Below are 288,358 nucleotides of genomic sequence, written 5' to 3'. Positions count from 1 at the left end.
GAATAACATACACACTCAACTGGGTATAGAAATCTATCTATAGTAATAAAGACAGCAGTATAGTATAAAAATATGAGGGGAAGGGGATAAAGAGAAGGAGTGATAAAAGGAGGGAAGATTAGGCAGGAGTAGTCAGAAGGAAAACACTTTTGAGGAGGGACAGGGTGAAAGGGAAGAGAATAGAATAATTGGGGGGATAGAATGGAGGGAAATACACATAGCAATAATAATTGTGAAAAAAATGAAGCAAGTTTCTTTGATAAAGGCTTTATTTCTCGAACATATAGAGAACTGATTCAAATTTATAAAAATCAGAACCATTCTCCAATTGCTAAATGATCAATAGATATGATGAATTTTCAGATGAAGTAATCAAAATTATCTACAGCCATATGAAAAAAATGCTCTCACTATTGATTGGAGAAATGCAAATTAAAACAATTCGAATAATACCTATTAGATTGGCTAATAGGACAGAAAAGATAAATGGCAATGTTGGAGGGGATGTGTGAAAAAATAAGATTTTAATGCACTGTTAATGGAGTGGTGAACTGATGCAGCCATTCTGTAATTTGGAACTATGCCCAAAGGACGACAAAATCATGCATACATACTCTTTAACCAACAGTACCACTACTAAGTCTGTATACCAAAAGAGATAACAGAAAAGAAACAAAAAGCAAAAGGACCTATACATATAGAAATATTTATAGCAGCTCATGTCTGGGAGCAAGAAATTAGAAATCGAGGGAAATATTGTTATCAATTGGGGAATGACTGAGCAAATTGTGGTATGTAATTGTGATGGAATATTATTGTACTCTAAGAAATGATGAGCAGGATGTTATAAGAATAACCTGGAAAGACTTGCATGGACTGATGCAAAGTGAAATGTACAGTACACAAAATGATAGCAATATTGTAAGATGATCAGCTGTGAATGACTTAGCTATTCTCAGCAATATAATGTTCCAAGACATTTCTGAAGGACTTATGATAAAAAATACTATCTATATCCACAGAAAGAACTGATGATGTCTGAATACAGATTGAAACATACTTTTTTAAACTTTTTTCTTGAGGTTTTCTTGTCTATGTTTAACAATGATTATTATGCATGTTTACATGATGACATATGTATAACTTATATTGAACTGCTTTCTGTCTCGTTGGGGAGGGGAGAAAGAGAGAGAATTTGGAAGTCAAAGTTTTAAAAACAAAAGTTAAAAGTTGTTTCTACATGTAATTGCGGAAAAATAAAATACTATAAAATAAAGCCTTGCTTCTCTTTGTGATTACTGTTTTAAAAAGAAAGGATAGAGAGACAAATACAAAAGAAAAGTAGAGGGGAAAAAGGAAAGAAATGGAGGAAGGGACAGAAGAAAAGGAGTGAGGAATACAATGAAATTAAGGTTCAAAAGGAAGTTTAGGAAAGAAAGAGAATAAGAGATATGTAGAATGAGAACCATTTCATTAACAATAATACCATCATTACTAAGAATCAGCATTTTCCTACTAAATAATTTCTTTTTTCTGGTCTAAAGTAAGTCCTAACATGATGTTTCACCTTCTAGTACTTCTGTAATAAGTATTTATTCTTAAATATAATGCTGCTCACCTGATTTATTGCTCTCCTTTTTTCTAACCCGGTTATTAAATAATGAGTCAGAAAATGATATCCCACAAAAAAGTTTAGCATTTTAAACTTAAATATGTTTTTTTTTTTCATTTTAAAACAATAGGCTGCCTCAAGCCCAGGAGGTGTGGAGCACATGCAGTACAGCCCAGGAAGCATGGAGCACACACAGTCCAGCCTGATGTGGCAGGAACAGAACCCTGAACACACTTCAGGGAGCCACCTGAAGCACCAGTTCCCAGATTGCTCAAACCACAAATAGCTTCAAAGGTCAGTGGGAGTGTCCCTTCACCCAGGAGAGGGGGACTCGGTCTGGACCCCTAGCTGCAGCAACTTCCATTTTTGGAACCCTCCACCAAGAACCCCTGGGGGAATTGAACAGCTGAACTGAATCTGAGACCTGAGCTCAGCCCTGACAAAGAACTCAAAAGTCAAGTGACTGACTGAGAAAATGGCCAAAAAATGGAAAAAGAGCAATACAATAGAAGGTTACTTTCTTGGTGAGCAGGTATTTTCTTCCATCCTTTCAGATGAGGAGGAACAATTTAGGTAGTCAGAGGAAGACTTAAAAGACAAGACTTCTGCAGGCAAAACCTCCAAAATAAATATGCAATGGTCTCAGTCCATGGAAGAATTCAAAAAGGATTTTGAAAATCAAGTAAGAGAGATGGAGGAAAAATTGGGAAGAGAAATGAGAGTGATGCAGGAAAACCATGAAAGGCAAGTCAACAACTTGCTAAAAGATATTCAAAAACATACTGAAGAAATTAACACCTTAAAAATTATACTAATTCAAATGGCAAAAGAGACCCAAAAAGCCAGTGAGGAGAAGAATGCTTTGAAGGGCAGAATTAGCCAAATGGAAAAGGAGGTTCAAAAGCTCACTGAAGAAAATAGTTCTTTAAAAATTAGAATGGAACAGATGTAAGCTAATGACTTTATGAGAAAATAAGAATTTACAAAACAAAACCAAAAGAGTGAAAAAATAGAAGATAATGTGAAATACCTCATTGGAAAAACAACTGACCTGGACATTAGATTCAGGAGAGACTATTTCAAAATTATGGGACTACCTGAAAGCCATGATCAACAAAAAGAGCCTAGACATCATCTTTCATGAAATTATCAAGGAAAACTAGCCTGATATTCTACAACCATAGGGTAAAATAAATATTGAAAGAATCCACTAATCACCTCCTGAAAGAGTTCCAAAATGAGAAACTCCTAGGAATATTTTAGCCAAATTCCAGTCTTCTCAGGTCAAGAAAAAAAATATTGTAAGCAGCTAGAAAGAAAAAATTCTAGTATTGTGGAAATAAAGTCAGGATACCACGGGATCTGGCAGCTTCTACATTAAGAGATTGAAGGGCTTGGAATATGATATTCCAGAAGTCAAAGGAACTGGGATGAAAACCAAGAATCAACTACCCAGCAAAACTGAGTATAGTATAGTGTAGTACTTCAGGGGAAAAAAATGGTCATTCAATGATATATATCAAGCATTCTGGATGAAAAGACCAGACCTGAAAAGAAAATTTGGCATTCAAACACAAGAATCAAGAAAATCATGAAAAGGTAAACAGGAAAGAGAAATCATAAATGACTTTCTAAAGTTGAACTGTTTACATTCCTACATGGAAAGATAATATTTGTAACTCTTGACACTTTTCTTAGTATTTGGGTAGTTGGAGGGATTACACACACATACACACACACACACAAACACACACACACACACATATATATATATACATATATATATACAGAGAGCACAAGGATGATATCTAAAAAATTAAAATTAAGTGGTGAGACAACAATTTATTGGGAGGAGAAAGGGAGAAATGGAATGGGGCAAATTATATCTCTCATAAAAGAGGCAAGAATAAGCTTATTCAATGGAGGAGAAGAGGGAGGAGGTGAAAGGGGAAAAGTGAAGTTTACTCTCTTCAAATCTGGCTTAAAGAGGAATTAATATGTTCACTCAATTTGGTATGAAAATCTATATTATACTACAGGAAAGTAGAGGAGAAAAGGAGAAATGGAGTGAGGGGGATGATAGAAGGGAGAGCAAATGGGAGAAGGAAGTAATTAGAAGTAAACACTAATAGAGAGGGACAAGGTCAAAAGAGAGAATAGAATAAATGGGGGCAGAATAGGATGGAGGGAAATATAGTTAGTCTTACACAATATGGCTATTATGGAAGTCTTTTGCAAAACTGCACATGTATAGCCTGCACTGAATTTCTTGTCTTCTCAGTGGAGATGAGTGGGGAGGGAGGAAGGGAGAGAAGTTGGAGTTCAAAGTATTAGGAATGTTGAGAAATGTTTTTGCATACAACTGGAAAACATGAAATACAGATAATGGAGTATAGAAATTTATGTTGCCCTACAAGAAAAGAGAGAAGATGGGGATAAGGGAAGGGAGAAGTGTGATAGAAGGGAGGGCATGTTGAGGGAAGGAGTAATCAGAATGTAAGACATTAAGGGGTGAGGGAGAAGAGAGATGGGGAAACAAATTTGGAACTTAAAATTTTGTGGAAATGAATGTTGAAAACTAAAAATTAATAAATAAACATTTAAAATAAATAAAATAATAGGCTGCCTTTTAAATAAAATCCTTGAGCTGACAGGTGTTATATAAGCCATCTAGCTCATGATCTTTTTATTAGGCAGAATTTATATCAAGAATCCATGGTGTATACACTTGGTTTAAAATGTTATTAAACAGTTCCTTGGTAATCTACCCTTTCTTTCTTTTCTGTAGCCTTAACCACCATCTGATCAAAAACTCCCAGCAACTGCACATTTTGCTAAATAGCATACTTTTCAAAGTTTCCATGTATCTCATACCTGCTACTCATTGTACTGAAGGTAGCCTTTTTTATAACAGACTACTTCCATGAAATTCTAATGAGTTCTGATGGTCAAGGCAAAACCCAGGTGATTAATCAATTGACAAGATTAAAGGTGAACAGACCAGTGGCTCCATGCCCTTGGGTATTCTTGTACAAACAGAAAAAGACATTTTGAGAAATCAAGTAATCTTATACTATTTAAAAATATTAGGGGTTTAATCTATTTGGGGTATCCCTGAATCTAGGTAGATAGCAATAGCTCCTTTATTAAGGCACCACTGTAAATGTTGGCTATCATAACTCCTCTTTTCTATATTTTGTCATGAATCATTCTGAGTACCCATGATTCTGAAGGCTTTTTTGTAGTTCTTTTTGGATCTCAGGGATAGCATTGTATTAAAAACTGTGATTAGCCATTTTAGGGCCCACGAATGTCTAAAAAGCATTAGACATGTTTAGGCAATCAGCATAAAATACAACAAACACTAGTTCACCCTTTTAAGTCAACTATATAATTCATGAAATAGAAATAGCACAAGAAAAAATAAAGATAAATGAAATTGAATGTGTGGGGAAACTTTTAATTAATCTATTGCCTTCTATTGCCATTGGTGTGTCTGTTAAAGTTTTGCTTGCTCTACATTTTAATGCCTTGAGAATAAAGGTCCTGTTTCACCTCCATAATTGTGAATATGATTTTATCACTCAGGATGCAGAACAATTCTTTCTTTCCCTCTCTCTCTCTCTCTCTCTCTCTCTCTCTCTCTCTCTCTCTCTCTCTCTCTCTCTTCCCCCTTTCAATGAATTTGCTCTCATTCTGATGAGCTGATGGTGTTTTATGATTTAATAGCATATAGAATCACTTGGAGAAATATTAGTATACAAGTATTTTGCAGTTAAAAGCAATTTGGGATGATTTGGAACTTTTCCCATTCTCCAAATAGTAATCCAACACTATCTCCTTTCCTACCCAATGATGGTTTAAACTGCTTCCATCCACTTCATTTATGCAATGAAAACCAAATTTTTAAAAGGTACAGAGACCACATCATATAGACTTCATTTGAAGGAACTACTATTTATATTAACATCAGGAGAACAGATGTGAATGGGGGATATAATTGTGTCAACTTGGAAAAGTTACTTATAACCTCTTTAGGCCTTACTTTCTTCATGTATAAAATGAGGAGTTTTGACCCCTCTGGTGCCTTAGATTTTAAATCTATTAGGATATTCTGTGATATAAACAAAACCTTCCTAGGAATTAGAATTATCCCAAAGTGGAATGTATTATTTTGATGGGATATTGGATTCCCACTCATTTTATAACTTCCACAAAGTTTCTAAATGACAACTTGTTCATTGTATTAAAATGGGCATTCTTTTTCAGATTTGGGTTAGATTAAAATATGGTCACTGAGAAACATTCTAACTCTAAAATCTAAGATTACAAAATATGCCTATCTATGTACTAGACAGACTATCTATAAAACAATATGTCATGAACTGGGTAATGTGTTTTTTATTATATTTTGCATTTACATTGAGGTCATATTATCCTGTTTGTTTTGAATTTCTGTGGCAACTAGTTTGTGTGATGAATAGAGTGATGGAATTTGAGTCAGAAAAATATGAGTACAAATTCTACCTCAGACACTTATTATATTTGAGACCATAGACAAATCACTTAACCTCTCCAAATCTCAGTTAATTCATCTGTAAAATGAGGTTAATAATAGAATGTATCTCATAAAAACATTTTCATGTTCAAATCAGATAGCACATGAAAAGTGTTTTGAAAAATATGAGGAACATTATAAATGCCAAATACCATCATCATCATCATCATCATCATCATCATCATCATCATCATCATCATCATCATCTTCATCATCATCACTGTATGTGTTCACTGAGGGGGCTTTCCAGCATTTCATACTTTGTTGCAATCAGTGTGATATCTCAAAAAAATTCAATTCAGTAAACATTTACTAAGCATCTACTATATGCTAGGAAGTGCTGAAGATACAAATGAGAAAAATAAATTGTAGCAATTGAGAAGTGAAAATGATAGGGATTGAGACACAAAGTTCTGAGCATCATCAATTTATTAAGAATGGCTAACAGTTTGCTAAGAGAGGTCAAGACCAAAAGTTGTTTTTTTTAATAGAAAGGGAAAGTTAGCTTGACAGCTAAACTCTGCAAGAGCTCAGTTTTGCAGAAAAGAGAAATTGGTTAAATAGGAGGTTGAAGCCAACCTTCTGTTAGCCTGATAGAGATCTGCGTATGTTTCTCTGAATTTCTCTGCCTCTCTCTGTTTGTCTCTTTCTCTGTCTGTCTTTCTCCCTCTCATATGCACGCATGCACACACACACACGCACACACACATACATACACACATCACACACACACACACGCACACACATCACACACACATGCATGCACACACATACGCACACACTTCTTAGTCTACTATCATTTGTAGGATCAAGATTGTATACTTGAATAAATGTAGTTATCAACACTTAATTGATTAATAATTACTTTATGTTTCATAAAAGACAGTTCTTGCCTTTTAAGTAGCTTACAAATCTTTGTTTTGTGTGTCTAGTGTGTAATTCCATTCATTCATTCATACATTCATTCATTCATTTGTTTATTTATTTTAAGCATTCATTTATAAAAAGTTGAATTCCAAAGTTGAATTCCATTCATGCTCTTCCCATCCACGGAGAAGACAAGCAATATAATATTAATTTTACACATGAAGTGATGCAAAATATATATACATATTAGCCATGCTGCAAAAATAAAATAAAAGCAAGAAACATAAAGAAAGCAAAACATACACACACACACACACACACACACACACACACACACACACACACACTCCTGTGCTCAGAGTTCATTCTCCTCAAATCTTTTTAAATGATGTCTCAAAAACACAGGTCTGACCATATCACCCTCCCCATTTAATCAACTCCACTGTCTCCCTATCACCTCCAGGAGAAAATATGAAATCCTCTGTTTTGCACTCCAAGCCTTTCCTAACCTACTCCAGTTTCCACACTTCTTAAACTTATACCCATCCCTCCCAGTATTCTAATGACACCGAACTCATTACTGTTCCTTTTACACTACATTCCACCTTCCATCCCTATGCATTTCAATCCTCCATGCCTAGAAGTCTCTCCTTCCTCATCTCTGCCATTTGACTTAGCTGTTTAAGTCTCAGTTAAAATTCCACCATCTATGTGCCAGACTCTTTGCTAAGTGGTGAAAATACAAAGAAATGGGGAACAAAATCCTCTCTGTTTCCCAGTTGCTCACAGTCTGATGGGGAAGACAACTAAATAAAAGTTTATATACAAACATATATAAATATGTGCACATATATAATATATACATGCAAATGTATATGTATGTATGCGTGTATATATACATATATGTATATATACATATATATATATTCTCAGAGGCACAATTTATCCTATGCATATCCTGTTTGCTCAAATTTGTTTGCATATTATTGTTATCCCACCTCCTCCATTCAACTATCAGATACTTGAAGGAGGGATTATTTTTTATTTTTTCCCCATTTCTTTGTATCCATAGCATTTAGCAGAGTACCAGGCTCTTTGAGTCTCTTCAGCTTCTTTAGGCTCTTCAGTCTCTTTGAGCTTCAGATGCTCCTGGTTTCCAACTTTAATAGGGGAGATGTTTGATGACAACTCCTCTTCAGGTTGCTGAAGGGGAAAAAAGATCCTTGGAAGAAGCTGACATGAGAGGAGGTGACTCTCTCCATCATGTCTCTGCCCAGTTTGTTACGCTACAGACATTAAGGAATTTTCTCTTGCATGAGATTTGAAATTCTTACTTCACTCAACCATTTCCTCTCTCCCAAGAGCTCCTCTATTCTATGTTTCCTGGTAAATATACTTCTATGTATATTTTCTCTGATTTTTATTACTGTGGAGCAAGTATTTTGTGGGAAAGGGTCAAGCACTGGCTATAAAGCCTACAACCTCTTTTCCTACAATTATTGAGTGTCAATCAAAAGTTTAGCTTGAAATTGAAAAACATAATCCCAATATTAATAATTATTAAAGGATGAGGTAAATATAATTCTAACCTGGCAATTTCTTTCCATGAAAAGTCCAAGAGATGAAACTTTTGGTCCCAATCTCTTACTTCTCCTCCTGGAAGGAAACAAAGTCTCCTTTGGAGAAGGATAAGAGTAGAAAAGGCTAAAAATATCTATTCTACCTCACTTTTGATAACACAGTGACACCACCGTGTTATAGTTCTTAGAAAAATGTAATAAACACTTAATTAGTGCTTATTTACCAATTGATTCCTCCCAAGGGGGATTGAAAAAAAGAGTGTGTACAGAGGAGCAATGATTAAAGAGGGGCATAATAATAACAGAAGTTTTGATAGAAAACCAAGGAATTAGTGACAATGATAGCCACATTGACAAGAATGGACTCTGTAAGAATCAACAGGCACTAGATTTTCTTCCATCTCTAAAGGAAGTTGAAACCTTTGTTTAGGGCACTATGAAAGAAAAAGGAATTGAGAAAGGGCAACGTGTACCACACAAGAAATTAGGACTTGGAAAAAAATAAAAGGAAGTGTGGAAGATACAAAAGAAGAGAAAAGGAAAAAGAAGAAGAAAGGCATATTTGGAATGTCTGTTTCCCTTACTATAACACACACACGCATGCGTGCACACACGTACACACACACACACACACACACACACACACACACATACACAAGAAAGAAGAGGAGAAGGAAAAGTTGGTCTCTGGAACATCAGTCCTGGAGATAGAACAAGGATATGTAACTTTTATAACAAGTATAATTAATATGTATACAATGCTTTGTAGTTTAACAAACATCAATTTGAACATTATTTCATTTAATTAACATGGGATAAATTGGTGAGGAAATGCAGTCCCCCATTTTATATACTAGGAACCTGAGTCTCAAAAAAGTTTTGCAAAGTCACACAGTTAATATAGTTCTTAAATCAAAATAAAATCAAATTGGTCAACTTCATAAACATATAGGTATAGGCAGATGCAGATAGACATTTATATCTATATATATATAGGTATGTATATATACATATACTATATATACATACATACGCAAATATGTGTATATGTACATAACCAGAGTGTTAATGGGTACTTGGGAAACAAATTTAAAGAGGGCATAATCTAAGGTTATATTAGCTGTTCATTCCTGTCATGTATTAAATACATTAACAAGATGATGCCATATTAGGTTTAGTGATAATCATAGAGTGGTAATAAGCACCATAGATCATAAAATCTACTTCCTTTATAGTATTTCAACTTCCCTGCAATGCCTAGCAAAATAAGGGGTATAAGTGAAAGTGCAACCAACGTTGGAAAGAGCGGAGAAAGAAGCTGTATCAACATGTCTCAGTGAATGCAAGATGAAAAGGACAAAAAAGGAAAAGATTACTCATAGAACAGATATTCAGAGAGCAAAAGTATAAGTGCTTTTCAGCACACAAATACAAAAGTCTATGTGGTAGCCATTTCTATGGTAAGAATTATAGAAGAAAAGGGGGAGGTATTAAGGAATACCCTTAGGAACAGGCATCAAATGGTCAACATGTCAGAAACAACTTGAGAGGACTATTAAAGATGTGAAAAGCAACATAAAAAGCCATGTCAATATCACTTGAAAATCTGAATGCTTCATTATTGAAATAGAAGAAACAACAAATAAATATATGGGAAAGAATTTCAAAAGTAGAAAACAAATTCTGGATTCCTTAAATTAACAACTGAAAATAAAAGTTTAAAAATGTGATAAGTATGAGCATTCAAAGCATTAAAACTAAACAATTTAATATAAAAGACCTTTGATTACCGACAACTAGGAAGTAAGAAAATCCTAGGCAAGAGAGAATACAGCAAAAGGAAGATGTGAAAAATTTTTGATTGCTTGGTAGCCAATTAGGTGGTGAATTGGACAGAGTGCATGGCCTGGAATGAGGGCAACTTATCTTCATTGGGTCTCAGACATTTACTAGCTGTGTGACCCTGGACAGGTTATTTAACCTTAAGTTTTCTCATTTGTAAAGTAAGCTGGAGAAGGAAATAGCAAACCAATCCAGTACCTTTGCCAAGAAAACTCCAAATGGGGTCACAAAGAGTAATACACAACTGAACAAATATCATGGCAACAAAAACAGATGGCTAAAATAAGACCAATATGACAAGAAAATACTGTATCAAACACAAAATAGACAATATGGATACTTGATACAGTTTATGAGAGAATAGTTATGTTAAAGATAGTTACTGATATCACTTCTCTGCAAAACTGGAAATAATTGAGTCCTGATAAAATCCGTAATTATTGACTCTAACATTTCGTAGTAACAAAATGAAATTCAAAAATCTATGAACACTTATAATAAAAATATATTGGTCTAGGAGCAGGAAACATGTGCCCTGATATTTCAGGTACAGAAAGAACAATTCATTATCAATTTGTGGTTTATTCAACATGTCACCTGAAAACCTACTTGCATTATAATACCTTTATTGATTAGGGCAAAGCTTTTCACTCATTTCAATACTTATGACTTTATCATAAGTGAAAAAGAATCTATGAAATATATCCAAACAGTGAAAACACCAGGGGTTTTTATTTTCATATGGAAAAATATTGTCTTTTTTAAATGCACCACTAAAAGTCTTATCTAAAATGATTAGTATAATTAAAATAATATGAAATATAAATAAATATCCTATATTATATAAAAATATATAAAATCATCCTATATTAATCCATTCCTATACTTCTTATTCTTAAATTCATTTATCACCACTCCATAACTGATCTAAGTAGGTCCTTTAAACTAAAGAGGGATTTACACTAAAACAGTTTTAAATCACTTGATGAACTTAGATAACTTTTAATTATAAGGCTCCATTGAAAATCGTATTAGACATCTACTTCATCTGATGAAGCATTATTCCAATGAAATGAAAACATCAGTTGGGAATTCTGAGTTAGGTAAGCAACAGAACATAGACTAAATGTGGATCCCGAGAACTACCCCTTCCTAAAGCACATTTTGCACCAAAGAAAAAGCAACTTCAGGTGGTTACATTGTCTAAGACAGCAAGAAATCAAAATATTACAAAAATGACCCAAACCCAGGAAATGATGCTCATTGATCTTGAGCTGATTTAAATATGCATACAAATTCACACATATATGGTGAAAAATATTCATATTGAAAGCAAGGGGGCTATAATGTAACAGGAATGATAATAAAAAACAAAACAAAAACTGACATTTATAGTGCACTTTAATATCTGTGAAGAGCTTTGCATATGTAATCTAATTCAAGGCCCACAGCAACTTTGTGAGTAGATGCCTTCTTATAAACATTTTATAGAGAAGGCTTTGCAAGTAAGTGACTTGCCCAGGGTCACACAGCTAATTAATATATGATATAAAATTCAAATCTGGGTCTTCCTGCCTCCAAGTCTAACAATCTGTTCACTGTACCTTAAAAAAAGTAATAATGAAATTAAGTGTGGAACCTAATGGCTATTTCAAAATCAATGATGATGGGGATGTTGGCTGTGATGATAACAATAGCTCACATTTAAGTAGCTCAAACAATATTCAGACTATTCATCAATTATACAAGGAGATATTTAGTTATGAGCAAAAACAAATATATAAAATATACATAAAAATAAATATATTGACCCTTCAGATCAATCTTTAGACCTGGAGTATTTTCTCTTACAAATAAATAGTGACAAAACTGCCTTAATGATTTGAACCTCCACAAAAAGTTTATGTAAATATTATTTTGAAAACTTTACTTCTAATGTTCCCAGGGCAGAGGATGAGAAGATGATTTTGCTTCAAAATAATTTATGACTTTCTTCTAGTTACCATATTTTATGTGGAAACATTTGCCTTGCTTCTTGCTTGTGTTCAAATCCATTTTCCAACTTTGATGGATTGTGTTTGAAGTGAATAGTACCTTAAGAAAAATATTTTTTATCTTTTTGCTTCTAGAACTTAAGGATGATTGTTTGTTTTGCATTATCTTTCAGAAACCCTTAAGGCCTTCAAATATATGTTCAGAGAAAAAACTTCAGGTTTGAAAATTGCATTTAGGAGCTCATTAAAATACTTTGCATACTCATCTTTACTGATGAATAATCAAACATGGTTAGGGCAAAATTACATGCAGCAACTATTCCTCACTCTTGTTAGACAAACATTTGCAGCAATTTTTCATCTTGCCATATGGAAAAATAGAAATTTCCTTCTAAGCTGCCTCTATATATTTTATTCTAGTGAGTTATTAAGTTTGATTGTCTGCATTCATCAAATTAAATAATCAGCAGCTTTATTCTTTGTAGAGAGGTATAAGTATTTGCCCAAACAAATGGAAAAAAAATACACCTGACCTTTTGTAAGATACTCTGTACTCAAATATGAATGGTCAATACTTGGGAAAATTCAAAGTAGGAAACCAAACACATGTTCAGATCTTTTCTCATCACTCAATTGATATTGCATAACTAATATTCATCTTAACTTAAGCAAGACAAATGCATATATCTATGAATATGTTTGTGAAAAAATTTGTGCATATACAAATGCCCATTTATGTATGTGTGCAAATACATCTTGATGTGTTTTACATATGTATATGTGGTTATATTCATATGCACACATACATGTATACATTATGCATATGGATGAAATACTGGAGGCCAGTTGAGTAGGTGTTAGCAGCCAGGTAAAGAAGCACATATGTGTGTGTAAGAGGCCTGAATGTATGATCATTGCCCCCTTTAATATAATAACAACAGCAACGGTAGTAGTAGCAGCAGTAGTAGTAGTAGTAATCATAATTAAGATTTGTGTGGTGCTTTCAAGATTTGTGAAGAACTTTACAAATTTTGACTCACTTGATCCTCGTAGTAACCCTGAAAGGTAGGTGCTATTACTATTCCCATTTTACAGATGAGGAAGCTGAAGAGAAAAAACTGACACTCAGGGTCACACAGACACTCTGTAAGGCAGGATTCAAACTCCAAGTCTAATACTCCATCCACTATGCTATCTAACTATTTACATACAAGCATAAATTATATTATTCAAAGTCTTATTTTCGTAGCACATAAACGTCTTGTAGTCGTCTCTAGCTCTGTCAACATGTGTGTATCACATATATTCATATGCATCACTATATTATATGTATATATGTAGCCATCCATAGATGCATATACAGTTAATACATAGGCATGTCTGCATGTATGTGCCTCTGGGTGGCACAATGGATACAGCACTGGGTTTGGGATCAGAAAGACTCATCTTTTGAGTTCAAATCCAGCTTCAGACACTTAATAGCTGTGCAAGTCACTTAACACTTTTTGCCTCAGTTTCTCATCTGTAAAATAAGCTAGAGAAGGAAATGTCAAACCATTCATATCTTTCCACAAAAACCCTAAGTGGGTCGTGAAGAGCTGAACAGGGCTGAAACAAGCGAATAACTGAGACAGCAGTATACATACACATGCATGCATACATATAAATTCACATGTACATAACACCTTCCTATTTATGCATGCACGTGTGAACACAGTAATGCATGCATGTAACACACATATATGTATGCATGTGTGTATACAGGCACATATATTATGTGTATATATGCATCCTGGATGTTTACATCTCTATGAACATCACAAAATATTAATCCTGTACCCTAAACCCAATTTTCCTTCCAATTTCTCTATTTCTGTTGATGACACCCCCATCCTCCTAATCCCTCTAGATCTAAAGCTTTGAGTCGTCTTTCATTTTTCTTTCTCTCACAACAGCCTTTCACCCATCATAGATCTAAGGAGTTGCTTAGATCCATTCATTTACTTCTACTAAATTTATCTACTTCTGCCCACTTGCCTTCACTCAGCACTGCTCGCCAGTTATTCCTCTGATCTATTTAAAGTCTTCTGATATCTCTCTCCAAACTCTTGTCCCTCTAGTCTAAGCATTGCATTTGTATTTAATTGATCCTTTTAATGCACTGCTCTGCTTGTTTTAATTTCTTGCTTCCAAATTCAGAGTAACTTTATTTTTGCCTAGAGAATAAAATGCAAATGTGTTAGTTTGAAATTTAGGAACCCCCCTAATCTGGATCTAATTTACAGTGTTAGCCTTATTTAAATTTACTTGCCTTCACCTATTCTACAGCATTCCAGTAGACACTGATGACTCTGTATTCTCAGCTCATACTGTGTTTTCCTTCCTCGGTACAGGCCAATTCCTGTACATGGAGTAAGCATTCACATCTTTACCATTAAAGTCATTATGAATATCCATCTCAAGTTTCATTTCCTGAATTAATCATCCTGATACCCCCCGAGGAAACTTGACTCTTCTTTCTTTTTAAAAAAATCACAATTCATTGTATTTCTCCCCAAAATTTGATATTGGGCTTTTGGGGATTTTTAACAATATAAAATTTGTTGTCTTAATTTTTTCCCAAAATGTAAAGCAATTTTTACATTCATCTTTTTGTAATAGCAATTTAAATGGAAAGATCTTTCTTTTTCATTAATAGGCCCTTGTGACCTGGTTGAATCACCTGAAGGCCTAAGACACATATGGTGGGAGGAGTTTGCTGAACAGGGGCAACAGAAAGGGTGGAGCAGAACCTGGAGGAAGTGAGTGAGCAGGGTCTGGCCAGAGGAGAGAGGACACAGGCAGGCAGGCCCAGCAAGGCTCAGGTTCGTGAGTGTTTGCTTGTGAGAAGGCCCCAGCAAAGCAGGAGCAGGAGAGGAAGGGAAGGCTTGGGAATGTCTTTGCCCCCTGCGGTGATCATGGTTATTAAGTTCTTGGTCACAATGACAGATTTGACTTTCTGGTGTCTAAATAAATGCTTTTCTTCTGCCTTTTATATGGAGAGTCTTTTATCCTTTGCTATTGAGAAGTATACTGGCATATTCATTGTCACCTCTACTGCTGTTAATATTGTCTTGACCATACACTTTGAAAAAAATTAACTTCTAAATTCTCTTTCCATTCTGCCTCTCCCACACCTACTGATAAGGCAAGAAATTTTAAAAAATGATCATACATATGAAGTTACAAAAATATATATTTTCATATTAAACATGTTGCAAAAGCATCCTGCTTGTCATTTCTTATACCACAAAAGTATTCTATTGAAATCACATACCAAAACTTATTCAGCCACTTCCCAATGGATAGGCATCCCTTCTATTTCCAATTCTTTGTCACCACACACACATACACACAAAGCTACTATAAATATTTTTATACAAATAGCTCCTTTTCCCTTTTCTTTGATGTCTCTGAGTACATAGTAGTGATATTTCTGAATCAGAGGATAGTCACAGTTTCATAGGCCATTGTTGTTGTGTTTGTCCTTTGTTCTTGAAGAGGACCATGACACCAAGACGATGATATGACTTGCAGATGCCTTTGATAAGTGAGGGAGGGCTGTGCAAGGTCACCAGCCTCACATTCTCCTCCTGAGCCATCTGGGTCTAGTGGCCTAATATTCATCAGGACGACTGGAGATGGCCCAGGATGAAATGTGAGACCCTGGTCCTTTCAGGCTAATGTCTTATCACATTGTCACTTTGAGTGAGATGTGTGTGTGTGTGTGTGTGTGTGTGTTCATCCTTTGTTGCCAAAGAAGACCATGCCATCAGAGAAATGATGACATGACTTGCATTTGACTTTGTTTTGAGGGAGGGCTGTGCAGGTCACCAGCCTTACTTCCCCTCTAGAACCTTCTGAAACCAGTGACCAGATAGTCATCAGGATGACAGGAGATGACCCAGGATGAGGTAATTTGGGTTAAGTGACTTGCCCAAGGTCACACAGCTAGTGAGTGTCAAGTGTCTGAGGTGAGATTTGAACTCAGGTCCTTTAGACTCCTGCATTAGCTGCCCTGAGTGAGATACACCTATTCAATGAATAGCCTTCTTTAAGTAGTTATTCAAGTCATGGCCCTTTTAATTAAAAAAAAATCAAACTGAGGGGAAGACCTTCATGGTTTCTGGGTAAAAGAGAAATAATTTCTAAATAAATAAATTGACCATAGAGCGTAGTTGCAAATTCTTCAGAATGGTTGGAGTAGTTCACAACTCCCACAGTATGTTTCATGTCTAGTCAGTTTTCAGTCAAATCTGACTATTTGTGACCTTACTTGGAACTTTCTTGTGACAGATACTGGAGTCATATGACATTTCCTTCTCCAGCACATTTTTAAGATAAGGAAACAGAAAGAAGATGGTGGGTTGACTTGCTCAAATTAATACAGCTAATAAGTGTTTCAGACTGGATTTGAACTCAGAAAGATGAGTCTTCCTAACTCCAGGCCCAGCAATCTATTCGTTGTGCCACTTATCTGTCCAAAAGTGCAATAGTATACCATTTTTCCACACCACCTCCAACATTTATATCCTTTTTCTGCCATGCTAACCAAAATAATAGACTTGAGATGGAACTTCAAAGTTGTTTTAATTTTCATTTCTCTGATCAATAGCAATTTAGATAATTTTTCATGTGACAATTGATAACTTTGATTTCTTCTTCTGAAAACTTCTTGCTTATATCCTTTGAATATTTATGGCTTGCATTCTTATAAATTTGACTCAGCTTTACATATATTTGAGAAGCAAAGCTCTTATCACAAAAATGTGCTGTAAAAATTTTCCCTGGTATTCTATTTTCCTCCAAAATTGAGCAGCATTAGTTTTGTTTGTGAAAAAAAATGTAATTTCTTGTAATCAAAATTATCCATTTTACTTGCACTGATTTTTGTATTTCTCCTTCAGCCATAAACACTTCCCCTTATCAATATATCTAGCAATCAAGCTTTCCCATGTGCCATTAATTTACTTATAATATCAGCTTTTGTGTCTAAATAAACATTTTATCTTGGTATACATGGTGATATGTTGGTCTATACCTAGATTTTTCCAAAATGCTGTGCAGTTTATCCAATAATTTTTGTCAAATGATGATTTCTTACCCCTAAAGACTGAATCATTGTATTTATCAAACATGGATTACTACAGTAATTTACTGTTGTGTACCTCATCTATTCCAATGATCCATTGATGCACACTAATAAATTGTGAAATCTACTAGGCCACCTTCCTTCACATTTTTTCATTGCTTCCCTTGATATTTTTTACCTTTTATTCCTCCAGAAGGATGTCCTAATTATTTTTTCTAGCTTCTTAAAGTGCTCATCATTTCTTATAGCATGATAATATTCCATCACAACCATTTATCACAACTTGTTCAGCAATTCCCTACTTGATGGGCGTGACTTTTCCAATTATTTGTCACCATAAAAAAAGTTGCTACAAATATTTTCTGTATAAATAGGTCTTTTTTGTGCATTTCCCTCCATCCTATTTTCTCCTGTTTAACTTTATCTTTTTTTATCCTGTTCCTCCTCTAAATTATTTTTGCTTCTGACCACTACCTTCTTTATGTTCTGTTTTTTCACACCTCCCCTTTTATCCTCTTCCCCTCCCCTCCTATTTCCTTATTTGGTAAAATAGACTACTATGCCCAACTGACAATATGTGAGTATATGTATGTATATGTATATATGTATGTGTACCTATACATATATATTTCCCTTTTTGAAGCAATGTAGATGAGAGGGAAGTTCAAGCATTGTCCATCCTTCCCACATACTATTTTCCCCTCCACTGTAAAAGATCTTCCTTACATGCCTCTTTTATGTGAGACAGTTTAAACATTTCTTCATCTTACTTTCCTCTGATTCCAGCATGTCTCTCTGTCCTGGCTGTCTTTCTGTTTTGTTTTGTAAATCTTTGCAACATAAGTGATTCACTTACAAGCACTCAGTCTATGTAAAATCCTTATAACTCCCTTAACAAAGATTAGTATGTACATATATATAATATATACATATGTTTATATATAAATACGTATATATATATATGTTGAAGAATAAACAAGTTCTTAGAAGTTACATGAATCATTTCCTCATATAGAGATATAAACAGTATAATTTTATTGAGTCCCCATATGATGTCCTTATATTTACCTGTTATGCTTCTCTTGACTCTTGTATTTGAAGTAAGTCTTCACAAGGTTTTTCATCATTTCTTATCACACTCTAGTATTCCATCATAATAATATACCGCAACTTGTTCAGTCATTCCCCAATCCTGGGCACACTCCCACCCTGGCCCAAATTTCTAATTCTTTGTCACCACAAAAAGAGCTACCATAAACATTTTTGTACATAGAGGTCCATTTTCTAGTTATTTGACCCTTTTGGTAAATAGATCTGATAGTGGCATTGCTAGGTTAAATGATATGTACAGTTTTATAGTCCCTTGCCCCCTATAATGGTTGGATCAGTTCATGCAATTCCACCAATATGGCATGTGTCTTATTTTTTTGTCCACATTCTCTCTAACATCTGTTATTTTTTTCTTCTTTTCTGGTATGTTAACCAATCTTATACATATGACGTGATGCTTCAGAGTTATTTTAATTTGCATTTCTCTAATTAAAAGTGACTTCTAGAGCATTTTTAATGTCATTATAGATAGCTTTGATTTCTTCTGAAATTTTTTCCATTTATCAATTGAGGAATGACTTGTATTTTTACAAATTTGACTCAGTTTCCTATACATGTGAGAAATGAGGCCTTTATCAGAGACACTTGCTTAAAAACTTTCTTTTCAATTTCCTACTTTCCTTATAATATCAGCTGCATTGGTTTTGTTTGCAAAACTTTTTATAATATGATGCATTCAAAATATTCATTTTACATACCATAAGGCTCTATATGTCTTGTTTTACTCACAAAATCCTTCACCACCCATAAACCTGACAGGTAAAATATTCCAAGCTCCCCTAACTTGTTTATATTACCTATTATGTCTAAATTGTATACCTATTTTTACTTTATCTTGATATATAGTGTGAGAAGTTGCTCTATACCAACTTTCTTTAAATTGCATTCCAGTTCTTCCAGCAATTATTTTCAAATACTGATTTCTTGTCCCAAAATGTTGGATCTTTGGTTTTGTCAAACACTAGATTGTTATGGTTATTTACTATAACATATTGTTCCACAAATTCCCCACTCTATTTTTTATAGTATTTTATTTTTTCCAGTTACATGTCAAGAAAATTTTTATCAGTCATTTTTACAAGATTTTTAGTTCCAAATCTTTCTGCCTCCCTCCTTTTCCGACCTTCTTATGAAAATGGTGGGCAATTTGATATAGTTTATAAATGTCTTATCTCATAAAACTATCTCCATATTAGTTACAGTTGTGAAAGAACAAAAAGATAATAAAACCTGAGAAAGAATAAAGTGAGTGGGAAAAAATGCTTCAATCTGCACTTCAGTGCCTGTCAGTTCTTTATTTGTATATGGATAGCATCTTCCTTCATGAGTCTTTTGTACTTGTCTCAGATTATTGTATTGCTGAGGAGAGCTGAGTCATTCATAGTTGATCATCACCCAATGTTGCTGATACTGTGTACAATGTGTTCCTGGTTCTGCTCATTTCACTTTGCATCAGTTCATAGAAGTCTTTTCAAGATTTTCTGAAATATGTCTGTTCATCATTTCTTATTGAATAATAGCATTCCATTACCTTTATATAACACAGATTATTCAGTCATTCCCTAACTGATGGACATTCTTTCAATTCCCAGTTTATTTCTTAGCCATCACTAGATTGTTTTGATGATTACTGCTTTGTAATACAGTTTGAGATCTTGTACTGCTGCACCACCTTCCTTCACACACTTTTTATTGATTCCCTTATTATTGCTAACATTTTATTCTTCCAGATGATTTTGTTATTAGTTTTCCTAGCTCTAATTTAGTTTCCAATTAATTTTTTATCTTTGTTTCCATGGACCTTTACTGAATGTAATTTTGCTGTATGATAGTCTGGAAAGGATGCATTTAATATATTTGCATTTCTGCATTTGATTGCAAGGTCTTAATATAGGCAATTTTTGTGAAGGTGCCATGTATAGCTAAGAAAATAATTTACTCCTTTATATTACTATTCAGTTTTTTCAAGAGGTCTGTCATATATAACTTTTCTAAACTTTTCTTCTTTTCCTTGACTTCTTTCTTGTTTACTTTATGTTAGATTTATCTAGATTATATCTGATCTGAGAGTGGAAAGTTGAAGTCTTTTACTAATATAGTTTACTTTCTATTTCCTCCAGGACCTTATTTAACTTTTCTTTAAGAATTTGAAAGCAATGCCATATTGTGCACATATGTTTAGTATTGATATTACTTCATGGCCTATGATACCTTTTATGAAAATGTAGTTTCTCTGCTTATCTCTTTTAATTGGGTTTATTTTTGTTTTTGCTTTTTCTCATATCATGATTTCTACCTCTGCTTCTTTTTTTTCAACCTCATATACATATAGCATAATAGATTTTGCTCCAGCTCCTTATGTTTACTCCATGTGTATCTTTCTGGTTCAAGTGTGTTTCTTATAAACAATATATTGTTGGATTCTGGTTTTAAATCCATTCTGCTATATGGTTCCATTTTATGGATAAGTCCATCACATTCACATTAACTGTTATGGTTAGTATTTTTGTGTTTCCCTCTATTCTTTCCCCATGTCTCTCTGTGTATCTGTCTGTGTCTCTGCCCCTATCTCTCTCTCTCTCTCTCTCTCTCTCTCTCTCTCTCTCTCTCTCTCTCTCTCTCCTGCACATCCTCAAAAGTCTGTTTTGTTACTGATCACTGCCTCCTTTAATCCACCCTTCTATCAGTCCCTTTCATATGTCTCTTGAGTCTTGTATTTCAAAGACAAATTTTCTATTCAGCTCTTTTCTTTTCCTCAGGAATGGTTGAAAGTCTTGTATTTCATTTCTATATTCATTCTATATCTATTTTTCCCCTCAGGGATTATATTTAATTTTTCAGGGTAGGTTATTCTTGGTTGTAATCCTTACTCCTTTGCCTTCCAGAATATCATCTTCCAAGCCCTCAGTTCCTTTAATATGGAAAATGCTAAATCTTGTGTGGTCTTGACTGTGCTTAATGAAATTTGAATTGTTTCTTTTTGACTGCTAGCAATATTTTCTCCTTGACATAGGAACGCTGGAATTTGTCTCTAATATTCCTGAGAGTTTTTATTTTGAGATATCTTTGAGAAGGTGATCAGTGATTCTTTCATTTTTATTTGCCTCCCGGTTCGAGGATGTCAAGGAAATTTTCCTTTATAATGAAATATGACATTTAAACTCTTTTTTTATCATCTTTCAGATAGTCCAAAAATTCTTATTTTGTCTCTTCTCAATCTATTTCCCATGTCAGTTTTTTTTTCCAATGAGACATTTCACATTTTCTTCTATTTTCCATTTGTCCTGATTTTGTTTGGTTTCTTGGCATCTCATGGAGACATTAGCTTCCATTTGTTGAGTTCTAACTTTCAAAGAATAATTTTTTCAGTGAGTTTTTGTGCTTTTTCCTCATTTGGCCAATTGTACTTCTTAAGGATTTTTTTCTTGTCATTTTTTGTACTTTTTTTTTCTATTTGTCTTTTTATAAGGAGTTCTCTTCAGTGAATTTTTCTGCCTCATTTTACCAACTTGCTGACTTTCTTTTAATAATTTTCTTGCATCACTCATTTCTTTCCCCATTTTTTCCTCTACCTCTCATTTGATTTTTCAAAAAGAAAAATTTGAACTCTTCAGCAATTGTTGTTGTTCTTATATCCAATTTCCTTTTTTTCCCCTTTGGAGTTTTGCAGTAACTGCTTTTACAAAGTGTCTTTTTTCCAGGTTTGTTTCTTGATCTTCCTTGTCACACGGTAACTCATTCCATTTATCCAGCCTTTTCCTTGACCTTTACTTTATTTAAAAGTTGAGCTCTGTTCCTGGAGTGAAGGGGCACTGTCCCAAACTTCAAAACTTCTATGCTTCTATTTTCAGAACTAACTCTGGCAGTTTGTAAGTTTTCAGTGCTTCCATAAAGGTACAAGCTAAGGAAAGGTGTGGTCACTGTTCCCTTGGCCTGTGCTTTGGTTCTTAGCCAGGGTGGGACATTTTTCCTCTGTAACCTTTAGCATTATTAATCCTTCTAGTTTTTGTACTGTGGCCAGGTTCTCTGCTCTCTCTCATAGTCACAATTGCTATTGTCTTGAAATTGAGACCAGGGTCCCTACTTCTCTGAGAGTGAGAAGAAGCTCTCTACCCTGGAACCATAACTACAATCCTTGCTATTCTGTAGATATAATTGGGATCACTCCATTGGGCACTTGAACTGAAACTATAACCATGTATGAAGAATGAAATATGATCCTGAACCCAGAACCAACTAAGAGTCCCCTACAACCTCCTTGTGATCAGTTTTCTGAGCACCTCCCATCTGTAGGCTTAGAGCTCCCAAAGCTGAAGCTGCCACAAAATGCAGCCACCTCCAACTTCTATTCCTGGTAATGCAGTCCAGTCTATACTACTTTGTCTGCTAAAAAGCATGGGAGAAAGCACACAGCCCCGTTTTACTACACTGGTGGCTGGGAAGGCACCAGAGCTTTGTCCATTATCTAGAACCTGGGCAAACATGCCATCATGAAATTGACATACAACATTGATGTTTTCAATCATATTGACAAAAGCTTTCAATGAGGATGAACATGGCATCTAGGTCAACTACAGTACTGATCATAAGTTCTTCAATCTGAAAAGGTTACAAACCAAGACCAAAGTGGAGGGAGTGTTGGTGCATGATTTTCTGTTTGCAGATGATTGTGCACTCAATGCAGACTCTGAAGCTGAGAGGCAACAAAATATGGATCAATTCTCGGCTGCCTATGCTAATTTTGGCCTAAAAATAACACCAAGAAAACACAGGTGCTCCATCAGCCACCACCATACCATCCATATGTGGAACCATTGGTTACAACAAGTGGAGAAGTTTTGAATGCTGCAGATAAGTTCACTTACTTTGGTAGTATACTTTCCAGGAATGTATACATTGACAATGAGATTGATGCACATATTGCCAGAGCTAACTCAGTGTTTGAAAGGCTCCAAAGAAAAGTTTGGGAATGATGAGGTGTTAGATTGATTACCAAATTGAAGGTCTACAGAGCCGTTGTGCTAACCTCATTGTTCTATGATTGTGAAACATGGACAGTCTACCAGCACCATGCCAGGAAACTGAATTGCTTCCATTTAAACTGTCTTAGGAAGATTCTGAGGATCATCTGGCAGGATAAGGTACCAGACACTGAAGTCTTTGCTCGAGATGAAATGCCAAGTATTCAAACTAAGCTTCAGAGAGCGCAACTCCAATGGGCTGGCCACGTTGTTCGAATGCAAAGTGTACGCTTGCCAAAAAAGATTATTTTATGGAGAACTTGCATGGGGCAGACAATCACATGGTGGCCAGAAGACAAGGACACTCTCAAGGTCTCTCTCAAGAACTTTGGATTTGACTGTGCAAAATGTACACTGGCACAGGACTGCTCACAAAGTATGCCCACATAAGAAAAGGTGTTGTGCTCTTTGACCAAAGCAGAATTGAGACAGCACAAAGTAAATGCAGGATGCACATATTTGGAATATCAACCCCAAATATTCTGACAAACTATCTGTGCCCAACCTGTGGTAGAGCATTCTGAGCTCTGATCAGCCACAGTCAGACACACTGAAATTTCACTTTACAATAGTGATATCATTTTGGTCCTCTTCTGAAGGACAACAGCCAACCAACGACCAACTTGGTCTGCTGTGTGCTGCAGGCACAAAAAAACTCTAACCTGCTAAAATTAGACCTGTTTTGCTAATGTCTCAAGTTATCTTGGGTTAGAAAAGCATTTCACCAGACCTGTTGTTCATTTTTCCTCTCAGAATTCAATTTGAGGCTTGCTTTGAGTGGAATTTAGAAGAGATCAGCTGAGTGCTGCTCTACTTTGCCATCTTAGATTCCCTTTCCATCTTTCCTTTGTCCATGTAATTTTTGCCTTCTATTACTTTTATTTCTGTATCTCATGTGATAAAAGCATCATAGGAAGTATCCTCAAAAGTTTTCTAACATATCTGTCTAAGCACACATCATTTACCTTACCCAATACATTTTTCCTGAGGATAATCTGAGAGGTAAAAATAATTTAATCCTAAAGAATCACTTTGTACTTTTAAGTGATGCTAGTCATTATTAAGTTTCTCTTTCCATCAAGCCTAAAATTGCCTCTTTGGACATTTGCCCATTTCTCTTAGTTCTTTCTTAGTTATTTTATTATTTCAATGTATGTTACTTTCCTTGAAATAACTTTTGGGCAAGGTAATATGCCATTAATACTTATATTAAAATATTCTGCAGATAATTGCAGAGGTGCAAAGAATAGCAACTTTTTTTTTGGATAAGTATAGGGAGGTAAGTTTGTCATCTTTGGTATTCTTATAAGCATCCTTAGTAAAACTCTAAAGCTTATGACATTAAGCATTATCCATTTAATCTAGTTTGCACATTAGCTGAATCTTCTTCATTAGGTATTTGTAAGTTGACAATTTTTCATTTCATACACTTTGATGATCATGAGACTTTTATAAGACTACATGCGCATATACATGTGCGTGAGTATGCATGTATATAAAAATATGCTTGTATATATGTATATGTATACATGCGTTTATGCATTTGTGTGTATTTTGTTGTTCAGGTGTGTCTGAATTTTCATGACCCTATTTGGGGTCTTCCTGGAAAAGTCACTGGAGTAGTTTGTCATTACTTCTCCAGCCTATTTTGAAGGTGAGGAAACTGAGATGAATAATGTTAAGTGACTTGCCCATGGTCTCACAGCTAGTAAGTTTCTGAGGCCAGATTTCAACTCAGGAATATGAGTCTTACTGACTCTAGGTTTGGCATTCTAAGCACTGTGCCACCTCTATAGATAGATAGATAGATAGATAGATAGATAGATAGATAGATAGATAGATAGATAGATAGATAGATGATAGATAGATAGATAATAAATGATAGATAAATAGATAGGGAGACAGAGAGATAGATATAACACATATATATGTATGTATGCAAGTGGGCATGTATTTGTGTATGTGTATAAATGTGTGCATATGTATGTACTTATATATACATACACACAAATTGTAAGATTTAATGGGTCAACATTCATGCTAGTGTATTTAGGATAAAGAGTCTATATTGCAACTGCATTCCAGTTTCAGCATTGCTTTTTTTTTTTTGCTAAATTCTCAAGGATATTTTGCTTTTATCAAATGCTAGTACATCAAATTTAGTAACCTATTATGCATAATTCTAGCCCCCAAGTTGTGTTCTGCCAGGTTTTTGAGCATTGCTAAAATTTGAAAGCTGATAGCTACGTGCTAAAGTTTCTACCATTTCCTTCTGTTTTCCACAAAATCCATCCTACTCACAGGTAACATTTTTTATAATTCCTGGTGATAATTATTTGGTCCTAAATTGTCAACATAAGCTCCTACATTTCTACAAACAAATATAAGAGACTTAGCTACCTGCTCTATACTTTTTTTCAATGTATTATTGTCAGAGTTCATGTAGCTATAGTTTGTGGAGTACCTTTTGAAAACGTTTTTGGAAATTAGCTAATCTTCAGGCTTTTTTCAGATCAATCCTCTTTTAGTTAATTCAGGAAAATTCAAACTGGCATGGCTTAGTAAAATGTTCTCTGCTTCTTATAAAGTTATTTCCTAAAGTTTTCACCTCTTCACCATGTTTTTTAAAGAATGCCTATAATAATTTTTGGAAATAAAACAATTAGTTTTTAAAGAAACCTTTTAGTGATTAAATCTATTTTATTCATTTAGCTGAAATTGTCCAAGTTTTATTGAAAATATTTGCCAATTCTGGTATGATGCATTTTGCACTTGCCAAATTTGATTGCATAGTTGTGGTTAGCACTATCTGTGATCTTCTGATGTATGTCTGATTTGAAAATGCCAGCAATTCTTTTAAAATATTTATTCATATTCCTTGTGAATGTTACACTTGATATGTCTTGCTTGGAGGAGGCCAAGATATTTGTAAATAATGTCTTCATCCATTGATTCTATTTGAGCTAAAGATTAAAACTCAAAACTTTTGGTTTGTTAGGAATTAAAATCTTGTTACACACAAATATTCCATTTTTATCTGTTTTGTTTGATATCATGTCTCCCTATCTCTCCTAGGCTATAAGGACAGTGACAGCTCAGGAGTCAAATCTTACTACAGATTGGTACAAGTGAACTGACCTATTCAGTTTCCAGACTGGTTTGCCCTTCTTTAAGCAAATTGATACTGCTCTTTTTTTCCCCTGACTCCTATGAGCTCATGATATTAGTGTTAGGTTTAACAAATGGATTAGCCCACAGCAGCTCAAAACTCCCAGAATTCTAAGCCTCAGCCTACATGGTAGAGAAAATTATAGGTGTGTACTTTCATACTCTGAATATCACACACAGTACAAATAACATTTTGAAATAATTGAGAAAATATTTCATGAGATGATTTAAATTAAATCATGAGATGATTTAAATAAAATTCCATGATTTGTTTTTCACTAGAGATATATGTAGTTTAATGTTATACAAATGATTCATAATGCATTTTATTGATAATACAGTATTATTTTATTATTTATTGCATCTTTATTTTGAAACCCATTTTAGCTTTACTTATGAGAGATGAAAATTGAAGAAGCATAGGAAAAAATCATTTTAGGCCTAAAATTCTTCCTGCAAGTGCCATATTTCAAATCAATTGTTGTTTGAGAGGAAATTGGTGTTTTTATCTTTTGCTAATAAATATGTAATGCTTTCAGTGAAGAAAGGCAGGACCACGCATAATTTGAAAGGAATGTAATAAAGTACTTTCTTAAAACTGTTTGTGCTACTATGAGGCATTTCAGTCAATAATTATGGAATTTATTCAGTCCTATTATCTTTTAATTTAACAGAGAAGGTAGTTTGTAATCTCTCTTGAAGCACTTCTTCTGATACTCATTGTGTTCATCTTTCACAAGTCCTTTGTTTTTAGCTAAATCAACTTTAATTTTTAATTAATTAATCTTCTTTTGGTTATACAGTTGACCACATATTTTCCATATCCACCTTTTGACGCAATAAAAATTAGCATGAGTTTGACATTGTCTTTCAAGGTTCTTTTTCATTTTGTATTTATTATGAGTGGCAGAAAGAGGGTAAAGAGCAGAGAACTCTAGGCCTGGGATCAGGAAGACCTGAGCTTATTCTGGTCTCAGACTCTTGTTAACTCTGTGAATTTCACTTAACCTCTATGTGTCCCAGTTTACTCACCTTTAAAGTGAGGATAATAATAATACCAAACCCCAGGGTTGTTATAATAGTAAAATGATATATTTGTAAAACACTCTGCAAACCTCAAAAGCATTTTACAAATTCTAGTTTGTCATTGATCTTGAATTATTGATATTTTTCTTAGGAATGATTTACCTCCATGCATCACTTTAGATTTTGGAGTGGTTTATTTCAAAGAATGATTACATTGATTATTAGAATTGCTAATATGTAGTTGTTTTACAGATTTCTTTCCACGGTATTTTTTGTTACACTTAAGGGGATACCATTTTGTTCAGGCATTCTCCTACAGGCACCAACTGACTTTTAATTCATTTCCAATGAGCTTTAGTAGCTTCTTTAATTTACTTATACTCTGTGTCAGCAAGGACCCCAACATACACAGGAAGGCCTGCTGTACAGATTCTTAGATCTGTTTTTCTAAAAGGAAAGGCAACTTTTGAGGGGTCAACAATCACTTTAATAAAGCATATATATCAGTCACTTAGTTCAGGGGAAAACGTCAGCACCCTGAACTTCCGAGAATTGAAGGTCAACAGACAGGGCTTCCAACTGTCTGACCATGAGAAATACCTATGTAGCTACCAGAAAGAGAGAAGTACCAAAGTCTGGGTTTTCAAAGCCAGAGTCTCATCTGGCACACAAACCTTCTTCCAAAAACTAAGCCCCAAAGTAAAACCTTACCTCAGATTATTTATACACTTTTCAGAGCTAGAGGGTAGGATGCTCTGACCCAGTGCCTCAATAGAAATTAGCAAAAGGTAATTGAGGCTTATTAACAGGCAGAGAAGATCTAATTCATGTTACATTCTACCCCAAGATTTTTCATGACCATAACATAGGCAACTTATATCAGAACAGGCCTCTAAAATTGGAAAAAGACAAAAGACAATGCTTACCGTCAAGGAGCTTAAAATCTAATGGGGAAGAGAGCAAGCAAAAAAAAATGCAAAGCACACTACATGCAGAATGAACAAGAAATAACAGAGACAAAGCAATACAGTTAGGAGATTTCCTGTGGAAGGTAAGATTTTAGTTGGGAATTTAAAAAAAACAGATATATCAGTAGGTAAATAGATGAACAGAGAACATTCTAGGCAATAAGAGAAAATGTCTGGAGTCAGGAGATAGAGTGTCTCTGGTTCATTGACTAGCCAGGAGGCTAATGGCACTGGGTTAAAGAGCATGTGTAAGGGAGGAATGTGCAGCAAGACTAAAAAGATAGGAAGGGGATAGGTTATTAAGTGTTTTAAACATTAAACAAAGTATTTTGATATAATCCTGGAGGCAATAAAGAATCATTGGAGTTTATTGAACAGTGGAGGAGGAATAACATGAAAAAATTTGCACTTTAGGAAAATCACTTTATTGTCCTAATGAAGTATGAATTGGAGTGGGAAAAGATTTGAGGCAGGTACACCCACTAGGAGGCTATTGAAATAATCCAGGCATGAGGTGATGAGAACCTGTATTAGAATACCAGCAGTGTCAGAGAAGAGATATTGCCAAGTTGAAATCAACAGATCTCGATTACAGATTAGATATAGGGGGTAAGAGATAGAGAGGAGGCAAGGATGACTCCTAGGTTGAGAACCAGAGAGACTGAGAGCGTGGTGTTGCCCCTGTAGTGTTATGAAGTTTAAGAGGTGAGAGGTTTGGGGAGAAAGATAATGAGGTCAGTATTGGAGATATTTAGTTTAAGATGTCTACTGGGCATCCAATTTGAGTTGTCTAAAAGGCAACTGGAGATGTAAGATTGAAAGTCAGTAGAGAGGTTGGGAAAGAAGTTAGACTTGAAAATCATCAGCATAGAGATAGTCATTAAATCTATGGGACTTGATGATGTCACCAAGTGAAGTAGTAAAGAGGGAAAAGACATGAGGGCCCAGGACAGAACTCTGGTAAAAACAATAAACTGCTACAGTAAACCACATTGCCGGGAGACAAAGATAAGGAAGGAGAGGTACTCCGTGTCTGAGGTACCAATAGTAAAAAGACACAGAATCAGAAAGCTTTTGTGTAGAATAAATAGTGAGAAGGCCAGGGTCACTTGACCACAAAGTATATAAAAGGGAGCAATGTATAATGTCAGAAAAGTAGAAAGTGATAAGTTTATGAAAGACTTTGAAAGCCAAACAGGATTTTTTTTGATGCTACAGTTTATAAGACTGCACTGGATTTTACCGAGAATGGGATTAATATAATCAGAACTTTGTTTTAGGAAGACCACAGCAATTAATCAAAAGATCATTGCAATACTCCAGGCATAAGTTGATGAGAGCCTTCATGAGAGTGATGACTATGTGAGCAGAGAGAATGAGACATATAAAGGAGATATTGTGAAATTAGAAACAAAACTTGGCAACAAATTGGATATGTGGATTGTGTGTAAAGAGTCAAGGATGTGAGCTCATTTTTATATGATTTATCTAAGAACTGGCAGTACTTTAATCTAATTCCCCTTCTTCATTCTTCATCATATTTCTCTTCCTTTCCTTATATTTGTATCAAATTTAGAAATTTGTTAAAGGAGAAGAAAACTGGGAACAGTACCAAACAGTTTTAGATTTCTTTTTAAATATCAGTTTCCTACTTTGAATACAAAAGAGACAGATCTTATTGTGGTACATTATAATAGGTTGTTTCTTTTTTGAAGTACCCTTATGTGTAGGCAGACTAGATAACTGTCTACCTGATATGATTATTATATGAGAATCCTAGGAAGATTTGATTTTCCCCACCAAAAACAAGACATATAAAGTTTACTGATGCCTGAAATTCCAGGAAATAAATATTATTCTCAACTTTCAGATAAATCCTTAAGGATTTATAAAAGGGCATTTATCAAGTTTGACAAATTAATATTTCATAAAATTCATGCTAAGGTACAAATGGCCTCATCTTTGACTGAAAGCAGGTTTTAATAAAGCATACGAGGCTTTGAAGATAAGCTGCATGTCACCATTTTGCCATAGGTCAAATTTATTTTTGCTTCAAATTTCAGCTATGCCTAGCAGTAGAAAATAAAGAATAACCGTTGTTTTGACTTAAAAAAATAAGATATACCAACCCCACTTCTCCAGTTTAACTTCCTGAAAATTTTTGTCATTCCAGTGCTCAGCATCAGTTATTTCATCTCCACTAGGGGAGGAAGCAGAACTTTATTCTTAATAAGATAGACAAATTCCATTTATATCTAGACCCAGAATCAACATTGATTCTCTGAATCATAATAAATGAAATTTAATAACTCCAACTCATACACACACACACACACACACACACACACAACACACACACACACAGCAACAAAATACAACAGTAAAGTCCTGCTATTTTTGAAATGGGTCAGGATGAGTGCTATCATATGAAACTAGATTTGGAGGCTGAGGAGGAAAGAAGCTGGCATTTCACTCCATGAGTTGTATACTTCAATGAATCAAAAATCTGTCATTTCATCGGTGCGGCTTTGCTTCACTGACATAGATTGAAACCCTTCTTTGACTTATTAGATGGTTGTTATGAAACTCTGTGGCTGAAAAATTCATGAACTTGGCAGTGATACCGTATGAATTGAACTTGGCTGCCCTGGAAAATGGATCTATAGTTTGACATTCAATCAATCAGAGAACATTTATTAATCACTAAATACATGCCAGGCTTCATTTTAAGAGCTGACGTTTTAAAGAGAAAAATGAAAAAGTTCCTGCCCTCAAGGAGTTCACATTCTAATTGAATTGAAACCTTTCCAGGTTGCCAGGGTTTGGACTTCATAGTTTTAAACTGTTTTGATTATAACATGTGTAATAATGATATCACAATGAAGTAGTGTGCTAGAACTTTAAAGAATGTTTCTAATAACCTTACTGGTATAGTATAGAGATGGTGGGCATCCTATTATATTTGAATAGTGTTGGGAGATAAAATTTGATATATCACTTTTTACTTTTTATATTTTTATATTTATTGAATTAATATATACAAAACAATTTATAAAAAGAATTTTGTCTCAAATATATTATTCAAATCCTTCATTTTATGAATTTGGATTTTCTGTGGAAATAATATTCTAAGAAATCTGTATTTTATTAACCATCACCTCTATAGGAACCCTTCAAGGCCTGGTATTCATTCAAATTCTGTGTACTTAATGCTAGACCTTCCAATTTTTTTTTTTACTTCCCTAGTTAAAAGGGAATGATCACTACAAGGGAATGTATGCTGGATGATTTGAAGAATGACACTTTGAACAAAGTCAGAGGAAGATTTGCCTCATGTCAACAGTCTTAATCTTAATTTAAGGAAGAAGTTTTGTAATTAAAATCTAGAGGCCATTGTTTCAAGTTCTTCTCAAGCAGTCTTCAAGGTCAAAAGAATTTTCAAAATAATATTATGATATTTTAATTTCTTATAACTAAAGGTAGAAAAACCAGTTCATTCTATTTTCATCTGGTAAAAGTCAGATGTTCTGAGTAGGACTAGTTTAAGTAAAACTATCAAACACACGCATGCACACACACACACACACACACACACACAATGTGGTTACAAAATGAAACCATACCAAAATTATTAGCTGTCCCAAATGATTCACAGATGAATGTAACTTATTGAATCATTGTATGGTAAATCTTGTGTAAGCCACAGGTCTTCAGAAAATGGAAGACAGGATATTATAGGGAATCAAAAATTATATAGAAGACATAATACATCTTCAAATATTTAAGGACTATATTGAATAAGAAAATTAGACTCATTCTGCCAGAGAGTAGGACTAGTGGGGAGGAGCTATGGAGAAATAGATTTTATGTTATCATAAAATCATAGAATTAGAGAAGGAACTTTAGAATCTACATTATTAATTTCTCTGATTTTACAGAGGAAGAAAAGGATATCAGTGAAGTTAAGCGATTTGCTTAAGGTCAAAGAGGTAATAAACATCAGAGTCATCATCTGTTGACTCCAAGCCTAATGTTTTCCCCACTTTGATGAGCTTCCTCAAAATATAGGGAATACCTTATACAATAATATCTAAAAATAGTTTAAATTTTCCAAAATGGAATACGCTTCCTTGTGATGGGTTTAGTCTCGAAGAATTTACAGGTTGGATAAATGATTTACATATTCATGAAATTGAACCAAATGACTTCTGAGGTTTGAAAGGATGTCTTTATTCATTCAAGTTATGTATGACATGAAATTGGATGGACAAACTAAGAGAAGTCATGCATTCATATGAATATCTTGGATAGATATGGCAAGTGGACTACAAGATAGACCAGAATCTTGGCTAGATTATAAATATTTTTAGGGTAGGAGTTATGCCATACCATTTTGTCACCTCAGTGCATCTCATAGAATAAATATTCAATATCTCAACAGATTATCTTTTTTCCATGACCTATTCAGGCCCAAGCAATCATCTCTAAGCACTAAACCTGTGAAGTCCACTTTACAAGCAATGTAAACTTATAGAAACAAACAAAAAAGACTGATAATATTTAACTAAGCTCATTTTATTTCTGCCTTGGATTATTTCAATATTTATTATGTTGACAAAACTGATCAGCATATGTAATAAAAAACAATTTCACATACAAAGCCGATTAGATTGATTAGTCATTGACAGTTCCCTAGATATGGTACTTTCCATGTTTCTTTTATTATTATCATTCTTTAAGGCTGCAGTACAAATTAAAGTTAGAGATTCAGCTATAATCTATTTTGTAATGTCTTCTTTGGAATCTACGTCTGCCTCCAGTAAGCACTAATGTGAGTCATGTACTGGAGTATAAACTCAAACATAAACTTGAGTACATGTGCCTCCAAATACCTGAAAGAAAACATTTTCCTCAGAATTTCTTTTTGAAAAAATAAAAACTTGAAAACTTATAGTTGAAAATATGTACTTCCCTGGGGAGTTTATTTTATTTCATTTTTTAATACTTAGGAATGTGCAGAATTTCATGTTTTAAGTATGAGTAATACTACTAGACTCACATATAACCCCCAAGATCAATTTCCACTCAGACTATCAGATCATAGACTGCTTTTGAATTTATTTGGGCATGATATCACACTTACATTTACATATTCAAAATCCTTATTTATTACTAATACTACTAAACAAAAGGTGATATTTTTAAAGTCATTATATAACATATTCCCTTACTATATTTTCCCACTATAAATAATAAGCAGGGAGTCAAGAGAATTATTTTTAGTTTTTATAATAATAACCTGTACTATTTTCATAGTGCCTTTGTCAGAGTAGTGACTCATAGTCAATGGTCACTCAGTTAAATGCTTATTCTTTCTATAGAAAATGAACTGAACTCAATTCTAGTTTAAAACTTTTTTCCATTCTTTAAACTTACTGGTTCTCATTCTTTCAAATTCCTTTTTCAAATGTTATATGTGTTTTAGAAAAGATAAGAGAAGGCCAAAAGGTAGGCTGCAAATATTTTCAAAAATGTAAGGATTGTCATTAGAAAGATGAAACTTTTTTTCTCTGTTCCATAAATAAGACAAAACAAAAAATAAGATTTTCAACCTTAGCACTTCCCAAGCAATTCACCTCTAAGCACTAAACCTGTGAAGACTACTTTACAAGTGATGTAAACTTATAAAAACAAGCAAAATGTCTAACTAAGCTCATCTTATTTCTGCCTTGAATGATTTCAGTATTTGGGGCAGCTAGGTGGTGCAGTGGATAGAGCAACAGTGAAGGAATCAGGAGGACTTGAGTTCAAATGTCACCTCAGACACTTGACACTCACTAGCTGTGTGACCTTGGGCAAGTTACTTAACCCCAATTTCATCATCCTGGGTCATCTCCAGTCATCCTGATCACTGGATTTGGAAGGCTCTGGAGGAGAAGTGAGGCTGGTGACCCACACAGCCCTCCCTCACTCAAAACAAAGTCAAGTGCAAGTTATGTCATTATTTCTCTGATGGCATGATCTTCGGCAACACAGGATGAACACACACACATTTCAGTATTTATTATGTTGACAAAAGTGATCCCCATATGTTACATACATAAATGGGACTTCCCATTTGAAGAAGTATTTCAAGGGAAGTGCCACAAGGGAAAGGTGAAAAGGTAGTCAGTCAACTTAAATTTATTAAACATCTACTGTGTGTCAGGCACTTTGTTAAATACTGTGGATATATATTTTTTTTAAATAGGCAAAAATAGCCCATGGTTATACGGACCAAACAATCTAAAGAAACATAATATATAGAAGTATGTAAAAAAGAAAGGAGAGAAGACATTAGCATTCAGAGTTATTGGGAAGAGCTTCTGGTAGAAGGTAAAATTTTAACTGGAACTTGAAGGAAGAAAAGGAATTCAGAAGTGAGAGATGAGGAGAAAATTCCAGGCATGAGGGATAGCCAGGGATAACACTGAGAGGTGGGAGACAGAGCATCATGTGTAAGAGACAGTAGGAAGGATGATGTTATTGGATCACAGAGAAAATGGTTTGGAAAGGATACACGTTTAAATATGATTGGAAAGATAGGAAGAAACCACATTATAGAAGACTTTATAAGCCAAACGAGATGTTATATTTTATTTCTTAGGTAATATGGTTAAATTATTGGGGTTGTGTATAGGAGGTGATATTGTCAGAATAATACTTTAAGAAGATCAATTTGACATCTAATTGTAGAATATTCTGAAATGGGGAAAGAATTGAGGCAGAGAGAACAACAAGTAAGCTATTACAATGTCTAGGAATGAGTTAATGAGGGCCAATATCAGGATGGAGGCAGTGTCAGAGTAGCCAAGGGGACGTATACGACAGATGTCATGGTAGAAAAAATTACAGGACTTGCTATTTGATTGGATATTGGGAGGGGAGTGAGAAAGAGTAACAAGTCGAGGATGACACATAAATTGTGAGGCTGGGTTATTGAGAGAATGATGGTACCCTAGATAATGAAAAAGAGGTTAGAAAGAGGGCAGGGTTTGAAGGGAAAATATAATGAGTTTGTGTTATTTGGAATGTGGAGGACCTTGAAAGCCAGCTAAAACTGTACTTCGTAGATAACTAGGTGCCATTGAACATTTGTAGGTGATTAAAAAATATAAGGTGAGCTGTTCAATAGTTGGTCATTTTTGGATTGGCATGGAATAGTTTAAGACTAAAGAAATATAGGTGGTTAGAAACTATCTTGGTACCCAGCACTAAAAGAAATTTATAGTATCACTGTCATTGTTCACTCCAAAAATGAAAATCATAATCCACTGCTGCCTGCTCATCCAGTGTTACTCTAATCCACCTCCCCCAACAAGTTTACTGCAGAAGTCCATTCAAGCAAGATACTGGGGATCTTTCCTCACTTTCACTTGCATATAGAAAACAAAGACTGTCTACTTATTATCCTTCTCTCTTTCCACATGGTTTGCCCTTTTTCAGTCACACATTTCTTCAATTACAACATTTACTCAGACTTTTCATTATTATGTTTTGCAATCTATTCATAATCAAGATTTCTACCCCCATTCCTGTTTGAGTAACACAATGTAATTTTTCACACAGTAGTGTACTTTGTTGTAGTCACACAACAATAGTAGAAAATGACAATTCAAAAGAATTCCTACATATTAGGGAGATATTTGGGAACATTAAAGGAATCTAGAAATTATCTATAGGTAATAAAGACTATAGAAGTCACTGAATTTCACAATAAGACTTCAGTGAATTTAACGAAACTTATAAAGTACTATTAAGAAGTATAATTTTATAGCTTTTTATAAGAGTATCAAAACTGCAATTAGTTACATGATGGTCTTTATTGCAAATACTTATGAATACAGAAAGATGATGACCAAATAGTCTAAAGAATAATTTTTCATTGTCTTTGGATACATGATAAAATCAACTCTGGCATATCCTTTATTTGTCTCTTCAAGAAGAATTTATGAATCATTCTTCCATTTAACTACAACATCTTTCTGTTTATGTTAATATAATGCTATTTTTTTATAATTCACTCTCTCCCATAGTATGGCCATGTGTTGATCACTGAAAAAAACTGACCATAGAGAATCCATAGCTAATTTAGCTTACTGATGGCCTTAAAACTACATGGTTGACAATGAGGAAACAAAACTATCACTCCTTGAAAATGATATGGTGATAAACTTACAGAATCCAAAAGAATAAACAAAAAAACTAATTAAAATAATTAACAGCTTTAGCAACATTGCAAGGTATAAAATTAACCTACAAAATTTTGACAATTTCTATATATTACTCAAAAGTTAAGCAAGAAGAGAAAGGAAAATAAATTCCATTTAAAACAACTGCAGACAATATAAAATACTTTGAAGTCTACCTACCATGACAAACTCAGTGAGTTTATGAACCCAACTACAAAGCACTTTTTACACAATAAAAACAAGTATACCTAAACAACTAGAGAAATGTTCATTAATCTTAGGTAGACTGAACCAATAGATTAAATACGAAAATTCTATCTAAGCAGATTTATTCATTCAGTACCATATACATCTAACTTCCAAAGAATTATTTTATGGAACTAGAAAATGTAAAAACACAATTCATCTGAAATAACAAAAGATCAAGAATGTGGAGAGAATCAGTGAGAAATGTAGAGGAAGGCAGTTTATCAATCCATGATTTCAAGCTATATCATAAATAGATAATCATCAAAACAGTCTACTATTGCTAAAAAAAATTTAAGTGGCATATCAGTGGAATTAATTTGGTACATAACACATAGTTCTAAACTAATGTAGTAATCTAGTATTTGATACACACAAATATCTAAGTATTGGGTACATGAACTCACTTCTTGACAAAAATTGCTGGGAAAACTAGAAGGCAGTTTGGCAGAAACTAGGTAGAGATCAACATTTCACAGGGAATATCAAGATAAGTTCAAAATGGTTTAGACGTGAACGGTGATATACTAAACAAATGTAAAATTTTACTTGTCAGATCTATGGATATAGATATTTTATAAAACAAAAGATAGAGTGGATCATAGGAAGTAAAATTCATATTTTATTAGATTATGTTAGAAAGTTTTTGCAGAAACATAATAAAGTCTAGATAAGAAGGAAATCAGGAAATTGAGGAAAATTTATAAGAAACTTGTTTTTGATAAATGTTTCATTCCTCAAATTTGTAGGGAACTAAGTCAAATTTATTTGTAAATTGAGTCATTCCCCAATTCATTAATGGTTAAATCATATAAACAGGAAATTTTCAGAAAACTAAATCAATGCTATCTGCAGTCAAATGAAAAAATGCTCTGAATCACTATATATTAGAGAAATGTAAACTAAATCAAGTCTAAGGTACCACCTCACACATATCAGATTGGCTAACATGGCAGAAAAGAAAAACGACACATGCTGGAGAGGATGTGGAAAAAATAGATACATTAATGTACTGTTGGTGGAGTTGTGAACGGGTACAGCTATTCTGGAGAACAATTCAGATGTATACCCAAATGAATCTGAGTATACCCTTTGGACTATTAACACCACTTTTAGATTTGTATCCCAAACATTTTTTTCTTAAAGGGAAAAAGTTTATGTGTACAAAATTATTTAGAGTCACTCTTTTTGTAGTGGCAAAGAACTTGAAGTTGAAAAACTTGAGGAATGGCTGAACTAGTTGTGGTATATGATTGTGATGAAACATTCAGAAGATGAGCAGAATGCTTTTAGAAAAAAAAATTGGGAAGATTTATATAAACTAATGCAAACTGAATTGAGTAGACCCAAGAGAACATTCTACATTTTCAGAGCAACATTGTAATGAGGATCAATTCTGACTGATTTGGCTACTTTGATTAATGCAATGATCCAAGACAATTTCAAAAGACTTATGATGAAAATGCTATCCATCTTCATAAAAAAGACAACTGGTGAATTTTGAGAGTAGTTTGAAATATGTTCTTTCACTTTATTTGTCTTGCTTTTTTCACAAAATTACAAATATGGAAATGTGTTTTGCATTACTTCACATGTTTAATTGATATATTGTTGTTTGCCTTCTCAAGAGGTCAGGGGAAAGATTGGAGGAATAAAGAAAGCCCAGGACCTAATTCAAAAAAAAGAATGCCAAAATCAATACATAGTAAATTTATTTCAACAAAATTTAAAATGATGTAACTTTTAGTCCTTCCTGTGCCCTTTTTACATTTTTCTGTTATTGTCTCTATACAATTAATAGGCAACAACAAAAGATTAAGGCTATTTGTATATCTCTTTTTTTCATGGTCTACAATAGCCAGAATTTTCAATATTGAATAGCTCTCAGGAAGCAGGTACAATTTGATGCTGGGATTAGACTCCAAGCCTTTGGTTTAACCCACCAGAGCTTGACTTCCACTGGAATAAACAGAGAAAATAAGAATTTTCCATTCTCCAACGAGTAATCAGAGTTAGACTTTGTGGAGGCTCCTCTATTATGTTAACTGAGGTTAAATGAAAATGATGACCTGATCTAAGCTAATTGTAGTGGGACTAATAAGACAGGGTAAATATCAGATATATGATCATCAAAGATGTTATCTATGAGCCATAAGAAATCATTGTTTGTCAGATTAAGGGAGAGATAGGGCTAGGGGTGGTTTTGCAGCTTGGTGAATGAGAGAAGAGCAATATTCATCATAAACTCTAAAAAGAAAAGTGGGTGGTAAGATTGTTCATTTCCATAAAGAATACAGTCACAGTCTTCCTAGAAGAGAATTAAAGCAAGTAGTACTTGAAATATCTATGTGTTTGTAATTCTTTCTTGGAAATACTAAAAATGTCAACTAAAGATGTCTAAGCAAAAATAGATACAAGGTGAAGTGAGGCTGAAAACAAATGTTGAAATGTACAGTATCACTTTTAATGGAATCACCATAAAATCTATTCACTTACTAAGAATGAGCAATTGAGTGATACAAGCCATATGTCTGAAAACATTTTAAAGGCAGCTTTTTTATCATAATTGATGTTGGAGCTTGCAAGTATTTTCTGACTTACTGAGTAAATCTAGATTAAAAAAATAGGGGGCAAATGAAATACTAAGTAACTCCAACAATGATAAATAAGTAACAAATCATCATAGAGTATTCGTGCCACAAATTATATTTGAGATCATCAAGTTTGACACCTCCTTTTTACATGTGGTGACTATAAGTCTGAGAGAATTTAAGTGACTTCCATGGAAAAGAAAATGAATATTATAATATTTACCTCCTGTTTGAAGTTGACTTTTTTCTATTTTATCATAGAATATTTTTATAAAAGTAAATTATTTTTATAATTTACTTATGCAGTATAGTATATAGTACCTTATATGTATATATTAGTGTATTATAATAATATGTTATGTATTATGTAGTACACATATGCAATATAATTATACATATAATTATATGATTATATATATTTATATTATATATGATAATATATTATAATACAATGATAGTATATTTTATATATTTATTATATGTAATATGTAAAATTATCATAGATTATTTTTATAATTTAAAAGTATTTTTATACTTTATAATAAATATACATTAGACCCTTCAATAATCAATTATGCTCTCACTTGTGACACCCAATAAGTTGTACCATGTGCATCAAGTACATTCCAATAAAACCATCTCACCAGATGGGCTAAACCAGGTTGAGGGGTAACCACCAAGTCTCAAGCCCATCAGTGAGACAGGGGGATGCCTACCTCAAGTATGTGATGACTGCTAGAAGAATGGGCATATGAGAACCTTTTGCTCCAATGCAACATTTACATCTTGGCTGACATCAAAGATGTCAAGGTCATCCACTGCATCTTAGGACATCACCAGTCATATTTTCTTTAATTATTTATTTATTTTTAGTTTTCAACATTCATTTCCACAGGAGTTTGACTTACAAATTTTCTCCCCATCTCTTCCCTCTCCCACCCCAAGACACCATGTAATTTGATATAGGCTCTACATTGACAGATAGATAGGTAGATAGACAGATAGACAGACAGATAGACAGATAGATATTGATATTGATATTGAACTTCTTTTCACATTAGTCATGTTCTAAAGAAGAATTAGAACAATTGGGAAAAACCACAAGAAAGAAGAAACAAACAAACAAAAAAATAGGGAGCAATTTATATGTCTCAACCTGCATTCAGACTCCATACTTCTTTTTCTGGCTGTGAACAGCATTTTCCATCATGAGTCCTTTGGAGGTGTGTTGGATCTTTGCATTGCAAGGAAAAGCTAAGTCTATCAAAGTTAGTCATTGCACATTGTGTCTATTTCTGTATACAGTGTTCTCCTGGTTCTGTTTACTTCACTCAGCATCAGTTCATGCTAGTCTTTCCAGTTTTTTTGAAGTCCACTTGTTCATCATTTCTTATAGCACAATAGAATTGCATTACACTTATATACCACAATTTATTCATCATTCCCCAACTGATGGGCATCCTCTCAATTTCCAATTGTTTCTCACCACATAAAAAGCTGCTATAAATATTTTGTACATGTGAATCCTTTTCACATGTACATGATCTCTTTTACCACCAGTCATCTTGACTTTTATCCTGACACTGATTTCAACGACTCTGTAAAAGAGAGTCTGACAACTTTGCCCAACTCTGCTTCACTTAAATCCAAGTCAAACACAAGTCAAGACATCACCCATGAAATCATTAGTCCTTTTTGAAAATGAAGAATAAGCAACAAAAACTAAATCTTCACTAATAGAAATTAAACAAAACTAAACCCACATAGTTGCATACATCCTTTCCAGGAAGAAAAACTGTCTGTTGATTTCGATTTCACTGTATTTTCTCTGAAGTTCAGGGTGCTGACTTTTTCTCCTGAACTAAGTGAGTGATACATGTGCTTGATTAAAATGATTGTTGACCCCCTCAAAAGTTGCTTTTCCTTTTAGTAATGCAGATCTTAGAACCTGTGATAGCAGCCCCCCATGTATGTTGGGGTGTTGCTTTTACAATCCTATATTCAATAAACTCCAGTGTCTCCCTATCGCTGAAATCAAATACAAAATTTTGTGTTTGCCATTTAAAGCACTTTGTAAACTAGCTTCCTTCTAGCAGTACTTTTCACATAATCTTTTATCCAGTGACATTAGCTTCTTAGCTGTTCCACAAACAAGATTTTCTATCTCTTGTCTATAGGCATTTTCTCTGTCGGTCTCTCATGCCTGTAATGCTTTCCCTTCTCTGCTCTATATAACGACCTTTCTTGTTTCCTTTATGTCCCATCTAAAATCCCATCTTCTACTAGAAGTTTTCCTCAGTTCTAGTAGTTTTACTCTATCAATAACTTCCTATAGCTTACTTTACTGTGTGTATACATGTATTCATATGTGTGTATATTTGTCTATTGTCTCCTCCATTAAATCATAAAGATCCTTAATAGCAGAGACAGTCTGTTGCCTCTTTTAAAGCTCTTTGTGTATCTGTAGCATTTAGTATAGCGCCTGGCACATAATAGGTGATTAATAATTATTGATTGATTGAACAGAAATCTTTGCCTCTCCACTACTTAATCTGATGATGACATCTTTCTAATAAGTTGAGAATCATAGTTTGTAGTGGGAAAAGAACTGACTTAGAAGTTAGAAAACTGCATGGAACTGTGCCAAGTCTATCCACTAATAAACAACATGAACTTAAGCAGAATACTTTATCATTCTGGGCTTTAGTTGCTTCAGGTTTTTCATGAAGTCTAATCCAACTACCATGCTGTCAAATCAAGCCTTTATTGACAAAACTTCCCTTAGCCTTTTCTAACTTCTGACTGGAAGGCTGGAGAATGAAGTGCCACACTTCTGCCAATGCCTTTCTTACAGAAGATAGAAGCTATACAGTCAGCTCCTCCACCTTGTATTGAATGCTCTGCTTCATTGCACCTTGACAGAACTAGATGCCCAGGCATTTGCCTGTGTCAGATATCTCCTGGTATTCACCCCACTTTCCTGCCTCATTTTGTGTGTTGTGCCACCCATTAGATTGAAAGATCCTTAAAGGCAGGGGCTAACTTTCTTTTTATTAAATGTATCCTCAGCACTTAAAACAGTGTCTGGCACATAGTAGACTCTTAATAAATGTTTATTTGTTTGTATCATCTGTAAAATGAGGAATTTGGACTAATCTATCTTCAAGGTTCATTTAGATACCATGACTTCAAGAAATAATAAAAGACTGTAAGCAAAGGAGAATTATATGACTTCTACATGCTTTACAACTGTTAGAGTCTTTGATTCTAATTTCATGACAAAGGCTAACATCCATATTAATCTTTCCATTTTGGGATTTTTTGGAAAATGAAAAAAGTAAAGATCTTGGCCTGCTACCTCTTCTTTATGCAATTGACCCTTGTTTTTTTGTTTTTTAATTTAAAACTAATTTCAGCATTGAATATTTCATTCTCATTATTTGCACATAATATAAACTTCAATATAATACAAAACTTTCGTGGAATGCAAAATTCATATTTTACATGATAAAACAGGGAAGAAATAGGTAAGATCAGTTAATTATGCAAAAAAAAGCAAAAATTATAGAAAAAACTAATGCAATTTTAATGGGTCGTTTTTACTTCCCTATGGGAAAAATTGAAATTAAGTATGCATTTAACATATACTCTGTGTAAGACACAGCTAGGAGCAAGAATATATACATATTCATATATACATATATGCATATATACACATATTCAAGTGTGCATAAATACATATATATGTATATACATATATATACATACATATTTATAAGCTGACAGTCCCTGGCCTCAGGAAGGTGACCTTCATCAAGATAATATAACACTCTACAGGAGAAAATATTCTCCCTAACTTGAGAATAATTATTCAAAAGGTTAAAAAAATCCTTGGAAACAACAGCACACTCTTTGGAATATGTTTTGTCAGTTGGAAGGGAGGAAGTTGATTCTTTTATTAATCACTGAGTCTTTTCTTTCCCAAATTTAACTCTTCTAAATTGCCTTAAATTACCAACTAATCAAATTGTTTGTATTGCTACAGAATACAGCCACAACTAGTCATAATTATCCGTTCTCTATTGGCTCTTAATTAGTATCATGTGATGATTTACAAAAAGGAAAAGGAAAAGCTTTAACAATGGGAGCTTTGGTTGTTAGAGCTGAAAGGATAATGTGCAAGCCTAAATCTCTGAATAAAAACTTTCATGATTGGTTGTATATGCTGTGCTTTATTTCCTAATCAATGGATGCAATGTAGAAAACACAAACATGTACCGTTCTCTTGAATCTTATGAGCCTCGACATTTTTTAATATCTCAAGTATATGCCTCAGGGGGAAAAATAAAGGAAATAATATATGGAATTCTTCTGAATCCTTTGATGCATTAATCTATGAAATAACTTTTTCTAGATTTTTATGTGTTTAATGTGTTTTCAATATAAAAGTATACTAGATGCATGACTGTTTTTTAATTGAATCTTTTTTGGTGGGGGCTGGCAGAGAGAATGAAAGTACAGGCCATTAGGCATCTTGGTTGAAGATAAGGCTTTACTTTCTTTTCTTGAAGTTTTCACAGTACATTTCTTATCCTTGAAATTAAAACTCCTCCCTTCCCCTTCTTTTTCCTATTCCTTTTTATCCTCCCCTGTTTGCTTCCCCCTACTCTCTCCAAATGGGCACACAGACACACAGTTTAGTGGTACAGCATTTATACATGGAGACGGGTGGTTATATTGATAGAAATATTCTATAGCTGTCATGAGGCTCCAATAATTAATACATGCAAAACTGAAAACCTTAAGGGTCTATGAACACAATTGTAACTAATTATGGCAAAAACAAAAATATCAGATGACCTCGGCTTAGTGATAAAACATTGAGATCATGGCAGGCCCATTCTGCTCATTCCATTATCCTGATATATTACAAACAGCTAAGGCAATATTTAAAAAAAGATGTACGGGCATTTGAAGGGAAAATGGGCATATTTGGGACAATGGAGGGGAAAGTATGAATGGACTACTGCTGATGTCTGGATAGCCTTTCTTGAAGAAAGAGGAAGATAGATCTATAGTATATGGGATAAACTTGGAGTCCACCCTTTCACTTGACATGAATTCAGAGCAAGTCATAAAAAGTTTTTAAGCCTCCCCAAGCAAGACAAAGTAGGTCTCCTAACATTCCTACCTTTGAGTAAAAATATCCCCTGATGAAAATCCTAATTAGGATGCTAGAGGAGTCTTCAGATGTTGACAGCTTTGTAAGAAAATAATTGAAAAATAAACTGAGTTACAGAAGAGGCAACTGGTACTATCTACTAGATGCTTAAAAAACTTGTAAACTGTACTATGACCTACACTTAGCAAGCATTATTTAGTGGAATTCCAAGTGAGGAAAGACAAAATTCTTAGCAGGAGATATGTACTGAAGAGATATAATAGAGTTATAGTCAAGGGTCAATGCCTCTACATTACATATTTCTAAGTGGCTAAGTTTATGTGAGTCTTTGGGAAAGAGCTGTTTAATGGAAGAGAGTTAATGGGTGTAATATGCATCCTGTTTGCTTCCAATAATGTATAAATAAGCCTGACCACCCATATGTTTTAGCCTGGTAAACCTTGTGCTTCCAAGAGGAGCTATTAATGGCACACACAGTGGTCTTAGATTAAAAATGTCCAGATCATCTTTGGTTATGTCTCCAAATTAATGCTTTTATCTTTGCCCCACCACATGACGTTAGTTCTTTGGGATGCTTATGGATAGATCATTTTTCTGCATAAATGTCACAGAAGTGAGAAATTCCCCCAAAGTTTATCCCATGCTCTTAATGTAATTGAAGAGCTTCTGCTCCAAGGGTTACATTGGTCTTAATGTCCCATTTCAATGCCTCATTGAGTTCTCAAAGGGATGCCAACACAATGTCAAATCCTATCAAGCTAGAAAATCAGACTACTTCCCAAAAACTATGTCTAACTTTCAAAGTCAAGCTAAGCTAATAGAGAATAATCCCATTATTATCACCAAAAGGTAACTAATTTTCATTGTCTCTAACAACTGAAGCATTTGGTCTACTAAAATAAGAGAAACTTGCTTCCTTATTATCAGTAAAGGGGGTATTCACATTGATGAAATAGAAGAATTTTTAAATTCTTAGAACTTATTATTGCTCATATAGGGATGGATCTACTTTTATACCTTTGATCTTATAGAAATAACTGTTCCTTTTAATGTTGTTTTGCATTTGGGAGAGTCAATTTTAAAAGTAAAATGCCCACATATATACATCTTCTAATTTTGTGGATGTCAAAGATAACATGCTTTATTGGAAAGAATACATTAAAGGAAATTTTTAAAGACTTCTCTTTGAGGCATAATTTTGGCTGCCTGTATGACCTTGACCAAATCTCTTAATGTCTCCAGCATTTAATTTCTACATCTCTAAAATGAGAATGAACTAGATGAACTCTAAGATCCTTTCTGTATTTAATATATTAAACTTCTTTGAGTACTTTTAAAATCTGTAAAAAAAATCATGTCTAATAAGTAACAATTTATAAATAACAAAGAAAACAGAAAAATTTGTGGTGGACCTTTGTCCTTGGTCCACTTTTCTACTATTGTTATGTTCTCTTTCTAAGTGAAATATAAAATAATAATTATATAACACATCAAAATTTGATATTATATGTAATATATGATGTATATATGTATATATAATGTGTTGTATCTAATAAATTTTATAACTTATCTACTTTGTATACTTTTAAGAATTTCCTCAATGCAGATGACTTCCTCACCTGTATGACCAAATCTGGCCTGTTTACCAACCTTTATTGCTGCATTTCTAACAATTAGATGAACATTTCTACTTTAAGTCCTGACAGAATCTAAATCCAACACATCTAAAATCAAGGATAATTCCACATACTCACTTCCTTCCTTATGAATCAGCTCCTCCTAATTTCTCTAAGTGTGTTAACAGCACTACAATTTTATTCAATATTTATTACAAATTTATTCAAGAACCGTTTAAGTTCAAAAACTAAGCTATTCTTAACTACTCTTATTCCTTCTTACTCTAATAAGTTAAAACTTCAAATCTAGTTGCTTCTTTCTTCAAAAGTTCTCTCTAATATATTCTTTCTTACCATGCCCAGTATCTCAATCCTAAATCAGCAAACCTGAACTAAAAGTGTATGCAATGGATTCCACAGCTCTAGTCTCTCCCCCTTCAATTTACACCGTATAAAACTTCAAGATAGACCTTCTTAAAAGACAGCTATATTCCTGTCATCTCCTTGATTTAACTTAAAAGAAACTAACAAGAAAATAAAAGTCAATTAATCAATTTCACAGTCCAGACATATTGACCTAACCATCCAAGACTATGATTGAATCTTGCCAACCTTGTCTCAACAATACCCCATATGTAGCTATATTTCCAAAAAAAATATCTGATTGTTTTTATCATTCTCCTCATCTTCACAATAACCATAGAATAATGTTTGTCTTTCTCTCACACTTCTTAACAAATTTGATGGAGGTTTGATCTCATTAAGGTGCAGAATTTTGACTGAGGAAGACTTCATTCCAACACAGACTGACAATTGCTCAGCAACACTTAACCTCAGACATGTATTATGACATTTACTATGTTGATATGATTCTGAATGCATAATCTGGTGTGCCATAGGTGATTTGAGTTTAAGCTTCTTAAGTGTGGGGATTAATGACTTATTGATCAATAAATTGATAAACTTTTGTTAAACACATGCTATGTTTGGGGCACTGTGTTGAGCACTGCAAATATGAAGAAAATAATAGTCCTGAATCTAAATAAATGTTCATTCTATCAGAATAAAAGATTTGTATCTTGTATATGCTTATCTAATCAACAATAGATACAGATACAAGATGTATATGTGTATATTACAGGTATACGAACAAAGGGTATGTATGTGTGTAATTGACATGCACAACATAAATAAAAAACTGCTCTGGGTCATGTGACCAAAAAGATGAAAGGCTAGCCATTTTTTCTGACTTTCCAAACCTTTCAAGAACAGAAATTATGCGTAAAAGATGAGGTCACTTTAGCTGTCTTTGTAGTCTAGAACACTTGGAAAGCAAAAAAGGTTTAAAAAGCAAATAATGACTGCACACCCTACACTCAGCTCCCTCAGCAGCCCTTTCTCCTCTCCCCACTGCTTTATCTGCACCAAGGCTGCACTTGATAGCTCAAGGACTCGATGCATGGCCCTACAACTAAAACCCCAAGAATTCGACAGGCTTGTAGTACAGCTTTACCCCACATCCCATCTCCTCCCTTTTTCTAGTGCTATGCCTGTAGACTGCAGACGTTTTCTCACACCATGATAGGTGGTATAGTGGTATAACACCTTATGCTGTGGAAAGATCTCTGCAAGAGCTTAGGGGAATATAGGGAAAAGACCAGGAAAATGATCTGGGTTTGAAACAGAGGTCAATGCCACATGCAATAGCTCCCTCCTGACAGAAATACATAAATTAACCATATGGCAGCAGGGTAGGAATTCTCTGAACTTCAAGTGCCAGTCCAGAGAATTAAGGAATGGAGGAAATGGAATAAGGTACCAGAATAGCATGACATGTGTAGAGGGATTACATGACACTCCACTATGCCTGAGGAAAAGAGTTCAGCCTTCGGCTGAGAACAGTTCTGCACCTGGGGCTGAGACTTATGTTGATAAACAACGAATTGTTCACTGTGGGAACCATCTGAGATGTTTTGAGTTCTAGACCCAAAGAAAGTACCATTAGAGGGGAGGGAGTCAGAAAGAAAACAACAGGAGAAAATAAGAGAGGGGAAGATTGAAATTATCAATGATGTTAGGAAGAGAAAACTCAAATACTTTGAACATAAGCAGATAAATCAAGAGGGAAAATATTAACAGAAGAAAAAAAATGAATAAAACCTCCAGATCTAGTAAATGACTTCAGATATCTATGAATAAATGAATTTTTTATAAATAAATGCAAATTAAAGGAAAGTGATCCAAGATTTGATGAAGCAGTGGACTCTGTAGAATTTGAGGAGAATATGAAACTACACCAAGCTGTTTGTGAGTAATTCAAAGGGGAAATGGGAATTATAAGGACAAAATTTAGACCTATGCAGCAAAAAAAAAAAATAGAGAATTATAGGAAAACTAAAGTCTCTAATGACAAAACTTAACAAAGAAACAAAAGGGACAACAATAGTTTCAGAATGCCAAAATGCAGAAGTGAAGGACAATATAGAAAAAGAAAAGCAAAAAGCAATAACATTAAAAGAAAATATGCTTACTATTCAAGCAAAACATGCTGATGTTGAAAATAAGACACATAGAGCCAAACTAAGAATCATATATCTCCCAGATCATAGCAAGAAGAAAACCTTAACACCATAATTCAGGAAACAATGCAAGAGAACTGCCCAGAATGTCTGAATGTAGAAAATGAAATACCACTTGAAAGAACTCTTTTCACTTAATTGATCTGAGTTACCTTGCTCCTCATAGAAGAGCTGCTTCACTCTGTATTGTCTGGCATATAATCTTCTGTGCATATTTTGTATAAGTGATATTTTGCTAGCAACTTGGGTGAATATGTTTCTTTGCTACTAGGTGTTTTCATTGTGGAACTGGTATTTGGTGGGAAAGGGGTTAAGCCTTGAATATAGAGCTACAGTCCTCCTTTCCCCATTAAAGAAACAATAGTCAGAAGTCTGACTTTAACCTAAAAGCCATATTCCCTAGATGAATAATATAATTCTAGCCCAGAACCCCCACAACACACACACACACACACACACACACACACACACATCTCTCCAAAGTGAGTAAAGGGGCCCAACTTCTAGCTCCAACTTCCTGCTTTCTCTCCTGGCAGTAAATAATGTGTCCCTTGGAAATGAATTGGAGGAGATGAGGCTAGAGATGTCTATTCTACTTCCCTCCGTTGAATCATAGAAAGACATCTCCATGCTATCTGCAGGGGGACAGTCTAAATAAACTATAGTAATCTAACACATTCATGGAATTGATTGCAACTCCAATTATTAATGTCTTTAAAATTTGGCAAACAGAGTTATCATTTAAAATAGATCCATCCCATCCCTATCTTTCTCCTGAGTTCCAGCCTCACATCTCCAAATATTTGTTGGATATTTTAAACTGAATATCTCATACACATCTCACACTCAAATTATTTGAGGCAGAACTAATATTTTTCCTCAAAACTGTCCCTTCTACCAAATTTCCCTTTTTCTATCCAGGCAGCCACCATGTAAATAGTTTCCCTGATCTATAATGTAAAGATTAGCTTGAATTTCTCACTTTTCATCATCTCTTGTAGCCAATAAGTTGACATATTTTAGTGTTTCTGCCTGCATAGCCTACTGTCTACTTGTTCCCTTTTCTCTTTTCACAAAGTCATCACATTGGTTCAGACCTTTATCACGTCTCACCTGGACTTTTGAAATGATCTGCTAATACTTCTCCTTAATTCAATTCTCTCTTCCCTTCAATATATCTTCCACAAAGCAAGCAAAGTGATTTTTCCTAGTCCAATACACTCATATGAAATATCCTCTGTGTGACAGACCTTGTACTAAAGAATGAGGATATAAAGAAATCAAAAGAGCATCTGCTGTAGAGGAGCTCATAGTCTAATAGTAAAGGTAACATGAAAATACATGAAAATAACTATGTACAAAGTGTTTATAGAGCAAATTGGAAATAATAAACTATAACTAAGGGAATTTGGAAAATCTTCCTCCAGAAAGATAAGATTTTATATGAAACTTGAAAGAAGCCAAGCAAGGAAGGAGGCAGAGATGAGAAAGTAGAAAATTCTAGCTTGGAGAACCACATGGAGTACCTGCAATCTGGAGGAGTGTTTTCCACAAGGAACAGAAAAGAGACTAGTGTCACTTGATAGATAGTAGAGGGCATTGAGGGTGAGGAAGTTGCTGAGGGAAATGCAACATGTAAGAAGACTGGAAAAATCGGGGACTGAGTTTATGAAGATCTTAAAATGCTAAATAGAAGGTTTTGTATTTGATAATTTCAGTGATAGAGAAATTATTTTTAGAGGACGAGGAGGAGTGACAAGATCACATCTTGGCTTCAGTAAGATCATTTTGATAGCTGAGTAGAGGATCAACTTGAGTGTGAAGACACTTGAGGTAAGGAGGGAAACCAATTGGCAAACTATCAAAACAGTCCAGGCATGAAATGATGAGGGTCCACACAATGGGGGCAATGTCAGAACAGAGAATGAGATGTAGTCAAAAGATATTTTGAAGGTAAAAATGGTAGGCCTTGACCAAAAAAATGGAAATGAGGGATGATAATATCACTCCCTTTTTCAATAAACTGATAAGTTCCTATTGCCTCTAGAATAGGTTTTAGAATACTCTGAATTTTTTACTTGAAATTTGTTTAAATTTTCAGCTTCATTATATAGTTTCCCCTTCCTATATTCTACAGTTTACTTAAATGGGCCTTCTATTTCTTCATGATTTATACTTCCTATTTCCCATGCTGGATTTTATTCCATACTTCCCTCTGCTTCACAGAGTTCTTAACTTCCTTCAAGATATAGTTCAAACACCAACTTCTAGCCAAAGCTTTTCCATATTCCAGCAACTTTGTTCATCAATCACCTTGTATTTAGTGATCTTGCATTTATTGTGTAAATATTCTGCCTGTATTTATTCTGTATATATTTACACTGTATAAGGAACATTCTTTCCCCTAGCAAGTTAAGTTTTGAAAGCAGAGATTGTTTCATCTTTCTCTTTGCATCCTCAGTAGCTAGTACAGCGTGTATGAGACTTTTTTTTAAATAAATACTTGATTGATAGTATTCCTCAAGCTTAAGATTTTTGAAGTCCAGTGTTATTTTTCATATATTTTTTCTTAAATGATAAGCCCACTTTTACCTCAGCTTTTCAGGCCAGTTGAGATTTAGCACTGGGACAGAAATAGACATGTTAGTCATAGCTCAATAGGGACCTAACTCCTGAGGGCTCATCCGGAATCTGACCAATATTTGAGGCTTATAGGAAGAATTTAACTAGGTCATCAAAACTCACTGCAAGCTAAAGCATCAGCATTATGACCTAAGGATGGTAAGACAAATGAATTATTTTGGGTTAGATTTTTTAAATGCATTTCTGGAAACAATATTTTAATATTTCATATCTAATAAAATCAGTTAACATAAATGGCAAAATCAGCAAAATAGTAATTTTTCGTTTTGTAAGTGATCAGGATCTCAACATAAAGATTTGTTCATTTTACTTATGGCTAGTGTATTCATTGGTCACTGTTACCATTTGAAAATTGCATGTCGCTTTGTCAAAAACAATTAGTTGTGCAAAAATTTACTTTTTTTTTTTTTGTACTCGGAACTGTTTTAACCATCTCTTTGACATACTCAACTATTTATTTCCCATTCAAAGCATTTTTGCATACTTCCCTTTACACAGAAACTGAATTTTTATCTCAGTATAGTGTTCTTTTGTCCCCGACCCTCTTTCTTGAAATACTGATGTCTTTGTTGTCCATCACAGATATTATTTGGGAGAGGTATTTATTCATATTTATTTTGAAGAATTCTTCTTACTTATATGCCATCCTCTAAAAATGCTATATTTTCTTACATCCCACAAAGAATCATTGGCTTCTTCATATTATCCCATGCCTCCATGACTGCAGCCTCCCAAAGTAGCTGAAATTGAAATTGAATCCTCCCTATTCAAGTGAATATTTGTGACATTCATGTTTACATTATCCATTGTAACCAGAAACAATGGAAAATCTTTTTTAAATGGCGATGCTTCCTATTTTTCAAATTGATACGTCACCATTGGACCTGCAATTTTCAATATCTTTAGTGAATTTGGGAATATCTACTGTTCCAGTGTGGGCATCTATAGTTAATTATTGCTTGTCATTTCACCTGATATATTTTGTGCAAAGATAAAGAATGAAAGGGAGAAAGCGATAGGAAAGTGGATCTAATGTAAGAGGTGATAAATTAATTGAATTTAGTGACCATGTAACTAGAATATGTATGTATGTGCATTTATGTTTATATTCATATGCACACATATGTACCTGCACATTTTGTGCGTACTTACATGTTATATATAATATGTGTGTGAGCTTGGGTATATGTGTGTGTGTGTGTGTGTGTGTGTGTACTTAAGTTATTAAAGCTTGAAATTCCACTAAGACTTTTGAGATACACTGTATGTACAACATTCATTGACATTTTTACTACTCAAAAGTCTTTCCTTAAGCAGAAATACAAATCTGAGTACTTAATTTCTCTATTAATTGTTTCATAGCCTTGCTAGAATTGAGTCTTTGAGATTTATGCTAAATAACATATTCATTTTGTTCAGTCAACATTATGATAAGCCTTGCTAAATGTAGAAAAGGCAATCTTTGGACACTAGTTATATATTTCATTGTCAGATTCATATTTGAAGACTTTCTGGCTTGCTAGGACATGCCAAAGATTATTGTCCACTACTCTAGCCTTCCGTTACCACAGGGTCACCTCTTCACCACAAGGAAGTTCCAATATATCACTTTTATACACGACATAGGATTTAATTTCACTCAAAACTTTCAAATTTTATTTTCATGAATTCAAAGTATCATTATTTCCCTATTAAAAACAGTCTTAGATTTATAGTTGAAGCTTGTGAAATTATGTAACTTAGGATGGCATATAAATATGAGTTACAAAATTTCATGTTCTTGAAATGGAGCTAAAGAATCAGTAACTTGCTTACTCAGGCATGCTGTGTTCTGAGAAACCACATCTTGCTGATTTTCTAATAGAACTATTCCCAGAAAATTCTATTTGAAAAATATATTGTCATTTCCATAGAGCTTAGTTTCCTAATATACTTTATAACTGGAGCCCTTCAATTTGCTTACAATAACTAGCTTTAGTGACACAGTGATCATGATGGTTAAAATTAAATATTTATCCCATATTTGTCTTCTATCATCTGAAGCTACAAGATGGGCAAAGCTATGCTTTAAAGTTGTAAGCTATATTGTGATGGTATATCAGGCAAATGAGTGTTTGATGGGCTGTGTTAATGTGAGCTAAAAATAAAATCCCATCTGTTCACCTTTCAAACTACATCAAGACACTGCATATTGGGTGCAGCATAACTTAATGAAACACAAATGGAAATATGCTCATTTCCATCTTTCTGCAACTATGAAAACAGTCTACTTGTCAATAAAGATGTTTTAACAAGGAATGAATTGTGTGCTTATAAATTATATCCTGAAACAAAAAAAAAAACGTTTTTTAAACAAACAACTGAATATAGAAATTATATCTCCACTTGGCATTTTAAGGCCAAGAATCATGAAATACATTAGAACTTATAACACAAAATTCTGACCGTTGATTCCAAGGACTTGAATAATGGAGTACATTATTGGAGTAATTGGACTGTTATTCCTGCTGGAAACCACTCTATACCACTCACTTTGCATGAGTTGTACCAATTGTACCATCTATTTCTTTTTTTTTTTAATTCTTTTATTCCTTGATTGTTTATTCCATGTCCCTTTATTTACATCTTCTTTAAGCTACAGAATTTTCTATTTATGAAAGTTTTCTATGATTTCTATCTTAATGACATTTTTGTTTATTTTCTTTAACTATGAAATCCTTACTTACCCCTTACTTCCCTTCATGTACTCTTTAATCCAGTAACACTGTCCTCCTGGCTGCTCCTCCAACAGTACGGTAGATCATCTGACTCCAAGTATTCTTATTTGATGTTCCTCATTCCTGGAATGATCTCTCCCCTCATCTCTGCCTCCAAGCTTCCCTGACTTCTATCAAATCTTAAATTCCCACCTTGTGCAAGAAACATTTATTTACCTACTACCTAGAAAATCAGACGACATTCTTTCAAAGCCTTGGGGAGGTAAAAGGAGATTGTTCTATTTGTTTTTAAGTCCTTAAATGTTGAACGTATTTTATATTCTCAAAATCAAGATGTATTTAGCACCTATTATTCTAATGGTACTTCATGGACATCATTTAAACTCAGAAGACATGGATGCTGAAAATTCAATTCATTTGACAAGCATCTGGAGTGTCTATTAGGTACACAGTTTCATACCTGTGGAAAATACAGGAAACACAAAAGAAAAGAAGGATGTGTTTCATTCTATTGAAAAATAAAATACACTCAATGTTGAGAGCCAACAGCCAATCTCAACATAGTCAATCTGTTGAATTCTCTACTTTCCCTGGCAAATGAAGGTTTTCAGAACGCCTAGATAAGGTGTCATCTCTCTCTTATATTTTCTATGCTAACAAACTCTGAGGATAATATTTCGATAACACATTAAAAAGCACATTCTACAATAATCCCATGTTACAGATGAATAAACTGAGGTACAGAGAGTACAAGTACAGATGGTGGATCTAGAGTTGGAAGGAAACTCAGAAGAAATCTCGTGGAATGACTTTTACAGATAAGGAAGATGAAACTCAGAGAGGTTAAGGGATAAGTGTCTCACTTAAGATAACACAGGTTTCTACAAATATGATAGAGGCAGGATTCAAAATCAGGCTCCCTTACTCCAGATATGTGTGTGTGTATGTGTGTGTGTGCATGTGTAAAATTAGCAAAATTAGTAGCTATTCACAAAATATCGTCTTTATTTTGTATAAACTTGAAAGTCTTTCTTAGAGGATTTTAAAGAAACCCAGGCTATAATTCACAAAGCACCAGCATAGTTTCCTTTTCTAATTTTATCAATTAGAAAAAACACAATTAGGTAGGGTGGGATAGTGGATCAAGAGGTGGTCAAACATGTCTTGCCTGTATGAAGTTTGGTAAGTCACTTTAACTTTCAGTGCCCCAGGCACCTCTCTAAGCCTATAAATTGCAACACATTACAGAGACTTCTTATTATGTATGGGATCAAATAAAGAATCTTCTCTTTGATTTCTAAAGCCCTCCATAACCTACCTCTCTTTTATCTGTTTTGTCTTTTTACCCGTCACTCCCCTCCATGTGTTCTTTAATCCAGTTACATTGACCTCCTTGCTGTTCCTCCAACATTACTGTACTTCACCTGACTGCAAGCATTCTCATTTCATGTTCCTCATTCCTGGAATGATCTCTCTCCTCATGTGTGCCTCCAAGTTTTCCCGGTTTCCCTCAAGTCTTAGTTAATTTCCTACTTCGTACAAGAAAAAAATTTATAGTTCTTTTTAATCTTATTACTTTCTCTCTGAGATTATTTCCAATTTAGTGTGTGTGTGTGTGTGTGTGTGTGTGTCCTCGTGTGTGTGTGTAGTACAATGTTATTTCCATATTGGCTCCTCTCCTTAGACCCTGGACTCCTTGAGAATAGGGAATATTTATCGTTTTGCTCTTCTTTGTGCCTCCAATATTTAGCACAGTGTCTGGAACATAGTTGGTAATTAATGAATAATGATTGGCTGACAGTGGTAGTTGTTTTTGCCAAAAATTAAAAAGTCAAACCAAACCAAGACAAAGCAAAACAAAATTCTACATAATGAATAAATCTTGTACATTTTCAGTATTTTTAAATATATTTATTAAGAACTACAGTATAAGAAAAGGACTACCCCTGCCATGGGTAAATAAATAAATAATAAATAAATTTTATATGTATATGTTTTGTGTGTGCATGTGTCATAATAGGTTATTTTCATTCAATTTATTACATATTATAAGGTTATAGAATTGCTTCATGTGACTTTTCACATATGTTGTTGTTCAACCATTTCAGTCATATCCAACTTTTCATGACCCATTTGAGGTTCTCCTGGCAAAAATATGGGAACAATTTGCCATTTCCTTCTCAAGCTCATTTTACAGATGAAGAAATTGAGGCAAACTGGGTTAAATTACTTGCCCAGGTTCACACAGCTAGTAAGTGTCTGAGGCCCGATTTGAACTCAAAAAGATGAATCTTCCTGATTCTAGTCCTGGGACTGTATGCATTTTGCCACCTAGTTACCTGTACATGTATAATCTGTATCAAACTGCTTGCCTTCTCAAGGAAGGGGAGGGAAGGAGGAAAAGAATTTCAAATTCAAAATTTTTTAAAATGTTAAATCTTTTTCTTTACATGAAATTTAGAAAAAAATCAAATGTCATGTATGTGTGTGTACATGCATATATACACACATACATATATACATATGTGTGTATGTTAGGTGCATGCTTGATATTTAGAATTAAAAAAATTATTGCCAAACAACACCAGGTAACAATTTAGCTGAATAAAAAATATTAAGTTTTCCAATGCAATTTTTAGGTGTTGTAGTCATGGGAAAATACTTCCCACCACTATTATATCAGCAGTAGTATTTCTACTGAATGATCTTTTGGATTTTTAGTAGAATGAAAAAATGTTTTTTAAGGAGATAATGTTCAATCAGATGACAAATTATCCAGCTCTCAAAAACAAAATCAGGCTGGAAAATTAAGACAATTGTGGACATCTAAGTGTCCACATACAATATTATTTGTAATACATATAATATGTATTACAATATTATTATTCTGGTTCAACTATATCTTCTTAGGAAAATATAATGTGCATGTGTGCTATAAAAAATATATTATCCAAAAATATTTAAAAATCAAAGGCATCTTCTCCCACTGGAAAATGTGTCAAGCAAATAAATACATGATAATCAAACAGAAGAATATTTGAAACGAATATCTTAGTTTGTGAAGCTGGAGGTAAATTATCTTGACATTCATTAAATAACCTGTATTCTAACAGTTTATACTTATGTATATATTACGTATTTTTATTTCTATTTGGTTCTCCCAGATGAAAGTAATATCACCCCAGAGTCAGAAGGAGTGGGGAAAACTTCAGTTTTGTAGAAAGACAGGAAATTAAGAAAGACTAAAAGACAGAAGAAAATTTTAGTAAATATTCTCCTTCAACAAAGTAGAGGGAGATGAGGGGACCCAAAGTGTAGAGGAAAAAGAGGTACAGGCTTAAAGTGTTATGTAATTTAGTCTATTCTAGTGATGGGAAACCTGCAACCTCAAGACCACATGTGGCCTTCTAGGTCCTCAAGTATGGCCCTTTGACTGAATCCAAGCTTCACAGCACAAATTTCTCTTTTACTGAATCTAAAAGACAACACTTGAGGACATAAAGGGTCACATATGTCCTTGAGGTCACAGGTTCCCCACCCCTGGACTCCATTCATTCTTTCTCTACTTTCTCCCATACAACACTCTAATATACATTGTCCTATCCCATCATCTCATAGAGGCTACCTGTTCTCAGTGATGACAGTCAATGGACTACATTTTAGGGATGCAAAGCAACAATGAAACATTCATTGCCCTAAAAGAGCTTATGTTAAACTGGGGAGAAACCATGTACATACAAAGACACAAACAAAATAAATGCAAAGTCCTGTGGGTGAGGAGGCATGTCCAGCATGGGTTATCAGGGAAGGCTTCATATAAGATATAGTTTTTGAGTTCAGTCTTGAGGAAAATATGCATTTCAAGAGACAGAGGTAAGAAGGATGTGCATTCCACGTTCTGAGGATAAGTAAATGCAAATAGAGGATAAGTAAATGCAAATGAGGATAAGGAAATTGCAAATAGACTGTGGTGTTTGAAGAATTTAAGGAGGGCATTTGTTGGGATATTAGTGTATGTGATATATGTATTACCCTATATGTTAATGTATATATGTTCATCCTTCATTGTTAAAGAAGACCATGCCGTCAGAGAAATGGTGACATGACTTGCACTTGACTTTGTTTTGAGGGAGGGAGGGCTGTGCAGGTCACCAGCCTCACTTCTGCTCCACAGCCATCTGAATCCAGTGACCAGAAATTCATCAGGATTGCTGGAGATGACCCAGGATGAGGCAATTGGGGTTAAGTGACTTCCCCAAGGTCACACAGCTAGTGGGTGTCAAGTGTCTGAGGTGAGATTTGATCTCAGGTCCTCCTGACTCATGCACTGGTGCTCTATCCACTGCACCACCTACTTGCCCAATGTTAACGTATAATAAGGCTAGAAAGGAAGACTGAGGCCATTTTTTGGAAAACATTTATATTTTATTTTTTAAATTACATGTAAAAATGTTTTTATTCTGAATTCCAAATTCTCTCCTTCTTCCTCTCCCTATCCTACTTCTTGGGAAAGAAATCAATTTAATATAGGTTATACCTAGACAGTCATGCAAAACATATTTCCACATTAGCCACATTGCAAAAGAAAACACAGTCAAAAAAAGAGAAAGATTTTTTGAAGTGTGCTTCAATCTACATTCAGACTTCATTGGTTTTTTTCTCTGGAGATGGAAAAAAATTTCATCAAAAATTCTTCAGAATTTCTTAGAGAATTGTTACCATTCACAGCTGATCATCATACAATATTGCTGTTACTACGCACAATGTTCTCATTTGGCTCTTTTCTCTTTGCCTCCTTTCATGTAAATCTTTTCAGGTGTTTCTGAAAACTTTCTGCTCCTCATTTCTTACAACATAATAAGGTTTTATCATAATCATATGCCAGAACTTGTTCAGCTATTCCTCAATTGTCAAGCATCCCTTCAATTTACAATTCATTAATAGCACAAAATGAGCTGCTATAAATAATGTATACATATACGCCCTTTTCCTTTTCCTTTGACTATTCAGAAAGCTTAGAAGAATATGATAAATCATTATGGAAATCAATCTGGAATTATGCAAGTTACCAAACTCTATATTCCCCAACCCAAAGATTTGGCTAGTGGACATATATCTCAAGAAAGTCAATGACAAAAATAAAATTCCCATATATACAACTAGGTAGTAGAGTGGAAATATTGCCAGGCCTCTAATCAGAAAAATCTTAGTTCAAATCCAACTGTACAAACTTAGTATCTGTGTGACCTTGGGAAAGTAACTTAACAACCATTTGTCTCAGTTGTTCATCTGTTAAAAAAAAGAAAACAGGACACAAAAGAAAAGGAAATGCAAACCACTCTGGTATCTCTGTCAATAAAACCTATCAATAGGATGGGTCATATAGAGTCAGACACAAACAAACCACTGAACAATGATACACCTAAATACTTATTGTAGCATTAATTTGGGTGACAAAAACTGGAAACAAAGTACATGCACATCAAACAAGGAACAGCTAATCACATTGCGTTCTATGAATATAAGAGAATATTTCTCTTAAGCATGAAAAATGAATATGAACACAAAAAGGCTTGAAAAGACTTACATGAACTAATTCAGTGCAAAAGAAGATGAACCAGCTAAACAATATGAACAAATACTAAAATATTAATGGGGAAAAATAACAGCAACAACCCAATAATGGAAATGGATTTATTTCAAAATTATAACGACCAAGTTTGTCCATAGAAAAGAGACATAGGAAGGCAATTCTCTTGTTCCTTTGCAAAAATAGAGAACCACGGATGTATTACATATGGATACGCGTATAACATTAAACTTCTTTTTATTTTGGCTAACTTTATAGAACTTTTTTTCATACTATACTATAATGGATGACTTTCAGAGAGGAGATTGGAACAGAAACACCATATATAATATATATATTCTCTCTCTATATATAATATATATATATATACTAAAGATATTGATAAATTTATTTAAAAGGAAGCATGTCAATGAATCAATGAGTTGGAATAGATGACTTTTGAAGTTCTATCTCCAGGATTTTCTAGTCTACAGCATCATATCAAAATGTTCTTCTCATTTAATTGAATATGTCTTATTAAATTCCTGTATTATTTTCAACTTGAGTGATAAAGTGTTTGGATAGCATATTTCCTGACGCTTTATCAGGAAAGAGGTAGCACTGAAGTTGCTAGTTATGTCTCTGTCTTTTCCTTCTTAAATTTCTCACACATTTTTTTTGGGGGGGGGAGGCATATCTTCCTTGTATTTAAGGAAATTTTACCCTGTACAACACATATCTTTGGGAACGTTGTCATCCTACTATTGGATTTTAAGCTCCTTGAGCTCAAAGGTTGTGCCATCTTTGACCTATATATCCTCATATAACAGTAAGGACCTCGACATACACAGGAATGCCTGCTGTACAGGTTCTTAGATCAGCTTTTCTAAAAGGAAAGCAATTTTTGAGGGGTGAACAATCACTTTAATCAAGCACATGTATCATTCACTTATTTCCTAGGAGAAAAGCTAGCACCTTGAACTTCACAGAAAATACAAAGATAATAATCAACAATCAGGCCTTCCAACTGTCTGACCATAAGCAATACATACATCACAGCTGTCCAGAGTCTCATCTGACCAAACAAACACTTACAATGAGTAAGACCCAAAGTAAAACTTCACCTCAGAGTATTTATACACTTTTCAGAGCCAGAGGGCATCACAACCTTTAAGAACCAGTGCATTACAAATTAACAAAAGGTGTGGGATTCCCCAAATCAAGCCTCCCTTAATGGGCAAACCCATCAATGAGTGAGGAAGATCTTTAACTCTCTAATTAACATTACACCCCAGTATGTATAAAAGTTCCTTAGAAATTTTCAGAAGAAGAAATTGCAGCTATCTATAATCATATGGATAAAATGCTCTAAATCACTATTGATTAGAGAGATGCAAATCCAAACAACTCTGAGGTACTATATCACACCTATCAGACTGGCTAATATGACAAAACAGGAAGATGATAAATGTTGAAGAAGCTGTGGGAGAGTTGTGGATGGAGCTGTGAGATGATCGAATCATTCTGGAGAGCAATTTGGAACTATGCTCAAAGGGCTACAAAATGTGCATACCCTTTGACCCAACAGTATCACTTCTGGGACTATCCCAAAGAGATCATAAAAATAGGAAAGGGTCCTACATGTACAAAAATATTTATAGCACCTCTCTTTGTGGTGACCAAAAATTGGAAATCAAGTGGGTGTCCAGCAATTGGGGAATGGCTGAACAAGTTGTGATATATGAATGTAATGGAATATTATTGTTCTATGAGAAACGATGAACAGGAATATTTCAGAGAAGCCTGGAAAGACTTATAAGAATTGATGCTAAGTGAAAGGAGCAGAATCAGGAGAACTTTGTACACAGCAACAACCATAGTGTGTGAGGAATTTTTCTGGTAGACTTAGTACTTCATTGAAATTCATGGACTTAAAAAATTTCCATTAGACTCGAGGCAAAATGCCTTTCACATCCAGAGAAAGATCTATGGAATTGGATTGCAAATAGAAGCAGACCATTTTCTTTTATATTATGTTTTGTTTTGCTTTGTGGTTTCTCCCATTCATTTTAATTCTTCTATGCAACATGCATTTAACAGAAATGTACATGTAGAACCTATATATGATTGTACACTGTGTCAGAAAAGGAGTGAGGAGGGAGGGGATAATAAGGAGGAGGGATTGGAAAAAAATCTAACATATATTGAAGTAATTGTTGAATGCTGAAAACAAATAAAATAATTCAATTGAAAAATAAAAAAATAAAAACTCAGAGACATTAAACACAATATTGTTTGTTGGATTGATTTGAATTAAATATAAACATGCCCATATATATACAATATATGTACGATTTGTATAAGAAATACCAAATCATAAAAGTTATTAAACCAGACATGCTACACACAGGATACTTTTAAAAGGGTTCTTAATTAAAGACTGGTTAGCAAACTTCTAAGTCCTAAAAACCATGATGAAAGAAGGAGTGGAGGAATACTTGAGTTTAGATTTAGGCAAATAAGCCAATTGTCACAAATGTCCTTGTCCTCAGAGGTAGAAACTAATTAAATTTGAGAGTCACAATTTTAAAATACAGAATAATCAGACTGTCAGTTAAAAGTAATCCAACAGTGCAAATCCAACAGTCTACAAGTGAGGAATTTGAAGTCCAAAAATGGGAGTGACTTCTTCAAGGCTACATAAAAAAAAAAAAAATTAGTGACAAAGCTAGACCTAGCTTTAAAATCTTCTAATCCTCATTTCTTAAACCTTTGCTGATTATTTTGATACAACTGCTCTTTTAGATTCTGAATTGAGAAGCCAGATGCAGCCTTTGTCTGGATAAAAGTTCTCTTTCATAATTTTATTGGTTTTTGATATTAATCTCAGTTTACCTTTTTTCCCTAATACTTTTTATTTTGCTTGATTCCGAGTTCCTAAAATTCTCTCTCTCTCTCTCTCTCTCTCTCTCTCTCTCTCTCTCTCTCTCTCTCTCTCTCTTCTCTCTCTCTCTATCTCATTCTCTGAGCAAGGAGAGCCACTATGTTATAATAAAAGCACAGACCTGAAGGGGAAGAACATTAGGACCTTATCTCAAACATACTACAAAGCAGTTTGTGACTTTGGTCATGGCTCTTAGCCTTTCTTTTTCTCAGATTCTTCCTTGGTGAAATGAGAAAGATCCCTTCCATTTCTAATATGTAATTAGTTCATTGTATAGGAACACTGATAATGACATTGTCTTGGCTTATCAAAATGTTTCTTTTCATTGTCATATCTTTTAATGAAACTACACTTTTTTCATCACTAAAGAATGGCTTATTCACTTCCCTTTAGGTAAAAGGGAATAGATTTCTAGACATTACACTGAGGTAGAAATTGATTGAAATGGTTGTCAACAAGAGAAGGCTATTCTATTATTTTATTAGTTAGAAAAAAACATCTGTATGTGTGTGTGTGTATGAGCACACATTTGTATGTATGATACATAAGAAACATGTGTATCTCTATAGTGTATGTGACAAATGTATAAAACATATATAATATTTGAATACACATATTTGTGTGAATGAACACATATAAATGTGTGCATTCATAAAATATACATAAATGTTATTTTATTCCTTGCCAAGGAAAGAATGAAAAAGATCTTTAAAAAATCTTGACATACATTCCAATCAATTTCTACCTTATTAAGATATCTTGAAATGTGTGTGTATGCATCTTTACTATATTTTCCTTTGCTCCAGAGGTAAAAATCCAGAATTCTATTTACCATCCAACATTGGACTAGACTAAACTCATTAGTAAATACACAGGCACTGACAGCAACAATTGTATAATCCATTTTGTAACCTGGGATCTTATTCATTAATGAATATAGTTTGCAGATAAATCTCCTTAGCAATAATTTATATCTCAAAAAATTCTAATTGTAAGCTGCAAGTCAGGAACAATCAGTAGTTTATCCATTCTTGCATTATATTACATATATATAGCTTGAGTTGCATCAACCTCTCCTACTCCACCCCACTCTAAGCTACCATAACCTGACCAAAGCTTTGAAATTAAGTCATCTTTCTACTAACTTCTGGTAAAAAATTTTAGCTCCAAACTTTTTTCCTTCCTCCCCTAATCCCATTCCGCAAGGCAGCAAACAATATGAGGTCAAATGCACACACACACACATACACACACACACACACTCTCATATGTGTATATATACACACATATACATGTACATATATGACGTCAGAGATATATGTGTATGTATGTGCATGTATATATATACATATATGTGTATATGTGTGTGTGTGTGTATATATATATATATATATATATATATATATATAAAATCAGAACAAAAGGGAAAAACCATGAGAAAGAAAAAAACAAAAAAAACTGAGAATTTTCTGCTTTGATCTTTATTCAGACTCCATAGTTCTTTCTCTGGATATGGTTAGCAATTTCCATCACAAGTGTTTTCAAGTGTCTTGGATCGCTGTAATTCTCAGAAAAGCTAAGTTATAGTTAATCATTGTACAATATTGCTGTTAGTGTACATAACGTTTTCCTAGTTTAGCTCATTTCACTCAGCATCAGTTCATTTAAGCCTTTCCAGGTTTGTTTGTTTTTTTTTTTTCTGAAATCTACCTACTCATCGTTTCTTCTAGCACAATAGTATTTCACTACATTCACATGCCACAACCTGTTTAGTTATTACTCAATTGATGGTCATCCCTTCAATTTCCAATTCTTTGTCACCACAAATTGCTGTTATAAATAGTTTTAAACATGTGGGTCCTTTTCCCATTTTTATGATCTCTTTGGGTTACAGATTTAGTTGTGATATTGCTGGATGAAATGGTATATGCAGTTTGGTTACCCTTTGTTCATAATTCAAAATTGTTCTGCAAAATAGTTGGATCAGTTCACAACTCCACCAGCACTATTTTACATTTTAAAATACTATCTATCTCTTGTCTGGTCTTAAATTCTTCTCTTCTCCATGCATCTGACTGGTAAAACATTCTTTTCTCTCCTAATTTGTTTAAGGTATCACCCTTTATGTATAATGATGTGCCCAATTTGACCTTATGTTGATATATAGCATGAGATGTTGGTCTAGGTTTAATTTTTGCCATACTATTTTCTTGCTTTCCCAATTTTTTTGAATAGTGAATTCTTATCCCAGAAGCTGGAGTCCCTTGAGTTTATCAAACAACAGATTACTATGGTCATCATCTACTCTGTCTTATGTATCTAAACTGTTCTACAGATCCACCACTCTATTCCTTAGCCAGTACCAAAATAACTCTTAGTCTGCCTGGTCATTTTTAATATGTTCTTTTTCTGTTTGTTGTTGTTGTATGCCCCAATTCATTGATCTACTGTTTTATTTTTGTATGAATAAGGGGCCAAGGATCAATGGAGTGGGGGAGGGGTGGGTAATATGTTCGAGGTTTCAGGGATTTTGTATCAGATGTTCAGTCCCTCACTGTCTGTGGGTCCAGAGCTCTGGAAAAAGGCTCTGTTGATGCTGCTGCTGATGCCTCCACTAGTTGCCCCTGCCACCACTCCTGCTTCCCAGAGGCTAGGTCTGACCTGACCAGAGAGTTCCTCTTTCACCCAGGTCCCATAGAGTTTTCCCTCTGACCTTTTTGGTGTTTGTGGGTTGAGAAGTTATAAAACTGCCACAGCTGTCAATGATTCAGTCCCCTGAGTCCTGATCCAGTCCATCTGTGCTGGTACCACCCAGTCAGACTGCACTCTGCTCCCTGCCTGGTATGACAGACCCTTTCTACTGACTTTCCAGGTTGTCTTCAACTGGGAATTTGTTTCACTCATTCATTTTGGGGGTTCTGTAGCTCCAGAATTTATTTACAATAACTTTTTACAGGTATTTGGAGGGCTTTGGGGGAGAGCTTAGGGTAGTTGCTGTTTTTACTATACCATCTTGGCTCCACCCCCTCATAATTTCTTCTGGTCATATTTCAAATGCTAATTTTTTTATTTTGCCCGTACCTAATCTTTGCAATTGTAATATTTTCAGAAACATAATATTTATTATTTTAACTTTTTCAATCTGACCCACAATAATTAGTCATACAAATAGTTGGTCTAATTGCATTATGTCCAATGTAATCTCATAATAAAACGCACTGTACTTCCAACAGGTAAGACTGGCTTTCTTCAAAGAAATTACTTTTTCCATGTGTAACAACCAGTTATAAATACAAGCTATATTTCTAAACTGTTCTAACCAATTAAATCTTTCCACTTAGCATTACCAGTTGCCATTAAGAAACTGGGTATCTGCCATTTTTGTCAGTTAAGGAAATTTGTCAGGAGTTGCAAAACTAAAGGGGCAAAAGAGTCACTCTATTAAATCAAATTAGAGTTAATTAAAAGCACATAAAAGTACATTGTTAAGTATATTATGAAACAATTAGCTTAATGAACTCTGTGTCCCATTTGCGCTTAATGTATATTATCTTATTGATTAAGCTAAAATCAGCATCATGCACAAGTTTCTGCATTTCTTTGCCAATTTTCCACCAAATTTATGAGTAGGTAGATACAACTAAAGGAATGAAATCAGTTTGTTGGTGCTTATGGGCATGTGTATGTGTGCATGTGTGTGTGTATGTTTGCTGTTGTTTGTTCTTCATTCTCAAAGAGGGCCATGACATCAGGAAGGTGACACCATGACATGCAAGTGAATTGGATTTAAGTGAGGGAGGGCTGTGCAAAGTCACCAGCCTCACTGTCTCTTATGGAGCCATCTGGGTCCAGTAGCCAGATATTTGTGTTTTAAATATTTAATCAACTCATCTGCCCCATTTACTTTTCAGGCTAGTCTAAACATGACACAAACAATTATTCTGTAGAAAACGTAAATTTTCAAATAATTTTACAAGTACATAATTTACATTATTAAGGTTTTCAAATGTGGATGAAGGGAAAAATTAAAATGGGTGCTCTATGGCCATTTCATTTTAATTCTTTTGAATTATCTAAAGATTATCTTTAAAATTGAAAAATGTGTCACCTTCTGTAACATCATTGTTGTAGTTTTCCTTTCCTATGTATTTTACATATTAGGGAAAGAAATTAAGAATATTATTATCCTATTAGGAATATTATTATACTATTAGGAAAATGTTTATCCTATCACATTTTAGTCCAAGAGATTAAGTATCGATGTCCATATTTGTGTGTATCTGTAACCATTTATTATATTTTCTTCATTGTTTATCAAGATACAATATCAAAAAATGAAGTTTAATTGCTATGGTGGATAGAGAAGAAACAACTATGTTTAACTGTTAGAAATTCTATATAACAACATGTAAATTTATCCAAAACATGCATGAAATAAAAAATAAGTGCATTACTATGAATGGAATGTTCTTGAATATCCCAGAATTCCAGGTTTTTGAAGAAAAAAAAGAAACAAATTGTTCCAAATCTATAGTAATGCAAAAATAAGAAGTGTGGTAAGCACAGTATTGAAAATTTCATAGGATAAAAGAACAAATACATACAACCTCAAAACACGTTAATTTTTTTTAAATCTTAATGTCTGGACTGCATAATTCTCTGAAGCCTACAGACACCCCAAGCTCATCAGATATAGTCAAATCAGACTGGGGCAGTTTCAAATATATTAAATAATTCTCTAACAAGCTGACATAAGCCAAACCATTTCCTTCATCAGAGTGCAATTCTTCTTCTCATAATGCTGGCATGTTAGCTTCCAAGATAAAATTGGCAGGAACCAAATTAAAATAGGGAGAGAGAAAATATTTAAAACACTTAAACACCCTTGGCAGTGGGACTGTGGAATACTATGTTAAGAAATGGATCCACAAAGGACCTCAGAATTGGATCTTGGCCTGGTTTCAAGTGCAGTTATGCTTCCTGTTCAATGGAAAGCTGCCACCTGCCCAATATTGATCTGAGCAGAAGGGAGGCTATTCTGGTGTCTGAAAAGACTTACTTCACATTTCTGTCTATGAAAGTGGCAATGACTTTGACCCCTACTGCCAATATATTGTCTTTGGACCCAGAGGAATGCTGTACTAGGGTGAGTTCAATTGTTCCCATTGCTATATCTTTAGAATTGATCATGGACTCTCTCCTTTACCTTATGATGCTCTTAGTTTGTGAAGATGGCATGTATATTGAGATATACATAATTATATCACAATAATTATATATTATGGAAAGTGAAAGTTTGGAGAGTCTCAGTGACATAGTTTCAGTGCCCTTTCTAATTCTGCTGGGACATGTAAAAAGGGTCAGTCCCAGCATTTTAAGCATCGTATGAAGAGGGGCACAGCTCTGAAGATGGACTGGCTCAAAGGAGTTTCCCTCACATCTAGCACTAGGGTGAGGCTCCTAATGAACCAATATAATTCCGAGTTTCTACATTAATATTTTAATTTGATATGTCTAGTTACCACATTTCCTACCAGCAACTGTGCACTCTGACAGAGCCTGCCTGAACCATATTGCAGGGCAGTTGATTAATCAATCAATAAGTAATTAATGAGTGCTCAGAGGGTGCATGGGCTTTATATTGCTTCTTTTTCCTGGGCCCCAGAATTCCCTCTTACTATTAGTATTGTACTGTCTAACATACATAGTTGTTATTCAGTGATTTTCAAGCTTCTAGTTCCATCCAGTCTAATAGATAATATCTATCCTTTGTGACTTTGCATCTTGTGACATTGGGGAATAAACTGATAACACATATATAATGGAGCTGAAAGCAAAAGTTTGGAGTAATGCTCCATCTATACATCTGTAATCTTGAATTTGCAGCCACAGCTCATGTGAGAACTGACCAGCATCATTTCTCAGCTAATCCCTGCTCCTGAATGACCTGACACTTTACTTATGAATTTACCAAAGACTTGATGATACTTCAAAGTTCTCAAAGCTGAAAGGTAGGACCATGCTTTGCAAATTTGTTTATTTTATTGTTGTTGTAGCTGCTTCCATTTAGGTGAAGACCTGTCTCAGTTTAAGTCCGTGTATGTTCTTGGTTTCTTTGTGGTTGTACCTTCCTGAGACTTTTAGGCTTTTCCATTGTGCTGAAAATTTTCTGGAGGTTCCTGTCCATACTTTATCTTCAAATCCTGAACTAGGTTAGGGATACGCAGACTACATCAAATACATACTTAGCCATAGTGGTATGACTGCTCATGTGGAAATCATATTCTATGATTAGTTCTGCAGAACATATCATGTTTTAATGAAATTACTGATAAGGGGATTGGCTTTTCACAGTACTCTGCATAATGTAGTTTGAGGGCCATTTTTTGCTTCACTGTCATAGTGCCAGAAGTCAGCATGCGAAGCCTAGGTGCTGGGAGTAGACAGTAGCACAGTGAAAGGGTAAAGCAGGAGGCAAAGCAGTCTTGTTTTAGGATTAGATTTGCAGCTGTAAAGGACTTTAGAGATCATCTAGAAAAACCTCTTCCTTTTAAAATTGACTCATTAAAGGTTACATAATTAGTAAGTAGCAGAAGTGAGATCTTAACCTAAGTCCTCTCACTCCCCATCCAATGCTGTATGCCCTAGACTAAGCAATCTCTGTACTTTGTGGTTCTGCCTAGAGACAGCCCCACCTAATTAATGGCACTCCATTTGTATTGGCTAAAAAGTAAAGGGAGACTAATGTCTGGACTATACAAATAATGAATGCTATTTTGCTATAATAACTCAATGGTGAAAATCAGACCATGTTGTTTTTTTTTTTTATTTTGAGCTCCATGTTTTCAGTACACTTATCATCAATATATCAAGGCTCTATGGTTTCATAAGTGAGAGTTCCTCTATAAACAGAGATTAATATCCCTGCATACTTTAGTAAACAGTATATCCTGAGTTTCTATAACCAAAGCATTGTGGTGAGGATGATGATATTTATAATCCATCCCTGAGAGACTGAGCTCATATATGTGAGCTTTTGCTTTGTCTTACCCATAATTAGGCTAAGAATACAGCTTTCTAACCATCTCCACATCATGAATATGCTTCCCCCCTACCTTTGAACTGCTCTTTAATCTCCTCTTCATTACCAGGAAAGATCCTTAAGGAAAAGAAATAGCTTCCTGATTATTCATGTCCCCAGTACCTAACACAGTGCCTAGAACATAGCAAATGTTTAATAAGTATTCTCTCTGTCTGTCTGTCTGTCTCTCTCTCTCTCTCTCTCTCTCTCTCTCTCTCTCTCTCTCTCTCTCTCTCTCTGTCTCTCTGTCTCTCTCTTTCTTTCTGTCTGTATGTCTGTCTCTTTTTCTCTCCCCTCATCATCATTAAGTAGTGACCAGCCTTCCGCTGATGAGTCTCTGACTTTACTAGGCAGTATACACAATATCTTAAATTATGGATTTCCTAATTAGTCTTCTCTATTCTGGGGAGTTAGTACAATTTTCCCAACCTTTATATTTGACCCACATGTATAAAGAACATGAAAGAAAGAGAGGCCCCATGTAGTATCAAATTAGCCTTAATACTGTCCAGGTCTTAAATAACTTTTTGTAATAAACTTTGGTCTCTTAAACTAGATTGCAATTTCAGTTTTTCAAATGGAAGATTTTTTTTCCCCAGTAGCTATGTCACTAACAAGAACATAGTTTTTCCAAAGTTAAACCAAAATACAATTTCTAAGTTCTGTGAAAATAAGACGATTATACTAGAGTACAGTTGATTTACAGTCCCATGACAGACAGACTATAATTCTTTAACAATATATCCTTCCTGACAGAAGACTTCAACTCTTTTAAACAACAAATTGAATAATTGGTTGAAAAATCTTGATTCCCTGCTTTTCAAGAATTTGTTTCAAATGCATTCCTGCCAGAGTGAAATGCAAGAGGAAATTATCACACCATTACTGACAAATTTAAACTTTCCTGATTTATAATTTTCTTACTCAAATGTTTGGCCTTGACTACTGGATGGATCATGGTAAGTTTCAGTATAGGTGATTACTGACTATGATTATCTCTCTTACTAAAGATCTATACCTATTGTGAGAGGCAGTGTAGATTCAGTTCCCATATTGAACACATACTGACTGTGTTATCTTGGGCAAAGCACTTAGCTTATCAATGTTTCACATGGCTTTTTAATACTCTGTTACAGAGAAAGTAATGGCATAGATTGATTGGTGTAAAGAGTTTCCCCACCTTGGACTTCCAAAGCACGGTGTTATCCTTATCCCTGTTGTAAGTAACAAGCTCTATTGCTATCCATTGTATCTGCTTCTAGAGATAGAATAATTCTTTGTTTTTACCTCAAAAGTACAGAAATTTTTAAAAGGTACTTATTACAACATTTTGAAAGGTCATTCTAGACAGCAAGATTTTAAGTTGTAGTTCATGGACTTGTGGATAGATTTCATGGGATCCAATTTTGAAGAGGATATTTTTAATTTGATTTTTTAAAATTTTATTAACTTGTAATTGAAATTTACTATTTCCTTCTATTTTATATTGTAGTATAGTATATTGTGTTATCTTATATTGCATTACATTAAAGTATATTATATCATAACATACACCATATGCCATACTATATGCGATATTACATTGTATTGTGTTATATTATACTATTATGTTATATTATGTAATATCATGTCATTACATTGTATTGCATTATATTACATGATATGTTATTGTATTATACATTATATTACTTGATATGATATGATATGATGTGATATGATATGATATGATATGATATGATATATTCCAAGAAATGATCTATAGCTTTAAAAGAGTGCCAAAGGGTACATGACAAAAAAAAAATTTTAAACTCAAATTCTAGAGATAATGTGGCACAGAGGCTAACATTTTGCCCTTGGTATCAGGACCATCTAGGACTAAATTCTTCATTTGACAATTTTTAACAATGTAACCCTAAGTCAATTGCATGACCTCCATGTGCCTCAGTTAACTCTATCAGTCTTAACATTATAGATTCATAGATTTAGAATAGGAAGGATATTAAAAAGTATTTAATTCTAATCCTAATTTAAATTTGAGGGAACTACAGTTCACACAGAGGATGTAGTTATTCAATAGCTGAGCCAGAGCTTGAACTCAGGTTCTCACTTTCCAAACCTAGGCCACTTTCCAGTGTACTGCACCGATGAAATCATGGAGGAGTAATTGATAATAACAATGAAAAACAATTAAAATTGATTGATTGATACTATCTACTGTGTTCTAGGTACTGTGCTAAGTATTTCACAGATATTATCTCATTTGAGCCTCACAACAACCCTGGGAGGTAGGTGTTACTATTATCCCCATTTTACAATTGGAAAAACTGAGGCAAACAGAGGTTAAGTGACTTACCAATGTCCCAAAACTAGTCAATGTCTGAGATTAAATTTGAATTCAGGACTTCTTGACCCCAGGCCTAATGCCCTATCTACTGCATCACATAGCTGCCTAGGTGAGACAATTAGTGGAGGAAGTTCCTTGTTCATAGATTCTCTTCACCAATAGATTAGTAATTCATTTGTATGTTACAGACGGCTATGAAAATCATTTTTATTTATTTAATATCACGTTTTGTCTAACCATACTAATAAGAAGATAAACCTTTTAGAAATAAATGTTCAGAGAATTGCTAACATATTTTAGACCAGTTCAAATGACTTTTTCCTACTTGGTAGTCATTTTTTATAACGTGAAGATTATCTAGTACTTCTCAAAGACTTCTCACCAGGTAAGAAAAATAAGCCAAGTTCTCAGAAGCCCAGCTCAAAGTCATCTAAAAAGCCATTCTTAAGAGCTTAACAAAGATCTGAGGAGGATTAAAGAAATTTTACTTGACAATTCTACCTCTTTATTCCCTGGAGTGCTTGACGGGCATAATCCAGTTGACTGAATATTATCTCAGGAATATAACAGATATCTCTACTTCCCACCTAAAGTGACATTTCATGGTTTTTGAGAAAAGTCTTCTTTGGAATTTTAGAATTACTCAATGACAGCATAAGGTAAGCTGTTGGAGAAACTATGCATTAATATTGGTGAGGCTTCAAGGAAAGCTAAGTCATTCCTACAGAAGACAAGAATCAGTTAAAACAGGAATTGCAATATTCCTTTTATTTGATCCAGGAATGGAGGTCAAGGATAAAAACAAAACTAACACCTAAATAAAAATATTTTTGATAGCACATTTTTATTGTGGAAAATAATTTTTTTAAAGTAAAGAGGTGCTCATGGACTAAGCAATTGCCAAACAATCCATGACACATGTAATCAGTGGAATATAATTGTGATATAAGAAGTGATGGAGGAGGCAGCACCAAGATGGGAGACTGAGATCACCTATTCACCTAAGCTCTAACACGAACTCCAACAGATACCTCTAAAAAGACAATCTGAACAAATTTTAGAGTGGCAAAATTCACTAGAAGACAGAGTGTGGCAGGTTTCCAGCTCAAAACAGGCTGGAAGGTCGATGGCAAGGATCTGTTGTATGGTGCTGGAGGAGCACAGAGTGCACAGGCTATACCAGTGTGAACCCACTATAGCAAAACCTAGAATGAAGCACCAGGACCTCTGAAGGAGAAGTGGCAGTGGGGAATCTCAAACATATCAGGCCAGAATGGTAGCCCAGTGGAAGTGAGTGAAAGAGAAGAACAGAAGCTCAGGTAATAGCAGCAGCTGCTACTGAGACTATCAGTCCACAGATTAAATGTCTGTAAGTCACCTAGTTGAACTTCTAGGAGAGAAGATGATAGAGTGATCTGTGTTTTCCCCTCCCCTTATTGACAATGAAAATCCCAAAGAATATTTCCCCAGGAAAAATCCTGGAATAGTGAGATCAGTTAATAATTTATTAGCACAAGAAGCCAGGAAAATTGGAAAGGGGAGGGTCACTTTTGCTGTGGCTGAAAGGGATCAGTAAAGAATCAGAACTACCCCAGACAGCCCCACCTCAGTGAACCAGGAGGAGATTTTGACCCAAGGGTGTGGAGTCCATAAGCACAAATACGAGGATCCCAGACATACCTTATCACAGTCAAGGGAATCGGGAAGTCATTAGTGCAGACTGGGCATCACAAAACAATGAGCCTGTCTCTGCTCTAGCTCAGGAGAGGAGAACTCCTGCAGCCAAACCACCCTTCCACCCTCCCCTTCCTGCAGCAAGATCCAGGGTACTCCAGGGAAACTCAGAAAGACTTCACCTAGCCTCTGCTTTGGCACAACAGCCATCTCAGCACCGGGAAAGCTGCAGCATTCTATCTTCTAGCTGAAAGAATCAGAGGCCACAATACACAAAGTCTCAAGTTTGAGCACAAAAACTGTGGGACAGAAGCAGAGATTCATTATAAAAGCCAGTAAAAATAAAATCATCATGAGCAGGAAGGAAACCAGAAAAGAAAATACTATACAATTTTATGGAGACAAGGACCAAAACACGAATACCAAAGAGGTTGGTACTGACATTGTACTACCATCTGAAACCTCTAAAGAAAATATGAACTGACCTCAAGACCAAAGAAGATTCTTGGAAGAGCTAAAGAAAGATTTTAAAACTCAAATTAGAGAGGTAGAAGAGAAACTGAGTAATGATTTTAAAAATATGAAAAAAAAATTCATTAAATAATTTAAAAAGAAAATTGGACAAATGGATAAAGAGATACAAAGCCTAACTGGAAAATTTGGATAAATGGAAAAGGAGATGCAAAACCTAACTGAAGAAAACAATCTATTAAAAACTAGAAGTGGGAAAGTAGAAGCTAATGACTCTATGAGACATCAAGAATCAGTCAAGAAGAATCTAAAGATTTAAAAAAATAGAAGAAAATGCAATATACCTCATTGGAAAAAACAACTGACCTGGAAAATAAATACAAGAGAGAAAATCAAAGAATTATTGGTCTACCAGAAAGCCATGATGAAAAAGGGGCTTGGACAATTTCTCCCAAGAAATTATCAAGGAAAACTGCCCTGAGGTCCTACATCCAGAGGACAAAATAGCCAGTGAAAAAATCTACCAATCATCTCCTGAAAGAGATCCCAAACTAAAAACACCAAGGAACATTGTTGCCAAATTCCAGATCTGTCAAGCGAAGGAGACAATACTGCAAGCAGCCAGAAAGATATAATTCCAATACTGAGGAACTACAGTTAGGATCAGACAGAACCTTGCAACTTCTACATTTAAAGATCAAAGAAATTGGAAAATGATATTATGTAAGGTAAAGGAACTTGGACTACAATCAAAGATCAATTACCCAACAAAACTGAGCATAATTTTTCAGGCAAGGAGGTGGACATTCAGTGAAATAAGGGATTTTATACCCTTCTAATGAAAAGGTCAGAGCTCAATTGGAAATTTGATTTTCAAATACAAGTCTCAAGAGAGGAATAAAAAGGTAAACAGGAGAAAAAAATGAACTTTTTATTCAGTATGGGCAAACTCTTTATATCTCTAGAAAGGAAGAGATACTTGTTAATCTTGAGAATCGCATATTTATTATGATATTAAAAGGGATATATACAGATAGAAGGAGTGGATATAAATTAAATGATGTGATGTTAAAAATGTGATCTAAGGGCGCAAAGGGATTGTAAAGGGAGATGTGAAAAGGAAGAGGGAGAAAAAGTTAAATTACATCACAGGAAGTGGCACAAAAACATATTACAGTAGAGGGAAAGAGTGGAGGGAGATGAGCACTTTTTGAGATTTAATCTCATCTTATTTGGTTCAAGGAGGGAACAGCAAACTTGTTTAAGAATAGAAATCTAACTTGCCCTATAAGCAGTAGGAGGGGAAAGAAAAGGGGCGGGGGCTAAAAGGGAGAGAAGAAATAGTAAGGGAAAAGGGGAAATAAAGGGAAGGATGCTGATAGAAGGAAGGGAAGATTGAGGGAGGCAGGGGTCAAAAATTAAAACTCTATTGTGGAGGGAAAGGTTGAAGGGAGAACTAAAAGCATAAAGAGGAGGAAACAAGGTGGCAGGAAAGACCCAGATAATAATCGTAACTGGAAATGTGACTGGGATGAACTTTCCCATAAAATATTGGTAGACAGCAGAATGGATTAAAAACCACAATCCAACAATATGTTATTGACAAGAAACATATTTGAAGCAGGGGGATACACACAGTGTAAAGGTAAAAGGTTGGAGCAGAATATAGTATGCTTCAGCTGACGTAAAAAAAGCAGAGGTAGCAATGTTAATCTCAGACAAAGCAAAAGCAGAAATAGATATAATAAAAAGAGAAAAGGAAGGAAAACAGATCCTGCAAAAAGGCACAATAGACAATGAAGCAATGTCATTCCAAAACACATAGGCAGCAAATGGGATAGCATCCAAATTATTAGAGGAAAAGTTAAGTGAGTTAAAGGAAGAAATAGAGAGCAAAACTATACTTGCAGAGGACTTCAACTTCCCCCTCTCTGAACTTGGTAAATCTGACCTCACAATCTAGTTCAGAAAAGCAGATATATTCAATAGATATTTTTTAAGATCATGATGCAATAAAAATTATATGTAATTAAGGGTCATGGAAAGATAGACCCAAAATTAATTAGAAAGTAAATAATCTAATCCTAAAGAATGAGTATATTAAACAACAAACCACAGAAACAATTAATAACTTCATTCAAAAGGATGACAATAATGAGACAACCTCCCAAAACTTATGGAATTCTGGAAAAGTAGTTGGTAGGGGCAATTTTATATCACTGAACATCTACATAAATAAAATAGAGAAAGAAGAGATAAATGAATTGGGCATGCACCTGAAAAAGCTAGAAAAAGAACAAATTGAAAATCCCCAAGTAAATACTAAATTAGAAATAATGTAAACCAAAGGAGAGGTTAATAAAATTGAAATGAAGAAAACTATTGGACTAATAAATATAACTAAGAGTTGGTTTGATGAAAAAAAATTAATACACTTTGGTCAATTTCATTAAAAAAAAGAAAAAAGAAAATCAATTTTGAATACCAAAAATGAAAAGGGTGAACTCAACTAAAACAAGGAGGAAATTAAAACAATAATTAGAAACCACTTTCTCTAACTGTATACCCATAAATTTGACAATCTAAGTGAGATGGACGAATATTTTTTTTAATTTAAAAAAAAATTTTATTAAAAATTTTTGCTTGAATAGTTCGAATGATGGTGAACCCACTGGATTCTGTGGCAGACAATTCTACTCTTTAATAGCTTTAATTGTTAGGAAACTTTTCATATAATACCTCAAACCTAAATCTATAACTTTTTGATTTATTGCTTCTCCAGAGCTAAGCAGAATAAGGTTTGTCTGTTCTCCAATAACCATCAGATACTTGTAGGTTATTATTCTGTTTCTTGAAGCCATGCATCTTCTTTTTTTCTGGGTCAAATAGCCCTATTTTCTTTTTTTTTTTTTTTTAATTAATTAATTAATTAATTTAACTTTTAACATTCATTTTCACAGAATTGTGGGTTTCAAATTTTCTCCCCCTTGTCCCCTCCCCCCACCCCAAAACACCGAGCATTCCAATTGCCCCCATCACCAATCTGTTCTCTCCTCTATCATTCCTCTCTTCCCTTGTCTCCACCCTCTCCTCTGTCCTGTAGGGCCAAATAACTTTCTATATCCCTTTACCTGTATTTCTTCTTTCCTAGTGGCAAGAACAGTACTCGACAGTTTTTACTAAAACTTTGAGTTCCAACTTCTTTTCCTCCCTCCCTCCTCACTCCCTCCCTTTGGAAGGCAAGCAATTCAATATAGGCCAAATCTGTGTAGTTTTGCAATGACTTCCATAATAGTCATGTTGTAAAAGACTAACTATATTTCCCTCCATCCTATCTTCCCCCAATTACTTCTATTCTCTCTTTTGATCCCGTCCCTCCCCAAGAGTGTTGACCTCAAATTGCACCCTCCTCCCCATGCCCTCCCTTCCATCGTCCCCCCCACCCTGTTTATCCTCTTATCCCCCACTTTCCTGTATTGTAAGATAGGTTTTCATACCAAAACGAGTGTGCATTTTATTCCTTCCTTTAGTGGAATGTGATGAGAGTAAACTTCATGTTTTTCTCTCACCTCCCCTCTTTTTCCCTAAACTAAAAAAGTCTTTTGCTTGCCTCTTTTATGAGAGATAATTTGCCCCATTCAATTTCTCCCTTTCTCCTCCCATGTATTTCTCTCTCACTGCTTGATTTCTTTTTTTTTAAGATATGATCCCATCCTCTTCAATTCACTCTGTGCACTCTATCTCTACATGTGTGCGTGTGCATGTGTGTGTGTTATCCCACCCAGTACCCAGATACTGAATATTTTCAAGAGTTACAAATATTGTCTTTCCATGTAGGAATGTAAACAGTTCAACTTTTATAAGTCCCTTATGACTTCTCTTTGCTGTTCACCTTTTCATGCTTCTCTTCATTCTTGTGTTTGAAAGTCAAATTTTCTTTTTAGCTCTGGTCTTTTCATCAAGAATGCTTGAAAATCCTCTATTTCATTGAAAGACCAATTTTTCCCCTGAAGTATTATACTCAGTTTTGCTGGGTAGGTGATTCTTGGTTTTAGTCCTAGTTCCTTTGACTTCTGGAATATCCTATTCCACGCCCTTCGATCCCTTAATGTAGAGGCTGCTAGATGTTGTGTTATCCTGATTGTATTTCCACAATACTTGAATTGTTTCTTTCTAGCTGCTTGCAATATTTTCTCCTTGACCTGGGAACTCTGGAATTTGGCCACAATGTTCCTAGGAGTTTCTCTTTTTGTATCTTTTTCAGGTGGTGATCAGTGGATTCCTTGAATATTTATTTTGCCCTCTGGTTCTAGAATCTCAGGGCAGTTTTCCTTGATAATTTCATGAAGGATGATGTCTAGGCTCTTTTTTTGATCATGGCTTTCAGGTAGTCCCATAATTTTTAAATTGTCTCTCCTGGATCTATTTTCCAGGTCAGTGGTTTTTCCAATGAGATATTTCACATTATATTCCATTTTTTCATTCTTTTGGTTTTGTTTTGTGATTTCTTGGTTTCTCATAAAGTCATTAGCCTCCATCTGTTCCATTCTAATTTTGAAAGAAATATTTTCTTCAGTGAGCTTTTGAATCTCCTTTTCCATTTGGCTAATTCTGCTTTTGAAAGCATTCTTCTCCTCATTGGCTTTTTGAACCTCTTTTGCCAATTGAGTTAGCCTATTTTTCAGGGTGTTATTTTCTTCAGCATTTTTGGCGTCTCCTTTAGCAGGGTGCTGACCTGCTGTTCATACTTTGCTTGCAAGTCTTTCATTGCTTTTCCCAGTTTTTCCTCCACCTCTCTAACATGATTTTCAAAATTTTTTGAGCTCTTTTTGAGCTCTTCCGTGGTCTGAGCCCATTGAGTGGGCTGGGATACAGAAGCCTTGACTTTTGAGTCTTTCCCTAATGGTGAGCATTGTTCTTCCTCATCAGAAAGGAAGGGAGGAGAAACCTGTTCCCCAAGAAAGTAACCTTCTATAGTTGGTTTTTTTCCCTTTTCTGGGCATTTTCCCAGCCAGTGACTTGACTTCTGAATATCCTCTTCACACCCACTTGGCCTCCAGATCTGCCCAGCCAGCACTTGGGGTCTGAGATTCAAATGCTGCTCCCCAGCCTCAGGGCTTCCATGGGGGCGGGGCTGCTATTCAGTGTGAGATCAAGTTCAGGTGCTAGGGTTGGGGCAGGGCCACCTCCCGGGCTCAGTTCCCTCAGAGGGTTGATGCAGAAACCTTCAACAATGGATCTGGGCTCCTGCATGCTTGGGGAGCCCTGGTCTGCTCCCACCTCCGTTGCTGCCTCCTGAGGGGGCCTGAGTTATGGGGGCACCCCACTCCCCTCTCGACCTGCCAAAGAGACCGTCTCACCGACCCTTGTCACCTGTGTGTGGAGGGACCCGCATGGCTGCTGAAGATTCTGTCCCAGAAGCCCACTTGGATCTGCTTCCTGCTCGGATCTGTTCCTCTCGGCGTTGGGCGGCCGATGCAGGGCTGGGCTGTGCTCTGTGTCCGCAGTGTGAAGAACTTTTTGCAAGAGGTTTTCAGGCTCTCTGGAACAGAAATCTTGTCTGCTCTGCTGTTCTGTGGCTTCTGCTGCTCTAGAATTTATTGGCAGTTCTTTTTTACAGATATTTTATGGGCTGTGGGTTCAGAGCTAGCGAATTTGTGTGTTTCTACTCCGCCATCTTGGCTCCGCCCCCCCATGAATATTTTTTAAAAATATAAATTGCCCAGGTTAAAAGAAGAGGAAGTTGAATACTTAAATAACCCTATCCCAGAAAAAGAAATTTAACAAGTTATCAGTGAACTACCTAGAAAAAATCTCCAGGGTCAGATGGATTTATCTATGAATTCTATCAAACATTTTTTTAAAAAATTAATTGTAATACTACATAGACTATCTTGGGAAAATGGTGGAGTCCCACCAAAATCTTTTTATGATACAAATATGTTTCTGATACCAAACCCTGGAAGAGCCAAAACAGAGAAAGAAAATTACACCCCAATTTCTCTAATGAATATAGAAGCAAAAAATTCAAATGAGATATTAGAAAAAAGAATATAGCAACTTATCACGAGAATAATACATTATAATCATGTAGTATTTATACCAGGAATGCAGGGCTGGTTCAATCTTGGGGAAACTATCAGCATTATCAATTGTATCAGCAACAAAACGAACATAAAATATATGATTATCTCAATAGATGCAGAAAAACCTTTTGACAAAATATAACACCCATTCCTATTGAAAACACTGGAGAGTATAGGAATAAATGGAGTTTTCCATAAAATAAAAAATAGCATCTACCTAAAACCTTCATCAAGCATTAAATGCAATGGGAATAAGCTAGATGTATTTCCAATAAGATCAGGGGTGAAACAAGAATGTCCATTATCACCACTGTTATTCAATATGTTTCTAGAAATGTTAGCTTTAGCAATAAGAGAAGAAAAAGAAATTGAAGGAATTATAATAGGCAAAGAAGAAACTAAGCTATCATTCTTTGCAGATGATATGATGATATACTTAGTGAATCCTAGGGAATCAAATAAAAAACTACCTGAAACTATAAGCCACTTTGGCTAAGTTGCAAGTTACAAAATAAGCCTATATGAATCATCTTCATTTCTATATATTACTAACAAAGCCCAATGGCAAGAGACAGAAAGAAATCAACATCTGCCAAAACAAACCCAGGGCATACATGAACATAACTACCAAACACTTCTCACACGAATAAAGTCAGATCTAAGAAAGTAGAAAGGCATCAGTTGCTCATGGGTAGGCCAAGCTAATATAGTAAAAATGTCAATTCTGCCTAAATTAATTTACTTATTCAGTACCATACCAATAAATTACCAGATAATTATTTTCTAGAGATAGAAAAAATAATATCAAAATTTGACTGGAAGAACAAAAGATGTACAATATCAAGGGAATTAAGGAAAAGAAATTCTAGGTAAGGTAGTCTACCAGATCTCAGATTGTATTATAAAGCAGCAATCATCAAAACTCGGTACTGGCTAAGAAATAGAAGAGTAGATCAGTGGAATATACTAGGTACTCAAGAAACAGTAGTCAATGAATATAGCAATCTATTGTTTGATAAACCCAAGGACCCCAGTTTCTGGGATAAGAACTCACTGTTTGACAAACCCTGTTGGGAAAACTGTTTAACAGTGGGGCAGAAACTGGGCAATAACCAATGCCTGACTGTACACAAAAATAAAATCCAAATAAATACATGATGTAGATATAAAGACTAATACTATAAACAAATTAGAGGAGCAAGGAATTGAGCACTTGTCAGATTTATGGAGAATGGAGAAATTTATGACTAAACAAGAGGTAGAGAACATTATGAAGTGCGAAATCGATAATTTTGATTACACTAAATTGAAAAGTTTTTGCACAAACAAAACCAATGCAACCAAGATTAGGAGGAAAGCAGAAAAGTGGGAAAGAATTTTTGCCACTAGTTTCAGCAATAAAGACTTCATTTATAAAATATATATAGAATTGAGTCAAATGTAGAAGAATACAAGTCATTCCCCATTTGATAAATGGTCAAAGGATATGAACAGACAGTTTTCAGAGGAAGAAATTAAAGCTTTCTATAGTCATATGGGAAAATGCTGTAAATCACTACTGATTAGAGAGATGCAAATCAAAACAACTCTGAGGTACCCCATCACATCTATCATATTGGCTAACAAGCCAAAACAAGAAGATGATAAGTGTTGGACAAGATGTGGGAGAGTTGGAACACTAATTCACTGTTAGCAGAACTACGAACTGATCCAACCATTCTGAAGAACAATTTGAAACCCAATGGGCTACAAAAATGTGTATACCTTTTGACCCAGCAATATTGCTTCTAGGATTGTATCCCTAAGAAATCATAAAAATAGGAAGGGGCTCACATATACAAAAATATTCATTGCACCTCTCTTTGTGGTGGCCAAGAACTGGAAATCAATGGGGTGTCCATCACTTGGGCAATGGGTAAACAAACTGTGATACATGAATTTAATGGAATACTATTCTATAAGAAATGATGAAGAAGAAAACTTCAGGGAGGCCTGGAAGGACTTATATGAACTGATGCTGAGTAAAAGGAACTAATTAGAACCAGGAGATCATTGTACACAGTAACAACCATAGTGTGTGAGGAATTTTTTCTGGTAGGCTTAGCCTGTTACAGCAAGGCAAGGACCTCAAACATTCCCAAAGGACTCTTGAGGCAAAATGCTATCCACATCCATAGAAAGAACTATGGAATTAGAGTGCAGAATGAAGCAGAATATTTTCTCTTATGTTATTTTATGTTATGTTTTGTTTTGTTTAGGTTTTTTTTATGGTTTCTCCCATGCATTTTAATTCTTCTATGCAAAATGACTAATGTGAAAATGTGCTTAATAAGAATGTATGTGTAGAACCCATATAAGATTACATGCCAGCTCAGAAAGGGAGAGAAGAGGGAAGAGAAGAAAATCTAAGACTTATGGAAATGATTGTAGAAAACTGAAAACCAATAAATTAAAAACAATTAAGAAGAAATAATAAAAAATAAAAATTAAAAGATAAATTAAAAAATAAAGTTGAGGTAAAAGAAAAAAAAGAACTGATGGAGAGCAGAGCCAAGAATGAGTAGAAGTAGAGATCTGCTTGAGCTGTCTCCCTAAACCCCACAAAAACCTGTAAAAAATTACTCTAGAGCAGCAGAAACCACAAAATAACACAGACAGAAGCAAATTTGCAGCTCAAGACAATCTTGAAGTTATACAGGAAGGGTCTCTTGCACCAGGCTCAGAGTGGAGTGCAGTTTAGCAAGGGCTCACCAGCGTGGATAGAGATGGAATAAGTCTTAGGGGACTGAATCATCTGGGAGCTATGGTGGTTTTCAGACTTCTCAACCCACAAAGGTCAAAGGTAGCTTTGAAGGTGGCAAAGGTCTCATCTGATTGAGAGCAGAGCATGGTCAAGCCCAACCCCAGCCCAGTCCCAGCACCAGAGTGGCAGTCATTGTTGAAGCAGCAGGTTCTTCTGGAGCCCTCTACTTAACAAGGAACTCAGAGGTCAAGTAACTAGCTGGGTAGCTGCTTCTGGAGCCCTATACCTAACAAAGGTCTCAAAAATCAAGTGAATGGTTGTGAGGATAAGCAAATTGGGGAGAATAAAACAGACTATATATTCTTACTTTCTCAATGAAAAGATGTCATCTTACATCATTGGTGACGAAAGAAAAGATCAAGGCATGCAACAAGAAGAAGATAACAAAGTCAAGGTTCCTGCATCCAAAGTCTCCAAGAAAAATATGAATTGGTTTCAGGCCATGGAAAAACTCAAAGATTATGAATATCAAGTAAGAGAAGTAAAGGAAAAATTAGGAAGAAAAATGAGAATTATCCAAGAAAATCAGGAAAAATGAGTCAACTGCTTGCTAAAGGAGACCAAAAAAAAAAATTGCTAAAGAAAACAACACCTTAAAATTAGACTAACCCAAATGGAAAAATACATCCAGAAATTCAGTGAGGAGAAGAATGCCTTGAAAAGCAGAATGGGTGAAGTGGAAAAAGAAGTCCAAAAACTCACTGAAGAAAATAGTTTAAAAATTAGAATGGAGCAAATGGAAGCTAATGACTTTATGACAAATCAAGAAATTATAAAACAAAACCCAAAGAATGAAAAAGTAGAAGACAATTTGAAGTTTCTCACTAGGAAAACAACTGACCTAGACAATGGGTTCAGGAGAAATAATTTAAAAATTATTGGACTACCTGAAAGTCATGAGCTGAAAAAGATCCTAGACATCATCTTTAAAGAAATTATCAAGAATTGCCCTGATACTCTAGGGCCATAGGGTAAAACAGAAATGGAAAGAATCCACCAATCACCTCCTGAAAGAGATCCCAAAAGGAAAATTCTTAGGAACATTTTAGTTAAATTTTGGAGTTCCCAGGTCAAGTGAAAAATATTACAGGAAGTCAGAAAGAAACTATTGTGGAAATACAATCAAGATAACACAAGATCTAGCAACCTCTACATTAAGGTATCAAAGGACTTGGAATATGATATTCAAGAGATCAAAGGAGCTGTAATTAAAACTAAGAACCACCTACCAAGCAACACTGAGTATAATACTTCAGCAGGGAGGGAGGAGAAGTGGCATTTCAATGAAATAGAGAACTTCCAAGCATTCAAGTTGAAAAGACCAGAGCAAAATAGAAAATCTGAAGTTCAAATATAAGAATCAAGAGAAGCATGAAAAGGTAAATAGGAAAGAAAAATTATAAAGAACTTATTAAATTTGAACTGTTTACATTCCTACATGGACAAGTGATATTTGTATATCACAAGACCTTTCTCAGTATGAGAGTAGTTGGAGGGAGTGTGTGTGTGTGTGTGTGTGTGTGTGTGTGAACATATATATATATATACATGTGTGTTTGCATGCATATGTATGTATCTATATGCATGTGTGTATACATATATATATATATATGTATATATATATATATATATATATATATATACATATATATATATATATATATATATATGGAGAGAGAGACAGAGAGAGAGAGAATACAGGAAAAGCTGAACATGAAGGAAGAATTCCCTAAAAAAGAAAATTAAATGTTGAGAAGAATGTACTGGGAGAAAGAGAAAGGCAGAGGTAGAATGTAGCAAATCATTTCACATAAAAGAAGCAAAAAAGAACTTTTACAATGGAGAGAAAGAGAGGGGAGGTAAGAGGGAATAAGTGAGCCTTACTTTCAATGGATCTGGCTTCAGGAGGGAATAACATACACATTCAATTGAGTATCAAAGTTTATCTTACCCTACAGGAAATCAGAGGGGATGAGGATAAAAAAGGGAGGATAATAGAAGGGACAGTAGGTTGGAGGAAGAGGTAATTGGAAGCAAGCACTTTTGTAGAGGGACTGATCAAAGGAGAGAATAGAATAAATAGAGGTTGGGACAGAATAGAGGGAAAGATAGTTAGTCTTTCACATGACTGTTATGGAAGTATTTTGTATGACTACACATGTATACCCTATATCAAATTGCTTGACTTCTCAATGAGGGTGGGTGGGAAGGGGTGAAAGGAGAGAATGTATAACTCAGAGCTTTAAAAATGAACGTTAAAACTTGTTTTTACGCACAACTAGGAAATAAGATACATAGGCAATGGGGTATAGAAATCTATCTTGCCATACAGGAAAATAGAAAGAAAGGGGATAAGGGCTTGGGGGTGATAAAAGGGTGGGCAAATTGGATGAAAGGGTAATCAGAATGCTTTCTGTCTTGAGTTGGAGGTAGAGGGGAAATAGGGAGAAAATTTGAAATTCAAAATTTTGTGGAAGTCAATGTTGAAAACTGAAAATAAATAAATTTAAAGAAAAAAAAATCAAGTACTTAGCACAGTGCCTGGGAAAAAGTAATTTAACAAAATAAGTGATGAATATGATAAACAATCTGAAGAAAGGGAAGAAATATACTTTCCTATTTAGTGAAGTTAGCGTAAGCAAAGAAAAAAATTTATAACTGCAATAATGTAAATGGATAGAACAACTGCAAAAGAAACAAAAGTAAAGCAGTGAGATTATAGGGAGCAAACTTGGACCCAAAGAAGACATGTGAGAATGTATCAGTGATACATGGCTAACTGAAGGTCTACAGAGTCGTTGTGTTGTATGCTTGTGAAACATGGACAGTCTACCAGCACCATGACAGGAAACTGAATCGCTTCCATTTGAAGTGTCTTAGAAAAATTCTGAGGATCACTTGGCAGGATAAGGTACCAGACACTGAAGTCCTTGCTCAAGCTGCACTGCCAGGTATTCAAACTATGGTTCAGAGAGCCTAACTCTGATGGACTGGCCACGTTGTTTGAATGCAAAATGTATGCTTGCCAAAAAGACTATTTTATGGAGAACTTGCATGGGGCAGGTGATCACATGGTGGTCAGAAGAAGTGATACAAAGACGCTCTTACGGTCTCTCTCAAGAACTTTGGATTTGACTGTGCAACTTGGGAGACACTGGCACAGGACAGCTCAGCATGGCAGGCTCACATCAGAAAGGGTGCTGTGCTCTTTGAGCAAAACAGAATTGAGATAGCACAAAGTAAACATAAGATGCACAAATTTGGGATACCCACTCCAAATATTCACCTGGGCTATCTGTGCCCAACCTGTGGTAGAGCATTCCAAGCTCATATTGGTCTGATTAGCCACAGTGAGACATCCTGAAAAATCACTTTATCATGGCGATGTCATTTTGTTCTTCTTAGAAGACGAAGGACAACAACCAACCAACCAACCAATCAACATAGGTACTATATGTTACTTTCTTTCATAGGTGTACCTTGCGTTGCTCTTATGAAAAAAAAAAAAGCAAAATCAATATCTTCCTAGTAGGAATGATGTGAAGGTTTCAAAACCCAAGGGATAATTCAAAAGAAAGTTTTGACAGAGTTCAAATGAGTTTTTAGTGGAGGCTGAATTCTATCCTTAACCATAGTTGTGCAAAGGATAAATCATAATGTGGAAAAAATTATACTTTTTTCCAGAGAAAATGCTTCATATTAGAATAGAAATAAAGAACACAATTTTAAATTCATAAAATATTATTTAAGCCGTTTGTGGCAGCATTAAGAATTGTGAAGTAACAAAACTTAATCCAGTTCTCAATTTCTTAAAAATACAAACATCTAAAATATATAAAAGCTGGAGGAATATGTATTAATTGCTTGATTTGCACCTTCTGATTGTATAATATGTAATCTCTTTGAAAGACAGTTATTTCATTTTCTCATTAGTCTGAGTGCCTGATGACATAGCAAGTACTCTTTAAAGGCTTTTTGAGTGAATTAATGAATAGATGTCCTGTAGACAGCTTGGTAAGGTAGGATTTGGGTTCAGGGTAAGAATTAGAGCTGGACCATAGTTTCATAGGATCATAGATTTAAAACTGGAAAGGAACTTTGAGATTCTCTTGTTCAACATCTCATTTCAGATGAGAAAAGTATGTCAAGAGAGGTTAGGATACTTTTTCAAGATAAAAGTAATATGTGTCAATATATGGATATGAAAGATAAGAAGAAAACACTTGGATAATTCCACAAAAAGAGAACCTGTAAAGAGAGAACATGCCTAAAACAGAACATGGGGGGGGGGGGGGATATTCCTATTTAGTAAGAATTGGGTGATGATCCAACAAAGGAGCCTGAAAATAAGCAGTTACACTGGTAAAAGAAGAACAAGGAGAGAAAAATATCATACAGAAAAAGAAAGGGAACAAGCCATTCTAACCCATTGCATTTAATTTCCTCTGGACAACCTTTTATTCACTGTAGCATTTCTTAAACATTAAAGATAACAACATTTTTTTTTGAAAATTAATAGGCCTTCCATTTGTCACTGTTTGACTTTTATTTTACAAAAAGTGTGTTTAACTTTTCGTCCTAGGGCAGAAAATATATAAAGGTATGTGAACTTTAAAATAACCATGCTCTATGCAAGCCCCACATGCCTCTAGGAAAATTCTACAATATCCACTACTTAATGCTTTAAATTTGTTACCTTCTAAAGGTCAGAAATGGGAGAAGAAGAAGAAAAATCCTTCAAGGTAGTAAGTACAGTCACCTCTCTAAAAACAGATCGACAGTCTATGGGTAATAGTGGTTTGGGCATTGTGCCTCACCCCTCCCTCCAAAAACATTTTTTTATAAAGGTATCAGTGGAGGTTCTACCTAGTACTGTTAACATTGTGATGTAGTATTATAATGTTAATTATGTTAATGAGAGTGAAATATCTTCCCCACCCATTAATGGGCCTGCCCATTAAGGAAAGTTTAATTAGGGGAGATTTGATTTTTTAGGAAGGCCCATCCCTTTCGTTAATTTCCAATGAGCCACTGGTTCTCAAGTGTTGTGATGCTCTCTGATTCTGAAAAGTGTATGTATACTCAGAGATGAGGCTGTACTTTGGAGCTTACTCTCTGGAAGTGTTTGTTCTGGTCAGACAAGACTCTGGATAGCCTCTAAGGAGCCCTCCTCCTCCAGCTTTGAAAATTCAGATATTGACACTTCTCTCTCCGGTAACCATGTATGTATGTAATGGTCAGTCAGCTGGATCTGTCTGTTGATCAATGATGTATGTATTGCTTATGGGCAGTTAGGTGGTGCAGTAGATAGAGCACCAGTGCAGGAGTCAGGAGGACCTAAGTTCAAATCTCACCTCAGACATTTGACACTCATTAGCTGTACGACCTTGGGCAAGTCACTTAACCCCAATTGCCTCATCCTGGGTCATCTCCACTCATCCTGATGAATATCTGGTCACTGGATTCAGATGGCTCTGGAGGAGAAGTGAGGCTCGTGACCTGTATACCCCTCTCTCACTCAAAACAAAGTCAAACACAAGTCATGTCATTATTTCTCTGATGGCATGATCTTCTTTGGCAACGAAGAACAAACAAACACATGTATTGCTTATGGTCAGACAGTTGGAAGCCCTATCTGTTGGTCTTTATTTCTATTTGTATTTTCTCTGAAGTTCAGGGTGCTAACTTTTTCTCCTGAACTAAGTGAATGGTGTATGTGCTTAATTAAAATAGATTTTTGACCCTTCAAAAGTTGCTTTCCTTTTAGAAAAGCAGATCTAAGAAATTGTACAGTAAGCTCTCATATATGCCAGGGTCCTTGCTAATAGAAATATAAATTTCTGGAACACAAGACATCTCCTATAAATCTGCCCTTCCAATTCTAAACCTTGGGTGATTATCTTATGTTATGGCACTCGACCATATTTTGATATTTAACTTAATTTTCTCCTATTCATCTCACTGGAGACATTGCCTATCTTTTGTAACATTTTCCAAAATGTTTTCATTTGTCATTGCATTATTTTTTTTAGGTTTTCTACAAACCAGCTAACAAACTAAAAAAAAATATATATATATATATACTGACTTCATTTATAACATACAGTGATAGCAGTAGAGAAAATAAATCGAATAATTGCTCATTTACACTTTTTTGTATTTTTGTTTTAACTTCTAGAACTTTGGATAAACAATGTGACAAAATCTTTTTCTATAAACCTCAAAAATCACAAATATAAAATAATGTGGTAAGAAAGAAATTCATATTCTAATTAAATTGATCCATTAACATGGTCATGCCTGCTGTAACTTCATAGTACTTCTGATTTGAGAAAATTTTTAAAATTCTAACAAGAATTTTTCAGAAATTAATTTCTATATAACACTGTCTGGAAATCTGTCAATTAGGCATTTTAATATGTTGTTGTCTTTATTATACATTATAATAACAACAAATCAATTATTATACATGAGGTATAACAATGTTTCCTGAGATATTATTAAAACAGTAGGAAAAGTGTTAAGTTTGCACTTTGAGGACCTGTGTTCAAATCATGATGCTGTTCCCTTAACTGAAGTCAAATTATATGTCTTTTGGCCTCAGTTTCTTCAAATGTTAAATGGAGTTAGAGTAATTTTTTCTCCTCCTTCTGTTCATCTCTAAGTGTAGGATCCTATGATTTACACAATCTCTATAACTAGCAATTTAAGGTTTCTGATATATATGTGCATATGTTTACACATATATTCACATGTATATGTGTATATGTGTACATATAGATATAGATATAATTCCAATTGAATTCTTAAGTGATAGACACTATTAAATGATAATAAAGAAAAACATTGGTTTATAGATGGTCATATGGTGAAGCCAAAGAAGCAGAAGGGATTTAATACCGACCAACTTACAGTCTCTTACTGCATGAATGATTTAACTCACATGACTTCTATGTCTAGGAGAATGTCTGCACGAATAATACCTAGTCATTTTGCTATGGTCCACTAGGTGTATACCCACAGTTATGAATGCAATGCAACTAAAATGTTCTTGCTAAACATGCCTAAAACTAAACATGTCATCTTTCCTTCAAAAACTACTCCCTCTCAGAATTTCTATATTTCTGTCAATGTCAATTTTCTCTCCTTATCCTTCCAGTCATCAAAGCTCCAGAATTAGTACTTGTCCCTTTCCTGACTCTTCATTCCCCAAACCTAAATACAATCATTGATTAAATTCTTTGGATCTGGTTTTGTAATGCATTTGAAAATGCCCTAAAATTCCAATTCCATGCAACTCTTTGGTTCCTTTTATCTCATAGAGTTTTTGTCTCCCAAGAAAAATTGCAAATATTTGAGTTTGCCCCATTACCAACATTCTAGTGGCAAAATAAATAAATAGATGATAGACAGACAGACAGACAGACAGATAGATAGATAGATAGGTAGGTAGGTAGGTAGGTCGATAGAGGGTAAATTTTGAGAACTGTAAGAGCACTGAATCCAGAATTCAAAGAGTTTGGATTTATAACCTTCTGCCACATCTTCCTAAACTTTCCATGAACTTCTCTAGTATTTATCCCCACTATTGATCATTAGTATCTGCTTATTTTTCTCATACAATTATCTGTATGTGTGCAATAATATATTACATATGAAAATACACATCTGTGAAATATCCATCATAAGTGAAAAAGATATATACTATATGAAAATATATATACCATATAAAATATTATTATATATGAAAGCACAAATATATGTGAAATATGTGTGTGCACATGCGTAATTTTCTCCCATATCTCTAACTTGCTCATAATTGCCTTGTAGCTAGGGATCACATCCCATACCTCTTTTATCACCAACATTTAGTAACTTATCCTGAATGTAGGTGGTCAATGAAAATATAGCGACAATAGTGATGATGATGAAAAAGATATTGGTATTTCTCAATTAATGCAGAAAGTTTGAGCCCATGCATAATGCATAGAACCTTCTAACTCTCACCAGTAAGATTATGTACTCTCTGAGTTACTTTTCTCACTCTAATTTGTTTTTCCACTGGCAGTCTAAATTCTGAGAAAAAGGGCACTGTCATACAGTTATACTTAGATTTTCTTGGGGTTATACAAAGAAGCACTTTCCCTTATTCACTACTCTTACCTTTTAGCCATCATTAATACATTTCTTATCATTCAACCAGTCACTCACAGTAATGTCAGTTTTATGTATTAAATATGACCACTTAACAAAAAGGCAAAAGTAATAATATTAATATTGCAGGTACTCATATAAAAGCAAATTAATTAAAAATTGTATCTTATAATCCATACGTAAATCTGAGTCACACTGTCTTACCAATGTACTCAGCATCTCTAGAACAAAGATAAGTACGCACTTCTGGGAAAACGGAAGGGAAAAACATGAGGGAGGATTATCCACATACTTAACAGAACTGATAACTCATGGACTTAATTTGTGCTTTAAAAGACAATAATTAAACAAATTTCTAATGGGAATTCAACATCTTGTTATGTATCCTTGAAACTGTTTCTTCATAGTACTACTTTTCTGCTTTATAATAAATAAAAAGTTATTTCTCTTAACCTTTAAAAAACACAATGTTCACATAGAAACAGGGCATCAGACTATGCCTTTCTCAAAGTTATTTGGATCTTAATATTTACCACACGGTCCTTTTTTTTCCTGTGAACTGCTCAAAACCAATTTTAAAGTTTGGTTTTAAATAAACATATTTTACCAGGTATTTTTTATATTAAACCAAAGTCCTTTCCTGTTCTTTCAGCTATCAAAATAATTCATTTATAATGACAGGGGTTATCTTAAATTCTTTAACAATTGATTTAACTACTTTCTTTTACATGAAAAGTCTTGCATCTGCCCTTTTCATAACTAAACTACTCTGTATTAAAAGTACCATAAAGAGACTGCCTGCCACATATAAGAGGCCTAATACAAAGACAATGTTTATTGCAATTTTTCTGAGTGTTTTTTGCTTACCAAAGTATAGTGTTAACTCACCACTAAGTTCATATTCTAGGAAATCCTTTAGTTAATAATAACACTGAAAACACTTATGAAAAATATGGAAGAAATAGAAACCTAAAATAGTTTTCTAGTATTTGTTAATAGTGACTGAAATCAATTTAGAAGCCACAAATATTTCAAAGCACTGTTTAAAGTGCAAGACACTTGGGGAAATACAAAGGAAAAGGCAAGGCCCTTGTCTTCATGAAGCTACCAAATGTCTCTCACATCGGTCTCCTCCCTTCCATTTCCTCCTCAACCAGTGTAGTTCTAGCTCTTATTACTTCCCTCCTGATGTCATTCTGCTCCTACCAATCTCCCTACTCACAGTCTCTTGTCACATCAGTATTCCTGTCAGATTAATTTTCCTAAGAAAAATATTGATCATAAAATCCTTGAGTACAAATCTTTAAAAGGCCCTGGTTACTATTTGAATAAAGTGCAAAATCCTTATGTTAGCATTCAGTGCTCTTCAGTGTTGCTACAACTCCTGTTTCCAGCCTTTTTAATGCTGTTCATGTTTCATCACATTTCCCAAGTAAACTCCAGTTTCCTCCCTGCCTTTGTTCTTATTTTTCTAGCTGCCTAGAATATTGTTATATCTATTTTCAGGGTTTTTTTTCCAATTTTACCCATCTTTAATCTAGTTAAGTTTCTGTTATATCTAAGGAAGTCTCTTCTAATAGCTCTAACAAGAAATCAGTAATAATAAACAAACAGTCGGTAAACATGTATTGAGTCCCTACTATGTGCCAGGTACTTTGCTAAGCTATTATAATAAAAAAGGAGTTTACAAAGTAAAAAAAGAGTCCTGTCAGTTACAATCTAATATGGGAAGAGAACCTAATAAAAAAAAAAAGGAAACTAAAAGATAGGGGGGTGAGGTCAATATCAGATATGTGGGTGATGATGGAAAAACCAGAGAAGTTCCAGAGTACAACAACAAGGTGAGAAATGAAAAGATAACTGACTTTATCTCCCTCCTTAACTAGAGATTAATTTCTGGCTCCACCTTCCAGAAGGGCAAAGGATTGTAATAAGATATAGAACTTTGATAGTATCTTGCAGGATGATGAGGTTTTCCCCATAATGAGCTTCCAGAAGTGTGGTTATTGATCAAAAAAAATTTTAAATATCATTTATCCTTTCCAAATGACTTAGCAATTCTGTCATGTATTCAACTAGATGGCAAGCCACTTGAGGGTCTGATGCAGTTTTCCATTGCCATCTACAATTAGTATCATATCTTGTTTATTTTTGGCACTAAATAACCTTAATAAATGAAGTATGTATACTGCTTTTATATCTTAAAGAAGAGGCAATCAAGGCCCAGAGAGGTTAAGCAACATGTACAAAGCAATAGAGAAAGCATGTCCTAGAAATTAGATGTTCCTGAACCATGACTTACATAATTACAAAGTTGAAATGCACCTATTTGATCATCAAGAATTTATGTTGGTATTACTTTTTTTTGTTATATCTGTAATTTCATGGAAGTGCCCTTAGGTTTATGAAGTCTAGTCTAGTGGAGCATAAGCTCTGGAATTATTATGTAAAAAAAATTATTTAAAGTTATTATTTTACTTGAATCTGTGATTTCACCAATAGAGGAAACTTCCATTTGGGAAAAAAATTTATACCAATGAAGATAAATAACTCTTCTCCAAACTCCCTGGAGTACTGAGAGGTAAGTGATTTGCCAACACAGAGACAGTACGTGTCATAAGCAGGGTTAGAATCAATCAATTGATGGATCAATAAAAATGCATTAAGTGCTAGATAAGCAAATAGGAAATGAAGTGCTCAGTGAAAGCAGTAGAGAGATCATTTTGGCTTTGCTGCACAGAAAAGGAATAAATAATAAGTGATGAAGTTGAAAAGATAGGTTGTTGTTAAATTCTTATGAGTTTTAAAAGATAAACACAAGAATTTATGTGTTATCCTAAAGATATCCTGGAGACACAGGAATTTGGTAAGTATGAGTGTGACATGGTCAGATCTTCAATTAAGAAAAATTATTTTGATAGTATGGAGGACATATTGAGTGGAAACAGAATTGATGGAAATAAATCATTTAGGAGGGTACTGCAGTAGTCTACTTGAGAGGAGAGGAGAGACAACTAAATAGTGGCTCTGTAGTTGAAGTAGGAAGCTGAGTTCAGATGTGAGAGATGTAAAAGGTAGATACAACTTTCGGTAAATGATATTCAGAGCAAAGGAAATCGGGGAGCCAAGAATGATACTGAGGTTATAATACTGGGAAACTGGAAGAAAGGAGAAGCCCTACAAAAAAGTTCAGAAAAGGGCAATTTCAGGGGAAGGGGAGGCAGGAAGAAAATGTGTTCTGTTTCTGAAATGTTGAGTTGACCTCTGGCATATCCTTTTTGAAAAACTCAATAAGTAATTGGTAATGTGAGACTGAAGCTAAGAAGACAGACAAGGACGGGTCCTATACATCTGTGAACCCTCTGAAGAAAGGTGATAATTAAACTCATGAGAGCTGATACACTCACAGAAAAATTACACAGTGAAAAGAAAAAAGGACCAAAGATAGAACCTTGGAGTAGACATAAAGTAAGGGTGTGTGATCTGGATAATGAATTGCAAAGAATGCTTAAAGGGAGGAGTCTGAGAGGTAGGAAGAAAACTGAGATAAAATAGTATCATAAAAACCTAGAGGAGAGAGTAGCCAAGAATGGTCAGTAGTGTTAAATGTAGGACATCAATCAAGAAAGAGAGAGCTGAGAAAAGACCTTCTGATTTGGCAGCATGGAGAGCATTAACAAGTTTGGAAGCAGTGTATTCAGTTAAGCGATCACCTAAGAAGCCACATTTAAAAGGGTTTAGAAGTAAGGATCCTTCCAATGATTCCACAAATGAGAGGAAATGGAGAGAGCTGGGGTGAGAAAGTGGAAGAGATGTTAGCTTGAGATGATGAATGCAGACTGAAGCATACGATTTGCTCTCTTTTTGTTATTGTTGTTTTCTTTTGTTTCTTGTTTTCTCGTGGTTCCTCTCAATGGTCCTAATTCTTCTTTACAACATGACTAATGTAAAAATATGTTTAATATGACATAATGTAGAGCCCATATCAGATCATACCATCTTGGGGAGGGGGAGAAAATTTAAAACTCTAAAGCTTATGTAAGCAAATGTGGAAAACTAAAAACAAATAAAGAAATTTTCAAAAATAAAGAAAAAATAGAGGATAATCTCAACGGGTTTTGAGATTAAGAAAACAAAAATAATGTTCATAAGGAATGATCATAATTTATATTTTATTCCGGCATAGTAAGAAATGGCATCCTCACATCAGAATGGGGGGATGATATTGGGAATCATTAGAGAATTAATTGAGGGATTAATTTTTTGCAAGGATGGCTCAGATAAGATTTGTTAAATTAGACCTTTATTATAAGTAGTCAGATCAGATTGTTCTGTTTTCTATACCAGACCTCTCTTCACTAGGCCATCACACAGTCATCTAAATATGTTTGATGCTGAGTACAAGGTTAAATAATTTGCCCCAATCTTCACAATTTTTTAGTAATCAAGTTTAGACCAGAACTCTTGAACCCTAGGCTAGAGGTTTGTTTTGTTTTGTTTTTTTAATGTCACCTATTACCAGAAAAATCCATTTACTATGTTGTTGTTTTTTTTTAAAAAAAATAATGATCAATTATGATCAATATGACTGTGAATTGAGGGGAAATAATGTTCATCAATATCTATTTATCAAGTACTCCCATGAGCCGGGCTCTGTGTTAAGCATGTGGTAGGAAACATACCATTTTCATGTATATTTTGATATGTTAAGAATGTCTGATTTAGGCAGTGTGGGTTTTCTCTTTATGGATGCAAATGTCAGCTCTTCTGTGACTGAGTAGCAGGCTGTCAAGAGTTGATGTGGCCAAAAAATTCAGTATCATGCAACCAACCTAGCAGTAAGCTTCTCCCAACATATCTGGTCCTTGGCAAATAGAAACGTACTCTGTTACCATTTTCAAAGTATGTCCAGCTGAGCAGAAACTGTCACTTGTTGCTCTGTTGGCATACTTTTTGAAAACCCATGGTTAATTCCACACTACAAGAAAGAAGGCATCAGAACAGCACTTTAGTAGTAATGATTATCACTTTTATCACAAGTTCTCCAAACACTTTAGATATGAAATCTTATTTGATCCATAAAACCAAAACAGGCAGGTGCTATTATTATTTGCATTTCACAGAAGAAGCTGAGAAATGTCAAGTGACTTACTTACAGTTTCTCAGCTAGTAAATGTCTTAAATGGAATTCAAACTCAGGTCTTCCTAACCACAACTCCAATGTCTTAAACACTAAGCCCCCCACCTGCCTTGGTGGAGGTACACAAAACAAACATATGAATCTGTTCTAATTTTATTTTCCAGCTCCTTTCTTAGACACAACAATAGGAAAGCAGAATGGTACAGTAGGTAAAACGGAGACCATGGAATCAGTAAGATCTGGGTTTAAATCTTGCCTGTGACATACACTTACTTTGTGATACTAGGTAAGTAATTGAATCTCTCAGGTATATTCCCATTCTTACAACCATTTAAGACTATGAATAACTGACAAATCAATCTATATTTATTGGGTCAGTCTTTCCTCCTGGATTTCACCATGGTGATAGAATCAGAGGTTTTAACAAATAGCACAACATAAAATAAAACAAAACTAAAAGATCAGTACCCATACAAACAATTGCCAAGATATTTAACCAGTTAAGCATTTGTATGTCCCTTGTGGATTTTCTAAAAATTAGTTGTCAAGGTGAACACACAAAAAAATTCGCCTACGATTCCCTGAGTTAATAATTTTTAACACTTCAAGGATTATAATATTGTTAATATAAAAGTCTTGAATCTAACTGTATTTAATGTCTATATCCTTAATAAAATATTTTATTACCAAGATAGAGATCTTTATGTTTCCTCTACTCCTTCCAGAAGATCTCAGAGTAATAGAAATGGGCAGAAATAATTTGGAAAAGTGCTAATTTTTAAAAAGAAATGTGTGGTTTTATTTGTCTCCTTAGTGGATTTGTGAAGGTCAATGTTAGGAGTATTATTCTTGGCAGACAGTATGCTGTCCTTCCAAAGGAGGATGCCTGGCTTTGTCTCCTTTTTACAGAGTTTAAACTCAAGTAGTTTATTTTTCCAATACACGACTGTGTAACTTAGGAATATTGACCTTTAAATGTATAATGGGATATACTCATTCAAATAAAATTTTACATTTCTTTTAAGAGAACCTATCCACAGAAATAGATTGAATACTATGAAATTTACTGTGGCCCATTTCTCATCCACCTCCAACCTATGGTTCACTCTTTTCACTCTGCAATTTATTTCCACCATTAATTTATTTTTATTGATCTATTGTAAATGCTACCATGGCTATTTATTTAGCCTCCAAAGAATGGAGATTTCTCCAAAATAGAAATAAGGACACATAATCACCTTTCTCGCCTTTTTTTTATTACTATGTGTATATCAATGAATTTAATACAGATATCTCTCATTTATTTACATCTCACTCGATAGACCTTGGTGGAATAACATTATGATTTTTTTCAAGGACATTAAGAGCTTCAAAAACTTATCTTTTCATTGAAACTGTAAATAATCTTTTCCTCAAACTTAACAAATTCCAATGCTTGAACATCTTGAGGTCAGCCCAACATTTGAGATTAATTAAATTTAAATAAATGCAAAAGTTGTTTCCCCTTCATACTATGTCCTTAGCACTTAGAGTTTGGTTAGACACCAAAGATGCCAAGATCATCTACTGCATCCTGAGCCATCACCAGCCATTTTGACTCTGTCCTTCTACTGGACTATGATGACTCTGGAGGAGAGAGTGAAGCTGTTGATTTCATGCAACCCTGCCTCACTTAAATCCAATTTATGCACAAATCAAAAGATATAACCCATACCATTTCATTATTATGCCTCAAAGTCCTGTGGCGACAGGCAAGCAATGAATCTTCAGGTGTAGATACACTGGGATCTGTAGTCACAATCCTGCACACAGATGACCCAGACCATAGGGTTGTTTCTCATTGGAAGCAGCAGTGGGACTTGGCAGCACCTGGGTATCTGTGCAGTCTTTTAAGGATAGCACTGCTCACCTCCTGGTGTTAGGAAGGAGGGTTAGAAAAGGTACCCTAAAAATTGCTTGCTCAACCCTGGCCTGATTACCGTGGCAGGTAGGGAATCCCACTCTGTGGTCAAACACACACAAAAAAAATGTACAAAAATATCTGCAAAGATAATTCCACTCACCATTAGCGCATGGAACATGTGCACACTTAAGTGCACACAAAATCCAGTAGGCCTGAAAGACTAACTGCTTTTGCTGCAAGAAAACTCAATAGATATCACATCCAAATAGCAACCCTCAGTGAAACAAGGGTGGCAAATGAAGGCCAGCTTACTGAAGTCAGAGTGGGATACACATTTTTCTGGAGTGGCCATAGTGAAGAGGAGTGCCATGAAACTGGTGTAGGTTTTTTCAAGCAAAACTAATCTAGTCAGCAAGCTGGTATGCTTGCCAAAAGGACTGAATGACAGGCTCATGGCCATGTGATTGCCACTTGCAGGAAAACACCATGCCACCATCATCAGTGCCTGTGCTCCCACCATGACGAATGCTGATGAGGCTGAAGAAAAATTTTGTGAAGATATAGATACCCTTATCAATATGCCAAAAGCAGACAAGCTTATAATTCTGAATGACCTTAATGCTACAATAGACTCATACTACCAGACTTGGCAGGGAGTACTAGGGAGCAATGAAGTTGGAAACAACAACAGCAACGGTCATTTACTGCTGAAGGCTCATGCATCACATAATGTTCTCATGACCAACACTGCCTTCCATTTACCTAAATGCAATACAACTTCATGGATGCACCCTCGCAGCAAACATTGGCATCTAATAGATTATATGATTGTAAGAAGAGACAGACAAGATGTGAGAGTGACAAAGGCACTGTGTGGTTCAGAGCGCCAGACTAATCATAGACTTTTCCTTTTCAAGCTAAATGTTTGCATTCATCAGAAGTGCTGTCTCCAAGGCAAAATGACTGCCAGGAGAATTAATGTCAACAAATTAGAGTTCTTCTCTTCTCTGACATCAGAAAAGGTGCTGTGCTCTATGAGTAAAGCAGAATTGAAACAGCACAAAGCAAATGTAGGATGCACAAATGTGGAGTAACCACCCCAGAGGTTCACACGGATATCTGTGCCCAATCTGTGGTAGAGCATTTGAGCTCACATTGGTCTGATCAGCCACAGTCACACACATGGAAACTTCATTTCATCATGGTCATGTCGTTTGGGTCCCCTTCAAGAACAAAGGATAACAACCAGCCAACATCCTTAACACAGTGGTGTGTGGCTATAAGTCTAACTCATATTATGGAGGTCTTAATTTTTTTCAAGTCTACAGCCAGATACAGGATATACTTAATTAGTACAACTAATGCTTATTAGTTAGTACTAAAAAAGATTTATCCAAAATCTTACTCTGAATAATGGACTATATCTTAATTTTATCTTCATATCTCTAGTAACTAACCTAGTGCCTTTCAGGGTCACTTTGTTTGTTTTGTGTCTTTAGGACTTTTTTGGGGGGGGGGGGGGCGGGGAAGAGCAGACCTCCCAGTGTGAAAAATCTCTTGATCAATACAAATAAACAAGTAATAGACATAGAGGATTTAGGGTCAGGGAACACTAAGAAGTTAAGTGATTTGTCACAAAGCTATTTATATTATCAGAGACAATCTTAAACCCATGCTACTCTAACTCCAAGTCTAACCTTCTGTTTATAGCACTGACCCTTTTTTCCACAAATGGTTTCTTTAATCAATGTGTATTGAAATGAATTGAATCTCTGATGTTGGTAAGAGTATTTAATTGAACAGAAAGACTTTTCGATTATATTTTTATTTATTTTAATTAATTAAATTTATTTATTTTCATTTTTAAACATTCACTTCCACCAAATGTTGAATTTCAAATTTTCTCCCCTTCATCCCCCTACCCCCACCCCAGGACAGTGTGTATTCTGGCTATCCATTCCTCCATTTTACTCTACCTTCTATCAAAACCCCTTCTTATCCCCTTCCCTTCCATTTTCCTGCAGGGCAAGATAGATTTCTATACCCCATTGCCTATATATCTTATTTCCCAGTTGCATGTAAAAATAATTTTTTGACATTGGTTTTTAAAACTTTGAGTTTCACATTCTCTCTCTTCCCCCTTCTCTACTGTCTCTCATTGAAAAGTCAAACAATTAGGTATAAGTTATGTGTATTCATGTGTATTCATGCAAAACACTTCCACAACAGTCATGTTGTGAAAGTTTAACTATATTTTCCTCTACCCTGTGCCACCCTCTATTTATTCTATTTTCTCCTTTGACCTGTCCTTCTACAAAAGTGTTTGCTTACCCTTTCCGAATCTGTAATCCTTTCTATTATTCCCCTTCTCTTATCTCCCTCCCCTCTGCTTTCCTGTAGGGTAAGATAAACTGCCATAGGCAATTGAGTGTGTATGTTATTGCTTCCTGAAACAAGATACATTGAAGTAAGGCTTACTTATTCCCTCTCACCTTCCTCTTTTTCCCCTCCATTGTAAAAGCATTTTCTGTCCTCTTTTATTTTAGATAATTTATTATATTCTACCTCTCCCTTTCTCTTTCCACCAGTACATTTCTGTCACCATTTAATTTTATTTTTTTAGATATCATGCCTTCATCTTCAGCTCACACTGTGACCTCTCTTTGTCTCTGTCTCTAAGGATATATATATATATATATATATATATATATATATATATATATATATATATATATATATATATATATATATATATATATATATATATATATATATATATACACATACACACACACACACATATGTACATACACACATTATATATATATACATACACATACATAGAAAAACATATATATGTGCATGTATATTCCCCCCAACTATCTTAACACTAAGAAAAGTCTCATGAGTTCAAAGTATCTTTCCATGTAGGAATGTAAACAGTTCAACTTTAATAAGTCCCTTATGGTTTCTCTTTCCTGTTTACCTTTTTATGCTTCTCTTGATTATTGTATTTGAAAGTCAAATTTTCTATTCAACTCTGGTCTTTTCAAGAAGAAGGCTTGGAAGTCTTCTATATCATTGAAAGTCCATTTTCCCAAAATATATTGTACTCAGTTTTGGTGGGTAGAGGATTCTTGGTTTTAATTCTAGCTCCTTTGACCTCGGGAATATCAAATCCCAAGCTCTTCCATCCCTTAAAGTAGAAGCTACTAAATCCTGTGTTACATTGATTATGTTTACACAGTACTTCAATTGTTTCTGGTTGATTGCAATATTTCCTCCTTTACCTGGGAACTCTGCAATTTGGCTACAATATTCCTAGGAGTTTTTCTTTTGGAATCTGTTACAGGTGGTGATCAGTGGATTCTTTCCATTTCTATTTTATTCTCTGGTTCTAGAGTATCAGGGCAGCTTTCCCTAATAATTTCTTGAAAATTGACATCTATTGTTGTCATGGCTTTCAGATAGTACAATAATTTTTAAATTATCTCTCTGGGATCCAGTTTTTAGGTCAGTTGTTTTTCCAATGAGATATTTCACATTGTCTTCTACTTTTCATTTTTTGGGCTTCTTTTACAATTTCTTAATTTCTCATAAAGTCATTAGCCTCAATTTTCTACATTCTAATTTTTAAGTAATTATTATCTTCAGTGAGCTTTTGCACTTATTTTTCCATTGGCCCATTCTGCTTTTTAAGGCATTCTTCTCCTCATTGGCTTTTTGGACCTTTTTGCCATTTGGGATAGTCTAATTTTAAAGGTGTTCTTTTCTTCAGCATTTTTTGGATCTTCTTTAGCAAACTGTTGACTCGTTTTTCATGATTTTTTTCATCACTCTCATTTCTCTTCCCATTTTTCCTCTACTTCTCTTATTTGATTTTCAAAATCCTTTTGTAGCTTTTCCACGGCCTGAGACCAACTCATAATTTTCTTGGAGGCTTTGGATGCAGAAGGCTTGATTTTGTTGTCTTCTCTTTGCCTCCCTTGATCTTCCTTATCTCCAGTGGTGTAAGAAAATATCTTTTCATTGGGAATGTAAGAATCTATAATCTGTTTTTTTCTCCCCCTTTGACTCATCTTCCCAGCCAATCACTTGACCTTTGACTTCTTTGTTAATTTGGGCCAGGGCCAGCTGGGGCCACATCATGCCATCTTCTAAGCAAGTTTAGAGACCCATTGCACTGATCTTCTAAGCTGTCTTTGGCCTCTGTGGCTTGAGAAGTCTGGATAGCACCACACCTGTCAGCAATTCAGTCCTCTAAGGCCTGTTTCAGCTCTGTTCGCACAAGCTTGGCCAATGTCAAACAGTGCTCTGCTCCCAACCTGATGTGGCTGACCCTTCTTGTCTATCTACCAGATTGTCTTGGTCTAGAAATTTGCTTTAGTGTGGTATTTTGTGGTTTCTGCTGCTCTAGAATTTTTTAGAGTCATGTTTACAGGTTTTGTAAGAGGTTTGACAGGAGAGCACAAGTGGATTCCTGCTTCTATTCCATCACCCTGGCTCTGCCTCTCACAAACATATTTTAGGGATTCAAAGATTCATGTTTTCATCATTGTGAGTACTTTCCCAGGCAGATTGTAAATGTTTCTGTGTTTTAGTACACAGATATAAAATGACAAGATGTAGTTTTCTATTAAAGTGGTGATTGTCCTACTAAAAAGGGGACATAGGTTAAAATTTGGCTTCCAGCATAATTCTGCTATCAATTGTATGTCCTTCTAGAATGCAAATTTTTATATATGTCAATAAAAGATATGCTTCCTTCCCAGAGGTTTTAGAATTATAGATTTAGAACTAGAAAGGACCTTAAAGTACAGTGAGTTTGAACCCCTTATTTTACAGATTAGGAAATGAGACAATAGAAGTTAATTGATATGACCAAGGTTACATAATAAATGTGCCTGATTGAGTTTCAAGCCTGTCTTCCTGTTTCCCAGTCCAGTGTCCTACCCATCACACTATGCTGACTCTAATAATGCTTAAAGACAATGCAAAAACACAATCTTAACAGAAAAGTAGTGGGGCATCCTTAGATTACTGGGCGTTTACTTTTGTCACAGATTAAAAAAAATTTTGGTACTAAAAGATTCTTCTGGTTAAGTATAATATAGATTACGGTTGAGGAGAGTTTGGAGGCAGGCAAAATGGCTATTAACACAATTCAGTCAGTGACTGTGCAAAACAAAAACAAATAAATGTTTTGGAGGAAAAAATAACATTGTTATGAGAGGATGTAGTGTCTAAAATTACTGTGATGTATCTGAAATTGTTTGCATTTTTGCAAAGTTGCATTTAGGATCGATAATAATTTCTGAAATGCTTGTCCATTTTCACATTGATCGCTACATCCATGTTTATTGCTTGCCCTTTCATTCTGGAGATAATATCTAGGCTAAGAAGAGATAAAACATGGTTACAATATCTGTGCATGATCTTTGTTCTAAAACTGAATCAGTTGCAGTTCAAATATTCTGAGTTTATTGAGCATTGCTAAAATTCCCATCAACTTTATCTGTTGATTTTTAAATTGACTTGAATTATGGCATTTTAAATTACTTGACTTATAAATTCTAGAATTTGCTATATAGTACACATTTTTTACCATCCTCAATCCTACTTGAGAACTAGAGACTATCAATTGGATTTGATGTGAGTATGCACAAGTACAGCTCTAAATCAAATCAGAAAGTTTTAGCAAACATCATGGTGTTCTACAAGCTATGTGTGTGAAGCAGGAGACAAATAAAAAAGGCAAATAGTTCTTACCAGACACCTATCCTGGAGGACTGCTATGGGATTGCCCCCAAGGTAAAAAAAAAATCATTCCTTGGATAGAACCTCTTGATACTCCTTAGCTTCTCTGCCTTGCCTGAATTCAAGTCTGAACTCCAGGTCAAAACTCTAATTTTTCTGGCTTCAACTGAAAACAAAGATCATATTTTTCATAGAGCTCAGGACAGTGTGTGACACATAGTGGACACTTTATAAATACTTATTCCCTATCCTTTCTCTTTCCTTCAACTGTTTCACACATCCACCTGGGAGACAAGACTTACTGCATGACCATTAGGAAGTATATGAGATAAAAAAGAAAAATTGGATCCTGCCTTAGGAGCCCTGGGATCAGGTTTATTTTGCTCTCTGTTTCCTAATAGTGTTCTAAAATTGTTTGACCTCTACCACTCTGGATATTTGCCTGATTTTACCCTTCTAAACTTTTCCATTTATTGATCTTCTGTCTCTGAGACAGTATTATTCTTGACTACAATGCAAACAAGCAAACAATGGAAAAAACCTACTCTATGGCTTCAGTGTTGACTTACTTTTTACATCTTTTCTATACATCTGAACTTCAACTCATTTGAATTAAAGATTCCAACCTACTTACCTTTGCTCTATTATTTAACTCTTTCTTTATTCCAATCCTTAATTAATCCTTTTCCACAATAATCTTTGTTGCAAGGTAATATTCATTTCAAACAAAAATTAAAAAGATATATGGGTCCAAGAGCATTTTCGTTTTCTAAAGAGCACTGATAAAGAGTTATGTTAAAATCTTGGAAATCATGTAAACTCATGCAAAGCACTAGAATAAGAATTTATTGAAGGTTCAGAAAAATGTCATGTAAGTAAGAAAACTGTCTAATGTTTGCCTGAAACTATAATGATAACTGACATTTAGGTAATACTGTAACATTCACATAATTTTTCATAATTTAACCCATAACCTTAAAATAGTCTAATGAAAGTGATGCTTTCTGAGATACTATTCTCATTTTATTTGTAAGAATACCACAAACTGGAGAGGCTAAGTAACTTGCTTAAAGACATATGGTTAGCAAGTATGAGGAGCAAAGTGAAATCCATGAATCCAGTATTGCATTTGATCCACTAACCTCACAACATCTAAAGTACTTATGGCAGTTAACTCAAATCAAACATGTATCCTCAATAATAGTGCCTTATAGTAATTAGAAAGATCATATTCATAAAATTTTATTTCTCTTATGAAATGATTCCCAAATATTTTTATTCTGTGAACTGTTTTTCTCTTTTAAAAAATTAAATTCAACAAGCTTTAGTAAACACCTAATGCAAAAAATACCATATTAGGTATTAGAGATAATAATATGAAAATCCAGCCTCTGTCCTAAAAAAAAATTCTCCTAAGTGGCCACATATTCACAAGAAAATAAACGCCAAGTATATCCAAAGTAATTTCAAGAGTCAAAGAGTGTTAATAAGTAGTTAGATGGCACAGTAGATAGAATGGTGGGCCTGGAGTCAGGAAAACCTAAATTCAAGTCCCATCATATTTAGTACCTATATGACCCTAAGCAAGTCACTTAACCTCTGTCTGGCTCAGTTTCCTCCTCTTTAAAATGGGGGATAATAATTGTGAGGGTAAACTCAGCATTTGTAAAATGCTTTGCAAAACTTAAAGCACCCTATAAATATTAGTTATTTATTAATGTTATCATTATCATCACCACCAGTAGTACTGGTAGTGGTCGTGGTAGTAGGAGGAGGAGGAGGGGGAGTAGAAGTAGTAGTAGTAGTAGTAGTAGTAGTAGTAGTAGTAGTAGTAGTAGTAGTATCTCATTATTCTTACTGGAAGTTAGAGGGATTGGATTAAGAAAAAAACCCTCATGGAAGATACATTTGAACTGTGCTTTGAAGAGAGGTAGTAATTGTTGGAAGTAGAGGTAAGGAAAGGATATACTACATGTATAAAGGACCATTTATGAAAAGGTCTTGAAGTAGGAGATTGAATGTTATATACTAGGGACAGGTTGTCAGGTAGTTTGAAAGGTAGTTTGTCAGGAATACAGGATGCATAAAAGGGGAATAAAAGAAATGAAGGATGAAAAATAAACGGGAACCAGATTGTTAAGTTTCAAGTCTAAAGTTGATATATTTTTTCTTTGAAGTTTATGCTATATGCAATAAGGAATCATTACAGATATTTGCAGTAGTGACGCAGTGTGATACAGTTAGATCTGCATCCTAGAGAATGAAGTTTGGCATGAAGTAGGTATTAGAGAGGGAAGAGGCTTGAGGCAGGGACCCCCTTGGAAAGCTTGCAGTAGTTGAAATGAGAATTGAGAAAGCCTTGATCTAGGGTAGTGGCCATATAAGTGAAGAGGTGATGGATATAAGATATGGAGGTAGGATTGATAATACTTGACAACTGTTCCGATGTTGGTATTGAAAGAAAACAAAGAATCAGGGGTGATTCCAAAGAGGAGAACCAAAAATATCAATAATGATGGATAAGGAAACAATCATAACAAGCAAAAGCATATAAACTTAATTATCAACAACAAACATGCAAAAAAGCAGAATTTTAAAATAGCATAAAGCCTCCATCATTTAATGGGATGGAGCCAAAATTTAACAGGGAAGAAGCATTCGTTAAGCACCTAATATGTGCCAGAAACTCTGCTATCTGTTTTTTGTATATTATCTCATTTGAACTGCATAAGAATCCTTCATGGTACATGTCAATATTATTCCCATTTTAGAGTTGAAGAAATTGATTCAGACAGGCATTAAGTCCCAAGGCCACACAGCTAGAGTATATCTGAGGTCCAATTTGAGCTCAGGTCTTCCTGACTCCAGGGCCAATTTATTGGCTAAATTATTTTGTTTGTTTTGTAACAGAAAATACACAAGCAATATATTTTATCCTTGTCCTTTCCCTCATCAATGGGCTATTCCATTACCTTTGATTTTATTTTTTGCCTTTTTATTCCAAAAAGCAGAATTTAATTACTATTCTGGTTTTGTGAAACTATTTTTTATTTCATATGTGGTCTGATATTTCCTTATGTTATTTTTCTTATTTTTATATCATCTAATCCTATAACATTTATTTCATAATTTATTTAACCTTTCCTAATCAGTTGGAATGTAGATTATTTTAGGTTTTATTTAATAGTATAAATGTGAGCTATAAAATACAAAAAACAAAAAAGAGAGAGAGAGAGAATGCAAGGACTCACCCAGGCTCTCCCAAAACCCTTTCAAAGACTATTAAAAATTACTCAGGGGGTGTGGGGTGGGGGTGGAGCCAAGATGGTGGAGTAGAAGGACACACCTCTAGAAGATCTCTTCCTACAGCCCATAAAATACCTGTAAAAAATTACTCTAAACAAATCCTAGAGCAGCAGAAGCCACAAAACAACAGAATGAAAGAGATTCCCAGCCCAAGACAGCCTGGAAGGCCTACAGGAAAGGCCTATTGCATTGGGCATGGAGCAGAGTACAACCCGGCCTTGGTTGGCCCATGGCAAGGACAGGACTGGAGAGTGCTTCAAGGAGCCATTGGCACCAACTGTGGGTCCCAGATTTGTCAACTCACAGACACCAAACACAGCTTCAAAGGTCAGTGAGAAAACTTCATCTGGGTGAGAAGGGAACACAGTGGTCTAGCCCTAGCCTCAAGTGGCAGCAGCTTACATTGTTGGAACCCTGGCCTAAAGATCCTGGGGGAATTGAGCAGCTAATCTCGATCTCAGCCCTGCATGGCACTGCTGTGGTGAGGAGGAGCACTGGCTGGCATGGTGGAGCTGGTGGAGGCTTTGGAGAGGGAATTCTACTTGCAGAAATGAGTGTTTGTAGTTGCTCCCAGATCAGTGTGCAGGTCAGGAGAGGAGTAACTCCTCTCCCTTGATTGTGCCACCTTTGAGAAACTCAGAACTTAAAAGTTCCCAGAATATACCCTCCTCCTGACAAAGAACTCAAAAGTCAAGTAACTAAGTGGGAAAATGCCCAAAAAAGGGAAAAAGAATAAGACAATAAATGGTTACTTTCTTAGTGAGTAGGTATTTTCATCCATCCTTTCAGATGAGGAAGAACAATGCATACCATGAGAAGAAGAACTAAAAGTCAAGGCTTCTGCACCCAAAACCTCCAAAATATATATGCAATGGTCTAAGGCCATAGAAGAGCTCAAAATGGCTCTTGAAAATCAAGTAAGAGGTGTCGAGGAAAAATTGGGAAGAAAGATGCAAGAAAATCATAAAAAGTGAGTCAATAGCTTGCTAAAGGAGACCCCAAAAAATGCTGAAGAAATTAACACCTTTAAAAATAAACTAACTCAATTGGCAAAAGAGGTCCAAAAAGCCAATGAGGTGAAGAATGCTTTAAAAAGCAAAATTAGCAAAATGGAAAAGGAGATTCAAAAGCTCACTGAAGAAAACTTCTTTAAAAATTAGAATAGAAGAGATGGAAGCTAACAGCTTTATGAGAAACCAAGAAATTACAAAACAAAACCAAAAGAATGAAAAATTTCAAGACAAGGAAATATCTTATTGGAAAAAAAAAACTGACCTGGAAAATAGATCCAGAAGAGACAATTTAAAAATTATAGGAATACCTGAAAGCCATGATGAAAAAAAAAGAGCCTAGACATCATCTTTCATGAAATTATCAAGGAAAGCTGCCCTGATATTCTGGAAGCAGAGGATAAAATAAATATTGAAAGAATTCACCAATCACCTCCTGAAAGAGATCCAAAAAGAAAAACTCCTAGAAATAATGTAGCCAAATTCCAGAGTCCCCAGGTCAAGGAGAAAATATTGCAAGTAGCCAGAAAGACACAATTAAAGTATTGTGGAAATGCAATCAGGTTAACACAGAATCTGGCAGCATCTCCATTAAGGGATTGAATGACTTGGAGTATGATATTCCAGATGTAAAATGAGCTAAGATTAAAACCAAGAATCACCTACTCAGCAAAACTGAGTATAATACTTCAGGGGAAAAAATGGTCATTCAATGAAATAGAGGACTTTCAAGCATTCTTGATGATAAGATCAGAGCTGAATAGAAAATCTGACTTTTAAACATAAGAATCAAGAGAAGCATGAAAAGGTTAACAGGAAAGAGAAATCAAAAGATACTTACTAAAGTTCAACTGTTTACATTCCTACGTGGAAAGATAATATTTGTAACTCTTGAAACTTTTCTCAGTATTTGTGTAGTTGAAGGGATTACACACACACACACACACACACACACACACACACACACACACACACATATTCATATATGTAAATATTTATGCATATATATATAATATAAAAAGCACATAGAAAAGTAGAAAAAAACTTTTCCAATGGAAGGGAAAAGGGGAAGGTGAGAAGGAAAAAGTCCAACTTATGCTCATTATATTTGCCTTAAGGAGGAAATAGCATGCACACTCAATTTGGTATGAAAATCTATCTTACACCACGGAAAAGCAGGGGAGAAGGGGATAAGTAGGATGTGGGGGATGATAGAAGGGAGGGCAAATGAGAGGAGGGGAGTAATTAGAAGTAAACACTTTTGAGGAGGGATAAGGTCAAGAGAGAAAATAAAATAAACGAGTAGGGGGGCAGGATAGGATGGAGGGAAATATAGTTAGTCTTTCACAGCATAACTGTTATGGAAGTCTTTAGTAGAACTTCACATATATAGCCTATATTGAATTGCTTGCCTTCTCAGTGGGGATGAGTGAGGAAGGAAGAAGGGAGAGAAGTTGGAACTCAAAGCTTTAGGAACGAATATTGAGAATTGTTTTTGCATATACCTGGAAAACAAGAAATACAGGCAATGGGATATAGACATCTATCTTGCCCTACAAGAAAAGAGAGAAGATGGGGATAAGGGAAGGGAGGAGTGTGATAGAAAGGAGGGTAGATTTGGGGAATGGATAATCAGAATGCATAGGATTTTTGGGGTGGGGGAGAAGAGAGATGTGGAGCAAATTTGAAACTCAAAATCTTGTGTAAATGAATGCTGAACACTAAAAATAAACAAATAAATTGAAAAAAAAAACTAATCTCAGTAGAATTGAGTGATGGAAAAACTATGTGATGTTCTTTAGAATGTCTTAGCTGATTAGTCCTTACTCACAATTTTTTAATTGTTTTTATTTGTAGCCCTGAGAAACTTGATTCTGAGTGGGACAGTAGCATTCCCCACCAAGAATCAACCAATCAGTCAATGAACATTTATTAAACAAAAAAAGGAAAAGAAAAATGGCTCTGGACAAATTCTTCAGTGGCAGAACCCACAAAAAGACAGAGTGAAAGAAAGTTCTATCCCAACACAATCTGGAATGTCTACAGGAAGTGTTTGCTGCACCAGATTGAGAGAGAAGTGCAGTCCAGCACAGGCCATGCCAACACAGACTCATCCCCAGCCAAGCTGGAGCAGGCCTCCAGGACTGAATCACTGGCAGCAGTGGTAGTTTCCAGCTTCTCGATCCATAGACACCGAAGACAGTTTGGAAGGTCTGCAGGAGGTGTCTGTCAGTCCTAGGTGAGAGAGGGGTGCACTACAATGTAGGCTGCACCATCACAGTCTCAGCCCCATCAAACTAAGATGAGGTCTTATGAGTGACTGAACCAGCAGCTGCAGTGGTTGCTTCTGGAACTCTCAGCCCACAGAGGGAATCTTTGAAAGTCACCTATTTTGACTTCCAGGAGCCAAGATGACAGAGTAAGCAGTAAGTGACTCTCACCCTCCATTTTTAACCTTGAAAAACCCAAAAAAGTACCATCCTAGGAAAGATCTTGGTACAGAAGAAAGCCAGAGTGAAGCAGTTTTTTTAGCTCAGGAGGTTAAGGTTATTAACCATAAAGATCCCTCTTGCTGAAGTAGAAGTGGCTGAAGTAGAACAGTACAGGATGGGAAGCATCCTGGCAAGCAAGCAACAAGACCCACCTCAGCAAACCAATGGGTGATCCTCAGCCCCAAGGTGGTGAAGCAGGCAAGCATCAAATTCAGGAACCTTCCATGTGCCTTGGAACAGTCAGGGAAACCAGCAAATGCCAACATGGAGAACCACCACGTGCACCAGTTGGCAGCCATCCACCATCAGTTGAATCTACCTGTGCTCTAGCACAGAACTGAGCAAGGAGGTGACCTCCAGTGGCCAGACCACCCCAACCCCACCCTCCACCCCAACAACTTCATCATAACCCTGGGAGAAACATAAAAACCCCACCTTGCCTTGGCATACACCAGCTAACACCACTTACTACAGCTCAGCACCAGGTTAACAACCAGACCCCCAGAGCCTTCAGTTGCCATCACCTGAGGCCCCAGAACATCAAGCCAATTACCAGGTCCCTACCCCCTATCACAAGTAAGCATGGGATAGTGTCCCTCATACCCAGAAGCAGAGATCAAATTTAAAAGTCAGGGAAAAAAGGCAAACAACATGAGCAAGAAGAATAAAAAAAATAATGAATGACCATAGAGAAATATCTTGGTGACAGGGAAGATCAAAACAAAAATTCAGGAGAGGATAATACGATCAAACCGCAAAGGGGAATACGAACTAGTCAAAAGTCCAAAAGTCTTCTTGGAAGAGCTCAAGAAGGAACTACAAAAAAAAAAAAAAAGAAGAAGAAGAAGAAGAAGTAGGAGAAATATTGAATAATTCCCTTAAAACCACAATAGAAAAAGTTTGAGAAAAAAGTACACTGAAGAAAACAATTCCTTAACAAGTAGCATCAGCCAAATGGAAAAGGAGGTACAAAACTCAATGGAAAAAACCAATTTGATAAAAATTATAACTGGGCAAATGGAAGCTAATGACTCTATGAGATATCAAGAATCAGTAAAATAAAATCAAAAGAATGAAAAAATAGAAGAAAACATAAAATACTTCATTGGAAAAACAACTGACATGGAAAATAGATCCAGGAAAGAAAATTTAAGAATTATTGGTCTACCTGAAAGCCATGAGTAAGAAAAGAGACTGGACATCATCTTGCAAGAAATCATCAAGAAAAGCTGCCCTGAGGTCCTAAACCCAGAGGGTTAATTAATAATCCAAAGAATACATTGATCACCTCCTGAAATAATTATCAGGTTGAGGAGAAAATACTGCAATGCAAGTAGCCAGAAAGAAACAATTCAAATTTCATGGAACTACAATCAGGATTATGCAGGACCTTGCAGCTTCTAGAGAGCTGAGAGCTTCAAATATGATATTCTGTAAGGCAAAAGAACTTGGATTACAACCAAAGATCAACTACCCAGTAAAACTGAGCATAATCTTTCAGGGAAATAGATGGACATTCAAAGAAATAGGGAAATTCCAGACCTATTGTCTCAAAACCTTGTAAAAGTGAAGATTGAAAGCTAAACATAAATAAGTAAATTTCTAAAAACAAAAATAAAATTCTACTCAAACATTAACTATTATATTCCCCTGAGAAAAGTAAAACAAATCAGGCAATATTTACAGCCACTCATTATACAAATAATAATCCTCATGGAGTTAAGTTGAAAAGATTTCAAATTGTACTTCTAATTCTTTGTTTTTGTGACTGTATATAAACCATTTACGTTATATGGTAACATTCTTATAAATAAATAGATGAAATATGCATCTTCCTAGTTAAAGGCAATATTTTAAAACTAAAGGTGTCATTAAAGACCCTCAAATCTATCATACCAATTAGAAATTTAGCGATTTTTACTAAATAAACTGTCTTATGACAAGAAAAGTAAAAAGAAAAGAAAGCCATAAATCTCCAGATGATGGAGTTAAGCCTTCCACAGTACTCTACCCCTTTTAAAACATATGTAATATAGTATCCAGTTCTAGGTACTATATTTTGGAAGGTCTTTGATAAGTTGTGTACTGTCCATTGGAAGATAACCAAAATATTAAAGACCTTGATATCATATCTATGATAACCATTCAAGAGGGAAGGAAGGATAGGAATTTACCTTCAATTTCTTTAAAAAGCTATCATTGGATGAAATCAGTATGTAAAAATGATTAGCATGTAAAATGGCAAATTTAGGATTGACATAAGAAAAAAATCTAACTATTGTCATACCTACCTAAATGGGGAATGTGGTTCTACTATTATTCTCATTTAAATAACTGCTATGAAAGTGGCATTGTTCAAATTGAGAAGCAATGCCTAAACTTTTAATACTCACTTCACAATTCAAAAACAATATACTAAAAATATGTTTATTCATCTTGCATTATTAAATTATAATGGTATAATTAAATGAACTCAAAATATTTTAATTCCAATCTTTCATAATGGAAATATGCTCCACTTAAAACAGCAATACCAATAAAAAAATTATGTAGACTTTGGCAAAAAACCTTCCACTTTCATTAATGGGAAAAAATGCAAATTAACCTGAAAGAAGGCACTTTGCAAAAGTATAACAATTTCCATTTTAAAATGTTTGAATAACAAAATATAAGTAGGAATATTAGCCAATAGGATAAAAAGATGGAAGTAGTATGGAGTAGGAGATTCATAAACAGTTACAATAAAGATTTTTCTGAGAAACTGAAAATCATTTATGATAACTTAAGAGCACCATGATACAATCATACTTTTTTTTAAACACCATAAAGTGTCAGTGGCATTTTTCTGAAGTCTGTCAAAAATAGACAAACCCCAGAGGTAGCTCTTAGATGTGAGAGATTTTCCTGTTGAACAACTGTAGGTGAAAGTAAGCAATGGAAAAGCTGAACTTCTCCACTAAGGGAGAAAAACGAATTCCCATGATAATGGAACATAACAGCATTTCAATCACTACAAATGGGATATTTGGGTAAAATGATGAGAAAAATTTGCTCAGATGGGAGTAGGGGAATGTGAAACTAGGTTAAGTTATTGTATAGAATGAATCAACTATATTTACTAATATTGAAAGAACTGCAGCTATGTTATCATCTTTTATATTCCTTTAACATCTGTGGGAACACCAATAAGCTCCTTATTAAGAATATGAAATAAGATTATATTTATGGAATTGAATTTTGTCATTTCTTTTATTCTGAAATGGCATTGGTAAAATGTGAATTATTTATCATTTAAATGACTACCTCTGAAAGTTTTAATAAATTATTATTTTAATCTTATGAGTTCTGCAATGGGTACTCACAATCAAGCTTACAACTAAATGTCATTACAGTACCAATGATATAAAAAGAATTTTTCTACAAAATTTTACTCAGAGTTGTTTTCTCCAATGTTTTTCCATTTTGTCAATTATATTTTAATTTTTTTTCTACCTCTCTTATTTGACTTTTAAAACCCTTCTTGAGCTCTTCAAAGAAGAGCTTTTTTGGGCTTGAGACCAGTTCATATTTCCCTTTGAGGTTTTGGATGTGGGTATATCAACCATGTTGTCCTCTCCTTAATTTGTGCTTTGATCTTCCCTAACACCAAGATATTTCTCTATAGCCATTGATTTTTTTTTTTTTTATTCTTCTTGCTCAAGTTGTTTGTTTAAATTTGATCTCTGTTTCTGGGCCTAGGAGGCACTGTCCCAGACTTCTTGTGCTAAGGACTAGGGGTCTAGTTACTGGTTTTCTGTGCTAGGACCCCAGGTGTTGGCAGTTGGATTTTGTAGTGGTCTTGTAGTTTACATAGTGCTGAGCTGGAGTAGGAATGTGCCTAGTGTTGGCATTTGTCTGCTCCTCCACCCTGGGGATCAGGATCTCCAGCTGGTCTACGGAGGTGGGGTTTTCTGCTGCCTTGCTAGGACACCTTTGATCCTGTACTATTCACCTTCAGTCACAGCAAAAGGGACCTTTCCTGTTAATCCCCCTAACCTCCGAAGCTAAAAGACTGCTGCACCCTGTTTTTCTGCTGACTTCACTATTCCAGGATTTTTCCTGGGGTAATATTCTCTGGGTTTTTCGAGGTCAATAAGGGAGGGTGAGAGTGACTTATGGTTTACTCCATTATCTTGGCTTCTAGAAGTTTAAAAAGGTGACTTTCAAAAATTCAAGCTGTGGGCAGATAGCCCCAGGAATAGCTGCTGCTATTGCCATAGGCCTTGAACAAGACAGATTTAACTATATTTTTGATGCTCAAAATTGTTCAAAGTCAAGTTTTCTTACACCTCATAGTTTTCTATTAGGATTTAAATCCACTCAATTCTCAAGCATTTCAGCATTTTTACCTAAATTTCTTGAATATTTGTTTTAAACTTTGATAACATGTGGTATTGTGGGAAATCATACTTCAGTATTCCATCTTCATATAATATCGTTGACTCTGGTCCAACTCTAGCTGGTCTAGGTTTTTTACTTCCCCTGAGTGTCTTCACCCTGGAACATTCCTCTGTCATGCTGAATGCCTTACCCCACTAGCAAGTTTCTTTTGAGACCTACATTTTGAGAATGTGGACAGGCCGGCCATATTTCATTCTTCTTCCATCTGTCCTTTTATACCTCTGGATTTCACCACCATAGCTCAGTTTCCTTCTCAGTGAGTGGGGTTTTCCCATCCTGGAATGTCCTTCCACCATATTGGCCCTATTCCCCTATTAATGAGGCCTCCAGTGGCCTTGATTTTGGGGTCTGGCCCAAACTTCATTCACCTCCCAGTTGTCCTTCATGTGCCCTGAACTTAAACACTATGTTCCAAGATACTGCTAGCCCCCCACATAAACACTTTCAACACCTTTTCATGTGTCATTTACCTCCATTAAATTTTAATGCATTTGACAGTGGGGGTGGTGTCCTGAGCCCATTTTTGGTTGACTGCTACATCTAGCTAGAATTCTTGAACTGCAGGATCGTCATGACTGGTTCTTCCGAGTCAGATTAGAAAATTACTCCCTGGACATAGAATAGAAAAGAACGGACAAAAAGGCCAATAATGCATACCTAATTCTCAGAGGCATATTACTTAGGGAGGTGGAGAAGGGGTGAATGAGAAGGTTCTATGGTCTTTCCCATTTCTCATACAATGTAAGTAACAGCCCTTTACACCCATGAAAATATAAGAAAGAGTCTTGCAAACACTAGACAAATCTCTTGGCATGTCCTGAATTGGTCCCTTTTAAAGATGAGTTTTGACTATACAAACAATTAAAATAAAACCTGTTCCCAAACATGTGGAAGGTCAATAGACAATGTTCATGCATCTTTCAATCCATGCTAAACTCTCCTAGAATCAGGTTCTTAGTGTCTTCTACATGGGAAAAGCCATCTTACCAAAATGATGATGTCTGCACATAAGCCAAATGAAAAATATTCATTTGGAGATTTCTAAAATTTCTAAAACAATTTTACTTTTTGTCAATATATTTATCAGAATTCATCATTCTTTCAATGAGGACAAGACTTCCAATGACTGGAAGTTAAAAAGTCCAAAAGACTTTTGGATAGATGTTTCAAAATGCATTTAGATACTCAGAAATTATGGACACTCCAACTTTTAAGAACTGAGTTTAATCTTGAATGACAAAGTTTCATTAGGGAAAAAAAATCACATTTTTAAAATTTTCAGTACTCCAGTTTTTACACTGTCTTGCCTGTGAAAAATGTGTTTTTTCCTTCTCAGCACTAGTTAACAGCTGTGTTTTTAGAGATATTCTTGCTCTTCTTTCAACTTAAATAATCCTTCTAGCTGTCCAGTCCTTCTGAAAGTCTTTTTTTCCCTGAAGATTATTTAGGATATTTCTTAGCAATAGCAAGCAATCTCATGTACTGAATAGATGATTAGTCTCAAAGATAGAAATAAACAATCTGGGTTCAAGCCTTTGAGCTATGTGATCCAGAAAAGTCAATATACTTCTCAATGTTCTGGGCAATTCTAATATAAGTCACAGACAATAAATGTTCTGATCTGAATTAGTAAAGGAAACTTCTCCCAATGGGATTTCCCTATATGAAATTACAGGTTATATTCCTTTACTATCCTTTAAGTAATAATTTGTCAGTTCTTGGCACTATGTAACTATGAAATACAGTACTAGGAATATGACACTGCATTGAATCAAGGGCTAATATAAAGAAAGGGAGTGAATAACAAAGATGATATATATTTCCCTATACAAGCTTTTTTTAAAATTGGAGATATGGATTTCAGAAGAGTGAAATATAAAATGGAATTCCATATAATATTTCAAAGGACATCTCTTGGACTTTGAGTGATACACACACACACACACACACACACATACTGAGATATATATATATATACACATATTGAGATATATATATACACATATATGTAATATTACATATATATAATGTAACAAAATAATATAAAAGATGAAATCACTATTAGAGAAATGCAAATTCAAACAACTCTGAGTTACTACCTCATAACCATCAGATTGGCTAACATGACAGACAAGAAAAAGGACAAATACTGCAGAGGGGGTGGGAAAATAAGCACATCAATTCACTGCTGGAGTTGAGAACAGATTAAACATTCTGAAGAACAATTTGGAACTATGTTCAAAAGACTATAAAACTGTTCATATTCTTTGACTCAGCAATACTACTAGGTCTGTATCACAAAGATATCAAAGAAAAGGGCAAAGGACCAAGATGAACTAAAATATTAACAGTAGATCTTTTTGTGATGGCAAAGAATTGGAAATCAAGGGCTGCCCATTAACCAGGGAATAACAAGTTGTGATACAAGATTGTGACGGAATACTACGATGTAAGAAAATGATGAGGGAAATGGATATGAACTGATACAAAGTGAAGTGAGCAGAAGCAACAAAACACCGTACAGTGATAGAAATATTGTTACAATGATCAATTACGAAAGCCTTAGCTACTCTCAGCAAGACAAAGATACAAGGGGATTCCAACAAAATCATAATTTAAAATGCTGTCTGAAACCTCCAGAAAGAGAACTGATAAACTAAGTGCAGATTGAAGCATATTTTTTCGCTTTCTTTAATTCTATTCCTTTTTTTGTAACAAGGATAATAAAGTACACCTTGCATATTTTCACATATATATTATCAGATTGCTTGTCTTTTAGTAGGTCAGGGGGGGAAAGAATTTGGACTCAAAATTTTTAAATGAATGATAAAAATAAAAATTGAAATTCAAAAGCAAAACCTAGAGTTATTTGTTCCCTAAACCTTTCGAGTATTATGCCTACCTCCTGAAATATGCTCTCCCATCTAGTGACATTGGCCTCCTGCCTATTCCACACACAAGATACTCCATTCCAGTAACCAGCATTCTCTCCTCAACTCTACATACTGACTTCCCCAGTTTCCTTTAAGTACCAACTAAAATCTTATCTTGTACAAGAATCCTTTCCCAACCTCCTTAATTTTAGTGACTTTACTCTGTTATTTCCTATTAATCCTGTATATACCTTGCTTTGCATATATTTGTTTCCATATTGTTTATGAGCTCCTTGAATGTAGGGATGGCTTTTTACTTTTTTGGGGTATTTCCAATGCTTAGTATACTACGTGGCACATAGTAGATACGTAATAAATGTTTGTTGATTGATTTTATGTAGTACCTACTATGTGCCAAGCACTTTGCTAAGTGCTTTACAAATATTATCTCCCTTGATCTTCACAGAAGCCCTGTGAGGTAGAAGCTGTTAATATCCTCATTTGACATTTGAAGAAATTCATGTAAACATAGGTTAAATAATCCACTCAGTGGCTACTAAGTGTTTGAGAGTATGTTTGGACTCAAATTTTCTTGAAGTTGGGCCTACTGCTCTATCTATCCACCATATCACTTAACTTCCTTTACATGTTAGTAAAATTTGAAAATTAAAATATGAATTATTTTTAAACTTACAAAATTGATGTTTTCAAAGTAAAAGCAAAAATAAATATTATTTAAATGATAATCATATCTATTAAAGGTGAACAGTGAATTTTAAAATTTTAGCTTTTTTATATAACAAATTTTTAACCAATTCTTTTGTTTTTTCATAGGAACAGAGCATATGAGCTTCTCTTGATATCTTCCTAGTATAAGAAAAATTATTACTTACAACATTAAGATTTAAATGTTTGCAAATTGTATCTAGAAACAATGAAAAGGATGTTTCTTTTTTTTCTTTTCCTTTTATAATGGTACAAAAAAAGAATAATTTAAATATGGAAATTGAATATTATTTTAAAAAGGACTGGCAAACATTTAGAGTTCTTCTGTTGACATGTGTAACTGAAGTGTCTTGGAGAGGCTTTGGAGAATATGTAAACATTCAGCAAAGAGCTTCTTGTTTGCTAACCACTTGCATGGTTAGAAGAAGTTTTTTCAATTGGCTACGTAGCTAAAATTGGGTATGCTTTCAGAAAGGCAATAGCGACCAGAGCCTCAAACATTCTGTTTGGTTTTACAGTCTTAATGACTTTCTTTGCCTCTTTCATTATGTATGTCCTCTTCCCTCCAAAGTCATATGAGCCTTTAAAAATAAGCCATGCTTCTTTGTTTGCCTTGGAATTTATTCTTCTGTTTTAAATGTAGTAAATTAATCTGGAGTTTCCAAATTTCTTAATTTCAAAAGGTCAGTATTATGAACCCCTAGAAATACTGGCCTAACAGCCTCATGGAATCTGAGTTTTGCAAACAGATGAGGATCAATGGTTGGAAGAGAAAGTTGTGACAATAAGAAGTGACATTTGAGACCCCACCCAGTGGTTGCTGAGAGAAGTACTAGTCCATGAACTTTCCAGTACCAGTGACATATAGGAACTTAGTTAAGTTTGAGCCCATTATCCCCAGAGACTGAGATGAGATAGGAGAAAGTGGTTCTGCGTTCTTGGAGGAAATGTCTTTACTTTTGCTTTTGTTACATCTTCAAACAAAAATATCTCTTTGTAAACACTAATTGATGTAAGTAAATGTGCTACTCAATGGCAGCTACAGTAGGGGGACAAAATAGATGCAAGCATGAGCCAATAGCAGTATATAAAAGACACTTCCAACCTCTTCAATGTATTCTTAGAACCGTCAGAGGAAAATATAGCCTAACTCAAGAATAGTGACTATAGAGCAAAGCATAACTCACTAGTATTTTTTTTTAATTGCGAAGGCATTTTATTTTGAAGATATTCTCTATACCTAGCCTTGAAAGCTATCCCTCTTTGATGAGTCAAAGATTTTTTTTCTTCTATTAAATTATAGGAAAGATCATTATAGAAGCTCTATTGCAACTGAGAGTAGGAAATAAAGTCAACACTTTTTGTAGCAAACTTCCACTATCTGTGTGGGTTATGTTAGAGTCATACAAAAATTCTATAAACTAACTTAGAAGTTTAATATATTCTGATTAATTCTCATCCAAAAAAATGAAAGAAGATTTCCTGGAAATCATATTTCTTTCAAATGTTTGACTAAAGGAATTAAAAACTTCCCAAAGCCAGCATTCCACAGTGCATAGATAGCCTGCTTGGAAGTCAGGGAGATCCAAATTTGCAACTGAAACATATTGGTTGTGCATCAGTGGGCAAGTCACCTAATCTTTTAATGCTCTAGGCAACTTGAAGCCAAGATGGCTGAGTAGAAGGACAGACAGGTAGAAGTTCTCCCCCCCCCACAGCCCATAAAATACATGTAAAAAATAAGTAAACAAATTCTAGAGCAGCAGAAGCCACAAAATGGAGTGAAAGAGATTTCCAGCCCAAGAGAGCCTAGAAGGCTAACAGGAAGGGTCTATCGCACTGGCTCAGAGCAGAGTGCAGCCCAGCCTGAATCACACAGCATGGCCAGGACTGGACCAGGCTTCCACACGGAATCACGGGTAGCAGCTTTGGTTCTGAGATTTGTCAACCCACAAATGCCAAAAACAACTTCAAAGGTCAGTAAGAAAGCTCTTTCACTTGTGTGAGAGAGGAGCAGAGTCGGGCCCAGGTCCTAGGAGACTGGGAGTCAATGTGGCAGCAGCTTCCATTTTTGGAGCCTTCCACCTAAAGATCCTGGGGGAATCTAGCTCAGATCTGTGTCTCAATACTGAGTAGCAGTCCTGAGGTGAGAAGGAGCAGTGGCATAGTGGAACTGGTGGTGGCAGTGGAGAGGGAATCCTACTCACAGATCGGGGGCAGAAAAGAATAAACTTCTCTCCTTCAATTGTGTCACCTTGGAGGAACTGAGAACTTACAGGTCCTTAGAGATATCTCAGAGAACAACTGCACAAAACCTCTGAAATGTAGGGTAATATACCCTCCACTTTTTGAAAAAGACTCAAAAGTCAAGCAACTGATCAGGAAAGTGCCCAAAAAGGGGAAAAAAATAAGACTATAAAAGGAAATATTCTCAGTGAAAAGGCATTTTCTTCCATTCTTTTGGATGAAGAATAAAGCATACCATTAGAGGAAGACATCAAAGTCAAGGCTTCTACATCCAAAACCTCCAAAAAAAATGCAATGGTCTCAGGCCATGGAAGAGCTCAAAAAGGATTTTCAAAATCAAGTAAGAGAGGTGGAGGAAAAAATGGGAAGAGAAATGAGAGCAATGCAAGAAAATCATGAAAAGCAAGTCAATAGTTTGCTAAAGGAGACGCCAAAAAATCCTGAAGAAAACAACAACTTTAAAAATAGTCTAACCCAAATGGCAAAAAAGGTTCAAAAAGCCAATGAGGAGAAGAATGCTTTAAAAAGCAGAATTGACCAAATGGAAAAAGAGGTCCAAAAACTGACTGAAGAAAATAGTTCTTTAAAAATTAGAATGCAGTCAGTGGAAACTAGTGACTTTATAAGAAACCAAGAAATTATAAAACAAAACCAAAAGAATGAAGAGAAGACAACGTGAAATATCTCATTGTAAAAATACAATCTGGAAAGCAGATCCAGGAAAGATAATTTAAAAATTATTGTTCTACCTGAAAACCAAGATCACAAAAAGAGCCCAGACATCATCTTCCATGACATTGTCAAGGAAAACTGTCTTGATATTCTAGAACCGGAGAATAAAACAGAAATGGAAAGAACTCACTGATAACCTCCTGAATGAGATCCCAAAAGGAAAACTTCTAGGAATATTGTAGCCAAATTCCAGAGTTCCCAGGTCAAGGAGAAAATATTACAAGCAGCCAGAAAGAAACAATTTGATTATTGTGGAAATACAATCAGAATAGCACAAGATCTATTAGCTTCTATATTAAGAAATCAAAGGGCTTGGAATGTGATATTCTAGAGGTCAAAGGAGATAGGATTAAAACCAAGAATCACCTACCCAATAAAACTGAGTATAGTACTTCAGGGGGAAAAAATGGAATTTCCATGGAATAGAGGACTTCCAAGCATTCTTGTTGAAAAAACCAGAGCTGAATAGAAAATATGACTTTCAAATACAAGAATGAAGAGAAATATGAAAAGGTAAACAGGAAAGAGAAGCCTTAATGAACTCCTTAAAGTTGAGGTGTTTACATTCCTACATGGAAAGATGTTATTTGTAACTCATGAGACCTTTTTCAGTTGTAGAGTCTTTAGAGGGAATACATATATACAAATGTGTATTTTACATATACATATATATGATACATATATCATATATGTATATAGAAAATGTGTACATTATTTATGTGTAGGTATGTATATGTACATGGGTGCATATGTGTATGTATATCTACGTGTGTGTGTGTGTATATACATAGACAGAGGGCATAGAATGAGCTGAATATGAAGGGAGAATACCTAAAAAAATAAAATTTACTGTTGAATGGAATGAACTAGGAGTAAGAGAAAGGGAAAAGTAGAATATAGCAAATCACCTCATATAAAAGTGGGAAGAAAGACCTTTTATATAATGGAGGGGAAGAGCGTGGAGATGAAAGGAAATAAGTGAGCCCTACTCTCATGGGATTTGGTTTAAGGAGGGAATAACACACTCAATTGGATATGGGAATCTATTTTATGCTGCAGGAAAGCAGGGGGGAAGGGGATAGGAGAGGGAAGATAATGAAAGGACAGCAAATTGAGGAAAGGGATAATCAGAAGTAAACATTATTGTGGGAGGATAGGTCAAGGGAGAGAATGGAATAAATGGAGGGCAGGATAGAACAGAGGAAAATGTGGTTAGTCTTTTACAACATAACTATTATGGAAGTATTTTGCATCATTACACATGTATGACCTATAATGAATTGCTTGTTTTCTCAGTGAGGGAGGATAGGGAGAGAGGAAGGTAGAGAATATGGAACTCAAAGTTTTAATAATGAGTGTTAAAAATTATTTTTGTATGCAACTGGAAATTAAGCTATGCAGGCAATGGAGTATAGAAATCTATTTTGCCCTACAGGAAAACAGAGGGTAAGAGGGATGGAAGAAGGGTGGGTAATAGAAGGGAGGACAGACTGGAGGAAGGGGTAGATGGGATCCATGCTGTCCTGCAGTGGGAGGTGGGGGGAGATGGGGAAAAATTTTTAAATTCAAATTCATGTGGAAGTGAATGTTGAGAACTGAAAATAAACAAATTTTATAAAATTTAAAAAATGTTCTCGGCAACTCTAATCTTAAAAATTGCAGAGAAAGTATTCATCTATACATTACATGGAGTTCCCTTTGTATTTATACAATCCCTATTGCTATCCATAAAACTATCAGGATCTTCACTTGGGCACATAAATTTCCCTGAAAGTTATTTTTTCTTTCCTTCTTTTAATTGTTTAGTCAGTATTTTATTTTTCCCCAGTTACATGTAAAAACAATTTTCAACAACATTCAACTTTGAATTCCAAATGATCTTCCTCCCTCCCCACTTTCACCCCTCATTGAGAAGGCAAGTAATTCAATATAGCTTATATAGGTTATGCATGAGCAGTCATAGACAAGAAAAACACAAGAAAAATAAAGAAAGTTTCAAAAGTATTTTTCAATTTGTATTCAGACATCATCAGTTCTTTCTCTGGGGTAACATTTTTCAACACAAGTCTTCAGAGCTGTCTTGGATCATTGGATTACTGAGAATACCTATGTTATTCACAGCTAATCATATAATATCGCTGTTACTTTGTACACAGTACATTTCACTTTGTATCAACCCATGCAGATCTTTCCAGGATTTTCTAAGAGAATGCTGCTCATCATTTCTTATAGTACAATAGTATTCCATGATAATCATGTACCACAACTTGTCCAGTCATTCTCCAATTCTTGAGCGTCCCTCAATTTCTAATTTTTTAGCTCATAAAAGAGCTGCTATAAATATTTTTGTAAAAATAGCACTTTATTCTTTTTTGTTTTTTTATCTGTTTTGGGATACAGACCTAGTAGTAGTATTGCGAAGTCAAAAGTTATGCAAGGTCAGCAGCAGTAGTGGCAGCCCTTTCTGGAAATCTAAGCCCAGAGATTGTGGGGGGAATCAGAAGCTTGGGGGCCCACAGATTGGGTGAGTGGGGTGTATAGTAGGGATCTCTACCAGTATTGAAATGGGATTCTCTTACTTTGCCCTGCTTAGAACTGAGTCACAGCCCTGGGTGGCAGTCCTAGGGCAAGGAGAAGTGCTGACATGGTGGAGCTTCTAGCAGGGGTGGAGAGGGAATCTTACTCACAGTTCCAAGACAGAAAAGAGTGCTTGAGGTCACTCACAGATCAGAGCACAGACCAGGAAAGGAGTACACACTGCTAATGTGATAATACAACCTTGGAAGACCTGAAAATTTACAGGTCACTAGAAATATTTCTGAAAACAGCTGTACAAAATCTCTGGAGTTTGGGACAGTACACCCACCTCCCCTCCATGGGAATCAGAGAACTACCTTGACAAAGAGCTCAAAAGTCAAGTAACTCGTTGGGGAAATTAGCAAACAATGGAAAAAAATCAGACTATAGAATCTTATTTTGGTGGTAAGGAAGATAATATATGTGTGTGTATGTATATATGTGTGTCTATGTGTATATATATATATATTTCTGTATGTAAGTGTATTTATAGCCAATATATAAATGTTGTCTTTATATAAATAAATATATTTATAGCCATATTTATATATGTGTATAATAGCCAGGGGCAGGGTGAGTTGAATATGAAGGAATACCTAAAAAAATTAAAATTGAGGCACAAGAGAGAAATATATTGGGAGAAGGAGAAATGGAGAAGGAGAATGGGGTAAATTATCTGTCATATAAAAGAAGCAAAAAAAGTTTTTACAATGGAGAGGAAGAGGGAGGAGGTGAGAGGGAATGAGTGAACCTTATTCTCATCAGATTTGGCTTAAGGAGGGAATAACATATATACTCAATTGAGTATGAAAATCTATCTTATCCTATAGGAAAGTAGGGGGAAAAGGGAGAAAGGTGGGGATGATAGAAGGGAGGGTAAATAGGAGTAGGGGGTAATAAGAGGTAAATACTTTTGAAGAGGGTCAGGATCAAAAGAGAGAATAGAATAAATGGCAGACAGGATAGGATGGAAAGAAATATTGTTTGTCTTTCACAATATGACTGCTATGGAAGTGTTTTGCATGACTACACATGTATAACTTAAATTGAATTGCTTGCCTTCACAGTGGGGGTATGTGGCAAAAGAGGGAGATAATTTTAAACTCAAAGTTCTGAAAACAAGTGTTAGAAATTGTTTTTATATGCAACTAGGAAATAAGACATACAGGCAATACAAGAAAATAGAGGAGAAAGGGATAAGGGGGGATGGTAAAAAGGAGGACAGAATGAGGGAAGAGCTAGTCAGAAGGGAAACTGTCATGTGTAGAAGGGAGAGAGGAGAGATGGGGAGAAAATTTGGAACTCAAAACCTTGTGGAAGTGAATGTTGAAACTAAAAATTAATTAATTACAAAGGTTATGCATGGTTTTATAGAATGGTTGAATTAGTTCACAACTCCACCAACAATGAATTAAAAGCTCATCTTTTCTCCACATTCCTTTCAATATTTGTCATTTACCTTCTCTGTTCTATGTCATTCTAATAGGTATGAGGCATTACCTCAGAATTGTTTTAATTTGCATTTCTTCTATCAATAGAGAATTAGAGTACTTTTTCATATGACTATAGAAAACTTTGCTTACTTCATCTTAAAACAGATAATATCTTTTGATCATTTATCAATTGAGGAAGAGCTCTTATTTTTGTAAATTTGACTCAGTTCTCTTATACGTTTGAGAAATGACACATTTATCAGAAAAATGCTTTAAAATTTAATATTAATACACTTACTGTGACTAACTGTATTTCCCTCCATCCTAAATCCCCCATTTATTCTATTCTCTCACTCCTTTCGCCTTGTCTCTCCTCAAAAGCACTTTATGTCTAACTACCCCTTCTGTCACTCAACCCTTGCATCTATCACCACTGCCCTCACCCTCACCTCTCTTTAACCCCTCCCCTGTTGGGCCATCTCCAGTCAAAGTGATGAATGTCTGGTCACTGGATCCAGATGGCTCAGAAGGAGAAGTGAAGGTGGTGACCTTGCACAGACCTCCCTCACTCAAAAAAAAAAGTCAAGTGCAAGTCATGTCATCATTTTTCTGATGTCATGGTCTTCTTTAAAAACAAAGGATAAAAACAACCTGTGAGTAGATCTGGCCGCCGGAGTGGGGGCCCAGCTAGCTGGGTAACCCAGCTCATCCTTTCACTTCTGTCTCCCTCTCCTCTTCCTTTGGGGTTTATTGGCTTGATGTCCTTCTTTCTCTTCTTCCTTCCTTCCTTCCTTCCTTCCTTCCTTCCTTCCTTCCTTCCTTGCTTCCTTCCTTCCTTTCTTCCTTCCTTCCTTCCTTCCTTGTCTTTCCCAAAACCTTAAACCCAGTGCACTCTGAAGCCCATAGGTTGGACAACAATAGATTCCCTGCCCAACCTTCACTTAATGGCTGACTTAGAGTGATTATTAATACTAACCATTTCTCTTACTCTCCCAGTATGATTTAATTATTTTTTTCTTTGCTTCATTAAAAGCTCCATTCCCTGACTACTTCTTAAAGAGGTCTATTCATTCAATGGGCATTACCTCTCTCTAACTGAGTAGGTGAAAAGGCCTAGCCTAAAAAGGTCAAAGTCTCCCATTGCATCCTGGGCCATCTCCAGTTGTCCTGATGAATATCTGGTCACTGGATCCAGACGGCTCAGGAGGAGTAAGTGAGGCTGGTGACCTTGCACAGCCCTCCCTCACTCCAAATAAAGTCAAGCGCAAGTTATGTTATCGTTTCTCTGATCTGCATTCTTCAAAAATGAAGAACAAGCACAACAATCTCCTCCCCCTCTTGCTTTCCTGTAGGCTAAGTTAGATTTCTATGCCCAGTTGAGTCTATGTTATTCCCTCTTTGAACCAATCCTGGTGAAAGTAGGTTTACTCATTCCCCATTGCCACCCCTCTTCCTCACCATTATAAAAGCTTTTTCTTGCCTCTTTTATGTGAAATAATTTACCAAATAACTTTTAACTCCTAGCTAAAGTAGGGCTCTGCTCCCAGGATGGAGGGGTACACTGTCCCAGGCTTCAGGGGTATTTTTCAGCTGTTTTCAGAGATCTCTCTAAGGACTTGTACGTTTTTAGTTCTTGCAAGTATTATCTAAGGAGATGTTTCCAAGGTATGATTTAAAGAGAGCTGTTTACTACTCTCCTGGTCTGGCCTCTAGTCTGTGAACAATCATAAGAATTCTTTTCTGCCCTGGAACTGTGAGAAAGGTCATCCCTGCATTGTGGTTACGGGCTCTGCTATGCTAGTGCTCCTCCCCATGCAGGGACAGCCATTCAAGATTGTGACCTGGATCTGAGTATGGGAAAAGTAACAGAGTCCTGCCTCAGTGCTCTCAAAGAGACCCCTGTAACATCCTTCTGATCACTTATTCAACTCCCTTACTTTCTTTTTTTTTTTTTTATTTTGTAATGTTTAACAATCACTGCCATACAATTGTGATTTTATCCCCCCCACCCACCCCCCACTCCCCCCCTCCCTCCCCACGACTGCATACAATTCTGTATAGATTCTACATATACTTTCCTATTGAGTATATTTTCACTATAGTCATGCTATGTAGTCAGACTAAGATAAATGAAAGAAATCGTATAACAAATCAGAACATGATACACAAACACATACACATACACAAACATGATCTGCTACAATATGTGAGTGACTTCCATATTTCTCTCTCTGAGTGTGGAAGGCATTTTGCCTTGAGATCCTCCATTGGGATTTTTTTTTTTTTTTGGTAAGAAGTTCTTGTGTTGTTACAAAAATCTAAGTCTACCAGAAAAAACTCTCACACACTGTGGTTGTTGCTGTGCATAAAGTTCTCCTGGTTCTGCTCCTTTCACTCAGCATCAGGTCATATAAGTCCTTCCAGGCCTCTCTGAAGTCTTCTTGTTCATCATTTCTTATGGCACAATAGTGCTCCATTACATTCATATACCATAATTTATTCAGCCATTCCCCAATTGATGGACATCCCCTTGACTTCCAGTTTTTGGCAACTACATAGAGTGCTGCTATAAATATTTTTGTACATGTGGGACCCTTTCCCATTTTTATGATCTCTTGGGGATATAGTCCTAGTAGCGATATTGCTGGGTCAAAGGGTATGCACATTTTTGTAGCCCTTTGGGCATAGTTCCAAATTGCCCTCCAGAATGGTTGGATGCGCTCGCAGCTCCACCAACAATGAATTAGTGTTCCAACTTTCCCACATCCTCTCCAGCATTTATCATTTTCTTGTTCTGTCATGTTTGCCAATCTTATAGGTGTGATGTGGTACCTCAGAGTTGTTTTGATTTGCATCTCTCTAACCAATAGTGATTTAGAGCATTTTTTCATATGATTATAGATAGCTTTAATTTCTTCCTCTGAAAATTGCCTGTTCATATCCTTTGACCATTTATCAATTGGGTCAACTCCCTTACTTTCTGTAGGCTGACAGTTCTGGAAGCAGCCCCTGCTGCTGATTCAGTCACTCCCAAAACCTGCTTCTGGTTTGCTGTGGCCAGGGCCGTGCTGACACAACCTATGCTGAACTGAGCTCCACTCTCACCCAGTAGTGATAGACCTTTCCTGCTGACCTTCTAAGTTTTCTTTAGTGTCTGTGGGCTGAGTGACCTGGTAACTGCCACTGCTGGCACTGATTCAGTCACCCCAAAACTCCCTGAATGTTACTCTGAAAAGTTAATCTGATAGTATTGTTTATTCACATTCACCAAATCTAGCATTTCTGAAAGCTAAAATTATGAATCACTTTTTTTTTTTAATTTTGAACTGCATGATCTAGAAGAATTTGTTTTTTCAGGAGCTCTGTCCTGGATTCTGCTCCTATTACTAGTGCAATGATCAAAATCCAGCTTTTCCTAATTGGCTCATCTTAATAACATACAACAGCTGTAATGGGCAGCCAGGTGGCTCAAGAAATAGAAGGTCAGTGTTAGAATCAGAAAGTTCTGTGTAACTGGGCAAATCACTTCAGCTGGTTTGCCTCAGTTTCTTTATCTGTAAAATTATCTGAAGAAGGAAATGACAAACCACTAAAATATCTTTGCAAAGAAAATTCCAGATGAGTTCACCAAGAGTCAGATGTAACTGAACAAATGAACAGCACATCTATAGATATAATAGCAAATATGAGAAATAGAGTGAAAGCAGAGGGAAAACAAATAAACATCTTTTAGCTCTCCTGTCCAGTTTTGTACTTATCTCTTTGCCACTTTGGTTTTGCTCAGTCTTATTCCCCCATTCTCATTTGCTCAACTATGAGATATGCTTTGCTGTATCCTGTTTGACTCTTTTACTCTATCTTATCATTCTTTTTGTTATATTTTGCCTTTTTTTCCTCCTGATCCTATTTTGATGCCTTAGATACCTAAATTTCTTAACCTTAACAAAACAAAATTAGAGTACACCCCAGCCCCCTCTCACTCATAGAAGAAGCTTTTGCCTTGCAGAGAATCAAGCCTCCATGCGTCAGCTCACTATGGCCCCTCCAAAAGTACCCTCTTCACTTTCAGCACCCCCTTATGTTCTATTTTCCCCTTCTCTTTAGAATATAAACTTGGCAAGGGCAGGAACTGCTTAGTTTGCTATATTTTTATCCCTAACACTTAGCACTGTGTTTAATAAATATTTTTTTCCATTGGTTTATCCATCTTCTTCACTTTTTCCTTTCCTGATCTCCTCATTTAATTCTAATCTCTTATATCACTTGTTCTATAATTTAAATTTTTTACTTTTGGAGGTATCAGTAGAACCTATCTGGGAAGGTTATAGTAAGCTATTGCAAGACAAGGGGAAAAACATTTAGAATAAACCCATTTCAAAATGATATACTGGGCAATGACAAACTCCAGCTAAAACATCAAACATCAGAAGTATGTGTGATGTGTGTGCTGTTTCCTTTTCTTTTTAAAATCTAATTTATGGCAATCTGAGTTGTAGCATGGCTTTAAATTTTTACCATAAAATTTGTCAATGTTTCTAATGTAGCAGAACATGAGAGCAGTGGCAGTGTCACAAAACTGTGAAGCTAATGTTCTGCTTGGTGAGGGATTCCCTTAAACAAAATTCACCAACCCTATGCCCCCTCCCCCCTGCCACACACACACACACACACACACACACACACACACACACACACACATAGTTCTACAGTGTGGGCTTCCTAAAATTAAATGATACCCTCATCTCAGTTTGATTTCTAACCAGTGAAACACATTTTTATTCTATTTCCATTTCTAGTGGGGAAACTCACTAAATGAAAGCAATATATTTTAATGATTACTGTTATGTAGTAATAATTGTCTTTCCGTTGAGACAGACTTGTTAAGTTTAATACTCCCAAATTCTGGTCCCTGCCTCACCGCAGACTATATTCTTGTGTGTGTACATCTTCACATTTAACAATGTGTTATATTTCTCTAACAAAGGAGGCTCATCTAGGAGTTTGGGATGTATGGACATAAATTCCTAGTAATTGAAAACAGCCCCCTTCTCTCCTCTTTCCTTTTCTTTTCTCTTAACAACAAATGTCTCTTTTCATGGTAGTACATTTCAACTATACTATTAATAAAGTCAACAAGTATTCGTCTGACATTTACTATGTTCCAGGTCCTGTTCTACATGTAGATAATTTTGAAAGATTGCTACAGAGTGGATTGTACTAGGACATGGGATAGATTTTCTGGTGCATTCTTTAATGCTATTTTGTACTGCTTGAGACGTGGAGCTGGGAATGATATGGGTGAAAAGAAGGTTAGGTTGTGTCTGTGTATATGCATACATGTATTACATACATGTATATATACATATTTGTGTAAATATGTATATATGTGTGTGTGTGTGTTTGTATGTATGTGTGTATGTGTTTATGCTTCTCTGTGTGTGTGCATTCTATCAAAGTACTCCATTGATGCCTTTTCATGACCTAGAGGTGACTGGTATTTCAAGGCTATCTACTTGAACACAGGCTAGTATAGATCCTATCAAGAAGGAAAGACTTTAATTGAGGGCTCAGAAATAAATGCCATGTCTGTTGTCTAGGGACTAGCACAGTTCAGATTTGAGAAGTTAAACCAGAGGTTGTATACTAAGTGATTCATTTTTTAGGCCAGAAGTAGAATGGTTACAATTTGTGCAGGTGAAAAGAGTACCAGACAAGTTGTGGGGTGAGGAAGGCAGTAGCAAAAATGGCAGAGCAGAAGCAGGTACCTGCCTGAGCTCTCCCCCCAAGCACCTCAAAATACCTGTAAAAATGACTCTAAACAAATTCTAGAGCACAAAATGACAGAGTGAAACAGATTTCCAGTGCAAGACAATCTGGAAGGCCAATAGGAAGGGTCTATTGCACCAGGCTCAGGGAAGAGCACAGCCCAGCATGGGCTTGCTGGGATAGAAGATACTGGAGCAGGTCTCAGGGTCCTGAATCACTGGCAGATGTGGTGGTTTCCAGACTTCTCAAACCACAAACATCAAAGACAACTTCAAAGTGGGACACACAGTGTTTCACAGTGGGAAAGCTATCTCCCCTGGGTGAGAGAGAAATATGGTCCAGCTCCATCCCCAGCTCCAGTCCTAGGGCAGTGGCAGCTACTGACTCAGCAGCAGCTGCTTCTGGAGTCCTCAGCCTAGACATTGCGGGGAAATTGAATGGCTGATCTGGGTAACAGTCCTGGGTGGCAATCCTGGGGTGAGGTGTAGCACTGGCATGGTAGAGCTAGTGGTGATTATGGAGAAGAAATAGTACTCACAGTTCCAGGGCAGAAAAGAGTACTTGTGGTTGCTCAATGACCAGACTGCAGCCCAGGAGGGGAGTAAACACCTCTCCTTTGATCATACTACTTTGGAAGAACTGAGAATTTACAGGTCCCAAGAGATATCTATAAAAACAGCTGCACAAAACCACTGAACTTGGGACAGTACACTTTCCACTTAACAAAGAGCTCAAAGGTCAAGTAATTGGCTGGAAAAAATGACCAAAAAGGGGGAAATAAGACTATAGGAGGTTACTTTCTTAATGAAGAATATTTTCTTATGATGAGGAAGATCAAAACATACAACTGGAGGAAGACAGCAAGGTCAAGGTTACCACATCCAAAGCCTCCAAGAAAAATATGAAATGGTCTCAGGCTATGGAAGAGCTCCAAAAGTATGTTGAAAATCAAGTAAGAGAAGTGGAGAAAAATTGGGGAAAGAAATGAGAGTAAAGCAAGAAAATCATGAAAAATGAATCAACAAGTTGGTAAAGGATACTCAACAATAGGCTGAAAGAAATAATAACTGTAACAATAGACTCACCAAAATGGCAAAACAGATCCAAAACATCCATGAGGTGAAGAATGCCTTAAAAAGCAATTAGCCAAATGGAAAAGGAAGGCCAAAAGTTCACTGAAGAAAATAATCCCTTCAAAATTATAGTGGAGCTAGTGGAAGTTAATGACTTTATGAGAAATCAGGAAATTATACAACAAAACCAAAAGAATGAAAAAATAGAACACAGTCTGAAATATCTCATTGGAAAAACAATTGACCTGGCAAATAGGTCCAGGAGAGATAATTTAAAAATTATTAGACTGCCTGAAAACCATGATCAAAAAAAAAAAAAGAGCTTCAACATCATCTTCCAAGAAATATCCAGGAAAACTGCCCTCATATTCTAGAAACAGGGGATAAAATAAAAATGGAAAGAATCCACCAATCATCTCTTCAAAGTGATACCAAAAGGAAAAGTCCTGGGAATATTGTGGCCAAATTCCAGAGTTGCCAGATAAAGGAGAAAGTATTACAAGCAGCCAGAAAGAAACAATTCAAGTATTGTGGAAACACATCTGCCCAGCAAAACTGAGTATAATACTTAAGGGGAAAAATAGAATTTCGATGAAATAGAGAACTTTCAAGCTTTCTTGCTGAAATAAACCAGAGCTGAATAGAAAATTTTACTTTCAAATACAAGAACTAAGAGAAATATATATGACAAACAGGAAAGAGAAGCCATAATAGACTCATTAAAGTTGAACTGTTTACATTTCTACACTGAAAGATGTTATTTATTACTCATAAGACCTTTGTCATACCTCTGTATTAGGGTAGTTAGAGGGAATATATAGATACATAAATGTGTATGTATGTATATATATATATATATACATATATATATATATATACACATGTGTATGTGTATGTATGTGTATACCATATATGTGTAGATATATATATATGTATGTGTATATGTGCATGTGTGTGTGTATAGACAGGGTGAACTTCATATGAAGGGAGGATACCAAAAACTATAATTAAGAGTTGAGAGTAATGTACTGGGAGAAAGAGAAAAGGAGAGGTAGAATGAAGTAAATCATCTCACATGGCTGTTGTCTTTTGTCTTCAAAGAGGACCAAAATGACATCACCAAGATAAAGTGAAATTTCAGTCTGTCTGACTGTGGCTAATCAGACCAATATGAACTCGGAATGTTTTACCACAAGTTGGTCACAGACAGTCTGTGTGAATATGTGGGGTGGTTATCCCAAATTTGTGCAACCTGCATTTATTTTGTGCTATCTCAATTCTGCTTTGCTCAAAGAGCACAGCACTCTTTCTGATGTGGGCACATTATTCTGAGAGATCTTGTGCCAAAGTCTCTCATGTTGCATAGTCAAATCCAAAGTTCTTGAGAGTATCTTTCTATCACTTCTTCTGGCCATTATGTCTGCCCCATGCGAGTTCTCTATAAAATAGTCTTTTGGGCGAGCATACATTTTGCATTCAAACAGCCTGGCCAGCCCATCGAATCTGCACTCTCTGAAGCAAGTTTGAATAGTTGGCATCTTAGCTCGAGCAAGGACTTCAGTGTCTGGTACGTAATCCTGCCAGGGAAGCCTCAGAAATTTCCTAAGACTGTTCAAATGGAAGCAATTCAGTTTCCTGGTGTGGTGCTGGTAGATTGTCCATGTTTCACCAGTATATAACAATGAGGTCAGCACAATGGCTCTGTAGACCTTCAGTTTAGTAGTCAGTCTAATACCTCTTCTCTCCCAAACTTTTCTTCAGAGCCTCCCAAACACAGAGCTAGCTCTGGCAATACATGCATCAACCTCATTATCAATGTATATATCCCTGGAGAGTACACTAGCAAGGTACCAGCATTCAAAACTTCTCCATTTACTGTAACTGATGGTTTCACATATGGCTTCTGTGGTGGTGGCTGATGGAGCACCTGTATTTTCTTGGTGTTAATTATTAGGTCAAAATTAGTGCAGGCACCAGAGAATTGATCCATACTTTGTGGCATCTCAGCTTCAGAGGCTACATTGAGTGCACAATCATCTACAAACAGAAAATCATGCACCAATACTCACTTCATTTTGGTCTTGACTTGAAGCCTTTTCAATTTGAAGAACTTAGGCTCAGCCTATTAGGGAGGACCCTAGCAAGAATTTTGCCAGCAGTGACTAAGAAAGAGATCCCCCTGTGATTGTCACAGGACAATTGATTCCTTCTACCTTTATAGAGATGGACAATAGAGGCATCCTTGAACTCCATAGGGATAATCTCCTCTTGTCATATGACATGGAAAATTTTAGTCAGCTTTGTAGGAGCAATTGTCCCCCTACCATGTAAATTTCAGCTGGAATAGAATCAGCACCAGATGCTTTCCCATATGAAAGAAGCCTAATGGTCCTCAATCCCTCTTCTTCAGTTGGAAGTTCAGCTAAGGAGGGATTGACTTCAACCTGAAGTGGACAGTCAATGGCTTTAGCATTGATTGATGAGGGTCTGTTGAGAACACTATGGAAGCATTCAGCCCATCTCTCTAGGATCATGTCCTTATCGCTAATCAATGTGGCTCCATCATCACTCAGTAGTTGTGAAGGACCATAGGTTTTTGGTCCATAAGTAGCTTTCAGGGAATCATTAAAGTGCTTTGGATTGTTTCTATCAGCATAAAACTGAATTTCATCTGCTATCTTACTGAGCCAGGAATATTGCATCTCTCAAATCTTTGCTTGTACTTTGCTTTTGATGGAATTAAATTCTGCCTTCTTAGAGGTGGATGAACTGTCCCACTGGTGAATTCTGTGGAGTTCTCATTTTTCATTTAGCAGCTTCTGAATTTCCCCATAATTTTCATCAAACTAGTCTTGGTGTTTGCGAGTGTTTTGACCCAGATGAGCAAATGCAGTGCTAGACACCAAATCTCTGAAAGCTGCTCACTCGCTTTCTGCTCCACTGTTGCCAACTGTGTGTTGGCTCAACTTTCCCTCCAAGTTAGCAACAAACTGTTCATGCTCAGAGACGAGCTCCAATTTGTTGACATTAGTTCTTCTGGTAGTCATTTTGCCTTGGGTGTGGTGCTTTTGATGAATGCAAATATTTAGCTTGGAAAGGATAAGTCACCACACATTGCCTTTGTCACTCTCACATCTTGTCTGTCTCTTCTTACAATCACGTAGTCTACTAGATGTCAATGTTTGCTGCAAGGATGCATGAAGTTTTATTGCATTTAGGTAAACAGAGGACAGTGTTGGTGATGAGAAGGTCATGCGATGCACACGTTTTTAGCAGTATATGACCGTTGTTGTTGCTGTTTCTAACTTCATTCCTCCGTAGGACTCCCTGTCAAGTCTAGTAATCTGAGTCTATTGCAGCATTAATGTCATTCAGAATTATAAGCTTGTCTGCTTTTGGCACACTGATAATAAGAGTCTCTATATCTTCACAAAGTTTTTCTTTGACTTCATCAGGGTTTGTCATGGTGGGAGCATAGGCATGGCGTTTTCTTGCAAGTGGCAATCACCTTATCATGAGCTTGTCATTCCCTCTTTTTGGAAGGCATACCAGCTTGCTGATTACATTATTTTTGATTGGAAAACCTACACCAGCTTCACAGCACTCCCCTTCACTGTGCCCACTACAGAAAAAGGTGTATCCAGCTCCAACTTCAGTAAGCTGTCCTTCATTTGCGAACCTTGTTTTACTCAGGGTTGCTATTTGGACGCAATACCTGTTTAGTTCTCTTGCAACAAGAGCCATTCTTCTTTCAGGTCTATTGGATTTTGTGTTCTCTGTTAGCGTGCACACATCCATGTGCCGGTGGTGAGTGGAATCATCTTTGCAGATGTTTACACATATTTTGGACAATTTTTTGTGTTTCGATCACATACTGGGATTCCCTGTCTGCCACAATAATCAGGCCAGGGTAGGGTAAGCAGACAATGTTTAGGGCACCTTTTCTAGCCCCCTTCCTCACACCAGGAGGTGAGCAGTGTGATCCTTAAATGACTGCTCAGACACCCAGAGGCTGCTGAGTCCCACTGCTGCTTCCAGTGAGCAATGACCCTATGGCCTGGGCCACCTGCATGCAGGGTTGTACCTACAGCTCCCAGTGTATCCACACCTGCTGCTTCATCACTTGTCTATTGTCACAGAATTTGAGGCATAACAGTGAAATGGTATGGGTGATGTCTTTTGATTCGTGCATAAATTGAATTTAAGTGAGGCAGAGTTGTACAAAGTTGTCAGCTTCACTCTCTCCTTCAGAGTCTTCATAGTCCAGTGACAGGACAGAGTCAAGATGGCTGGTGACAACTCAGGATGCAGTGGATGACCTTGGCATCTTCGTTGTCTAACCAAGCTCTAAGTGGTCCACTCCACCTGCTTCATCTGCATCCATGGCCATTGGAACAAATTTTTCTTTTCTGCCCAATCTGCCAGAGGAAATCTTTACATTCTTGGGATAGACACAACCTATAACTCACTAATGGTCTTGAGAACTCTGGGTTACCCTCACCCTGGTTTGGCCTGTCTGCCAAAATGGCTTACCATGGTGTGGCCACTGCACATGCTGCAGCTTCTTGGAGTCACAGGTGAGAGTTAGGTGGAACAGGTGGACACCAAAGGTGGAGATAGCCCCAAAAAGGGCTTGGCAGCCATCATACCAAAGGTACTGGTCCTCCCTGAACACAACCTACACCCCAAATCATATCACATAAAAAAAGCAAGAGCTTTTACAATGGAGGAGAAGAAGGGGGAGATGAGAGGGAATAAGTGAGCCTCACTCTCAGCAGATTTGGCTTAAGGAGGGGATGACACACACTCAATTAGCTATGGAAATCTGTGTTACCCTGTGGGAAGGCAGGAGGAGGGGGATGGGAGAGGTTGGATAATAGAAGGGACAGCAGACTGGGGGAAGCAATAATCAGAAGCAAACATTTCTGTGTGGGGACAGGTCAAGGGAGAGAATGGAATAAATGGAGGACAAGACAGGATAGAGGGAGATGTTACGGAAGTGTTTTGTATGGTTAGACATGAAAGATCAATACCAAATTGCTTGCTGTCTCAATGAGGGTGGGTTAAGGAGGGAAGGAAAGAACGTGGAACTCAAAGGTTTCAAAGTGAATGCTAAAAATTGTTTTTGCACACAACTGGGAAATAAGTTTTACAGTCAATGGGGTGTAGAAATCTATCTTGCCCTACAGGAAAATAGAGGGGAATGAGAGGTGAGAAGGGGGTGGTGATAGAAGGGATTGGGGCAAAGGGTGGTGGGGGTATATGCTGTCCTGTGGTAGGGGGAAGAGATAGAGAGAAAATCTGGAATTCAAAATCTTGTGGAAGTTAATGTTGAAAACTGAAAATAAATTATATTTAAAAAGAATTAAAGAGAAGTATAGTAAAAGTGAAAGAATTAGGGATTATCTTTGTTCTACAAGGTTCTCTGAAGAGATTTTTCTCAGAGTAGGTCTCCATTACAAAATGATTGCTCGAAATAGTCACACTTTGGATTGTAGAGTCTCATATTTTCTTTCACTGCTAATTATAAATGTTCATTGGAAATAAAAGAAAAAAGGAGTACCAGCCCTGACAAAATTACTTTTTCTTAATTACTTATTGAATGAATGAATTGGTAAATAGAAAAGTAAATGCACACACAAGGGTTAATTAAGATTTACTAAACATATTGTATTAAGTATTTAGGTTTACAAATGTAAAAATTAATACAACATTAATGTGCTGTATAACAAACATACTAAACACAGAAAAATATGGAGTCAAGTGGCAAATAACGTAAGCAGAATCTGGAAAATAATCTACACGACGACTGCAGCAATTGTGTAGATTATTTCCCAGAGTTGTTTTGCAGATCAGAAGTTAATACCTGTAAAGTACAACAGGGCACACCACAGAGTTTAATTTATTTATTAAATAGTTGTTCTCTTTGTCTTAATCAGTCAAAAAGCATTTATTGAGGGTTTACTACATGCCAGGTACAACATTAAACAACTTTTGCCTTCAAAGTATTGGCTTTCTAATAGGGAAGATAAACATGAAAATAATTAGGTACATATGATATGTACAGAGCAGGTGAAATCCAATCTTAGTAGTACATGGGGGACCAGGAAAGATGGTGGCAGACGTTCCAAGTCCTGAAATAAGCCAGAGATTCTATGAGTTTAAAGTGAGGAGAAGGCATACTTGAGGCATGAGGAAGGAAAATGGGGTATCATTTGCTGGGAATAGCAAGTAGGTTAGTTAGTTTATAGATTTCATTGAGAGTAGTGAAGTGTAAGGTGACTGGAAGGACAGAAACAATATACGCTGTGATGGACTTTAAATGCCAATCAGAGGACTTTATATCTGAGAAAAGTGGTCTTCACAGCAGATGTTGTCAATTCAAGGCCAAGTTCTATCTCTTAAGAGCTTAACCTATCCAGGTCATTGTTGCCTCATTTGTAAAGTGAATACGCTGTCTACTTTATAGGGTGGTTGTGAAAATCACATGCAATAACATAAGTGATATATTTTGTATTCATGAAGGGTGAGGCATAGGGATTAAAGATGTCACTAGAGCAATAAATACAAGTGAAAAGGAAGCTGGGCTTGTCACATGATAACAGCAAGGGATTGTCAATGGACAACCCACCTGCTCTATTTCTATTCTTGAGATGTCAAGGGAATGAGGGTTCTGCCTCCACTTCTTATGCTTGTGGAAAACTTATTGGAGGACATAAATGAGATTCACACAGGTCTTATTTGGAGAGGAATTAGAGGTAACACTTATATTTGTGGAATTACTGATTCTGGAGAAACTGGAGTAAAGCCTTTTTTTTTTTTTTGGTAGTTTCTTAGAATGTGTTAAAAAGTATACTTGGAATAGAATATAAGCCAGAAATATCAGTGAAATAGGGGAAAGGAAAAAAAAAACTAGTCAGCACTGATATGCGAAAACTGTAAAGCAATGCTACCTAAACATAATTATTAGGTTGACTGCGTGGGGTTTATTTTTATTTTACATTTGTTGTGAGGCAATCAGGGTTAAGTAACTTGTCCAGGGTCATACAGCTAGGAGGTATCAAGTGTTTGAGATTTAAACTCAGGTCCTCCTGACTCCAGGACCAGCACTTGACTACATGTTTTAAAAGTCACTTTGAAATGAGCAAAAATTTCAGAAACCTCTGCAAGAAGAAATTGTTGGAAATGTACAACCTCCACCCATAGAAATGAAGGGGGGTATGGTTTGAACTTTAGAAGTCTTCCATTAAAATTAAATATTTGCCATTATAAATGCTATAAATCCAACTAATTCATCTATTTCAGTAGGTTTTTAACTTTTTTTCATCATAGACCCCTCTGACAATCCAGTGAATCCTGTGGACCTCTTCTCAGAATAATATTATTAAATACATAATATAAAATTCATAGGATTAGAAAATAAATCAATAATACTGAAATGTAGCATCTGCCTGCATGTGTGTGTGTGTGTGTGTGTGTGTGTGTTGATTGTGTGTGAATAACGTTTTAAGCATCACAGGTTAAAAACATTTGTTTTATTTTTTCCCCAACTCTTTTTTCCTCTGAAATCTGGAAATTAGGTGATTAAGAAGGGGTAACTCTAAGGTATATTTTCAAATATTCAAAAGTTATATGTTTTAAGAATTTTCCTAATGGTATTTTCATATTTATGCTACATTTGTGCCACTGAGTAAGAGAGCTGATGATGATGATGATGATGATGATGATGATGATGATGACGATGATGATATTGATGCTATATTGATATTGTTTTTTTCTACCTGAGTCAGACCTTTGACTAGTCATGAAAATAATTTAATTTTCCAAACTTGAAACTACATCTGTTTTTCCCCTACTGATTTGAAAATTTATTTTAAAAATACTCTATTCTTTTTTTTATTATGCCACAGGTTCAAGTATTTTCTCATAAACTTGCTTTCCGATTATTAAAAGTTTTCTTTTTAATGATTTTTAAAATGAAAATAGCATTCCCATAAATTAAGGTTATAGTTACAATTTTCATTAATTTTTCTAAAGGTCTCTGAATTGCATATTTTAAACTGACTTTAAAGCATGTAGTTGACCTAATAGATTTGTATAGGCATTATTGCTTTATAATTTTCATATCTCAATGCTGATAAGTTATTTCTGTTTCTGGCATATGTTTCATCCCAAGTAAACTTATTAACCCAATCTAAGAAGTTACCAAAAGAAGGGTTTGTTCTTGGCTGTCCTTACCAATGCAAGGCTGGTTCATCTATTTGGGTACTGCCTGGTGAGGAACTGTTCTGAATTTGCAAAAAGAATTGATGAGGTGATCTACCTTTTAAAAACATTTCATTGCTGAGCTTTCCTTAACAAGAAAGAATGCCAGGAACCCTAAGAAAATATTACCTCTCTGCAATGAAAAAAAAAATCCATGCAGAAGATAGTAAGAGTAACCTAATAAGATGAGGAAAATTCTGCTCATTTGGATCATTTGTTACATACAGAAAACAAAAAGGTCATTCCAGTGAAATCTGAACTGATGTAATCGACATTCATCTTTATATTCTGCACACTTTGTTAATCATTGACTGAACAACACCGTGCCTGGAGCCAACTGACGAGAATTTTAACCTGATTAAATGTCCCAGTATTCTTTAATACCTTTAAATGGAATTTTTATGGCCTGTACTGCACGCATATTATTAATACAGTACCATCACGAAAACCACAGACATGCATAATAGCTCATCAATTTGTAACTAAGCACTTTTGACCTTGAAAAATCAGCTGTCTTTCAGATTAATGTAGTTACATTTGGGGCAGAAAAAGAAGCCATAAAATTATCGTGCTTATTTTTGTCACATGTCAGCACTGGAATTGAGGAGAAAGGCCAAGCTGTTGGCTTTTTAGTGATATTGCTGTCAACCTCTGACATCTGAATTAGAAACTCTGAGACCTTATCTTCATAAAAATCTACTTTAACATTAAACTTTCAGCTCTGGGGGAGAGGTGATATGTCTGCAAGGAGTCAGAGCTCTTCTCCCCAACTGGCCAATATTCACATTCTGGGCAGGAAAAGAAAAAATAAATATAAGGGTTCAAGATCACTCTGAAAATATGAACAGGACTAAAGGCCATGCCATTCATCAGCATAGTAGGTCAAAAGTATGTGAGAGAAAAGGCACTCAGAGTAAGAAGTGAAACACAGAAAAGAATCATCACGTATTCATTGGAAAAACTTATATTATCGGACTGTCTGGGGGTTGTTCTAGGGGTAGTTTTTACTACTCAAATCAATTTAGTCATCTCAAGAAAGATGAATTCACAAGCAAATCACAAATCCTGATTCTTAAAATATAAGAGCTAAAGATAGAGTTCAAAAAGCAGAGAGAAAAGTAGCTGTTATGCAGAGGAATTTAATAAATTTACTAGCATTTTAAATTGAATTAGTATGATTCAATTTATTAAGCATTCATTATATGACTGTCATCTGCCTGGTATTATACAGTAAGAGCTGCAAATCCAGACATAAAACAGTTCTTGCCCTCAAAGAGTTTAGATTCTACTGTGAATGAAAGGGGAGGAATTGGTGCGGTAGAAAATGACATTTAGCCAGAAAAGTAAATCCAAAATATCTACAACATAAACAAAAAGTATTAAGGGAGGAATACATTAACAATTGGATCAGAAAGACCTCGGATTGGAAAAAACACTTGAAATATGTTCTGAAAGGTGCTTGGCATCCATGAGAAGGGAATGTATTGTAGATATATGGGAGAGTGTAGGAAAGTCATTAAAGAAGATAGTTTAATGGTAAGGTGGAAAATAGCAAGTAAGACAACTTACTTGGTACATAAAATATATGAGGGATGGTAAGACATTGTTCTTGTTCATTGCTGTGCAGCTCTTCATGATCCCATTGGATCAAGGATACTGGAGTGCCACTTACTTCTCCAGTTCATTTTCAAGATGAGGAGTTGGGACAAACAGGATTAAGTGACTTGTGTAGGTTCACACAGCTAGTAAGTGTCCGAGGCCAGATTTGAACTTGGGGAAAAGAGTCCTGATATTCTATCCATTACACCTCCTAAGCCATTCAAGTGATAAGATACATTACTTTTAAATATCATTGGTGGCTAAGTCTCAGAAAGCTAGTTTTATGAATAAATAGAAGCTATAGAACAGGGATAACTGGGGAGAAATTCTTAGGCAAGGTTCTGTGAACCAGAACGGGAAAAAAATACATCATTATTTCAATAAATTAATTTTCTCTGTGAGCCTATATCATAGTGACACCTGACTACCTAAACTGAAATTTCCAGCTTCATATTGTATAGATCAATGAAAAAGCCTCAGATATTATTAGTTATAGTTATTATACTACACTGGGATTTGATTTTATGTATTTAAAATATAATACTGTGAAAGGGTTCATGAACAGAACACTGGACATGGAGTCAAGAAGACTTGAGTTCAAATCCTACCTCAGATACTTAATAACTATGTGACTCTTAGCAAGTCACTTTACTTCTATTTGCCTCAGTTTTTTTCAACTGTAAAATGTGAATAATTATAGTACCTATGTCATAGGGTTGTTGTAAAAAGTGCATAGTAGGTCCCTGGCACATAGAAGGCACTATACAAATTCTTGTTCCTTCCTTTTCCTTTCCCTTCACTTCCAAAAAGGTCCATGTTGGAGAAGAGAGTTGGAACTCCCATGATAAAGAATGTTAGAAGTGAAAGTAACCTTCAAGATAATGTAGTCTAATAATTATATTTTTTAGATAAATTCTCTGGGCCTCAGTTTACTTAAGTCATTTGACCAGGAACACTCATCTAGTTGAGGTCATTCAAATGAACCCTTCCTATTTCAGGGACACAGACTGATTACCAGGAAAAAAATGTGTCAGGGCGCTGGGACCTTGGGGAGGAAAGCTGCTGCTTATAGAAAAGATCAAGTGTATATCCAAGAAAAGGTTCCCCTTACTTGTGAATAGCTGAATGTCTTATCATCATATTCCTCAGTCAAGATGAATTAGAAAGGCAGATGCTAGCTACTTAGTTAAGCTCTGAGTAGCCCAGACTTTTTTTAATGGAATGTAGATGTTTTCACCTTTTTGTCCTTAATTTTAATCCATTTGATGCCAAGAATGATTGACTGAATGTTCTATCATCTAAGTCTTTTTCACTGACATGCAAAATGAAGGTAGAAATTTCAATTTAGATATTTGATTGTTACTGCCTATTACAAAGATGCATTCTCCCTCAATGTACTAGAACCATCACATTTTAGCTATAGAGACTACCTCGTCCAGCCCACTCATTTGACAGATAAGGAAACTGATGATCAGAAAAATTAAGTGACTAGTTCAAGGTCACTCAAATAACCTAGGGCAGGTCCTAACATTTGGGGCTCCCAGTCCAGTGGTCTTTACATTTTAAAAAGATTCTATTTACAAGGTCAGAAAGCATTGGGAATCCTTAATGGAAATTTCCTAAGAAAACAAATATATTACAAGTGATAGTTATTGGACCACACTTGGACAATCTTTTTAATTTAACTACGTTGATAATAACAATCACAATAATAATTATTATTTCCCTATTGTTTTTTCCTTGGATTTATTTAACATCGTGAAATCTTTAGCCCAACGTGTATCCCTGTTTGACTTAGTTACTGCAAAATTTAGAGCTATCCTCAGGAGAGGGAGAGTAGTATAAGGGAAAGGAATTTGCATTTGGTGTTAGAGGACCTGGGTTCAGAACCTAGACCTGCTCATTATTACCTTTATGACCTTAAAGAAACCATTTTTAACATTTCTGGGCCTCAGTTTCTTCCTGTATATGATAAGGGGGTGGTGTTAGTCATTGGCCTCTCTGATATCTTGCTGTTATAAATGTTGAATATCTAATGGAGACCATAGAATTGCAATTGTTCTACTAAGGAAAATTTTATTCTTCTAGGTATCATGAGATCATCGCTTTGTTTTATATCCAATTATCTCATTCTGCACTTTGACTTAGAAGCACTTTCAAATGTTCCTGGAAAAAGTTTGGGAATATATCTTAATCAGATAAATAAAATTTTAAAATATAGCATCTTCAACTCGAAGTTTTATGAGAATCCTATGATGGAAGTAGAAGAAATTAAAGAGAGCTACACGTTTTTCTTTAGGAGATTTCACACTGAAAAATTTAGTTAAAATTACCTCCAATAGTGGGACTAAAAGATCATTATACTGGGCGGTCAGGAAACCTGGGTTTTACTTCTGTATTTGCCACTAAACAAATCTGGTAAATCACTTCTCCTGTATGTGTTTCCTCTCTTCAAAAATATAAGATTTGAATATGATCATTTCTATGCTTCCTTCAAGCTCTGTATTTTAATATCCCCATGATTAGCTATTAAAGAGTTGTTTCCACTGGGCAAGTAAATAAGCTAGGTAAAGATGATTTCCCATCCTAATACTTCAGTAGTAAATCTCTTATGGTTCCCCATAGAGGCCACATCTAAACTGAGTTGGGAAAAAAGTCAAATTTGAGGAAAAAATATTTATGAAAATGTTTTGGAGAGAAGTTAAAGCAGTTACATGTATTTTAATGCTACCAAGTCTAACTTTACATGAAAATATTTTAGGATAAGTCCATTCCTTCTTTTTTGCTCCATTTTCATACCAGTTGATAATTTGCTTAAATTCTTTGGTTCTGGCTTGCCCGGTTGCTTTGAGTAAAATCTTAGCACACATGGGCAAATATAAACATTATAAAATATCCTTAAAATAACAAAGCAATCTATAATTGGCTTGTTTTTAAAAAGAATAAAAATTGATCATCTCCTTTTTCCTATGAGATCTTTTCTGGAGCTTTTGAATGGCATTCTTATGGTTATATTTTCCTTATGATGGCAAGTATTAAAAATGACTCCACAGAGCCACAACCTCACTTAATGAAAAGGCATAATTGAATAATAACATTTTTCACTTTGAAAATAAATTCTGATACTCAACGGTAGGAGAAAATGAAAGGGGTTTCTAAATAAAAATACAACTTAATGCATTAATAGTAAAATACCTTTATTTGCATTTGTACAGCTAAATATTTTATATTCACAAATACTTCACAAATAATACTTATTATTTACACTTATTTTCATTTGAATGAACCTCTGTGGTACTTTCCAAGGTTGAAATGGTTTTTCTGTTAAATATTAGTGCTCTCGTTCTTCCTTTTCATGTTATAAATCATTTGTAATCAAAAAGGATCTTTGGTAAATAGCTCTGAGAATAGAGTATTGTTTTAGATGTTAAGATAGTCTTTACTCAAATCTAAACCAAATATTCCCTTATTTATTTGAATATAGCTTCAATGGTTTTGTTCTATCTCATATTTATCAGCCAACAGATATTTATTAAGCACTTCCTATGTGCCAGGCACCATACTATGTTTTGGAGATAGAAGACAAAGGTAGTGCCTGTCCACAACATTCTAATGGGATTACAACATCTAAATAACTCAAAAAGTTCAATACATAAACAAGGTAGAACAAGATAATCTGAGAGGAAGAAATCAGAATCTGAAGGATCTGGAAAGACTTCAGTGGAAGGGACTTGAGCTGAATACGAAAACATAGGAGATAAGGGGCCAGAGCACTCCAGGCATGGGAGTCAGTGAAAAATCATGCAGGCAGGAGATGAAGTCCAGCATTCCAGGAACAGCTATCGATCAGTTGCAGCTGGATTATACAATATGTTGCAGGAAATAAAATGTAGAAAGACTGGAAAGGTTGGAAGAGGTCAGGTTATGACGAGTTTTGAATGCCAAACAGAGAGTGCTGGAGGCAATAGGAAGTAACTGGAACTCATTAAGCAGAATCTATAATTCTTAATTAAATTGAAGTCAAAATCTCCTTGCTTTGAGAGTACCTTTTTTTTGACTCCACACCCCTCTCCCCTGTTGCTTTTTTCTCAATTTTTGTTTCTGCCAACTAGGCTAATCCTAAAAATTGGCCTTAAGTTTAGTTTTGTAAGAAAAAAATGTGAAGGGAACCAGTGGACCAAGTGCCCTTGGGGCACTTCAGTAGTAGAACTGAAAGATAAGCAGTAGGTGCTAGGGAAGGAAAGAAGAGTGAAATATTCATTTGTATAGTGCCTATTATGTTCCAGGCAAAGTATTAAGCATTTTTTAAAAATAATCCATTTTATTTTTAATTTATGGACTAAAACAAGCATTCCTATAATACAGGATAACAAAAAGAAAAGATGATTATACATGCAATTGCAAATTTATTATGTACAACTTGCTATTCCTTTTAAATATAAAATAAATTTATTATATGAATTTTTTTCCTTTTTCTCTTTACTCCCTTCATGCCTGAGAGAGGACTACCACTCGACACACACATAAACACACACACACACATACACACACACACATACACATACTCACACGCATATATACTATTAAGTCAAAGCTTATCAAAATCCAAATGATTTCTTTTTATTAATATTGCTGAAGTATGGCAATAATATGCTAGGCATCTTTTGTCTTTTAGTCAACACCATTTATTAAGTGAATATTTTGAGTACTATTCTATATCTATTGGATAAATACATTAGAAATTGAAGAAATAGTCTTTGACCTCTAAGAGATAATAGTATTGTTATTTATTTGTATTTCCTGGAACTAAAGTCATATCTATAACTTTGAAGGCCATATCTATAACTTACTATCTCAGTGATTATTACATGAGGGAAATGATTATTGATAACCAGTAATTTGTGGAGATCCAGAGTCCCCTCCAATTTATTTTTTCGAAAGTCCTGACTTTAGAAGTTCAGCCTTTTGAAAGCCATTGCTGATCATGAGATTGGAATAACTTTATTATTCAGAACCCAACCAAGTCAGATAGCTATTGTGTTCTGCTACGGCTTGGAAGAAGTATAAATTCTTTGAACAGATTGCCCAGGGTTGAGGGAACTACAGAACTAAATGTCATAATCAAAGTCCAGGTCTTATCTTTCATTGTAATATCCATTCTCTCATTAGTTGTGAACCAATCCCAGCTGATTGATATCCTTTGGAACATTCTTCTTGTAAAAGAATATATAAGCCTTGAGGCCAGTACCATGATGGTTTTTGGCCTAAAAGATGGGCAAATGACTATCTTTTTTATTAAAATGCTGGCATTATTAGTTAAATTATTATATTCTTCAGAAATTATGTCTCAAACCTTTTTACACACCACAGGCAACTTTCTTTGTCCAATCAATTATTATTAATTAGAGTGCTTATTGTCTGAAACAGTCTTATTGTTAAGCTATGCAATATAAATGCTTGTGATATATTTATTTCAACCATGTAATTGACTTGACAGGACTGACTTTTTTTGATAATCTGTTAGGTTGGTAATCTGATGGTGATAAATGGGATCACAGCTTTGTATAGACCTTATGTAAGAGAGTAATCATTTTTTAACATGAGGAACACAAAAACATCCTTCAGAGGATATAAAAGCTTTGATGGAGATAAGGAGAATAGAAGGGATGCGGAGCAGAGGAGATATGTGATTAACAACTTTGGGGCAGTTATCCAGTTAAATACTCAACAATAGTATATATTTTCTATTCATTTATGTAATTGTAGTAAGGCAACTTAAGGGAATAATTACCATAGTACTTTACAACAATTCTCCAGATACATATTGACCATTACTTTACCCATGATTTTACAAAGCAATTATTATCCCATTTTTCTAACGTATGCCATGTCAAAGAACAAGCCTATTGGAATTATTCATTTTGAACATTAGCTTGGAACACTTTTAAGCACTTCTATGAAATAATGGTTTACCACTTTAGGTCATGAAAATAATTTTTCAAACAACAAAACATGAAGAGTGTTCTTTGTGAGGACATCATTTAATGTGAAGTGCTGCTTTCAGACATTCTTTTTGTAGAAGCCCACAAATCCAGACAATAAAGATAATCCCAGAAGAATATCTGTGGGAAATATAAATATCTAAATGTCATGGGAAAACTCTGAATCACTAAAAGGACATGTATCCAAGGCTGTTAAATAATAATGATAATAGTAATAATATTGGGTTAACTACAAGTTGAATAGCTTTAGCAAATTCTCATAATGCCTTATTGATTATTTTACATAAATAGTGACATGGTAGTTCATGGTGAAACTTTTCTTTCAAATTAAAGGAAAGAAGTCAAGGAAAACAGGGTTTTTTTAATTATGAAAAGAATTGATAATATTAATATTTGCCTCTAACAAGGAAGAAAAAGAGAATGTTTGAATAGGTAATATATTCTGTTGTTGGTTCAAGAAACTGAAGTTATAAACTGGTAACAGCTTTTGTAACATAATTTAGTTACTATGACTTTAGGTGAAGAATTAGATATAAAATGTATTTTTCCTTTCTAAAATAATATATAAATATCTATATTTCAAGATAGAAAATTATGACCATTGAACTATATTAGCATAGCTTTGCTGGAACCATTATTTATCTTTTTATATACGTGTTGTCTCCTCAACCAGCTTATAATTTCTAAAAAAGCAAATATCATTTGATTTTTTTCTCTCCCTAGTGCCAGATAAGATGCCTTACCCAGAACATACATTCAATAAACATTTATTTTTCTTAATGATGATAATGGTAATAAGGGCATTACTCTATAAAGAAGGGGAAATAATGAAAGAAAAGTGTTTGAGACATATTTGTTCAATCATCCCTGCTCCCCACCTTCACAGGCTAACCCTTATATAATTCATTCGTATGTCCTACCTAAATGGATACTCCATTCATTTAGCCTTTAAGAGGTAACACTCTGTATATTACACCAAAAAGACTTTAATGTAGTGATTCCTTTTTTGGTTAAAGATTGCAAGTTGGAAATACATAAAAGACACACTCTCCTTCTATCCTCTTTTCCTAGTGCTCATTTCCCTAAATTTATATTTTTATGCCTTTCCTACACTTTCATGGATCTTTAATTTAACAAATGTGGACTTCGCTTCCAATAGTACAAATAGCCTATCCTTTTCTTAACCTGTAATATTTCTCTGTGTCCACTCACAAATCCTCCACATGGAATAAAACCAAAGTGTAATAATATGTGTGTATGTCTACCTATGTGTATTGTGAAATTATATGGATACCAATGGAGCTCTAGGCTAACTCTTGTTATATTCTGACCCTTCTTTCTAATGTTACATGTTATAGACCTTCTTCTTTACTTTTATTCAGTAATCAGGGCAGCTAGGTGGTGAAGTGGGTAGAGCACCAGTGCAGTAGTCAGGAGGACATGAGTTCAAATCTTACCTCAGACACTTGACACTCACTAGTTGTGTGACCTTAGGCAAGTCACTTAACCCCAATTGCCTCATCCTGGGTCACCTCCAGTCATCCTGATGAATAATTGGTCACTAGATTTAGATGGCTCTGGAGGAGAAGTGAGGCTGGTGACCTGCACAGCCCTCCCTCACTCAAAACAAAGTCAAGTGCAGGTCATGTCATCATTTCTCTGAGAGCATGGTCTTCTTTGGCAACGAAGGACAAACACATACACATATTCATTAATCAGCTGTAATCTATTCATTCCCATCATGTACTTCTTCATTGCCCTTTGCTTTTTTCATAATTTTAATTTTTCAGAAATCATGTTATTCTTTGACATAGCTATCTTCTCAACCAAGACTTAATGATCACACAGACTGGGTTGAATTTTAGGACACAAATTCAGAGATTTATTGTCTTTCTTGAGAAAGGGGATCGATTTCTCATCAAATTGCATTTGCCAAAAGTTATCTGAGAAACTATTAATAGATAGCTTGTGTCTAGACTTCTCCAAATATATGTAACAAGGAATCATAACTCTCATGTAAGCAATCAGGGTAGCACAGGTTAATTAAGTATGTGATAGGCTTTAGTTTATCCCATAAATAACTGTAGAAACACATAAAACACTCAAACTCATGACTGAGTCTAGAAATATATCCCTTACTCATGATGCTTTCAAATGCTTTTTTAAAAGTCAACAATGAACTCAATGGGGTATTCTCTACACATTTCAAATTCAACTATGCTATTGTAAACATGTGGTTTGCCGCCAAATATTTTTTTGAAAGTCTATTTTCTTCTCATATATTTTAACAAAAAAAATCCTTGATGCATGTGTACATTTTTTTATTTAAAATATTAGAAAAGTGTCCATATTTTAAACAATTTTCTTTATCACTTTTTAAAATGTTAATAAGTTTTCAGATTTTTTTGTAAGCATTTAATATCTTCCCATTTTCAAACAATTTGATAATGATTCTTCAATACTCTTAATATCCTGCTACAACTTCAAAACAGACTGCATTTTGTCAAATTTTTGTTCCCTTTCTAAAGTATTATTGCCATTTCTACTTTACGGTGCAATACCTAGGGGTTTTATGTTAGAAATTAATGGAGTACCTCTATTAACATAGTTGAGGAAAAGTCTTTATTATAGAAGTTGTTATAGATCTCCCTCCAAAAATATTCTTAGGCTATTATACTCCTTCCTTCATCCTTAAATACTCTCAAAAACACTTGGATTAGCTGCATCTATCACAAAACATTCATCAGACGTATTTTTCTCTTCATTGCTTCTTGCTAGGCTTTAATGTAATATTGTTCTGGTTCTTCTACCATCCTCTGTGTAAACTGCTATAAATGAGGTTTATTTTAAATCAGTATTGCCCTTGACTTCATATTTCTACTTTGCAAGAAGACCAAGTGTGGACTGATTGAAGCACTTTTTAGATTCTTCTAGTTTCTATTTGTGGTAATTGATTTATATTTAAACATCTTCACCAAATGGTGATAATCTATGTAGATATTTGTCCTTTCATCTGTAGTTCGTTGAAGTAGAACTGTGTGTTACGTCCTCTTAGCTTTTGTATCTTGTTGTTGTTAGTGAGTCATTTTCAGTCATGTTTATTCTTCATGACTCCATTTAGGACTTTCTTGGCAAAAATATTAGAATGATTGCCATTGCCTTCTCCAGTTCATTTTACAGACGAGGATTTGAGGCAGAGTTAATGATTTGTCTGGGGTCACACAGATTGTAAATATCTGTGACCAGATTTGAATTTAGGAAGATGAGTCTTTCTGACCCCAGACTCAGCTCTCTCTATACACTGTACCACCTAGTTGCCCCACATTAGTTTGCTAATTTTCATAGATGTCTTATATTTTCTGTAATAAGAATCACACATTGTTAAAAAATAATTCTTATCTCAGTAATCAATTTAGATATAATCAATTCCATTGCTGTGATGCTATTTAATTTTTGCCCTATGCAATGTTTTCTTCCTCTCTTGCCACCACCCCCATTAGATTATAATCTCCTTGAGGGCAGGAACTGAATTTTGACTCTTTTTTTGTATCTTCAGTACTTAGCAGAGAGCTTGATATATAGTAGATGGCTAAACAAATGTTTAGAAACTGACTTATGAGGCAGCTAGGTGTCACAGTGGATAGAGTTCTGGAAGACCTGAGGTAAAATCTAATTCGACACTGGCTGTGCGAACCTGGTCAAATCAATTATTGATTGATTGACTGAAAAAAGTCTTGTGTGAAGTCTCTATGTATTACACAAGGCACTGGCATTTCTTTTTCTTGTCTTCATACAATGTTTCACAACATTTTTTTCATTCTTTCCTAATCCTGTACTGAATTTACCAAGTATTAAAATGCATATTGATATAATATGAAGTATCATTTTGAGATTCTCCTAGAATTAATTGTTTCTTCTTCATCTGTCACAAATATAGCACATCAGATACTGTCTTCATAGTGACCATCTTGCAAATTTCCATCATGAGAAAAATAAAACAAGATGGGCAAATGTCCCATGAAATTGCATTTCTTGTTGTCTCTGGATTCAGAATAAAAACAATTCCATAATAAGGGCTTGAAGCAGAATTTTGTGGAGTTATATTTTTTGGTTATCTTCAAATTGCTGGCTTTTATTCAAGTTTTCTTTTTAATTATAGAGGATTTTTCAGTACAGTTTGATCCATATAATTTGAATAATTTTAAAAAGAAGTGAACACATCTAGAAGCACTCAGTCCCCTATGAATTCAAACTTCCACATAGTGAATAGGTATTTCTTCATCCTTCATAGGAGATACAATCAAATCCCCAAACAACGAATCTCCTCCCTTTAATTTTATCAAGTTGAAATTTGGAAGGAGTATATTATCTCCTGACAATAACCACTATAAAGAGTTATTCATCATTCATTAATGTTCAAATAAATTTCATATCAACACCTGTCCAACAGGTACAACAAGGTCAAGGGGTTTTGACTTTATTAAGATAATATGGAGTACTATCATATTGCAAAAAGTAAGAAACTTACATCTTCCTCAGAATGGCAAGAGAATAAAAATATCTTGGAAATGAAGTTCATTTTAGGTGGATAAGTATCTAGAATATTATTTACATTCAAAGGAATAAAAAACTAAATTCATATCACAACATAGATTAAAAATGAGTCATACCTTCTGAACACAGAGGATAATTTGGCTACTATACTGAAATGCAATGTTACCCAAAATATATTTAACAACTATAAAATTGTTCTGACAAGTTTATTCCCTCCAGAAATTGAATGTGAATCATTTTAGCATGAACATTTTATGTATTTTTTTCTTAAAATGTATAGCACGTCTTTGCCTTTGTAAATAGAGATCCTTTCCGTTGTTGTTTTTGATGATATTTTGTCCTAACCTGTTATTTTATCAGAGCAGAGAACTCTTGGTGTGTAAACTCCTTTCAATGGTGTAGCTGGCAACTAGTCACTAACTTCTAGTCTTAGGGAATTGATGGAGCATTGTGAGATCTATGAATTTGCCCATGACCACATACCTAGTTAATGTCAGAGACATGGCTTGCCTCCATGTCCAGCCTTCTTTCTACTCCATGACTCTAACTCTCTACTCACAGGAATAAGCATAATTATATTTTAACTTGATAAACTCAGTGTTATGAACAGTAACTCTTACACTATGATGCAAATGTAGACGTATATTTAGATTAAAATTTGGATAGTTTAAGACATATATCTAAATGAGTATGTATTGCCATGTCTTTTTTTGAAAGAAGTCCTTGATATCAGTGGATTTTTTTTGTTCGTTTGTACTTTTTTGATAAAAAAAAAAACTGTTATGAAGCATGTTATCTATGGGACCTAAAAAGATATATAATATAGTTTCTTCTCCAAAAATGTATATTTGTAGAAATAGATATACACATTGTTGTTGTTCAGTTGTGTCCAGCTTTTCATGACCCTGAGGATTATGCTACCCATGGAGTTTTCTTGCCAAAGACACTGAAGTAGTTTACCATTTCCCTCTCCAGTAGATTAAGTCAAACAGAGTTTAAATGACTTGCTGGGGTAACATAGCTAATAAATGTCCGAGGCCAGATTTAGACTCATATCTTCTTCACTCCTGGCTTATCACTCTATCCACTGAACCACCTAGCTGCCCCTAGATATACACATACATATGCATATATGTCTATCTATCTACATATATAAAAATAGAGAGAAGGAAAGAGAGAAAGGCTAGATAGATAGAGACTCAGTTGCTCTCCTAAGTGATTTACTCATGATAAATAAAAATATTTTTCTTTATATTCCTTACCAATGTCCTAGACTTGTCATCAGCATTTAAAACATCTATTCTTTCTGAATCATTAAAATAAAGCAATCTTTTTATCAAATTCAAAACAATCATTTATATCTCACTTACACTGAGTTTGTTAAAGGAATGAAAAGGAGTATCCTTTTTGTCATTTCAAGTAATTCTGTTATTTTACTTTTGTGAGAACTTAACTCAAAGTCATTAAAACTTCAACAGCATAAAGAAATCTTAGCTAATATAAGTGCATATATTAGATGGCCCCAGTCATATCCAAATACAATGCCCTTCCCCCAGCCAGTGAGATTTCTTTCACAAAAATCGAGTTAAGCAAAACCATTCTATAAAGATATCCAAATCTGACTGCACAAGTAACATTTTGCATCCATGCCCAAAGTCAGTCAATCAACAAACATTTATATAGTGACTGCTATATGACAAGCACCTCCACCCTTGTTATTCCCTTACCTAGTGCTTCTGTTGTTGTTTGTCCTTTATTTCAAACAGGACCAATGACATCATGGGGTGATGTCTTTGATTTATTCATGTATTGGATTTAAGTGAGGTAGAATTGCATAAAGTCATCAGCCTCACTTTCTTTTCCAACCATGGAAGTGCAGAAGCAAGACAAAAGTCAGGATGATTGGCAATAGTCCAGGACAAAGTGGATGACTCTGCTATGTCCAGGGTCTGAGCAAGCTCTAAATGCTCCACAGAATCTGCTTCAGCCACCTTCATGGTCATTGGAACAAATTGTTCTTGTCTTGCCATTCCACTGAAGGGGGATAGAAGGAAGGGGGGATGTCTTCACATGCTTTGGGTAAGCATGCTACTAACTCACAAACAGGCTTGAACTTGTCAGTTTAGCCCATCTGTCAAGGTTTTACTGGGACCACTGCTCATGCTATAGCTTCTTGGAGCCATAGGTGACAGCTGGGTATCAGGAAGACACCAAAGGGAGATGAGCAAGTCTGAAAAGGGCTTAGCAAATCCTTCCACCAGAGGTGTCAATCCTCCTTGATTTTACCCCATATACCCTACTTGATGTTACTACTGCAATGAGAAAATTTTCAAACAACTCCCAGTGGCCAAGTCTGGGAAGAGCTAATTCATGAAACTCAGCACTTCCTTGGACCTTATATCTCATCTTCACTCTACACATATTCTGCCCTGTCTTTGTTTAATTGCACTCTCCTCCATTCCCTGTTTTCCACCTGATTTAGGGGGGACCTGTAAGCAAATCAACACTACCATTGCCTCTGGAAAGAGGATGCTAAAAGATGGCTCTATTTTTCCACTTGCCTCATCTAGGACTTCCCAAATATAACTCTCTTCCCTGGTACCATTCCCCATATGTCTTTTCTCCTTTATTAAAATTTGTTTTTTAAGGGCAGTGATCATGTCACAGTACCAAATATGAATACTCTGTTTGGCATTTAAAACTTCTATAACCTGCCCCCTCCCTACCATTCAAGCCTTCTACACTTTATGCCCTGTTGACTACTCTACAATCCAGATATTTCCTGTTCGTTTTACATAATGCTCCATCTCCTTATTGTGTCCTTGTGTTTGATGGTCCCTCTTCCCTTCAATAGTGAGTATACTCACCTCTACCTCTTAGGTCCCCCACATTTCTTTAAGAGTCAGCACAAATTTCACAATGTACAAGACACCTTCCTCATTCCCCCAATTACTAATGCCTTCCCTTTAACATTACCTTTGCCTGCTCTGTCTACATCTTGTATCTACACAATTATATCCATATTGTTTCTCTCATTAGAATATACAGTGCACGGACTGATTTTTGCTTTTTTTCTTATCCTCAGGCTTAGCAGTGTCTGAGGAATACATGCTTGTTGACTGACTTTTGCATTTTCATCCCCAGTACTTAGCACATAATGACCGCTTAATACATTATTTTCATTCCTTTTTCCTGTTTAACTTTTTCATTGAATTAGCATTTAGTAAGCAAGGAAGTGAAATTTAAAAAGAGTTGACCTTAGAATCAGGTAGTTATGGGATCAAATCCCAATTCTGACACAGACTCATTGATGGCGAGACCCTGGATAAACCATTCTGTTCATTAGGCATTAAGTTCTTTGGTTTAAAAAGAATTACTGAATATCCCTAGTAGTTTTTTTTTTTCACACTTCCCTACATTGATGAAATCATGGATTCAATCAAAAATTATGTATTCTATACACACACACATACACACACACACACACACACACACACATATGCTTAATGCCCTCATTCAGAATATGCCATGTCTTTCAACATAACTTTTCCCAAGAATCTAATTATTTTTACATTTCTCTTTTTGCCATTTCCCCCCTCCTGATTCATTTGTTTCTGAGATGCAAATAGTAAAACCTCTCACAGTTTTCTTTTTCCTTCCTATGCTCCTTTGATGACTCATAGTGTGTATCATGTCCTGTAACTATTGGTTTTACCTCTTTCTCCTTCTATACTTTCTTGGAATCTCATCAGCTCCCTTGGGTTTAACTATCATCATCTATCCATGCAAATACATATGATGTATATATGCATTATTATTATACAAACACACATATCTACATAGTTCTATATATGGTCTTAATCTCTACCTGATCTTCCATTCCCATCCCCACTTGCTTAGCAGATATCTCAAACTGGATTTTCAAACGTCATCTCACCTTCAACATGACCAGAACTTCATTCATTGTTTTTGGCCCTAAATTTCCCTTCTTCTAAACTCCTATTTCTGCTACTACCATCCTTGCAATCACTCAGGTTTGTAATCTAGTCATTATCCTTCACTTCAAACTCTTCCAGTTCCTATACATCCAGTCAGTTTCAAATCTTATTGTTTTTGCTTACATAATATTTATCACATTTGACCCTTTCTTTTAACTTACACAGTTATTATCTTAGATCATTATTTTATCATACCTCTCATAGATTATTATAATAGCCTCCTTATTGGTTTCTCTGACTCAAGTATCTCACCATTTTATGCTATTCTATATGCTTCTGTCAAAATAATTTTATGTGGGTGTTGATCTGACACATATTTGATAATGATATATTGTCATTTACCTATGGTCCCTTCAAGCATAATATAGTTTTCCTCTTTATCTTTCATGGTCTTGTAAGCTTTTACTCTTGTTTGTATGGTAGCATTATTACTACTTCTGTTTATATATAATTTTCCAGTTCAGAATATTTTACTTCAGACTCACATTTTCATTCTGTTTCTATTTTTTAGATTCATTTTTTTTTTTTTGCAGTGGATCATTGTGCCATTTTCATTATTCATTTTTTTAAATTTTTCCATTCTCCTTCATTTTATTGGGCTGTTTAATCCATTCACATTTAAAATTGTAATAATTAGGTCTGCTTTTTCCTACGTCATTTTTATTATTATTATTGTCTTGATTTGTTTAGCCAGAATTGTATACCTTCTCTTAGTATTGCTTATCCTAATTTAATCCTATCCTTTTCCCTTAGACTCACCCTATCAGTCTGACCTATTGTTTCTTCTCTGTTCAAAGCTGATGATACAAACTAGAGTATCAAGTATAGGAAACAAAAAAACCAGACCAAATTGAAAAATAAAATCTTTTGAATGAAGGAAAAAATAGTGCAATAAGCCAAGAAAGGTAGGCTGGAGGCATAGGAGTTTGTATTTTATTTGAGAAGCAATAAGGAATTCTTGGGCAGCTAGATGGTGCAGTTGATAGGGTACCAGCCCTAGAATCAAGAAGACTTATTTTTCTGAGTTCAAATCTGGCTTCAGATGCTTACTGTGTGACCTTGGGCAAGTCACTTAACCCTGTTTGCCTTATTTCCCTCATCTGTAAAATGAGCTGGAAAAGGAAATAACAAACCATTCCAGTATCTTTCCCAAGAAAACCCCCAGATGGAGTCATGAAGAGGCAGACATGAATGAAAACAAAACTAAAAAAAAGAGGGAATATTTTAAATAGTTTGATCAAGTGAGTGACAAGAAACTTTTAGTTTATGGAAATTATTTTGGAAACCAATTGGCAGATAGATTAGAGTGGAGAGAGACTGAAAACAAGGAGCTCAATTAGCAGTTTTTCCAATAGTCCAGCTAAGACTTTTAGTGGATCAGGAACAAAGGTGGTGGCTTTGTGACAGAAAAGAAAAGGATGAATGTGAGAGACATCATGGTATCTTGAGGTAGCTAGTATGTCCTGTTCATAGAACAATGAGCCTGGAGTCAGGAAGATGTGTTCAAATTCAGACTTGAACATATTATCTCTGTGACCCTGGGCAATTAATTGACTTAATCTTTGTTTGTCTCAGTTTCCTCAACTATAAAATGGAGATAAAGATAACATCTACCTCTCAGAGCTATTGTGAGATTCAAATGAGAGAATACATGTAAAAGGCGCTTCATGCATAGTAGGAACTATATGATGGCTTATTCTTTCCTATTCTCTTCTTCTCCATGGAGAAGGGATTGCTAATATAACATCTAAATAGATGGAGGTAAAGTAGAAGGAAGGGTTCAGTATGGTTCAGAGGTTTTACACTTTCATGCCCAGAAGAATTATAATGTACTCAATAGAAATAGGGTAGCCTTGAGACAGGAGAGGCTCAAGGGGGAAGTTATAAAATTTTATTCTTGAATGTGGTCTATTTTAGAAGCTTGTGGGAGATGAAACTATTGATTTTCAAAAAGCATTTGGAGTTGTAGGACTAGAGGAGAATAGGGCTGGATACAGAGATCTGGTATTCATTGCAACAGATATGATAATTAAACCCTGGAAAATGGTGAAGTCATAGAAAGGGTGTACAGTGATAATGAGAAGCCCTTATTCTATGATTCTGAATAAATGTTAATATGTGGTCTCCTACTATCTCCCATCTCAAATCCAGAGTCCTCACTTGACTTCCAACACTTTTTTTGATATCTCTCTCCTCATTGCCATCAGACTTTTAGTCCCTAGCATTCTTTAATGTGATCCTTATATTTCAGCCAGGTGACTCTTCTTACTGTCCTCTCAGACCTGGTTGACAAAAGTATAATTTCTTTCTGACAGGAAATCTAGTGCCACTCTTGTTCCCTTATAATTAAAACTTTGATTCAAAATGAGATCATCAACCTCACTTCTGTCAAATACCATAGCTATATTGACTTGGGCTTTCCAGTGCTGCAAAGAAAGAACATTCTATCCAATGAAGACACTTTAATAAAGACCAAATTTATTTATTTAAATTAAATATACTCTGATATTTCACTTTTAGAGGGGTTGCTGTAAAGATCCATTCAATTCATTAAAAGTGATTATACCATCAATTTAAGAGGATGATCCTCTTTCATGGGTTAAAAAGATGACTTTGTAATGACTGTGACTATGTAAAGAGTGAGTGATATATTTAACTTTTAAGATATATTGCTAATTTCTGGGGAAATCTATTGCTCACAGAATTTGAAAAAGTTTGCCATTTCAGTACAACATTCCGCAGCTGAGATACTGATCTTTATTGCCATCAATGATGGGCATCAGGCCCTAAGAAACATTTCAACATGCCGAAATAATATATATTCTTTAAAAGCAAATTTGGCATTTTAGCATAGAGTTTAAAAGAACTACTAATAAATACCTTGCCAAAAGACTTAATAACCACAGTGAAGAGCTACCCTTAATTGTTGTAATTCATCTGCTGTCCTCACCAATGCATCTTCTGATGCCAACAAGCTGAGAGAGCATAGGGATTTTAGAAAAATCAATAATCAGATTTGGAGAGAGGAAAGAAAGAATTGTGGAAGCACTAGCAGAAAGTATAGGATATATGATTTTTTTGCTAGTCAAAAGTTACTTATGATGAGTGCAATGAAGAATGTAATAGAAAAAAAGTTTCAGAGGTAAGCAGAGTAAAATCTACATTTCAGATAAATAATCAGAATAATGATTTCCTTCACATAAATGTTTTTTATTTTCATTCTTAGAGTCTCATTCAGTAAAGACTATATCTACACATTCGGGTGAGAGGGAGGCTTCTGACAGTGATCCAGCTATAGGAAACCAGAACCCATGGACTTTTTGCACATATGATTTTAGGGTTAAATGATCTGGTTAACTTTATATAACTAAACACACTCAAGTGGAAGCTTTTAGATCCTTCAATGAAATCACATAAACAAATAGGATTAGGGAGGTGATCTGGAATGAACATCTGGCCAAAAGAGAAATGCTATAGCCTGGAAATCCCCAAGCCCCAACATTTCATAGAAGTTAAACCAATGTCAGTGACTGAGAAAGCAAACAAAAAGTAAACAGCCCTCAAAGTTAGCTCTTAAAATAGATGGCATGTCATTGACACCACACAAGCAGTTAACAGATTTCATTTAAAACACCCATTCTATTTTCAGGAAAGATGCAAAATGCTAAACAAAAGCTGACTTCAGGATGTGTGTTTTTAGCATACACGAAGAAAAAAAGTCAGAGATGTCAGACTATACTAGATTTTAAAAAATCTGTAAATTAAAAACCCAGACTTTGGCAAGGACTTTAAAAATATTATTATTGTCATCTAATATATTTTACTAATTAAATTTTTACATTTTAGTGGAATTTTTGTTACAGTTCAAATCTTAATTGAAGATCAAATCCTATGTCAGTATCGCTTTATTACCAGAACTCTTCTAAGACCTAGGCAATAATTCAAAATATTTCAGACTATATCTTCTACGAAATAAAATCTAGTATTCTCAAGGAAAATGGAAATCCCTTTAAAACTTGTTGTGGACCTGACACAGCACTGAAAACATATATTACTAAAAAAAAATATTGTGATCATCCCAAAATTAAATTCCAAATTTCAGATCTATAGCTAGTCCCAGGGGTGATGCTATTCAAAGATCTTAATAGCAATAATCTTAATAGCAAGAAATACTGCTTATGACCCTTAGCAATAATTAGCAATTTCACTGGGGTAATTAAAACAGCTCAGAATGAACTAGATGTTCTTAAAGGAATGTTAATGCTGGAGGACAACTCAGAAATTACCTAATCTGATGTTCATTTTACAGAGGACCTTGGGGGACAGATCATTGAAGTGACTTACTTGCTAAGGTCCATATAAATAAAGAAGGTCAGAGCCAAACCTAAAACTCAAGTCACCTGTGCTGTTTCCATTATCCCTACTTTCTAGTCATAAACAGTGAGAAAAAAACCACTCAGTATTCTTATAATTAGAGGAGCTAAATTATAGTCCTGGCTCTAACAATTTGGTACCCTAAGTATGTTACTTTCTCCAAATTTCTATTTTCTCATTTTATTAAGTTAAAATAATGTTCACAAAACATAGCCCACGGAGTTGTGAGGAAAATACATAGAAAACAAGAAAGTAATATGAGAAATTATACTACCATTATTACCCCAAATCCATTTCTTAGATCTGTCTATAGAGTCACCATAAAATTTTATTTTCCTGGAGTTTTAATTCCATTCATATACATCAAATAAATCTCATATTATTCAAGATTCTTAGTCATACTAAATTGCTTTTTCCATCTTTCCTCTGATTATATTTTTTTGAAGTGTGCTATTAGTCTGCTAAAACAATAGTAATTACAAGAGAATTTTTTGTTTGGTTTTTCTTGGGGAAGGCAATGAAAAGTTTTGTGTTTACCTATGTTAATAGGAAATTAAGGTTTCTAAATAATTCTATACAGTTGAAGCATCAAACTCTACATTTCCTCCCCTTCACACCATACCATTCTCTTATTCATCTAAGGATAAAAAAGAAGGCATTAAGTGCACAATTGGACAGCTAGGTGGCACAATGGATAGAGGGGTGGACACGGAGTCAGAAAGACTCATTTTCCTCAATTCAAATCTGGCCTGAGATACTTAATAGCTCTTTGTCCCCAGGCAAATCTCTTAACTCTTTTTGCCTCCATTTCCTTATTTGTAAAATGAGCTAGAGAAGGAAATGACAAACCACCCCAGTATCTTTGCTAAGAAAATCCCAAATGCAGTCAGGAAAAGTTAGATATGTCTGAAAATGAGTGAACCACAACAAATGTAGGATTAAATGCTTATAGTCTATTGACAGCCCAAGATGAGATTATTAACTCCTTGAAGGTAGGGACTGGCTTTCCTTTATTTCTGTTTGTATTCCCAACATTTAGCACATTATAGGTTCTACTACATGTTTATTGACTGACTTCCAAGACAGCTAGGTAGTACAATAAATAAAGTGCTGGAAGACCTGAATTCAAATCTAACCCCAAACAATTACTTACTGTGTGACTCTGGGCAAGTCACTTATCCTCTGTTTCCCTCAGATTCCTAAACTGTAAAACAGGGATAATAACAGAAACCCCCCTCTCAAGATTGTTGAAAGGATGAAATAAGATATTTGTAGAGCAGTCATCATTGTGCTTGGCAAGCAGTAGGCACTATATAAATGCATATTCCCTACCCTTCTCCCTTCACTGCTTGTACTATTCAAAATTCCTTTTTTTCTTATGGGTGGCAACTTGTTTCCTTTCAGGGGCTTGGCTTTCCCTTACCAAATAACTAACCCCATTTCCCTTCTTTCGATGTCCAGTTTGCTCTTTAGAACTCAGTTCTGCAAGTGGTCTAAAGCATGAAAGGACAATGAAAGTGAAGTTTATTCCTTTCAGTTCCTACTATACTTACCTGCTCATTACATCTGAATACATATGTACCGAATTCATATGCCACTATTCAATATCACTCTTTCATTTTGTCCAAGAATCTTAAATTAACTGTTAGGTAACTATATTCAGGACATATCAAACTTAATAAAACACACAAATAGTATTTCTGTTGTTCAACAGCTCTTTCATATCTACTACATTTTTTTTAAAGAAGTTTAAAATATTTGATTTAATACTGGGTATCTATATTTCACACAGGAGACCTGAACCAGGATCCCTCAATCCCAATTTAGTCAACTTCCTAGCCTCCTACTTCTCAGAGCTCTTAGAGATGGGAAGAAATTCCCTGTCAAGATCTGCAAGTCTAGATCCTCTGGAAGTCTAAAACTTATCCTCCTCAATGCTGTCTCCTGCCTTGATTCATTCCCAAAAGAATGAGTCTTACCTTTTAAAGAGTCATCAGGGCCATGGTTGATTCTCTGTCTAGCTGCCATCTAATTTCATCAAGCTTTACTGAAAACCATCACACTTTGTAAAGAGGTAACAAAGCATACATTATTTATTTGCATTTCATTTAAAACTTTATCTAACACCTTGTTTTCTGATATCTGACCCTTCATGTGTGTGCATAGATGTATGTATATGAATATATATTCATATATGTTTATATATACACGTATATATATATACAAATATATACATATATATGGATGGATGTGTGTGTATTTCACCTTGATGATGCAAATCTCAATAAAGCAAGTGATTCCAAAATGGAGAAATTCTTTTTTGAAAGGATGGTAGGGAGGAGGACAAGCTATCAAAGAGTTACCCCATGTGAAATGTGAAAACCCAATTTTCTATTACATTCACTTTCACTGAGATTCTTTCAAACATTGCCATCAATACCCATGGAAGGGCACTCAAATCTGGCTAACACTGATTTGGGAGTACTCTAGCAGATCAGCATTTAGAGAGAAGCACATATGGTCTTGCCTTATGCCTGCCTGAATTTTGCCAACAGGCATAAAAGTATTTGGGTCGTTATGCTGTCACCTATTGAGAATCATTTTTGTTGGTACAGGAGTATGTCTAAGATTTGAAGAGGCACAAAAACACTTAGTGACTGTCTATCCTCACTCCTGCCCCTTTACAACCACTTTTGGGGAAATTCCAGATCAAGGATATATATTTTGTAGCTTGGAAAGATAAGTAATAAGGCATGGTGTGTGCTTTCAATTATTTTGGTTGGGGTTTATTTTTCCTGTCAGAAGAAATGTACCAGCTGTCTGTCTGAAGCTTTTGTGCCTGTTAATGCTGCTTTGAGGTTGCATGAATTTTTACAGGAATGGGACTTCTGTGACAATGATTTTTGGCACTAAAGAACAAGAATACTTTTGGATGCTCATTTAAATAAAATCTCCTCCCTTCTTGGCTTTTTGGGAAAGATCATCTATCACACAGGTCTCAAGAAGCTTCTACAGATCATCTGACTTTAGGAAAACAGGGTGTTATTTTTTCTTTTTTATTGAGGCCTGTTCTGTTTGGTTTCCTACATAGAAAGTTCCAGAACATTAGACAGCTCTTCTTCTATTTAGCATTGGGAATAGGTTGTCCTCAGAAAGACCTCTCTCATTAGAATATCCAGTATGCTGCTAGTCAGAAATTTAGTGATCCTTTGTTCAAAAATGTAATGTCCTGGTTATAGGTAGTATAATAAATCTAGTATTCCTTTAAGTATGGAAATTTGTTTTGAAAATACAAATAGAAATAGGGAGATCTATGTATCATATTGTTTGTTTTTTTCTTCTGTGTTTTGTAGGCAGCTAGGTGGTACACTGGCTAAAGTATTGGACCTGGAGTCAGGAAGACTTGATTTCAAATCCGGCCTCAGACGCTCACCCTCTACTTGTATCAGTTTGCTGAACTGTCAAATAGAGATAGTAGTAACACTTCCCTCCTAGGATTGCTAGGAGGATCAGATGAGAGATTATTTATAAAGCACGTAGCCTAGTGCCTGACATATAGAAAGCACTATGTAAATGCTATATCTAAGCTTGTTATTACTATTATACATGTTTATGTATATAATATGTCATAGAATGTTTATACATACATATATGCATACATGCATATGCACAAAAATACATTCCTGTGTGTGTGAGTAGACGCATATATAACATGTATGTAAGTATTGTGAACGTTCTCAATGCAAGAAACCGCAGAATGAGATGGCGAAACCAAGTCCAATTATTTCTCAAAAACATTTTTTTCAAGTTCAAATGGATCTGTAGGTGCTTCAGTTTTATTACAATTCATCTCAGGCTGCCAGCTGGGAGTCTTCAGTTCAAATTCTCCCACACATTCACTAGAAGGTCCACCCTATGTTGGGAGTTTTCTTTGATTTCTCTTGATACCAGGAGGTTACTAATGAAGCCTATGAGCTATGAACATATGAAAATCAATCTCTTGTTCTTGTCATGTTAGTAACTCATCTTTTTTGTTGACATTTCTTGCATCTTTTACCAGATTGCTTTCATAATTCCTTCTATGTAGCTAGTGTAACTCACTCATGATCATCCCTGATCCCTCTGTTGGCCTTTAGATACCCCTTTAGACTTCCAATTTCACTTCTTTGAATAATGCTCATTCCATTTTACCACTTCCTCTTTAGGAAAAAAGATTCTGAAGGAAAAAATAGAAAAACTGATGAATAACAGAGGAAGGACAGTTTGTAAGATAATATCATACTTCTTCAGTAGTTAAGGCTTTATTCTAAGCTTCTAAATGTTCAGTTACTTAAATAAGATGGTCTGTTTAAATCTGAGTGGCATTAAATAGAGCTGCTTCTAAATAGGTCATATGCACAATGTAACTAAATTTTCTGCTCTCAAAAAGGAAGGATTTTGATTTTATTTCTTATGCAGGAAGTTTGAGTAAAAGGGCTGAAAGCTTTCCATAAAAGAAAAAAATGAGGAAAACAAGCTGGCATTGTGATTCTTGAGAGTTTAGGGGAGTGTCAGTCACTGGTAGAGGTTTTCATCTTGCTATTGAAATTAGAAATCATGAATAAATCTTGCCTTTGAGGAAATAAGTTACGGAGAATTTTAAAATGCATTCAACATTTGATTATACACATTTTGTACTTTCCCCTAACATTAGAATGATTCAAAATGATTTTCATAATTGTATATAGTGTGAGTTACTTGGACTTGAGTGTGTTTTGGTCAAAAGAAGAGCTAGGAGTACATCTTTTCAGAAGACAAATAGAAATGCCAATCAGCCAACAAGCATTCATTAAGAAACCTACTCATATCCCCTGGGGCTACCTTAGTAGTAACAGGGAATATTAAGATTAAACAATCCTGGCTCTCAAGAAACTTAGCATTTTTCGGGAGAAGTGGTTATACTTTGAAATGGTTATGACCTATTAGCAAAATGATATTTTGATCTCAAAATTTGCCATAAAACAACATGCAGATTATCTAGCATGAATACAGGAAGGGATCTAAAAGCTAAACATTTCTAATTGTTTATGGGAATTACAAAGAAAGTAAAGTCATTATAATATCAGGAAGTATTATATTGGGGAACACAAATAACTTCCTTTCTCATTGTTCTAGATATTTCTTTCATACATAAAGGTCATTCTTGTAGGTTGAGTTAGAGTATCAAAGAATGATGGATTAAACCTTAGAAATAACTGTCTAGTTTCATAATTTTATAGCTAATGAAGCTGAGATGAGGAAAGGTAAAGGGACTTGCTCCTAGTCACACAGCTAGTCTAGCAACAAGTCTAGAAATAGACCTGAGCTTTCCCAATTCTTTATCTCAACTATTTTTGCATTACTCAACATTGTCTTTCCTCATGAGGATGTTCTGCCCCTTTAATGTCAAGAAGAGCTGAACATTGTCAAGACTAAGCATGGGATCTTAGTGCACTTTCTTCTTCTAATTATTTTTGCCACAATGTGCTATGTGTTACATCTTATTTATTTTTAATTTAACCTTTGCACATTAATAAACTGTTATGTAGGTGGCAAGATGGAAAGTAGAGAGTTCCTATTGTTATATAAAGATGATAAACAGGGCAAGGAAGTCAAGAAAAACATTTAGCTCCATAGAATCTACTTTGGCAAAGAGGACTACAGTTGAAAAGTTCAAACAGGTATTTTCATCATTATTTTTTCTTTAATAATTTAATATATTTTGGCACAAACTATTATGACCATTAAACTAAGAATTGCTTAGAGTAGAAAATGTAAAATCAGGGCAAATCTAATAAATGGAACTTGGTGTTTTGGCATCTAAAAAGTAAAGGATCCTTTTGTGCATGTGTGTTTGCATGGAAGTCAGAAAATATCTTGAAAATAATAAGAACAATGACAGGTTTTCTGCAATGTAGGAAACTCCCAATATGAGATTTTCTCCTCCAGCAATAGATCTCAAAACAGTCATACAGTTGCTAAATTTGACATGATGGACTTAAACCCAGATCTTCCTGTACTCATAGTAAAATACTGTATCCACTGTAGCCATGAAGATCAATAAATCATATGCATTGAAAACAGTCTTGTCAAAAATATAAAGACAATCAAATGAGTTTGATCTATTTCTTATAATTGTTGTCTGATAGCTACTGAATTGATGGATGATAATGGCTGACACCATTAACAGTAGCCCATGTCAAAGATCTATTAAAAATTCATGCTTAAACTTAAAAACAATATACAGTGCACCATTTTGTTGATTATAATCTGCTCCTGAGGTTTGTGACTTATCCTAAGGACAAGAATAAAAGAAAATGAAATTGAAAATGTGATAAGAAGTCATGGAATAAAAAGCTTTCAATTTGTGGAAGGGCAAAAAAAAAAATCATTTGCCATTCCCCTCACACACGTATAGACACACAATTTTTTTTTGAGATTGTTCAGGGAGCAAGGTTGAAATGCAGACTCTCTATATCTTGAGAAAGAATGTAGAAGGCATGGTGATAAGAATTACAGGTTTGTGATACTCAACAGTGGGGCTTATTAAAAACTATGTTAGCATCAAGCAGGTGTTCTGAGTCAGAAGGGGACCAGAGATGCCAGATAAAACTTTGGAATTCAGTGGAAAGTCTCTACAATGGTGAAAGAGTTTCTTTCACATTCCTTAACATTTAATATACTTTGAACATAATATATGAATGTATGTATATGTATATATGCATGCATATAAAGGTGTACATATAAATGTATATGCATACATATACATGCATACATAATTAGTGCTATTTTGTGATCATTAAAATGTGAATCATTTGAAGGTCAGACTATTTTTTGTCTATCTTGATAAAAGTTTGTCAACTGAGTGACTAATTTCCTTTGCATTAATTGAGTAACTTAAAGAGTGAGTTTTGCATACCATAAAACTGAGAAATATTCACATTACATCACATCATAGATCATATCATGTCACATAGGTGGGGTGAGTACTCATCAGAGATTACTGACAGCTTAGTGATTTGAATAAATCTAAATACTTACTTCATAAAACCTAATAAAACCAAATTGATTTTATCAACTCTTTAAAAAATGGTGAATGTATCTTTCCTTTGCTATAAAGAAACTTTCCCACCATTCAAGTAGAAAGAGACAGTATTTGTACTCATTATATTGAAGCCTATGGTTTGTGATGGAGAAAAAGTACAGTGTAGTGATAGAGTGATGAGTTTTGATTGCAGAACTGAGAGCTAAGCAAAAATGAAATTATAGTCTGACGTAGTCACATGACAGAAAAGGAAAAAAGACCAAGAATAGTAAAATGATTTTTCCAAGGTCATAGATAAAGTAATTTAGAAGGTGGGTTACAAAGCCAGGTCCTTTTAATTCCAATTGAGTGTATATTGTCTTTCTAGAGTCAGAGGACATGAATTTGTGACTTTGGGAAAGTGACTTTATCCCTCAGATATTTCATCTATTAAATTAAAATTAGAATTAATGATCTCTGATGACCTTGGGGGATAGGAGGGCATAGCTAGATGAGTCAGTGGATAGAGCATTGACCATGGAGTGAGGAAGATGTGAGAAGTCTCAAACACTTGCTTTGTGAGCCTGGGCAATTCCCTTAGCCTTTACTTGCCTTATTCTACTGGAGAAAGAAATGGCAAACCACTTCAATATTTTTGCCAAGAAAACATCATGGACAGCATGGTCCATGGACCACAAAGAGTCAAGAACAACTGAACAAGAATAACAATGTCTATTTTTACCATTAAACCTACAATGTTACTATAACAAATGAGAAACCCTGAAAAACCTTCTATCTGGTGAGAAGTTAACAAGATTGACAGTGAAAGGGAATAACCTCTACAAGAGGAAGTCAGTTACTTCTTTAGTAAAAACCAGTATGCACAGAAGGGAAAACTGATGAAATCCATCACTGAGCTTTAAGAGAAGGAAAATGATTAGAGAATAAAATAATAATTTCATGTAGCAACATGGTTCCCTGGATGGAATATGGGAAGTCTGTGGAAGAAAGGTAGCTACTCCTGCTTCGGACATATTGATTGTGAAATGCCCATGGGAAAGACATTTGGAAAAGTCCCTCAGGCTGTTGAGAACATAGGGCTTGACCTAGATTTGTACATTTGCGAGAGGTACAGGAAAGGTAACAGGACAGAACCTGAAGTATAATGCGAAACATGAGACATAAGGGACGGGACATGTATGATAATCCAGCAAAAACACCTGAGAAAGTTATTTTATATATCCCATCTATGCATTGGTCTTCTCAATCAAGTAGTCTGGATTTAAGTCACCAATTGCCAGGTTGCACAATGATTATTCTTTTTTGGTTCTCCCTAGAACATGGCACTGTTCGATAGCTCATTTGAACCAATAAATTTACTAGAAGTTATTTTCCCCACTAAAAAAAAGAAGTGCTTAGAAGTTGTAAATACATTTAAGGTCCAATTTATCTCCCTGTATTAACAGAGATTTTCAAAGAAAAGGAAATCATGTCCTAAAGTTAGATTAATGTCTGACATATAGATATACATTATATCAAATATTAATAATGATAATTAGCATTTACATAGCAAAAAGCTTTGGAAAGTCTGAGCTTAATTCCAGTTTCAGGCATTTACTAACTGTGTATCCCTGAATAAGTCAGTTAACCTCTTTTAGCCTCAATTTCCTTATCTGCAAAATGGGGATAATAATAGGACCTACTTCAAAAGATTGTTGTGAGGATCAAATGAGAAAATATTTGTTTTATTCCCACTGTACAGGCTTCCTGATTACAAATTGAACCATGTATTACACTGTGCCCTCTTGATTGAAAAAAATTAAACTTAGACACATGTGCTTAAATACAGATACGTATACAAAATCAGATTTGTATAATAGTTAAATCATCACCTTTCAAATTGAAATTTCTTTGATATTAATTGTTTACAAAGATGATTTCAAGAATCTTTAGGGATGTCTATCACTTTTCAGTGTAATAATCCAATTTCTTAACGATGACGAGTGGATAAAGAGAAATACAACACAAACACACACACACACATAATAGAAAGATTTCATCCGTGATAGAGAAGCAAGAGCAAGAGAAGATACTGCCTTTGAATGTGGAATTATTTTTCTGGTGTTATTAAATACAGAATTGCTTTAAATGCTTATTGTTATAGTAAAGGTAATCAACCTGATATAGTCTAGCAGAGTTTATAATCTGTCTATTAACTTAGATATTCTTTGAGCTTTCCTGTGACCTAAAACTAACAATCATGAAGTCAGGATAAAGCAAAATTAAAACTTCATTCATTCAAAATGATTCATGAAGAAGGAGATCGTATTCCACATTTACAAAATAAACATTTCTATAATTTCTCAAATATGATTGGGGAGGTAAGGGACATAAGAAGAGGAGAAAGGATAGTTTCTTAAGTTGGTGCTTCCCACTGTGGTGTGGAGGGTAGGGGTGGGTAGAGACTGATCAGGTATGATATGTTCCAGGGGCCATCAGGATCCAACATGTAGATTACTGCAGATGAAGAAAAAAATGCCATTGACAAATATGGAATCCAGTAAGTCCACCCTATGTATGTTGAGATGATGGAGGTGCTTGCCTTTTAGGGGTTTTTTGTTGTTTTGTGGTTTGAATTTTTATTGTTATTTTTGTTTTTAAAGGTCATAAAAATGATTATCTTGAGGGTAACCATTTTCTCTTTACCACATTTTTACAGGTGGAAAGACAGAAGTATGAGGTAAGGTGGAAAATTACAAGTAGAACCCAGAAGACTATAATGGAGAGTTCATATCTGCTATTAAGAACGATATACTTTATTAAAAGTTTAGAAGTCAAAAAAAAACTTTACAAGATCACATTGTAATAATTCTGTGTTTGGAGATGGTCTCGTGTATTTGTGTATTGTACAATTATACTGGTGTTATTATTAGAGGTGAGAGACTAGGTCAAAAAAAAGTGCTATGTTTGCAACAGTTCACAGAAATGTTTAGCTTTGCATTTCAGATGTGAGAATTTGCCAGGTTTGCTGAGAGTCTCATCATTCAGTAACAGTTAAAGAAAATAAAGAGATTTAGTTTTCTTGAAATATACTTCTAAAAATAATATTTTCCTTAAAAGACTTAATTGCAAACTACTGAAGCTACTTTACTGGCATCCCTGGGGATGTCAACTCTTCAAAAGAACTAAAAAACAGCACTGGTGACAGTAAAACTTTTCCACCTCAATCCACAGACATATTCTCATTTATATATCCGTATATTCACCAAATGAATACTTCTAGCCACATTTCTGCCCTTTTTCACAGATAGTAACTAGTGTCCACAGTATTTCTATTCCTCTGTTTCATTCCTTAAGAACTTCAAAAAAAGTGAAAAATAAATGGCATTCTCTCATTAGGCCTATCATTAACCTAATCTGATTCAATTGAGAAATTCCATATACTGTGCAGTAAATCATATTAATTACCTAATTTAAATCAGGTTAAAATCCTAAATCTCCTCCCTCCTTCTCTAACTTTTTTTTTTATCATTTTTAATTACAAAATCTAATTTTCCCAGTAATTTCCTACTTGCCTTACAGGGTTGTTATGAGTGAAAATGGTCTGCAAAGCACTATAAAAAATGTGCACTGTCTAGATCCTCATCAACTTGGGAATGTACCACAAACAAATTTTGATACGTGAATGTAATGGGGAATATTACTGTGCTGTAAGAAATAATAAGTATGAGGAATACAGAGAATCACAAGGAGCCTTAAATGAACTGCTGCAATGTGAAACAAGCACAACTAGGAAAACATTTAGCACAATAACTATTACAGTATAAATTAAAGGAAAAACATGAACAATGTAATTATAATAAAACTTGACCTCAAAAAAGAGATAAGAGAATGCACTTCCCCAACTTTTTATAGAGATGTGGGACAGTGGAGGTGGAATAATGCATAGACTTTTCTGATGGATTGGTTAACTTTGCTGAAGTTAAAAATTATATATAATTTCTCTATTTCTTATTCATTCTTACAGTGGTTAGCTCTCTGAGCAGGAGAATGGCAGAGATATTTAGAATTATGGCATTATTAAAATAAAAGAGATTAGCAAAAATAAAGCACATATTTTCTTTTCTTATCATCATTTCTTTACCTCTTGTTTTTTCCCACCAGTTCTTTATTTCTTTCCTCCTTCCTTCCCTCCCCTTTCTTCCTTCCTCCATTTTCTTTTTCCTTTCGCTTTTTTCTTTCTCCTCTCCCTTTTATTCTCTCTCGCTCTACTCCTTCCCTCTCTCCTATTATTCCTTTATCGCTCTCTTCCTTCCCTCTCTTTCTTTTACTTCTCTTCCTGCCTCACACTTCTTTCTTTCCTGTCTTCCTTCCTTTCTTTTTTCTTTCCTTCCTTCCTTCTTTTCTCTTTTCTACATTTAGTGAGGATCTACAATTATCATGTATAAGATCAGAGATAATTTTCTATAGTAGCAATCATAATCAAATCAAATTAATTTAAGTAACACAAACTTTCATTAACTAGCAATTAATTTCTGTATCAAAACCCAAATCTGTTTTTCATATTCTTTTATTCCTTCACATGTTCCCTTTCTCCTACTCACACTTCTCTCCAGCCTCTCATGCTACCCATATTCCTCAGGCCTTTTCCTATAATACCTTAGCTCTTATTTCATATTAAATCTACAACTAGCTGAATAAAGCCCCAAACCAGCAATCTTTCCACTATACCAAGTTCTTCCTGAAAACAAAGATGGCCTTCTGTGCATTAGTCCATGCTGCCCTTCTAACGTAACAAAAGGAACATGTTTAGATTTGTCCTTCCTGATGGGTTATACAGGCCACTCAGAGATACTCGCTGCCCGGTTTCAGTTAGACAAGTAAAAATTTGTAAGCCTTTTTTCTGGTCATGAATGATTAGGAGCTGGCATTTTAAAAGAACTGAAAAATTTAATTTGCTGTGGAGGCAATAGAAATGATGACTCAGCAGCTGATAGACTGAAACTGAATGGGTGTGCAAAAAGGGATGGTGCAAGGCTTATAGTGTTCTTTTCTCCTTTGGGACTGTAAAAATACAAGATTATTTAAAGGTAGGCTCTAGAGGCTGGGGGGGAGGGCTGGCAACTTATTTCCTACCTGACCATAGTAGCAAAAGCATATGGCCACCACTTTATCTTTGTTTTCTTTATCTTACATGAATGAGTATGCCAAGATGAGAGCATCCAGATGGTTTGTTGAGTTCAGGAGATCCAGAGATCCCATCAGGTGTCCCATTAGGACTCAGATATGAATGGTAATAACATCAGTGTCAACTAGAGGCAAAACTGGCCAGCGGTAATACAATAGTTGTATTAAGAGAAAAACCAAGAAATCACTGAAGGTAAACACACACATACAAAAAGATAAAAATGGATGCAAAAGATAGCTATCTGAAAGTTGAAGTAGCTTCAGGCAATAGGATCCCCTACACTAGAAAATAGTGCTGGCTATGGACTTAAGAAAGAACTTTCAGACCATAATCCTCCCAGGAAATGTGAGTTATTCTGTTATTGTAGGTATATCCTAACTACAAGTCAATTCTTCTGATCAAACCCCTACATACACAGAAATCATTCTCAGTGTATAAAAATGTGCGGAACATACTTGGAGGAGCGGAAAAATAGGGAGCATACATGATCATTGCAGGGTGTTTCTTAAACTTATGAGCTCTTGCCTTCCAGTGATATTGTCATATTCATTTCTGCTAGGTCTGCTCCCTGTCCAATAACACCTCTCTAGTTTCTTTGCCAAATGTCTGATGTTCCATATGCATTGCTTTTCACCATCATATGTCTTCTTCATCTATCCTTCATCTATCAAATTATCTTCCAGGCCACCTAATTTCCTATCCATCACCCATTAAAGATATTATAGTTAATGAGACTCTCTAATTAATGAAGGGATAACAATGCTATGTACAAACTAATTTAAGTATATTTACTATCCTTTGGATGATGCTGGTTTATAGCAAGTTTCTCCCCCTCACAGGATAGATAAAACTCTTTCAGCCTCTCGCTTAACCTCAGCTATAACTCTTAGTTGAGGCTCCATCTTCAGAGCCACCTTCTACTAAATTCCCACTCACTGGAGGTGCTGTGGTTAGCAAGCCTCTCCTCTTCAGCAGAAACTCATAAGATCACAGATCTAGAAACAGGTGGAACTATATGTGATGGCAATCAAAATGGAATCTTTTGCTGTTTTTGTTTTAGTATAATCAAGTGCCTCTGCTTGAATCTTGCCTTTATCAATCAAGAATCTTTACAATGGGTTAAGTACAGAAACAAGAGGTTCTTTAGCTAGAAACAGTGTATATATTTGTAATGTTAATTATTTTCATGTTATTAAAGATCTTTCCCATCCATTGATGGGCCTGCCCATTGTGGGAAGCTTGATTAGGGGAGTTGTTTTGTAGAAGAATCCCAAGTACCTTTTGACGTTACTTTTGAGATGCTGGGTCAAAGGATTGTTATGCCCTCTGGCTCTAAAAAAGGAAAAAATACTCTGAGTTGAAGTTTCACTTTGGGGCTTAGCTTTTGTAATAAGGTTTGAGTACCAGACAAAGACTCTGGGAAGCCACTAAAGAGCGCCCCATGGCTTCGAGAACCTAGATGTCTTGGTAAGGGTCTTGGTAAGGGACCATAGGGTCAGGCAGTTGAAACTGTCTGTTGAATTCAGACTGAGGAAGCCATGTCTATTGACTTTTAATTTCTCTGTATTTTCTTTGAAATTCAGAGTGTTAACTCCCCTGAACTAACTGAATGATATATGTGCTTGATTAAAGTGAGGGTTAATCCCTCAAAAGTTGCTTTTCCTTTTGTGAAAACAGAGCTAGGAACCTGTGAAGCAGGCCCCCCTGTGTATATTGAGGTGCTTACTGATACACTACAAAAGCCAATTAGGTCAGAAGCTTCATTTTACAGATGAGAAAATAAGTCACAGAGAGGTTGAACAACTACCCCAAGGTCATAAACATAAAAAGTATATAGCTCTTCCAGTTAGCTATTTTTGCCAGAAACCAAGCTTTCCCCTTCAACCACACAGTTCACAAAATGAAGTACATACCCAGGGTATGATCATGTCTTTTCTGTGAACTTCTCTGTCCTTGTCTTTCTTCCCTTACTCTCAGTTCAACTCTCATCTGACTTATGTTTGGAAACTTATTTTAGTTCTTGGGCCCTAGCTAAGGGAAGAATTCCCAGACCTCTACTTCCTCAAATAGAAAAGGAGATTAATGAAATTGCAGTGAAGAAACTGCTTACAACCTCTCTCCATCATGATCCTCTTGTTCTCTGCTAATTAAAAAGGCTGGATTGGTTGAAGAAGACTAAAAAAAGTGGTGACCTTTGTCCTACTTTCCCCTGTAATAAATCATACCTTGGTCTCTCTGGTCTTTCAAGAAATAATTGAGGCCAAGTTAAAATCAGGAACAGACTCCTTGTTCTTATTACTTACTTAGTCTCCCATTAATTGAGAGTAAAATCATAAATAGGAACAATTAAGCTAATGGGTAGGTTAGAATCAGTGAAAAATTTATTCTTTCATGTTAGAATTTATTTTTCCACCTGAAGTTTCAAGTAGTAACCTCTCTCACAAACAAAATAATAGCATTTAAATATGGCCTTCTAGCTCACTGTGGACCTCCCAAATGGACACTAAGGGTCTCTAGTATGTTTAAGTCAATGGAATTAGAAATACAGAAATTAATTTTACTCATAAAAATATGTTGATAAGAAGAAAGCACTGTTGTTATTACCATAGAGCTAATTTTAGATACTTGGAAGATTAGTGGAAATTAAATGAGTGCTTTAAAATATCAATATTAACTTTTGCTCAAAAGTTTGCATTGTGTAGCAGTTTTTTCCCTTTGCTTTGAGGATGGACTTACGTTGCAACATTTCTTCAGAGAATTTAAGTGAAAAATCCTTTAATTTCTCTGAAGTATTGAGTTTATTCACAATATCCTCAACTCTCAGAGTTAAAAGGTATATCAGAGGCCTTCAAATACAATTTCACAATCTTTCTCCTATTACTAAAGCCATACAATTACAGAGTTTTAAAAATGGAAGGAACCTCAGCCACATCATCTAACTTATCTGTTCCATAAAGTATGGCCACTGTAACATATGTGACAAGTGACAATATAGTTTCAACCCAAAGTCTTCCAAAGAAAGGGAATTTTCGTGAAGGCAGATGATTCCATTTTTGCATAGCTGTAATAATTAGGAAGTTTTCCTTCACGTCAAGCTTAAATTTGTGTCTTTGTGACTTTTATCTAATAGTCACTGAGTACAACAGATCATTTCTAATACTTTATTCACCTGATAATATTTTATATTAGAAGGACTCATATAGAAGCAGGAATAGATTTGTTTTGTTTCAATCCTCCATTAGTTCAAGTTCTTAAATTATTTCTGATTCTTATCCTTTTCTTGGGTTTATTTGCTTCTCATTTATCACCAGAGCTTTTCCTTTAGCTTTAGACTTTTCTGCCTCTTGATCAATTTCTCTTAAAATTCTTCTAAATTTCCCTTGCCCAAATTAAATCTTTGACTTTTTATAATGATCAAAAACCAATGATTTCCCTTCACAATTCCTTCAGCTATTACTACTTCTTTAGTTCCAGTTTTCTATTCATTCACCTATACTGTTTTCCCACAAGTACAACTTGGTTTAATCTTCTTCAAACTGGTCCTAAATGTTCATTCATTTCAATCCAGTCTAAACCAGCTAAATCTGGTTTGATTCAGTATAAACCCATTCAAAACTCCAGTTAAGGTCAATTCAGTATGAACAGGTTCAAGTATGTCTAATCTGTTCCAATCCATTCTAATCCATCATTGGCATTCACAGTACATTCTGCCCCTTTGTGAGTAGAGTAAAAAATGTCCTTCTGAAGCCTCCATTCCAAGAGGGCATAGAAGAAAGCCATCTTCTTCTTTTCTTACTAGATTCACTCCTTTTATTCAACTGCATCATGTTCTCAAGAAACCTTATCATTGAGAAACTCATTATCCTTCCTTATTATAGCAACTTTGGAACTCACGACTCATCAGTACACTCTGGCCATCTCATTGGAGAGCAGAGTGCTGAAGTGCAGAGTAAAGAACTCCTTCCAAAGTCAGAATTGTAAGGAGGGTCCCAGGCTGCTAGGCATTTCTGTGTGTGTGTGTGTGTGTGTGTGTGTGTGTGTGTGTGTGTGTGTGTGTGTATGTGTGTGTGTGTGTATCATATACATATCACCCATTCATTGTATGGAATATAATACCCATGTGTAACAAATTATGCATGTCACATTGTGATAGTTAACTTATTATACATTCACTATATGATTGTGCATGCATATTTGAGTTAAATGTTATATTCTTTAAATACAATTAATTCTTCTCTGTGAGAATTAGTTTCCTCAGTAAGAAGTGATAGTTAGACTAACGGGTGGCAAATGGCCTGCAGGCCAAATCTGGCCTTCCATCTGTTTTTATATGGCCCACAGTATAAGAATGTGTTTTTTTTCTATTTCTTAGCTCAAAGACTGTAGAAAAGCAGACTGGATGTTGCCCATAGATTGAGAATTACCATTGTTTCCTTCTAGCAGTAATTGTTATTTAGAAAAAATTTTAAAGTATTCTTATTTCCCCATTTTTCCCTTCCATACTCTATACACTATTCCTTTAGATACCTTTTAAACTTTATTTTTAAACAAATATTTTATTCCTGTATTTTGTATACTCATCACCAAAATTTCCTCCTTTGTGCCCACCCTTTGCATAGTTATTCCATAAAAAAAAAAGATCTTTAAACATATGAGAAAAAAATCAGTAAAAAACAATTAATAAATCAAAAATATTAAAACACAGTGTTCCATATCCATGGACCTCCCACTCCTTCAAAGGAATTTTGAAAATATTCCTGTCATATTTCTTCTTTAGGAAAAAAAAACTTCATCTTTGTAATTTCAAAATCTTCATTTTCAGTTGATTTGGGTACTTTTTACATTGTTGGAGTAATTGTGAATGTTTTCTTTGTTTTCATTTCATTTTTTATCAATATTCATCATATTTATTTTTATAACAGTAACATTCCTTTAAATTCATATAAATTTTTTTCAGCTGTTATCCCTTTAGTAACTTTCTAACATATCAACCCTTACTTCTTTCTTTGCCTGGCAGTGACATTTAATTTTTCATGATATGTTTCACTATAGGCCTGACCAAAACTTTGGAAAATACCTACTGCACAATCTGTGGATGAACCTCAGAAGTGTTATAAAATGCTGAACTGCCGAGAGCCAAGATGACAAAATAAACTGTAAGTGCTCTCACTCCCTCCTTGTTGACCTTGAAAAACCCAGAGAATATTGCCCCAGTAAAAATCCTGGAATACTTGAGTCAGCAGAAGTGGTACTTCAGTCTTTCAGCTCCAGAGATTGGGGAGAAGGGAACCACAGCAAGACCAGAGGCATCCTAGCACACCCTCAGGGGACCAGTAGGAGATACTGAACCCCAGTGGGGTGGAGCCAGTAAACATCAACACCAGGACCCAAGTTGTGCATTAGCAAAGCCAGGGGAATTGGGCAGATACCAGCACAAATCGGGGTCCACTAGCTCCACCAGCCACTGAGCCAACCCTTGCTCTAGTGCAGTACCAGGGGAGGAGGAGATCTTCAGTGGCCAGATCACCACTGTCTCACACCTCACATTGTGAGGTTCGGTTTAACCCAAGGGAAACTCAGAGAGATTTCACTTGACCTGGCCCTTGGCACATACCAGCCAGCTCAGCATCAAGTAAGCTGCAGCATTATATAGCTTCTAGCTGAAAGAATGAGAGTCCACAGCACCCAAAGCCAGTAATCAGGCTCTAGATCTCAACGTAAGAAACATGGGCAGAACCCCCTGGACCCTAGAAGTAGAGATCCACTTCAAAAGTCTGGAAGAAGGCAATCACCATGAGCAGAAGCAAATTAGAAAATCAAAGACCATAGAATCTTATTATGGGGACAAGGAAGATCAAAATATGAATTCAGAAGAGGAGATCATTGACACTATACCAACATCTGAAATCTCAAAATGGAATATGAACTGATCTCAGTCCCAAAAAGCATTCTTGGAAGAGCTCAAGAAGGATTATAAAAGGCAAATGATAGAGATAGAAGACATATTAACCAATGATTTTAAAAATACAATTGACAAAATGAAAAAAGAATTCACTGACGAGAACAGATGCTTAAAAAGTAAAAATGGCCAAATGGATAAAGAGGTACAAAACCAAACTAGAGAAAATGACTCCTTAAAAGGAAAAGTTGGACAAATGGAAAAGGAGGTACAAAAGCTAACTACAGAAAACAATTTGTTAAAAAATAGAATAGTGTAAATAGAAGCTAATGAGGATTCTATGAGGCATCAATAATCGGTCCAACACAATCTAAAGAATGAAAAAATAGAAGAAAATATAAAATATCTCACTGGAGAAAGAAATGACCCTGAAAAAAGATCCAAAGGAGAAAATATAAGAATTATTGGTCTACTGGAAAACCATGATGAAAAAAAAGAGCCTGGATGGTATCTTCCAAGAAATCATCAAGAAAAATGACCCTGAGGTCTTTGATCCAGAGAGCAAAATAGTCATTGAAAGAATTCACCAATACAATTACAAAATTGAAAACTTCAAGGAATATTGTTACCAAATTCCAGAATTATGAGGTCAAGTAGAAAATACTGCAAGCATCCAGAAAGAAACAATTCAAATATTGAGGAATTACAGTCAAAATTACCCAGGACCTTGGAGCATCTACATTAAAAGATGAAAGGGGTTGGAATGTGATATTCAGTAAGGCAAAGGAACTTGGACTATAACCAAGGATCAATTACCCAGCAAAATTGAGCATAATCTTTCAGGCAAGGAGATGGACATTCAAGGAAATAAGGGATTTCCAAACCTTCCTGATGAAAAGGCAAGAGCTCAATAGAAAATTGAATCTACAAATACAAGATTCAAAAGAGGCAAGACATAAAAAGGTAAACAAGAAAAAAAGAGAAAAAACTTGTTCTTCTGCCAGGCCTAGAGGCCTGAGGGCTACCCGAGTCTTACCTTACCTATCGCAGGTCTTCGGCTGGCCAAACCGGATAAACGTATGAGAGAAGAGACTTTCCGGAGTCGAACAAGGGTTAGGCTTTATTCAGGGTCTTGGTTACATGTGCAGGGGATTTCTTCCTGAGGAGAGAGGAATCTCCCCAGGAGGCAAAGATCTTACAGTAAGAGAATGAAAGCAGAAGTGGAAGTGGGGAGAGAGGGGAGAGGGAAGAGCGAAGAGAGGAGAGAAGGAAGAGGGGCCTTCTGTCCTGTAAGGGCCCCTCAGCGCTAAGAGCGCCTTCGGGCTTTCCTGACCCTACTTAAGCTCTCCTGCCGCATAGTTTGCACCTGAATACCGTGCCTGTTAGATAACAATAAGTGTGCCCAGATCCGGGCCAGTCTCGAGGGCGGGGATGCTCTCTCCCATCACGTTTCTCATGGGAAGAGGCGGAAATACACGAGATCTCACTCCTCAATTCCCTGCTGTTTCCTGGGGGGCTTCATGAGAACTCTAAGGTTTAGAAGCTCTCACCTTTACCCGCCCGAGACTGTCCACATGGAACTGAGCTTACACCCCCCAACATTCTTCAATATAGGTAAATTGTTTACATACCTATATGGGATGATGATACTTGTTAATCTTCAGAACTGCATATTTATTATGACATTTAAAGGGGATATATATTGATACAGGGAGTGGGAATAAACTGATATGATGATAAAAAAAATTATTTAAGGAGTGAGAAGCTATTGTAATGGGAGAAGAGAAAAAGAAGAGGCAGAAAATGGTAAATTACATCACATGAAGAGGGAAAAAAACCTAATAGTAGAGGAAATAATGGGAGGGAGATGAGCATTGTTTGAGCTTTGTTCTCATTTAATTTTTCTCAAGGAGGGAATCTAACTTGCCCTATAGCAGTAGTCCGGGGAAAGGGGAAAGAAAAGGGAGGGGTGCTTAGAAGTAAGGGAAGAAGCATTAAGGAACAAGTGAAAGAAATGGGAGTGGGGCTGATAGGAGGGAGGGAAGACTGAGGGAGGAAGTGGCCAAAAGTAAAATGTTAGAGGACAGGAATTGAGAATGGAGAAAAAGAGAAAGGGAGAGGAAGAATGTAGTAAATCATCTCACACAAAAGAGGTAAGAAAGAGCTTTTACAATGGAGGGGAAGAAGGAGAGATGAGAGAGAATAAGTGAGCCTTCCTTTCATCAGATTTGGCTTCAAGGTCAATAACATACACACTCAGTTGGGGAAGGAAGCTTATCTTACCCTGCAGGAAAGCAGGGGATAAGAGAGGAGAGGATAATAGGAAGGACAGCACATTAGGGGAAGGGACAATGAGAATACACACTGTCTTGGGGTAGGGGAGAAAGAAGAGGGGAAAAATTTGAAATTCAAAATTTTGTGGAAGTGAATGTTGAAGACTAAAGAGAAATACTTTTTAAAAAATTGAAATAAAGTAAAATAGAGAAAGAGGAGATCAATGAATTAGGTATACAACTGAAAAAGCTAGAAAAAGAATAAATTCAAAATCCCCAATTAAGTATCAAATTAGGAATATTGAAAAACAAGGGAGAGATGAGTAAATTGAAAATAAGAAAACTGTTGAACTAACAAATAGAACGAAGAGCTGGTTTTATGAGAAAACAATAAAATTCATAAAACTTTTGTCAGTTTGACATTTAAAAAGAAAGAAGAAAATCAAATTACCAGTATCAAAAAGGAAAAGAGTGAATTCAACTCCTATGAAGAGGAAGTTAAAACATTAATTAGAAATGATTTTGACCAACTGTATGCTCAGAAATTTGACAATCTCAGTGAAGTGGATGAATACGTACAAAAAGTGTAAATTGCACAGATGAACAGAAGAGGAAGCAGAACTGTTAAATGAACCCATATCAGGAAAAAAAAAAATGAACAAGCATCAATGAAATTATGACCAAACAAAAGATAGAGAACATTACGAAATGCAAAATGAATAACTTTGATGACATTAAATTGAAAATTTTTTGGACAAACAAAGGGATTAAAAGGGAAGCAGAAAACTGGAGAAAAATTTATAACTAGAGTTTGTAAAAAAGGCCTCATTTCTAAAATATGTAGAGAACTAAGTGTGTTTATCTTTCATTGCTGAAGAAGACTATGTCATCAGAGAAAAAATGACATGACTTGTACTTGACTTTGGTTTGAGTGACGGAGGGCTGTGCAGGTCACAAGCCTCACTTCTCCTCTAGAGCCATCTGAATCCAGTGACCAGGATGACTGGAGATGACCCAGGATGAGGCAATTGGGGTTAAGTGACTTGCCCAAGGTCACACAGCTAGTGAGTGTCAAGTGTCTGAGGTGAGATTTGAACTTAAGTCCTCCTGAATCCTGCACTGGTGCTCTATCCACTACACTAACTAGCTGCCCCAAAGAGAACTAAGTAAAATTTACAAGAAAGCAATCATTCTCTAATTGACAAGTGATCAATAGATATAAATAGGCAGTTTTCAGAGGAAGAAATTAAAGCTATCTATAGTCATGTAAAAAATGCTCTAGATCACTATTGATTAGAAAGGTGCAAATCAAAACAACTCTGAGGCACCAAATCACAATTATCAGATTGTCTAACATGACAAAACAGGAAAAATGATAAATGTAGGAGATGTAGGAGAATTAGAACACTAATTCATTTTTTGTGGAGCTGTGAGCTAGTCCAACCATTCTGTTGAGTAATTTGGAACTTTGCCCAAAGGGCTATAATAATGTGCATACTCTTTGAACCAGCAATATCACTTCTAGGGCTGCATCTCAAAGAGATCATAAAAACAGGAGAAGAATCCACATGCACAAAAATATTTATAGCAGCTCTTTTTGTGGTCAAGAACTGGAAATTGAGGGAATGCCCATCAATTGGGGAATGGCTAAACAAATTGTGGCACATGAATGTAATGGGATACAATTGTACTATAAGAAATGACGAACAGGCAGAATTCAGAAAACATGGAAAGACTTATATGAACTGATGCTTAGTAAAATGAGCAGAACTGGGAGAACATTACACACAATAACAACCACAGTGTGCAAGTACTCTTTTGATAGACTTAGCCCTTCACAGCAATGCAAGGACCTAAAAGATTTCCAAAGGACTCATGATGCAAAATGCCATCCACATACAGAGAAAGAACTATGGAACTGGAATGCAGAATGAAGCAGACTATTTTCTCTTTTGTTATGTTTTTTTGTTTTGTTTTTCTCATTGTTTCTCCCATTTGTTTTAATTCTTCCATGCAGTATGACTAATGCAGAATTGTGTTTGATAAGAATCTATGTGTAGAGCCCATATATGATTGCCTGCCACCTTGGGGAGGAAGCAGAGAGGGAGGGGAAGAAAATTTAAAATTTATGGAAGTGATTATTGAAAACTGAAAACAAATAAAATAATAAATTTGGGGGTGGATAGAAGTGACATAAAAACAAACATAAAAATATCATAAATGAAGAAACTATTGTACCTAAGGCATGCCAACTCTACAACAAGATACAAATTTTAAAACTAAAATTAATCCATACTTTTTAACCTCATTTTAAATCTATGTATTAGAATAAACATGGTAAGTCTGAATAGCTTATTTTAAAAATTTTTTACAAGGATGCTTGGTATCTTATAAAATCATTTTAGTGGAGTTAAATTAGAACATGCTAATTCTTAGTTGGTATTTCTCATCCTTTCCTAATAATATTTTATGTCTCTCCTTATGAATACAATTCTAACAGTTGGTCAAACAAGGAATATTTGCTATAAAGATGCTGGTCTTTATGACAATGTACTGGCATGTACTATCATTGGATAGTTATCTGATGATTGGGAAAATGTAAATAACAGGCAAGTCTATTAACAGCAAACTATAAAAACTGGACAGACCAATGAGCACTAGGGCTAGTTATTGAGAGAGGGGAAACTATTTAATAAAATTCATTTTTATAACCTGTTCTTTCTGTTGAACAGAGCCCCTACATAATTTTTTTCAGCAGACGATGGAATTTGAATTCACTGAACCCTTTTTATGTGTGTTAATGCCAGCAGGAAGATCAATAAAGAAACATCAACCTTCTTTTTGTCCATACTATCAAATAAAGTCATCTCATGGACTGGGCATTCATAAAAAATCACTGGGATATTGAGGTCATAATTCTTATACCTTGAGGAAATATGAAAAATATTTAATGAAGAAAAGAATGAAACAGAGCACCATGAACAAATCAAAGAAAAAAATTGAGTGAGATGTACATTTCAAGGAATTTCACACTGGTTTTAAGATAAATTAAATTGATTCAAGTTTTAGTTATGCCACTTAGTCTGTGCAAGTAGAGATGTCCCTTCCCTTTGCTAGGACTCAACTTCTTCCTTTGTAAAGTAAGGAGAAATTTACTGTATTACTTCTAAAGTCTCTTTCAGGTCTCATTCTAAGTACTAGAAATATTAGAAGATATAGTAGCTTGAATACTGGACTTCAGATTAAGAAAATCTCAGTTCAAATCTTGCCTTAGACATTTACCATCTGTGTGACCCTGAGCAAGTCACTTAACATTCTCATGTTTAGTTTCCTTATTAGGAAACTGAAACTAGTGACAACATCTACCACAGTGGTATTGTGAGTATAAAATGAGATAATATACATAAACCTTAATATGCTAGATTAATGTCAGCTAATAGTATTTTTATCTTATCTTGTGATCCTAAATGAAATTAGGGGTTATATCAACATCTAATATAGAGTTTTATGTGAATAAAGACTTAAGGTAGAAGATAATTTAATTTTTATAAGATTTTTATTTGATAACTTCTTTCTCATTTCCTATTTGAAAAAAAAACTGAAGATGTAATGAAATCAATTCAAGAGCAGATGAGGACGTAATAAAAAAAATTAAACTCAGGAACAATGAAATTCATATAATTTAATAGAAAGAACTGGAGGATGAGTCAGGGACGCAGAATTCTAGTCTTTCATTTCATCTCTGTGCACTATGATGACATAGCATTGTAATAACTTACTAAAGGTTTATTGAGTTCAAATTTCCCAGTCTGTAAAAAGGAGGTTAGAATAGATGTCCTATGGGGTCCTTCCAAAGTCTGATATTCTTTGATTTTATGTAATAATAGAAGAAATATCAGTTAACAATCAAACATTTCATGTCCATGTTACTGAGACTGAATTTATATTTTGTGAAATTTAAACAATTTCTAAGTTAATCTTAATTTTTGAGAAAATGCTAAGTAGAATTATAAATAATGTTTAAAAATAAGGGAAAATATCATTACAGTTTTTGTGTGTAACAGATTAAGGGGAAAATAAGAAGATATTGGGTATCTACAAAGAAATGTGGTGCCATTTACTGGCCTGTTCTCATAAAAAAATTAATACTTTCAACATAAGTAAAATATTTTAAATAGCATAATATTCAACAGTCTGAAAATCATGGAAGACTACACACATGAGAGAGTTCTATTCCTGAATTGGTTATTGAAGCACTAAGGAACCCAAAGTTCATTAAAACAGAAGGATTACTACCTGCCTACCTGCTTGAACAGAGATAGTGGAAATTAATGCAATAAAATTTTTTAGAGTTATTGAGCAAGAAGTTTATTTTTATCTCATTTTTGGTTATTTTTTTTATAATCCTCATTTTACCAATAACAAGAAACATCAATTAATGTTTTAGATATTTAATCTTACAATATAGACTGAGACAAAATGAGAAATATTATTAGAAAAATATATCTTCACAAGACACTATGGAAAAAATAGATTAAGAAATTTCTTTAACGCAGTATATCAGTATAAACTTTTATGGAATTATAAATATACTATCTTTCAAAACTCAGATATTTCTCATGTGATTGTGGATAAGTGATACAAAGTCTTAGAGTGTCAGTTTCCACATCTGCAAATAGATGTCTGCTCTGCCAGCCTCTCAAGAGTATTATGTAAATCAAATAAGAATTCCCAGTAGCAGTTATTAATGAGCCTTTAACCCTCTCAGGAACTTCCAAAAGACCAGACCAAAATGGCATTCATATATCTAACTACAATGAACAGAGATCCATTGGACCATTATCTATGTCATTTGAATCATTTGAGAGTTCCTTCAGGTACTGAAGATTTTTGATTCCTCTCTTCTGATTCTCCTTAGTATTCAGAGACAGACAGAGAGAAAAAAAGAGAGAAAAAGATAGAGCGCTCGCATATGTGTATTTAAAGGTGTGTGTCTACTGGTCATTCAGGCTTCATATATGTTAAAATATAGCTCATTGATAGATATTCAGGAGTTTTGAATATTTTCTTCAAGGGAAACTATGTTTTATGCTTTGAAGGAAACAGAAGAAGGAAACACAATGCAGGTTGTTCTGTTCCCCTCTGAAAAATGACATATCAGACTAGCACTATATCTATATGTTTTAGTAAATATAAGTGACAGAGGAGTGTGTGTACATATACACATGTGTATACACATATATGTTTGTGTATGTGTGTATATATATATATGTTTAAAAGAGGATGTTACCTTAAAAGAGGAGAGTAATCTGTGTTTACTTTCACAGACTTGAATCCTTACCACCAAAGGTAAGACACAAAAGACCACCATGAATAATAAATGGTGAGTAAAACCATTTATGCAAGCAGATAACAACAGAAATTGGAGAAATCTTATTGACTAGAATAAACCAGAAAATACAGAGAATGATATGATCTCTTTCACTGGGAGAAAGATATTTCAGCTCAACCAAAAGAGAGGTTCAGTCTCACCTAAAAGGGAATTCCTTGGATTCTCCAGAAAGGCAAGTTGGAAATTGAGGACATATCAATAAGCCAGCCTCCCCTATTTCTTCCAAAATCTGTATCTCTCTCTCCAAAGTCTCTCTATCTTTTTCTGTCTTTCTCTGTGTGTCTTTGTGTGTGTGTGTGTGTGTGTGTGTGTATTTGAATTTGGTCCCCAAAAGAATCTGGAATCATCAATACCCTCGCATAGTAGGAATAAAGAATAACTCTCCTTTATAGAACTCTCTTGCCAATGTACCATCCCTCATGCACTTATGCAAGATCATGTTAACTTTCTCTTCCCAAGTTTGGAATCCTGTGGAAAAGGCAGCATAAAGCACAAGCATGCCTCTCTCTGACCCACAATTATTGAAAATTTGGTTGTATCAGTATATACATAACAGATACAGAGAAAATAGGCATAATGAAAAAATTAAATACAAAGCAGTTTGGGGTAAGGATACTTGTGGTTGAAGGGATTAGGAACAATTTCTTATATAAGGTAGTGATTAAGCCATATCTTTAAGGAAGAAAGAGACTCTTGGAGGAGGAGATATGGAGAAGTATATTCCAGGCATGGGGGTCAACCAGTGCAAAGGCATGGAGATGGAAAATGGAGTATTCTGTGTGAGGAGCTGGTTCAGCTGGATCACTGAGTGTGAGAAAGAGGGGAATGTCCATTGAGGCTAGAAAGATCATTTGGGACCAAATTGTGAAGAAATTAATAAACTAAAGAGAAAAATCCATAATTTATTCTAAGATAAATAAGAAACTGATGGAATTTGTTAAGTTGGAAATTACATAACAAGAACTTTATTTAAGGAAAATCAGTTTGCAGTGTTATTCAGGATTGGTTGAAGCTTTGACATGGGAAGACCAATTAGACTGTTGAAAAATCTACAAGAGAAGTTATTAGGGACAGAAATAAATGGCAGCAATGTAAAATAGAGAATGGAGGTTAAATATTGAAGATGATTTGGAGGTAAATACAACAAGATTTGGCAACTGGTTGGATATGTGGGATGAAGTAGAATGAGGAACAGATGATAACTCTGAAATTGTGACTTTGGGAGCCTGTAAGAATGGTGGTACTCTTAATAGAGATAGGAAAATCTTGAAGAAGGAAAGTTTGGGATGGGAAATGTAAATTAGTACTGTTTAAGACAAATTAAATTTAAGATGTGTCTGGGATGTCAAGGGTTAAATTCCAACAAGTAATTTGTAACGCAGGACTGGTGCTCAAGGGAAAAAATGACAATATATAAAGGAGCAGGGAGAGGAGTGGAAAAAGAGCACGAAAAAGAACAAGAAGAAGGGCAAGGGAATGGAGAGAAGAAAGAGAAATGGACCTAGAACAAAGCATCCATGAACACACAAAGTTAAGGATTATGAGCCATCAAAGAAGACTGAGAAAAAGTGATGACAGGTAGGCTGAGAACCAAGAGAAAAAAATAAGTGGAAAAAAATGCTTCAATCTGCATTCAGAATCCATTATTTCTTTATCTAAATATGGATAGCATTTTCCTTCATGACTTCTTTGTCCTTGTCTTGGATTGTTGCATTACTGAGAAGAGCCGAGTCATTCCTAGTTGATTATCACACAGTGTTGTTGATACTATATACAATGTTTTCCTGGTTCTACTCATTTCACCTTGCATCAGTTCATACAGGTCTTTTCAGGTTTCTCTGAAATCTGCCTATTTATCCTTTCCTATTGCAAAGTAGCATTGCATTATATTCATATACCACAGCTTATTCAGCCATTGCCCAATTGATGGGTACCCTTCAATTTTCAATATTTGGCCACCATGCATATGACTGCTATAAATATTTTTGCACAGGTAGATCTTTGTCTCTTTTTATGACTTCTTTGGGATATCAACTTAGTAGTGGTATTGTTGAATCAAAGGGTATGCACAGTTTGCATAGTTCCAAATTGCCCTCCAGAATGACTGGATCAGTTCACAACTCCACCAACCATTCATTAGTGTCCCAATTTTCCCACATCCTCTCCAACATTTTTTATTTTCCCTTTTTGTCATATTAATCAATCTGATTGAAGTGGAACCTCATGATTGTTTTAATTGCATTTCTCTGATCAAAGATTGACTTAGAGCACTTTTTCATATGCTTATAGATAGCTTTAATTTCTTCATCTGAAAACTGCCTGTTCATATCCTTTGACCATTTATCAACTGAGGAATGGCTTATATTCTTCTAAATTTGATTCAGTTATCTAAATATTTGAGAAATGAGGTCTTTATCAAAGACATTAGCTGTAAAGATTGTATCCCATCTTTCTGCTTTCCTTCTAATCTTAGTTGCATTGCTTTTGTTTGGACAAAAGCTTTTTTAATTAAATATAATCAAAAATATCTATTTTACATTTTGCAATGCTCTCTATCTCTTCTTTGGTCAGGAATTCTTCCCCTCTCCATAGATCTCAAAGGTACTCTATTCCTTGCTCTTCAAATTTGCTTAGAGTATCACCTTTTACGTCTAAATCATGCCAAAGATCTGTCATAGCTAACTTTTCTAATATTCTATTTACCTCCTACATTTCTATCTTGCTTATATTTTGGTTAGATTTATCAAGTTCGAAAAAGGGAAAGTGAAGGTTCCCTACTTGTTTAGTTTTGCTATTTCTTCCCGTAACTCACTTAACTTTTCCTTTAAGAATTTCAATTCTGTACCACTTGGTGAATATATGTTTATCACTGATACATTCCTCATTGTCTCTGGCACGTTTTACCAGATGTAGTTCCCTTCTATATCTCTTTTAATTAGACATATTTTTGCTTTTACTTTGTCTAAGATCAAGATTGCCACCCTCCCTTTTCTTTTACTTCAGCTAAAGCATAATAGATTCTGCTCCAGCCCCTTATGTTTTCTCTGTATGTATCTCTCTGTTTCAAGTGTATTTCTTGTAAGCAACACATTTTAAGATTCTGCCTTCTCCTATCTGATTCAGTTTTGTGGGAGAGTCCATCCCATTCACATTCACAGTTATATTATTACTTGTGTATTTCCCTCCATCCTATTCTTCCTCCTATTTGTCCTCTCTCTCCTTTCACCCTTCCTTTCCTTAACAGTATTTTGCTTCTGCCTACTACCTCCCCAATCTACCCTCCTATCTGTCAGTCCCCACCTGCCTCATTCCTTTTCTTGATCTCCTCCCTTCCTACTTCTAAGTTGGGTAACATAGATTTCTATATTCAAGTGATTGTATATGATTCCATCTTTGAGCCAATACTAACAAAAGTGAGATTCAATTGATGCTTATTGCCCACCCTGTCATCTTCCACTTTATGGTAATAGGTCTTTCTTGCCTCTTCATGTGAGCCCTTCTACCTCTCCTTTCCTTCTGCATGCATCGCACTCTTGTTTCTCATCCCTTGATTTTTTATGCCATTTCCTCCAATTCACTTTATACCTATACCCTCCTTCTATGTATATTCCTTCTATCTGTTCTGTAAGCAATACAACTTTTAAGTTAGAAATATCATCTTCCCACATGGGGATATATACAGATTAGCTCTATTGAATCCCTTATGTTTTCTTTCCCCTTTTTATTTATTTATGTTTCTCTTGGGTCTTGATATCAGAGATAAAAGTTTTTCTGTAGTTCTAGTCTTCTCCTTATGAAAGCTTGAAATCCTTTTATTTTGTTGCATGATGATTTTTCCCCTTGAGGCATCATGCTTAATTATGGTAGGTAAATGATTCTTGATGGTAGTCATAGCTCCATTGCCTTGTAGAATATTATGTTCCATGACCTCTGATCATTTAATGTTGCCGCTGCCAAATCCTATGTAACCATGATTGTGACTCCCTTATATTTCAATTGTTTCTTTCTGGTCTCTTGTAATATTTTTTCTTTGACCTGATAGTTCTTAATTTTGCCTATAATATTCCCTGGAGGTTTTATTTGGAATCTCTTTCCTAAGGTGATCAGTGAATTCTTTCAATGCCTGTTTTGATCTATTTCCAGGAGATCAGAGCAATTTTCTTTGAGAAATTCTTGAGAGATGCTGTCCAGGTTCTCCTTTCAATTATGGCTTTCTGAGACCGTTTCCCCTGGGCTGTTTTCCAGCTCAGTTGTTTTTCCCATGAAGTATTTTACATTTTCTTCTATTTTTCATTCTTTTGAATTTGTTTGATTGATTTTTGATATTTCTTCAGAGTTATTAGCTTCTGCTTACCCAATTCTAATTTTTCAGGAGTTGTTTTCCTCATGTAGCTTTTGTATATTCTTTTCTATTTAGCCAATTACACTGTTTAAGCAGATGTTTTCTGCAGTGGATTTTTGTATCTCCTTTTTACATTTGCCCAATTCTACTTTTTAAGCAGTTTTCTAACCTGTTGAATCATTTTTCATAATTCTCTTGCATCATCTCACTTCCCAATTTTTCTTCTATCTCTCTTATATGATCTTTAATCTCTTATTTTAGTTGTTTCTTGAGCTTTTCTGGACTTGTGGCTGGGATCCCATTTTTCTTTCAGGTTTTGACCATAATTGTTTTGACATTGTCCTCTTCTGAGTCTTGATCTTCCCTGTCACAATAATAGCTTTCTATGGTTAGATTCTTCTTGTTGCTGTTGTTTTTGCACATCTAGTGGTGTTGTGGACCTTTCTCCTTTCTTTTAAATTTGAGCTGTGCTCCTGGGGTGGAAGAGGCACTGTTTTTGACTTCTTATGCCAGTGTCTGAAGGCTCTGACTACTTACCTGGTCCTGCACTGATGTTGCCCTAAGGCCCATGGGTAATGGGGTCATGTCTGTTGCTTTGCTATAGGGGTGGTATAGGTGTTGGCTGGCATCTTACCTGGTGTTGATTAAGGGGCCTAGTGGTGGTGTTTGGCATGTGCTGGGGGTCAGTGTGGTGATTCTACATTTCCTCAGGTTACACTGGAGTATGTGGAGTTCTAGCCACTGGAAGATTCCTGTTTGCCTGGAACTAGGCTGCAAGGTGTGGAGGTCTGGCTCCTGGAAGATGCTTATTTTCCTGGGGCTATATTAAAATCCATGGTGGTTCTTGGAGCTGAAGACTTCCAGTTTTATTGGCTAGTCTAGGGTAGGATGGGGTGGGGTCCTTATGTTGGTATTTGCTTGCTCTCCCACCTAGGGGCTCAGGATCTCCAGCTGGTTTGCTGAAATGGGGCTTGTTGTTGGTTTGCTCAGAGGCTTCCTGTCCTGAATTGCATTCCTCTTTTACCCAAGTTAGACAGATCTTTCTTACCAATCTCCCAAGTTTCTTGGTCTAAAAGACTGTTTCATTACATTTTTTGTGCTTCTACTTTACCAGGATTTGTTTTGGGGCACTATTTTATGGTTCTTTGGAGGTGAATATGGGAAAGGTACAACAATTTACTGCTGATTCCATCATCTTGCCTCCTGGTTGACATGTGTTTTTAACAAAAAACATTAAAAATGCATATCCTGGTACAAACACATGTGTGTACACAGACACAAACACTTGTACAAAAGCATGGTAGATTTCATTAGTTTCAAGGTATACAGATAAGAAAATGTTTGAAGTTGAATGAACAGAAAACTGTAATAATTTGTGTATTGGTCTCTAGACCTATTGTAGAAGTAAGTGACTTTTCTGTCAGTTTGGAGAAAATTCTAATTTTCATTTTTCCAAGTGATTAGAGGCTGGAAAATATCTAAAGCTTTAAGAAGGTTCAGAAAGAACAGGGATTTTTCTAAGCCATAGACAATCCTCTGACTTCATGTGTTGATGGACACTAGTCAGTGGGCAAATACCAGAGTGTAATTGGTTATCTATTTGTACTTGTACTCTAAAATACATTTTTGACATTATAACTCTAAATATTTGGCACTGAATTTGGAAACTATTAATAAATTCAAAAATACACTAAAATATTTTGGTTAGACTTTTTGATTCTTACGACTACTTGCTATCAGGGAAGTCCATATGTGTAAAGAAATTTCGTGATTAGGACTAAAACTTCCTAAGTACAGGATAGGGGAATAAAAGATGGCCATTAATCTGAAAAAGTCTTGGGAAATATCCATAGACTCTCAGCATGAATAAATAGTATCATCCAGCAGTCAAGAAAGCCAAAGGATTTTGGTCTGCATTAAGGGAGGTATAAAATTCAATATTAAGGAGATGACAGTCCCGTATGCTTTGCTCTGCTCAAGCAACATCTAGTATCCTATATAGTTCTGTATGCTCTTTTTCCCACTTCTTAAGTAGCATTTTATTTTTTTTTCCTGAAATACAGATCAAGAAAATGGTTAGCATTCATTTTTAAAGACTTTGAATTCCAAATTTTTCTTCTACCCTCTCTCTCCTCTCCATTTCTGAAAATGGTAGGCAGTTTGATATAGTTTATTCACGTGCAGTCATGTAAAAAATATTTCCATATCCATCACAATTACAGAAGAAGAAAGAGATCCAAAGGAAAAAAGAAGCACAAGAAAGAATAAAGTGAAAAAAATGTTTCATTCTGCATTGAGAGTTCATCAGTTCTTTTCCTGAATATGAAGAGCATTTTCCTTCATGAGTTCTTTGTACTTATCTTCTATCATAGTTGATCCTCACATAATGTTTCTAACACTATATACAATGTTTTCTTGGTTCTGCTCATTTCATTTTGCATCAGTTTGTACAGGTCTTTCAAGAGTTTCCTGAAGTCTGCCTGCTCATCATTTCTTATGGAACAATAGTATTCCGTCACAAGCATATACCACAGCTTGTTCAGCCATTGCTCAAATGATGGGTATCTCCTCAGTTTCCAGTATTTTGCCACCATGAATAGGACTACTATAAATACTTTTGCACAAGTACATCCTCATCCTTTTTCATGATCTCTTTGGGATACAGACCTAGTAGCTGGATCAAAGGGTAAGCACAGTTTGCTTGCCCTTTGGGCATGGTTCCAAATTGCCAGAATGGCTGGATCAGATCACAACTGCATCAACCATGCATGTGTCCCAATTTTCCCACATCCTCTGCAGTATTTATCATTTCCCCTTTTTGTCATATTAACCAACCGACTTGATGTGAATTGGTATCTCAGAGTTGTTTTAATTTTCATTTCTCTAATCAGGGGAATTAGGCAAATAGACAGCTTTGATTTCTTCATCTGCAAAGAGCCTCTTCATATTCTTTGACTATTTTTCAATTAGGAAATGACTGGTACTCTCATACATTTGATTCAGTTCTCTATTTATTTGAGAAATGAGGTCTTTATCAGAGACACTTGCTGTAAAGATTATTTCCTGTCTTTCTTCTTTTATTCTAAACTTAGTTACATTGGTTTTGTTTGTACAAAGCCTTTTAACTTATGTAGGATTCTTATTAGGATAAAAGTCATAAAATACATTAATAAATGAAAAACCATAAAACCTTAAACTCTGTGAAAGGTGGAAGCCTAAACATGGTGACCTGTTTACAATCATAACTTAGACATTGAGTCATAACTTAAGATACTAAAAATGTCGTGATCTAAAAGTGACCAGGACATGACCAATACGCAAACTTATATTTGGTCAAAACATTGACAACTCCCAAACTCATTACTAAAAAAACAAAAAACAAAAAAAACTTGCCAATAGGTAGTGATGCACTCTAGTTCCTCCTACATTTGCCTGTTTTCTATAATTACCATTGAGATTTAGGGGAGTTTGGAGAGGTGATCCACAGAGCTGTTTGACTGCTGCCGCAGACCAAAGATTGTCCCCATTTCTAAGTATTTATAATGAATGATTAAACTGCTACCTTTAAGAACACCATGGCCTCTGCTTTCGTTACACAAAAAACACTCCATTGTTAAGAGGGAGTTATAGGGTTCCCCAGCCAGGAAAATTCCAGACCTTAAAATTTAATATAATCAAAATTATCTATTCTATATTGTATCATGCTTTTTACTTCTTCTTTGGTCATGAATTCTTCCCCTCTCCATAGATCTGACAGGTAGACTATTCCTGACTCTTCTAATTTGATTTCTTCATTGTCTATGGCACCTTTTAGCAAGATGTAGTTCCTTTCTTTATCTCTTTTAATTAGGTCTATTTTCACCTTTACTTTGTCTAAGATCAAGATTGCTACCCCTCATTTTCTTTTACTTCAGCTGAAACATAATAGACTCTGCTCCAACAACTTAACTTTACTCCATGTGTATCTCTCTGCTTTTCAAGTGTGTTTCTTGTAAGTAGCATATTGCAGGATTCTGGTTTTTCTTCCACTCTCATATCTCTTTCAATTTTACAGGAGAGTTCATCTCATTCACAGTTATGACTATGACCTATGTATTTCCCTCTCTCCTATTCTTCCTCCCATTTGTCCTCTCTCTCCTTTCATCTTTCCCTCTTCACCAGTGTTTGCTTCTGTCTACCACCCCCACCCCCCGATCTGCCCTCTTTTCTATCAGTACCCATCTCTCCCATCCCTGTAAAGGGATTTAAAAATTTTCCCTCTCCATTGATAGGCTTCAGGAGGGGCTATTGAGAGAGACTTGATTAGGGGAGGCTTGTTTCCTATGTAGGCCCATACCTTTTTCTGATTGCTAAAGAGACAATGAGTCAGGAGGGGTTGTATGCTCTGGCTCTGAAAAGAGCATATATACTCTGAGGAGAGGTTTTACTTTGGGACTTAGTTTTGGAAGAAGGTTTGTGTGCCAGATACGACTCTGGGAAACCACTAAGCAGTCCCCCACCTTTGAAAACCCAGATTTTGGTGCTTCCCTCTCTGGTAATTATGTATGTATATAATGATCAGACAATTGGAAGCCTGTTGGTTTTTATTTCTTTGCTTATATTTACCCTGTATGCTGAATGTAATTAAAGTGATTGCTGATCCCTCAAAAGTTGCCTTTCCTTTTATAAATGCAGATGTAAGAAGCTGTGAGAGCAGTCCCCCGTCCCACTCTATGTATGTTGGTTTGATTACTGATACAATCCTTTAACTTAATCTCCACCCTGCCTACTTCTAAATTGGGGAACATAGATTTCTATATCCAAGTGACTGTGTGTATAATTCTCTCTTTGAGTCAATACTAATGAGAATAAGGTTCAAATGATGTTCATCACCTACCCTCCCATACTCCCCTTCATAATAGGTCTTTCTTGCCTCTTCATGTGAGATAATTTCTACCTCTACCTTCCTTCTGCAGCCATTGTACTCCTCTCTTTAATCCCTTAAATTTTTGTCATTCCCTCAAATTCACTTTATATCTATACCCTTTGTCTATGTATATTCTTTCTACCTGTACTGTTAGCAAAACAATTTTTAAGAGTTACAAGTGTCATCTTCCCATGCAGGAATGGAAACAGTTTAGCTCTATTGAATCTCTTATGTTTTCTTTCCCCTTTTTACTTATTTATGCTTCTCTTGGGTTTTGATATTGGAGGTCAAATTTTTGGTTTGATTCTGGTCTTCTCCTTATGAAATCTTTTTATTTCATTGAATGCTAATTTTTCCCTTAATGTATTATGCTTAATTTTGCTGGGTCAATGATTCTTGATTGTAGTCATAGCTCCTTTGCTCTCCACAATATCATACCCCATGACCTCTGATCCTTTAATGTTGCAGCTACCAAGTCCTGTGTAATCATGATTGTGAATCCCTTATATTTGAATTGTTTCCTTCTGGCCACTTGTAATATTTGTCCTTGATCTTATAGTTCTGAAATTTGGCTATAACGTTCCTTGGAGTTTTTATTTGGAATCTCTTTCCTGAGGTGATCAGTGGATTCTTTCATTGTATTTTTACCTCTGGTTCCAGGATATCAGGACAATTTCCCTTGATAAATTCTTGAAAGATGCTGTGCAGTTTCTCCTTTTGATTATGGCATTTAAGTAGTCCAGTGATTCTGATGATATTTTTTCTGCATGTATTTTTCCAGGTCAGTTGTTTTTCCCATGAGATATTTTACATTTTCTTCCATTTTTTTTTGAAATTTGTTGATTGATTCTTAATGTCTCATAGAATCATTAACTTCCATTTGCTCAATTCTAGCTTTTGAGGTGTTGTTTTCCTCAATTAACATGCCTACATTCTTTTCCATTTGGCCAATTGTACACCTTAAGAAGTTGTTTTCTTCAGTGGATTCTTGTATTTCCTTTTCTATTTGGCCAATTCTACTTAGTAGTTTTCCAAACTGTTGACTCTTTTTTTCATAATTCTCTTCCAACAGTCTCATTTCTTTTCCCAATTATTCTACTACCTCTCTTACATGATTTTAAGCTCCTTTTTGAGCTTCTCCATGATTGTTTCTGGGCTTAAGACCACTTCTCATTTGGGCAGTGGGGTGGGGTTGCCCATAGGTGTTATGCCATCGTTTTACTGTTCTGAGTTTATGCCTTGGTCTTCACTATCACCATAATAACTTTCTATCATCAGATTATTTTTTAGTTGGATTTTCCTCATCATTTTGTTATTATTGGCCTTTTTCCTTTCTTTAAATGTGAGATCTGCCCCTGGGGTGAAAGGGGCACTGTTTCTGGCTTCTTATGCCAGTGTCTGAAGGATCTGGCTGTTTACTGGGTGCTTCACTGATGTTTCCCTAAGACCCAGAGAGAACTCTCATATCTGGTGCTGTTCTAAGCAGAGTAGGGTGGGGGTTGGCTGCTGCTAGAGACCATAAGTGTCTGGCAGCTTACCTGTGTCGACCTGGGGTCCTAATGGTGATGTCTGGAATGTGCTGAAACCTGATGGGGTGTTTCTGCATTTCCCTGGGGCTCATTGAAGCACCTAGACATAAAGCCACTGGAAGCTGTTTGTTTGCCCAGGGCAATGCTGAAGCATGTGGAGGTCTGGTCACTGGAGAACACTGGTATAACACTGAAACATGTGGTATATGTAGGAGCTACAGTATGCTGGTTCCCCGGATTATAAATGCATGTGGGAGGTACTGGTATTGGTATTTGCCTGTTCCACCATACTAGGTCTCTGGATTTTTTCCTGATTTGCTGAGATTTGGCTTGTTGTTGTCTTGCTAGAATGCTGCCTGTCCTGGAATACATTCCCTTTTTACCTTAGTAATATGGACCTTTATTGCTGATCCTGCAAGTTTCTTTGACTAACAGATTGTTGCAATTCAGCTTTTGCTGGTTCTGCTGGTCCAGAATTTGTTTTGGGTCTCTATACTATAGTTGTTTAGAGGTGAGTATGGGAGTGTTACAGTAATTTACTGCTTACTACACTGTTTTGGCTCCAAGAAGTCTCTGTATACATTTTTATAAGGAAATTGATCACTTGCAAAGCAACTAGAATGATCGCAAGTTCATGCCACATAGATAAGACTTGAAAAAACTGTTATGTTTAACTAGAAAAGAAGTGATTTTTGTCTGTTTGGTGGGGGTGGGGTGGAGCATGATAGCTGTTTTTTAAATTATTGTGAGGATTATAACAAAGAACTAGGTTTGTTCTGTTTAGTCCCATAATGAAAAAATAAGAATAATGGACTTTGGGACATTGTAGGATCCTCTCATTAGAGGTCTGAAGCAAAGGCTAGTTGACCATTTGTCCATTATATCTTAGAGGGAGTTCTTTTATGGTATTGGTTGTACTAGATGGTCACTGAGATCCATTCCAGCTGGAGTTTTGTGATTCTGGGAACTTCTTAGAACCATGATTTTTCAGCTTGTCTACAACCAAAGCTAAGCTAAGACAAAGGCCAAAGATATAAGGTCTGGCAGAGGGAGCCCATATTTAATGCTGTTGCTGTCTCCCCATCATCACTACTACTTCTCCAAAGAATGGAAAGAACTCATGACTTGAGAAATAAGCATGTATCAAGCCTACCCAAGGCTATGTAGACACTGAGCTTATAGGACTGAGTTAAAAAAAATTGTTTCCAATCTCATCCAGGAGGCATGAGAAAATGGTATTTGACATGACCCTGTGAATTGGTCAGTTAGCAAGCATTTTTCAGGTGCTTTCATGTGCTAACCACAAAGGATACAACAAAATCCAAAAACAGCCTCTGCCTTTAAGAAGTTTACATGCTAACAGGGAGAAAACATGCATATTATAGCTAGGTACATGATACATACTGAATAGGAATTATTCATTCATTAGCTCAATAAAAATTTACTATGGGCCTACTGGATATAGGGCCTTTATGCTACAAGGATAGAGTCAGATATAACAGAATTTACTTTAAAAGAGGCTAGAATATAACTATGGCATGTACATAAGTGACCATGATAGGGGCATGAGTAAGTTAATTATAAAAGAGAGGTCTAGAAAAGATGCTAATAAAAAATTAAAGGGAGGCAACAGTTGTTTCTTTGACATCCCAGTACATATACCCAGATCTTACTAGGAACCACAAGGAAGCTAAAATTCAGTATAGAATGAAATGTAGACAAAAGAGAATGATACAGAATTTTTCTTTTGCTTTGATTGATAATCTAAGTTTTAAAGGTAATGACCCTGAGAAACTCAATGTGCATTTCTTTAAGTAGACTTGGCCTTCTATCTTCAATGAGACTAGTTGTTGAACAAACTCTTATTGTCATTTACAGCAAGAGGCCAAAAACAAAGTAAGGGATGAAAATGTGCCTCTTGAGAAGAGAAACTAGTAAAAGTCTTGGATCAAATAGAGAGATATGATGCTTATGCTAGGAAAACATGGGATATTCTCTGAGTCCATTTTCCTCCTGCCTAAGAAGAGAGTGTGCAATTAGATTAACACAAATGTTATTAACTCTTGCACCTAAAACAGGTCATGTCCATGTTATCACATATTGATTTACAAGCACAATTCTTCCAGGTTGGTAAAAATAAGTGAGACTTTAATTATCATATCACTAGATAGATGAAAAAAATCTAGCCTCCTTATCAAGTTCTCTTTGGGATAAATCATGCCAAAAGCATTACCATTAATTTAAAGCCCATATACTACTTATTCTTCCCTGAACTTGTAGATATTACATTATTAATTCAATATAGATTTTTATTCTGAAATCAAGCCACTGATGTTTTCTCATCTCTAACTGAATACTCAAGATTAATCAACTCTGAGAAGCAGCATGTTTTGTGACATGACAGTAATATGTCTGCCATAACCAATCAGGTGAAACATCATTGTGAAGCATATCTTTCAAAGAAACCACTTTAAAAAATTAATAAGCAATGAGAATAAAACATGTACATTTTCAACCTTCCTTTTACTTTGAAGGATTGAAGGAGGAAAGGAATGGGAAAAAATCAGCTCTCTACAGAAGTGGGTATTTAAATTTCAAATTACTATGCAGTACTCAGTTTTAAGATAAACCTAAGTAGAGTGTAGTTATCAGGCAACTGTTTTATGCAAGATGTTCCTCCTTTAATTCCCTTTCATTTCTATCACCTCTAACCTCCTTTGTCCCTTTTTCCCATTTAATATCCAGTCTTTACTCCATATCAACTTCTTTAATCCAGTCATCTGAAGCTTTTGTACCAAATGAAGTACAGGGAATCTATTACATTCCATCTGTTTGGTCTTATCTCCCTTGCTTCTATCCTTCTCCCACTCTCTTCCCATAGCCAATTAGATCACTCAGCAAGTATTTACCAAATACTTACTCCACTTAACACATAAAGCTTATAACTGTATCCCAGGTAGGGGTGCTGCGACAAAGACTTTTTAAATGTATAATTCCTCTAATTTTCATTAAGTTTTATTCCTTCTTTCACATTTCTTCACATTAGCTCTTGCTAAGTGTTTTTCTTTGGGTACCCTAGAAGTGCAACAAAGTAGGTAGTAACTGAAGGAAGTATAAGGTAACAATAGTCCACTGAAGTCATACCCCAGATATTTTATTGACAATCAGGTGCAAGACATTCAGGGGCATAGATCATCCATTTTAAATTGCATTACAGGAGCTAGCGTGCCATGGTCCACCTATCTAAATATAAACTACCATGGCATACAAATGAGGATGGACTCAGAATGGAGGGAAAAGAAGGCAGTGATTAAGCATAGGTCCTAAACATTATTTCCTATGGAAAAAGTCATTGCTTTTACCTTCCCCAAAGTCTTGTAATCATTTATTGAGGAAGAAGAAAAGGATGGTTGGAATGCTAAATATGAATTATAAAAGGTAAAAAGAGAGTATGGAAAAGGAATGTGCTATATTAAGAACCAGCTATAGTCTTTTCCACTGTGGGAATTCCCATAAACCATAGCAAAGGATCATACTGATAAGTGACTTTAGTAGTGACAAGTGAGTTTTGAACAACTAATAAAGGATAACTAAAACAATCTGGGCAGCAAGCATCAAGTCCTTAAAAGACTTCTCCATTTTTATCATCTAGAATTATAGAAAGATTTGTATAACTAAAGCATATTGATTGTAGGAATGGTTCTTCTTTTAACCAGAAATAGGAAGGTTAGAAAAAAGAGAAAAATTTGTCACTAATTAAGTTTTAAAATAACAAAAGAAATGAAACTGATATGGATTAGTTAGGTTTTATCCCTAAATTTCAATTAACTTTCAAAGTTTGAGAAATGGTATTCAGTTATGGTTAGAAAGTAGATCTTAGTATGAGGAAGCTCTAAAGTCAAGGTTTTGATCCAACACATACTGACTGGATGTTCATGGGCAAATCACTTAACTTCCCAGGATCTCTTGCAATTTTCAAAGACTATAAGTTAAGATATCAATTTGCGTAGATGAAGTTCTTTACTGGGAGCTCTTTATGTTGATAAACTCATGGTCAAACAAAATAGTGTTTAAATAAATAAAATGGGTAATTCTAAAATATATTTTCCAATTTGCTTCTTTTTTTGGAAAATATCAAAGAACTAATGTAATGTACATAATTGTAATATATAATAAAATAAAATAAGTACTAATTAAATTCAACAGCATCTTGCTCCTTGAAAAGAATTATTTTTCTTTTAGCAAAGTATAATCATGGTGACCAAGTACTAACATAGTAGTAAAGTGAACTAATTAAAATCATGGAGAACTGGGTGAGCATAATTATTAATAATAATAACTCATTTGTTATTCAATCATTTAACCATAAATGATTCTTTATGACCCCATATGGGGTTTTCTTGGAAAAAATATTAGAGTGCTTTGCCATTTCTTACTTCATTGGATTAAAATAAACAAAGTTTACTCAAGGTCACACAGGGAATGAGTGCTCTTTCAACTATTAGGTTCTTTTCTTATAAATAAAAATATCAAGTTGGAGGGATTGTGCTAAGGCATTAAGAAATAAAGCTCACCAGGAGTGACAGGGACTTATAGGTATAAAAGTTAAACCTATCAAAAATTTTGTTCAGAGTGAGATAGGAAGAAGTATATTCTCAACATAGTCATTTAAACATGGTTATAATGACTTTTACCCCCACTCCCATCCAAAGAGGGGGAAATGAAGATGTATGTGATGTACTCTGGGCCTTTTGTCATTGTATTTCCTGAAGTCGAGTAAAGAATTCTGATCTGCATCATTAAAGGTGTTTCCTCACCAAAGAATTCTCTCAAGGAGTAGCACCAAGGCTGTCCCAGGACTAGAGCTCCCTGCACCTCTTGGGGTTTGATTTTGGGAGGTGGGGGGGTGCATACATTCCTTTCTAAAAATTAGGTCAAGAGATGAGTGGAAGAAAACTTTTCTATATGACAAGGATCTGTGGATATTATACCTTGCCATGCCCTTTGAGTTAGGAATTGTGCTGTAACTTGCCAGTATTTGATTAGCAAGGTCCTGACAGAGCTTCTTGACCATATGTTATGGAACATTTAGAAAACGTCTTGATTTTTCTCCTGGCATAAACAGCGGGTGTTATGTTTTTGTTTGTTTTCTGCCAAAAACAGATAAACTATTTGGGGCTTCTGCTCGGTTGGAAATACATGCCAACATATATGTTTTTATGTGTTTATACAGTGAAAGATGCAAAATTTTAAAGTGTTTTCTAGAAGCACTAAATTTCTATAGACGATCCATAGATGTTACCAGAAACTGATTGAACCCCTTGTGCAAGTGTTATGGAAGCTGATTTTTAACAGTATTGTTATCTTAAAATATTGAACAGTAGGATTTTTCTGTCTTTACTGACTTTAAAGTGCCATATAAATACTTACTATTATCATTACTATTAGCAATAGTATTATTATTGTGTGAAAGAATCATACTTATATGAAGGAGTCATATTTACCTGATATAACATCCAAATCCCAGTTGTTTTAAGTTTTGGTAGTGATAGACAGACACTTATGTAGGAGATACTGTGGAGGTACTGACAAAAATCTTATTAAATTAAAAGAAGAATTTGAGCCAAAGGTCATACAGCTCTTTATTGACCACCCTAGTTGATTTCAGCATGATAGAATTATGCCATAATGTTGGGGGAATTACTGTCTGTTATCTTTCTTGGGATCTGTGGGGAAAAGTTAAGAAACCAGTTTGGTCCTACTCCTCTATAAAAATTTCACTCAATTTAATTCATTTTGGAAGTTGACCTGATGAAATCTGATTGAAAACAGAGCATTTGACACTAAATCCACATCTGGTAACAACACACAAAAAAAATCTGGTAGTAGCTACTTTCTATAATTATGCGTTGAATGGAGCCTGATTTTATAACTGAATTACCATTCACTCAAAGAAGCACTACCATCCCCATAGTAGTGGAATATATCTCTTGAACAAGTACTCTTAGACTTTTTGTGTATCATGAATTCTTTGGGAAGTATGGTGAAACCTATTAAGCTTTTCTCAGAATAATTTTTAAATACACATAATTTTTAAAATAGTTATATTGATTTGTATAACAAGTTCACAGAATCAAGGTTAAGAAGCCCTGTTCTAGAATATATATAAACACCCAGCTTGATTCCATATCCAAGTTAATAGCTACTTAGCTCCCAGAAGGTACAGTACTTTCTGAAGGAAGTTTATGCACCTGCATGGGTTCCTAGCATCAACTATCTCCAGCAAAGACTGACATATTACAACTACAGTTTCTAAGGGACTTCAAAAAAGATTAAGGATTCAGTTATTGGTTCCCAAAACCTACTACCCCCTGGCCAATGGACACAGAATTTGGGAATCAATCAAATAATCAATCTACAAGTATTTAATAAACACGTATTTATTATGTATTGAGCTCCGTGCTAAGTGATGATGACACAGAGACAAACTGAAAAATAGCCCCTGCCCTAAAGCACCTCTCAATAAAGGGAGACAACACACACATAAGGCAGGTAACTACAGAAGGGAAGTTAGAAACTAAGGGGAACAGGAAAGGACTCTTGCAGAAGGTTTTGTTTCTATAATGTCCTAAAAACCTATAGCCTCTGTCCACTTCCTTCCAGGAATAAAATTACTAAAATAAATTCCATATACTTGGCCTCTGGAACCATTTTTTTTCTAGATAAGTTATTCATTTTCTCCATGAGTAGAAGTAGCAAGGAATCAACCCATGACAAATGTAATAATTTAGGGATTACTTCTACACATAATTCAGCAACCACTTGAAATGGGTTGCTCTCAGCTGTGCTTTTGATTTTTCCAACTTCAACACCATGCTTCAGTTGCAGTTTCACCCTGAAATTTCCTCCAGAGTCTATGGCCTTCCTCACCCTGGAACCTCCTCTTCCATGCTGCCGTCTTCTCTCATGGAAGGATTTCTCTCCAGGCCTGTTTTGAGGAAGGGCCTCAGTTGGTGAAACCTTAATTTACTCCAAGCTGTCCTTGAGACTTTCAGGACTTTGCACGTGGTGCTTGCCACCCCAAAAAAACTCTCACAACCTCTTGGTTGCCTCCACCTTTATCATGTAGCTTCTTGTGGGCCAGGACTGTCTCTGCTTTTTCTTGTATTTATATCCCCTGTGCATAGCACTATACCTGAGACATGCTAAGCATTTAATAAATACTTGCTGCCTACCAGTATGGACATAAATAAACAAACAAGAAAATAAATCAAAGAAAATCAAAGCTGTCATTAGTGTTATAATATGATATCTGGTAGGATCATAAAACTACCTTTCCTACCACCGTCGCCATGACCAGCAGCACCACCACCACCCCCCACACACATAATTTACTGTATAAGGTCTCCTTAAACCTTAAAGAATAAACATTCTAACCTTTTCAGTATTATTTTATGTGACATTATATAGTTCTATATCATTGTTCCTTACTATCCTTTTAGTGAGCAGAAAAACAGAACATTACCTGGACTGAATCTCTCTTGGTATGCAGCTAACTACATAGTTATCAGAATGCTCATAATAAATTAATGAATGAATAAGTGAATCAGTCTCCCATAAAACAAACCCAGTAATGTTTGACTTAGGATTACTGTGATGATGGAAAATTTACCCAAACTTGCTGTTGCCAACATGTTTCCCAAATTTTTATGGAAACAATGGGATGACCTATGTGGATAAAATTTAGAGAAAAATACAGTCCAAGAAATTTGGGATTGCTGATGGTTAAGTGAGGATAGCAATATTATTTGATAAATTGAAGGGTTAAAATCTTTATTGGCTCCCTATTACTGTCAGTATAAAATACAAAAAAAAAAAAAACAGTCATAGCTTCTCACATTTAGAGGACTGAAATCTTAGTTCTCTATTTCACTCTTGTAAATCTTGCCCACCCTTTATTTCAGGTGAATGTCAAATGTTGTCCAGGAAGCATCAATGTGTGATTCCAGGAAACCTAAATTGTTGCTGTTGATACAGGCTATACAAAATCCCCATTCTTCAGTTCTAGACAATCATACTTAATAGACCCATACTGCCACTGATTGGGTCACTTTCTTTACCCTTAAAAAATTTCCCTTTTAAATCTATAAAAGAGCTGCCATGACTGTAAGGGGGAAGGGTCCTTCCTTACTAAGGAGGGCAGATGCAATTTATTGGCAATTGCTAGCCTGACTAATAAAGGGATCGTGCTCAGAACTTTGTTGCCTTACTTTCTCTTATTCACAAAATTGAAGTTTTTAGATTCTATAAAGTTCTATCTGGTTTTCATATTCTAGATGTTTGGTCCTCAACTCAAATCTTCTGCTCCAGCAAGGCAGTTCTTACTGCTGTACTCTGAATGTATGTAATGGCAAGCAAAGTAGGATGTTTTTGCTGTTTGAGTTTTAGCCAATCAACTGCCTTTGATTGAGTCTTGCCTTTGATTGAATCAATCAAGAGTCTTTGATTAGAAACGGTATATACACATACATATACATACATATATGTGTGTGTGTCCATGGTGTATGCATATATGTATACGTGTATATACTCATATGTATGTATATATGTATCTGTATATACATACATACATACATATATATACATATATTTATTATAGAGAGAGCAGTCAGAAACAGAGCTGAAAGAGAAACCACCAAGAGTAAACTAGAGGAACTTGTTTGTGGGGAGGCTTAACAGAAAGAATGTTTGTGATGCTGAAGCCCTGTCTGTTGGTCTGTGTTAATTTCTCAGACAGAAGCCCTGTCTGTTGGTCTTTATGAGTGGATTGAGATGATGTCACTGGTAATGTGCGTAAATATTGTTATAGTCCTGTTAAGTTTTATTTTCCTAGAAACAGAGAAGAGTTTGGAATGGTACAGTCCCCATGAGTTGAGACAAGGAGCAGGAGCAGAGACCTGCCTGTGTGTGAACCCAGGCAAGAGATAGGAGTGGTACACCCATGGAGGAAAAGCCCAAGGAGGAGAAGCCAACAGGGGAGGAGCCATGGGTTTTGGAAGTCAGCATCAAGTCAAGATGAGAGTGGACTTTACTTGGACACTGATTATTGGTTAAGAAGATTGTTCTTATAGTACCTGAGGGGTGGATGGTGTGGTATTTTCTGGTACCCCTTAAGGATGCATTGTTCTAGGGAAGACCTTAGCCTGGGACCTCCTGACTTTGGGAATGCGATGATATATGCTATGTGCCATACAAATGTGAAACACATTTATATAGATAGATATATAGACAGATATTAAATGATATGCTTTGCTTAAGGATGTTGCTATGATTTTTATGCTTTATTTATTGAAAAATGTTTAGTTTATTAGTGAATAGAGAGTTCATTTTACTGTACAATTAGGCCCTTAAAATCATTCATAACAGCAATCCTGAGGTGTGCTGCTGTGAGTGATTGGCTTTATAATGTGACATGCTTACTCAAAGGTTTTGCACATATCATCCTCCAATGTCAATCTGTGAAAGTCATCTGACTCATAAAATTCTAGCCTTCAGCCCCATGATACTTTCTTGGATCTGTTATATGTCTATTACTCTTTCTTTTCTCCAAAATCTCTGAATTTTTGTAGATTTCACTCTCTATTGCTTTTATTTTGACACATCATATAATGTATTCTGCTATCCTGTAACTTCTTAAGGATATGTCTTTTCCTCTCACCTACATTTTGGTTGCTGTTTTACCCTTCTTTTTGTACCAGTCAACAATCCCTATATCTTTCCTATTCTTATTAACATCACTACCATCTTCCCACTTACTCTGGCTCCTAACCTAGATAACATCTTCAACTTCTCACTCTCTCTTACACCACCCATACCCAAACTATAGCCAAAGTCTTTCAATTCTACCTTTACAATACTTCTTGTATTTGTGCCCTTCTCTTCCCTAACATCCCCATGATCTTGGTGTAGAACAACTTCATTTCAGGAATGGATTACTGCTATAGTCTTCTGGCTGGCCTCGCTGACTCCAGTTTCTCCAATTCCAGTCCACCTTTCTCACAGTTGTCAAAACGATCTTCCTAAAATTCTGGTCTGATCATATCACACCCTTATTCAATAAACTCTAGTGGCTTCCAATCACCTATAGGATCAATATTAAATCTTTTGTTTGGCATTCAATGCCCTTCATGACTGACCCTTTCCAACACTTACAGTCTTATTATACCTTAGTCTACACCTTACATACTCTTTCTAAGCCAGTGACACTGACTTCTTTACTGTTCCTCAAACATGACAACTCCTGAGTTGGACAGTTTTCCCTAGCTCTCACCCATTCCAGAATGGTCGTTCTTCTCATCTCTGTTCCTAGTTTCCCTGGTTTCATTCAAGTTCCAGCTAAAACCCCAGCTTCTACAAGCCTTTTTTGACAACTTGTCCTTAATACCAGTCCCTGACTTCTGTTGATGTTCTCCAATTTGTCCAAGATATAAAATGTTTATAGATTTTTGTTTTCATATTGTCTTCCCCTTTGTATTATAAGCTTATTCAGAGCATAGACAATCTTTTAACTTTCTTTGTATCTCTCAGTCTTAGCACAGTGCCTTGAACATAGTTGGTGCTTGGTAAATGCTTGTTGTCTTGACTATCCACATGAAAGGTTCATAAATACTTGTTGATAAAATAGTGATTTTATTTATATCATTGCAGTTTACATTTTCCCCCAATTAACTACTTGTATTTTGGTCTCAATTAAATTCTCTATATTCCTTAGGCAGTAAGTTCCCACAAATAGGCAATTCCTAGAAATAACCCTTGCATTCTCCATACATCTGACAGGTAAACTATTCCTTGCTTATAGTCTCACCCTTTATAACTAAATCACATATTATTTTGACCTGGACATATATTTTTTTTTATTATTGAAACTTTATTACTAAATCTAAAATTAATTGAGGGAAGAACTTTTGTATTGGGGTATATTTCTCCCTCCCCCCTAAATTGGCTAACTGCACAACCACCAGATTAATTTTCCTAAAGCATTCATTTCCTAATGTTACTCCTCTGCTCAAAAAGCCTTCCTGATATGTATCACCTTACTACTAGGATCAAATCTAATTTCCTTACTTAATCTTCAAGGCCTTGCACAATCTCTTGGTACCCTATTTTTCCATTCTTTCTCCTCATATTCCCCTTTATTAAAACTCTGTGCAACTATGTTTGTATCTTCATTGTACCTTGAAAATGTCAAGCCAATTTGCAATGATTTTTTTATCCTATTGTCCACAACCCTTTTTTTTTAACTGAAGTAAGCTTTAGAAACTATCCTCCCCTCACATACCAGAAAACTGACTTCAAAGAGTTTAGTTAAGTGATTTGAATAGCATTACACGGTGAATTAAAGACAAACTTAAGCCTAGATCCCAGATGCTGAATCCTAGTTATTTATTACTTAAAATAAATATTCTTTTCTTTGCCTATCTAAATTATACCTATCACTCAGAATTCAGCTCATCTCAATTTATTATATATACAATCTCTGTCCATACTGATCTCCCTCTTAGCTGAACTGCCATAGCATTTATGTTTGTATCCTAAATCTTGGTACATAACGTTATATTCTGCCGTATTTTGATAATTAATTCTGAACAGGAAGTACCTAGAAAATGCTTTACAAACATTAGTGTTATATCAATGTCAGTGTCATGACAGTCATCATCACTACTGTCTTGAAATGATCTACAAAAATGTCTCTTTCTATAAGTGATTCCCTAAAGCTCTGTGGATTATTGCATAAATGAATAAAATGAATGCCTTTTGCAACATAGAAAGAACATTGAGATATACACCCATCTTCTCTAGGTTCACTGAAAGTACCATCAAGACCACTCTAGTAACTGATAGGATGACAGACAAGATTCATAACACCCCATTTCAATTTCTGCCATGTCTCTATATTATGAAAACTTTTTCTTGGTAGGCACTTTAGTGAGGAGTATTTGATGTAGTGACATCTACTAAAAATAGACTTCTAATTTTTTTTAAAAAACTTATATCTATATGGTGGTATGCACTAATACCATCAAGAAATCATGTTCCAATTCCAGTACAGTTTATTTGTTGAATTTTTAAGAAAATTTTGAAAATTGTGTTTGCAAAATGGGAATTTTTCATCTGTTACTTTATGAAAATGGCAAATATCTGGTGTATAACTGGCCACCTGATAGAGGTTTTCAATGTAACTGATAGATACTAAATATTTGCCACTTGTGATGATTATGTAGGGACTTGTTTTGGCCATTCATCTTGCTCTTTCTTTTGATGGCTGTGGCTCCAGGGGAGAAAGTGAGGCTGGTGACTTTGCACACCTCTCACTCACTTAAATCCAATTCACCTAAAAAGCATGGCTTTACTTTCCTGATGCCAGGGTCTTCTTCAAGATGAAAGGACAAGCAGGAACACTCTGGGTGGCTACACAAAGGTGATCTGCTATGTGTGCAGACTTACCTTTGGGGTGGGGGGTGTGGATGACTTGTCCCACCAGAATATTGAGGGTGGACACTGCTCCCATTCTCCACCTTGTGGTCAGAGCTGGACTTTCTTCCTCCTTTATTCCTAGCTACACCAATGCCTTCTACTCCCTGTTTTTCAGAAATTCAAAACTGTTGAGATATATATATGCATATATATATGAGAGAGACACATACACACACACATATACGCATACACATATATACACATATATATATTATATGTATACATATACATATATAGTGTACATATGCATGTATTATGTGTATTTATGTGCATACATAGATGATACGGATCTGGCAACAGGTACTAGAATGTTTATAAATGGATGAAGAGTCTATTTGACTGCTTTGTTCTTGAGCTATATATGACTCAGCAAAGTGAGAAATGGCATTGGAAACTTCACTTGAGACTTTCTGCCTTCTGCAGAATGCCTTCCTGATATAGCTGACAGTCTGTAATGCTGAGAGTGGATGAGGATAGAGGAAGAAGGAAGAAAGATTTTATGTTAACCTTGTATGTTTTATTTTTAATCTCTAAGTAAGAAATTTTTTTGTTAAAATTTGATACCCATGACCTATTATTGTTTTTTAACCCTCAAATCTTAAATGATTCGAATGATCTAGTTTATATATGTTGCAAAATAGTAACATTTTCTTATATAATCTATAGAAGACATAACTCTGACTCCTTAAGGATAATATTTCTCTGATTTCTCATGGCACTGACTTGATTTTGATTTGGTATCATAAACCCTCTACTCCTTTAAATAAATAACTGTGATATCCATTTGTTTGGTGCTCCCATATTGATTATTGATTATTTATTTGTGAATGGTGTTCATAGGGCAACATAGGATTCCTCTCAATAGCATTATCATATCAGTCTCATGTTGATTTCACATCTGGATCTTTGTCCTTCTGTAGTATCTGTGTAGAAATAAGCCATTCTTTGATTCAACAAACCTAGTGGCATATATGTGTTCTGTTAGACAAATCCAGTCATCTTCTAAATGCTTTTTAAAACAAGGTCAGTTTATTTCAAAATTACTTCTGTAAATTTTTGACATGTTTATGGTGCATTCTCAGAACATCTATCAATTCTCTTTCTCCTTGACAATGAGAAAGTATTAATCTTTGTTTAGATTCTCTGGAGTGATAAAAATATGAGTTTCATTAATTAATGGGGTTTTTTCTAGACTTCTTCTAGAATCCTTGTCTTGACAAAATAATGCATTAAGACTGACACAGCATGTATATTAATTTTTCTAGATGTCTACTTCCTGTCAGGTTTTGACTTCAGGATATTAGTCTCAACACAGAGGCTCAGCTTTCTCCTTGAAATCGTTTTTTTCTCAAAGTGTCTCTTCTATTTAACTATGAGGTGAGTTATTTACTCATTCCCCCTCACCTTTGTCCTCTCCATTACAATTAAGTGATAAGATGCCTAATGAATCAAATTCATTCATACCCCTTAAACTCTGAAAATTATTTCTAAATGGAATGATGTTACATAGAAAACATGATCACATACAGTAGGTAAACTTGGGTGTGCCCCCGAGGTCATCTAGTAGTTGTCATATGAATTGAGAAGAGAATCACTAGAGAAATTAAAGTTATATAGCATCAAACACTCAACTATGGCAGAGAGAGATGAATGGGGACAGACTGCAAAAGATGCTATCTGACGGTAGGCCTGATAAAAAAAAAATTGACTTTCTCTCTTCCCCTCCCCCCACAACTTTCCCTTCTGTTATCCAGTTATCTACAGACACAATGATGTGCAGTGTCCTAAAAGTCTTAGTGTAGTACTTAAAACTGCATTAAGACTTTGGGGACACTTTTTATAATTTACAATTTCATTACAAAACTGTTTCTAACAAATTGAATTTTTCTTCAACCACAAAGAGGCCGGGGATTAACCAGAGACTGATACAAATTCAAAGTTTTTGAGAAAGTCCAATCACTACCTAATCTCCAAATCTCTAACAGTAAGGAATTTTTTCTATCTAGAGACTCAGAGAAATTGTGATTGAACTCATAACTCTCCTTCTAAAATAAACTTTCTAAAGCTGAAGATAAAACAGCCATACAGACCTTTGGGACCGTTATATTGCCCCATGGCAATAAAAACACTTAATTGTTGTAATGGGTTATTAAATCATGAAAAGACTAAGATATTGGTAAGTGTCCTTTTCTTTCATTGGTTCAATTTAACTTTCAAATTTAAGCTCAAAGTCTTTCCTCTCTGTTGTTACTTGTCTCCTAGTAAGAATTTTGTATTTATCTTTGAAGAAAGTTTTCATGATTCAAAGTAATTCCTAAATCTGTTTTTCAATAGTCATACTCCCTACTAATATTCACAAAAATCAAGTAATGAGTATGATATTTTGGTCCACTTACTCTTTGACTTAAAATCCATAATCAATTCTATTTGGTAGTGATAATGATATTTTTTTTTAAGTGACACAAACCCCTGGTGAGCTTAGACTGTTTCCCTGAAATTATGCCACATTCTACATTGATTCTTCTTAATGGCATCATCACATCAATCTCATGTTTAAATTGGAGACAATAATAATAAGGTAGGAGAGGTAGCAATAGTACATATAGACATATTTATACACATATACATACATACATATACATACATACATATACATACATACATATACATATATATACAGACAGACAGACAGAGAGAAAACTTTAAAGTTTACAAAATATTTTACAAATATTATTATTATTACAAATATTATTGTTGTTCAATCACTTCAGTTATGTATGATTCTTTTGTTTTCCCAGTAAATATAGGAAATGCTTTATTGCACATGTAGAGCTTATTCAGTCCCATGAGAAGCCAACTGAAAGGCAAATTCATCAAGGTAATCAATAGGAAAAGGCCTTCAACTTCAGTTCAGCCCTCCACTGGATATCAGAGAACTTACACTTGCAGAAAGATTTGCACATGTGATGAAGCAAGAAAGCCCTTCTGATTAGTCATCAGAAAATTCATTCTCAAAAGAAACTTTACAAATGTAGTGAAGGAACAACTGCATTAACATCTCTTCCTTCCCATCCTAGATTTCAATATTGGGATGAAAAGATATATATGCAATCAGTGTGGAAAAGCCTTTTGTTGAAACTCAGACCTTGTTAGGCATAAGAAGATTAGTAATGGACAGAAGCTATGTGGGAAGGATTCCTGCTACAGATCAATCATTTTTGGTCATCAGAGAATGCACACTGGAGAGAAAGTTTTTGAAATAAGGAATGTGGAAAGGCCTTCAGATGAAACTCCTTTCTTCTTTCAAATTTTCAGATTTTGTTTTTCCCAATTTTATGTAGGAATATTTTTAAGATTCACCTTTTTAAAAATTAAGTTCCTTTGGAGAGAATCTTTATGAATGCAATCAGTATGGAAAAACTTTCCAATGCAGCTCTAGTCTTGCTTGGCATCAAAGAATCCAAAGCAGAAAATCTCATCAGTGTCAGAAATTTGGTAAAACACTTGGTGAACACTTTTATGTTATTCTCTATCAAAAAAAACACACTGGAGAGGAACTTTATGAACATAATGAACATGGAAAAACTTTGGAACAGAACAAGTAATTTGCAAACATCAGAGAGGTCACACTGTAATGAAACCATATGAACCTAATGAGTGTGAAAAGGATTTCCAGTGGAATTGCAATCTTGTTACCCATTGATAAGAGAATCCATGCTGGAGAGCAAACTTATGAACATAATCAGTATGAAGTTTTCTGATTTAATTCCAATCTTGTTGAACACCAGAAAATCCATAGTGTAGAGAAGCCTTATGAATGTAATCAAAGTGGAAAGTCTTTCACAGAGTTCACATTTGCTGAACATCAAAGAATCCGCAACACAGATAAACTTCATGAATGTGGTAGAGTTTTTACTTATCACTGTAAGTTTATTGGACATAAGAGAATCCACGCTGGAGAGAAACTTTAGGAATATAATCAATGTTGTAAAGCCTTCAGACAAGTCATCCCTTATTTCCCATCAGAGAATTCATTCTAGATAGAAATCTTATCACTGTCATCATTTCTAATTCCCTTCTCTTCCCTTCCCTTCCTTCTTGTTTCCCCTAAAGTCTTGGACCCTATGCACTCTGGAGCCCATGGATTGAGCAACAAAGGGGGCCTACCCAACCTCCACTCAATGGCTGGTTTTGGACTCTCCTTGCTTAGAATGAATGTCAATAGTAACAGTTTCTCTTCCAAACAAAAGCCCTGAGGCTCCTGCTGCTCCCAGAGTGATTTATCTATTTATTTTTTCTTTTCTATTGAAGGGGCAACCCCCTTGACTACTTTTTAAAGAGGTCTATTCGCTGAATGGGCATTACCTCACTTTAAGTGAGTATCTGAAAAGGCCTTAGCCTAAAAGGTCAAGGTCTCCCATTGCATCCTGAGCCTTCTCCAGTCATCCTCATGTATATCTGTCACTGGATCCAGATGGCTCAGGAGGAGAAAATGAGGCTGGTGACCTTGCACAGCCTTCCCTCACTCAAAACAATCTCAAGTGCAAGTCATGTCATAATTTCTCTGACATCATGGTCATTTTTTCCCAGCTATCCAGGGCACCTTCAAAAGTTGATCCTGTTTGGCAACTTTATTACTTATTCTCATTTTCAAGTCTTGTACCCCATAATAGCACAGGGGTCTCAAGCAACGTCCCTCTGACCAGTTGTCCAAACCCTTTACTGTCTCTGGTTTGAAAGCTCTCAAAGTTTCTGCTGCTTCTGTCACCACCACCAAGTCCCACCCCTCACTAGTACTGCATGCATCTGGGCTCTGTAACAGCTCCAACTCCATGTCACAGTCCTCTTCTACTTGCCTACTAAGTTGTCTTGAGCTGGAAGATTGTCTTACCCTGACTGCTGACTTTGCTGCTCCAGAATTCAATTTGAAGTATTATTTTAAAGTTGTTTGGAAGGGATTGTTGGGGGATCTTGGCTCTTCTACTCTACCATCTTGGCTCTGACTCTAAAAGTCCCAAAAGCTTATTTTCTATATTTTAACAGATTTTTGTAACAATAAAAACTATGGATGCTTTGAATAAAGTAAGTCAGCATGGAATCAGCTCACATTTAGAGACATCACCACTGTCCTCAATAGTGGTAATAAACATATGTTGAAAAGCAAAATGCTTTGGAGATATTCAACACACCACTGTGATATACTTAACCCAATAATTATGAATGGTGCATGACCCTATAACTTTCCATATTTCTAAAGTTATATTTCCAGTTTCCTTAGAATGAATGCTGATACATTAAATAAATAGTTTGTAAGGTTTCTTGTTTCTATTTTGATCTAATTGTGCTAGATTCTTGCAAAATATGCTCTAGAAGAGTAGAATTTTCCTCATCCTCATCCTTCAGGAGTTTTCCCTGACTCTGATATCTATCTTTCTCAAGGCTTTTAAATAGTTTTTTGTTGAGAGTGAATTATTTTATGCATTATAGTGCCTCGATTCTTTGTTTTGTCTTAACATTTTAACTTTTGCTTTCAACAGTTTGTTACGGAAATCTAGAATTTTTAATATACTGGTATTTTTTTCCAGATTCTACTCTACAGACCCTTACATAAATGCAAAGTTGACTCTCTACCCTAGTGGCATTTGAAACATGAGCCTAAGATATTATTCTTTTTTTTTTTCATTTTCTTTTTCTTTTTTTTTTTTATTAAATTTTTAATTTTGGGTTACAAATTTTCTCCCCTTATTTCCCCTCGCCCCCCAGACCCAAGTTTTCTAATTGCCCCTGTGACCTATCTGCTCTCTCCTCTATCCTCCCTCCCTGCCCTTGTCTCCGTCTTCTCTTTTGTCCTGTATGGCCGGATAGCTTTCTTGACCCCTTAACCTGTGTTTCTTGTTACCCAGTGGTAAGAACATTACATTTGGTCCTAACACTTTGAGTTCCAACTTCTTTAGCTCCCTCCCTCTCTACCCCTTCCCCTTGGAAGACAGGCAGTCCAATATAGGCCATATCTGTTTAGTTTTGCAAATGATTTCCATACTCGTTGTGTTGTATAAGACTAACTATATTTCCCTCCATCCTGTCCTGTCCCCCATTACTTCTATTTTCTTATGGTCCTTTCCCTCCCCGTGAGTGTTGACCTCGTATTGCATTCTCCTCCCCATGCCCTCCCCTCTATCCTCCCCCCCTTCCTGCTTGTGCCCCTGTCCCCCACTCTCCTGTATTATGAGATAGGTTTTCCTATCAGAATGAGTGTGCTTTATATTCTTTCCTTTAGTGGAATGTGATGAGAGTAGATCTCATGTTTTTCTCTTGCCTCCCCTCTTTATCCCACCACTAATAAGTCTTTTGCTTGCCTCTTTTATGAGAGATAATTTGCCCCATATAATTTCTCCCTTTCTCCTCCCAATACTTCTCTCTCACTGCTTGATTTCATTTTTTTTTTAGTATATGATCCCATCCTCTTCAATTCACTTTGTGCACTCTGTCTCTATGTATGTGTACGTGTGTGCATGTTTGTGTGTGTACTCCCACCCAGTGCTCAGATACTGAAATGTTTCAAGAGTTATAAATATTGTCTTTCCATGTAGGAATGTAAACAGTTCAACTTTAGTAAGTCCCTTATGATTTCTCTCCGCTGTTCGCCTTCCTGTGGTTCTCTTCATTCTTGTGTTAGAAAGTCAAATTTTCTTTCCAGCTCTGGTCTTTTCATCAGGAAAATTTGAAAGTCTTCTATTTCATTGAAGGGCCATTTTTTCTCCTGAAGTATTATACTCAGTTTTGCTGGGTAGGTGATTCTTGGCTTCAGTCCTAGTTCCTTTGACCTCCGGAATATCCTATTCCATTCCCTTCTGTCCCTCAATGTAGAAGGTGCCAGATCCTGTACTATCCTGATTGTATTTCCACAATACTTGAATTGTTTCTTTCTAGCTGCTTGCAATATCTTCTCCTTCACCTGGGAACTCTGGAATTTGGCCACAATGCTCCTAGGAGTTTCTCTTTTTGGATCTCTTTCATGCGGTGTTCTGCGGATTCCTTGAATATTTATTTTGCCTTCTGGTTCTAGAATCTCAGGGCAGTTTTCCTTGATAATTTCGTGGAGGATGATGTCTAGGCTCTTCTTTTGATCATGGTTTTCAGGTAGACCCAGAATTTTTACATTGTCTCTCCTGATTCTATTTTCCAGGTCAGTTGCTTTTCCAATAAGATATTTCACATTATCTTCCATTTTTCGAATCTGCGCAGTATGTTCTGAGATATCTGTCTTTCTCGAAAAGTCCAAAGCTTCCATCTGTACCATTCCAGATTTGAGAGATCTATTTTCTTCAGTAAGCTTTTGAATCTCCTTTTCCATTTGGTTAATTCTGCTTTTGAAAGCATTCTTCTCCTCATTGGCCCCTTGCACCTCCCTTGCCAGCTGAGTTAGGCTAGTTCTCAAGGTGCCAATTTCTTCAAGATTTTTTTGGTTCTCCTTTAGCAGGGAGCTGATCTGTTTTTCATGCTTCTCCCTTATCCCTCTCATTTCCCTTCCCAGTCTTTCCTCCACCTCTCTAACTTGATTTTCAAAATTCCTCTTGAGCTCTTCCATGGCCCGAGCCCATTGGGTGGGCTGGGGCACAGAGTCCTCGATTTCTGTGTCTTTGCCTGATGGCAAGTCTTGTTCCTCCCCATCAGAAAGGAAGGGAGGAAGTGATTTTTCTCCCATAAAGTACCCTTCAATAGTTTTATTTCTTTTCCCTTTTCTTGGCATTGTCTCCCCCTAGTGGCCTGACCTCTGAATGTTCTCCTCACATCCACCTTGCCTCCTGGTCCTCCCAGCCAGCATTTGGGGACTGAGATTCAAATGCTGCTTCCTGCCTTAGGATTTTTGGCGGGGGCAGGGCTGTTATTCAGTGTTAAATTAGGCTCAGGTGCTGAGGTCAGGGGCAGGGCCGCCTCTCTGGCTCAATTCCCTCAGGGGGTTTATACACAGACCTTCCACAATGGATTCAGGCTCCCACTCATTTGGGGAGCCCCCATCCGCAGCCGCTTCTCAGCCCCCACCTCCTGGGGGGGCCCGAGCTATGGGGGCACCACGCTCCCCTCTCAACCCGCCAAAGAGACTCTCTCACCTACCCCCGTCAGTCACCTCTTGGTGGGGGGCCCTTGCAGCTGCTGAAGATCCCGCCTCTGGATCCCTCTCAGAACTTTGTCTCTCCGAGCCGCGGCTGCCGTCGCTGCCGCAGGTCCGGGCTGGGCACCGTGTCTGCAGCGCAACGGACCTTTTGCGAGAGGTTTGTAGGTCCCTCTGTGGGTGGGGGGACCCACGTGGCCTCTGGATCTCTTTCCCACAGTGTCGCTGCCGTGGCAGGGCTGCTCTCCTCTTCGCGCCCCGGAGCCCAGTCTCCGGCGCGAAGGTCCCCCGTGAGAGGTTTGCAGGTCTCTCTGGAACAGAAATCTCCCTGGCTCCAATATTCCGTGGTCTCTGGGTGCAGAATTCGCCCTGGGTTAGACCCCTCTGCCGTTCTGTGGTTTGTGTGTTCGGAGCTATGTGTATGTGCGTCTTTCTACTTCGCCATCTTGGCTCTGCCCTCCCTAAGATGTTATTCTTTACATATCCTTATAAGTAACCTATGATAGCTTTACCTTTCTTACCATGTTTATTACTGTGGCATTGGTCAGTACATGTAATCCTGCATGTAGGTCCTGAAATGTTGTTATAATTCATTTCAAATATTATGGAGGAAAATGCATTTAATCATGATGATTACAGCAAATGTTTGCTTTTAAAAATCACTAATTTTGAGTTTCCAGGATCTGAGAGCCAAGATGGCAGAGTGATCAGTAATGGTTATCTCTCTTGACAAGCCCAGAGAATATCTCCCTGGGAAAAACCCTAGAAGTATGGGAGCAGCTGAAGGGGTAAACAGTCTCTTAGCATGTGAGGCTAGGAAGATCACCAAGGAAGGTCTTTCTTGCTGTGGCTGAAGGGGACCAGTTCTGTGTCCCAGACAGCCCCTCCTCAACAAACCAGGAGAATATCCTAAGCCCCAAGGGTGTGAAGCCAGGAACTGCCAAGAACGCCAGGAGTGCCTCAACAGCCCAGGAGAATTGAGAAGACACTAGCACAGATGGGATCACCAACAGCTATGCTTGCCTATGATCTAGCTCAGCAGAGGAGATCTCCTGTGGCCAGACCACCCCTCCCCAACACTTAACAAGCTAGCTCCAGGGTAACTGCAGAAAAACTCAAAAAGACCTCACCTGGCCTCTGTTTTCCAACACCAGTCAGCTCAACACCAGGAAATCTGCAGCATTTTAGCTTCTAGCTGAAAGAATCAGAGGCCACAACACACAAAGTCTCAAGTTTTAGGTACAAGAACTGTGAGATAGAGCCCCCTGTGACCCAGATGCAGAGATCTACTTTAAAAGTCAGGAAAAGGATGTCATCATGAGCAAAAAGCAAAGCAGAAAAGAAAAGACCAAAGAATCTGTCTATGAGGACAAGGATCAAAACACAAATACCAAAGAGATCAGCATTGAGACTGTACTCCCACCTGAAACCTCAGAAGGGAATATGAACTGATCTGAAGCACAAAGAGTAATCTTGGAAGAGCTAAAGAAGGATTTTAAAAAGCCATATTAGAGAATTAGAAGAAAAACTGACCAATGACTTTAAAATATGAAAAAAATCACCAAAGAATTTAAAAGGAACAATTGGACAGATGGAAAAGGAGATGCAAAAGTTAATTGAAGAAAACAATTTGATAAAAAATAGAATCAAGCAAGTAGAATCTAATGAATCTACAAGATATCAAGAATCAGTCAAACAGAATCTAAAGAATAAAAAGATAGAAGAAAATGTAAAATATGTAACTGGAAAAACAAACGAGCTGGAAAATATATCCAGAAGAGACAAATCAAAGAACTATTGGTCTACCAGAAAGACATGATGAAAAAAAGAGCTTGGACAATATCATCCAAGAAATCATCAAGAAAATTACCCAGAAATCCTAGAACCAGAGGGCAAAATAGTCATAGAAAGAAGCCACCATTCACTTCCTGAAAGGGACTCCAAACTAACAACACCAAGGAATATCGTTGCCAAATTCCAGAATAATCAAGTGAAGGAGAAAATATGGCAGGCAGCTAGAAAGAAATAATTCAAATATTGAGGAGGTACAGTCAGGATCACACAGGAACTGACACCTTCTACATCAAAAGACTGAAGGAATTGGAATACGATATTCTGTAAGGCAAAGGAGCTGGGACTACAACCAAGGATTAATTACCCAGCAAAGTTGAGCATAATATTTCAGACAAGGAGATGGACATTCAATGAAATAAGGGATTTCCAGACCTTCCTGATGAAAAGGCCAGAACTCAGTAGAAAATTCAATCCTCAAACACAGGTCTCAAGAGAGGCGTAAAAAGGTAAAAAGGGGGAAGAAAAACCATGTTACTTAATATGGGCAAACAGTTTACATCCCTGTAAGGGAACATGATACTTGTTAATCTTGAGAATTGTATATTTATTATGAAATATAAAAGGGATACGCATAGATAGAGGGAGTGGGTATAAATTAAATGATGTGATGACAAAAAATGTGATTTAAAAGTGCGAAAGGATTACAATGGGAGATTTGAAAAGGCAGAGGAAGAAAAAATAAGTTCTATCACAGGAAGAGGCACAAAAATATATTACAGTAGAGGGAAAGAAGGGAGGGAGATGAGTATTGTTTGAGAGGTACTCTTATCTGATTAGATTCAAGGAGGGTACAACAAATTCAGTTAAGAATAGAAATACAACTAGCTCTATAAGCAGTAGGAGGGGAAGTGGGAAAGAAAAGGGAGGGGAAGTTAAAAGGGAGGGAAGAAATAGTAAGGGGAAAGGGGGATTAAAAGGGAGGGAGACTAAAAAAAGAAGAGAGGGAAGACTGAGAGAGCAGTAGTCAAAAATTAAAACTATTGTGGAGGGGAAGAGAGAAGGGAGAACTAAAAGCATAAACAAAGGGAAAGGAGATGAAGAGAAAGACACAAATAGTAATCATAACTGTGAATATGAATGGGATGACCTCTCCCATAAAACAGAGACAGATAGCAGAATGGATTAAAAACCATAATCCAACAATATGTTGTTTACAAGAAACACATTTGAAATGGGGGCATACACACAGGGTAAAGGTAAAAGGTTGGAGCAGAATATTTTGTACTTCAGCTGATGTAAAAAAAAGCGGGGGTAGAAATCCTAATCTCAGACAAAGCAAAAGCAGAAATAGATCTAAGGAAAAGAGATAAGAAAGGAAACTATATCCTGCTAAAAGGCACCAAAGACAATGAAGTAATTTCATTACTAAACATATACACTCCAAGAGGTATAGCATCCAGATTCTTAGAGGAGCAGTTAAGGGAGTTACAGGAAGAAATAGATGGCAAAACTATACTAGTTGGGGACCTCAACATCTCCCTCTCTGAACTTGTTAAATCTAACCTCATAATAAACAAGAAAGAAGTTAAGGAGGTGAAGAAAACTCTGGATAAGGTAGATATGATAGATCTCTGGAGAAAACTGAATGGGAATACAAAGGAATATACCCTTTTTCTCAGCAGTACATGGCACACATACAAAAATTGACCATGTAATAGGCCATAAAATCCTCACAATCCAGTGCAGAAAGGCAGAGATTGTCAATGTATCCCTCTCAGATCATAATGCAATAAAAATTATATGTAATCAAAATCCATGGAAATATAACCCAAAAACTAATTGGAAACTAAACAATCTAATCCTAAAGAATGAATGGGTTAAACAAAAAAGTACAGAAACAATCAACAACTTCATTCAAGAGAATGACAATAATGAGACAACTTACTAAATCTTATGGGATACTGCAGAAGCAGTTCTTAGGGGAAGTTTTATATCTTTGAATGCCTGCATAAATAAAATAAAGAAAGAGGAGATCAATGAATTGGGCATGCCGCTGAAAAAGCACAAATTGAAAATCCCCAAGCACAAAACAAATTAGAAATACTGAAAACCAATGGAGTGATTAATAAAATTGAAATTAAGAAAACTATTGAACTAATAAATGAAACTAAGAGTTGATTTTATGAAAAAACCAATAAAAATGATAAACCTTTGGTCAATTTGATTTAAAAAAAAGAAAGAAGAAAACCAAATTACCAATATCAAAAATGAAAAGTGTGAACTAAAGTCCAATGAGGGACAAATTAAAACCATAATTAGAAATTACTTTTCCCAACTGTATACCCATAAATTGGATAATCTAAATGACATAAATGATTATTTTAAAAAATAAAATTGCCCAGACTAACATAAGAGGAAGTTGAGTACTTAAATAACCCCATCTCAGAAAAGGAAATTGAACAAGCCATCAATGAACTCCCCAGGAAAAAACAGGGCCAGATGGATTTACAAGTGAATTCCATCAAACATTTAATTCCAATACTATATAGACCATTTGTGAAAACTACTGAAGGAGTCTTACCAAATTCTTTTTATGATACAAATATGGTTCTGATACTTAAACCAGGAAGAACCAAAATAGAGAAAGAAAAGTATAGACCAATTTCTTTAATGAATGTAGATGCAAAAATTTTTTAAAAGATATTAGCAAAAAGAATACAGCAACTTATGACAAGAATAATACATTATATTCAGGTAGGATTTATACTAGGAATGCAGGGTTGGTTCAATATCAGAAAAACTATTAGCATTTCTGATCATATCAACAGTAAAACTAACAGAAACCATATGACCATATCAGTAAATGTGGAAAAAGCTTTTGACAAAATATAATACCCATTCCTATTGAAAGGAATAGGAATAAATGGAACTTTCCATAAAATAATAAGCAATATCTACCTAAACCATCAGCAAGCATTATGCAATGGGGACAACCTAGATGTATCTCTAATAAGATCAGATGTAAAACAAGGATATCCATTATCACCACTGTTATTCAATACGGTATTAGAAATGCTAGCTGTAACAATAAGAGAAGAAAAAGAAGTTGAAGGAATTGGAACAGGCAAAGAAGAAACTAAGCTATCATTCTTTGCAGATGATATGATAATATTCTTAGAGAATCCCAGAGAATCAAGGAAAAAATCTACTTGAAATAATAAACAATTTTGCCAAGGTGGCAGTTTACAAAATAAACCCACATAAATCATCTGCATGTCTATATATTACTAGCAAAGCCCAACCTCAAGAGATAGGGTGAGAAATCGAATTTAAAGCTATGGCAGACACTATAAAATATCTGGGAGTCTACCTGCCAAAAGAAACCCAGGGACTATATGAAATCAATTACAAAACACTTTTCACACAAATGAAGTAAAATCTAAATAAGTGGAAAAACATCAGTTGCTCATGGGCAGGCCGAGCTAATATAATAAAAATGACAATTCTACCTAAATTAATTTACTTATTCAGTGCCATACCAATCAAACTACCAGATAATTATTTTCTAGAGCTAGAAAAAATAATATCAAAATTAACCTGGAAGAACAAAAGGTCCAGACTATCAAGGGTACTAATGAAAAGAAATGCTAAGGAAGGTGGCCTAGCCCTACCGGATCTCAAATTATATTATAAAGCAAAACCACTTGGGACTGGTTAAGAAACAGAGGGGTAGACCAGTGGAATAGTTTAGGTACTCAAGACACAGTAGTCAACAAATATAGAACTCTACTATTTGATAAACCCAATGACCCCAGGTTCTGGGATAAAAATTCCCTATTTGACATAAATTGCTGAGAAAACTGGATAACAGTGTGGTAGAACTGGGCATAGGCCAATGCCTGACACCAAATACAAGAATAAAGTCCAAACAGATAGATGATCTAGCTATAAAGATTGATACTATAAACAAATTAGGGGAGCAAGGAACTGTGTATTTGTCAGATTTATGGAGAATGGAGATTTATGACCTAAGAGATAGACAACATTATGAAGTACAAAATGGATAATTTTGATTACATAAAATTAAGTTTTTACACAAACAAATCCAATGCAACCAAGATTAGGAGGGAAGCAGAAAACCAGAAAAGAATTTTGCAGCCAGTATCTTTGATAAAGGCCTTATTTCTAAAATATATAGAGAACTGAGTCAAATGTACAAGAATACATCATTCCCCACTTGATAAATGGTCAAAGAACATGAACAGAGAATTTTCAGAGGAAGAAATTAATGCTATCTATAATCATATGAATAAATGCTCTAAATCACTAGTGATTAGGGAGATGCAAATCAAAAAAATTCTGTGGCACCACATCACACCTATCAGACTGGCTAACACGACAAAATAGGATGATGATAAATGTTGGAGAAGATGTGGGAGAATTGGGACACTAATTCATTGTTGGTGGAGCTGTGAGTTGACCCAACCGTTCTGGAGAGCAATTTGGAAATATGCCCAAAGGGTTACAGAAATGTGCATACCCTTTGACCTAGCAATATTACTTCTGGAACTGTATCCCAAAGAGATCATAGAAATGGCAAAGGGGCCCACATGTACAAAAATATTTATAGCAGCTCTCTTTGTAGTGACCAAAAACTAGAAATCAAGGGGATGCCCATCAATTGGGGAATGGTTGAACAAGTTGTGGTATATGAATGTAATGGAATACTATTGAACTATGAGAAACGATGAATAGGAAGACTTCAGAGAAGCCTGGAAAAACTTACATGAACTGATGCTGAGTGAAAGGAGCAGAACCAGGAGAACTTTGTAAACAGCAACAACCACAGCGTGGGAGGAATTTTTTTTCTGGTAGACTTAGTACTTCATTGAAATACATGGACTTAAAAAACTTCCAAAGGACTCTTAAGATAAAATGTCTTCCACATCCAGAGAAAGAACTATGGAATTGGATTGCAGATAGAAAGACCATTTTCTTTTGTATTATATTTTGTTTTGCTTTGTTTTATGGTTTCTCCCATTCATTTTAGTTCTTTGATGCAACTTGCATTTAATAGGAAAGTACATATAGAACCTATATAAGATTGTACACTATCTCAAGGAGGCAATGGGAAAGAAGGGGGTGAATGTCGGTGAGACAGTGGGAAAAAAATCTAAGATATATTGAAGTGATTGTCAAACACTGAAAGCAAATAAAATAATTCAATTTTAAAAAATCACTAATTTTTAAAATAATTGCCCTATTAATTTTATTCATACCATTATATTCAAAAAAAAGATCTTTCTGAAATTGCAGTCTTCTCATGCCCAACTCACTTTCAGAATTATTGAAGACACTAATTCTATATTTGTCAACTAATTCATTATTAATTATAATTTCCAGAATTTGTGTTGAGATGGTTTTCAGTTAACTGTTAAATGACCTACAGAGTGGCTCATTTTGTTTCAATATTAAATCTAAACTACCTAGGGATTAGACTGAGTCAGGTCCAGCCCAGAACAAAAGGAATTTTTTCATCTTTTGGTCCCTGAAACTTAATGAGCTTCAGATATATAATTCTAGCCATTGGATCTATAAAATAAATGTTATTATTACTATTAGCAGCTTTGAATATTCTTTTGTACCTAACAAATAATCACAGAATGCATTTTCTTATGCATGTTTTTGTCTGACCTTGAGATTTTTATCTCTAAAAGGAATTCTGATTATGCATAATCCTTCCACCATTCTAAAGCAACAATTCATTCATAACTGAACAATTACTTACTCTTTGTGCCTTCTATGTGACATATAATGTACTAGATCACAGAAATACAAAAAAAAAAAGCAAAATCAGGGTTTGTCTTTGAATTTACATTCATTTGCAATTTATGATTAAAGAATTATCTAAAGGACCTAGAGCTTAAATGATTTGTTCACGTTCTTATATGTGGTAAATTTCAAAGGCAAGATTAAAACTTAAATTTTCCTAATTCCAAGACGTGCCCTCTCTCCAACTTACAATACTAGCTCTCATAGTTGGCACCAAATTAAGGGAAAAAATTGAACATTCTGGATGCAGTACTCCATCTAAGCTACAGTCCTAATTTCCATCTACACTGTCACTTGTAGATTGGATCTCCAGTCAATGAACATATATCTATCAGTCAAAAAACATTTATTAAGTGCCTACTATCTGCCAGGAACTGGAGTAAGCACTGTGGATACCAAAAAAAAAAAAAAAAAAAGCAAAAGCTCCTACCCTCAAGGAGCTCAAAATTTAATTGGGGAGACAAAAAAATATTAAAACAAATTATTTACAGGATGAAGAGGAAATAATTGACAAAAGAATTAGAATTGATTGGGGTTGGGAAAAGCTTCTTTAAAAAGTGGGATATTAACTGAGGCTTGAAGCCAATAGGCCAAAGTAAAGAGGAAAAGCATTCCAAGCCTGAGAGACAACCAGAGAAAATATACAGAACCAAGAGCTAGAGTGACTGGTTCATGGAATAAGAAAGCAGTTACTAAGCCTAGATTTACTTAAAGTTCTTTTCACTTCCCATAAAAGAGAAATAATCTGCTATAGCAGGCCACAGGAAAATCAATAGCCTCAGTCCTTGTTTTATTCTTAAGAAGCTAGAAAAAACTCTCACTGTCAATTTTGAGTTGTTTTGCTAGCCACTAGAGAGGAAAATATGTATTAGAGAAAATATATATTTGATGTTTTAACTACTTTTAAATTGTAAAAGGCTCATTCCCCAAATCGGGCATTTTTCTTTGAAAATGACAGTGAAACATTGAAAATTCTTAGCTGTCATGAACTTATAAGTAAAAATATTTATCACAAAAGCACAGACACATATCAGTGGGAAGGTGTTTTGATGCTACCAAAAAAAACAAATTTAAGTTCAGACTGAGTTCAAAATGATGTATCCAGCAGTGACCATTCAAGGGCGCTATTAACTAAACATTCGCTCACAATCCATATGGGGCTGACTGCTATTTATTGGCTATTTTTCATGGACATTCTCTTCTTTAATGTTGTGTCAATGAAAACTATGATTTTTCTCTCTGTTTCAAAAACTGCTGTCTATTCATCCAAAGGTGCCCCAGGAAGCCAAAACTAGTTTTACTTCTAAAACTATTTGTTTCTTTAAAACAGTGCTTTTCTTTACAAAGAGCTAGGTTTCTGATATTTACCTGACTGACAAAAATTTAGAACACTAACTAAATTCAACCTGAAACTGGATAGCTCTCTTCATTTTTTAGAAACTTCTCTTGGGAAGAAATAGGTGGAAAAATCTGACTCTCACATTCCTATCCATTAAGGATAAGTGAGATTCCTTAAGAAGCACAAAAAGCTAAATGGAGGCAGAACCCTTTACAAGGTTGTTTACGCTAATTGACTGCATGGCTAAATTATCCCTTTCTTTTGTTTTATGAGCTCGTGCTTCATTGCTGAAGAAGACCATGCCATCAGAGAAATAATGACCTGACTTGCACTTGATTTTGTTTTGAGGGAGGGAGGGCTGTGCAGGTCACCAGCCTCATTTCTCCTCCAGAGCCATCTGAATCCAGTGACCAGATATTCATCAGGATGACTGGAGATGACCCAGGATGAGGCAATTGGGGTTAAATGACTTGCCCAAGGTCACACAGCCAGTGAGTGTTGTGTCTAAGGTGAGATTTGAACTCAGGTCCTCCTGACTTCTGCACTGGTACTCTATCCACTGCACCACCTAGCTGCCTCTAACCATCAAGTAATTTGCCCAGAGTCATAGAGCAAGTAAGCATCTGAGTCCAGATTTTGAAATGACATCTTCCTAACTCCAGGCCTGGAGCTCTACCCACTGCACCACTAGGTTCCTTTTCCTTTGTTTATTAGTGACTTTAAAGAAGAAACAAAACGTTATTGTCATTATCATCATTGTTGTTCATTGGTCCTGAACTCAACAATATAATAAAGTATGAGTCAGCTGGTCTGTGAGAGTTGAATGAATAAGTTATATGTTATTTGAGTTAACATATAGATTCTGCTTTTCTCGGTAGCAACAAGAACTCAAATATTATACCCTTTAAATTGTTCTGTCCCCTATACTTTGAAGTCAAGGCTCAACACAAACCCATGTCCTTTAAAAAGGCTTTGGTATTCAGAACATTGTGGAGTTGTTCTTTGAACCCAGATGCCTCAAATTTAAATACTGATTAATATCATTTGGTTGCTTTATTAATCATTTTTGATAACTTGGTTATTGATCTACTGAAGAGTAGTTTGATCCCAAACTAGTATATTAAAAATTATCAGAGATTTTATGGTAAAACATTAAGTTTACAAGATGTGACAACATCTCTACCCTGCTAGTTGTTCCCTTTTTCTGGTTTATGACATTTATCGACACTAATTCTGACCACAAATGTTAGTTCGCCTTCATGCTTTTAATATATCCAAGAATTCTCTCAAGGAAGTGGGTAGATCTCATTCTGATCAAAGCATATCATTGATAATGACTTAAAGCATTACTTGTTTCAGAAGAATTTGAATTTTAACAGGGATCAAAGAGTTAAACTAAAGGAATAACATACTGTTGTTCAGTTTTCAATCATATCCAACTCTCTGTGACCCCATTTGGACTCTTCTTGGCAAAAATACTAAATAGACTTGTCATTTGCTTCTCCAGTTCATTTTACAGAGGAGGAAACCGAGGCAAACAGGGTTAAATGACTTGCCTGGAGTCAAACAGCTATTAAGTGCCTGAGAGCAGATTTGAACTTGGGAAGATGAGTCTTCCTGATTCTAGACCTGGAACTTCATCCATTATGCCACCTAGCTCCTCTAAGGAATGACATATCTATAGTGAATTCTTAAGAGTCAATAAGCAGATGGGAAAAAATAGAGCCTAGACTGGAGAGAACTACCTCTCCACAAACTAGAAATCCCTTATGGCTTCTTCATAATACTACCTAGATGGTAATTAATATTGGCATTTGAATTTTAACTAGACCTACATTCATACATGCAGAAAAGATACAAAATTCTTTACTTTATCTAGACCTCATAAATTCTGAAGTCTATTTCTTAAGCTTTTGTGCAGGCCCTTTTCCTTTTTCTTTCCCAATGGCAGGTTCATGATTTAGATAATGCCGATATTTTTTGTTGTTGAGGGGGAAAGGTTGAGCTTTATCGATTTACATCACAACTTTGTGCACAATTTTGAGCCTTCGAGAATTTGTGGGTTCATTGGAAGGAAGAGTAAGTGTGGTCAGGGACATGCCTGGGAGCATGAAGCTAAAATGTAACTGTGGTTGGGCTTGAAGACAGATCTCTCTTACTCTAAGGCCAATTCTCTATCCACCATGCTATGTTACATCTCTTATGATAATTTTACCTGACTCTTAAGAGCTTGGCATTAAAATAGACAAAGATAAAATAAACTATAATGTTTATTTAGAAGTATCACAATATTAGGTAATTTGTGAAGTCCTGTCCTTATCCCTTGGTATTGGGAGGCAATTAAGAGAACGCAATGGAAAGTGGATGAGAGAAGAGGGGGCTGAGAAAAACAGACAAAGGATAAGGGAAGATATAAAAGATATATAGAGACATAAGAAGTAGTTGTAGGAAAAAAGAATTCATTTTCAAAAACTCTTTTCTTGCCATTCTCCTTTGATAGAAACAGTTAATCTGTCAACAAGCATTTAAGTGCTGATTTTGTCCCAGGCACAGTGCTAAGCTCTGGAGATGCAAAGAAAAGCAGTGTAACATTAGGGAGAAATAACCATTTCAAACATTCATAAAATGGTAGAGCTGGAGGAGATCTTAGTGTTCATCCAATCCATACTCTCAAATTTTTGAAATTGCACAGGCAAAGAAATAAAATTATATGCTCAAGGTCACACAGTTAGTTACTGGCAGAAGCCAGATCCCAAGCCCTCCCCTCTTTTCACTAAATCTGGTTTTTCTGCTTACTTTTTTCCATCACCTCAAAATTTTTGTGCTAATTGGAGGCTGTCCACATAACATGCTCCAAACTCAGAAAAAGAATTTGGCAACTAGATTCAGGTAAGAACAATAATCTGAAAACTAAGGTACTAGACATCAAACTTTAGAAGTCTATTTTAAACTGAGAAGCTGTTTATACCAGAAAGATTCACCTGGTATTCTGACCCAATTAGTTGGTTTTAAACCTGTGTTTATTTTAAAATATCATATCAGAAAATCAATCACTTGAAAACATCCTCATGAAATAAAAAAATGAATCTCAATATGCCTGTCATTTTGGGAATACTATTCATGTATTAACACCAAAAAATAAGATTTTTTTTTCTATAGGAAGGTAGACATGCTTTACAAAAATAAGATTACATGCACACATACACACACACACATATACACATACATATAGATATATAGTGTTTTTACACATATATATGAAATATAGAATATGATACAAACAGAAAGAAGGTTTCATGTGAGATGAAATTTTTAAAGAGATAAAGAGACATTAGGAGAGGACAAAGTATCAGACCTGGAGAATAAATCCAAATCACTTGGACACTTACTAGCTGTGTGACCTTGGGTAAGTAACTTCACTTCTGTCCACTTCATTGTTTTAATCCATAAAACAGGGATATTCATAGCACTAAAGATCCCAGGATTGTTGTGAGTGCAAAATGAGATATTTATAAAGCACTTTATAAACTTCAAAGTGCTATCTATACAAATATAAGCTATTTTTATCATTTAATATCATTTAGAATTTCATTTCAATATTCAAGACCAAAAAACATAGTCTATAGTAAAGGAATTAATTCTGCTATCCAGAGACAGACAGATAAACATGTATGCATATACAAACATATGTGCACAAATATACACACTATATAGATATAGATACCACAACAGCTCTAAAAGGTAGGTAAAATAGGCACTTTATAGATTATAGAACTGAATTTAGAGAGTTTAAATTACTTGCCCAAGATCACTTACAAGTAATCAGCAAATCTGAAAGTAAACTGAAGGTATCTGATTAAAAGTCCAGTCACCATATCATTGATTTCTCTTCCTTTTCCTATTCCCTATTTAAGTTTAAAACTACTAAAATTTTGGTACATCCATTGTATGTATCCACATGTACACACACATATACATACACACACATATATCCCTACATTTTTATGTCATATTGGTTTGGTTGGTTGTTGTCCTTTTTTCTCAAAGAGGACCAAAAAAATACCATGTTAGAGTCAAGTTACAATGTGTCTGACTATAGCTGATGAGAACAATATGAGCTCAGGATGCTCTACCACAGATAAAACACAAACAGTCCATGGAAACAACATTTGGAGTGAATTCTCTAAATTTCTACGTCTCATGTTTCTTTTGAGCTACTTCAATTCTCTCATGTCACACGATCAATTCCAAAGTTCTTTAAGAGAGACCTTGAGAATGTCCTTGTATTGCTCTTTTGACCACCATGTGCATACTTGCCTTGTGTGATTTCTCCATAAATTAGTCTTTTTGAAAACCATATGTTTGGCATTCACACAATGTGGCCAGCTCATCAGAGTTGTGCTCTTTGCAACAGAGTTTGAATGCTTGGAAGTTTAGTTCAAGAAAGGACCTTAGTATCTGATATCTTATCCTGCCCAATGATCTTCAGAATCTTCCCAAGACAATTCAAATGGAAATGATTCAGTTTCCTGACATGGTCTTGGTATACTGTTCAGGTTTTACAGATATACAACGAGGTCAGCAAAATGGCTCTCTAGACCTTCTATTTGGTAGTCAGTCTAATACCTCTTCTCCCTCACGCTTTCTTTTTGATCCTCCCAAACTCTGAGCTAATTAGCAATGTGTGTGTCAACCTCATTATCAATGTGTACTTCCCTGGAGAGTATTATGCCAAAGTAAGTGAACTTATCCACAGTATTCAAAACTTCTCTATTTGCTGTAACCTCTGGTTCCACATATGAAAGGTGTGATGGTGACTGATGGAGAGCCTGTGGGTTTGTTTTTTATTTTTGTTTCTTTTTGCTTGTGTGGAGTTTTTTTGGTGTTAATTGTTAGGCCAAAATTAGCACAAACACCAGAGAGTCGATTCATATTTTGTTGAATCTCAGCTTCAGAGGCTTCATTGAGTACACAATCATCTACAAACAAAAAATTACATGCCAACACTACCTCCACTTTGATCTTGGCTTGTAGTCTTTGCAAGGTGAATAATTTATTGTCAGTGTGTTTGCTGACCTTGATGCTGTGTCCACCCTCATTGAAGGTATTTGACAAAGCGACTGGAAACATCATACTAAAAAGCATGAGAAAAAGTACACAGCCATGTTTTACTCCATTGGTGACTAAGAAAGCCCAAGAGCATCATTCATTACCCCAAACCTAGGTAAGCATGCCATCATGAAATTAACATACAGTACTGATGAACCTCTCCAGGCAATAAATTTTGACATAATTTCCCTAAGCCTTCATCACTAACAATATCAAAAGCCTTGGTCAGATCTACAAATGTTGCATACAGACCTCTGTTTCTCTTCTGGCATTTCTCCTGGAGTTGTAAGGCAGCAAACACCTTATCAACCATTCCTCAGCCCTTTCTGAAGCCACACTGATTCTCAAGTAGATGGCCATCTTCCAGGTGAAGGATCAGCCTTTTAAGGAGGACTCTGGCAAGAATCTTATCGACAATAACTAAGAGACCCCTCCCCCCATGACTGTCGCAGGACAAACTGTTTCCTTTACCTTTATAGAGGTGGACAATGGAAGCATCCTTGAATTCCTGGAGGATAACCTCTTCTTGCCCTATAGCCTGGGAAAATTTCAGTCAGCTTTCATGTTAGCAATGGTCCCCCTACCTTGTAAATCTCAGCTGAAATCGAATCAGCACCAGGTGCTTTGCCCCATGAAAGGAGTCTAATGACCCTCAAAACCTCTTCTTCAGTTGGAAGTTCAGCTAAGGAAGGATTGACTTCAACCTGAGGTAAATAGTCAATGGCCTCAGCATTGATTGATGAGGGTCTGTTGAGAAAACTATGGAGGTGTTCAGACCATCTTTCGAGAATCATGTCCTTATCACTAATCAATGTGGCTCCATCAGGACAGAGTAGTTCAGACGCACTATAGGTTTTTGTCCCATAAAAAGCCTTCAGGATATCATAAAACTGCTTTGGTTTGTTATTATCTGCATAAAACTGAACTTCATCTGTCTTCTTGCTGAGTCAAGAATTCTGCATCTCTCTAATCTTTATATGTGGAAACTGGTGAAGGAGGAAGAAAAAAAGGAAAAGGAGAGAGGTGAGGAAGAGAAGTCAACTGTTGGTGAGTGGACCTGTAATCATATGACTTCAGCTTGAGTTTCAGATCTGCTGCCTAATCTATGATGTTGTGCAAATAAGTTAAACTCTCTGGAATCAATTATATAATCTATAAAGCCCTTATTATACCCATTTTACAGAGCTGTAAGAATCAAATCTGGTAATGTGATGCAAATGACTTCAAAACTGTGAAATGCCCTACTGATAAAAGGAATAAGATGCAAGCACTTCCTTATTTTGCAAGAAAGAAAAACATACAGATGGAAAAGGTTAGAATGAGTAAGAAATATAGGAGTAGATCCTTGATACCAAAGGAAATCTATGATTTTGTATATATTCTGATATGCTTTACTCATAATTGGTATGTCCCAAGGTATCTGGGATCTTCACATCATAGACTAATGTGTTTTTAAAAAGCTCCTTGCCCTTTGGTTGTCTGTCCATAAAACCCCATGAATTGTAACCTACTTGGGATGTTCTATATTGGTCTATCTGAGTTATAGAATCAATTGTCTGAACTATCATTATGACATTATATATCATTAAACATACAGTTTCATTATCCAAAACAAGACCAAGATTTCACTTATGCTCAATTCAATACACACCTAATGTGAGTTAGACACTGTGCTTGCTGCTGAGGATATGAATGAGAAAAAGAAAGACCATTCCTATCCTCACGGAATTTACAATCTAATGTGGGAAGGCAATACACGAAAGGAAACTTGAGTGGGAAAAACAGCAGAAGATACTCTTCTTTGGGGCATCTGGTTCCCTTGAGTTGAAACCAAGAAGAACTGTAGATATAAAGTAGAATGAGATGGGAAATCCAAATACTGCCCTCTATAAAGGAATGCTTTGGGAGGAATTTAGTGTTCTATCCTCTGATCTACCAAACAGAAGGGAGAGGAGGCTGAGGGAGATGGGAAAGAGTTTGAGTAACAAAATCTGACTTAGAAGCATGGGGATAAGATTGGCAGTGGCCAGTTTATCTTGTTCATTGAAATTTAAAGTAAACACAACTACAGATGAAAAATGTGTGATGAAGAACTACAAGCATATATATCCTTGCATTCTTTTTGGATGAGCCTTTCATGAGTCATTTTTATGCTATCAATAAATTATAGTTAGAGGTGGTTATTACTTTATTTCTATTCCATGATATCCAAAATTGGACTAATGCAGGGTATTTTATTTCAAAATTCTTGAAATGTTAACATTTTAATCTCTTCAATCAGAATTGCTATAATTATAAAATAAATAATGTGTAAGTCCTTATAGAATTTATAGATAAAAAGGAAAACCAGCAGTTCCTATTCATCATACTTTAACAAAGGTCATTTTCTTTGTCAACTATTTTAAAGAAAATAGTTTTTTCCTACATGCTTGAAAATATTTTAGGCTCTTCATTATACCTGCCAATCATCAACCTGAGACATTCATCTATTTGTTAAGATAAATTCAAGATCAAAGTGCATTTTAAAAGAAGTCTAACACTGACCAAAAATTTAAAACAATTATATTGATTATCCTATATGCAGCTCTCTTTTTCCAGAGGCCAGCATTATTTTAGTTTATGACTGAGGAAGTATGAGGTTTCATCAACAGTTCCAAGTTATATCTGAAGTAATTAATTCTTGTATATATTAGGTCATTGCATAGATCTATGTCCCTTGATAAAATTCTAAGCCAACTCTAGTTAGGGCAAAAGACTATAGATTTGTCTCAGGATTCCTCAGTTTCCTTTTACCTAAAGTTGGAATAGTACTTTCTCATACCACAGAAATTTTTAAAGGTGAAATGTTAGATATGGAAATGGATTGTTGCAATTATTTCCAACTAATTAAGATGGTTTATAAAAGTTAAAAAGAGGAAAATTGTTAATAACTAGGAGTCAATGTGGCTTCACTAACTAGAAATTATGTTAGACTAATCTTAATTTATTTTATGACAGGACTAGAAGTTAAGCAAAAAAAACAGATACAGCATATCTAGATTTCACAAAATGATTTAATAAAGTCTCTCATGATATTCTTTTGGACAAGAGAAATGTGGGCCAGATTTGTAAAGGGTTGAACAAACATTCTTTAGAGAAAGGTTTAGGTTGGGTAGCTTAGGTAAAGCAGTGGATAGAGTTCTGGGTCTGAAGTCAAGAAGACTTCATTTTTCTCCATTCAAAACCAGTCTCAGATACCTACTAGCTCTGTGACCCTGGGCAAGTCACTAAACCCTATTTGCCTCAGTTTCATCATCTGCAAAATAAGCTAGAGATGAAAATGGTAAACTACACCAGTATCTTTATCAAGAAAATGAGGTCAAGAAAAATAGGACATGACTAAAATGAAAAATATTTACCAGGTTCATTTGACCTCTAACAGTCAAGATACTGTAATTTCTGGTATAGGCTTCCAAAGAAGAAGACGTCACTCAGGGTTACCAGTGAGAAAGATTCTGCCTATTCAGATCAGTTTTACATTTTAATCCAATCTCTAGGTGAGTTTTGCCAAGATAAAATGCAAGAAATAGCACAACCATAGATAAACACAGTATCCTGGAGAGACATATACTAGTACTCCTCTGACTTCCATTCTTAAGGAGGTGATCAACGGAGCACACAAATTCAAATGAGAAAATAAACCCAACACCTAAACCTTATACTGATTTTATTTAGCTCGTCCTTTGCTTCATTAATTTACATAAGCTCCCTGATAAAGAATTAAAAAGGCCAACTTTTTCAAAACATAGCAGCCCTGCAATACAATTCCAATTTGCCCTATGCCTTCCCTTTAAGTAACCTGGTTTGTAAAATTCAGGGGGAGGAAAGTGCCAAGGAAATAAACAGGTTAATATAATCCTTCCCCCAGCTGTTTGACATCCTGAGAACAAAAAGCAAATTCTGGACTTATTTCCACCACACAGAACCCATTTGAGGTGTGCCATCCAATTGCCCCATTATGCTTCTCTGTGGCACTGTGATGACTATATCTTGGTTTACAGTACTAGGACTGAAAATTTACTTGATTGTCTGGAATATTAGCCTGAAAACAACAGGATGCAAATCAACAGGGGTAAACATAAATTCTGCTTTTAAATTTGGGAGGGAAGAAATGTCCTAAGTGCAGGATAGGACTGACCTACCCTTCCATGTGAAAGACCCCTGGGTCAGTGGTTGGTGCTAGTTGATTAACTAAAAAGTTCAATGTGACATAATTGTGAAATAAACTAAATAAGATACTAAATGGTATTAATAGACACAGAATTTTCTAGCCCAAGAAAGATAATGTTTGCTCCTGTCTGTTCTGCACTTCATCCCATGTGGAATGCTGTATCCAGTTCTGAGCACTACACATTAAAAGTGTCATTGCCAATTTTGAACATCTGAAGAAAGGAAATTAGGAAAGTGAGGATATGGAAATTGTTACATGAAGAACAATCAATCAGGGAACTAAGGGTGCTCACCCTGAAGAAGAAAAGTGAAACATACATATTTTTACAAACACAAAAAGCTATCATAAGGAAGCATAGCACATTTATTGTGTATGGAACCGAAAGGTAAAATTAGAACTAATAAGAAGTTATTTTAGGAAAGAAGATTTCAGTTCTATGTAAAGAAAAACTTGCTAATAAGTAGTGACCAAAAAATTAAAGGGACCAAACATCATTGGATAAGTTAACATAGAGGTTAGGAAAACATGTCAAGAATTTTATAATAACTATGACAACAATAATAATAGTTAAGATTTATATAGCATCTACTATGTTCCAAGTGCTTTATAAATATTGTCTAATCTGATCCTAACAAGAATGTTGGGAAGCAGATGCTATTATTATTTCCATTTTACAGATGAGGGAACTGAGGACAAGATCTAAAATTATACCTCACCCTTTATTGTCCCTACTGTCATTTCAGTGTTTATATCCTGTACTGTCTTCTTTGCTGTACATGGTTCGCTATAGAGCCTATGTGGTTCTCTAGTCAATTCTCCACATCATGAGCAATGCAACATCTTCTCTCTCTTCTCCTCAGGTAATCTGTCTTCTGTCTGTACAAAGTAGATCCTCCATAAATTTCAAAAAGAACAACCTTTGCAAATCAAAGGACAAAAGAAAAATGGCTAAAAGAGAGTTGATAGGACATAGAGATATTTTATTAAAATGAAATATATAAATCACATTCTTTTTCCACAGTAAAATACAGAAATTATCTTCAATATGCATCTATTTTAGTTGGAACAATACTGATACTGTATTAATTGAATTCATTTATATTGTATAGAGACATCCTCCCCTGGACCTAATAAGGAGATTTAACACAATTATAATAGAGTTGATTTGAAGCACTAGTTAGGAAAAGTCAGCTTAATGAGCTTTGTTATATAAAAAAGCATTCATGTTTGAAATAACTCTACAACTTGGTAGAGTTAGTTTTCATTTTTTTTAATGTTATATGTTTTAAAATCAGAGATTTATTTTTTTCCATTTTTCAAGCTTTTATTTATTATTTTGCACATTGAAGTAGGTACTAGATGAGTCATTAGGAGGTATATTATCACACTGAACAAACCAATCACATATTTATACTTTGAGTGTATTTCAGTCATATAGTCCTGGGGATAAAACCTATTATCAAAGTTGACAGATATTGCTTAGTTAGTAATAACAGGCAGAATAGCCAGTAGATAAGAGCTGGCCTTGGACACAGAAAAAACAGTGTTCACATCCTATCTCTGACATGTACAGATTGATTGAGCCTTGGCAAATAATGTAATCTTTAAGGGCTTCAGGCAGCTTTCTAGAAATTTAACTTGAAAATCAGGTTCTAAACTATTAAAAGAAATTTTCTTCACCAGAAATTCCCTCTTTTAATAAACTTTAAGGTCCATTCCAAAAAACAATTGGAAAATTGTAGTTTCCATTTATATATTACACAGAATCATAGACTCTAGACCTGCTAGTGAAATTGGGAGTCATCTGATCCAATCCTACAGTTAATGAGACTGACATCCAAAGAGGTTCATACACCTGGTTATAAATCAAAGGAATAAATGATTAAATAAAAACATTTTTGAACACTATCACCCAGCTGCTAATGCCTTAAATTTATAGTATTTACTATATATAACTTACATTGGCTTATGTGCAAGTCATTTTCCCAAAAGGAATGCAAGTTCCTAAACAGTAGATACTATTTCAATTTATGTTTATATCCTCAGAACTTAGTACAGTGTCCACTATGTAAAAGGTGCTTAATATATGCTTATTTATATTAACACATATTGAATATAAAGAGCTAGTAAGAAAATACTTAAATTTCCTTAATAAGCTCAAGTCATTTGACTAATATGAATAGAATTCTCTACTACTAAAAGAACTGCTGGCTTTAATTGCTTAACCACTGTCAGTGATATTTACAAGATTATTCAGGATGGAAAAGACATGGTAGAACTGAAGAAAGGCAAATGGTGCTCCTGATATTTGTTTTTTTCAAAGATATCAAAAGAGACTAGAATCTACAGATACTGGGATTGGCTTTTATTTCTGGCAAAATTCAAGAACAAACTATTCAATGGTAACTGAACCTCTAGAAATGGAAATGGTAAAAACAATCCATTCTATGATTCCTCTCAAATCATATCAGTTCTGGATATGACTTTAGGAAATACATTGATGCACTAGAGAGTGTCCAGAAAAGACCAAACAATATGATGAAGATCTTCAAGAACTCACCATAAGATGATCAATTGAAGGAACCAATGATGCATACATGCATATGGAGCTAGATCAGATCTAAAGGAAAAAGGACTAGCATCTACTTAGAATCCATCCTGTGCCTCCATGAAGCATCTGGAGAAGAGATTGAGATTAGTGAAAAGTTAACTCCCCAACACAGTAGTCTAAGATGGCTTTATTTCCAGTGTTATGTATAAAAACTTAGTCAAAGGTGAAGAAAGAGAGAGCAAATGAAAAATATAAGAGGAAAAAATACCAAATGTTTCATGAGTAATAAAAGTCAATAAAAATAAATCTAACATACAAGCAGATAAATCAACAGAGGAAATTATGAAACACTGAAAGTTGGATACTGAGGAAAATAAGTGACTACAATGACTCTAAAATAATATTGTGAGTCATAAACAAAACTTGATGAAAGAGAAGATTCTAAGAGAACATATAACCCAAGGAAGAGGCTCCTCAATGGTTTAAGAGAGAAAAAAATATTTTTAAATAAGAAGGTAAAAGGTGAAAGTGTCATTTTTAACCTGAACATCAGAAATAATCAGAAAGCAACAGAAACAGCAAATCAGCTGAAACCTCCCAACATTCATCTCATAACAACTTTAAAAGTATACATCAAATGAATTCTCAAGTGGCATAGCCAACAAAACATTAAGGTGAGACATTTTTCAGTTCAATATAACTTTGGAGATCAGCAGTAAAAGTCTGTAACACTATGATAGGTACTGGTTGGGAGGTGTGTGGAAGCAATACCAGCAGTGGGCCTTGCAGGTAGCCATGCTTTGGGTACTCTCAGGCCACAGATAGCAAAGACTTTGGAAAATTGGTCAGAAAGAGACTACAGGGGAACCGGAGCTGACATTAGGTACAAGATTGGGCACTGTTTAGCATCCCTATTGCAAATATGCAGTTCTGAAGGGTAATCCCAGAGCTGAGAGGAACATTTGTGGTCCGTCAACCACAACGGAGCAGGAGCCCTGGTCACAGTTCAAAGGTAGACAGGAGCTCTAGTATATGCCAATACATGATAGTAGGGGCCATTCTTCGTAAAGACCAGACCACAAACCAGGAGAGCAGTAATGCCTCTCATTGGGTAGCATCTTGAGAGCAGTAAAAACTTGCAGATCCCCAGAATTAGCTGTGAAAACTGAAGCATGAAAAAGCCTAAAGCTTGGAACAGTGATTCTCCATCCTTAGGTAAGCAAATCCCAACCTTAACATTCAAAGTCACAAAATAGTCTGGAAAATGAAGAAATAATAACAAAATATAAAGAAACTAACATAAAAATCTACCACGCTGATAGGGAACATTAAGACACAAACTCAGAAGAAGACAATACTTTCAGGGGCAGCTACAAGCAAAGTCAAAAATAAAAAATACAAAGTGGCCAAAATACCAACAAGAATTCCTGGAAGCATTAAAGGAAGTAATAAGAGTGGCAGACCAAAAAAAAATGGAAAAATAAATGAGAGTGATGTGATAAAATTATGAGAAGACATTTAACAGCTTAGTAAATGAGTCATGCAAAATATTTTTAAGACACCTTAAAAAAGGATTTGCCCAATTGTAAAAGAGTCACAAAAAGTCACTATAGATGAAAAAACAAAATTTGCCAAATGGAAAAAAATTGCAAAAGTTCACCGAAAAAAATAATTGCTTTAAAATTAGAATTGCACAGGTGGAAGCTAATTATTCCATGAGACATTAAGAAACAATAAAACAAAGACAAAAAAGAATGAAAAGGAAAAGAAGAAAATGTTAAATATCACATCAGAACAACTGACACAGACAACAGATTAAGGTGAGATAATTTTAAAATTACTGAACTACCTAAAAGTAATGATAGAAAAGAGACTAGATATGATATTTCAAGAAATTTTAATGACGAATTACTCCCATGTCTTAGGGTAAGATAGAAACTGAAAAAATCACTTGAAAGAGATCCAAACTGAAAAGTCCTAGGAATATTATAACCAAATTCTCTAGTTATCAGGTCAAAGAAAACATCTACATATTTATTGAGCTATAGAAATCTATCTTACCAAACAGTAGAATAGTTTAGGTACACAATACACAGTAGTAAATGACCATGCAACATTTAACAAAAATTGGGGTGGGGGGGAAATGGAAAGCAGTAGGCAGAAACCAGGCATAGACAAACATCTCATACTATATATAAAGATAAGGTCAAAATTAATAAATGATTCAGACACAATGGTTATTTTCATAAGTAAATTAGAGGAGCATCCGGAAATATACCTGGCAGATCTATGGATAAGGAACAACTGATGACCAAAGAAGAAATAGAGAGGATCATAGGAATTAAAATAAACAATTTTGATTACATAAATTAGAAAATATTTCCTCAAACAAAACTATGTCAGGCAAAAGTACAATGAAAACTAGAAACTGGGGAGAGAATTTAAAGCAAGTTTCTATAATAAAGGCCTAATTTCTCAATTATATTAGAGAATTGAGCCAAATTTATGAAAATAGGAACAATTTCCCAATTGACAAATGGCTAAAGTATATGAACATGCAGTTTTCAGAAGAAATCAGAGCCATCAATAGTCACATAAAAATCACTTTAGATTGCTTTAGATCACTACTGATTAGAGATATGCAAATTAAAACAACTCTGAAATACAGATTGGATAATATGACTAACTGAAAAGGAAAATGACAAATGTTGGAAAGAATGTAGAAAAATGCACACTATTGCATTATTTGTAGAATTGTGAACTCCCGCCATTCTAGAGAACAATCTCAAACTATGGCTGAAGGGGCTATAAAACTGTGTGAATCCTTTGACCAGCAATATCACTACTAGTTATATATCCTAAAGTGATTTTTTTTTTTAAAGAAAAAGGATCTGTTTGAATGAAAACAGTTGTAGTATCTCTGTTTTGGTGACAATGAATTGGAAATTGAAAGGATGTCCATCAACTGGGGAGTGGCTCAACAAATTGTGGTATATGCTTCCAATGGAATACTACCATTATTATAAGAAATGATGAATGGGATGCTCTCTGAAAAACCTGGGAAGATTTATATGAACTGATGCAAAGTGAAGTGAGAAGAACCAGGAGAACACTGCACACAGCAACAATATTGTAAAGATGATATCATATGAAAACCTTAGCTACTCTAATCAAAACAAGGACCCAAGAAGATTTCAAAGGACCTATAATTTAAAATGACATCCACCTCCAGAGAGAACTGATGAAATCTGAGTAGTAATTGAAGGACACTTTTTAAAAACCTTCTTGATTATTCTTTTTGTGTGCGTATGTGCATGTGTGTTTTAATTTGCAAAATGTCTAATTCAGAAATATGTTTTGCATGACTTCACAAGTAAAATCAATATATTACTTGCCTTTTCAAAAGGTAGGTGGGAAAGGAAAAGAGAATTTAAATTTAAAATTATAAGAAAAAGTTATTTATTCCATGATTTTTTTACATGTGATTGGGTAATAGTTAACTTAAGAAATATGTTAAATACATTAATAAAATAAATATGCTAAAATAAAAGAAAAGCTATAGAGCCATGAGGAACAACAGGAAAGCTAAGATTTCTGGATTCTAGATATGTGGAAGGGAACAAAGTATAAGATAACTGAAAAGGTAGAAAGGGCCTAGGTTTAAAAGAGCTTTACAAGCCAAACAGAAAATTTTATATTTAAGCTCAAAGGTAAAAGGGAGCTTCCAGAGTTTAATAAGTAGGAAGTGATATGATTCAAAACATGCTTTAAGAAGAGCACTTTGCCGGTTGAATGGAGGATGCACTGAAGTGGGGAGAAATTTGAAGAAGCGAGACCAATTGCCAGGCTATTGCAATAGTTCACAAGTGAGGTAGCATCCATGGTTAGTTGGCATGACTTGGATGAAAATCTACCAAATGAAACTGAGGAATGGCCAGAAATGTACCAGCACAGAGTAGTATTTCAAAAACATGAAGAAGAAAGAAAACATAGGAGAAGAAGGTGGTCCATAATGTCAAAGGCAACAGATAAGTTAAAAGTTATGAGGACCAAGAAAATGCCATCAGATTTTTGCAATTAAGAAATCATTAGTAACTTGGGAGAGAGCAGTTTCAGCTGAATAACAGACTCACTAGCCAGAATGCAAATGTTTTAGAAGAAAGTCAAAGGAGAGGAAATGAAAGGAAAGGATCCATTACATTTCCTTTGGACTATTCTATCTCATGAGAAATTTTGAATTGAGAAATATCTTACAGTGAAATGCCATTAGGTCAGATTTAACTAATTTAGAATTGAATAAAATTGCATAGGAAACATAGTTTTTTCTGCTACCTATGAGAGGGAAAGAAATTTGGCTAAACAAATTGATGGTATAAATAAGATCTCTTGGGTAAATTTAAGTACTTATAAGAGCTACCTCTTTCATAGTCCTTTAGAAGAACATTTATTCTTACAATTACCAACAATTCTCTATCTGTTGAATCAGGTCACCCAAAATAAATTCTTATCAACATATTAGTAGACTAATTACTATCATTATATGTACTTCATAATAATAAAATAAATTATATTTTAATATGTGCTCTATCGCTGAGGCTTTTAAAAATTAATGTAGATTATTATTGTATGTGGTTCAAATTAATGACCTCACATGAAAGAGTACTTGAAATCATTAGAATTCAATCAAATATCTTCCTAAAATATGGCTGAATTTATTTTCGTGATAATTTTAACAGGAAAGAATCAGTCACACGGAAATGTATATTCTCACTTTAAGGGAGAAATAACAGACCATTTTATTCCGGCACAATTACTCCACAGTTCCAAAGCAGGCCCTCAGGTTAAGACATCTGTTACTTATACAACAGCAACAAAAACATCTAGGACTGACTGTTTTGGCACGATTTTGACATCCTTATTTATGTGTCTCTTTTAGATGCCTTATTTTAGAAGTTTGAAATTAGCCATCATTCTGAAACATCTTTATCCATCATTTAGCAATGTCATTGTTTTTGTGAGGATAAAGATGAACGATAAAGGATCAAAAGTAAGTCAATAGGAACAACATATTTTCTATTTATTGGATGTACATTATGGGATTCCCTACTAAATGAGCATTCTTTTTACACTTTTTTATTTTTTATTTAAAAGCTAGAAAATCACATAATGAATTCTAGAAAAAAACAAATAATTAGAAAAATATACAAGGAGAATTTTAGCCTGTGTTGATGAAAATAAGAGAGACTCTTTGTTTCCTTTTCTTTAACATTATTCCTGTCATATGGTCAACAATCTTGGATATAATTAGGAGAACTGTGACATTAGAACTATGTTAGGCCTCCTGCCCATTTATTTTATTTTATTTTATATCTTTTCAGTAATGAAAGAAAGAAGGAAAAGTAAATGGGCTACTTTCAGGAAATATAAAGAATGACTGAAAGGAAATGAACCTGAATGAAAGCTAAAATCCATCCTTCAATGCAGAGGAAGTGAGGCAAAGGGAGAGAGAAGGGTTATATCCTTGAAGTAGTGGTGAGAGACAGCCTCTCTCTTCAACAATTCAATGTAATAAAAGTTATATAGGTGAATACAATCACCTTGAAGAAAGTATACAGAGATATTTGAACCACAAGCAATTATCACCTACAATTACACATGCCAGTGACCATGTTTAATAGACATGTTATCTGTGGCTAGTTAAATAGAGGAATACATAGATGGTAAATAGATAGACAGGTAGATAGATAGACAGGCAGACAGACAGACAGACAGACAGACAGACAGACAGACAGACAGACAGATAGATAGATAGATAGATAGATAGATAGATAGATAGATAGATAGATAGATAGATAGATAGATAGATGATAGATGATAGATAGATAGATGATAGATAAGCTGATTAACTACTTACTATGTGCCCAGCAGTGTTCTAAGTGCTGGGGATACTACACAAGCAAATAAGACAAATCCTACTCTTGATGTTCTACCTTTAGAAGAACTGGAGGTGGTAAAGCAAAGGTGGAGAGAGGAAGGAAAATAATAAGGCAACCAGGAAGGAGGAGGAGGAAAAGAATTCCTGAGAACGATTCCAGGTGTTTTTGAGGTGAAGGATATTTAGGAGTCTTTTCTGAAATTGTGATCCTGGGGAGGAGGCAACTAATCAGGAGAGGAGAGTCTCAGGATGAAGGTTTCTCCAGAGTGGGAAAGGGGAAGGAGGAAGAAAGAATGAACTCAGGCAAGAGGAACTAGAATAAAAAGAAACGTAATGATGGTAAAAAATAACAAGAAAAACAAAAACAATATTCCACATGAATTCAATCAACAATATGGCAATAAAGAAGTGCCAAACAAATGACAGTCATGAAACTTCAACTGAAAGTAATATAGGACCAGATTCATGTAACAAGTAAAGAAATAAAGATAATACTTAAGGAATCCACACTTATTGATCAAAAGAGATTATGCAAGTATATGGTAGAAGTTATTCAATCTATCATTCCAACTTGCAAAAAATGTAGTACCAACTAAATAATAAAAAAGGCATGAGAGATCTCCAGATACACAAGAAATTATCTACCCTTCATAAACTAACATGTCAAAGTTCAGTCCGCAGCATATCCTTGAGAATTCAACAAATTCTACCAAACCAGAAGTGTTATGATAGAAAAAAAATAGTGACAATTACCTATAGAGTACATTGATCCACAAAAATTTAAAAAGTTTGGTTATTGTAGATGATGACATGTTCAGTACTCATCATCTTCAAAAGATATTGTAAAGTGAAAAGCTTACAAAATATGGAGACCCTGGTGGAGAAATCAGACATGTTGGCATAGGATTCTGTTAGTTCAATTACTTTCAGTCATGTCCAACTCTTCAACTCAATTTGGGATTTTCTTAGCAGAGATACTGAATAGATTTCCCATTTCCTTCTCCAAATCCTTTCACTCTTTAGGAAACTGAGGCAAACAGGGTTAAATAACTTGTCCAGGGTCACACAGTTAATAAGTGAACTCATGAAGATGAGTCTTTCTGACTTCAGGCCCAACACTCAGCACTGTGCCACCTAACTGCCCTTTGGAATAGAGTAAAGTCCATACAATTTCTATATCTTATCTGCTACAAAAATTGTTCCAAAGATGCTTACAGAACATGAGTTTACATCCTAAAAATTTATTTAAAAGGCAGATATTTATACACTTGAACTATTTTATCCACTAGTTTATAGAACACTAAATATAAAAAATAAAGATTAACAACATTGCTAAGATACTTTTTTGTCTAAACTACAAAGGAAAAAAATGAAAATGAGATGGCATTAGACCACTTTGATTTAAACTCCTTCAAATGAAACATGGGTAAAATGAAAATAACAACTCTCAATCTATAAGCATTTATTTAGTGCCCACTACGTACCAGGCACATTTCTAGGAATTAAGGATATAAACACAAAGAATAAATAACTATTTTCAAGAAACCTGGAATTTAATGGTGGAGATAAGTATATATAGAAATATATACATGCTGGTAGAGAATTAAACAGATGGCATCCACAACTCCTTTGGGGCACCCCAAGTATCCTTGAAATGGGATCTCAGACTCATCTTTGAGAGTTAGAGTTAAGAGAACTAATATAGCCTACGTCTCTCTTAACACAACCTACAATCATGTTAACTTTTTGGTCTGCTATGTCACACTTTGAGTCATATTGAGCTTGCGGTGAACTAACAACACCAAATCTTTTTAAGATTATCTCTTATACTTCTGTCTTTCTCGCCTTGTATTTGTGAAGTTGATTTTTTGAACCTATCAATAACCTTCATATTAATTCATACTAAATTTAATAGTGGGATAACCACCACCTATATCTGAAAACTTTGAACTAAACATGAGTGTTAATTTAGATGGTAAAAGATATACGGTAAAGTTTGTTTATATAATTACAGTTAATGATACTTAAAAGTAATTATTTCCTATTTGGCTTTACAACCTAGACATAAGTATCTATTAATGATAAACAGTAGCATAATCAAAATATTATAATTATGAGTTATTATTTTAAACTGAAATGTTTGGACAACTACTTTATGTTTCACTTTAATGTGTTTAAAGGGCAAAATGGAAATAAGGAAGGTATGTGATTTGTCTAGTAAAAACAAAATATATTTCTAAAACATAAAAGAACAAAAAAATAGACAATGAATTTATCCTATAGAAACTATTTGCTGCTACCACATACTCTTAAAACACAGAAACTACCTGACTACAAAAATAAAATATTTCTGTCAGTTACACAAAGATTCATCACAAATCCTATGGTGAAAATTAAGTAGGTTTAGGCCTATTGGGAAAGGTCAAATTTTGTAATGTAATGGCTCATGTCAGGGTAACCAGGCATGACATTCTCTTCCAGTGATCCATAAAAAACAGGGAAAGAAAACAGGATTTGGTCAGAAAGCTCCACTAAATTAGATCATATTTAAAATGAATTAAACAGCAACATGAACATTTTTTAAAATACAACTTATGTGTGTCTAAGGTAATAATATTAATTATATGTCTAGTAACCTGGCCATTATTTTAGATTAGGTATGTTAAGACTTCATTATATTCCTAGTTATGGTATAACTTTAGGTAATTAATATAATCAATTAGTTTTCTCAGTTACATAGATTGATGTAATGATGATGATGATGATGATGATGAAGATGATGATGATGACGATGATGACTGTAATGATAATAGGCATAGCAATAGCAGTAATAGTCATTACTTAAAGCTATAGGAGAAGTGATCAAAATAATATGCAAAGGAGATACATATAACCCCTACTGTTCAATCTGCTATTGAAATTCTACTGAGGATGCTTGCATTGTATCTAGAGGATGAGTTTATAAAATAATATTTTTATTCAATTGCTAAATTTTATACAATTATTTATCAAATTTAATTATAAAAGCAATGATTTTATCCATCTGAGTATCATCCATATTACATTTAATATGAAACAATAATAGCAGAATTATAACTTGTCACAGGATCATTTTTATCTGAACACCATAAAAAGAGGTGAAGAGCTAGGGAAAGAAAAGCCTACATTAGCTGAAATAATCTCCCACAAAATCCATCTTATGATCTGTATCATGGGCTATAGGGAATGGTTAAAATGGAATACCAGTTGTGGTACTAAAAACACAAAGACCTCAAATACATTAAGACTTATGGTAGCTTTGAAAACCTGGCAGGAATCCTGAAATGCTAATGAATTTGAATCAGGCAATACCACTAATAGGGTTAACACCTTGTCTGTGCAACACAACTGTTTCTAAGAGTCAAAGGAATACAATTGCAGACTGGCATTATTTGAAAACATCACAATGATCAGCTTAATGTAGCCAACAGGAGAGTAAGTAGAGATATTGAAAATTGTGGCAACCTCATGATGGCAAGGTACAACAGAACAAAGAAGAAAAACCAGCACCCGACCTTCTCCAATGCCTGCATGCATGACCCCTCAAGCAAGAAAGGGCATATATGAAATGAACTCAAAACAGGAAGTAATACTGGTACAAAGTGAAAGTATTTGTAACAACGTTGAAAACAGACCTTACCAGCAATTTTTTGTCAATAATACCCTCAGCACCGAGTCACAGAACAGTATATTGCCCACTAGTGTAGGGCAATTAAAAATAAAAAACCATCATCTTTAATCCTAGATTAGCAAAATAGGTAAAATTCAAGAGTTACTGGAATCTGAAGAAAGAGAAGTTGAAGAACACAGTCAACGAAAATTGTCATAATGTAGACTACAGAAATTATGCCATATAAAAATGAATATCAACAATATTATCAATCTCTCAAATTATTTTAAAAATGAGATAGACATACCTATACTGGAATGCTGGGGGTCAGGGGGGAGAGTTTCTTTTGTGTTTGATATCACAAATCTAATGAGAAGACTTAATTACAGCAAAACAGAAATTTTTAAAAAGCTAGAAAATTCTGTAATGACTAAGTCTGGATACATTTCCCCACGGTGTTTATCAGAAAGTATAAAAGTAATTCAGTCCTGAAGACAAAAGTTTATATGACAGTCATTGTTATGGTAAAAATCACTGAGGGAAAATAAAACTATCAAAATAAATAGCCTTAAGAATATATGTCAAATATTGTCATGGTAGAAGCAGATTCAGAAAGTTATTGCAGATTTGTGGAAAGGCATTGAGAGTTCACATTTATATCCAGATTTTACATACAGTAGAGGTTTGAACATCATCTTGCCCAACTGAAGACAAAAAAAAATGAGAAAAGGCATCTGGGAAGGAGAAATATATCTGAAATTCTAGATTTCCTTGAAGGAAATTGAGGGAAAAAATCAAAACATGAAAGACATAAAAGAAATTGGAGCATAAAGAAGAAAATTAACAATTCAAATTCAATCAAAACCTTCATTACAGTGTTTTATGTTTAAATTTAAAGGAATTCTCTAACGACGAAGGATATTAAAAAGTTTTGGTCATCTATGTAATCCAAAGTAAAAACAGAAATTAAGATGCAAAAGAGAGAATTTGATTAAATAAAATGCAGAACAGATATGTCAGGGTGATGATTAATACTCTACCATCTTTGCAAATTTGAAAAGTAGCAGAAGCAGATAAGATCCATGATTATTGGCTTATGTAAAACAAGAATCACTAGCAAATCACTTTATTAGTTTCCTCTCAAACAAAAGCCTGATTCCAATTTTCTTAACAGAAAGCATCAGAAAACAATTACCAAAAACTGAGAATAGAAATGAGGACCACCACCCCTACTAATACAGACATATTGCATATTTGGATATTTTACATGAAGCATTTCTACTTTCACTCCCACATGCAGTAATTTGTAAATAGAAGAAAATTATATTTATTGAAGAAAAAAAGTATGCAGAAAATCCTAGGAGTATACAAAACAATCTATCAATTCAGTAATTATTAAGCTAAAATATAAAAATAAAACTATGATACTTGCGCAGTCATTGTTAATTATTACAAACATTTGACTGAGTTCTGCCTTCATTTTTCGTCATGAATTTCCTACACATAAACTGGGTCCTAGTGGAATGAGAATAAGAGAATTTGATTCCCACATGGAAAACTTGTCTATTTAAACCATAATGCCAACATAATCATTTCAAGAACAACTGATACAAAATATGGCATTTTTTCATGAGACAGATTAAGTTCATCATGGTTCAGCTTGTCCTTAAATCATTATCATATCTCCTGAATAACTAATGATGACTTCCAAAATAAAGATGAAGTCAAACTAAAACAAAGTGTTTTCACTGGATTAATGTGTATGACACCAAGCTATGTGGGTCCACTGACGAAAGGAATCTGGGAAGGTAAAACTTATGTGAAATTCTCCTTCACTTTGTGAAGCACTACATTAATAACAAAATATAATTGGTGCTTTAGTATACAATTCTTAACATATAGCAATGCAAAATAAATTTGAAAGATAAACTTGAATCTAGACATAACAGTGAGCTACCCTAGTTTCTTCTAGGCAAGAAAAAAATGAGTAAAAAAAAAAATATACAGAAGAAAACCATTACTGAATGTGCTGAAACTTACTAGCATCCTAAAATCAGGGGGGGAAATGTATTTAAGCTAGTGAATACCTATGTAATATAAACTTTGCTGAATTCTTTCAGAAGTATGGACCACTACAATTTTAGAAAATAACCTTACAATAATTTATGGAACGCTAACAAAACACAGACCACTCTCCTAAAGCAACACAATAATTGTTCAAAAGAGAGGAAAAATAATAGATATTCTTAGAGCATATTATAAATATATACAAAAAACCTACATCAATAGTTTTGTTACAAGCAGATATCACTTCATGAGCAGTAGTAAAAGCTGATAACATGACATAAATTAACTAAAAATCTTTTACCTCCAGATGAAGTATATTACATGGGCAAGTTCTAAGAATAAAATCAGAAGACTGCCCAAGGTGATAACCACATGAACTCAACTAACTACATAATGATAAAAAATATTTAACAAATGCCTAAGTCATGTAGGTTTACTTATGGAAATGGAAGGATTTATGGTGGTTATTTTGGACTAGGTCATTGGCATCAGAAATTATAGAAGAGCTATTTTTAAATAGCTAGGACCTCCTGATGAATGTAAATTATACTAAGGAATGATAAGTACAATATGACACATCAATACAAAATATATAAATTTAATTTCTACTTAGTACCTAACAAGAGATTACCTAGTGTTTAGATTAAGAATTAAATGCTCATTATTTTTCATGGACTGACAAATTACAAATTCCCATACTACAGATATGGAGCTCAAAATATTCTTCAGAACTCAATCAATAAGCTGTTTTGGAACTGCACAATCATAACAGACTGAACAGTTGCCCAAAATTGTTCAGGCATAACCTTGATCCACCAAAAAAAAATTTCAGAATGAATTTTAATCATCAAAATACAAAATATTCATATTCTCTAAGCAACAGGGAATGAAAAACATTTATAGAAATACAGACCTTGCAGAGGAGACCTAAGATCTGTAAGAAATGAATGGGATAAATGTCATTCATTTTGTCTTATATGCTACTAGATTTTTACTGGGGATGTTTTAAGTGAATTAATGTAAGATCAGTTTATATGAGAATTTTTAACTTCAAAAAGAAATTATTATATCCACTTGTACAACAGTTAGGAGAATATTAAATTTAAATTAATAATGGAATAGTGACTTACAACAGGACTGTTTCTAGCTGAACCTTATTGGAAAAGATAAGAACAATAAGTAATATGATTACTTAATATGCATATAATATTTTAAGGTTTGAAATAACCATTACATAATTTCATTTTTTGTGAGGTGTTAGAGTAATTATTATCCCCATTATACAGATAAAGAATAAGTTTAACTGCCTTTCTCAAGGTTACACAGAAAATACCTGAGTTAAGATTTGAACCCAGATTTTCCTGACTATAAAACTTACACTATATCCAACATGGCACACTTTATACTAATACTATGCTGCCTTATGAGGGGATAATACTCATTTTTCTCAATTTGCATGAACTGTGAGAGTTCAAGAAAATACAACTTGGTACTTGTGGATCCAAAAAATACATTAGATACTAAGAATCACCTCTTTGTTACAAGTAGGGAACACTTTCACAAAAAACTTTTAAAATATTAGGTTTGTGGGAAAATTGGCCCAGGTTTTTTTTATAACAAATGTGTTTTAAAATCATCTATATTTTTCAAGTATTTATCTCTTGCTAAAGAAAACACTGTGGGAACCAGAAGAAATATATGCATGATGAGAAAAAAATTTATTCTTATTTTCATTGCTACAAATTAGTCACAAAAGGCTCAATTCATTCTTGGTGGAGCCATAATCTATAATAAAATAGTAAAAGGGCTGTTGCCATTTATCAATAGCAGAAGTACAAGCACGTCAGTAGGCATATTTTCCTATTTGCCTGTATAGCAATAGAGTGATGAGCAGTTTGCCCTGATGAATAGCCAAAGTATGAGACAATCAAGTTCTTCAAAATCAATGCGACATTTTGTTATTTATTTGTGGAATACTTTTTCCCCAAAAGAAAATACAAAGTAGAAGTCAAATCAAAAGCTCCTTTGTTCTACAGAAAGCAGAATCTCATTTACTCACCACTTATATGAAATGATATCCATAGCATTCTAAGCCTACAGGAAACTGAGAGAAATATTTGATTGGCAAATAAGATTGGATTTCATTTGAAAGGCAAAACACAAATAGGCAATTAGTTTCTCCCAATTCTTATTTACATTTTTACCTTCATTTATTATCCATGTTATTAAAATTGGAATCCTCTGCAAATTTTATGATTCTCTTCTACAGACATTTTGGCAGGTAATATTAGCCACGTCACACCTGGCTCATTATTACAAACATTTGGAATTTTTGCAATCAATTTTTGGTTTACATGTCCATTATTTTTCCCAGCCCCGGGTTTCTCAGGCCTGACAGAAAACCTGTTGTCTTTTTCTCCATGTAATCCTATTTTTCCTATGTCATGCCAATTCTTTAATGATATTCAATTTCCAATATTACTGACAGAATTGCTATGTCTCTAATATCTGAAGTTGATGTTAGCTTTGGTACTATATGGTTCCTTTTTTTCTACCATTACTGTTCAACAAAAATATCAACAATTAACAGCACTCTAATGGAAAATAATATAAAACAAAAGTTAGAAGCAGCCAAAACTATCCAGATTTTTATATGACAAGCAACTGCTCAAACCTCTCCTTTTTGTGAAATTCTCTGCATGCTATTCAGTCCATTTTTAAATTTCTGAGTGCCTATCTATAAATATGTCTTTTATGCAAAAACCATAGTTTTTGATCACAAGGAATCTACAATCTGCAAACTTTTTCTGTGGTCAGTCAGACTTCTAGTGGTATTATCTCACCTGTCATTACAAAGCCTTGGGTCACTATTTGCTTAGCACAGGAACTAATTAAAATTTCTTTTGCCCTTTTGCAAGTATTTACATTTCATCTTTCTTCAAAGGGTAAGAGCAATTTATAGAATAACAAATTTTTAATTCTCTGTTATCCCTTTGCAGATCTATTTATATTCTTTGCACAATACCTTATCAACCTGTATGACAACTTGAGAGGTTAAAATGGAAGTCATTTATAATTTAGTTAGGGGAAATTAAGGCTCAAGGAAAGAGGGGAGGAGGTAATGTTTTTACCAAAGAACAGGAACAATAACAATAAAATGTCAGAATCCATGGTTGCAGGAATATTGATAATGGGTGGGAGAAAAGGATAAATCAGGATCGATTGTTCCCAATAATTGTATCAGTAAGTATCCCGACATACACAGGGGGGCCTGCTATCACAGGTTCTTTGATCTGCTTCTCTAAAATGAAAATCAACATTTGCAGGGTTAACAATCACTTTAATCAATCACATGTTTCCTTCAGTTAGTTCAGGGGAAAATGTCAGTATCCTGAACTTCTGAGAAAATACAGAGAAATCAAAGATCAACAGACATGGCTTCCTCTGTCTAACCATAATCTGTGTAACCAGTTCATACATACATCACAATTTAACAGATAGGTCCAACTGTTTGACCATAGTTAACAGAGAGGGAAGCATAGAACATATGGGTTTTCAAAGTTGGGGGGTCCTTGGCAGCTTCCCAGAGTCCTCCTCTGGCCAAAAAAAAATACTTCCTGCCAGTAAGTCCCAAAATAAAACCTCACCCTCAGAGTATTTATACACTTTTCAGAACCAGAGATCATGTTCCTCTGCCCCAGTGCCTCAATAGAAAAAACAAAAGGTACTTTCGACCCTCCTACAAAACAACTCCCCTAAATAAGCTTCGCTCAATGGGTAGGTCCAACAATAGGTGGGAATGATCCTCCTTAATCAGATTATTCAGAGGCATTATACTTCTTGGTAAAAAAATCTTACTTTGCTTGCCCTCACAATAATTGTTCCCAAAACTGACTTTATTAGATCAGTATCCTAATAAAGATACCTTTTTACCGTAAGCATTGGCCTTATGAAATTTATTTGGCTCGTTCCTAATTTCTAGGAAGTTAGATCTCTGGCAGTTATAGGTCAGCAATGTTAATACCTTTGCCTACAAGTAGGATACAAGAATCCAAAAAAGCTGGCAGTTGTTTATTCTGATCAGTCTCTTAGACATCCATCTCTCCCTTTCCTCTGAAATTTGTTTCTCCTTGATCTCAGGAGTTTAGGATTTTCCCTACATCTCAATTTAATCCAATCCAACTAGGATTTACAAAAAGACTACTATGAATTCTACTCTGAGATTACAGAATAAAAAGAAAAAAATGTCACTTCCTGGGGCAGAGCCAAGATGGCAGAGTAGAAGCCAAGACTTGCTAGAACTCTGCCCCCAAGCCCAGCCAAACATCTATAAAAAATGACTCAAAACAAATTCTGGAGCTGCAGAACCCACAGAATGATGATGTGAAGCAAATCCCAACCCAAGATAGCCTGGAAGGTCAACAGGAAATGTCTATTATGCAGCATGGGGAGCAGAGCAGTCCAGTGTGGGCTGTGCCACCACAGACTAGACTTGAGCAGGCCTTGAGGGAACTGAAAGTCTGGCACCTGTGGTGGTTTCCAGACTTCACAACCCCAAAACACCAAGGAAAAATTAAGAAGGTCAGTGGAAAAATCCAAGGGACCTGTGTGACAGAGAGTAGAGTGGTATGGCCCCAAACCCAGGACAGTGGACTAGTGAAGGAGCTAGCAGCAGCCACAGTAGTATCAGGGGTAGAGGCAGCGGCTATTTCTGGAGCTCTAGGCTCATAAATTGTGGCGGGATCAAGCAGCTGACAGTACACCCTCCCACTCCCTCTAGAAGCAGAGAACCACCTTGACAAAGAACTCAAAAGTCAAGTAAATGACTGGGGAAATGAGCAAAAACCAGAAAAAGAATCATAGAATCTTACTTTATAGAATCTTACTTTATAGAATCTTACTTTGGTGACAAGGAAGACCAAAATATACAAACAGAAGAAGAAAACAAAGTCAAAGCACCTATATTTAAAACCTTCAAGAAATATATGAATTGGTCTCAGGCCATGGAAGAGCTCAAAAAAGATTTTGAAAATCAAGTAAGAGAAGTAGAGGAAAAATTGGGAAGAGAAATGAGAGTGATACAAGAAAATTATGAAAATCAAGTCAACTGTTTGATAATAGGGACCCCAAAAATGCTGAGGAAAATGATATCTTAAAAAATACACTAAGCCAAATGGCAAAAGAAATCCAAAAAGCCAATGAGGAGAAGAATGCCCTGAAAAGCAGAATTGGCCAGATGGAAAAGAAGGTCCCAAAGCTCACTGAAGAATATAATTTCTTAAAGATTAGAATGGAACATATGAAAGCTAATGACTTTATGATAAATCAAGAAATTATGAAACAAAACCAAAGGAATGGAAAAAATAGCAAACAATGTGAAATATCTCATTGGAAAAACAACTGACCTGGAAAATAGATCCAGGAGACACAGTTTAAATATTATTGGACTACCCATGATCAAAAAAAAAGAGCCTAGACATCATCTTTCAAGAAATTATCAAGGAAAACTGGGCTCAAATTCTAGAATTAGAGGGTAAAATAGATATTGAAGGCATCCACTGATCACCTCCTAAAGGAAATCCCAAAAGGAAAACACCTAGGAATATTGTAGCCAAACTACAGAGCTCCCAGGTCAAGGAGAAAGCCATAAAGAAATAATTATGTATCATGGAAACACAATCAGGATAACACAAGATCTAGCAGCTTCTAAACTAAGGAATCAGAGGGCTTGGAATATGATATTACAGAGGTCAAAGGAGCTAGGGTTAAAACCAAGAATCACTTATCCAGCAAAATAGGGTATAATACTTCAGGGAAAAAATGGTCATTCAATGAAATAGAGGACTTTCAAGCATGCTTGATGAAAAGACCAGAGCTGAATAGAAAATCTGACTTTTAAACACAAGAATCAACATGAAAAGGTAAACAGGAAAGAGAATCATAAGGGACTTCCTAAATTTGAACTGTTTACATTGCTACATGGAAAGATAATATTTGTAACTCTTGAGACTTTTCTTAGTATTGGGGTAGTTGGAGGGATTATATACAATATACACAGAGGGCACAGGGTGAGTTGAATATGAAGGGATGATATTTTAAAAAAATAAAATTAAAGGGTGAGAGGAATATATTGAGAGAAGGAGAAAGGGAGAAATAGAATGGGGTAAATTATCTCTCACATAAGAGGCAAAAAAAAAGCTTTTTCAGTGGAGGGGAACAGGAGCAGGTGAAAGCGAAAGAGTGAACCTTAATCTCATTGGATTTGGCTTAAGGAGGGAATAACATGCATACTTAATTTGGTATGAAGGGATAAACAGGTTTGGGGAGTTTGATAAAAGGGAAAGCAAATAAGAAGAGGGGATAATTAGAAGTAAACACTTTTGAAGAGGGACAGGGTCAGAAGAGTGAATAGAATAAATGAGGGGCAAGATAAAATGGAGGGAAATATAGTTAGTCTTTCACAATGTGATTGTTACGGAAATGTTTTGCATGACTGCACATGTATAACCTATATCAAATTGCTTGCCTTCTCAGTGAGGATGTGATGGGAGTGAGGAAGAGAGAGAAGTTGGAGCTCAAAGTTTTAAAAATTAATGTTAAACATTGTTTTTACATGCAGCTGTGAAATAAGATATACAGACAATGGGGCATAGAAATCTATCTTGCCCTACAAGAAAACAGAGGTGATGGGGATAAGAGGAGGGAGGGGTGTGATAGAACTGAGGACAGATTGGGGGAAGAGGTAATCAGTCTTGGAGTGGGCAGAGGGCAGAGACAGGGAGAAAATTTGGAACTCAAAATCTTGTGGAAGCAAATGTTGAAAGCTAAAAATAAATAAATATTTTTTTAAAATATCACTTCCTTCAAGAAGCTTACATTCTCCCAGGGGACTATAGCATGTCAACAGTTACAGTCATGACAGTTTCATGAGAGAGAGAGCACCAATAACTAAAGACATGAATCAGAAAAAAAAATATTAAGTGCTTACAATGTGACAGGCACTGTACTAATTGTAGTTATGTAAAGTCAACATTGAAATAGTCCCCATCCTGAAGGAACTTACATTCTACACAGATATACACAGATATATATGTATGTGTGAACATACTTATATACACATGAATAAAGAACATATGCAAAATTTTGGGGATACGCTAGAAGAAGACAGGATGAAGAATGAATTCTTTTATAAGGTAAATATTAAAGAAAGCTGGTATTTGAAAGAGGCTGAGGCAAGAAGGTATTGTATTCCAAACAGCAAGGAGAGCAAAACAGTCATATAGGCAGTGAAACACCAATTTTGAGAAACAGAAAGTACATCAGCCTGGTCCAACCCTGGTAATTCTTCTTTCTTTTTCCTCCACATCTACATATGAGTTACCATTGTGAAGATTATTGTAGAGTTAAAACAAGAAATGAATAGAAGAATTTCTATGCAGAAATGAGGGTCTATATTATCCATATGTATGTCACTTTAAAAAGTTACCGGTTTTCTGAAATACTTCTGTATTTAAAAAAAAACACCTTGGGAAGGTTTTAAGGAAATAATTCATTTATAAGTGAACAGTTTGGTGGCTGAAGAGGGCAGAGAGAAAAACTGTTTTGTAATAAAAAGTGCTAAAAATCATATGTAACACGGGATATATCTGGGGGGAGAGTCTGACCAGACTTTGGAGGTGTAGAATCCAGTGGGAGACGGGCTTTGACAGATTCGGAGCCCAGGCTGGACTGGAAGGTCCACGGGAGGGATCTGTTCCGCGGGGGTAAGACCCCGGCGCACAGCGCAGCGCGGTCAGCGCGGCAGGGCGGAGGCGACCCGAGGGGCCCAAGAGTGGTGGGCGAGACAAGCGGAGCAGGAGATAAGCCAGGCCGAGCCAACGATATCAGCGCAACAGCCTTTGAAATCTTCAGCCTAAAGACGGGACTTCAGTGGGTCACTACTTGAACATCCAGAAGCTGGGATGCCGGAGTGATCAGTAAGTGCTCTCCCCTCCCCCCCGATGACCGTGAGGGAACCATAAAATTCTTCCCCAGATTGATCCTGGATCAGTGGGAGCAGCAGAAGGGGGCGGGTGGTCTCATAACACCAGAGGCTGGAGAGGTGGCAAAGGGGGATTCTTTCTACCGTGGCGGAGGCTATCTGGAGGGACAGACGACCCAGGGCAGAGAAAAATTCGCACTGAGACCCAAGCAAGCCTCAGCCCGGGAGACGAGCCCCAGGAGGGGCGGGAACACGCATTAGCCTCTAGGCGTGCCCCAGCCCTCCAGGGGAAAGGGAAGACAATAGGGAAGCTGGGATCACCATCCCCCGGACCTTGCCTTTGCCTCAGGCCAGCTGAGGAGATATCCTGAGACCAGACCACCCCTCCCACACACCTATCAAGCTAAACCCAGGGTTGATCTGGGAAACAACAACAACAACAACAACAACAACAACAACAAAAAGCCTGCTTTTAGCCTAGACAAACATCAACTCAACTTAAAAGATCTGTACCTTCTGACTGAAAGAACCAAAAGCTACAACACTCAGCCAACATCATGAATCGGAAAAAGCAGACGAAAAGTGAAAAAACCATAGAATCTTTCTATGGGGATAAGGACCAAAACACAAACACCAAAGAGGTCAGAGCTGAGTCTGTACTTCCATCTGAAACCTCAGATGGGACTATGAATTTCTCGCAAGCACAACTAGATTACCTGGAACGTCTGAAGAAGGATATAAAAGAAAAACTGGCCAATGATTTTAAAACCATAAAAAAAGAATTCACTGATGAGAACATCAATTTGAAAAAGAAAATTGAAGAAATGGAAAAGGAAGTTCAAAAATTAACTGGAGAGAATAATTCCCTAAAAGGAAGAGTTAATCAAACGGAAAAGGAAACTCAAAACCTAATAGGGAAAATTGATCAGATGGAAAAGGAAACCCAAAACCTAACTGGGAAAATTGGTCGAATGGAAAAAGAAGTACAAAAATTAAATGGAGAAAATAGCTCCTTAAAGGGAAAAATTGGCCAGATGGAAAAGGAGATGCGAAAGCTAACTGAAGAAAACAATACGATCAAGATTAGAATTGGGCAAGTAGAAACTAATGACTCAATGAGGCAACAAGAATCAGTCAAACAAAATCTAAAGAATGAAAAGATAGAAGAAAATCTAAAATATTTAATTGGAAAAACAACTGACCTGGAAAATAGATCCAGGAGAGAAAATCTAAGAATTATTGGCCTGCCAGAAACCCATGATGAAGAAAAGAGTCTGGACAATATCTTCCAGGAAATCATCAAGGAAAACTGCCCAGAAGTACTAGACTCAGAGGGCAAAATAGTCATCGAAAGAATCCACCGTTCCCCACCGGAAAGGGATCCCAAACTCAAAACCCCAAGAAATATAGTTGCCAAATTCCAGAGCTATCAAGTGAAGGAGAAAATACTACAAGCAGCCAGAAAGAAACAATTTAAATATCAAGGTCACACAGTCAGGATCACACAGGACCTTGCAGCTTCTACATTAAAAGATCGAAAGAATTGGAACCCAATATTCCGTAAGGCAAAGGAGTTGGGACTCCAACCGAGGATCAACTACCCAGCAAAGTTCAGCATAACATTTCAGGCAAGGAGAAAGTCATTCAACGAAATAAGGGATTTACAGAGCTTCCTGACCAAAACACCAGAACTCAATAGACAATTTGATCTTCAAATGCAGGTCTCCAGAGAATCATAAAAAGGTAAACAGAGGGGAAAAAACAAAAACAAAAACTTGCAACTCAATTAGGGCAATCTGTTTACCTCCCTGTAAGGGAAGGTGATACCTGTTAATCTTGAGAACTGTGCAGCTATTATGATAAAAGGGATATATGTAGAGGGAACGGGCATAAAGTAAATGATGTCATGGCAAAAATATGATTTAAGTATGAGAAGGGAATGTAATAGGAGGTGTGGAAAGGGGGAAGCAGAAAATGGCAAATTATATCACAGGAAGAAGTACAAAACCATAGTAGAGGGAAGGAGGGGAGGGAGATGAGCATTGTTTGAGAGGTACTCTCATCTGATTTGTTCAAAGGAGGGAACAATAACCTTAAGCAGATAATCCTAACTAGCTCTATAGGTAGTAGGAGGGGAAGGGGGAAGAAAGGGGAGGGTGGCTAAAAGGGAGGAAAGAAGCAATAAGAGTAAAGGGGACTAAAAGGGAGGGGGGCTAAAAGAAGGAGGGGAAGGCTGCAGGAGGAGGGGGAGAAAAGTGAATACTATTGAGGAGGGGAAGGGAGACAGGAGAGTTAAAAGCACAAATGGTGGGAAAGACGGTGGAGGGAAATACACAGATTGTAATCATAACTGTGAATGTGAATGGGATGAACTCTCCCATAAAACGGAGACGGATAGCAGAATGGATTAAAAGCCATAATCCAACAATATGCTGCTTACAAGAAACACATTTGAAACGGGGGGATACACATAGGATAAAGGTCAAAGGATGGAGCAGAATATATTGTGCTTCAGCTCATGTAAGAAAGGCAGGAGTAGCAATCCTAATCTCAGACAAAGCAAAAGCAGAAATAGATCTAATCAAAAGGGATAAGGATGGAAACTATATCCTACTAAAAGGCACCATAGACAATGAAGCAATATCATTACTAAACATGTATGCTCCAAGTGGTATAGCATCCAGATTCTTAGAGGAGAGGTTGGGGGAGTTGAAGGAAGAAATTGATAGCAAAACTATACTAGTGGGGGACCTCAACCTCCCCCTCTCTGAACTAGATAAATCCAACCTTAAAATAAACAAGAAAGAGGTTAAGGAGGTAAATAAAACTCTGGATAAGGTAGATATGATAGATCTTTGGAGAAAATTAAATGGGAATAGAAAGGAATATACCTTTTTCTCAGCGGTACATGGAACATTTACAAAAATTGACCATGTACTAGGACATAAAAATCTCACAATCCAGTGCAGAAAGGTAGAGATAATCAATGCATCCTTTTCAGATCATAATGCATTAAAAATTACATGTAATAAAAGGCCATGGAAAGAGAAACCAAAAATCAATTGGAAACTAAATAATCTAATTCTAAAGAAGGATTGGGTTAAAGAAGAAATCATAGAAACAATCAACAACTTCATTCAAGAGAATGACAATAGTGACACAACGTACCAAAACTTATGGGACACTGCAAAAGCAGTTATTAGGGGAAGTTTTATATCTCTGAATGCTTACATAAATAAAATAGAGAAAGAGGAGATCAATGACTTAGGCTTGCAGTTGAAAAAGCTAGAAAAAGAACAAATTGAAAATCCCCAAGTAAATACCAAATTAGAAATACTGAAAACCAAAGGAGAGATTAATAAAATTGAAATTAAGAAAACTATTGAATTAATAAATAAAACCAATAGTTGGTTTTATGAAAAAACTAATAAAATTGATAAACCCTTGGTTAATCTGATCAAAAAAAAGAAAGAAAAAAACCAAATTACTAACATTAAAAATGAAAGGGGTGAACTCACCTCCAATGAGGAGGAAATTAAAACAATAATTAGAAACTGCTTTGCCCAACTTTATGCCCACAAATTCGATAATCTAAACGAGATGGATGAATATTTTAAAAAATACAAATTGCCCAGATTAACAGAAGAGGAAGTTGAATACTTAAACAACCCCATCTCAGAAAAAGAAATTGAACAAGCCATCAATGAACTCCCTAGGAAAAAATCTCCAGGGCCAGATGGATTCACAAGTGAATTCTATCAAACATTTAAAGAACAGTTAATTCCAATACTACATACACTATTCTTGAAAATTGGGGAAGAAGGAGTCCTCCCAAATTCTTTCTATGATACAAATATGGTTTTGATACCCAAACCAGGAAGAGACAAAACAGAGAAAGAAAATTATAGACCAATTTCCCTAATGAATATATATGCAAAAATTTTAAATAAGATTTTAGCAAAACGAATACAGCATCTTATCACGAGATTAATACATTATGATCAGGTAGGATTCATACCAGGACTACAGGGCTGGTTCAATATTAGGAAAACTATTAGCATTATCGATCACATCAACAACAAAGCTAACAAAAACCACATGATTATCTCAATAGATGCAGAAAAAGCTTTTGACAAAATACAACATCCATTCCTACTAAAAACATTGGAGAACGTAGGAATAAAGGGAACTTTCCATAAAATAATAAGCAGTATCTATCTAAAACCTTCAGCAAGCATTATATGCAATGGGGATAAGCTAGATGCATTCCCAATAAGATCAGGGGTGAAACAAGGTTGTCCATTATCACCACTATTATTCAATATGGTACTAGAAATGTTAGCTGTAGCAATTAGACAAGATAAAGATATTCAAGGAATTAGAATAGCCAAAGAAGAAACTAAGTTATCACTCTTTGCAGATGATATGATGATTTACCTAGAGAATCCCAGAGATTCAAGTAAAAAATTACTAGAATTAATAAACAACTTTGGCAAAGTTGCAGGGTACAAAATAAACCCACACAAATCCTCTGCATTCCTATATATTAGCAACAAAGTTCAACAGCAAGAGATAGAAAGAGAAATCCCATTTAAAGTTAGGGTAGACAGTATAAAATACTTAGGAGTCCACCTGCCAAAACAAACCCAGGGACTATATGAACACAATTACAAGACACTTTTTGCACAAATAAAGTCAGATTTAAGTAAGTGGAAAAACATTAGTTGCTCATGGGTAGGCCGTGCTAATATAATAAAAATGACAATTCTACCCAAATTAATATACTTATTTAGTGCCATACCAATTAAACTATCAGACAATTACTTTCTAGAGCTGGATAAAATAATATCAAAATTCATTTGGAAAAACAAAAGGTCCAGAATATCAAAGGGACTAATGAAAAGAAATGCTTGGGAAGGTGGCCTAGCGCTACCAGACCTTAAACTGTACTATAAAGCAGCAATTATCAAAACCACTTGGTATTGGCTAAGAAACAGAGAGGTAGACAAGTGGAATAGACTTGGCACTCAAGATGCAGTAGGCAAGGAATATAGCAACCTTCTGTTTGATAAACCCAAGGACCCCAGCTTCTGGGATAAGAACTCACTGTTTGACAAAAATTGCTGGGAAAACTGGACAACAGTGTGGCAGAAATTAGGCATAGACCCATACCTGACACCGTACACAAGAATAAAGTCCAAATGGGTACATGATTTAGGTATAAAGATTGATACCATGAATAAACTGGAGAAGCAAGGAATAGTGTATTTATCAGATCTATGGAGAAGGGAAGAATTCTTTACTAAAGGAGAGATAGAATGCATTATGAAATGCAAAATGGATAACTTTGAGTACATTAAACTGAGAAGTTTTTGTACAACCAAACCCAATGCAACCAAAATCCGGAGGGATGTAGTAAATTGGGAAAAAATTTTTACAGCTAAGCTCAGGGATAAAGGCCTCATTTCTAGAATATATAGAGAACTGACCCAAATGTATAATCATACAAGTCATTCCCCAATTGATAAATGGTCAAAGGATATGAACAGGCAATTTTCAGAGGAAGAAATTAAAGCTATCTATAATCATATGAAAAAATGCTCTAAATCACTATTGGTTAGAGAGATGCAAATCAAAACAACTCTGAGGTACCACATCACACCTATAAGATTGGCAAACATGACAGAACAAGAAAATGATAAATGCTGGAGAGGATATGGGAGAGTTGGAACACTAATTCATTGTTGGTGGAGCTGTGAGCGCATCCAACCATTCTGGAGAGCAATTTGGAACTATGCCCAAAGGGCTACAAAAATGTGCATACCCTTTGACCCAGCAATATCGCTACTAGGACTGTATCCCCAAGAGATCATAAAAATGGGAAAGGGTCCCACATGTACAAAAATATTTATAGCAGCACTCTATGTAGTTGCCAAAAACTGGAAGTCAAGGGGATGTCCATCAATTGGGGAATGGCTGAATAAATTATGGTATATGAATGTAATGGAGTACTATTGTGCCATAAGAAATGATGAACAAGAAGACTTCAGAGAGGCCTGGAAGGACTTATATGACCTGATGCTGAGTGAAAGGAGCAGAACCAGGAGAACTTTATGCACAGCAACAACCACAGTGTGTGAGAGTTTTTTCTGGTAGACTTAGATTTTTGTAATAACACAAGAACTTCTGAAAAAAAAAAAAAATCCCAATGGTGGACCTCAAGGCAAAATGCCTTCCACACTCAGAGAGAGAAATATGGAAGTCACTCACATAATGTACCAGATCATGTTTGTGTATGTGTATCTGTTTGTGTATCATGTTCTGATTTGTTATACGGATTCTTTCATTTATCTTAGTCTGACTACATAGCATGACTATAGTGAAAATATACTCAATAGGAAAGTATATGTAGAATCTATACAGAATTGTATGCAGTCGTGGGGAGGGAGGGAGGTAGTGAGGGGTGGGTGGGGAGGGATAAAATCGCAATTGTATGGCAGTGATTGTTAAACATTAAAAAAATTAAAAAAAATATAAAAAAAAAAAATCATATGTAACACGTATAGCCTATATCACATTATTTGCTGTCTTGGGGAGTGTTGCAAGGAGAGAGGGAGGGAGAAAAAAATTGGGACTCAGAATCTTATAAAAATGAATGTTGAAAACTATCTTTACATGTAATTGGAAAAAAAATAAAATACTATTGGGAAAGGTGTATAAGAAATGTATAAGAAAACACATGTATAAGAAAACACAATATTCAAATAAGATGTGAGTAATATGATCGTTACAAAAGAGCAGAAAATGGACTTTTGCATAAATGATAATATTTAAATCATCTTGTAAAGAATGTAAAGTGATGAGTAATTTTTATTTATTAAATAATTTTAAAACGCAAGTGTAAAGAATCCATTTTAGAAGACAAAGAATGTTAAGCAGCTTGCTTTAAAAACCACAGAATATCTGACAGCAGGGAATTATGATTTTTCCCCGATTTGAATGTAATTTTTTTTTAGGCTTAAGAGATTAAAACTCACAAAATGACAAATTAGATAATTGTTTGGAGACTAACTATGAGGTGATTAAATAAGGACTTTTGATTTCATAACTAACGAAAAAGAGGAGCTTGTGAATCTGTACTTAATAAAGGAAAGGTAAGTCTCTGAGAACCTAGGTCATTAAAAAAAGTGAAGAACTTCACCAGAGTGGTTAAGAACAATTCAGAAAAAAGAGCAGATTGGAGACTTGACTTGGGTTAGAAAATCCATCTCTAATAAAGCTGTACGAAGCAACCAAAAGTAGGAGATGAATCAGCTGACAAGAAGGCCCTGGCAATTAATTTCTCCTTTTCTAGAGAAAGGCTGATTTTCACCAGATGACACCTGAATTGCCCTTTAGTGTTATCTACACACTAAGTGAGGTGAAACCTCTCATGTATGCCTGTTGCCATCTGCTGTCCTTTCTGTTATGAGGGGGAAATATAGAAGGCAGACAAAGAGGCTTTGAAAATGATTAACTATTGGATGAGAAGTCAAAAAAAAAAAATCCCAATAAGTAAAAACCTGATTGTATCTCTCTGCATTTTCCAAAGAAATCCAGCTGGATGAGGTTGTTGCCTAACTGTTTTCAGTTGCATCCACCTCTTTATGAAACCATTTAGAGTTTTCTTTTCAAAGATACTGGAGAGGGGTGCCATTTCCTTCTCCAGCTCATTTTATGAATAAGGAAACTGAGGCAAATAGGGTTGAGTGACTTGCCCAGGGTCACATAACTATTAAGCATCTGAGGTTGAACTTGAACTCAAGTCTTCCTAACTCCAGGCCCAGTGCTGGAGCTACTACTTCACCTAGCTTGCTGAGCTCTTCCTGATTCTCTAAGTTGTAGAGAATTAATACATATGTAATACTGAAATACTTTCTCCAGGATCTGATCGTGTCACCATTGTAAGTATCTGCTTTTAAGTCAATAAACTTATGGGTAGGGTTTCAAGAACCATAGAGGTGAGTATGAGAATAGTAATCCCTAAGAAAATGAGGTTCCTGAGACCCTTTCTCATAAAGTTCAAGTGACCTGTGTGGCTGAGATTGTTTCTTGTCTGGGAACTAAGACATGACCATGTGAAAGAAAGTTGGGGTGAGAGAGCCATACCGGCAAATGAATTGGTGGCTTACAACTTAGGAAAGCTATCACAGAGTATGACTCCATACTAGGCATGCCTTGAAGCTTCATTGAATAGACACCTTAAAAATCAATTCCTTTTAAAATGGGTCTCTTCCAGCACAGGATCAAATTGCTCTTCTCAAATTCATTTTCTTAGTGTCCATGCCACTTTCTCAAGTATTGAGGTAATAGCCCCAATCTGGTGGTTCTTATACTGATATTGATGAGAATATATCACTGTAAAAATGCTATTGGATCATTGGGCATCTTTCTGTAGTCCTTCTGATGCCTTCTACCTACTCCCAAACTCACTCCTCTCTTCTATTGCAATTGTATCATCTGATTATTAACATCTTGTTGTTAAAAATCTTCACATATTTCCCCCAACTTTGTCAATGACTTCATTTCCAAGTTGACAATATTCCTCTCCACACTAGAACATATGTCACCCTTAGGAAACTCAACATTTGTGTTAAAAATAATAATTATTATTATTATCATTATTATTATGTAGTGATTACTATCATAAGAGATTTACAATTATTTTCTTATCTGATCCTTGTGACAACAATGAGAGGTGGGTGCTATTATTATATCCTTTATCCAGCTGAGGAAACTGAGGCAGGCTGATGTTAAGTAATTTGCTCAGAATCATAGAACTAAGGTTAACCTAACTACAGACCTGGTGGTTTATTTAGTGCACCACCATGACTTACACCATGATCATAAATCTTTCAGACACCTGACCAATGAAAGATTTTGGTAACCTGGAGTTGTGCAGTTTCTACCTGTTCATCAGATTATGTGTATCACTTGCAGTCTGAGCTACTTAAGCAAAACATTTTAGCAATTTCTTCTGGAAATGATCTTATTCTGAATCACCATAAATCCTTCTGTTTCTATAAACAAATTTCCATGACTCAGCTATTTGTTTGATACATTTTTTTCCAACATATGTTTGATCAGTTTCAAATATATGTTGCCTATGGAGTGACTTGATTCTAGTATAAAATCGTAGCCATTTCATAAACTCCCTCTGTAACACTTTTGGTTACATTTAATAAATTTGATAATTTTGGAAGCATTTACTATTGTTTGTTAAATGAGGTCAGTGTCTTCTGAAGTTATTTCTTTAAGTTTTAACATACTATTGTATGTTATGAGAGCACAGATCAATCTTTTTGGATAAAAAGATGTTAATCTTTCTGTAACTCTTTTGTGTTGGTAAACCCCATAGTTCATTAACATTGTAAGGTTCTTGTTTAGATATTCTTTAGGTTCCTGGTCATCTACTTTACCTTGCCAAGTGTATGTTTTAAGACTGGAATTTCAATTATGTTAATTATTTCAAATTTATTATTGCTATTAATCCATAGACTCAGTTTTCTCCTTTGGCCATATTTATGATGTATGTTGTCTAGTGCAGACCGAAGCATTCCTATTGCACTCATCTTTTGGTTCAAATTGACCTCTGAATTAAAACTAGTATCTTTAATCACTATTTTTTGGCACAGTAAAAAAATTTAAACTTACCAAGTCCAAATGACATTTTGTTTCAAAGTTTCAATAAGATGAAAAATTTAATGTACTGTTCAATGGAGCCATATAATTTAATGTTACTCATGCACATTAAGTGATTAACATGATGTTTTTGATTGACTCACTCTTTGAATTAAAAGCTATAATCAGTTCTGTTCAAGACTAATAATGATGGCTTTAAAGTTAGGCTGAACCAAGGTGGGCTAAAGGTATTTCACTGCTTGAAAGATGTGAAAGTTTATATCAATTATTCTTAGCATTATCTTATTTAGAGAATCTTTCAAATAGAGAAGTTTTCAGTGAGGACATCAAGTGCTCTAGCATTCTTAACATGTTTAAATGATTTTATATGATTGTGTAAAGGCGATGGCAAAATCACACCACCTATTTTATCAGGTGAGAATACATCTTGACTGTAATCAAACCATAGGAATGAACAAGAACTAAGCAGTGTTATTTAATCAATACGAGACTTTACACTTCAAGAACAAAGGTCCTCAGCTGAATTGGAATGACTATGACAGAAAGTGTGTTCCAATTACCATCAGAAGCTTAAGACAGATTGGGCACAGATTTACAGATCCACAATAGGCCCAGCAGAAAAGATGCATTATATCCACGTGGCAGGAAAAGAACTTTCCAACAACCACAAGTTTTGAGTTACCTATTTGCCAAATATACTCCCTAAGTTTACACTTGCTTTCCCTTGGGAAAGTAGTGCTTGGGAAGTAGGTCATAGTCTTTTTCTCTTGGACGGATATTTTATAGCAAGTGTTCTTTCTACATCACCTTAGTAATTACTCTGTTAAGAAGTTAATCATCAGAATGACTAATTGGTCTCAACTAATAGTATTGTGAGGAAGAAACTGTATTTGGAACTTGAGTCAATAATATTATAAAAACATACCACTGCCTCCACCACCACCAACAAAAACAACTGCTCAGACTACTTTAAGAGTCTTGAGGGGATGTGACAGTAATAGTCTGGGGCCAGAACTCTTCAGTGTGAATAGAAGTTGAGATAATTTCTTCAGGGGATATGCTATACTAGAAAGGTAAAACTGAGAGTTTAATGTGAAACTGAGTCAATCTAAAAAGGTGATTTAATGATATTGCCCTTTCTGGCCTGTTCAACAGTTACCAAATTGATAATAAGTGGTATTGCTGGAATATCTAAGGGAATTCTTTCTACCCATTTATAATGTAGGTTTTTATATGGTTTTATAGATTTTTTTTTTTTAGTGACATGAGTCATGAATGCATTGCAAAAAATATGTAAGCTCAAAATTGGCCTGTATTTAAAAGGGTCACAGATGCTCTTATCTTTGGTAATAAATATATGACACCTCTGTTAAGAAGACAATAATTTGGTATGTACCATTTTGAAGCATTTGAATGAAAAAATATGTTTTCAGACTTGCCATTTTCTAGGGTTAACAATTTTGCAAAGAAAGTAACTTTCTGTTACTTCTTTTCTATCATAACTATCCTGTCATTCATTGCATGCTCCATAAGTGCAGAGTTGGTTTTTTTTGTAATTTTTCTTTGTATTTCTAGTGTTGCATACCAGACACACAGTAGGAGCTTAATAAAGACTTGTCTGACTGATTACAAACTTTTTTCCACATTACTTTCAAATTATGCCTTCAAAATTTGAATTTCTTTTGACCACATAAGTAACCAGAAATTATCCACATCCTTCTGCTTGGGGGGAGTTCTCTCTGTCCTTCAATTCTCCTTTAATTTCTTTGTATTTTGCATCTCAAAAATATAATTGCAGATGGATGATGAATTATGTATTGTGTTCTCAATGCTTCTAAGTTCTTGTATTACCTTCATCTTTTAGCTTTCACTTCCAATTGTTGATTAGGGTTAACAGTAATTTCTGACATGCTTTTGTTTTTTGGATCATGTTCCACATATTTTTAATTGTTTTTAATCATATCACATGGTATTTGACTTTTCTATTACACAAACCAGGTAGATATTTATATAATTATTCCATCTCTAAAAAAAATTTTTTGTCAAATATCTTCAATAGTTGTTTTTTCTCAAACTGCTCCTAACATGTTGGTATTTAAAAACCTGTGGCTAGTGATATCTTTAGATAGTTCTACGTTTTCTTCTGTGGTCTTTCCATGGTAATGGCCACAGTTAGTCTATTATGAGCAATTCATAAAATATTTTTACTCATTCGGTGAAATATTTTTATATTCATATGTGTATGTATGTATGCATATAAATGCAAACATATATATATATATCCATCTCTGCTTCAAAGTCATATGAGATACTGGCATGATTTGGGTCATCCAGTTCTTAATTAGTGCTTCTGTAGTTTGTGCAAAGAGTAGATGTTCATTACTATGTGATTCTTCAGCTTTTCTGTCTTTAGAATTAAGAACTGCCCCCTTCTACTTCCATTTTCATTTCATCTAATGTGGATTTGGAAATGGAATTATTTCATATAATTGACCTTCATTGATCTGCAATATATTGTTGTGTAACTTAGAATGGAAAATATTATTGACAATAATCATTCATTTATTGAGTGCTTAAGTTCTCATCTAGAACTGGTGAGATCAGTTTCTAATTCTGTTACGACATGGTAGAGGTAGATAATAAAAATATTCAAATCTTTAGTTAATTCATACACATTGATAATATGGTGGTCTACACAGTTTTAATGGTCAACACAATTTGCAGTGAAGCATATTCAATAATTAGAATTTGATATTTTTTCTTTTGTTTCCTTCTCTCTGTATTTTGTCCTCTTGTCTCATGAGAACACAAAGATGTGCCACTTGCTTTGATGTGCTTATATCAAGCTTCTCATGGCAAATGTCCTGAGGGTCTGTGTGCCTCTCCCAGTTGTTCTGTCTATTTCTCAGGTTTACAAGGGCTAACACAGTTAGCATTCTCATCAGAGCCCAATCAAGTTTCCATGCATTATATTTTGTCATCAGCCAAATCTCTTATCTTCTTTTATTCAGCAAGAAAGTTTCCTCCCCCAAAAGTTGCAGATAGTTAATACCATAAAAGTTTATTCAAATATCCTCTGGGAAAAGTATGATCAACCATAGATAATAGTTTTAATTCAGTTCCAATTTAGAAATGAGAGTTTCATAATTACTTTCTTTGTTATATTTGTTAGATGACATTTAACAAGATTGTTGATCATACATTCATATGAAAAATAAAATCTATTCTTGAAGTCAACTTGGCTGGAATTTTCCTTTTCTTTTGGCAAATCACTGAAAGATACAGAATTTCTAAAATCAATGCAGAGTAAAAATTCACCCTAAATAAAATCTATTTAGGGCCTCAGTTGCATACCTAAGGGACAAAGTGGCAAAAGTGAAATTGTCATACTATGTAATGTACGATCTTTTCCTTATAAAATGCTTAATCACAAGATGGCGTAGTAGAAAGACGCACATACACATAGCTCCGAACCCACAACCCATAGAACAACTACAAAGAAGTAACTCACAGCGAATTCTGCACCCAGAGGCCACAGAACATTGGAGCGAGGGAGATTTCTGTCCCGGAGAGACCTGCAAACCTCTCGTAAAAGGTCCTTCCTGCTGCGGACTGGGCGCCGGGACTGGGAGCTGAGTACAGCCCTGCCGTGGCCGCGGCACCGAGAGGAACAGATCCGAGCGGGCTTCAGGGACGGGATCTCCAGCGGCCGCACAAGTACCTCCACCCACAGGTGACGGGGGTCGGTGAGAGAGTCCCTTTGGCGGGTCGAGGGGGGAGTGGGGTGCCCCCATGGCTCGGGCCCCCTCGGGAGACAGAAGCTGAGGGGCAGCGGCAGACCAGGGCTCTCCAAGCAGGCAGGAGCCTGGATCCACTGTTGAAGGTCTGTGCATAAACTCCCTGAGGGAACTGAGCCTGAGAGGCAGCCCTGCCCTCACCTGAGCATCTGAATTTAATCTCACACTGAATAGCAGCCCTGCCCCCGCCCAAAGCCCTGAGGCTGGAAGCAGCATTTGAATCTCAGACCCCAAACACTGGCTGGGAGGATCAGGAGGTGAGGTGGGTGTGAGGAAAATATTCAGAGGTCAAGTCACTGGCTGGGAAAATGCCCAGAAAAGGGAAAAGAAATAAGACTATAGAAGGTTACTTTCTTGGTGAACAGGCATTTCCTCCCTTCCTTTCTGATGAGGAAGAACAATGCTTACCATCAGGCAAAGACACAGAAATCAAGGCTTCTGTGTCCCAGCCCACTCAATGGGCACAGGCCATGGAAGAGCTCAAAAAGAATTTTGAAAATCAAGTTAGAGAGGTGGAGGAAAAGCTGGGAAGAGAAATGAGAGACATGAAGTCAAAGCATGAACAGCAAATCAGCTCCCTGCTAAAGGAGACCCAAAAAAATGTTGAAGAAAATAACACCTTGAAAACTAGCCTAACTCAATTGGCAAAAGAGGTTCAAAAAGCCAATGAGGAGAAGAATGCTTTCAAAAGCAGAATTAGCCAAATGGAAAAGGAGATTCAAAAGCTCACTGAAGAAAATAGTTCTTTCAAAATTAGAATGGCACAGATGGAGGCTAATGACTTTATGAGAAACCAAGAAATCACAAAACAAAACCAAAAGAATGAAAAAATGGAAGATAATGTGAAATATCTCATTGGAAAAACAACTGACCTGGAAAATAGAGCCAGGAGAGATAATTTAAAAATTATGGGCCTACCTGAAAGCCATGATTAGAAAAAGAGCCTAGACATCATCTTTCATGAAATTATCAAGGAAAACTGCCCTGAGATTCTAGAACCAGAGGGCAAAATAAATATTCAAGGAATCCACAGAACACCGCCTGAAAGAGATCCAAAAAGAGAAACTCCTAGGAACATTGTGGCCAAATTCCAGAGTTCCCAGGTCAAGGAGAAAATATTGCAAGCAGCTAGAAAGAAACAATTCAAGTATTGTGGAAATACAATCAGGATAACACAAGATCTAGCAGCTTCTACATTAAGGGATCGAAGGGCATGGAATAGGATATTCCAGAAGTCAAAGGAACTAGGACTAAAACCAAGAATCACCTACCCAGCAAAACTGAGTATAATACTTCAGGGGAAAAATTGGTCTTTCAATGAAATAGAGGATTTTCAAGCATTCTTGATGAAAAGACCAGAGCTGAAAAGAAAATTTGACTTCCAAACACAAGAATGAAGAGAACCATGAAAAGGTGAACAGCAAAGAGAAGTCATAAGGGACTTACTAAAGTTGAACTGTTTACATTCCTACATGGAAAGACAATATTTGTAACTCTTGAAACATTTCAGTATCTGGGTACTGGGTGGGATTACACACACACACATGCACACACGCACACACACATAGAGACAGAGTGCACAGAGTGAATTGAAGAGGATGGGATCATATCTTAAAAAAAAATGAAATCAAGCAGTGAGAGAGAAAGATATTGGGAGGAGAAAGGGAGAATTGAATGGGGCAAATTATCTCTCATAAAAGAGGCAAGCAAAAGACTCATTAGTGGAGGGATAAAGAGGGGAGGTGAGAGAAAAACATGAAGTCTACTCTCATCACATTCCACTAAAGGAAAGAATAAAATGCCTACTCATCTTGGTATGAAAACCTATCTTACAATACAGGAAAGTGGAGGATAAGGGGATAAGCAGAGTCGGGGGGGATGATAGAAGGGAGGGCATGGGGAGGAGAGTGCAATTTGAGGTCAACACTCATGGGGAGGGATAGGATCAAAAGAGAATAGAAGTAATGGGGGACAGGATAGGATGGAGGGAAATATAGTTAGTCCTATACAACACAACTATTATGGAAGTCATTTGCAAAACTACACAGATTTGGCTTATATTGAATTGCTTGCCTTCCAAAGGGAAGGGGTGGAGAGGGAGGGAGCTAAAGAAGTTGGAACTCAAAGTGTTAAGATCAACTGTAATGTTCTTACCACTAGGAAATAAGAAATACAGGTAAAGGGGTATAGAAAGCTATCTGGCCCTACAGGACAAAAGAGAAGACAGAGACAAGGGCAGAGAGGGATGATAGAAGAGAGAGCAGATTGGTCATAGGGGCAATTAGAATGCTTGGCGTTTGGAGGGGGAAGGGAGAAAAGGGGAAAAATTTGTAACCCAAAATTTTGTGAAAATGAATGTTAAAAGCTAAATAAAAAAAATAATAATAATAAAATAAATAAATAAATAAAATAAAATGCTTAATCAAAATTTCAGAGCACAAGGGAGCTGGTGGAGTGAATCCTATTCTACACAAATGAAAGTAAACCATTGTGCCAAATTAAATTAAATGGTTTTTCAGGTTAATTCATATACATGCAATTACATCAGTTCTATTTTAGGACCTTCCATTATCCCTGACTTTGTATCTCCTGTGCCTAGCACTGTACCTGGTATGAAGTAGGTGCTTAATAAATTGCCATTAGTTGATTATAATAAAATGTTGAAGCAATTCTTTACAGATGTCACCCACCTCTAGCACTCAACCCAAAATTTTGGATGTGGATCAAGGGTAAATGGGAGTAAAACCACTATCTGGAGAGTGGCCTTCTTTCCCTCTCTAAGCTTCAGGGCAATTTCTAATATTATCTTAGGGTAAACCACCAAGAAATCTTTTGATTTCCCTTGGAAGTGGTATATAGAAAGGAAAAATGGAAATCAAGTTAAGAAAGAAAGGAGGAACTAAGTGGAGAGGTGAAAGCAGATGCCAAGACAAACAGACTGAAAGGAAGGTGGGGAGTTCTGACAAAAGGCATAAAAGATAAGGCAAACACTGCTTATGTCTGGGACAAATCCTATGTGGCTGCTCCAGTCCAGGATAAACTGTTTACCTTCCTTCTCTCCTCCCATTAGAAATGGCAATACTTTTTTCAAAAAACTGTAATAAACTGAATATTTTAAGTGTTTTTTCTGTGCATATGTCATAATACATTAAAATTCAGGTAGTTATTCAAATCTGAAACAATTCAGATTACTTAAATTCTAGAGGTAAGATTGAGGACAGAGGGAAAACATATGGAAGGAAAGCAGATTAAATGTTGAGGTCTCATAAACCCAGAATGGTTTTTATCACTATAAATTGGCCATTGGTTCAAGTTGCATTTTTTATTGCAGTACATTAGAAGAAGAAAGAAATAATATTCAGAGTCAGATTCCTCCTAAACAAGCTTCCCACGATATTAAGAAAGCAAACCAAGGTTGTTTCCTTTATTAACACTGATGGCTGGGTGGAACCTTTTGCTCAGCTGGGCTTTGAAAGTAGGTCATACCCCAAAAGAGTTTTATAAGCAAGCTCAGTTGTAGCTTTTTTGGTTCAGGGCATGACTGATAGTTCAGACTGCTTAGATCACTAGTACCACCTGGTTGTTAATGCAGACAGAGGTAATCATAGAGATGGATTATTACCAATACTTTCAGATAGTATATGTATAGCTTTGTTTGGTTAAACTGTTTTCTTACTCTCTATTATGCATTGCTACAAGGGAAGCTAACTGAATAGCAGGAAGGAAAAAGGAATGTTTTGAAAATGAAGATGATATAAAAATAAAATGTCAATAAAAAGTTTTAAAAACCAAGCTTGACCAGCTAAGACAAATAGTCTTGCTGCAGCACAGTGCATATGACTGAGTCATTTTGTGAGACTAATTTCCATACATCAGAATCTTGAACAGGAATTAGTTCATCTCTGTATCTGGTATTTCACAGAAAGATGTTGATTTATATCACAGAGGCAGTCAGGGCACTTCACTCAATAATGTATCTGATGGAAAGATTATAGACATGTTATGCATTATTTTGTATATGGCTAACTGTGCCTATGCTCTATTTCCTTCACATGTATCCCACCCCCACAAATAAGAATAGTAAGCTTCTTCAAGGCAGGGTCCAAGTCATGACAAACTTCTAAATCTCCCAAAGTGACTAATATAAAAAGTGCATAATTAATCATTGTTGAGCGTGAAGAAACCATGAATCACACCAGTTTTGATATGTATTTCATTCCATTCAGAGCCAAAAGTTGGAGAGAGCAATTTTTTCCAAAAGTATCAAATCAGAAGTCTTTTCTAGCACTTGTAATCCTTTAGCAGCATAAAACTAACTGAAACTATAACCCAAGTCAGTACTTTCCCAGAACAGGGTCATTCTCATTTCTCTTACAATCACTGTGTTTTGAGGTCTCTGTCTCCCTCCCTCTCACTTTCACTAAACATATATTTAAAAGTTCATTTGAGGAAGTGTTTCCTGCTGCTTGTCCTGGATACATTTTGTAAGGCTTGCACAAAGGCAAAAAAAATGATAGTTATAACTTTATCTATAGCAAAATTCCAAAGAAGAATTTCTGGATACCCAAGCCAGATACTTTGATGATGTGTTCACATATTGCGTCCTATTCATTCCATAAATGAAATCAGAAACCCAGAAATGTGATAGTTGGAAACAAAAATAGTTCTTACCATGAGACTATGATCAAATCATATCCTGGCCTCAGTTTCCTCAATTATAAAATGAAAGTACTGGCATACAAAATGTCTAAGGTTCCCTTGAATTCTACATTTTTATGTTTCTCTGGTTTCAATTCTATGCACATCAAAAAAAGTCTGAGATTGGCTCCAAGGACAGCAAAATGTCAGTTTTCTCTATTTTGAAAGTCGGGTCACCCAAGTTCTGATGAATCATTGGGCTGTTCAGGCTACCATTAGTCAACATTTGCTCTTCAGCTGTGTATAATTTCGTTAGTTTCACCATTCATTTGGCGATGGCTAGTGTGTAATCACCAGAAAAATCCATTGTTTGACAGTCCATGAGATTATAGCCCTCTATAGTGGTGACATGATATATTTTTCAAATTATTATGAGGGTTTACAGTTCAAGTTTTTAGAAAGAAAATATGATTTTTAGGAAAAGTTATAATAAATCAACATATTACTTTCTATCTAGGGACACAGCATGGCACAGGAAAAAGGTTCTCTTTTTGGAATAAGATGACATACATTCATATTTTGACTTGGTCACTCTCTGTATGACCTTGGGCAAATAACTTCTCTATGTTTCCATTTTCTAATCTGTAAAATGAAAGGGCTGGACAAATGATCTCTAAGGTTTCTTCTGGTTCTTATGTTCTCTGACTCGAAGAGCAGCTTAGGTAAATAAAGACACTTTATACCCAAAGGTTGGTCAGTATGCAATGAATTATTTGTCCATGCTGGCCTATGACATAGTTTTAAGTCAGGATATTTACCCTTGCTATAGGGCCTCTATCAAAGATGACATATTTCTATTCTTTACCAGAATCAAAATACCTCTTGTTATTGTTTTAAATGACATAGTCACCTCTTATTTCACTAATTCAGACACTCACTATATAGGTTTTATCTTATTTTTCCCTGACATCATAGGAAAACTGATCCCAAACTCAGTTAATTAACAAAATGTTCTAACCATTTGGTGTTGCAGCTCATTCCATCATCACTAGACATGATACAAAAACCATTTTCAAAAGACACTGCTCAGATTTTGCAACGGAGCCAGTAATGAAGCTAAAGATTATCCTTAAGTCCAAGAATCTTAGAAGAGAAATATCACTTATCTTACCCTATAGAATAAACAGGGGGTGGGATAGGATGGAGAGAAATATAGTTAGTATTTCACAAAATTACTATTATGGAAGTGTTTTGCATGACTACACATGTATAACATATCAAATTACTGCCCTTCTCAATGAGGGTGAGAGTAGAAGAGGAAGGGAGAAAATTTGGAATTCAAAGTTTTAAAAATGAATGTTAATTGATTTTACGTGCAACTAGGAAATAAGACATACAAGAAATGGGCTATAGAAATCTATCTTACCCTACAAGAAAGTAGGATGGAGATAATAAAGAGAGTAATAGAAGGGAGGTCAGATTAGGGGAAGGGGTAATCAAACTGTACATTCTTGGGTTGGGGGAGTGGAGAGATGGGGAGAGAATTTGGAACTCAAAATCTTGTGGAAATGAATCTTGAAAACTAAAAATTAATTAAAATAAAAATTTAAAAAAGAAAAGAAATATCACATTCAAAGCAAAAGCACATAAAAGTTTCAGTGTTTAAACACAGAAATGAAATGTACTTGGCATTTTGGCATTTTCAATGCTTCTGTTGCTGCAGTGACACCATAAATCCACCAGAAGATGTAGTGAAAAATATCATCCACCCTGTTCCATTTGCACCATTTTGGCTATAGCAAAATTAAGCTGGGATTTCATGGACCACTGTACAAACTCTGAAATCACTTGAATGGTGCATCTAGAGATCCAAATTCTCATGCTTCAGCCTACCTTATTCTTAAGTGACCCCTACTATGTCCAAATTTCATTTCCATCAATAATAAAATATTTGCATATAGTGTTTTAGTGTCTCATTAAAGTCCTATTAGCAATTTTTTTGCCTTTTGTTTATGAAACACTTGACTGGCCAATCATTCATGTCATGCTCATTTCACGTTCCAGGTTTTTGCCTCAATATTAGAGATTTGGGATGGAGGTGAAGAATGGGTCTATCTATATTCAAGTCTTATTCTTCCTTATACTATTGCTTATCATGCCTTATCAAATGCCAACGTTGGCTTAATCTGATCATCAAAGACTTTCATATGAGTAGCACAGTCCCTAGACCATATTAGGCACTATATAAATGCTTATTGCCTTCTCCCACCCCACTCATTCCCTTGCCACCGAATTAAGTTGAAGAAAACTGAAAGTGAACCAATATCTCACACCATTCACTAGGTAATGTCAAAATGGATGCATGACCTAGACATAAAGAAAGATTTTATAAGAATATTAAAAGAACATATTACTTATCAGACTTATGAACAGTTGGACAATTTATGAATAAAAAAGAGATAGGGAGCAAAATTAGGTATAAAATGGGTAATTTTGATTACATTAAATTAAAAAGGATTTGTACCAATAAAAGTAATACAGTCAAGATTAGAAGGAAAGCAGAAAATTGATGGAGGTAGGGGGAATTTTAAAGATAGTTCATCAGAGAAAGATTACATATGCAAAATATATAAAGAACTTTGTCAAATATTTAAGAATATGAGTCATTTCCCAATTGATAAATGGTCAAAGGATATGAATGGGTAGTTTTCCAATGAAGAAATCAAATAATTTATACTTATATAAATATGCTCTAAATCATTATTGGTTAGAGAAATGTATATTAAAACTACTTTGAGATATTATTCTACACCTACAAGACTGGCTAAAATGATAGAAGAGGAAAGTGACAAATGTTGGAGAGGTTGTGGAAAAATTGGACACTTATTATTAATGGAATTATGAAATGATCCAACCATTTTGGAAAGTAATCTGGAATTATGTCCAAAGATTTATTAAACTGCCTATATTCTTTCACCCAGCAATACTACTACTTGTTCTATTTCCAAGATGATTAGGGAAAAAGAAAAAAAAAAATAGTACATTCTAGAATGTTTATAGTAGCTCTCTTTTTGGTGGCAAAGAACTGAAAATTTCAGGGATACCAATCAATTGGAAAATGGCTGGACAAGTCATAGTGTATGATTGTGATGGAATACTGATATGCTATAAGAAATTAAGAGCTCAATGGTTTTGGAAAAACATGGAAAGACTTACACAAAATAATGAAGAGCAAAATGACCAGAACCAAGAGAACATTGTATATAGTAAGACTAATATTGTTTTAAGAGCAACTTGAAATGAATAAGTTATTTTGTTTTTTATGAATAACCAAATTAGCTCTAAAGGACATATGAAGAAAGAAGCTATCTCTCTCCAAAGAAAGAACTTGTAAATAGAAGTATGTAAGGAATAATTTTACATATACATGGCTATTTGTATCTCGTGGCGGCCATCTCTAGGGTGGGAGGGAGGAAAAAAGAAAAAAAGAAACTTACATAATAGCTTTGTTGGATATTTGAAATGAACAGCAAATTGTGCATAGCAGTTTTGCAGTTTCATGTACAACCATCTTTTTTATACTATGTTATAGAAATGCTTGTCTTATTCCATGAATTAAAAACAAAATTTTAAAAATTGTGAAATAATTCTGACTAGGTCAACTACAAATTAATGTTACATTAATTTCAACCAGTTCCTCCTTCACTTCAGCAAGGCTATTTTTTTTTTTTAACATCACCTTAATGGATTTATTAAGCCATCCCCCACAGAGGCATTTCTAAACATTTTTATCCTTCTTCAAAGCTTTCATGACACCCTCTCACTCTTCATATTTCACTGAAAAAAAAAAATGAGGCCATTTTCCAAGAGCACTTTCTTCACCCCTCCTCCTTATCTTTTATCACTCAAATGTCCTCCTTACCCCACTATTGTCTCCTTCAGGCTATCTCACATGAAGAGGTGAACCTTTTCCTTTCCAAGGTTACCATCTTTACGTGTAAACTTGATCTCATTCTACCGTTTTCTCCAGTAGATTAACCTCTCTGTGATCCCTGCTGTCTCACTATTCTTCGGTCTCTCCCTGTCTACTAGGTCCAACTTGCTGCCTACAAACACACCCAAATAACCCTCAACCTGAAAAGAAAAAAAAACTCATTTGACCCATTCATTTCTGCTAGTTACTGTTCTATACCTCACTCTGCTTTATGACTTGACTTGAATGGATGAACTTAAGAGAAAATAAGAGCAAGAATAACACAGAATGGGCAGGCCTGGATGGGTTGCAATCTCAGTCCTTAGAAGGAAAATCCAAGTCAATACTATTACAGATCCATTTGAGTATTTTGAGAATTTATAATTATTCAGGGAATCAGTGGAAGAATGAATGAATTCAAAACTATTTAGTATTTATTCTGTGCTGGTTTTTGCACTAAGCTCTAGGGACTTTATTACCAGCAAGCAAAAAGTTTACATTCTAATGAAGGAAGACACATAAAATGGGGCAGGGAATAACGTACCACCATGGTCTAGAAATATCCTCAAAATGAATGTTAAAAACTTGTTCTGCTTAAGATAATGTGAAAGTTTGCCTCTCAGAACCCAGGGCAAAGTTCAGATTAGCCTATTGTGCACTCTCATATTTGCAAAATGTTTTATATGTATTATCTTTTTGATTACCACAACAACTCTGAAGCAAATACCACAACTGAGCAGCTAGGTGGTACAGAGGATCGAGTACTGAGTGAGCCTGGAATCAGAAAGACTCACCTTCCTGAGTTCAAATCAAACACATGTACATGAGAAACCTACACACCAGTTTTCCAAAATCTGTCTACTGGATAAAGGAGGGGTATGGAACCTTTGATCTATCATTTCTAAAAGATATATACCAAAAGAAGCAGCTCTACCTAATACTATATGTATGAAATTTATTTCTAAGCCTTTGTTGTGATAGTGGCTATCATCCTCCTTTAATTCACTCTCCTTTCATAATCACACACTTCTTTGTTAGAGATAATTTCACTCAGGCATTTTTCCAAACCATCTGTTTAGGCAACAACAACAATGATGGCAACCATAATAACATCAATAAAATCAACTCAAACTTCATATAGCCCTTTACTAAAATACATTATCTCATTTACTACTAGTAGAGCACATTTCTATAGCTCTTTAGAATGTGCAAAGTGCCTTACATAAATTATCTCATGTGATCTCCACAACAATACTGGGAGATACATGATATTGTTAACCATTTTTTTAGAGGAAGAAAACAAGACTGAGAATGGTTAAGTGATTTGCCTGGAGTCACACATTTAGTACCCATGACAGGAATTTAATCCATGTTTTCCTAACTCTCAAATAACCTCATCTTGACCTACTGTAAAATGTATGTAAAATAGCACGATTTATTTTTCCTCTATCCATTCTTTTTCCATAGTCATTTATACACTTAAGTTAGTCAAATAATATTGTATTATAAATTTAACTTTCAATTGCTCGAGTTAAAGAACTATATTAAATTAAACACCTCAAAATTTCTTAATCATATCTAAAATATTTGATTATTTTTGAAGTCAGTCTCCTCACATGCACTGTAATCTATCCCTTTTGGATAGAGGCACTACAAAAGCAGTTCACATTCAGTTCAGGTTCAGAAATGAGGGAGTCTTTTCCCTATGTCCATCTTACATGTTTTTTCTTATATGTGTCCATGTTTTATGTGTCAACTAAGGTAGAATCTTCTACATAGAAATCTAAAGTACTCAAAAATTTAGTATTACCAAAATTATCAAATGACAAAATCAACATGAAAATGTTTCACAGTTCCCTCTTTAGATTACCAATTATTTTTTTTCAATCAAATTTAATTAGATTTAATTGAAGACTAACTAGGAAAAATACAATGTGTTTGATAGGAGGTTCTGATCATCTCTGGGACACCTAGAAGACAGTAGTTAGAGAGTCAGGCCTGGGGTCAGGAAGACCTGAGTTCAAATCAGCCTCAGAAACAACCCTGTTTGCCTCAGTTTTCCCATCTATAAAATGAACCGAAGAATGAAATGACAAATTACTCCAGTGCCTTTGCCAGGAAAACCCCAAAAGGGGTCATGAAGAGTCAGATATGACTAAGCAGCAACCTTTTTTTGGTTTTTATAGCAGGTTATAAGTTGGGGAAAGGGGTGGTTTAGGAAGTTAACAAATGGTCTATGACCTCAAGGAGTCTACAATCTTAATACAAAAACGCAAACTCCTTGAGGGTAATGACCATATATTCAGCTTTGTGTTCACCCAGCACAATGCCTGAGATGGCAGGTACTTCATAAGTACTTTCTTGCTTTATTGACTCCCCACAGCTTAACCTGATAGTGCATCTTAGGTAAGGGCATGTTGTAAGAGCTTTTAATAAACACTGCCTCTCAGGAAAGGAAGGAAGTGACTGTTATCTGCTGTTTCAAAAGAGGAGAGTAAAATGGTAAAATACAGATGATTAACATATAAATACCCCTCCTCCCTTCTATCATACCCCTCAAGGGTCAAAACTCTGATTTCTGTTCACTTTTAAGGACATTCTTATTGAGAATCACAGAAAATTAGGTAAACCAGATTCAAGAGGTTCTTGGCTCTAAATATTCATAACTGATGTTCTTAGGAATGTCTATCAATGTTGTAGCTTTTTCCGACAATGTATTTTGGGGGGTGGGGGGGTTCAATAAAAGATATTCTCCTTTATAAATAGAAAGAAGAAGGCATTGGTTCAAATATTCCTGAAAAGATTTTTTTTAATAATAGCTTATATTTATAATTTCATAGCATGACGGTAGTTTATCCCCCAAAGCCTTTTCACGTTCTAAGAAAGTAAGCAAAAACATATATTCTATAACTGTCAAAATATTATGAAATTAAGGGTTTGTTGCTGGGAATTCAAAAGTCTAATACAGTTGAGTTCTATATTTATATTCCTCATGTAAAAGGGAAGAGCATTTATATAGCACCTATTATGTATAGGTTCATACATTGCTAAACATTTTATAAATATTATCTCATTTGAGCTTCACAGTATTTCTGTGATCCTCACAACCACCCTGGAAAGTAGACGTCATTATTATCCTCATTTAAGTTGAGGAAACTAAGGCAAACACAGGTTAACTGGCTTGCCCAGGTCATGTAGCAAGTCAGTGACTGAGGTCAGATTTGAACTCAGGTATTCCTGACTCCAGGCCTAATGCTCTATCCACTAAGTCATCTAGTTGCCCCAACCACTATGGACATTCAAATTAATTAATCAAACATTTCAGAAGCAAAAATAGGCAGGCATACATTTCAGGTAAGGTGTACTCCAAAACATGGAGGTCAGCCTGTGTAAATTGATAGATGTAGAAGATGACAGGATAGTTTTCTAATGCCTTTTTTCAATATGTACGATTTCTCAAAAATTAGAGAGAGTGGTTTCCATGATCACAGTTAAAAATTCATCTTTTGTTGTTCAGTTATGTCCAATTCTTCATGACCCTGTGGACTCTACTGTGTATAGAGTTTTCTTGCCATGAATATTAGAGTATGTGCCATTTCTTTCTTCTGTGGATTAAGGCAAACAGAGGGTAAGTGACTTGTCCAGGGTCACACAGCTAGTAAATGTCTGAGGTCAGATCTGAACTCAGGTCTTCCTAACTCCAGGCCCAGCACTCTATCTACTAAGCCACATTGCTGCCTCAAAAATTCTTCTAGGATTTTGCAATTTGATTTCTCTGTGATTATAGCCCTGAATCTACTTCAGCGGGTAAATTCACTTTAGGCTTGATTTTATTTAACAATTTTATCCAACACTTTCTAATTTAAAATCATTTTTGACAAGAGAAGACAGAAACAAAATTGAACAGTAATCCTACTTTCTCTCTGTTATCTAATAACATCCCACCATCTGCCTCAAACAACAGGCCTAACTCTTTTTCTATTTATCTTGCTATGAATGTAGCTGGAAAAAAAAATCTTTTATTATTTGATCATAAGTTATTGTAGGCTAAGCTTAAGTTTGTCTTGTTCAAAGACATACGTTTTTTAAAAATGCAACTGGTAATTATGAACCATCAAATATAATTAAAAACTATTTTAATGATTAAACATTAAAAGTATATAATCCAAGAATAAAAGGGATGCAAAAAAACAAAAAACAAAAAACAAAAAAAACCTCCCCTTCCCAATCATCAGACAGAAGTCAAGGAAGTGGCCTGCTCACAACTGGAAATCAGGAAGACTTCCCTTCTTTCTGCTCTTATATTGCCTTTCTTCTTTTGTCTACTTCAAGAGACCCAATGTGTTAAGTTCCATGATGGGTCTTAGTAAAGAGTCTAGGCTAAGGAATTCCCTAACCCCAAGGAGCCAATCCAAGCTCTCCCACTGAGGTGATAAGATATAGAGCTATAATGCACCTTAGAAAAAAGGAATCTGAAGCACATGAAGTTTGTACAAATCTGCAAACTCCAAATCTTATCCTTGAATTTCACCAATTAATAATACTTTATTTTGAAAAGGGGACTATTTGAAGTTACTACATACTACATGTCTCTCTGCTGCACTTTGTGTAGTAGCTATAAAAACCAAAAATTTTAATTGAAAAAATGAAAAAGATGAAGCCGGATATGTTAAAATCTAACTTTTAAAATAAATTGAAAGTAAAATCTACCAAACTGGGCTACTATCCACAAGATTCAAGAGCATTTCTTTGAAATAAAATTTTGCCATTTAAATACAACAGAATAGCAGAAATTTACTGTTTATTTTCTCTTCAAAGATTAAGCTTACAGCATGGTGCCAATGTATTTGCAGATGACATATCTGTGACACAAAGACAAATATATAAAACAGAGAAGTATCATCTTAAAATGATTAAACAGTTATAAATGCAAGACAGAAACACTTAAAAATTCCAAATACCATAATTTACATAAGCTATGTACATGCACATGTCCAATGTGCTTTGAGCATTTTTATTAAAACTGATACCTACAATCAGTTACAACATATAAGACAAGGAAATGTAAGGATACTATGTAGAACATTTTATTTTGCAATAATAATCGTGTATATTAGGAAATCTAGCTAGCTTTTGAGTTCTGCTGAAAGCACTGAATAGCCTTTAACTAAAGATATAACTTTAGAACTGAACTGTAAACACATAAGGGGAAAGCGTATTTATATCTTTTAAAATTTAATGAGTCTCGAGGGACCCCTCAGTGTCTATATAAGTACAAGTAAGATAGACATTCTTGTTTTTCCCAGAGATTCACTCTAGTGACTTTACCAAAAGCCACTGAATTCTCTCCTCATGGTAAATATGTTGAAGTCTTAGTTATATCACAAAAATCAGTCTCTTTCATTTGTTAGCCATTGAAACAGACATTTAATCAATACCATGTTATATAAGCATTTATCACACTTAGAGTTAGCCCAAATGAGTAAAGTCCTTTTTTCTAAAACCTCTTAAACTTTATTACTATTATTTTTAATGGACTCCTAGTTGTGTTAGGAAGTATAGATCCTTTAAATCAACCTATGCAGCAAATGAAGCTGGCCATGATTGAATGAGAATGAGCAGACTCCAGTGTTTAGCAATTCCATGGCCAGAGAAGCCTTCTTCAAATCATTTTTTTTAAGCCAGACCTTCCAACAAAAGTTATGTATATGAATATGCTCAAAGTATCAAGAACATTCAGTCAAATCTTTTCTACCAAAAAAAAAAAAAAACAAAGACTCTGGGATTTTACAATAAGTAGTTACAGTAAGTGTGTGTGTGTGTTCATCCTTTGTTGCTGAAGAAGACCATGCCATCAGAAAAATAATGACATGACTTGCACTTGACTTTGTTTTGAGTGAGGGAGGGTTGTGCAGGTCACCAGCCTCACTTCTCCTCCAGAGCCATCTGAATCCAATGACCAGATATTCATCAGGATGAGGCAATTGGGGTTAAGTGACTTGCCCAAGGTCACACAGCTAGTGAATGTCAAGTGCCTGAGGTGAGATTTGAACTCAGGTCCTCCTGACTCCTGCTCTGGCACTCTATCCACTGCACCACCTAGCTGCCCTAGTTACAGTAAATAAGATTAAGGGAAAAGGGAGAGTTTGGTGTCAAGATTGTGATGCTTATTGCTGAGAGATGTGGTGCTCTATAAGTGTCTTGTGTTGTGCTAAAAAATATTACAAGACCCTATTTGGGAGCCACTTCCTCATTATAGTGCTAAATAAAACATGTGTCATGATGTAAAAGGAAATATGGTTAAGAAATTCAATTTCAAAACTCATTTATGAAAAAGATGGATTATTGCATAATAAAATGGAAGAAAATAGCCTCTTAATGTATTAAGATTTTCTTTTCTGTCCTTCCAATGAGAGGAAGAGAAGGAGCCGATACAAATACTCAATAGTTAGTGACAGAATCGTTATATTCTCTGTGAGGTTTCCAAATTATTTTTATTGCTTTCTCTA

This window comes from Notamacropus eugenii, chromosome 5 (genome assembly GCF_028372415.1).
Source record: "Notamacropus eugenii isolate mMacEug1 chromosome 5, mMacEug1.pri_v2, whole genome shotgun sequence".
In the NCBI taxonomy this organism is placed as follows: Eukaryota; Metazoa; Chordata; class Mammalia; order Diprotodontia; family Macropodidae; genus Notamacropus; species Notamacropus eugenii.
This window is presented reverse-complemented; position numbering follows the sequence as displayed.